The 288,358-nt window shown below is 40.4% G+C and overlaps 3 protein-coding genes across 9 annotated transcripts in view; 2 read left to right on the forward strand and 1 right to left on the reverse strand.

Annotated features, from left to right (window-relative positions):
- Window positions 1-4,239: 4,239 nt before the first annotated feature.
- On the reverse strand, window positions 4,240-18,327 carry cfap276 (cilia and flagella associated protein 276). Its single transcript, XM_059950391.1, has 5 exons — window positions 18,171-18,327; window positions 10,489-10,605; window positions 7,850-7,962; window positions 6,744-6,946; window positions 4,240-4,465 (listed from the first exon to the last, which is right to left on the reverse strand). The coding sequence occupies exons 1-5, from the start codon at window positions 18,249-18,251 to the stop codon at window positions 4,395-4,397; spliced, it is 585 nt and encodes a 194-aa protein (XP_059806374.1). The 5' UTR covers window positions 18,252-18,327; the 3' UTR covers window positions 4,240-4,394.
- A 126-nt stretch (window positions 18,328-18,453) lies between these two features.
- Window positions 18,454-148,528, forward strand: elapor1 (endosome-lysosome associated apoptosis and autophagy regulator 1). 5 transcript variants are annotated; one of them, XM_059950388.1, is made up of 23 exons: window positions 34,695-35,282; window positions 68,462-68,582; window positions 75,706-75,892; window positions 83,576-83,723; window positions 84,389-84,472; window positions 91,383-91,488; window positions 96,460-96,609; window positions 97,867-97,955; window positions 102,677-102,857; window positions 110,731-110,859; window positions 112,531-112,621; window positions 116,464-116,569; window positions 118,535-118,672; window positions 120,593-120,853; window positions 122,784-122,957; window positions 123,043-123,214; window positions 125,123-125,222; window positions 126,603-126,704; window positions 128,848-128,974; window positions 131,387-131,565; window positions 136,493-136,658; window positions 138,861-138,953; window positions 143,972-148,528. In XM_059950388.1, the coding sequence occupies exons 1-22, from the start codon at window positions 35,178-35,180 to the stop codon at window positions 138,918-138,920; spliced, it is 2,976 nt and encodes a 991-aa protein (XP_059806371.1). In that variant the 5' UTR covers window positions 34,695-35,177; the 3' UTR covers window positions 138,921-138,953; window positions 143,972-148,528. The 5 variants fall into 5 exon arrangements, with proteins under 5 accessions (XP_059806372.1, XP_059806371.1, XP_059806369.1 ...); XM_059950389.1 differs by lacking the exons at window positions 34,695-35,282; window positions 138,861-138,953 and adding an exon at window positions 18,454-18,724 and having other exon boundaries at window positions 143,972-148,518; XM_059950386.1 differs by lacking the exon at window positions 138,861-138,953 and having other exon boundaries at window positions 34,696-35,282; window positions 143,972-148,518.
- Window positions 148,529-165,201: 16,673 nt separating this feature from the next.
- The window catches only part of LOC132381132 (semaphorin-3D-like), a 132,612-nt gene continuing 9,455 nt past the window's right edge, over window positions 165,202-288,358 (forward strand). For 2 of the 3 annotated variants that reach the window (XM_059950395.1, XM_059950397.1), the window contains exons 1-14: window positions 204,775-204,983; window positions 225,566-225,726; window positions 230,983-231,042; window positions 233,988-234,107; window positions 240,361-240,454; window positions 259,992-260,120; window positions 261,819-261,961; window positions 274,781-274,895; window positions 276,227-276,293; window positions 276,698-276,842; window positions 277,912-278,134; window positions 278,215-278,303; window positions 285,682-285,723; window positions 287,972-288,129. In XM_059950395.1, coding sequence (XP_059806378.1) covers window positions 204,827-204,983; window positions 225,566-225,726; window positions 230,983-231,042; window positions 233,988-234,107; window positions 240,361-240,454; window positions 259,992-260,120; window positions 261,819-261,961; window positions 274,781-274,895; window positions 276,227-276,293; window positions 276,698-276,842; window positions 277,912-278,134; window positions 278,215-278,303; window positions 285,682-285,723; window positions 287,972-288,129 — 1,703 coding nt within the window. In that variant the 5' untranslated portion in view covers window positions 204,775-204,826. Of the gene's footprint in view, window positions 165,276-177,599; window positions 177,722-204,774; window positions 204,984-225,565; window positions 225,727-230,982; window positions 231,043-233,987; window positions 234,108-240,360; window positions 240,455-259,991; window positions 260,121-261,818; window positions 261,962-274,780; window positions 274,896-276,226; window positions 276,294-276,697; window positions 276,843-277,911; window positions 278,135-278,214; window positions 278,304-285,681; window positions 285,724-287,971; window positions 288,130-288,358 lie in introns of those variants that run through there. The other variant, XM_059950396.1, reaches the window with a different exon arrangement.

Raw genomic sequence — 288,358 nt, forward strand, 5'->3', positions numbered from 1 at the left:
CTATGAAATTATAGACTAGTTAGCCTGACCTGTGTTTGGGAAGATGTTGGAGTCAATTGTTAAGGATGTGCTTTCATGATACTTGGAGGTACGTGACAAAATATTGCTGAAGTCAGCATGGTTTACTTAAGGGAAAATCTTGCCTCATGAATCTGTTGGAATTCTTTGAAGAAATAATAAACAAAGTAGCGTCAGTAGATGTTGTCTTCTTGGATTTTCAAAAAACGTTTGACAAGGCGCCACTCATGAGGCTGATAAACAAGAGATTACTGGAAAGATACTAGCATGGATAGAGCATTGGCTGATTAGAGGAGACAAAGAATGAGGAAAAGAACAGATCCTTTTTAGACTGGCTGTTAGTGACAGTAGTGAACCACTTCTTTTTATATTGTATGTCAGCGATATGAATGATGAAATTGATGGCTTTGTGGCCAAGTTTGCAGACAATAGAAAGATAGGAGGGGCAGGTAGTGTTGAGGAAGCAGAGAAGTTGCAAAAGAACTTAGATAGATTAGGAGAATGGGCAAAGAGGTGGCAGATGGAATACAGTGTTGGGAGCAAACACGAGGAAATCTACAGATGCGGGAAATTCAAACAACACACACAAAATGCTGGTGGAACACAGCAAACCAGGCAGGATCTATAAGAAGCACTGTCGACGTTTCGGGCCGAGACCCTTTGTGACGAAGGGTCTCGGCCCGAAACGTCGACAGTGCTTCTCCTTATAGATGCTGCCTGGCCTGCTGTGTTCCACCAGCACTTTGTGTGTGTTGTACAGTGTTGGGAAGTGTGTGGTCATGCACTTTGATAGAAGGAATAAATGCATAGACTATTTTCTAACTGGGGAGAACATTCAAAAATCTGAGATGTAAAAGGATTTGGGAGTAACTGGCAGGATTCCCTAAGGGTTAATTTGTTGGTTGAATTGCTGGTGAGGGAGGCAAATGCAATGTTCGCATTCATTTCAAGAATACTAGAATATAAAACCAAGGATGTAATGCTAAGGTTGTATAAAGCACAGGTGAGGCTTCACTTTGGAGCATTGTGAGCAGTCTTGGGCTCCTTTTTTAGAAAGTTGTGCTGACATTAGAGTGACACAGAGGAGGTTCGCAAGAATGATTCTTGGAATTCTAGGGTTATCATATGAGCAGCATTTGAAGGCTTTGCGCCAAGACTCACTGGCATTTAGACAAATGAGGGGGGATCTCATTGAAACCCATCAAATGCTGTAAGGCCCAGATAGGGTGGATGTTTCCTTTAGTGAGGGAGTCTAGAAGCAGAGGGCACAGCCTCAAAAATAGAGTGACATCAATTTATAATAGTGATGAGAAGGAATTTCTCTAGTCTGAGGGTGGTGATTCTGTAGAATTCATTGCCATGGGCAGCTGTGGAGGCCAGGTCATTAGGTGTTTTTAAAGGAAAGGTTGATAGGTTCTTGATTAGTCAAGGCATGAAAGGTTATGGGAAGAAGGCAGGGATTAGGGTTGAGAGGGAAATCGATTAGCCATGATGAAATGGCAGAGCAGACTTGATGGTCCAAGGGGCCTAATTCTGCTCCTATGTCTTAAGGTAGTTATCATTGGCAAGGTAACATGGGAACAAATAATTGATGGAATGAAGCAGGATTGAGTTGAGGGATTTTTTCTTTATTTGAGAATAGGGTGAAGATGAGATTAAAGCACCACAAGATTTTACTCTGAATAAAGCTCTTTATTGGTTCTTTTGCACCTGTACAAGATATCATAAAGCAGTTTGACTGAAATGAGTGGAATTTCATTGCAATTCAGCATTTTTTATAAATTTTGGATTGGAAGAATTTGTGACAATTATCTGGAACTGACTACTTCATAGGGGTGAAATTTTGTCAATTATTTAGAGATAACAATTTGTGCGTGTATTTAAAATGGGCATACAGTGTTGAGAAAACATGAAGATTCTGATACCCTTAAATTCTTCACTGTTATTATTTCAGAGGATCTGTCCTGGGCCCAACTACAGAGAAAGCACAGCAGCACCTCTGCTTCCTCAGAAGCTTTTAAAGGTTCAGCATGACATCTAAAAGATTTACAAACTTCTATAGATGTGTGGTGGAGTATATTGATAGGTTGCATCACTGCCTGGTATGGAAACACAAATGCCCTTGAACAGAAAAGCCCACAAAAAGTCATCGATATGGCCCAGCCCATCATGGGTAAAGCCCTCCCAATCAGTGAGCACATCTATGTGGAGCACTGCCACGGGAAAGCAACACTCATCATCAAAGATCCCCACCACCCTGGCCATGCTCTGTTCTTGCTGATGCCATTAGGAAGAAGGTACAGGAGCTTCAGGACCCACACCACCTGTTTCAGGAACAGTTATTATCCCTCAACCATCAGGATCTTGAACCAAAAGGGATAGCTTCACTCATCCCATAACTGAACTGCCAGTGCTCAGCTTCTCTACTGCCTATTGAACAAAGCATTGTTAAATCCACATCTCCTAGTATCATATCCTTGCTGTGTATATATTCTGCTGTAAGTGGAGGAGACCATAAGACATCAGAGTAGAATTAGGCCATTTGGTTCATTGAGTCTGCTTGCCATTTCATCTTGGCTGATATCCCTCTCAACCCCATTCTCCTGCCTTCTCCATGTAACCTTTGGTATCTTTACCTATTAAGAAGTCCAGCTTTGAAAATACCAGTGAGGTGCCCTCCAGAAACACTTGTGGAGAAGAGGAGAAGGATTGAGAGTGTGAGGGAGGGGGAAGCAATTATATCTGTCTGGCAGCATTCTTAAATGCTGCATTACAGTCCTTAACTCAATTCTTTCCTCCTCCTGTGGTGATCAGACCCTGTCAAGAGCAATGAGAATACAGTCCAAAGCTGTAAGACAGAATAGTAAATTAAAATAATTCTGCAAGAAGTGCTACCTCACTGCATAAATCACGCAAAAAAACATCCTGTTCCCTTTGGGATCAAGGGTGCCTCACAACTGCAGCTATTCTTTTCGTTCTGGATGTTACCTTCAGAGCACTGTGGATGCTGTGTTGTGGAAATTCAAAACTTTGCAGTGCTGACCTTCATTCACTATATGGGTAACTGAGGGCACTCAAGACATGATAGATGGATTGCAGCAGGAGCCAAAAAGAAGAAAGTTATCAAATTCCAAACAAGAGAAAATGTCCAGATGCTGGAAATCCAAGCAACACACACAAAATACTGGAGGAACTCAGCAGGGCAGGCAGCATCTCTGGAAATGAATACAACCAACATTTCAGGCTGACAGCCTTCATCAGGACCAGAAAAATCATCAAATTATTTTGTGGAAGAAATGTAGTGAAATATGCTCAATATTATATCCACAGTTATCTGTTCTAATAATGCTCAAAGCAAGTTTTATAATCAATGTATATATGTGTCACCATATACAACCCTGAGATTCAGTTTCTTGTGGGCATTCACAGCAAATCTATAGAACAGTAACTAAAACAGGATCAATGAAAGATCAACCAGTGTGCAGAAGAGAACAAACTATGCAAATACAAATATAAATATATAGCAGTAAACAATGAGAACATGAGTTAATGAGGTAAAGAGACCTTGAAAGTGAAATCATTGGTTGTGGGAAAATTGCAATGATGGGGCAAGTGAAGCTGAGTGTAGTTATCCCTTTTTATTTAAGAGCCTGATCAACTGTTCTTGATTCTGGTGGTGCGAGTCCTGAGGCTCGTGTACCTTCTACTTGATGGCAGCAGCGAGGAAAGTGCATAATCTGGGTGGTGGGGATCTCTCATGATGGATGCTGCTTTCCTTTGACAGTGTTTCGTATAGATGTGTTCAATGTTTGGGAAGACTTTACTTGTGATGTACTGGGAGGAGTCCTGCCAAAGGGTCTCAGCCCGAAACTTCACCTGTACTCTTTTTCCATAGACACTGCCTCACCTGCTGAGTTCCTTCAGCATTTTGTGTGTGTTGCTTGGATTTCCAGCATCTGCAGATTTTCTCTTGCTTGTGACTGGGCCAAACCCACTACTTTTTGCAGGATTTTTCATTCAAAGACATTGGTGTTTCCATAGCATGCAGTGACACTGCCAGTCAATATACTCTCCACTACACACCCATAGAAGTTTGTCAAAGTTTTAGATGTCTTACCAAATCTCCACAAGCTCCTGAGAAAGTAGAGGCACTGCCATGCCAGAACTATATCTAGGAATTCACCCAAGGAAGTCTAAAGGTAATAATTTCATTAGACAACATTATGTTTTCTCCAGTGATTTAATTCTATTATTACATTAAAGATGCTACTTCACAGTATTGTTACAGCTAGTTCTTTATATCACAATGAGTTTTTGATGATAAAAAACAAATCAGGAAAATCCTAGTACAGTATAGAACAGAAATATCTTCTATTTCAGATTGCAAAGAAGCCACCGTCTATTTTCCTGGAATATCCTCCATTGGTGGCAGCAGTGTGTTGACTTGCTGTGAAAGAAGTAAAAGAAATTATAAATTAAATCTAAAGCATACAATTCCTTCCTAAATACATTTTTAAAAATGAATTTCTCCAACACCTGCAGATTCTCTTTTGTTTTTAAAAATATACTCTTTCCTTCGGGAGAATGTGATTGCCAAACCCTGGTATAAAAGCTGTGTGTCTCAATAAGAATTACTATTAAAATTATATTTGATATATCCCATCTAAATATGAACCTATTTTCACAGCATACCCATCTCAAAGTACTTTCTAGAATGGAGGTCAGAGATAAAAATGTGAGCTGATTTTTTTTTTCGTCTTGCAAGAACAAACATCCCAAGCACAGTGTCCTCCATTAACTTTACTGAATTTTCAGTAAGGAGCAGAGCTCAAATGTAAGAACATCCTGGAAATATTTGATTCGATAATGTAACATAAGAGCCTCAAGATACACTAGATCTTGGGGTCCGCGTCCATAGGACACTCAAAACTGTTGCACAGATTGACAGTGTTGTTAAGAAGGCATATGATGTGTTGGCCTTCAACAACCATGGGATTAAGTTCAAAAGCTGTGAGGTAAAGTTACATCTACCTGGGACCTTATTTACAGCCCATTGGGAGAACTGTGTTCATTTCTGGTCTCCTCACTACAGGAAGGATGTGGATACTATACAGAGAGTGCAGAGGAGATTTACAAGGATGTTGCTTGGATTGCAGAACGTGCCTTATGAGAATAGGTTGAGTGAACTTGGCCTTTTCTCTTTGGAGTGACGGAGGATGAGAGGTGACCTAATAGAGGTGTATAAGATGCTGAGAAGCATTGATCATGTGGATAACCAGAGGCTTTTTCCCAGGGCTGGAATGGCTAACACAAGGAGGCACAGTTTTAAGGTGCTTGGAAGTAGGTACAAAGGAGATATCAGAGGTAAGTTTTTCACACAGAGTGGTGGGTGCATGGAATGCACTGCCACCTAAGGTGGTAGAAGTGATACAATAGGGTCTTTTAAGAGACTCTTAGGTAGGTACATGGAGCATAGAAAAATAGGGGGCTATGTGGTAGGGAAATTCTTGGCAGTTTCTAGAGGAGGTTACATGGTTGGCACAGCATTGTGGACCAAAGAGCCTGTAATGTGTTCTATGTTCTGCTACTTTGCTATAACTTCACTAAAACCACAATAGATTGTTTGGTCCAGTTAAGATAGTTCAGTAATATGGAGTTCAGGACAAGTGTGTAGCAAGAGAGGGTAGAAATGAGTGCAATTTTAATATAGGACACAGCAGAGGCCGATGCCAAACTTGATGTACTTGGGAATTTTGACATTGAGGCATCATCTGCATATTTCTGATCAGCCGCCTTCCCGGAACTTACAAGAACTGGCAGCTATCTACTGAATGGAAGCAGAGTTTTGTTGGTGGATCTAAGTAAACCTGATGTTGACACCATTACTGCTTTTCTTTATCTGAGAAGTACACCAACAATCTGTAGACTGATGTTCATCTCAGATAAAGAAAAGCAGTAGAATCTCTATTACAGTTGACGTATTATGATGGGAAAATGCACATACAGTATACACATCAGGAGTCTCTGGCATCCAGTCTAAGGATCTACAGAATTCTTGTAGATATTGGATTGACTACAGAAAATCAAGATAAAATTTTTGAAAGAGTTCTGAAGGGAAGCAGGATGTTACTCTGCTACATCTCCTCAGTGATGTCAATCACTGTTCATGGGTAGATTCAGTTACAAACATTCTTTGTATATACCATGATTATATTTTCATACTTTAAAAAATTAAAGGCTATTCATTAAACAGAATTATTAACTTAAGTTGATGTGGGATGGATTTAAATGCCTAAAGCACTTAGTACCACTTGATAACAGAATTAAATGACAAGGTTTGTTCTTATAATTTCTCCATTTAGTGGAAGTGCGCTTTCAGTCACTAACAAAAACCTTTCCATGAATGTTCTGCTATAATGAAACATTAAATGGAAATATGTACACTTAGAATTAAAACAACAGTTTTATACTAAATGTCAGGACTAATCTGTGAAAGAAGATAGATCTTTTTAATAATTCTCAATCAAAATGAAATCATTGAGTGCCACAACTTTATATCAAGGCTCATTTCTATCTTAGCTTGAGGAGTTGGGTATATATGGGATGGCAGAGTCAATAAAAATAAGTGCCAGGAATCAACTATCGTGGAACATGCTGCAGTAATAAGTACATACAAAACGATATTGATTTAATTTGGATCATGCAATACAAAACTGGTATCTTACTTATTGCTCCATCAATGCTATGAATGGATGATTTCGTTGGTGAAATCCAAAGCCTTGGGGGTGATCTTGCTTGCAGGTAAGTAGCACCAGTTCCTGTGTGTTCAGGCACACAACCACAAATATCTTGCTGCACTCTGTCCTTCATTATTTTCCGATGAAACACTTCTTCAGGTTCTAGTTCATTGGAACTCAACCAGCAGCCACTATAAATAATTCACAGACAGCAGTAAACAGTTAAAGCAGTTAAAGAAGTAAGTGTGTGTGTGTGTTACGCCACTGGCTTTTATGGCAGCAATGAAGGTCCTCCATCTCTGGTGGTGTTCAGGGCTTCCTTCATTATGTCAGTAAATTTGTCTCAGTTTTCACTACTTTCCATCAGGCAAGTCCTGGGTAGACCCTCAGGAATAACATCACACTCAGATGTAGAAGGATTCTTCATTGCAGTTTCAGTAACAATTTTGTTTTACCAGTCAGGGTTGTTAGCCCTAAGTTGAACCCCCGGACCTAGTGGACCACTTTTATTCTGTCCTTTACCCTTTGACTTGCTTGACATGGGTGGACCTACCAAGAGCCAAAGCACAATGCCTTGTCTGCCCTCCAGGCCACTGAGACACACAAGCCTTCTAAACCACAACAAGGTTGTGGTCCCCTTGGAAGAAAAAAGTAACATTACAGAAATTATTTACCAGGACCTTCTGCTCCTTTATCTCATGGTCTTACGAATAAATGCTTTTGCTTAGTGACATCACTTTTGATGTTGCAGAGAGTCAACACACATTTATCGTCTGCCAATATAAAGGGTTTGTATTCTTCACATCTCAGTTCTATTAATTTTTCTATATGTTCTAATGAACAGTAATTTTTAGACTGCAGAGTTTTTTTTTGCACTGGAAGCTTTCATAAGTTGCTGCAAATGTTATTTTCCCAAATTAATTCTTAGAAATTAAAGCCACAAATTCATAAGTATCATACTAACCTGATGATGAAAGTCTATATCGCACCCACTGTATTTTATTGCTTTAATGCTGATTCATTCGTTTAATGTTTGTGTTTACAGTATGTATCATAAATTTAACACACATGCACTCTTCTCATAAAGCTCTCACCTCTGAGGATCACAAGTTGACTTTTGAAGAAGCACCTCATTCTTATGCTTCAGAAACTCGTTTGAATGGTCGTAAATAGCACTAAGATGAATATCCAGACTGTCTTTTGGTGCCTGTTAGATCAATGCACAGCTATCAAAATTGCATGAATAAAGCAACTTTTCTCATGAACTATAAATTGGAAGAAGTGTTTCTTCTGCTGTACTTTGGCTAATTTGAAATATCTTCTGCACATTTGTGTTTTCTGTAAACATCTTAAATCGAAGTATGACAGTGAAGATTTTTCAGATATAGCAGAGCTGATTATTTTCAACTCTGGCCTGAGGGACAATTTGTTACACAAGGATTTCCTTATGATGTTAAGTACCACCTGGAATTGGGATGCATGATGCCATTGACAGCGGGTACCAGTATTGAGCTAAAATGGACATGACACAGGTACAATGTTATGTTACCTCTATTTATGCCATTACAGACAACGACAGAAAACACATGCCATCCTGCTTAGCTTAGATGGCAAACCTTCAGGGAGACTTGGGTTGATTTAAATATTTATTTTTTCCTGCTGTTTTTACTTTTGAGGGCAGATGGTGGAAAGAAAGTTGTCACTTCTGTGATTAAAAATTAGTTAACAAACAATAATATGGAGCAATGGCACTGTAGTTTTGTGGTTAGCACAACAGTTACAGTACCAGTGACCTGGGTTCATTTCCTATTGCTGCCTGTAAGGAGATTGTACATTCTCCACGTGACCATGTGGGTTTCCTCTGGGCGCTCAGATTTCCTCTCCAAAGACATCCAAAGACGTACTGATTGATACGTTACTTGGTCATTGCAAATTTCCTGTGATTAGGCTTGGGTTAAATCGGGGGATTGCCAAGAAGCGCAGCTCAAAGTTCCAGAAGGGCCAATTGCGAGCTGTATCTCAATAAATAATAAACAGTATATGGTTCACAAGGCATATCCCGCTCATTATATAGTTCACTGTATGCCACCCCAGGTATATCCTCCAGAGTTTTTGGGGCCACACAGCTGCTGCGTACTTTTCCGGTCTGCTGTTTTAGTACCAATGCATATAAATTCCTAGGTCTTCTCATTTATTCAGTCACCTATCCCTGCATAAATTGGTCTTGTGCTGAACATTAGCCAGTTGAAGAGGGTGTTAAATTTCTCCAAGTAGATTTAATTTAAAATGGCATGTGCATTTAAAGAGCAATTGACTGGATGGAATGGAGTTGATAACAACATTGCTTGTCTTTGATGGGAACAGAAGTGACAAAATGAATAGGGGTGCATAGAATTGATTATGTAGGCAAGTGACAGAAATCTATGACATCTGATAGCTGGAACAGTAGATTAGAAATTGCCTAAGGGTGGCTGCGTTGGCTGGAAAAATTATTCTATTTTGAACTTCATGGGGTAGTGTTGCATTATTGCTTGACACACATGAGTGCAAATGGATAAGAGGTTGACGCCTTCATAGGGTGACCAGAGAGGATTTTATGTCCATTCTACATTTAACACATTTCTCTGTCTCAGTATGATCCATATATTTAAAAGCTCAACATACCCATGCCATATAGGATAACACACCTTAAATTGCCAGCCATAGTCAGAACCAAGAGTCTGGTGGATTGTAGGCTTGGCCATGCTTCTTCTCTTGCGAAAGGCCGCACACTGCATCTTGTTTTATCCTGGCCCTTCCAACAAACAAAACCTATTCCACTGCCAGAAAATGGATTATCAGCAAAAGGGCTGATTTTCTATTTGAGGGTATGAAAGCTCATTCAGTCAGGGTTGTGACTAAAAGTACATATGATTATTAGATGTATGGCAAAGCTAGGTTTTCTCAGAAGAAAATAGAAATAAAATGAAAAATATGCTTCCCAAGTTTTAAAATCTGTGGCCAAATAAATGTGCCATCTTCAGTCTGTACAGCTTCTAACTTTTAGGGCAAAAACATATGACCCCCCCCCCCCCCACTTAGTTCCCATGTAGATCTTTGCATCACTCTATATATTGCATTTCAGGTAATTAATTGAAATTCCTGAAAAGAACTTGATCTCAATATGGTGAGATATGAGTGACAAATTATCAGACTGTTTTACATCCTTCCAGATTTCTGGTTTCATTGAAGTCAAGATCAAAATTAAAAATATGCAAACCAATCTGCCAGTTTTCTATTTTTTGCTTTGCCCTCTCTCACAAAGTCAAAATCAACAGCCATGTGGGCTCATCACACCTATCCAGAAGATTCAAGATTGCCAGTAGTTGACTTAAATGGTGTATTTGATTCCAGATAAAAGTTTTATATCTATTTTAAACCTATACTTGTAAATGAGAGTCAGTATTTAAAATATTGCTGCTAATTTTGTTTACAAAAATGTAATAATTCAAAAGACATAGGAGAACTTCATCAGTAAATCTCAGATAATCACGGGATGCTAAGCTTTGATGTCTCAATGACGTTCCTTGTTTGTAACCATCTTATTAAGCCATACAGCAGATGAGATTCTTGAAATTCACTTTGCCAATAACAGCAACTTGTTGATGCATTTGGCAGGTAAATATCATCACCTGTTCTATTAGTTGCTATATTGTATTAGTTCAAAGATTTGTGTGTTGTATGCTTCTTCTACCTTGGGATTACAGAGGTAAATTCCTTTGCTGGCACTTGACACAGTTGCTGTTGCATGTAGACGGTTCCACGGGTCCTCCTGTTGTGCTAAATGGGTTGGCTTTTGATACTGAAAACTCTGAAAGAATGCAGAACATTAATAAGATTGCAGTGTTATCCTTTAACATATTTGCTGATAGTACTGTTATTTTAAAAAATATTATCCTTCAGAACTAGAATCCAGGTTTGAAACTAGTTTCATCAACTTGGAGTAACACACAAGAGGAACTCAGCAGGTCAGGCAGAAGGATGAAGGATCTTGGTCTGAAATGTTGACTGTTTGTTCCTCTCCATAGATGCTGTCTGATTTGCTGAGTTCCTCCAGCATACTGTATGTGTTACCATGGATTTCCTGCCTCTGCAGAATCTTTTGTGTCTAATTAGATCAAGTAACATCAGTTTACAAACTATAAAATTACTTTTGGCATTCTGTCCACAACCAATCCTCTTTTCATGAATTAAAATAAGGGTTAAAACTGATAATGGCTTGAAATGTGCTCTGTGGACCTCGAAGACTGTCACCCACAAAGATCCCCACAGTCTCTGTGTTGTGGACTTTCTCCCCATTCAATATCATTTATTGACAGGTATTATTTCAAAGGGATCCCAAGCAATTATTAGTTCTTGAACTGGCTGGCTATGTAGCCAATCACAATAACAGAATTTAACAAGTGACAAACCAGTAACGAAAATGTAGTATTTTAGCAGACATTTGAAACACTTAAATAGCATAAAATAAATATAACATTAGTGATGACCTTATCACACTAAATATTTTCACCAACAGCTTGTTTTTATTTTCATGACTATTAAAATATGTATCTTGGGTATTATGATAGACATACATGAAATTAGATTGTTAGGACCAAAGAATATGTTTAGTGTGAATTATGTCTTAACACCATTCTTCAAACCCATGTTAGAATACTTGCAGGAAATTTTACTGCAGTAGTAGATCCCACATAGGATTTAGACAGGAGTGGATCAAAATAATCCCCAATCCAGAGGAGCTAAAGAAGACAGAAGCTTTTGCCAAATGAAAATATTTCCCTTGAATCTAATGGATAAAGTTGCAAAGCAGCATTGCCTTTGGAGGGGGACTCACTGACGATGGCTGTAGAATTTCTGTGCTAAAACATGCACAAGTAGAAATCCCAAAGTTGCTATTATTTTAATAGTGTAAACATGGTGGATGGCAATAGTTTTGCTGTCAGTTCAAATGCAAATTAGATTAAAGTTCTAACCTATCGAACTGTGCATTGACACTTGATAAGTTGCATAGTTTTCCAAACTATACTCTTCTTTGTACCTTTCACCTCTAGTATTTTATATTTTTATTTCAGATTTCCAGCATCTGTAGTTTGCTTTGTGTATCCTTCATTCACTACCTGCAGCAAAGTATCCTTCCTCAATGAGCAAGCTGGATGTTCATAGGCATTAAAATCTTTCGTAACTTCCTTAGCAATTAAAACTTAGATCTTCAGTTAGTGGAAACAACAGCATACATGGTATCATATTATTGTAGCAGTTTAAAATATATTTAAATATTTTCTAAAGAATAAAATGATGCTCAGGACACTTTGGGTGTGGTTAAATATTTCACTCTATTCCGTCTATTTATTGTCAAACTCAGGATGTTTAAGATTATGCCCGGCTGAAACAATGCCACGAGAATTAGGTGGAGGGCTACCTTCAAATTTATATAATAACTTTAAGGCAATGTATCCCAAGAATTAATTGATTAAATTAGAAGTTAATATGAAATGAAAACTAGCACTATGGTTAAAACTTAAGTTAAAGAGAAAAAAAAACTTCACGATTTAAAGACATGCATAGAGTTTTAAACAGTAATAGGATGATTGTGGAAATTGAAATGTATTAATAAAGCATTTTCTGCAATTATCATTAAAGTTCATTACTCCTCATTATTTATGTAAACCTAAGAGTTGTGTGCAAATGAAACAAAATGACGCACACCAAAATACGGTTGAACACGGAAGTGAGGAAGAACTGGCAAATTTTCATTTATTTATTACATTTCCTGCCATTATCCAACATTCCCAACTGATCTCAAGAAAGTGGTGTGTGCTGCTCTTTTGATTTGCTGCCACACTTCTGGTGAAGGTGCTCACAGATGGCCCATTAGATTTGCAGGATGTAGAGCCAGGTGATGATGAAGGACCAGACCGTGTGTGACTTCAGGGAATCCTGCAGTGATGTTACATCCACCTGGTGTTACTGTCCCTCTGGATTGTAGCGAGTGTAGGTTTCAGGAGTGCTGTTAGATTAGCCTGGACAAACAGCTGCAGTCCACTTTGTACTGCAGTTCATGGTGCACAAGCAGTGGAGGAAATAGATTTCATGGTGATGTATGGGGTGCCAGTCATGTATACTGCTTTGTCCTGAATGCTTTCATACTTTATCAGTGTAGCTGTTCTCATTCAGGCAAGTGGAACAGGTACCAAGACTGTAGCTGGGAATAGAACTAAGTTTATGGGCACAGCATGGCTGAGAATGGGTCAGATGTGTGACTGGAATGGAAACAGGAATTGAGTCAACTTTGCAGAAAAAGAATCATTAAGTATCTGGTGTGTGGTGTGGAGCCAAATGCTTATACTGTATGTGATTGTGATCAAAAGTTAGGGACCAGAGAATGGCTGGGAGGTGGAGGCTTGTGTGTCAAGAGAAGGAAGAACTTGAATAATAATCTCTTATATGACAGCTTATAGAACCCCTCCTGTAAATTCACTGGTCCACTTTTATCCATAAATCCTATTGTTGTCTCAAAATACTTCAACAGATTTCCCTTTCCAAAATCAATTTTAACTCTTTTCAATTATTTGGATTTTCTATGTGCTCAGTAGAATTCTAAGATCTGTGAAAGTAGACTGGAGCATTTTCCTGACATAAATAGATACCAGGCTAACTTGTGTACAGTTCCCTTTCCTTCTCTCTCTCCACTTAATTGAATGTTATTCAATCCATGATTTTCATACTATAATGGTTAAAAACAATGAAACATCCACCTCCAGAGAGGTCTTCATGAATATATAAGATGTAAAGTCAAGCAGTGGTTTCAGGATTTCTTCCCAGTGTGTTAATACCATATGAACCCTAATTTCTTCAAAATCCTCACTCTGATTCAGTATTTGATTCCCCATTCTTTCCAAATGTATTTTGGTATCTTCTAAGATGATGGATTCAAAATAGTTATTAATTTTCTGAACATTTTCTTCTCCCATTTGTAATATGTATCTATGCTTGTAATAAACCAACATTTATTATTACTAATCTCTAAATTCATCATTCAGAGTATACGAGAATCAAAGGAAGACAGAGAAAATGAGACAGAGAGAAAGGAACTGACGGGGAAGGAAGAGAGAATAAATCCAAAACTAAGACAGAAAAAGTGCTTCAAAATAAAGGGAAAGAGAGACAGAAAAGGACATCATGAAACTCGGAAAGAAATTTTCAGAGAGTGGGATGAGAAGCATTATGGAGAGATAGAGACAAACAAATTAAGGAGGGATAGAGTTACTTGGGAATGAGGAAGAGAGCAATAGAAAGGTAGAAACAGAAAGAACTTGGGAGCAAGGTATGAGAAATGCATTTCGTGTGGCTGGGGAAAATACAGAACCAGAGAGGAGTGGAACAAAAGGGGAAACAGAAAAGCAGACAAGGGAGGGGACATGAGATGATGAGGGAAAAGAAAGGAAATGAGTGCAACAAATGTGGAAACACGGAGGGAAGGATAGAGAGTGAGAAAGGGTGCATATTTTAAGGGGTGTGTGTGTAAAATCAGAAATTCACAGAGTTTGCAATTGAGAAGTAATAAAAAGAGAGAGCAGAAGCTAATAAAAAAACATTTTTCACTACATGATATGGTTCTAGTTTTGAAAGCTTTTTGCAAAGTGGCTTTGCTTGAAAAATAGTGAAGATCATCACTCTATACAGTGGAGTCATAATTAATGGAAGGAAATATATGTTGGTTAATTACCTCAGCCATACGACCATATTGCTGGAGTTCCTCAGGGAGTCCTAAACCCAAGCATTTAAACTGTTACATCGCTGGTGCACTCTGATTTGAAATTCTATATTGAATTCACTGATCCTCAGCTACTGAGGTAGAGCAAGCCTGAAGTACATTGTGGCAGGTGATAGTTGAAACCAGGAGAAGTAAACAGTTGGGAAACTGATTGGTGAAAGTGATAAAGAGCTGGAGAAGGGGGAGAATCTGATAGGAGAGAAGTCCATGGAAGAAAGGGAAGGAGAGGAGAATCGGAGGGAGGTGATGGGCAAGTGAGACGGAGCAGGAATGGGGATTGGTGAAGGAGGGGAATTACCAGAAGTCTGAGAAACCAATGTTCATGCCATCAGGTTGGAGGCTTCCCAGACGGAATATAAGGTGTTGCTTCTCCAACCTGAGTGAGGCCTCATCGTGGCAGTAGAGGAGGACGTGGACTGACATGTCAGAATGGGAATGGGAAGTAGAATTGAAATGGGTGGCCACTGGGAGAACCCACTCTTTCTGTTATGTATAGTTTTTTCTCATAAAATTCTATTGTATTTCTGTTTTCCTGTAAATGCCTGCAAGAAAATGATAGGGTCGTAAGGAGAGCTTTTGGTACATTGGCTTTTATAAATCAAGTATCGGGTATAAGAGTTGGAATGTAATGGTGAGGTTGTATAAGACATTGGTGAGACCGAATTTGGAGTATCGTGTGCAGTTTTGGAAACCTAATTACAGGAAGGATATTAATAAGGTTGAAAGGGTGCAGAGAAGGTTTTCAAGGATGTTGCTGGGACTTGAGAAACTGAGTTAAAGAGAAAGTTTGAATAGGTTAGGACTTTGTTCCCTGGAGCATAGGAGAAAGAGTGGTGATTTGATAGAGGTGTATAAAATTATGATGGGTATAGATAGAGTGAATGCAAGCAGGCTTTTTCCACTGAGGCTAGGGGAGAAAAAAAACAGAGGGCACGGGTTAGGGGTGAAGGGGGAAAAGTTTAAAGGGAACATGGGGGGGGCTTTTTCACACAGAGAGTGGTGGGAGTGTGGAATGAGCTGTCAGATGAAGTGATGAATGTGGGCTCACTTTTGACATTTAAGAAAAACTTGGACAGGTATATGGATGAGATGGGTTTAGAGGGATATGGCCCAGGTGCAGGTCAGTGGGACTAGGCAGAAAGATGGTTCGGCACAGCCAAGAAGGGCCAAAAGGCCTGTTTCTGTGCTGTAATGTTCCATGGTTCTCAAGGCCATATATGGTAAAATATACATACTTTGATAATAAACATACCTTGAACTTTGAGATGTATAACTGGACCATTCACATAAGTAACTAGAAACACCTTTCAAATAGTATTACCGGTAACTATTGAAGGGAATAGTTAGAGAAAGGAATAAAGAGCGAGAGAAGGGGGAATCTGATTGGAGAGGAGAGAAGGCCATGGAAAAAAGGGAAGGAGGATGAGGAACAGTTACTCCTTCAGAACAAGACCCTTCAGAAAACCCAAAATATTGATGATTTATTGTCCACCTAGATGCTGCCTGATCTGCTGAGTTCTTCCAGCATCTTCTGTGTGTTCCTCAAGATTTCTGGCATCATAAATAGCTAGATCATTCACATAAATACTGTGTGTACCACCTGCAAAATGCAGCATAGCAATCCACCAGAACTTTGCTGACAAGTTGCTGAAAAGAAAACTACCTGTCACAGAAATGAAACAAAAGGAAAACTAAGGATTGAATAAAATATACAGTTTGAGGTCAAGGAAGAAACCACAAGAATAAAAAAAAACTATTGGGAGTTGGTTCTGGATCTCAAGAGAGGGAATTTGTAGAATGCCTACCAGATGCCTTTGTTTGAGCAGCTTGCCCTTGAGCCCACTAATGGAACTTGGGTGACTTAAGTAAAGTGATATGGAGAGGATGTTTCCTATGCATGAGAGAGTCTGTAGATACTGTAAATCCAAAGCAACACACACAAAATGATGGAGGAACACAGCACATCAGGCAGCATCTATGGAAATGAATAAACAGTCAACGTTTCTGGCCTAGAGCCTTCTTCAGGAAGGGAGATTATGCCAGGATTTTTAAAAAAAAGTGGGTAAGGGGAAAAGAGGATAGCTAGAAGGTGAAGCCAAGTGTGTAGGAAAGGGCTGGAGAGGAAGGAATCTGATAGGAGAGGGGTGTGGACCACAGGAGAAAGGGAATGAGGAGCGACCCCAGGAGAGGTGATAGGAAACTGAGAAGAGGTTAAGAGGCCAAAGTGGGGAATAGAAGAAGTGGTGAGGGGAAAGAAACGTTTTACCAGAAGGAGAAATCAATATTCATGACATCAGGTTGGCGGCTACCCAGACAGAATATAAGGTGTGCTCCCCCAACCCCAGGGTGGCCTCATCGTGGAAAAGTGGAGGACATGGACCGACATGTCGGAATGGAAATTGGAATCGGAAATAAAATGCTTGATCACCGGGAAGTATCCCCTTTGGCAGCTGGAGCGGAGGTGTTCGACGAAGCGGTTCCCCCAGCTTACGACGGGCCCTCTCCTTTTCTTCTATTTCCCTCTGTGGACTCTTAGCATCTCTTCCTGTCTACGACCCCGTCCCTTCCTTTGAGCCTGCTCTGTCATGGCTGATCTACTCAATGCATCATTTTCCTTTCACTGATTCCTTTAATATCTAGAAATGTATTTCTGAGGAAGCACAATAACTGAGCCTCCCTGTTAAAGGGTGTCAAAGTTTAACCACTCTCTGGGTGAAGAAATTTCCTCATCTCATTCCAAAAGTGCGCACATTGTAAAAGATTACAAGGATTGTGTCCCGGGGTTCCGGGCATCTCAGCCAAAGGAAACTTTTAAGAAATGCACAAACCTTAATTTCCTTCTCGTTCTTCTGAAATCTGGAGAGAGCAACTTGGTTTACCCAAACCCATAGAGTCCGGAACCAGACATAATAAATATTCATTGCCTTTCCCTAAGGCAAGATTTGTTTTGTCAAACTGCACATAATGTTTCAGAGACGGCCGCTACTAAATAGATTCTATAACTTACATTCCAGCACTTGCAAACTTTGTAAAGTATTTGTCCCTGGAGACAAAAGTGCGTGCAATGCAAACCTATTGCACTACTGTTTTGTTTTCAAGGAATTTATGCAGCTCAGGAACTAAAACATTTTAAAAACATTGTTTGCAAACAGATCCAAATATCGGACGCGGTGGAACGATTTTGGATGTTCCCTCAGAAATATAAATTCTGGGTTTCAGTATAAAACTCGGAACTCTTCAAGGACCTTGAAAACAAATAGATGCAATGTTGAGTATCTGTTAAAAAAAAACAAAAACAAAGCCTACAAATGCCCCAGAATATCTATTCTGGACTCTTTTTAGTGATTTAGAACGTTAAAATAAATATTTTATATTTGACATTTTTATTTACTGTTTCTGTTAATCCTCGCATACTTGCCTCACTCGCAGGGTCACTGAGCACAGATGGTGTAAAAATGGATACTTCTAAAATGACTAAAGGCTAATTCATTTTCATATAGTTTGCAGCTCCGTTAAAAACAAGCGCATTACTTTTTAAATAAAATGCTCAGTAATTTTACCAAGTGCAGGACATCCACGTTTCAAAGTTATTGGACTACCTGATTTTCCTTCTGCCGGCCTCTAAAATCATCGTCGTTTTCATATTTTGGGAAAGGGAATGGTTCCCTTGTATCTGGCATTTTCCAGCGCGGTCTCCGCCGCTGCGGAGATCCGAAAAGAAATCTCCCTCGTGTACTGCAGTCGCTCGGACATTTGTTTACAGCGTTACAATCCGTTGCTTGGTTACGACGTTTTAGAAACTCTGGATTTCCATGGTAGTCTCTACCACCTTACGGTGATCACGGCTAGGATTATCTGACCCGTTTAATGCCTTAAAGGAAAACAGAAGAGTAGAAAATAATTACTGTAAAACCAAAATAACCTCCTTATCTCAAGTGACCTCATGCAGTACTGAGAGAATGCTGCAGTTACTTTCTTTTGAATTTACTGTCCTTTCAGGCGAATTTCAATAATAATAGTCAGTCCGTGTCCGTGACGCTACGTGAACCATGCAACAGTGGCTGTGGATTTATAATCGGCATCAGTGGAATTGAATTTTCGTAGCAGTACAGAAAATGTTGCTCTTGCCGAGTCCGTGATTGAATGAATACAGGTTTGGTATGATTTATTTTAGGAATAAAGCGTCACCTGCAATCTGAATGAGATCAAGCTTTCAGGGTATTGGGTGCAATGGATCCCTTACGGAATTTAACTGAATCAGTCTAGATTGTGATTGACCTCATTGCTTTTTATAGGATCTCGTGTGTTAAGTGTCAAGATTATGGATATTGCGAAGTTGACCAGAATTCAAAATCATTAAGTTCATTCATTTCAGGGGTGAAAAACCGCAGATGCTGCAAATCTGGAACAAAAACCAAAACATTCAGTGGTCAGCTAATATCTTTGAAAAGGAGACACAGTGTTGGCATTTCAGCTTGAGGACCTTTCCTTAGAACGGTGTTAACTCTTGTTTCTCTTTCCTTAGGCACTGCCTGACCTGCTGAGTGTTTCCAGCATTTTCTGTTTTTGTATGTGACATGTGGGCCCTTCAGTATTCCTGTGTGCTTGCAAACTAAATATAAGTGAAAGATTCAAAAAATAAAGTATGAGGGTACTGGAAATCTGAACTAAAATTTTAAAAATGCTCTAAGTTTTCATTAAGTCAGGCAGCATCTATGTAGAGTTAATAGGTGGCTGCGGAAGCCAAGTCTTTGCATATATGTAAGGCAGAGGTGGATAGATTTTCGATTGGTCAGGGCACGAAGGAACACGAGAAGAAGACAGGTGAGGGATAATGGATCAGCCATGATAAAATCTCGGAGCCGACTCGATGGGCCAAATGGCCTAATTCTGCTTCTGTATCTTGTGGTTTTATATCTCAGGTCAGTGATGTATGGCTCTGTGTCTACCCTGACCATCTCTCAGTCCTAACAATTTAGCGACACCTTGCCCAGGCCAAACAACATTCCCCAGCAAAGCAAGCTATTTTTCTTTTTATCAAGGCAGGGAAGAAGGTCAAACCCAATCCAAGGAGCATTCCAGCATCCTAGGAACATCAAAGGACTGGCGATTAAGAGCCGACCTAGGAAACTGCTCGGATTCCCTGAGCACATCTCCTCGACAATGCTTAGGCCAAACATAGTGCTGCCGTCAGAGTCACCTAGACAGGTGGTCATGTTGGAGCTGGCCGTTCCCTGGGAAGACCGGTTGGAGGAGGCCCATGAAAGGAAAAAGACTAAGTACCAAAACATGGTTGAGTGGTGGCCATACTGCATACCATAGAGGTGGGCTGCAGACGAGCCCTCAGCCGGTTGGGCATCTCAGGATCCCAGAAGAGGAAAGCAATCTGGAAGACAATGGAGGCAGCAGAGCAGGCCTTGAGGTGGCTGTGGATCAGGAGGGGTGGTCCGTGGCAGAATGCTACGCAGGCACAAACCGGAGCCTGATCAACCCTGGCTGGGTCACCCGGGCGAGGGGATCTGATGTTGACAGACCAGAGAACACCTTGTGATCCCGGGTTACATCACTGATGATGTGCCTGAATTCATCGCAGGACGTATCATTCTATCAGTGAGAGACCAGTGTGCAGCCATCTCAGCAAGGTTCGAAGGCTTCCATCAGTCTGGCCATTTTACAAGCCGAATAGACGTGGCTGCAGTAAACATGGTAAACAGATGGATTGATCTTGATGTGCGAATGAGGTGTGTCTGATATATTTTATGTCTAACCCCTCGTCATTGCACGTTTGTACAAATAACAGCGCCTTCAATATGAAAAATTTAAGTGCGTGTAAGTGCGCTCTTCTACATTATCTAAATGTTTTAATTAAATGAATTAATTTCAAATCTCCAGCAAAATATTATATTATTTGAATCTATTTGAATAGTTTTTTAAATATATTTATATCAATGACATTTAAACGCAGTTCAAAAATCTTTGGCAATCTTGAGCGTGTTCTGGAGTCGGTGCCTAAGACTTGGTTGTTGCTCATCGCCTGTCTATCCCAGTTTACGGGACTCTCCTTGAGTGTGAAGGGTCAGGCTGAATATCTCCTGCATTTGAGCACCATGGACGGCAAGTCTGGCAAAATGCCTGGGGCAGTATTATCCATTTTCATATGTAAACAGAAGCTGATGGTTTGAGAACATTTCAAGGTCTGTGGTCTGTAGACCCAAAGGTTATGTATGAGCAGATTGCTTTGATTCTGAAGCTGATATACTGTTGAACACAATATCTTAATTATTTTGTCACGCAATTTCTATTCTCTCCTGAATGTGCTACTTGCATTTATGTAAACTAAAAATCTGGAGTCCCCAGTTGCCTAAATTTAGGAATCCTATTTCACAGAATAAAGTATCTGATTAAGGGGTTCAGTGCCAAATTTGCAAAGGGCCTTTTAATCGGATAATTATTACATGTTCTATCAAATTTACAGTTTCAGAAAATACATTTCAAGTACTTCTGTCTTAGTTTCAGTTTTAATAGAAAACTAGTTCCTCATGGATTAAGCTGACTGTTCTGTGCCAATACAGTACTGCTAAAAATAAGCCACTGTCTTCTGACAGTGTTATGTAAGTTGTATGTGTAAATATCTTAGTGAACATTGAAAATGGGAACATCCTGTTGTTATGTCTGCATGACATAAATCAAACTGTAGATGGGACAACATTTTATAAAAATAGAATTGCAAATGATTCACCTGCTTCATTGATGTGCAATATGCATATACATTAGTCAAAAGGGGCTCACATATTGAAGGTGGATAAAATGCTTTGAATTCCAATTTGATTAATTAAATAAAAGAAACCCAGTGGTTAAGAGGAATTAACTGCTGTTACATAGAGTTTACAAAACAGGAACAGGCTATTCAATCCAACTGGTCTGTGCTGTTTTTTTATGTTCCTGACAAGTAGTTCTTCCACTTTAATTATCTAACTTAATTTGTATGTATTCCCTTCTTACTCCTGTGCCTTTCCCTAAGGCCTTCATACTATTAGTGACAGACACACCAGCTTGTAGTCAGCTTCTACTCTAGACACTGGGCTCTCTCCTGTCTGCTTCATTGGACTTACTAGTAGCTATCTCATAAATGACCACTGGTTCAGGAGTACAATGTACAAGAGATTTTAAAAGTCTGGCTCTTGAATAGTTCACATCAATGAACTTCAGTTTATTGTGCTTTCAGAGAAGATTGCATTAAGAAGTATTTTGTGGGTGTGGCTTACATTTTGCATAACTCTATAATTCACATGACTGCAAAATGAGTTGACAAATTGGATGCAAGGCAAATTGGCAAATTGAATTAAAAGCTGGCTTGGTAATAGGAGAGAGGAGACCATGATCGTGGATTGGCTATATAATTGGAATAGTAGTGTATACAATAGGGATAAATAACTACAGGAGATATGATTAATAGCTTTGCTGATGACATAAACATTAATGGAGTTGTGGATAGTGAAGAGGACAGTTTTAGATTATATCAGCTGATAGATTGTAATGATAGATAGGATTTAATCCTGATAAGTGCAAAGTGATGTAGTTTGAGAAATCAAACAAGGATAGACATATACTGTGAATGATGGGGCCCTTTGAAGAGTTGACGAACAAAGGGACTTCAGTATATAAACCCAAACATCCCAGAAGGTGGCAGCACATATAAATAGGCTTGTAAAGCAGGAATGCAGAATGAATGTAAGAGCTGGGTTGTTATGGCACAGCTTTATAAATCTTTGTGAGGCCAACTCTGGAATATCTTGGGCCATCTTAGTTGCCACACTAGAGAAAGGACATGATTGTGCTGGAGACAACACAAAGGAAATTCACCATGATTTTTCCTGGGATAAAGTATGTGAGGAAAGGCTGGTTAGGCTGGAATTATTTTCCTTGGAGCAGAGAAGGCTGATGGAGTCCTGATAGAATTGTAAACAATTGCATCCACAGTAGTAAATGTTTCCTCTTGACAGAAGTTTAAGGAGTAAGAGGTTTAGGGAGATATGAAGAAGAATCCCTCAGCTCAGATCCTGGTTGAAATGCACTCAGAATGTAGAGGCTTGCACAATACAGTAGATTCTGGTTAATTGGGACACATCAGGACCAGCACATTTTGGCCGAATCAAGCGGCTGCCCCAATTAGCCAAAGTGTCATGGAATAACAGTTTATATATTTTAATGAAATTCAGAACAAATTAGAACACTACTAATGCCTCTACAGTACCATAGAACTGAGTATTAGTTCCTAATAGTTAGTAATGGAGATATTCATCTGCTGTGTTGTTTTGATTGACTGTAATTGAATAAAATCAGGAGACACCTAGTGCAGAAAATGAACTGCCTTCATATAATGCTTTAGTCCACTGGATCCTCCAAATCTTTATTTCTGTTGTAACATTTAAGATGGTTGTCGATACCTTCATAATTCCTAACTTGAAGTAGTGAAATCATTTCACTTTCACTCCCGGCCATTTCTGGCATCTCTGAGCCTGAACATTTGAAACTGCGGTGAGCAAAACAGATCTGAATTGTCTTACTGCTTACTTCTCGCCAATGATCAGTGACAAAAATCACTGCTTTTTGAACACAAACACACGCATCTGATGCTATTCAAAAACTGTTTGCTCTAAGCATAGAGTAGTGTCCAATGATCACACAAGTGCAGACGACTGACACTAATTAGAAACTTTTTGGCAAAGTCTCCTACCCCAGTTCAGAGGCATCATGTCACAAATAAGTGAAGGGAATCCCGGCTATTTCCTCAGTTTTGTTTTTGTTCTTTACGAGTTGTGAAATAAACGGCTGCCCCAATTAACCGATGGCCCAAAGAACCAGAGTCCCCTGCATTTTAGCAAGTATCTAGGCATTTGTGATCTTTACTGGGAGCACTGAAGACTAAGGGCCCAAATCATTGTTGAGGATCCCTACCATCCGTCGCACAATTTCTTTGACCCAGTACCATCAGGAAGGAGGTACAGGAGCAGGAGGACCAGGATGCTAGACTCAGTAACAGCTTCTGTCCTTAGGCTGTAAGACGAATGAATACCCTGCCACTCTTCACTAGGAGTTTACTGTTTACCTGTGCTGTGCACTACATGCATTTTGAATTATATTCTATTAACTATCTATGGTAATATTGTGTTTTATGTGCTGTATGTGATATTTTTTCTGGGTGTGCTGTGTTCCGGAGGAACGTTGTTTCATTAGGTTGAATGTATGTACAGTTAGAGACAATGAACCTGAACTTCGAACGTGAACAAGTACTTGAATCACTGATAAGTAGGGTTAGAATAGATGAGTACTTGTTGATCAGCATGGGCATGGATGCTGACGGGCCTTCTATCCATGTTCAGTAACTAGGACTCTCAAGCTACCAGCATTACTCTCATGTAAATTGATACTAACATGCGAATTTCTGTGTATGTGTTGTTTAACACAAAGGGTTCAGGCCGCCTCCGTAGGCTGTAGAGTTTGTGGCATTCTCCATGGCACTGAAGAAAAAATAAATGACCTTACATGAAATTAAGCTGCTTATAGACAAAGATTGTACAGTGACTTCCCTCAATCGCAGGACTCTGCAGAGAGTGGTGAGTTCAGCCCAGTGCATCTGTAGATGTGAACTTCCCACAATTCAGGTCATTTAAAAAGACAGTTGTGTAAAAAGGGCCTGAAGGATCATTGGGGACCTGTGTTGCCCCAACTACAAACTGTTCCAGCTGCTACCATCCGGGAAACGGTACCGCAGCATAAAAGTCAGGACCAACAGGCTCTGGGACAACTTCTTCCACCAGGCATCAGACTAATTAATTCATGCTGATACAACTGTATTTCTATGTTATATTGACTGTCCTGACTATAAATTGCACATTTAGACAGAGACGTAACATGAAGATTTTTCCTCCTCATGTATAAGAAGGATGTAAGTAATAAAGTCAATTCAATTCATGTAAAATCCCTAAAAATTTTCTGTTTTAAGTTTTGTGGCCCTAGTGATACTTTATTTGCATACAAAACCGTAAGTACCTATTTAGCCCTGAAAACTAAATGGGATTGTCGATTGTTGTTTCCTCATATGGATGAGTCAAAGTATAAGTAACTCTAAATTTATTTTTTCTTTTTAAACATTTTGCTTATCGTTCTTTGCCGTTGATCTTCATCACGTATGCAGTACATTATATGTCCCATTCTTCATCTGGCACTCCTTGTAAGATTTTAAAACTTAATTGAAAATTATGTATTTTTCTTGCTTCCTGATAGGTTGTTATGAGTTAATTATTTAATGCATTTTGTTTCTCAGTAATCCTCTAGAAACAGCATCTGATGATGGCAAACCAAGAGAAAAATATCCTCTGATCTCACCAGAGAGATAAAAGGGTTTCCTTGGGATCCTCCTTCAAGGCCAGTGGATGCACCCTTTCTTTATCACTGATGTCAAATTATGGAACATTATCATTCATCACGCTAGACTGTTTAGCAGATTGGTTTCAAACCGTTTAGCTCATATTTATTAAAATACTTCTCCTGTCCCTCCGTAAACACCTGATGATGTCATGGTTTGCTCCTTTTTAGGAGACAGGATTCCTTATGGCCATTTGAGTGAGCGTATCAAGTGTATATTTATTTGTACTGTTTTAATGATTTTTTAACTTCTAAAATACCCTATACTATTAAAGCCACAAAAGCTCTCTGTAACTTTGACAGCCCTTCCAAAGGGCTCATGCACCCTGGGCTAAGGACCAGTAGAAAGAACAGAGTTCCTAATGTTGCTTTTATTTCTTTTTAAATCCCTTAAATTGAAATTTGCAAATAGAAATCTTAATTTGCAGTATCACTTTAATGACTGATACAATTATGCTCAGTGGTTTTGCAATCAGTCAAGATGATTTTCCAATCATCTATCATAGCAAAAAGTTATTAACAGAGTGGTGAGTAAGAAAAATAAACAAGCTTTTGGTCAGAACTAAATAACTAACTCACAATCTCATTTAATTTGGCACATTTATTTCAAGCATATGTTGTGATGCTAACTTCACAGGGTGTAACTAACTAACTATGTTATGATGCTCCTTGAGCAGCCACAAGCTCTATCACATCTGTTATTAAGCTAACACAATGTTCTAGATATCATTCATGGCTGAATCAGGTTCACTCAGATTAACCATTAGCTGTCATGGCAATTTGGCCTCAATGCTTGATACAGATTGACAATAAGTGTTCCAGTAAAAGCTTTTATGCATGTGATGCCATGTAAAGGTAGGCTCTGACCTAAATGTGTAATCCATTTATTAAGTTTGGGTGAATGACCCAGTTCACTTCTAAATATACTTACACTCAGTGGCCATTTTATTAGGTACCTCTTGTACTCAATAAAGTGACCACTGGGTGGATGTTTGTGGTCTTCTGCTGCTGTAGCCCACCCACTTCAAGTCTGGATGTGCTTGTGTTCAGAAATGCTCTTCTGCATGCTACTGTTGTAACTTTTGTTTTTTTGAGTTATTGTCGTCTTTCTGGCAGCTTGAACCAGTCTGGCCATTCTCCTCTGACCTCTGTCATTAACAAGGCATTTTTACCCACAGAACTGCTGCTCACCGGGTGACACAGTTGTGTGTGAAAATCCGAGGGGATCAGCCGTTTCTGAGATACTAAAAGCATCACACCTAACACCTACAATCATTCTACTGTCAAAGTCACATTTCTTCCCCATTCTGATGTTTGGTCCGAACAACAACTGAAGCTCTTGGCCTTGACTGCATGCTTTTATGCATTGAGTTGCTGCCACATGATTGGCTGATTAGATATTTGCATTAACGAGAAGGTGCATAGGTGCAAGTAATAAAGAGGCCGCTGAGTGTGGTTCAAAAGAACAGAAGGGAGTTGACAGTAATGGCAACTTGCCCGGAGACACAGCGTTGAAATCCATGTTTGGAAGCTGAAGTTCAATGCTTAGCTCTGGATAACCTCAAAGTATAGAAGAAAAGGTTTGGAATTGTTCCCTTAACATGTGGCTATTGTTAGATATTATAATAAAATTAAAAAGGATTTAAGATTTATCTTCTTTCTCTTTTTTCTCTCTTGCTTCCACTTTCATTCTCTCTTTACACAATATGTGATTTTCCTTACATAATTTTACAATGAAGAGAATATTCTGTGCCATACTTCCTGGTATAGACTTGGATTTTGATTTCAATGGAACCAAATTTCAGAAGTGGAGAAATATGTGCAGTGACTATCATGAGTAGGCAAAAAGGTTGGCCTATACAGTATGTGGTCAGTCAGAGGGCCCTTTACTGTGCTGTATGACTCTACGATGAATCAAATTCACATTTACTACAAACATTTGACAGCAAATTTCTACCCTTGTAAAATTTAGGAAAATGCTGTATCAGTTGTGTAAAGTAAAAAGATAATGGCAAGATCACCTGCTTTAGATAAGATAAATAATCAGGCCTATCCAACACATCCTTCCATGTCATCTATAGTCTTTGGAGAGTAATATCTAACTGCCACCTGCCTGATCTCAGAGATCACTAGCCAATTTGGGAAAACACCCCATGTATGAATGATTTTTTTATATACTGTAAGCAAATACTTCCTGACATTTGTCTTTAGTTACTCTGACTTCTCTTTCTTTCCAGCCCTGATAAAGGGCCTCGGCCCAAAATGCTGACTGTTTACTCTTATCCATAGATGCTGCCTGGCCTGCTGAGTTCTTCCAGCATTTTGTGTGTCCTACTTTGGATTATCAGCATCTGAAGATTTTCTCATGTTTGTGATTTGCCTTTAGTTTACTCATGCCTTTAGTTTACTAGTCAAAATTTAGTCAGAATATGCAGTCAGAAACAGTGTTTTCCATTAACCCACTGTATTTTTAATATTCAGTGCACCCTGTAACATCTATTCTTCTGCTGTTATTTTTAAACCTTAACAGGACTTTTCTTAAATCTTTCTCCATAATTTAATCCTATAACTTTAAGGATCGATGATGTTGGCCATTGAAGTATCTAGCAATTTAGTTGCCTCTCTGTGATGAGAATTGAATGTGGTATCCTAGTTCTAGTATGAACAGAATCCTTGCCACTTCATTGTAATAACAATTGATTGAGCTACCGATCCACGGCTTTGTCAGCTTCAGGGTTCTCTATTTCAATTATCTCTTCTGTCTGGCCTCTCACTCACAACAACCCCAAACCCATAAATATAAAGACATGTTTCACAGAGCAAACGAATGTTCACTTATGGATTAACATTTGGTTTGCTATTTTTACTTGGTCCTTTGGAAGACGTGGGCATCCCTAGCAAAACCAGAATATCTTGCCAATCTCCATCTGTCATTTGGAATATTGAAAACCTCTTTGAATCTCTGCAGTCCGAGACCAGAAAGGAGTACAGCGCAGCTTGCCAACCTAGAAAGAATGCAATTAAAGTCAACTATATTGTTATGGATCTGTAAATTGACCAGACCTAATAAAGGAGACAGGATTACTTTCCTAAAGGTATTTGTCAATCCAGTGTTCACTGTTTACTTTCACTAATATTAGCCACATAACACATTGATTTATTAAGCTAAGTTTATATGGTGCCTAGCTTTGAACTCCTCACCCCTATGCGATATTGTCTGGGATGGTATGTTCAAGCTCAATTTCAAGTTTATTGTTATTCAACCGTATACATGTATACTGCCAGATGCAACATTGTTGCTCTGGGCTACAGCACATATAGTTATGATCCAGCACGTACAGACAGAGAAAAAAAATGAATGGCATGGCCTGAAGGTTGACGGGTTGACATGAAGTGCAAGCTGTATGTATGTCAGGCAGAATAATACTACTGGCCCTGTTATAAAACAACAAGTAGTCATAGAAATATGTACAACAGCAGAAATAAGAAATAAAACCAGTGCTGGATGAAAGTTTGCCTGTGAGTTGGGAAGTTGGGGGTGGGGGATTTGTAGGGCATTTAGACGTGTACGTGTGTGCTGGGCAACAGTATTTATTAAAGTTATGGGGAAATATTGGACAAATGGGTCATGTTTCCTCCATTTAGGGAACTGAGACTTAGAGGAGTACACGGCATCAGTGACTAGCTACATCAGCAAGTGCATCGACAACGTCACTGTGTCCAAGACCATCACTGCACTTGTTAACCAGAAGACATGGATGACCGCAGAGGTGTGTGCACTGCTGAGGACCTGTGACTCCGCCTTCAGAGCAGGCGACAAGGCAGCCCTAACAACATCAAGGGCAAAACTGTCCCGGGCCATCAGAGAGGCAAAGCATGCACAAGCCCAGTGAATCCACAGCCACTTCCAGGACAGCGACGACATGCAGCGCATGTGGAAGGACATCCAGGACATCACCAATTACAGGGCAACGTCGCCTGACTGTGCGAGTGATGCCTCCCTCCCTGATGCACTGAACAACTTCTACGCTCGTTTTGAGGCAGAAAATGACGTGGCAGTGAGGAAGTCCACCCCTCCTCCCAATGACCAGGTGCTGTGTCTCACCGTGGCGGATGTGAGAAGAACCCTGTGCAGGGTCAACCCACGGAAGGCTACTGGACCAGACAACATCCCTGGTAGAGTGCACAGAGGATGTGCAGACCAGATAGCAGATGTTCTCACTGACATCTTCCTGAGCAGCGCCACCATTCCAATGTGCTTCAAGGCCGCCACCATCGTCCCCGTGCCGAAGAAGCCTTCAGTGTCCTGCCTCGTTGCACTCACATTCATCATCATGAAGCATTTCAGGAGGCTCATCATGAGGTACATCAAGACCCTGCAGCCCCCCTCAATTCACCGCCTGCAGTTTGTGTACCATCCCAACTGTTCAACAGATGACGCCATTGCCATCACCCTCCACCTGGTCCTAACCCACCTGGACAAAAAAGACACTTACGTTCAAATGCTATTCATAGACTTCAGGTCAGCATTCAACACAATCATCCCTCAGAAACTGATTGGAAAGCTGAGCCTACTGGGCCTGAAAACCCTCTGCAACTGGATCCTGGACTTCCTGACTGGGAGACCTCGGTCAGTCCCGATCAGAGGCAGCATCTCCAACACCATCACACTGAGCACGGGGCTGTGTGCTCAGGCCACTGCTGTTCACTCTGCTGACCCACGACTGTGCTGCAACACACAACTCGAACCATATCATCAAGTTCACCGATGACATGACTGTGGTGGGTCTCATCAGCAAGAACGATAAGTCAGCATACAGAGAGGATGTGCAGTGGCTAACGGACTGGTGCAGAGCCAACAACTTGTCTCTGAATGTAAACAAAACAAAAGAGATGGTTGTTGACTTCAGGAGGGCATGAAGCAACCACTCCCCTCTGAACATCGACGGTTCCTCGGTAGAGATCGTTAAGAGCACCAAATTTCATGGTGTTCACCTGGTGGAGAGTCTCACCTGGTCCCACCTGGTCTTTGCTCCATAGCAAAGAAAGCCCAGCAGCGTCTCTACTTTCTGCGAAGGCTGAGGAAAGTCAATCTCCCAACCCCCATCCTCATCACGTTCTACAGGGGTTGTATTGAGAGCATCCTGAGCAGCTGCATCACTGCCTGGTTCGGAAATTGCACCATCTCAGATCACAAGACCCTGTAGCGGAAAGTGAAGTCAGCTGAGAAGATCATCGGGGTCTCTTTTCCTGCCATTACAGACATTTACATTGTACGCTGCATTTGCAAAGCAAACAGCATTACGAAGGACCCCACACACCCCTCATATAAACTCTTCTCCCTCATGCCATCTGGGAAAAGCACCAAAGCATTCAGGCTCTCACGACCAGACTATGTAACAGTTTCTTCCCCCAAGCCATCAGACTCCTCAATACCCAGATCCTGGACTGACACCAACTTACTGCCCTCTACTGTGCCTATTGTTTTGTTTATTATTTATTATAATGCCTGCACTGTTTTTGTGCACTTTATGCAGTCTTGGGTAGGTCTGTAGTCTAGTGTAGTTTTTTTTCTGTGTTGTTTTCACATTGTTCAGTGTAGATTTTGTACTATTTCATGTAGCACCATGGTCTTGAAAAATGTCTTGTTTTTACTGTGTACTATACCAGCAGATATGGTTGACAAAAAAAAAAGTGACTTGACTGGGCTTGACAAAGATATGCAGAATTATTATAGGATAATTAGTAAGAATTTTCCATATTGCACAGGTGTCTAAGACCAGAGGGTTTAGGTGAGTAACAGGGAGTTGCAGGAAGAAATTATTCACCCAAATGATGGTTTCACTCTGGATTGCAATGCTGGGGGAAATGTGGAGGCAGATGCTCTTGCAACATTTAAGAGCACTCAAACTGGAAAGCAGACCAAGGCAAATGGGATTGGTGCTTGATAGTTAGCATGGACATGATGAACAGAAGGGCCTTGGTTGCTGTATGTCTATAATCATTGATATGACTTAACAATCTACTGACTTTATCACTATGCTAACATACCCACGTAATCTAACAGACTCGTTCCCATATTCAAAACTCATTATGGTTTTGTCCTGTTGATTCCCTGCAACCTTCTCCATTTGTAAACCCTGTGACAGTTCAACATTCCTTCAATTCCAGCTTCTTGTGAATTCCAGGCGCTTCAGTCTATTGGTGGGCATGCCTTTAATCACAAGAGATGCTGCTATTCCTTAAGTAAGAATCTCCTTAAATCCCAACTCCTTGGCCAAGCCTCTATAGACCAGTATTACACTGCAGTCTATATCAATCTGATTCCATTAGTTGTGAAAACAAGGGTAGTTTGATTTAGTATTTTCACAGTACTGCATCCGTAAATTATTGTAATGTAGTTTTGAGTTTTCTCTAATTGAAGTATTGTGTGTTCAAATCCTAGTGCTAAGGATTTATGTGGAAATTATGTGTTTGTTTAATTATTTGTTTGTTTGTTTATTGATATGCAGAGTGGAATAAGCCCTTCTGGTCCTTCGAGCTACAGTGCCCAGCAATCCCCCAATTCAATACTAGCCTAATGGTTGTGAAGAAGGCTTATGGAATGCTTATTTTTATTAGTCGAGGCACTGAGTTCAAAAGTCAGGCATTTATGTTGTAACTTTATAAAACTCTGGTTAGGTGACATCTGGGGTAGGACATACAATTCTGGTTGCCTCACTATAGCAAGGATGCTGAGGCTTTGGAGAGGGTGCAGAAGAGGTTTACCCAGATGCTGCATGGTTTAGAGGGCACATGCTATCATAAGAGGTTGGATAAACTTGGGTTGTTTTCTCTGGAGTGCTGAAGGCTGAGAAGAGATCTGATAGAGGTTTACAAGATTATGAGAGGCATAGAGAGAGTCGAAAGAGAGTATCAGTTTCCCAGGGTTGAAGTGTCTAATTCAACCCTGGGAAATGCAGAGGGCATACATTGAAACTGAGAGGGGTTAAGTTCAAAGGGAACATGAGGAGTAAGTTTTTTTACTCAGAGTGTCGTGGATGTCCGGAATGCACTAACTGGTATGGAGACAATTATATTAGAGACTTTTAAGAGAAGTTTGGATAGGCACATGGCTGTAATGAAGATGGAAGGATATGGACATGGTGTAGACAGAAAGGATTAGTATTCGGGTTTTTAAATTTTTTTTAGCTGATTTGGCACATTGTCAGCCGAATGCCCTGCTCCCATGCTGTCGTGTTCTATGTTCTATGTTCTAATCATAGGACAATTTACAATGACCAATTAGCCTATCATCTTTGGGCTCTCAGAGGAGACTGGAGGAAACCCATGTGGTCATGGGGCGAACATACAAGCTCCTCATTGGCAGTGATGGGAATTAAACCCGGTCACTCGTACGGTAAAGTGTTGTGCTAACCACGATGCTACTGTGCATAAAAAAGTTATTAAATAAATCCAGACTTGAAAAGAAATGCTAACTAACAATGGTCATGAAGCCATGGAACTGGAATTGGAATTAATTTACTATTATCACACATACCTAGGTAAAGTGATAGGCCTGTCTTGCCTATTGTTCATATAGATCAAATAACTACAGGTGAGTGCTTTCAGGCTTTTGCATCTTCTGCCTGATGGTAAACGGGAGTAGAGTGAATGCCTGGGGTGAGTGGTGTCTTTGATTATGCTGGCTGTTTTACTGAAGTCGCAAGAAGTATAGACAGAGTCCATGTAGGAGAAATTTGTTTCTGTGATGGGCTGAGCTGTGTCCTCTTCAGTTTCTTACACTCGCTGAAAGCAAGCAGCTTCCAAAACCAGCCATGAAGCATCCAGATCAATTGCTTTCTATGGTGCATTGATAGTTACAAGTTGGTAAGGGTTGATGGGGACATGCCAAATTTCTTCAGCCTCTTGAAGAAATAGAGGCATCGATGAGCTGGATGGTTAGAAACCCTTTATGTTCACTAGCCACTGAGGTACAGTGACATCGTGGTCAACTTACTGTGGGGCCAAATAATGCAAGAGGGGAATGTGAGTTTTGGAATAAAATGCTGGTGTCACTACTGGATTACCATTAAAACACCTGTGTGAATCTTGGTTCATCAGTGTGATTAACCTTCTCTTCTTCTTGGACCCTTAGCTCCCAGTGGAACATAGGCCATTGATGACCTCCTATTTCTATCATTCTCTGTTCAGGTCCAGTTTCTCGATGATGGACCAGGAGTGTCCCTATCATCTAATTTCACCCTTAATATCTCTCTTCGTTTTTCGGACGGACCTTTTTCCTCTTTCCTTGGGGATTCCATTTTAATGCCTACCTGGAGATGTTGTTTGGCTTCCTCAGGTGTGACCAATCCACTCCATTTCTGTTTGCATATTTGTATCTGTATGCATTCCTGTTTGGTGTTTTCCCACAGTGTCTGGCCCATTACTTCGTCAGACTACTGATGTTTAGTATCCTTCTCAGGCACTGGCCAATGAAAGCCTGTGGTTCTTGTAGTGCCTTGACCACTAACTCCACCATGCTGTGGAGTGACCAAATGTAGATAAAATGAAAGTGTTGAAGGTAAACTGCTATAGACCCTTAGTGATAGAAATAGAAACTTACAGAACATTACAGGCCGTTTAGCCCACAATTTTATGCTGATCATGTAACCTACTCTAGAGACTGCCTAGAATTTCCCTCGTGCATAGCCCTCTATTTTTCTAAGCTCCATGTACCTGTCTAAGAGGCTCTTAAAAGACCCTATTGTATCCGCTTCCACCACTACCGCCAGCAGTGCATTCCATGCACCCACACTCTGTGTGAAAAACTTACCCCTGACACCCACTCAGTACCTATTTCCAAGCACCTTAAAACTATGTCCCCTTGTGTCAGCTCTGGGAAAAAGCCTCTGGCTATCCACTTGATCAATGCCCCTCATCACTTTATACACCTCTGTCAGGTCACCTCTCATCCTCCGTCGCTCCAAGGAGAAAAGGCCAGGTACACTCAACCTATTCTCATAAGGTACGCCCTCCAATCCAGGCAACATACTTGTAAATCTCCTCTGCACTCTCTCTGTAGCATTCACTGCAGTGGTGAGAAATACTACCCTGGAAGAAGTGACTTTCTTTGTCTATCTTGGAAGCATTGTGGGTATACAGAATATGGTGGAACGACAAAGCCAGGTTCAACAAGTAGTTTTCTGCAAGGTCATCTTGAGGAAAATGTGGACATCCAGAGTCATATCAAGGAAAACCAAAGTCAAAATCTTCAACTCAAATGTTAAAATTGTGTGATTAACTATCAACTGTACACTTCATTTGCTCATGGGCAATAAATGCTAGTCTTCTAATATTGACATCTACGGAATGAGTGGAAAATAAACCCTCTCAGGGAAGAAAATGTTTTGTTGGACGTTGAATTCGCATTTTAAAAGAATGAGGTTGACGCTTCCTTGATAAACTGCTTAGGTTCAAGGGCGCAATTAAGGATGGACAATAACGCTGGTCCCACCAGTAATGCTGTGAACAAGAATAATCCGAATATGATGTATTCAGCTGAGTTCGGATCTTTTTTTTCTGTGGAGTTTAGTTTAACTCCAGTTTTTTTCCCCCCTTGAGCTTCCTATGACACAACGTTCTGTAACTATAGCACCGGCGGTTGTTTCCTTCTCGGCTTGCTTCGTTTGGAATGCAAGTAGAATTTCATTTGCGGCCAGTTTAGATTTATTGTCTGGAACGTGAATTATTTAAAGCACAGAACGTCGAATTCTTTAGGTTCGAAACATTCAATTGTTATTTCACCTTTGTGCGCACCTGTAACGTGAAATGATGTAATGCAACAATAGTTTACGCCAGAGGAAGGCGTTGCAAGCTTATTTCTAACATGAAACACAAATTTGTTGCATGTTTCGGATGGTGAGGAAGGCGGCCTGTGTGATCAAGAATTCCTCTCGCTTGGTATAAGGTGGCGCACCTGTCGTTTGTCAGATCACCGTCCCAGGTGTCGGGCACTTCCGTGAGTTTCCGCGACCTGACGGGAAGAGGCGAGGCGCCAGAACCAGTTCATTGTGTCCGCACTTTGTCAAAGCAGAAAGAAAGGAGCGTTCACGAGAAGGACCAGAGAGAGAAACGGGGTGAGAGAGTACGCCAGCTTCTCTGCATGTGACACCACTGACTCCGCATATACCCTCGCCATGAATGGAAACACCGCGCCGCCTTGTATTTTCTCTCTTACGTTGCTTTTCGCAACAAATTTTCATTTCAGAGTGACAGCTGAAAATCTTCCACTGTGCAAAGAGGTAAAGTGCTTTTGATACCGCACTATCTGCTATTAGTGCACAGCTTTATAATGTCGAATTTCTGCCTGAAATTACAAGACACTGTAGCATTACTTCCGAGGGTGGATAATTTCTTATTCAGCTGTTGGGAAACGAAAGTATCGATTTGCAAAGATCAGAGAACTACACTGTTGTACAGTTCAGGGACTTTGCCAGAAATGCGCAAATTATAATAGTATTTTCCCTGAAATGTTACAATTGACTTTAATTTGCTGTAGAGAAAAGTCCTTTGGATACTTCACTTACCTTGAGCCATAGATCAAGTAGGGGGCAGATATTTCTCCATATGGCAGGTTGAATGTTTATTTATCAGTTATTATGAGAATTATTAAAAACCTGTAATAATTACTGTGGCGTTTTAGGTGCATGGTACAAATTTTATTCCCCCCCCCCTCCCCCAACACACACCTTGATCGAGCGAGGTCGTATTTAATCAATACGGTTTGTTTGCTATCCTGTCAGCTGAAAGTCACGGTTTTCAAAAGCGTTTCGTGCAAAGCAAATGTTTGTGTTCTTTCGATTCCTCTGTGTTACCTGACAATCTATTGGGTGTGATTTGAAAGTGTTCTTCGCAAACCTCAATTTATGAAAAATCTGGAAGAGTGCAGTTTGCCGATTCCCACTTCAGGATTTAGTAGAGAGGTTCCTGTTGGCCACGTTGAAGCCCTTGTCAATATCATAAAGTTCAGGCGCAGCACTTAATTATTGTAAACCACCAGATGGTGAACGGAGAATTACTGAGGGATTGTAGCCGCCTCAGCAGGAGAAAGGACCCGATTGTAGAAACGTAAATATATTGTTTTAAAAGTTATTGATCATATTTGATAGAGCACAGATAAAAAAAAGTAAAATGATGAAAAGTGATATTTGAATGATCAACAAATTACAGCTTCCTTAAGGACCATAGGACACTAACTTGTGACCCAATCTGAATGGATGAAAATTATTCATCAGAAATATTTCAATACAAGTTATTTTTTTCAATTCACCGCCCCCCCCCAGAAAAATGCTTAGGTGCTTAGTTGTTGAAGCTCTCCTTCATGGCTTTACTCCCTCCACACCTAAATCCTTGATTAAGTCTGAAGTCATCTGAAACACCCTTGTCCTGCACCATGTCCTGTTCATCCAGTCTCCTGTGTTTGCTCCTCAGTTAAGCAACACTTCAATTCAAAAATCTCATTTGATTGTGCTTAATAACTTACAGTCTCCAAGCTGGCTACACTCCTATAAAACTATCAACTCTAGAATCTTTGCATCTAATCAAGTCAGTACTCAATCTGCCACTACATTAAGCTTTGGAATCCCTATCCTAAACCTCACCACATCCACCTCTCTTTCCTTTTTTTAGAAGAATGATCATCAAAGTCCAAACCTTTGACCAAGTTTGATTAGCATTATACACTCAGTGGCCTCTTTATTAGGGACACCTGGTTGTTAATGCAAATATCTAATCAGCCAATCATGTGGCAGCAACTCAATGCATAAAAACATACAGACATTGTCTAGAGGTTCAGACCAAACATCAGAATGGGGGAAAGGAATGTGAGTGGGGTGACTGTGACCATGGAACAATTGCTGGTGTCATATGGGGTGGTCTGGGAATCTCAGAAACTGCTGATCTACTAGGGATTTCATACACAATAGTCTCTAAGGTTTATAGAGAATTGTGCAAAAATCAAAAAAATATCCAGTGATCAGCAGTTCTGTGGATGAAAATGCCTTGTTAATGAGAGAGGTCAGGGGAGAATAGCCAGATTAGTTCAAGCTGACAGGAAGGTAGCAGTTCACGCTCCACAATGTGGCATTGATATTTTTGATAGAAGTATTTCCTCTACTTTTTAAATGTAGAAATTTAAAATATGTGATGGGAATATATTTCCACAAATTTCATAGAAATTCAAAATGCATCTTTCATCCAAAAATGGTGAGTCAAATGCCCAGTACAAAATATGAGCTTTGTCACTAACCATAATTATTGGAAGACTTATTAGAGGATTGGGAAACTTTTAAAAACGTATAAAAGCAATTTAAAGAAGCATAAGAAAGGAAAAGATGAAATATGAAGGTAAGCTGGCTAATAAGATGATACAATCAACACACAGGCTGTGTTCCACCAGCACTTTGTGTGTGTTGTTTGTATTTCCAGCATTTGCAGATTTCCTCGTGTTTGAAGATGATACAAAAGCTTTCTTCCAGATCTATAAAGAATAAAGGAGCAGTAAAGGATGCTGGATAGATAGTAATGGGGAACAAGGAAATGGCCGGTGAATTGAATAAGTATTCTGCATCAGGCTTCACTGTGGAAGACACAAGCAGTATGTTAGAAGTTCAAGAGTGTCAAGGGGCAGAAGTGAGTACAATTGTAATTATTAGAGAGAAGGTGCTTGGGAAGCTAAATGGTCTGAAGGTAGATAAGTCACCTGGACCAGATGGATTGCACCCAGAGTTTTGAAAGAGGTAAATAAAGAGATTATGGAGGCAGTAATAATGATCTTTCAAGAATCAATAGACTCTGGCATGGTTCTGAAGGACCGGAACATTGCAAATATCACTCCACTCTTCCTGAGCAGAGGGAGGCAAAAGAAAGGAAATTATAGGCCAGTTAGCCTAACCTCAGTGGTTGGCAGGATGATGGAGTAGATTGCTAACAATGTGGTTTTGGGGCACTTGGAGAGACATGAAAAAAGAAGTCGAATTCAGCATGGTTTCCTTCAGGGAAAATCCTACCTGAAAAAATCTATTGGAGTTCTTTGAAGAAGTAACAAACAGGACAGTCAAATGAGAACCGGTGGATGTTGTGTACTTGTATTTTCAGAAGGACTTTGAAAAAGTGCCACACATGAGGCCGCTTAACAAGATAAGAGCCCATGGTATTACGGGAAAGATACTAGCATGGAAATAGCATTGAATGATCGGCACGATCCAAAGAGTGGAAATAAACGGAGCCTTTTCTGATTGGCTGCTGATGACTAGTGGTGTTCTGCAGGGGTCCGTGCTGGGACCATTATATGTCAGTGTTTTGGATAATGGAATTGATGGCTTTCTGACCAAGTTTGCAGACTATACAAACTTGCAGTGGGAGGCAAATAGTGTTTAGAAAGCAGGGAGGCTGCAGAGGACTTGGGTTAGGAGAATGGGCATATAAATGGCATATGGGCACAGTGCTGGGCTGTGTCTCATCATGCAATTTGGCAGAAGGAATAAAAGCTTAGACTATTTTCTAAATGGGGAGAAAATTCAAAATCCAAGGTGCTGAGGAACTTGAGGCCCCAAGCAGGATTCCCTAAAGCTTAATTTGCAGATTGAATCAGTGGTGAGGAAGCAAATGTGATGTTTGCATTCATTTTGAGAGGACTAGAATATAAAAGCAAGAATGTAATGTTGAGGCTTTATAAGGCACTGGTGAGGCCTCACTTGGAGTATTATGAGCAGTTTTGAGTCCCTTATCTAGGAAATTATGTGCAGACATTGGAAAGGATTCAAAGGAGGTTTACGAGAATTATTCTAGGAATTAAAGGGTTATCATATGAGGAGCGTTTGATGGCTCTGGGCATGTACTCACTGGAATTTAGAAGAATGGGGAGGGGGAACCTCATTGAAACCCATTGAATGTTGAAAGACCCACTCTATGTCTTTCAACATTCAATGTGGAGAGGATATTTCCAATAATGGGGGAAGTCTAGGACCAGAGGGCACAGCATTAGAATAGAGGGATGACCTTTGAGAAAAGAGATGAGGAGGGATTTCTTCAGCCATAAGGTGGTGAATCTGTGGAGGCCATGCCATTGGGCATATTTAAGGCAGAGGTTGGCAGGTTCTTAATTAGTCAGGGCATGAAAGGTTATGGGGAACAGCAGGAGACTGGAGTTATAGGGGAAATTGGACCAGCCATGATGAAATGGTGGAGCAGTCTTGCTGGAAAATGTATACTTAGCTTTAATATTACGAAATATTTTACTTTGTCACCTATGACATTTTTTAACTAACTTTTGAGGCAAGAGTTTTGGCAATGCCTCCGTTTATTGCTCATCGAGAAAGGCCAGGAGCTCCACCCTTCAACTGCTGCTGTCCATCTGGTGCAGATACTGGTGTTGAGTTGTTGAGAAAGCACTTTCAGAATTTGAATCCTGTGTTAATTAAGTGATGTATTTCCATGTTAGGATAGTGTGTGGTTTGGGGGAGAATCTGCAGCTAATAGTGTTCCTGTTGGCTTGCCTTTCTTGGTGGGATGGCTTGTGGAGAGATACAGAAACAATGATGTTTGTGGGTGGAGGAAGAGTGGAATTCCATAGCTGAAGGCTCACATAACAAAGGAGATGGTAGCAAAAGGGAATGTGCGGACGGCTGGAACTAAAACAGTGCATGTTTGGTGCTTGTAGGATTGTAGGAGATCAGAAAGGGGGAGGGATTTGAATATAATTGTAAAATTGAGATGTTGCTGCAGAGGCAAGGTCTGTTTTCCATGAAGTTGAGAAAGTTAAGACCATAAGACGTAGGAGCATAATTAGGCCATTTGGTCCATCAAGTCTGCTCTGACATTTGATCATAGCTGATTTATTTTCTCTCAACTCCATTCACCTGCCTTTTCCCTGTAATCTTTGATGCCCTAACTAATCAAGAACCTATCAACTTCTGCTTTAAATATGCATAATGACTGAGCTCGGCAGCCATCAATGCAGCAATGAATTCCACAGAATCACCTCCCTCTGCCTTTAAAAAAAAATAAAAAATAAATTAAAAAAAAATCATCCTCATCTCTGTCATCTCTGCTCTAAAGGGCTGTCCTTATGTTCTGTGGCTGTGCCCTTTGGCCCAATACTTGGAAACATCCTCTCCACTTCCATTCCATCTGGATCTTTCGATATTTGGTAGGTTTCAATGAGATTCCCTGATTCTCCTGAACTCAAGTAAGTACAAGCCCAGAGCTACCGATCGCTTCTCAAACGTTAACACTTTCAATTCCGGGATTACTCTTGTAAACCTCCTCTGGACTTTCTGCAATGCCAGCATATCCCATTTTAACAATGGCACTCCAAATGTGGTCTGACCAATGCCTTATAAAGTCCCAGCATTACATCCTTGCTTTTAATTCTAGTTCTCTCAAAATTATGCTAACATCACATTTGCCTTCCTAACAACTAACTCAACCTGCAAGTTATATTTAGCTACTTCTACCCTGGCTTTGCCAATAAGCAACAATCTAAAACAAATCCACATGAATTTAAATTTTCAGACATCAGTCAGAGTAGAAATAGATGTAGCTAATAGAACTACTGGACTTCAGCCACAATAGCCCATAGTGTGAATGCCTGTTGCTGGAGATGAGATGTTATGTTCCATGGCATTTCTAGATTTCTGCCAGAAGAACACTTAAACTAATTCTTTCCTCAAGTAATTTTGCTCATGAAAGTTATTGGATTCTATGGATAATAGGAGGAATAAATTAGTGTATGATGATGTGTTGATTAAGAAGCTATTGTGGGTGTGTGTGGCAATAGATTCTCTCAATTGATTTTAAACCCTTGCAGTACCGCAAGAAAATATTTGGATCTTATTTTCTTCATTGTTTCTGGGATTGGTTATTCAAAACTGCCCTCCCACTCTCTGAGCTTGGATATTGAAGGAGTGTATTCAAGGGGTCTGATCAGCTTCTGGTAATACAGGTCCTCATTGCTCTTACTGATAGTTTGTCTTGTTTTGTGTACTTTAGGCTTAATAGGGCCTAAATCACCCATGAGCATATGCAAACTTCAGGTATGCAAATAAATGGGTAGATGTTTTTCAATTTTGCTATGGCCCCCACACTACACTAAGTAGCTCATAAAATTGAAACTGACTTCTCTCCTAATGCTACATTATATAAATGATAAACATGAAAAAGTCTGCAGATGCTGAAAATCCAAAGCAACAGATACAAAATGCTGGAGGAACTCGGCAGGTCCAGCACCTCTGCTCCACCCGCTACAAGCAGGACTTTCTGGTGGCCAAACATTTTAATTCCGATTTCCATTCCCGTTCTGACGTGTCGGACCATGTCCTTGTCTTGTGCCAAGATGAGGCCACCCTCAGGGTGCAGGAGCAACACTTCATATTCCATCTGTGTAGCCTTCAACCTGATGGCATGAATATTGATTTTGCCTTCTGGTAATCAGCACCCATCCCCTTCCTCTGTTTCCCACTCTGATCTTTCACCTCTTCTCATCTGCTTCTTTCTTCCCCCTGGGTCCTCTCCTCCTTCCCTTTCTCCTATCAGATTAATTCTTCTCCAGCCCTTTACCTTTCCCACCCATCTGACTTCCCCTATCACCTTCCAGCTAGCCCCACTTCCCCCCCAACCTTTTAATTTTGTCAACTTCCCCCTTCCTTCTTAGTCCTGAAGAAGGGTCTTGGCCCAAAACATTGACTATCTTATTCATTACATAACTGTTTCTGTTTCTGAAGACCACCTGAAGAGTATAGGCAGGCAACTTACTACCTCTCAACCTTCGTCAGTACTTCCTCTATAATACTGTGCAGAATAAATTTGCTCCAGATTTTGCTATGAGGATTGTCATTGCAGTTGTATTAATGAAGATTACTTTCTTAGGCATTTGTAATTCGTTTTCTTAGTTTCTTGAGGCAGAGGTTATATATGTATATAAAATCTACACTGACGTTATTGGGGTAACTTTGCCTCTTTTGGTTCTATTTATCTTTCTCATTTTCTTGCCCATCTTCTTGTGGATCAACAGGCTGGGGGTTTGGGTAATCCGTTTTTGTGCAAGGGAGGGGTTGGGGGTGTTTGGTTTGTAAGTTTTGATTTCTTTTTCTTTTCATGTGGGGGGTAGTTGATGCCTTTCTTTCAACTACTTATATGGCTTTCTGTATTCTATGGCTATCTGGAGAAGACATTTCAGAGTTGATAATTTGATAATTTGATAATTTGATAATAAAAAATGAACCTTTGAACCTTTATATAAGTAGATAAATGGCCTACAATATTTAGAACAACTAACTTGTCATCATTCAAACTCGAGTGATTTGATGAAGGAAATGAAAGATTTCAAAACATAATCTCCTATTGAACAAAGTAAAAATAAAATTTTAAATATCTGAAAGGCATTGTGATGTACAATGAAATATAAATTCTGAATAACCAAAAGTAATCATTTCTGTACTTCATGTAAATTCCATATAAAGAAGTAGAGTTGAACTGCACACAGGATGTAGGCAGTTTTAACTGAACCCCAATTAAGAGTAAACATAATCATCAGATCTGCATAGTTGTGTGTTGTGCTAAAGTTGATGGCTGGAATCATTGTCTGATACAAGCCTGCCCTTCTTTCCCATTGTCCTAGCTGGGTTAAAATGAACCTTGCAGTGTCACAGAATAGGAATTTTGAAGCTCAGAATACCTTTCTATAAACTTTGCTATATTACCAAATCATATCATGTCCTATCTTCTTTACTGTTGCCTTTGTTACGTATCCAGTCAGCTCACAGTTAAATATTCTTGGAAGCTATGAAAACAATGGTAGCAGATGATTTGCGCAGATTAGACAGTCCAATAGACATTCATGATTTAAATAGAATCTAGTTACCCATTAGTGACATTGACAATGGTACAAGTGTCTTGAAAACTTACCTGCCAACGAGTTTGTTTGGAAGCTGAGCCCAGACTTCATGGCTAGAATCACTCAACCGTTCAAGATTGGAAGAGAACAAATTTCTATTTGTTTCAGACATTGATCAGTGAAGGTTGGAGAATGAGAGACAGCCTAACTAGTGATAACAGTCAGCGCAGTCCCACTGGAAAAGATAAGCAGAGGAAAAAGATCTTTTACACTTTGTATAAGTAACTGGAAAAAAGGGAGTATTCTGAAGGAGGCTGGGAAGAATGAGCAAATAAAACATTTACCTTTAAAGAACTGAATGACCTAAATATACGTTACTCCTAGTGGTCAGAATCAAGCCTTATAAATTTACAGTCAGTTTCATTTGGCAGCTTTACAAATATTGGTAGGATTTGAAATTTTGCTCTACCAGTGATTAGGAAAAGCAAATGTAGCTAATAAATGCAAGAAATGGAAGAAGTTGCAGGATATTAAATTAATAGATGCTACTGGATAATTGTATATCATTTTAATTGAAATCAATCCCAAAATAATTTTATAACTGATTCACTTATCCAATATGTGGATTTTAATATTTGTACAATTGTGTAACTTCACTTTTTGGAACTGTGATGTTGAACTTGGTGAGAAGGTGTCCTGCCCTTGTCCTCTAAGTGCACAGCAAATAAACCAACAAGACTATTATTATTAGATTTTTAGAGGATTTTCCCCTAGCCTTCCCACTGAAGTGAATAAAGTCTGTGCCTTCAATGGATATATCTCCTTTTGAAAATGTTAACTATTGGTGACCAGATTTTGTTTTTTTTTAATTTGAAGAAACTGCATCAGCTTGAAAACCTGCTTTTATAAATCTTTGCATTTATTAAGGTTAAATTACTGCCCTAGCATTTCTACTCAGGTGAAATATCCTCCACTTCTCTTAAACCCACATGAAGCTCTGTGCCTCCTGTTTCTGTTGGTCTTTTAAAACTTCTGTTTTTTTCAATGGTGAGCTATAAGAACCTACATTTTATGTGAAACTTCGCATAAAGTTCTCTTAAACAAGTGATTTCCATCATATTCACTACTATTCAGTAATTTTTTCATTTGGATTCTCAGTGATTATCACAGAAACAATGAATACAGGAAAAAGAAACTAATTAATCCTTCTTACCATGTGTAGGAGCCATGTATCTATTTTCTGTCTGTCTATATTGTATTTTGTGTTGCTCGTTTATTATGGGCTATGGTAATCTGTCATGTGGGTTGAGGCATGGTAGAACCAAATGAGTAGAGTCTCGCATTTGCCTTTGGGGCAGTTAGTTGTTAGTCAGAGGCAGCCTGGGACATGGATATTATTTCATGAGTGCTATACGGCTATAACTCTAATTTGATTATGTCAACTTTGCTTATTTCACTATCGGTACACTGGTTTTGTTGGTTCGTTGCTACATAAGATTGTTCGTCTTTGCTGGTTTTGTAAAAGAGGAGCAAGTTTTTGACTTGGAACTCAGTTATTTGGAAGAACGTCACACAACGTTAGTTCCCTCATTCAGTCTCTCAGCGATTTTTTGGTTTGTTTGTCAAGTAGCTGCTCCACTAGGAGTTGTGGGTCACAATCTTCCAGCATCTGTTGCAGGCTAGTTCCAATATTTTGTCGGTACAACCCATTCCTGGTTAATCAATGGGTTCCATTTTTACAGATGTCCATGAGATAATTTGTCAAAGAAAAAACTAAAATTACTTTGATGCTTGTGTCACTATTTTCACCCATCCCTCACCATTTTATACTAGCTGCCTCCCATCTCTTTCATCCAGATGAAGGGTCTCAACCCAAAATATTGCTGTCCATTTCACTCTGTATGGGCTGCCTGACTTGCTCAGTTCCTTGAGCACATTTTATTTGTAATGCACATTCACTAGATGGGGATCAGATTCAGAAATTTGAAGTTTAAAGGATTTGGGAGTCCACGTGCAGAATCCCCTAAAGGTTAACTTGCAGATTGAGTCAGCAGTAAGGAAAGGAAATACAATATTAACAGTCATTTGAGAGGACTGAAATATAGAAGCAAAGATGTATTTCTAAGACTTTACAGGGTATTGGTCAGACCATATTTGGAGTATTGTGAGCAGTTTTGGGCCCCATATCTAAGAAAGGACATGCAGGCATTGGAGACGGTCTGGGCGAATGACCCCGGGAATGAAAGGGGTAACATACGAGAAGCATTTGATGGCTCTGGGCTTATAAGTACTGAAGTTTCGAATGTTGCGGGGGTAGCCTCATTGAAGTCTACTGAATGGCCTAGATAGACTGGATATGAAGAGGATGTTTCAAATCGTGTGAGAATCTAGGACCAAAGGGCATTGCCTTGGAAAGAAGATGAGAAAGAATTTCTTTAGTCAGTGGGTGGTGAAACTGTGGAACTCATTGCTACAGACAGCTGTGGAAACCAAGTCATCGGATAGACTTAAAATAGAGGTTGATAGGTTCTTGATTGATTGGGTGTTAATGGTCATCGGGTCGAGAGGGAAAATAAAGCAAACATGTGGAGCAGACATAATGGGTTGAGTGGCCTAATTCTGCTCCTGTGTATTGTGATTTAGTAAGAAAGGACAATGACTGAAAATAGAGAGTAAGAAAGAAATCTAATTCTGCCCTTCATAGTAACAGAAGAATATTTATAGGTCTGTCTGTTGAATTTCATTATCATAAATTAACAAACTTATTCACGTGAGTCAGGTAGGCGTTCATACCTAGGGGTATCTTGTATATCCTCAATGAAGCAGCAATTCTGATATTTGAATTAATTCACTGTTTATTTTTACGTGTGGTTTGATGGATGAGATTTATCATTTAAACGTCAGTGAATTGCACAAGGTATTAGATCAAGAAAAATAGTTGGTAACGAGTTGTGACTTGTTGATGGAACCAAATCATTCAATTCAGACTCTACATGGGAAGGAATCTGAGCAAAATTGTAACAATAATTTTGGGTGGCTGTTCCTATTTTTCTTTTGTTAAATAGTTGAACTGCTCAAGGCTCAAAGACACAATTGAATTTTTTTTTAAAAAAAAGAGCAAAATGTGATTTGCCGAGGATAATTGAATCTAAGTGTTTTGGTATTCTGGACCCAAAGAAACTGAACAATTTGAGATTCTGACCCACCCAAGCTTTCAATTAGCCTTCCTTACGTTGAACACCTGCACTTAGGTTACTTTCTACACTTTTCACCTGTGCCCTTGGGTGTATCACACTTGAGAAATGTACATGAAATTCTCAGAAAGGCAGTTCCAACTTTTCCTCCTTGAGATTATTTCATTTATGTAAAGGATGTAGGTTTCACTGCAAACCCAAGTGTTCATTGCTCAAACTTCATTGACATTGAAATTGATGTTGCGTTACCTTGTTGAACTTTTCTGTATTTGTGGTGAAGGTACTGTATGTGCTGCGGACGAGCATGGTAGCATAGCGGTTGGCATGGTACCTTACAGTGCCAGTGACTCAGGTTTAATGCAGTCTTTAAACAGTTTGTACTTCCTCTCTGTAATCGTATAGGTTTCCTCTGGGTGTTCTGGTTTCCTCCTACTTTCCAAAGACATACTCGCTAGTAGGTTAATCTGTCATTTGCTGTATTTGGGCAGAGCAGGCTTATTGTGCTAGAAGGGCTGTAGAAAAAAAAAGAAAAAAGAATAAAGAAAATAATTTAGATAGGGAGTCAATTCAGTCTGAGATGTACATCCGTGAAGATATATTTCCAGAAAGGGAGATACTGTGGCTTTGATGGTATTTCAGATAGTGCTGTCAGGTATGTTAAATGTCCTTCCAAGTTGTCAAGATTTCAGGTTGCAAGATGATCTGAAAAACTGTGGGAAGTTATTGTGTATTTTTAGATGGTTGACAATAGACCATTGTTTGTGTATGTGAATGACAGGCAATGGTGTGGAAATTAAATCAAGTACTATGTCATAGATGGTGTAAAGCCACGTAACTGTTGCTGCATAAAGTACAATAAGATGGATCATTTTCACAATCTACCTCCTGATGACCTTGCACTTTATCGTTTACTCGCACTGCACTTTCTTTGGTAGCTTTTGCATTTTATTCTGCCCTGTCGACGGTCTACTCCTCTCCAATGACGTCGTCTGACTTGCTGAGCTCCGCCGGCATTCTGTGTGTTTTACTCAAGATTTCCAGCATCTGTAGAATCTCTTGTGTTTATTCTGCAGCATTATTATTTTACCTTTTCCTGGCTCAATGCGCTGTGAAATAATTTGATCTGTATAAACTGAGTACAAAACAAGCTTGGTGCATGTGATAATAATAAACCAATACCAGTACCACTCTGTAGTCATCCAGAGATGTGAAGTGTATTCTGTCATGCTACTAACTTCTGCGAGGTAGAGGTAGATATTTGGGTGGGCTAGAGTTGAGTCATTCACCACAGAATACTTTGCTTCTAGTTTGCACTTATAGCTGTATTTGACTGCCCAGTTAGGTTATCTGCCAATCGGTGAACACCTGAATTTTGTTGATAATCCTGTTGAATGTCACTAAATAAATTTGGACTTAGTAATAATTGCAAAGGAATAAGGAACATGATAAAACTGCCATGTACAGATCCCTCCACAGGCAATGCCTGCCTTCACTGGAGGCAGGATGGAATGCTGAGGAATGCCGAGATGGAAGATTAGGCAGAGGGCACAGCATTTTCCAGAACTCCTGCCATGCAGAATGAGAAACAGGTTAAGTAATGGGGCATTGGCTCTCATAGCAGTTTTTTTTACATCTTCACACCAAGGAGCAACTCGATCTGATCTGGTGTCTGCTCTGATGGGAAAGCACCACACACTTGTGGTTCATTGGCATACCTGATTAAATTAAGATTGAGCACACCTCAATAGTTTTAACTGTAAGCTGGACAGAACACCAGATATTACCATATTACAAAACCAGATATTTACAATATCTGCAAGCTTCACACCCAGTTATCTTCAGCTTTAGTTGAGCATAATTGATCTCTATTAGGCTAATTAACAAAATAAAGTAGAATTATCCATTCTGCATAGTTAAATAATGACTTCCATTATGGTAGGAAGGGGTTTTACTTCATACACAGTCATCATTATAATATTATAGTAAATTATTCCCTTTGGGCAAGATAGCCATGTTGATGAGCATCATAATTTACTTTTTAAAAATGTGAATGTTTCCTTCAGGAACAAGCAAGCAGTAGTAATGGTCAAGAGTATCTACAATTTAGTTCTCACTTCTCATTGGTCACATTTAAGTTTCTTTTATTTTATTTCTCAATTAAATTTTAGTCAAAATGATAGTTGTAAACAAACTCTTCAAAACATGTTGTCCTTTGCCTAGCTTATTTATGTCTAATGGGGTAGAAATGTTTAAATGTATATAGAAAATAATAATCTTGGATTGCAATTCAATTTGCCTTTCCTCTATCACTCAAGTAGGGAGATGAATTTAATTTTGCTTATAGTTGTGTCTCCTTCAGCACCTCCTAGATCAATATCCTTTACCTTCACTTTTGCTGTGATGTGTCATTGTATTTCGCCAGTTTCTCTGTTGAGGTCTTGGTTGGCTCTTTGGCTGGAACCTTCCCCTTGACCTTACAGCCATGGGTGACTGTACCAGGAGCTAAGTGCCAGATGGCTAAACTACAGATGGCATCACGCTTGTGATCTCAGAAACTCACAAGTCTCTTCACCATGACACGATGATGATCCTCAGGAGAGAGATGTACCCTCTTCCAAGTCCATGAGGGACCGACTGTAACAACAGAGAACGAAGAAGGGCATTACTTTGCATTCAAAAAATATACTTATGAGGTTCCAGTGGTAGCATTCTTCTCCCATTCCCACTAATATGATGAACTGAGATTGAAGCTTGGGCCTACTCCGGCTGCTTCGGGGAGTGGATCTAAGGACTCAGTCTGGTTCTGTGTGTGTGTGTGTGTGTGTGTGTGTGTGTGTGTGTGTGTGTGTGTGTGTGTGTGTCCCTCTTTCTCAACACAACAGCCATGCTCTTTCTTTTTAAATTGGGCTCATTGGGTTTCTTGTTTTGTGGCTGCCTGTGAGCAAACAAATCTCAAAGTGTATATACGTTCTTTGATAATGAATGTACTTTGAATCTTGACTCATTTAAATTGGAATGCTGTAGGTCAAGTGTCCTTACAGAACATGAAAACTTTGTGAGGAGACACTATTGGGAGAATGGGAAGTGAACACTGGATTTTGATGGGATAGAGGTTATATCCAAATGTTATTCTTGTATTTATCTGGGAAGGTATATAAAATGAGCTTGCCTTTTAGCTGTTAAGCATTGGCTGCACCTGTTCCCTATCGTACTTGACCTGAGCCTTCAGAAGAAGCTGCTATTATTCAGTTGTCTGGAACTGACTGGGATATTTCAGTAAAGGGCAGAGTGTGTGACCAGAACTGATGAGGTGATGCCTGTAGATAATCCTGCAAGGAACATGAGAGAAACCTTCAGGACATCATTATTGTATGGGTGCCATTTATCACCACAGCAACTTGGATTCTGCCCATTCTACAGCAAAGTTGATGGCCCTCATGGTGATCTGTGTGACAGCTCTGTAGAATGTATAAGCTGAGCTGCCCAAGCAAAGCAAGGATTGGCAACTTCTTCTCAATGAGTGCAATGCAGACTAGCTAAGTTGGTAAAGGTCTCCTGTCACACCTGGAAAGAGCCAGTGGCATGAAAACTGAGCCCTGCAGTCATTTGCAATGGAACAGTGAACGCTGTGGGTGTTAATCACCGCAGAAAAGGCTGCTACAATGAACAGACCTCTGCCAAGGTATTACTATTGAGCTGTTTGGTTGAGTCATTGTGCCCTTTGCTGAGTAGGACAGGGTATAAGGGCCTTCTGATTCTACCTGGTCAATTTTGCTGTTCCTGTAGCCTTTAGTATCTCCACTTCTTCTGCTTGCATGTGTAAAGTAAGATTCTGATAGAAAGTCCAGTTTTCCAGGTCTCAACTCAAAGTTCAATGAGTACATCAAAATTAAAATAAAAAGTTTTGGAAGGATAAGGCAGAATATAGAGGAGGCTTAGTGAAAGGTAGCATAGCGGTTAGCACAGCGGTTTACAGTACCGGCGACCCGGGTTCATTTCCTGCCGCTGCCTGAAGGAGTTTGTACGTCCTCCCCGTGACCATATGGGCTTCCTCCGGGAGCTCCAGGTTCCGATTGGTAAGTCAATTGGTCATTGTAAATTGTCCCACGATTAGGCTAGGATTAAATTGGGTGATTGCTGGGCGGCGTGACTCAAAGGGCCAGAAGTACCCACTCTGCACAGCATGTCCAATAAGTAAATAAATAAACAAACATCTTTGGCAATGAGTGCAACGTAACATGACAAAAATTCTACGCTAAAGAAAATCCAATTAATGGACAAACAAGAGAAAACCTGCAGATGCTGGAAACCCGAGCAACACACACAAAATGCAGGAGGAACTCAGCAAGCCAGGCAGCATCTATGGAAAAGAGTTAACAGTTGACATTTCGGGCCGAGGCCCTTCTTCAGGACATCCCTTTAATGAATGCCTCTGTAACAAAATAATTCTACTTTGATGACTGGTAGTTTTAAAGTTACCCTTTTACAATATAGCTAGAAATATTGATAAGAGATGAGAAGATAATAGTCACAGTTTGTTTTTGCTAGGGGACCACAATTCCATTCTACCTCCATTATTTGCATAGGGCTGATGGCTAATGCTTTATTCACTTGAATTAAAATGATGCAGAAATGACTCTGCAGTGACCGGCATAATCTAACTTGGGATTACAATATCATATGAGTCCCTACTCAGTGGGTAGCTTCTCAAGAAAATACACCATGATTATTTGCACGTGTGCTCCAATATCATGTTTGGAGAGAGAGAGAAAAAAACAACCTTCTGAAAGAACCTAGTGGTTTGAGCAGAGTCTGCAAGAGGAAAGGAATTGATGATGTTTTGGGTTAGAGGGCTTCGACCCAAAACTTCAATTCCTATCTCCTCACAAATACTGCTTGACCCCTGAGTTCACGGCTCCATATTCCAACATCTGCAGTCTCTTGTGTCGGCTAAGTGTAGGAACAGGGTCAGGTTTGAGTCTGGAGATTATTAGAGGAGGTGCTGGAATCAAAAGGGTCAATGACTGTGTCAATGACTATGTAGATTATTCTATGTTGAGTTTGGCAGCCTTGTGCTGAAGGGGCAAGGTTGGGCTCGTAGTACCAACTTGGATGGAAATTAGTCATGAGGGAAGTGAACTAACAGCAGTCAGAAGTAAAGAGAGCTGGTAGTCATGGAGGATACGGTAGTGCTGTGTTGACAGAATGGGGAACATCAATTTGTGGGACATATCGCTCATGGTCTCTGAGTAAAAAATGTGTTTTCTTTCTTGCTATTTTGAATATATGTGGATATTTTTGCATCTTGGCCTCAGAAGAAGGCTATCTCACTCGGCTGTACCCCTCTATGGTTTGAATAACAAATAAACTTGATTTGATTTTGGTGGGTGGGAAGGACTTGTGTGAGGGTCACTAACATAGTGGGTGTTTGGACAGACACCACATGGAGGATGGAATGAGGGTTCTTTGGGGCCCAAGGTGGGGAGAGACTTAATTGAGGCATGTTTCTGGCATTAGACTGGGAACTGTTCAAGCTGAATATCGTCTGGTTATGAAGGCCTGGTTCTTCTTTAATGATACACAGGCAGCGTGGATTTGAACCCCTCTCTCCCCACACACCCAGGTTCATCCCAATGTTACTAAGTGTCAGCTGCAAAGAGAACTCAAGAAGGCAAATGTATACAGCTAGTGGTCACGTGTTTCCGTGAGGTTTCTCTCATCAAAGTTAAATTGTGTGGTGCGATCAAAAATAATCCTGTATGACCTGATATTCAAACTTACGTCTCTGATAATTTATGTCATAGATTTGATCAAAATTGTAAACATGAAAATATTTAAACATGATTTGAAAGACTGAATGAAGCCATTTATGAAAGATAAACATATTCATTCCAAATCAGAAAAAGCTCTATTGTTTCTCTGGGCTGCGATATAAAGTAGAACTGGGAAAGCGTGAGTCAGTCTCTTTTATAGAGTACTTAGTATGTTTAAAGAATTGACTAATGTCACAGAATTTACATTAATAGTAGGAGTGGAAGAATTATGTGGCTGTCAAAATTTTAAATAGGGAAAACAAGTATTATGGGTTGGTAAGGAAGAATAAGATGTGCTGTTAAGTAAGTAATGCTGAATTAGCAATGGGTGAAACACAGAGGGATACAAGATTCAGAAACTCTACAGCATGTTTCATTCTATTAGCCAGAACAGCAATCAATAAAGCAAACAAGAGATACAGCTGTATCAGTCAAATAAAAATTCATTTAGTCAATTACCTCAATTTGAGATTTAAATGTTTCCCTCTGGTTTGTGTGGCAAAACTGCTGCACAATAAATGGAAATGTCTGGTCTTTTGAGTCAGAGTACCATAGCACAGAAAAGTGGCCTTTGGCCCATCTAGTCTGTGCCAGCCTGGTCTTCTGCCTAGTACTATTTATCTGCACCCAGTCCATTGTCCTCCATAACTCTCTCATCCATATACCAATCCAAATTTCTCTTAAATTTTACATTTGAACACACCTCTAACACATCTGCTGGCAGCGTATTCTACACTCTCATCACCTTAGAGTGAAGAAGTTCTCACATATTACTGGAGTAGAAAAAAAGTTAAAACAACAAGTCCACAGCCAAATTTTAGAATAGAAATTCCTACTTTTAAATGCATTGTGGATCATTTTAATGATATTTCCAAGCCCCATTCTGATAGATCTGCCACGAATGCAATCTCACTGGCTTTTTACTCGCCTTGGATCAATAGTAATACTTGTGTCAGGCAAATACGAGGAATCTGCAGATGCTGGAAATTCAAGAAACACACACAAAATGCTGGTGGAACACAGCAGGCCAGGCAGCATCTATAGGGAGAAGCACTGTCGAGGTTTTGGGCCGAGACCCTTTATCAGGACTAACTGAAAGGAGAGCTACTAAGAGATTTGAAAGTAGTGGGGAGAGGGGGAAATGTGAAATGATAGAAGACCGGAGGGGGTGGGATGAAGCTGAGAGCCAGGCAGGTGAAAGGCAAAAGGGATACAGAGCTAGAGAAGGGAAAGGATCATGGGACGGGAGGCCTCAGGAGAAAGAAAGGGGGAGGGGAGCAGAGTGATGGACAAGAGAGAAAGGGGGAGGGGAGCAGAGTGATGGGCAAGAGAGAAAAAAAACTAAATATGTCAGGGATGAGGTAAGAAGGGGAGGGGCAGTAACGGAAGTTAGAGAAGTCAATGTTCATGCCATCAGGTTGGAGGCTACCCAGCCAGTATATAAGGTGTTGTTCCTCCAACCTGAGTGTGGCTTCATCTTGACAGTAGAGGAGGTCATGGATAGACATATCAGAATGGGAATGGGACGTGGAATTAAAATGTGTGGCCACTGGGAGATCCTGCTTTCTCTGGTGGACAGTGCATAGGTGTTCAGCGAAACAGTCTCCCAGTCTGCGTCGGGTCTCACCAATATATAAAAGGCCACACCGGGAGCACCGAACGCAGTATACCACACCAGCCGACTCACAAGTGAAGTGTCGCCTCACCTGGAAGGACTGTCTGGGGCCCTGAATGGTGGTGAGGGAGGAAGTGTAAGGGCAGGTGTAGCACTTGTTCCGCTTACAAGGATAAGTGCCAGGAGGGAGATCGGTGGGAAGGGATGGGGGGGGATGAATGGACAAGGGAGTCACATAAGGTGCGATCCCTACGGAAAGCAGAAAGAGTGGGGGAGGGAAAGATGTGCTTGGTGGTGGGATCCCGTTGGAGGTGGCGGAAGTTATGGAGAATTATACGTTGGATCTGGAGACTGCTGGGGTGGTAGGTGAGGACAAGGGGAACCCTATCCCTAGTGGGGTGGTGGGCGGAAGAGGTGAATGCAGATGTGCGGGAAATGGGAGAGATGCGTTTGAGAGCAGAGTTGATGGTGGAAGAAGGGAAGCCCCTTTGTTTAAAAAAGGAAGACATCTCCTTCGTCCTGGAATGAAAAGCCTCATCCTGAGAGCAGATGTGGCAAAGACAGAGGAATTGTGGGAAGGAGATAGCATTTTTGCAAGAGACAGGGTGAAAAGAGGAATAGTCCAGGTAGCTCTGAGAGTCTGTAGGCTTATAGTAGATATCAGTAGATAAGCCGTCTCCAGAGATGGAGACAGAAAGATCAAGAAAGGGGAGGGAGGTGTCAGAAATAGACCAGGTAATTTGAAGGCAGGGTGAAAGTTGGAGGCAAAGTTAGTGAAGTCAACGAGCTCAGCATGCGTGCAGGGGGCAGCGCCAATGCAGTCGTTGATGTAGCGAAGGAAAAGAGGGGGACGGATACCCGTATAGGCTTGGAACATGGACTGTTTCACAAAGCCAACAAAAAGGCAGGCATAACTGGGACCCATGCGGGTGCCCATGGCTACACCTTTGGTTTGGAGGAAGTGGGAGGAGCCAAAGGAGAAATTATTGAGAGTAAGAACTAATTTGGCTAGACGGAGGAGGGAATTGGTTAGGTCTGGAATCCGAAAAGAAATGGAGACCTTCCTGAGACCTTCCTGGTGGGGGATGGAGATATATAGGGACTGGACGTCCATGGTGAAAATAAGGCGGTGGGGGCTAGGGAACTTAAAATCATTGAAAAAATTCAAAGCGTGTGAAGTGTGTCAGGCTGCTGTTTATTGACTGCAGCTCAATTTTTAGCGCAATTCTACCCTCAGTTCTAATCAAAAAGCTCCAAAACCTGGGCTTCTGTACCTCCCTCTTGTTGGGTAGAAAGAATTACAATTCACAAATCAGTGAGCAGGAATGAGGCAAGGGCGGCGGAAACGGACAAAGCAAGAGTCTTTGTTCTTGCCATGTGTTGGCAGGAATGGAAGCAGCCATTTTGTGAGACTGTTCTTGCTGCTGCCATTTTGTGAATTGTTTGGTGAATTGATTCTTGCTCTAGGACAGGGGTTCCCAGCCTTTTTCAATGTCATTGACCAATACCGTTAACTGAGGGGTCTGTGGACCCCAGGTTGGAAACCCCTGCTCTAGGATAACTTAATCATTGCAGTTGAAAATGGACACAAAGTGTTTCTGGTAATGATCTGCTAAACTTGAGACCATTCTCTGATTAGAAGCTGCTTATTACGTAAAATAGAAGGAACAGCCTGTGATCTGGTCGGCTGTGCCCAGTGTTCTGGTGACCTGGTTAGACTAGTTTAAACTAGTCTTGAGTTGGGCAGAACAAAACAAATCACCTAAGGCACAAAGCTGAAGGAAGAGCCATAAAGCAATACTGTTTGCGGCCCTGGGCTACATCCAATGAAACCTGACACACTTCAGTTAGGTTACTCTGAAACAACAAAATCGATCTGATAAAGAAAAGGATAAGAATGAAGATTTTGGGAACACAGGCATTGCCATCTCTCAGAAGACCAACCATCACGGATGTGGAGGACCCCACATCAGACAGACGGGGATCACATCGGGACTACAAGGTATGCCTGGCCGGTGTAGACTCCTTTTTTTCCCAGGTATTACCTTTTCCATCAATTCACCTCTCAAAGAGGGTCAGGGAAATGTAGCCGATGTGCATGCTGTTGGTCAGTTTGTGAATTCACATGTTTGCTTACTGAGACAGTAAAGGTACTAAAGGCTTCTGGATCCTTGTCTTCCTTACCAGGAGACCACAGTCTGTGCTGATTGGAAGTACACCTCCTCCTTGATAACAATATCCACTGGTTCTTCTCAGGGATGCATGCCTAGCCCTCTGCTCCGCTATCTCTACTCACATGCCTGTGTGGCTAGGTACAGCTCAAACACATCCATAAATTTGGCGACGACACAACTGTTGTTGGAAGACATTCAGATGGTGACGAGGAGGCATACACGAGTGAGATAGATCAGCTGGTTAAGTAGTGTCACAGCAACACCCTTGCACTCAATGCCAGTAAGATCAAGGAATTGACTGAGGGCTCCAGAAAGGGTAAGACAAAGGGACATACGACAGTCCTCATCGGTAGATCTGAAGTGGACAGGGTGGGGCAGTTTCAAGTTCCTGAGGATCTATCATGGGCTGAACATATTGATGTGTGACAGTGGCGATATTTCATTACAAGTTTGAGGAGATTGGTGTGTTACCAAAGACACTTGCAAATTTCTTCAGATTTCTCAAGATTTTGCTTCCTTTTCTTTTTACATGACTTATTTATTTTTATATACTGTGTACTGAATTTCTTATTGTAATTTGTAGTTTTTAATTACTATGTATTACAGAGCACCACTGCCACAAAGCAACAAATATCACAGCATATGCCAGTGATAGCAAACCTGATTCTAAAGTTCAAAGTACATATATTGCTAAAGTATGTATACTATATATGATGTGGGGTACACCTCCTTACAGGCAGCCACAAAACAAAGGAACCCAAAGAACCTATTTTTTTTTTTAAAACTGTCAAACACCCAACTTGCAGGGGAAAAACAAATTATGCAATTAACATTCAAATCTGAAGCTGATGAAAGTGAGTTCACACCTACAAATGAAGTTAGCACTGCAGCTGATCCAGGAGCCAGTTAATTGCAGTCCACAGCCTCAGTTCAGTGCGGAGGCGAGTAAATATCATCGAGCGGAAAGACCGGCCCATCCATCTCCTCCAGCCCTGTCACCTTGACATTTTCAATCTGGCTTAAATCAGCCAAACCTTAGGTCATTCCTGCTCTCGGGCCTGATTTCTGCCACAATGACCCTACCTCCCCTCGTCTCAGTTCTGCTGCTTCAAATCACCACCAACTCTGCTCCAACAATGGTCAAACACTGGGCCCCACTGCCTCAATTTGGCCCCTACATGCCATGCCGCATCCATCCTTCACATTCGAGACTTCAGTTTACACCACAAAAACGCCAGGTCGTACAGGCAGTGCAAAAGCTCAACTCCAAAAAGGAAAGTACAGGCAATTGATCACAGAGATCATTTCCGATAAAAGTGTGTTTAATGCAGTAGTTTATAGTTTTCTTTACTGCCCGCAAGTCATTGCTCCGCTTCACCACCGCTATCTTAAAATTTTCTTTTGTGAGATCACCAGAAAATTGTTGATGGCTTCCCTAACAAGTATTCTTGTATCAGTCTCAAGAATTGTATTATTTTGGTCTCTGGCATCTTTGGCATTTGCTTATGTGGTTGTAACGCTGGAGCTAGCTGCACAGATGCACACTGAGGAAATGGACAATACTCTTCCAGCTACTGGAGAGAACTCTGCTGCTTCTAAAATGGGCACCACAATGATGCAAGAATGAGAAAAGAGTGACCCTCTGGTCACTTGGAGCATAGCATCATGAAGGTTGTTCTTTGTGCAAAGGCTATGGAGGCTCCTTGGGGCTACAAGTCAGACACACCTAGCAAGAGGTTACGCGGGAGCTCCACAACCAGTTCTGAGGATAAACATCGACGTTTGTAATTGTATGGTATTCTAATACTCACGCTGCATTCTCTTGTGAACTGACAGAAATGTAGATGCGGTTTTCCTGCCTTGGATAACCTCAGGAAACAGAGAACAACAATCTTGGGATTATGGCAACAATCACCAATAGCAACCAGGAATAGTCTTGAGGCTGAGAAGCTGTGGTCTTGACATTGGCAAAGCAAGATAATGTGAGCATACGGGAGGCCAGAGATCTCTGTGTGCACTGTCTAGTTGAACAATGGCATTTCCAGCCATTGATTTTTGAAGGACATTAGCTATGGCCCTTTCAATGTCTTACATCGTCCTTGGTAATATAGTCTGTTTCTTGCGGTTCGAAAAGAGATGTACTAGATGAAGTAAAATTCCTATCAGATGTAAAATTGTTGAAGAGTCACTGAAGATGTAAGGAAGACCCAGTGTCAAATGTGAGCAGCGAGGATGCAGAGTGCTGTCAATCAGTCTGGCAAAGGTTACTATCTCTTTAAATAGCACATGGAAGCAAGTGCCTAAAAATTGGATCACATAACTTTTTCAGTGCACCGTGACCCAAAAAGTAATGTCACCCAGAGTAAATCAGTTACTAATTATCTTGGCTGAAAATAATGAAAGTGAACTCATCAGTTCAGTTCAGGATCCTCAGAACCACATCTGACAATTTTTTAATGTTAAGTGTGCACCTAATGCCATGAATGTTTGTGCAACACAAGTTTGAAGTATTCCCGAACTAAGCCTGGAATCCCAGCTCCAGTCACAGGAAGACAAGATGCACAATCCAATGAGTTTTACATTTTAAGGCAATTTAAAGAGACGCTTGTCTCAAAATGGATCAATTTGCAAGGCTGGTGCAAAACGTGCTAAAATAGCATACAGTTACAGATATTTCTGAAGCAGATGTCTGTCCTCAGAACTGGTTGTAGATCTCCCTGGTAACCTCTTTCTAGGTGTGCCTGGCTTGTAGCCCTATGGGGCCTCCAAACCCTTTGCACAAAGTTCTGAAACGCAGCTGAAGCCAGCAGTCTAACAGGAGATTTACTGGCCACTGGTACAGGTGATGGAGGATTCCCTACATGAGTTTAATGAAGTCATCTGTGCAAGAAAGCAATCTCCTATCTCTCTTATTACTCAGTTTTTACCTCAATGATAATGGACAAATAATCTATTTTAATCATTTGTAGGCTTGATACATATTTAAGAGACAACTGTGTCTGAGGGGTTCTGTGAGATATGGATGGGGTTATAAGTGAGGTTATGTATGTATATGTATATCTGTACATTACTCCTGGCATTGCTCCATTTTAAGTTGGTTCTCCTCCCTGGCCTGTATCTTATTCACCAGCACTTCATTGTCTCTCAAAGAGAACTGGTGCCCTTCCCTGGCTCTCTGCCTTTCATGACAGCTGGAAGGTGTGACTCTGGGTCTGTAACCTTAAAGGCTAATGCCTTTCTTTGACTGATGCCTCGTGAAGTGGCTGAATTGAATTTAGCCTGTCGCCTGGGGCAGCTTTAAAGCCAACAATTCTTTCCTTTAGAAATCTCATGCTTCTCTTTCCCACACCTTAACCAACCTTGCAGTCTTTCAGCAGGTTTCCAATTCAGTATAAGTTAGACACAATGTTCAAAAGCGGAGCTAGAGTGTGGGTGGGCGTGTGATACAGGGGTAGAATTTCAAATATTACACCAAGTATTACGGCTACGTCAGCAAGTTGTGGAACTCTACAATGGATACCTTTCACCCTGACAGGTTCTCCAGTGAAACATTAGCAGGTATAGAGTCTTTGCTTCTATCTGCATAGTGTGGTGGACCAGCTAGATCCAGTCCCTGTCCAGGGATACTGGATCTAAGGGAGACCTGTTCCCAGGTCAGTGGGTTATCTCAGTAGTGGAGATGGTGTGGTGCAGGGGGCATATTGTGTCAGAAGGATGTATAGCCTTTAGAGTGTCAAGAAGCAACACTTTTCATATTTAATTACATGATAGAAAACCAAACAATAAATAATGTACCTTGTGAATGTGCATATTCACTTACGGGTGGCATAAAACGAACCATTATTACATCAGGTGAAACAGCCAGCATGGTCAAAGAGGCCAAGGGCCTGGATTAAAGAAGTCATCTGTGGCTCAGCCACAGGTGTGAAGCAAGTTTATTGCAGCAGCAACACAGCAAGCAACAGATCAGTTGAAATAGATGCATTGGTGCCCTGGTTCTCTTTGTAAGTCACTGTGGGAATCGATAGTATCTGTTTAAGAACTTGCTTTGTGAGTTATTGTAGCCAGAGATCCAGGTTCCACCACTACTGCTATAACAATCCTGAGGATTGTCACCAAGAAAGTTTTCAGACTTCCCAAAAAAAAGTTACTATTATCATGCTGCAAGGACAAATGTTGCACAAGGGTACTACAATCTTAGCATTTCCTGCACACTGTAAGCCTTGTGTTGCATATTTCCTAGTTCTATTATGATTCTCATGCTTAAAAAAAGGCAAAGGTTTTATTGAATCCCAGTTCCAATAATACATCACACAGCACAAATATCAGAAGGGTGAACTTCAAACTAACCATGAGCTTTTTCAGCATTTTGACATCAAGGAACCTCTTCGCTTGGTATCACAGAGATGATCCAATAAAGGCCAATAATGGGAACAGAGTCCAACTAGTATATTGTTCATTATTTTCCTTCCTGAGATGCCTTTGCAGTTTTCTAATTCTGGATTGGTTCCCAGACTATTTTTTTTTAAATAGTAGGGTAAAATTAATCTTCTTGTATCAGATCAATTTCGTCTTGTTGATAGATCGACCTGAAAGTTCCAAGTTATTTTCCATCATACCTGCTGGATGTAAATATGTTTGTTTCTTATTCTCTGTGTAAAGAAGACTCTTAGAAGTCTCAGGTTGCAACTTCGTTTTGGAATATGCTTCTCTAACATTGGCACCATCAGTCCACAGGAAGGCCAGTCACATGACCCCTCACATGTAAGCCTTACATTGTATATCTCCGTTCAGAGTTCCAAAGGATTGCCAAGGGGTTTCTGAATAATTAACACTGCAGTATGCCAAAGGTCAGAAGTAACAGCCTGTTAAATCAGGTTAAATTAGAGCTTTATTAACATACCTAAAATGTGAACCTGCCACCTGGGAGTAGGTAGGCTGTCTGAAGTAAAGCCCAGTAGGGAGTTGATAGCTTTGTGACAGAGTATCAATGTTCCCCAGACATAACTCCCTTTGTACCCGCCAGCACTCACTTGCCAATTTCAGCAGGGAATTACACCATCAGTGAGATGCATGTGGAACCTAATATACTGTACAAATAGGTGTTTCACTGATGGGTTAGCAGATATTGAATTTTTTAATTGGGTGCTGAAAGGCATTGATAAATTTACCAGAGTTTCCACAGGGTAGTTGGCAGATTAAATCTACACATTGATAAGAGAGATCAAAAACTGAATTTCAGCTTTGAAGCCTCTATGGAGGATTTGAAGCAGGTAACCTATTTTTTTATTTATAGGATTGATTTATTTTTAGACAATACGGTGCAAAGCATACTTTTTTAAATATACTTGAATCCTGAAGGAGTAAATGCATTCAAAGGTTTACATCATAATACCCAGAAACAAATTGAAGGGTTTATGAATCAAATCATTGCAGTGGATTAAAATATTGCTTTTCCTAGTTAGTGCCTACACAGTTTAGAATAAATTGGGTAAAAAAAATGGCAATGAATATGCATAAGTGGCATCTTTTGTCATCTGTTACTCTTTCCCTCACTCAGATTGAAATAATAGGGCAATTCAAAGATAGTTGCTTACCTTTGTGAATGCATACATACAGTTCCTATAAGAAGTACTCACGGCCTCCCACCTAAGTTTTCATGTTTTATTGTTTTACAACATTGAATCTCAGTGGATTTAATTTGGCTTTTTTGACACTAATCAATAGAAAAAGAATCTCATGCCAAAGTGAAAGCAGATCTCTACAAGGTGATCTAAATTAATTACAAGAATAAAACACAAAGTAATTGATTGTATAAGTATTTGCCCCCTTTAAGTCGGTATTTAATAGATGCACCTTTGGCAGCAATAACAGCCTTGAGGGTCTCTATTGGCTTTGCATATCTGGACACTACAATTTTTTCCCCATTCTTCTTTACAAAACTGCTCAAGCTCTGTCAGACTGCATGGGGATTGTGAGTGAACAGCCCTTTTCAAGTCCAGCCACAAATTCTCAATTGGATTGAGGTCTGGGCACTGACTTGACTACTCCAGAACATTAACTTTGTTGTTTTCCCTCTCTAGCTTTGGCTTTATGCTTGGAGCCACTGTCTTGCTGGAAAACAAATCTTCTCCCAAGTCGCAGTTCTCTTGTAGACTGCTTCAATTTTTCCTCCAGGATTTCCCTGTTATTTTGCTGCATTCACTTTACCTTCTACCTTCACAAGCCTTCCAGGGCCTGCCGCAATGTAGCACCCCCACAGCATGACGCAGCCACCACCATGCTTCATGGTGTGTTTTTGTTGATGTGCTAATGGCAAACATACCATATAGCTTGATGGACAAAAAGTTAAATTTTGGTTTCATTAGACCACAAAACTTTCTTCCAGCTGACCAGAGTATCCCACATGCCTACTGGCAAACTCGAGCTGGGACTTCATGTGAGTTTTTCTCAGCAGTGGCTTTCTCTTTGTCACTCTCCCGTAAAGCTGTGACTGGTGAAGCACCCAGGCAACAGTTGTATGTGCAGCCTCTCCCATCTCAGCCATTGAAGCTTCTAACTCCTCCAGAGTTGTCACAGTCCTCTTGTTGGCCTCCCTCACTGGTCCCCTTCTTGCACGGTTACTCAGTTTTTGAGGATGGCCTGCTCTAGGCAGATTTACAGCTGGGAATATTCTTTCCATTTTTTGATGATTGACTTAACTGTATTCCAAGGGATATTCAATGACTTGGAAATTTTCCTGTGTCTATTTCCTGATTTGTGTTTTGAATAACCTTGTTGCAGAGTTGCTTGGAGTCTTCATGGTGTTGTTTTTGCCAGGATACTGACTCACCAGCAGTTGAATCTCCCAGATAGAGGTATATTTTTACTACAGTCAGTTGTAACACCTTGACTGCACACAGGTCTCCAAAAACAGATCTCCATTTATCTAATTATGTGAACTAATTTATATCACTTTGTAGAGATTTGTTTTCATGTTGCCACAAAAGAGTATTATTCTGTTGATCTGGCTACATTGACATACAGTAATAATCTAATGCTTAGAAATACTGCTTTGAGATTCTGGTGTCTTCCGTCCCAGTCTTGAAGAAGGGTCTCGGACTGAAATGTTGACTGCTTATCAATTTCCATAGATTCTGCCAAACCTTCTAGGTTTGTGTGTTGCTTTGGATTCCTAGCATCTACAGAGTTTCTTTATCCTTAGAAATATTGATGTTTAGAAGAAATTTTATTCATACTTCTCAACTCCACCGGTTTTTCTGCCAGGCAAACGCTGACTGGTGGCATAGAGGCATCAGCATCGGACTTTGGCGCGAAGGCTCCCGCGTTTGAATCCAGCCGGCTCCCTTACACGCTTTCCATACGTGCTGGTTGAGCATCGAGCTAGCAACTTGGCCTCGTAAAAATAACAAAGCCTGCTTAAAAAAAAATGCCATCACGACGGCGTCCCAATGAGTGCACTCAGAGTTACGGGCTTTCATCTTCTTCTTTTATAGAAAATACAATTAGAATAGAAACAAATTCATGATACCTTTTAATTAATAGCTGCTATATTTTATATAAAAAATATTTTTTTTTCTTTTTCCTACTAATGGGCTTCAGAGACTGAGAGCCAAATGCAGGAGAAGAAAGGTTGTTTGAAGAATACAGTTTAACTGCAGAATCTTCCTGAAACATAAAAAAATCTGGAAACACATTCTTTTGTGCATGACTAATAAATAAGCTTTGCTGAAGTTTATAAAATGCCGAAAATGATCTGATGAATTGCTAATAATATTTTTACCTCCTTATTCTCAGCTGTTTTCTCTTGGGCTTTTCACTGTACTGGTGTTTTTGGAGACCAATATCAACTTTAGCTTTGGGCTAGTTTTAAATTCACAGAGTTCCCCAACTTTCCTGCCATTAATTTCAATGGAACTGATGTGCTCTAATTCAGAATATTCCTGCTGCCAGTTTAGATCTACATCAAGATCAGCAATGTATTCTTGTTATAATAATATTATATGATTGTCTGATAGCATCTTTTGGGTTGTGAGGTGGAAGTGGTTAACAGAATGACATCACCATTTTCCAAAATCTGTTTCCCATTACCACCTCCTGGATGTAGAAAATATGAAAATTATATTGATATAATAATGTGAATATGCAGTAAATTGAACTGCATATAATTTGCAAGATGCTGGCAGAGGGCCAAATAGACTGCTTTGGAGCTAACATTCAATAATTTTAACATTTTAACATGTGTTCTCATACATTAAAAAGAGGACTTAATTTTGCACTCTGGATTTTTTGTGAGCAAGTTTGTTCACTGTAGATTCTTATAAGTTCACACAATTAAACCTGATGCATTTCATGTTTCCAGAACATTAAAGGGATTAAGTGTAATTTAAAGTTAATAATGGCTATGGGGAAACCAGTACTCTATTACTGTTTACTTATACTGCCCTGGTGCCTAATGTGAGGCAATTCTACAATACTCATATACAAAACAAGAAGTTCATGTTTAAATTTAAAGAACTTACAAGTCAATTATATAATTTGTGTCAATATAATTCTATGTTTTTATCTTGCATTTCTCCCTGTTGCATTTGATGTATTTTACGGAGCTAATGGCTACTCATCAGTCATATGCTGTGATACAGACTCTTTTCCAGGGTTATTTTGGGGTAAGGTTACTTGATGGCATTGCAATGTGCAATAGAAAGGCCCATGAAGAGTTTATTATGTTTCAAACTGCAAGTAAATACAAAAATTTTTTAGGGTGTATCACCAGGGTGTCATACTCCCCAAATTACCCAATCAGCGCAAAAGATCATGCAATATTAAGTGCAACTTATATCCAGCACAAACATTCTGTGATCTCTTGGGCAGTTTTTCAAAACATCACACTTCAAGCCTACAAATTGGATGGTGCTTCCAAGTCAATATAGTGTCAGTGGTAAGTTTCTGTTGATTGAACCTGTTCGAAACATATCGGAATTTAGCCTCATTAATATAAATGTCATATCCGCTCTTGCTTTACCCCACCCATACAGAAGGTTGTACTGTCAAGGAATAGTGTATAGTGGTTATACCGCTGGTCTTATCTAATGATTTGGAGATTTCACCTCTGGATGAGGTTTCTCCAGTCCTGCTGAAGGGACTCAGCCTGAAATGTCGACTGTACTTTTTTTCCATAGATGCTGCCTGGCCTGCTGAGTTCCTCCAGCATTTTGTGTCTGGTGCTAGGAAATTTACATTCAGCGATTCACAAAATCATAGATATTTACAGCAGAGAAGTAGGTTAGTTGGTTCTTTGTGTCTATTCAAGACAAAAATGAAATTTATAAAAACTTCTATCTCCCTGCTCTTGGTGTACGGCCTTGCAAACAATGGCAAACAATCGATTCAAATATGCTTAAGTAGTGTCTTCAGCTTATCCCGACCGGAGCACTCTCCATGCACATGGTAAAGTGACAGTCTTTTCTCAGGCAGTACTCTCATTGCTATGTTTTCTACAACCACCCTTATGTTTGGACCTTTCTCTTGCTGGGCTTTAGTTAATATTTGCAAACATGGATATCAAGATCCAGTCAACTAAAGAATACATACTAGCAATAGTAGTCAAGACTTCTGTACAACTTCTGGTGTTTTGCAGGGAGAAAGAATTGACCTCAAAGGTATCTTCACCATCCTTGTTGGCAGAGAATTTTAGACTCCTAGAGGTTTTTCTTCTAAATCCTGTCTGACCTTGATCTTGGATACCACCTATTGGTGTCTGCACATTCTCACTGAGACCATGTGTGTTTGCCCCAGATGCTCTGGTTTTCTCCCACTTTCCAAAGTTGTACAGATAAGTTAGTTAGCTACTGTGAACTGTCCCATCATTCGTAGGTGGCTCGAGAATTGAGAGCAGTTGATGAGCATGTAAGAAGGAATAGGTTGCAGAAAAATAGTTGTGGAATGGAATTTATGAGATTGCTCAATGTGCTGGTATAGACTCAATGGGCAAAATGGTTTACTATGTCATGAGGAAATATTGAAATATTACATAATCCTTCTACCAATTACTGTAAAAATATTTGTCCTGGTTATTGTACTCTGTATGAAGAAAACAATTATATTCCTGCTCATCCTTCCATGGTTTTCATTATGTAATGCACCTCAGTCAAATCTTCTTTTAGTGTCCCTTATTTCAAAAATGACAATCCCAATCTAAACAGTCTCTGTAGATCTATAATTCTTTATTTAGTTAGAATGAAATACTTGTTTCAGTAATTCTGATTGAGAAAGCATCAACAGGTTGTTTTTAATAAATCGTGGACTTAATGGTCATTCATTTATTTTAACACAGAGGATTTGCCATCTTAATCTGGTCTGCTGAGGTGTGATTCCAGCAAGTGATGGACCCTCAAATTCTCTCTGAAAGAGCTTTGCTGTGTGAAACTGCTTCTCAAAATTGCAGAATAAACTAAATGAATTACCCGGCATCATTCTTGGCACCAGACTTGGGTCATAGGACTTGTACCAAAACCTCAGACCAACCAAGCAACAGTCTGGTAGAATCAAAGCTTTCAACCAGTGTGCTCCATCACCATCCCTGTTTATTACCTGGGCTGCAGTTAGGACTGGAGGCAACATTACAGTGATGCAAGATTATAAGGAATGACTCTGAGTTCTGAAATTTGCCTCTAGACCTCATGTCCCATGGCATCAGAACATAGAACATAGACCATTACAGCTCAGTAGAGACCCATCAACCCACAATGTTGTGCTGGCCTTTTAACCTATTCTAAAATCATTCTAACCCTTCCCTCCTACATATCCTCAATTTTTTCAGTCACCCAAGTGCCTATCTAAAAGTCCTTTAAATATCCATAATGTATCTGCCTCTACCACAGCTCATGGCAACATGTTCAACACACCCATCACTCTCTGTGTTTAAAAAGTACCTCTGACATCCTCTCTATACATACTTCCAATCACCTTAAAATTACGACCCCTCATATTAACCTTATCTACCCTGGGGAAAAGTGTCTGGTTACACACTCAATCTATGCCCTTCATCATCTTGTATACCTCCTTCAAGTCACCTCTCATTCTCTTATGCTTCAAAGAGAAAAGCCCCAGCTTACTCAACCTATCCTCATAAGGCACGCTCTCCAATCGAGACTGCATCCTGGTAAATCTCCTCTGCACTCTCTCTGAAGCTTCCACGTCCTCCCTGTAATAATATAAGATAGGCAAAGAAGCATGCTGTTGTTTACCACCCAGTGCCTTTTCCAAGCTCATGAACAATTATTTCTGTATGGTGAATACTTCTGTATGGTGAATACCTCTTGGCTGAAATGAAAGGACAGTAAATGTGCTCTCAATTGGGGGCTTCATCATTTAGTAGTTTGTGTATCTTAGTGATTACCTTGCCCAAGCAATAATTGAAGGTGAAGCATATAGATTATCATGTCCAAAATGAATGGCAACAGAAAATATTTAACAATATGAACTACTGAACACCACATTTATGCATATGCAACTTCTGAAGATACATTTCAGACACTACAGCAGCTGTTTCATGCGATTGAGGGGAATTAGAGTTCAGTACAGGTTCAAAGTTAAATATGTAAAATAGCAACCTTTGAAGGCACAGTCGTTTGAGCTTTACCTGGCACTCTTCACTGAAATCAACCTTTGTGTTTAAAAACTAGAATATTCACACCGTGTGAAATATCATCGTTTAAACCACTTTAAATTCACAGAGCAATTACAAATCAGTACTGCATGTACAACCCTTATAATCACTTCAATTAGTTTGTTAGAATTTATGTTGTGTGTGTGCTAGTTCTTCCACGTGAAATATATAGATATATCTGACTGAATTAAGGTAAATAGTAATTAAAGTCATACAGATATACATTCATTTTAACCATGTTATGAAGTTTTTAATGGATATCAGTGTTTCCCTGCATAGAAGCAAATGCATCAATTAATTTTGTGTACAGAGAAATTCAACATAAAATGACCAAGGAGATAAATGAGGAGACTAAAAACAAGTAATCAATATTTTGTGATGATTAGGAGTTCTTCAGATCTTGGAAGGAAACTTGTAAATCTAATGGGAACTAGCACATGGAATATTCATACTGCTCACAATGTAGCAGATCTTAGTGCTCGCACAGGGGTAATTTTGGATTGTAAAAAACTGGTATTTAAGATTCTCCTCAATATGCTTAATTCAACTTTTCCTCCATGATAGCTCTTGTAAATCATGTACTGATTTCCACAAATGATTAGCAATGTATAATGACGAGCAATATTTTCTTTGAAAATTTTGTTGACTGCTATTGCCAAAATTGATCTGATTTTCAGTGCTAGATGGTGTTTACACTTATCTTCAGGACATTGCTCGTGGTCCTGCAATAAGCCAACCTGATGAGGTAACAGGGGATCACAAAAATGAAGGATGAACATTGGCTTCTTGTGCTCTCAGGACCCTGCTCCCTAATGCTAATTGGGCCAATGTAATTCCCTTATCTTGTAGATCTTTACTAAATAGATAAATATTTACTTTATGCTGCACCTGAATTAATTCAGTGAGTCCTTTCACTAATATTTACTGTATTTTCCAGTGAGGTTACTAATATCATGCCTAACTTATTAATAACATGCCTAACTTTGAGTGGTACTAAAGGATTGAATTTAATTGTTACATCTTTAAAGGTTTAACATCCATTAATTTGTTAGCAATATGCTATACAAGAATCCTCTTGATTTGTATTGTACGTTTAACATGAAACATTTCTTGTTTCTTGCAGTCAGATTACTACTATAAATACACAGAGTGTGATAGTCATGGCTCCAGATGGAGAGTTCCTGTGCCTCATATTCCGGGAAGCTGCATAGGACTGCCGGACCCTGTCAAAGGGACATCATGCTGTAAGCCATTGTCAAATTCAAGTCATTTCGATGGTATTTCTTTTTGAAGAAGCCTCCACAGATATTCAGAGCAACTTCATAAAGTGTTTCTAATTCTGCAGCTATGCATTTTACAAGAAAATCCGGCAACGTAAAAGAAAACACTTTTTTTTTCAATGGATAAAGAAAGTAATCTGAGTCAAATAGAATACTAAGTTCAATATTAAGTAATAGCCAGAAATATTGCACCTGCTAGGACAGAATTTCTTGGTATTTAGAAGCTTAAGTATGAGTAAACCAAAGCTTTGAAGATATTAAGGACAAATATTGATGAAGAATTACACCCACACTGGGGATTTTTGGATCGCTGGTTTGATTACTCTAAAACGAGGTTTTCCAACCTTTTTTATGCCATGGGCCAATACCATTAAGCAAGGGGTCCATGAACCCCAGGTTGGGAACCCCTGCTCTAAAGGATGGCAGTTTCAGAGGCCAAAATGGCTGCCATCTACATTGTTATAAGATGTCATCCATGCTAAAATTTAGAATATTTATCATTATGAGCACAAGCTCTTTTTTAATTGGCATGAATACAATGGTAAATTGCTGAATTAGTTTATTCTTGCCATATGTTACGAGGTACAGTGAAAAACTTCCTTACAACTCCTATAGATCAACTCATGACAGCAGCACCTCGAGGTGGTACAAGGCAAAACAATAAGAGTGAAAAATAAACAATGACAGTTCCGGAGGGAATGCAGGGCAGGTTTACAATAAGGTGCAAGGTCATAATGAGGTAGACTGAGGTTGAGTCTATCTTATTGTACTTTGGAACCCTTTAATAATCGTAAAACAGTGGGATTGCAGCTTTCCATAAACCTGGTGGTAGGTGCTCTCAGGATTTCATATATGTTGCCCTTATGGGGATTGGACTCTTCAATTATGCTGTCCACCTCTCTCTGCAGTTTCTTGCAGTTACGGGCAGAGTATTTGCCTCACCAAGCCATGGTGCATCCAGATAGCATGTTTTCTATTTTTATATCAAAATGAGTTTATCCATGATACAAAATATACAAAGGATGAAACAGTGCAAAAAAAACTTGTACACTCATGATCATTATATTCAGTAGTATAAATTCTTTAAAACAAAACAAACATAGCACCATTGTCACTCATAGCTCCCTAAAGTGGTACACCTTTCAGCTGGACCTTCTTGATGAAGAGGTCCCTGGTAAAGGAGTGCCCCTCACTGAGGTCCTTCACTGTCACCCTGACAGTGTTTTGGATCCCCTGTCTTCCTGACGTGCTTTTCACTGCGGCCATCCTGATGAAGGTGGTTGGTTAATTTCTGGAAAAGGATGTTAGATTGGATTCCCAATCAGCATTAGGATCTACCATTTACATTGGTAAACTGGTTAAGAATTGATGAGGATCAAGGAGGATTTTTTGGTCTCCTAAGGAAGTAGACGCACTGGTGATGTTTCTGGTCCATGGCATCAGAGTGGTTGGACCCGAGCAGGCTATTGGTGACTCCTAGGGACTTGAAGCTTTTAACCGTCTCAGCCTCAACATCACTGATGGAAACAGGAACATGTACACTGCACTCACCACCGACCCTGCCCTCCTTTGCCAGTACCTTTTAATAACCAGCTTATCTGATTTCCTGACATTTGTTGTCATGACACCATGTCACAAGGCTCACTACTCTGACGCATTTGAGCTGCGACCCATTCTAGTGGTGTCATCTGTAAACCTGTAGATGAAGTTGGAGCAGAATCTGCCCATGCAGTCCTGAGTGTACAGGGGTGAATGGCCTCCAACTGTGTCTTATAGTCTCGATGGTTCCAAGGACATATATCAAGATTTAATTTGGTTTGCTGAACACTTTAAAACCAACAATTGACCATGTTGTATAAATGCATTATTTCCCAACTAGATGTGTGTGATTTAATTTATTTGACATTCATCTTGTCCTATTAAATACCGACCTTTAGTTTTGAATATTTATTTTTAGAAAAAGACTACGAGGAATTAATGCTTTCTGACAGGCTGCCCTGTCGTTTTAACTTACAAAGACCCAAGTTAACACCTTCAGATGAGGTGCAGAGTTACAAGTAGAAAGGAAAAAGTAGTCTATGGAAATTTAAAATTCTAATATAGCAAGATCATTGGATTGAGGAGGCCCTCACTATATTTCGATAAATAAGTTCATGGAAAAATTAAATAGGTTATGCAAAGGAAACGACATATATTCTGTTGTTTATTCTTATACCCATGCAGAATGTCTTGTGCCTTACAATAACCTTCATTAGAAACTAAACAGTTAAATATAACGTAGTCATATGAAGTAATAAATACAAGAGATTGTCCAGATGATGGAATGAATATTCAGGTCCTGATGAAGGGTCTCAGCCAAAAATGTCAACTATTTATTCCTCGAAGCACAGAAACTTCCTGAGCCACTGAGTTCCACCTGCATTTTGTGTGTGTTGGTCACATGAAATGTTTGCTGAAATACAATGAAGTAAATATCTTAATGCCTTTTACATTATTGATTGATGGAAATTTGATGTTTTGCCATTCAGCTTAATGACATTTGTCAGCTGAGAGGAGGTGGTATTTACTGTTGGTCTCAAAGAAAGCTCTCCACAAAGATCTCATAACCTCTGTACCGTGGAGCAGTTGCCATTGAGAATAAATTTGAGAAGATCCTTGCAGCCAACACTGCATTGTTCAAAAGAAGAATTCTCACCTTCAGAAATGAGAAATTAAATAGTATTGCTTAAACTAATATAAAGACCTGGGGCATAGGTGGATAATTAAGTTAGAAAGTGAAATATGATTTACCAAAATTATATCACTTCTTGAAACGAACATTTGTAGCCAGAGAGTTGTATTGATTATAATTTTAAAAAATCACCTGCTTCTCATGCAACGAATTTCAAGCTATTTACAGAAAGATTAATTCAGAAATACCGTACCTGAAGTTCTGGTCAATTGATTTGCTTCTGAAGATTACTTTGAAGAAGGAAAGGTGCTATAAATAGCAAAGAATGCAGGAGTGATTTATCAGGATGTTGCCAAGACTTGAGGTGCTGAGTTATAGTGAGTGGTTAAGTAGGCCAAGAGTACATTCATTAGATTTCTGGAAAATGAAAAGTGGTTTTATGTAAAATCATGAGGGGCCTAGATAGGATGAAAGCACAGTCTTTTTTCCCCAGGATTACAGAACCTAGAACCTAGAGGGGGAACGGACTGGAACCTGAGGGGAATCTTTTTGCCTCGAGGTGATCTGAATATACAATGAGCTACTGGAAGATGTACAGTATTGCGCAAAAGTCTTCGGCAGAGAGGTAATAGAGCTAGGGTGCTTAAGACTTTTGTGTAGTACTGTAGTGATTTATACTGTACTGCTCCAACAAAAAAAAACTAATTTCATGACATATGTGAGTAATGATAACCTGAATCTGATATGGGTCTCTATCATGGACTGAGAGTGGAAAGGGGGAAAGGTTGAGAAGAATCATAGTTGGGGAAACAGGAAGGGAGAGGGCAGGGAATGGGAAGCACCAGAGAATAATTCTGTAATGTTCTGTAATGATCAATAATGTTTGGAATCAGATTACCTTGGCTGGTGCCTCAGGGCTAGGTGTGTCTGTACACATGCCACCCCCTGCCCCTGGCATTCCTTCTCTGCCACCTGTCCTACATCCCTCCCGTTATGCTCCGCCTTCACAATTCCCAACATCCTTTGCTCCCGCCAGATTTACAAACTTGCTCTCTGCTCCTCATTGACAAATAGAGTACTTTGCAAAAGTCTTAGGCATTCTAGCTACATATGTACCAAGGACTCTTGCACAGTACTGTAATTGAGACAAGTACATTAATCATGTATAAAAGACACCTGGATAAGCACATGGATGGGAAAGGTTTAGATGAGTATGGGCAAACCATGGGCTAATAGAGCTAACTTAGATGGTAGACAAGGAATCTCAGTCGGTGTGGAGCAGTTGGCCAAAGGGCCCATTTCTGTGCAGTATGACTCCCTAACAGAGGGACCTTGGAGAGTTGGAGTGGTGATAAAGCAGGCATTTGGCATGCTGGCCTACGTTAGTCAGGGCACTGAGTATAAATGAATGACATTATACCAAGTCAGAGGCGAGGCTGCACTTGGAGTACTGTGTTCAAATTTGGGAAATTAGTCATTAAGCTGGAAATTATGCAAAGAAAATTGGCAAGAATGGGACTTGAGATCCTGAGTTGGAGATGGAGGTTGGATGTTCTAAGACTTCATCCAGCGCAGTGTAGGAGAGTGAAGCATGATCTTATAGAAGTTGTATAAAATCAAAAGGGATATACTGTAGATATGGTAAATGCTTTCCATGATTTTCGCAAAGGAAAGGTATTCAAAAGCTAGAGAGCATAAGCTTAAGGAGAGAGGCAAAAGATTTAAAAGGATCTGATTGGCAAGATTTTATACAGGGAATGTTGAGTATGTGGAAGAAGTTGCTAAAGGAGGTGGTCAAAGTGGTCAATGACAACATTTAAAAGTCATGTGGATAGGTAGACGTTATTTATTTATTTGTTTAGAGATACAGCATGCAATAGGCCTTCAGGCCCTTTGTGCTGTTCTGCCTAGTACCAGACATCCCACCCTACAAAAACTCATTTCAGGGAGGTAGCACCCCCCCCCCCTTCGACCTCCAAGGGTGTTTGTGATATTTTGTTTAGTGCTTTTGTCTAATCTGTAAACCAAGTTGAGTATGTGCAGAGAATGTGACATTAAAATATGTACTTATATTATATTATACTATGTTATCATGGAGTCATTTTTTAATTCTATTACAACTTTAAGCAAGTCCGCAGGGAGTTTGGCCTCATCACGTAGGACATCAATAGAGTAGCTCCTTAGCAACCAGCGAGCTAGTTTAAATAACGTTAGCTATGCTAATGAATGAATGACGCCTGTTAAACTCACCTCAACATGTCTTTTACAGTCATTTGACCCACCATGGGCAATAGAAAAGTCACTGTTGCAAACACTGCAGCGACCAACACTGTCATTATTTTTGACCCCTATTAGGCAGGAGTACACTTTAGTGTAGTCTAGGGTGAAGTACGTTTTATATTTTCTTTCTTTGGAACACTCTGCTGCAGGACACTATACTGAACTGATGGACAATGAAGGAGAGAGAGAGGTCAATTGTAAAGCCCGCCCACAGAGAAAACTGATAGGTCTTCTTAGCGTGAAGAGAGACCAATCAGGATGCCCTCTCCCTCTCAAAATAAATCGATTTCCGGGATATTGTATATAATTTGTGGGCACCAGGGAGCTGCTGTCAATATGCGGGAGACTCCCTGAACTTCCAGGAGAGGTGGGATGTCTGTAGTACCCACAACAACTCACAATTTAATCCAGACCTAATCAGGGATAATTTACAGTGAACAATTAAACTACTGACTGGTATGTTTTTGGGCTGTGGGAGAAAACTGGAGCACCCGGAGAAAACCCACACGTTCCATGGGATGCTGGGATTGAACTCTGAACTCAGGCACCCGAGCTATAAAGCATCAACGTTAAGCGCTGATAAGGAAGGTTTAGAGGCTTCCCTGGGGCAAAGACCGTGTGCGTTCACTCAGTCTATGCCTCCTGATATTATTCACCTCAATATCTGTTGCTCCAAGGAACAAAGTCCTAGTCTGCCCAACCTCTCCCTTCAGCTGATACACACATGACCTGGCATTAATCTTCACTCTTTTCATTTTAATGTCCTTCCTACAACAGCATGACCAAAACTGTACGCAGTATTCCAGCTGTGCCCTTACCAACATCTTGCAACATAACTTTACTTTATTGTCACCAAACAATTGATACTAGAGTGTACAGTCATCACAGCAATATTTGATTCTGCGCTTCGCGCTCCCTGGAGTACAAATCAAAGCAAATATAATAAAAATTTAAATTATAAATCATAATTAGAAAATAGAAAAGGGAAGGTAAGGTAGTGCAAGTCAGGTCGGGATATTTGGAAGGTACGGCCCAGATCTGGGTCAGGATCCGTTCAGCAGTCTTGTCACAGTTGGAAAGAAGCTGTTCCCAAATCTGGCCATATGAATCTTCAAGCTCCTGAACCTTCTCCTGGAGGGAAGAGGGACAAAATGTGTGTTGGCTGGGTGGGTCGTGTCCTTGATTATCCTGGCAGCACAGCTCTGACAGCGTGTGGTGTAAAGTGAGTCCAAGGACGGAAGATTGGTTTGTGTGATGTGCTGGGCTGTGTGCACGATCTTCTGCAGCTTCTTCCGGTCTTGGACAGGACAACTTCTATACCAGGTTGTGATGCACCCTAGAAGAATGCTTTCTACGGTGCATCTATAAAAATTAGTGACATAACATCCTAAATAATACACTCAGTGTCCTGATGAATGAAGGCTGTCATATCAGATGGTTTTTTCACCACCCTGTCGACCGGTGACTCCATTTTCAGAGAAGCATATACTTGCACACCTAGGTCCCTTTGCTCTACCACATATGTTCTACCATTGGCATTCACTGAGATCTGCTCCATATGGGATGAAGAAAAACATAAAATAATATTTTTTCCACAAGTCTCTCAATGTTTGAAAGGTATATAGTTCTCAGTTTTATTGTACCACATTCTGATCCCATAAAATGCATTTATAGGTTCCAGAAATGTGGCTAGACACAGTAGAAAAATGGCTTAGTACTATATATTATTTTAGCTAGAGCTCTCAGGACAGTCAATAAATGTGTAAAAATAAGAAATCTGCATTGTTTGGCCTTCTGAGCAGTTATAGCTCTATTGATATGTGGCCCAGATGCAAAAGCCAAGAATGTTAAGGAAAATATGTCTAGTATAAGTTAATTATGTGCAAAATGCATCAATGTTTTGTCTTGAAAATTGGCATTATCTATTTTCATTGTAATTGTTTTGTGATGTTTCCAGATAAACCCTAATAAATGATTGTGTAAAGACATTTTACCTTTAGCTTAAATATGAAAATTGAAAAGCAGTCATTACTGACAAAACTGTGGCAGTTAAAATTTGTCATTTAGTTAATAAGTTTTGACTAAATTGGCAGTCTTTCAGAAGTTCCTAATTTGATTTTCTTCCCATTTTCACAGCTTTCTCCTGTGGAGCTGGTCAGTTCTTAGACATGAAAGAGCAACTGTGCAGAAAGTGCATCGCTGGTACTTACTCCCTCGGCACTGGCATTGAATTTAATGAATGGGATACAGTCCCACCAGGATTTGTTCTTTCAGCAGTAGCTCAAGACGCAGCAGATGAATACTCAACTGGGAACTGTACCATGTAGGTTACCTGTACATCATTCAAAATCACCTTTGATGATTGTCTCCTAGCTGAAATTTATTTATTTCCTTATTGTAAGATTTCTGATATTGTTACAGAATATGTTTCTATATGTATGATATCACATACAACAGCTGTTGAAATTTGAGGTATAAAATAATGCCATCAATTAGCTTGAGTTTCATTACTTACTACAATAAAAAAAAGAGGACTACGGGTAACCCCAGGTAATTTCTAAAATGAGTACATGTTCGACACAGCATTGTGGGCCAAAGGGCCTGTATTGTGTTGCAGGTTTTCTATGTTCTTATGTTTTAAAAGGAAGATTTTTCTAAGTGCGTGCTCTCATTTTGAAGTTTTGGTGACTGGGGATATACACCAAAGAAACACAGATCCAACCCCAATTTTTCATCAGTTAAATTCTTGGCACACTTTTACACTTGCCAAACCTTAAGGAAGCATAGAAAGACCAAGAAGAAGAAAAAAGGGGAAGAAGAATCCGAAGTAGCAATGAAGTTTCCTGAAGATCGAGTTTAAAAGTTGGGATGCCATGTTGCAGCTACAAAAAAAAATTGGTCAGGCCGCACCTGCGTTCTAGTGACCACACTACGGAATGTGGAAGCATTAGAAATAATGTGGAAGAGGTTATTGTGTGGGGAAAGTTCGTCACTCAGGGTCGTGAGAGTGTGGAAGGGGCTGCCAGCACAAGTGGTGCATGTGAGTTCGATTTCAACAAATCTCCTTTAAGCATTGTGAGGCGATATTGAACCGACGGATTATTCTCACTGGAATATGAGGAGTGACCTGACAGAAGCTTATAAAATTATGTGAGACATAGATTGATTATATAATCAGAGTCTTATTACTAGAGCAGGGGAGTCTAAAATTTAGAGGGCATGGGGAAATTTAAGAGACCTAAGGGGCAAGTTTCTTGCACAGAAGATGGTGATTATTTTAAATGAGGTGCTGGTGGAAGTGATAGAGGCAGATACAATTACAGTGGTTAGACAGGTCTTGAGTAGCAAAGGAATAGAGGGATTTGGGCCTAATGTGGGCAAATGTTATTAGTGCAGATGGGTATCATGATTGGCATGGACAGGTTGGGTCTGTTTCTTTGATGTACAGCACTCACTCTCTGACCCAGGGATACAAGTGTGATTCTTTTTCTAGGCTCTAAATATAATTTTTAATCTTTTTTATTGATTTTTAAAAATAATATATAAAGACAAATACAAATCAGAAAAGTTATATCAAATACATATTCCAATAAAAGTAGAAACAAAAAAAGAGTGTGCACTATCAAAATCATATATAGTATAATACTGAGCTAATATATAAAAGGACCCACAACTCCTCTTAACAATTCAAGAAAAAAAGACTAAAAGTTTCTATTATTAAGAAAAAAAACCCCCACTAAGCTCTAAATATAGGCTCTAAATATCATGCTTCGCAAATCCCTCTGGATTTCAAAACACCTTGACCAATATACCTAAGCAACACTGGTAAGATCTGGCTAACATAATGTGAAAGTGTTCTTGTATATCAGCACTAACTGCAGAGAGCTGAAGAACCCTGAAAACTAAGTGGCATGGCATGATGTTTTTTTTTGTCAGCCTTCTGTGTGTTTCCAATTAACTTCAGGAGACCTCTGCAAAAAATCATCCTGCTATTACAATGATATAAAGAAAAAAGATAGAACTCTCACCTGGAGTTCTTGTGATTCCTTGTGCTTAACCTATGAGACAGCAGTATCCCTCCCTTCCTATAAGTTTCTGAGACCTGGACAACCTACAATGGGCAATGCATGGCACTGGAAATATACCACCAATGTTGTGTTAGCAAAACCCTACAAATTCATGGGCAGGATCAGCAAAGCAACATGAGTGTCCCTTCCCAGACCATTATCACCCACATCGAGATGCTGTTGCACTCAGCCCGTTAACACTGGGGAGGCCATGTTGTTTGCATACAAGACTCCCAAAACAGATACTTCATTCTGAATACTAGAAATTGCCAGGCAGATTGGGGAAACACTTCAAAGTCTCCTTAGGAAAAAGAAACACTGCAAGATCCCCACTGACTCCTGATGCATGACTATACAAAGTGGAGAAGGAGCATTGGGAATAGTATTTGAAATCTCAAGCCCACACACCAGGAGTGTAAATGGCAAAGGTCTTCCACCACCTCCCACCTGAAATTGTGTCAGGGTCCTCCTATTCCCGCATTAGTCTCAGCAGCCACATCAGAACTCACAAAACCACAATGAAAACAAATCATCTACAAGCTCTGTGCTGGGTGCTGAGTACCCCAGAAGAAGACCAGGTGGTGTTTGTATGGGAGTAACTAGTGCAAAGGTCAGATTGACAAATAGCCCTTACACCAGCCAAATTTGAATATTTCATCCCTTAGTGAATGAATTGCTGAGCTGCTAAATAAAATATCAGGCATAAAAGTAGCTACCTAAATCTGCTTCTAAATTCGCTACTGGAACTCGATGCATTTTAACAATTATGAATTTATTACTTGCGTAGCTGTCTAAGTAATCAGACAGTGTAATTTAGCAGAATAAAGAGCCATTGGGAATTCAGTGTAAATCAGTAGTAATGAATTACTGAATCTCAGTTCTAGCAGTCATCAGAGTCTGATTTTTATTGTACATTTCGTGGATATTCTAAGAATTAAGCAATAGCTGAGAGTTACAAATGTTAAGGTCAGGTTTTTGGTGTTAATTTTTTTTTCACCTTGATTTGGGGGCAAGTAGTGTTTCACAGTTTGTTCTCTCTCATCTTTGAGCGAAGTGTTGGAATCATTCTAGTTCAGTGACTGAATTTGGGAACGTTGAACCTATGCGGCTGCCGCTAATGACAAGCTTATCAGCTATTCCTGGATTTTCAGTTCCAGTTGAACACACCGTGTTCATAAACATCTGAACTTGTTATGCTGTCAACTTGTCCTGCTTTCCCATTCAGTACGGACCATGCTGCTGCACCCTGTCAAGCTGATGGTGTTTTACACCTTGTTTTATTGCATTGCAACTGAAATGTTGTCCACCTGCGATCTTATTAACAAACATTCTCAGAGAAGAAAACATCTGAAGTGAACTAATGGGGAATCATGCAAGTACAGCTTCGGGGGTTCTGATAGAACTAATGTAAGGGCAGTAGTGCGTCCTCCCTACTGGAGAAGTGTGAAGATTATGTAAGATGAGGTGCCTTTGTTAGCAGGTGACCTCAGATATAAAAGGAGCTACAAAGTGGCCTGAGGAAAAGTGCTGAAAGAATCTTCAGTATCTGCTTTGACAAGTAAATGGTTCGGTGAATGTCAGAGGATGTCTTCATTGTCCCGTACAGCTTGACTTTCACCATGTGCAAAAATATTTACTGACAATGATCTTAAGTTTTTTATCACAAGTGTGAGTGCACACTTGCCGTAGCAAGATAAATTCTGGAACTGACATCATTAGCACATTTCCATTTACAAACTAGTATCTGCAATGCAAGCTTTTCATATAGCTGCAGGTTAATTTGTTCCGATGTATGTTGCCCAGTAGGGTGGAAACATCAGTTTAAATTGGAACGTAACCTAGAAACTGTAACACCTGCACTGTCAGGACTATTGCTGGATAAAAGACCTAAAGTAAAGGGTTTTTGAAATGGCAATGGCTAAATATAAGAAAAGACAATATTTTCTAAAATTTCAAAATCACAGGAGAATAAGAATGAATGAAGTATGTACAATATTGCTGGAAGCACGCAGTAGGTCAGACAGATCTATGCAAAGGGAAACTGAGCTAGCTTTTTGGTTCAAAGACCCATCGAGTGTTTCCAGCATTTTCTGTTTTTGTTCAAATTTCTGGCCTCTGCGGTTTGATTTGCAAAGTTTTCAAGAACAAAAAGTGGTCCTCTCTTAGACGGGTAGTGGTTTTGTGCATGATACAACCAAATAATTGTCACAATGCAAGTGGGCAATAACATTGAAGAGTAGGGTTGGTCCAGAAGATCAGTCATGAGTTACCAATCAAAGGATATGGACTTCATCCCTCACATATATGAGTTACAATTCTCGCCATAGAGTACGCAGAGGCTTTATGGGGGTGCTGAATATTTTAGTATCAGTGAATGTTTTATTGATCAGGTCATCCTCAACTCAGTAATTCTGCTAGCAATGAGTGTCTGAGCCATACAGGCTAGCAAATTGTTCAGTCCCACTGGTTCTTGAACAAGCCCAGTGGTGGGTGTTACAAATGAAGTCCAAGGTTTTTTTGCGATTTGTAAGATGTGTAGTTGCTGGCAAAGACAGGATATGTTGCCCACCCCGTTTAGCCTTTTTAGAAAGAGACCGTAATTCACCTACTTTATTGCAGCCCTTTTGGTAAAGTTCAAATCTTCAAAGTAAATTTATTATCCAAGTACATATATGTCACCATATACAACGCTGAGATTTGTTTTCTTGTGTGCATACTCTGTAAATCCAAGAACCATGGTAGAATCAATGAAAGACCGCATCCAACAAGGACAAACAGCCAATGTGCAAAAGCCAACAGTACAAATACAAAAGGATAAATAAATAAGCAATAAATATCGATAACATAAGATAGAGAGTCCTTGAAAGTGAGTCCATAGATTGTGGAAACAGATCAGTTATGGAGCAAGTGAAATAGAATTAAGTTGTCCCCTCTAGCTCAAAAAACTGATGGTTGAGGGGTAATAACTGTTCCTGAAACTTGTGGTATGAGTCCAGAGGCTCCTGTTGCTTCTTCCTGATGGCAGTAGCGAGAACAGAGCATGATCTGGGTGGTGGAGGTTCCCTGACAATTGCTGCTGCTTTCTTGCAACAGTACTCTGTTTTTAGATGTGCTCAGAGGAGGGGAGGGCTTTACCCATAATAGACGAGGCAATGTCCACTACTTTTTGCAGGATTTTCCTTTCAAGAGCCTTTGGTGCTTCCATACCAGGCTGTGATTCAACCAGTCGACATACTCTCCCCGACACCTCTTCAGAAATTTGTCAAAGTATTTGGTATTATGCTGAATCTTCACAAGCTTCTAAAGATGTAGCGGCACTGCCATGTTTTCTTGATAATTGTACTTGCATGCTGGGCCCAGGACAAATCCTCTGAACTGATAACAGTGAGAAGTTTAAAGTTGCTAACCCTCTCCACTTCTGATCCTTCAATGAAGTTTGGCTGATGGATCTCTGGTTTCCTCCTCCTGAAGTCAATAATCAGCACCTTGGTCTCGCTGACATTGAGTGAGAGGTTGTTGTTGTGGCACCACTCAGCCTTCCTGTATGCTGATCCACTGCCACATTTGATTCAGCCAATGACTGTGGTGTCACCGGCAAACTGAAGTATGATCTTGGAGCTCTGCTTAGCCACACAGCTGTAAGGGTAAAGCAGGGTGCTAAGCACACGGCCTTGTGGTGCACCTGTGCTGATGGTGTTTGTGGAGGAGATGTTGTTGCCAATCCAAATTGACTGAGGTCAGCAAGTGAGGAAGTCGAGGATTCAGTTGCACAAGGAGCAATTGAGGCAAAGGTGTTAAAAGCTTATTGATTAGTTTTGAGGAGATGATAGTATTAAGTGCCGGGCTGTAGTCGATAAAGAGCATCCTGATGTATGCATCTTTGCTGTCCAGGTTTGAGTGAAGACCCTATGAAATGGCATTGCCAGTAGGTATATCGGAGTGGATCCAAGTCACTTCTAAGCAGGAGTTGATGTGTTTCAACACCTATCTCTCAAAACGTTACAACACAGTGGATGTAAGTGCTATAAAATGATAGTCATTGAGGCAGATTGCCACGTTCTTAGGCACTGGTGTGATTGAGACCTGCTTGAAGCAGGTGGGTATCTCAGACTGTTGAAGCAAGAGGTTAAAGATATTGGTGAACACTCCAGCCAGTTGATCAGCAAAGGTTTTTAGTACTTGGCCAAGTGCCTCGTCTGGGCCTGATGCTCTCCATGTGATCCCCCCTCCTGAAGGATGCTCTCACGTTGTACTCAGAAACCGAAATCACAGGGTCAATGAGGGCTGTGAGAGCTTGTGAAGTTTCCTCCGTGTTTTGATAGTCAAATTGAGCATAAGTGGCATTGAGCCCATCTGAAACGGAAGCCCTGGTGTTGCCTCTGTCATTTGATTTGACTTTGTGAGAGGTGGTAGCAGTCAAGCTCTGCCACAGTTGGTGAGGATCCTTCATTGATTCAAGTTTCGTCGGGAATTGCCACTTCACCATGAGATGACTTTCCGGAGATCACACCTCGGCCTCTTGTACCTTCCTTGGCCACCAGACCCAAATGCCTCTGATCTGGCCCTCAGCAGATTGTGGATCTCATGGTTCATCCAGGGCTTCTAGTTGGGGAAGACTGAATGACTTTGTGAGGGCACAGTCGTCTGTAACTGTTTTTATAAAGTCTGTGACAATCGTGGTGTATTCATTCAGATTCACTGATAAGCCTTTGAACATGGCTCAGACCACCGGCTTGAAGCAATCCTGTAACCTCTCCTCTGACTCCCGCAACCGCCTCTTTGTTGTTCTCATCTCTGGAGCCTTGCTCTTTAGCCTCTGTCTAAATGCAGGTAGGAGAAGGACAGCCTAGTAATCAGATTTACTGACACATGGTCTGTGTATGGAATGGTAGGCAATCTTTATCGTAGTATAGCAGTGGTCTGGTGTGTTGGGACCTTTGGTTCTAGGGGTTATATGCTGATAGTAATTGGGTAGGGTTTTCTTCAAACGAGCCAGGTTGAAGTCCCCATCTTTGATTTGAGATGCATCGAGGTGGACTGTTCCTCGTTTGGTGACAGCAGTATGCAGTATCTCGTGTGCCTGATTCCTGTCAGCCAATAATAGTATGTAAACTGCAGTCAGGATTATGGAGGAGAACTCTGTTGGTAACTAGAACCAACAAGAGTACAACAAAACCACCACATTGGAGCACCACAGGCAGTTTGTCATGAAACGCAACGCAATCCACCCCCCACATCTTGCCTTTTCCGAATCATCAGTTCAGTCTACCTTGTGTATCGAGAAGCCTTCAGGCCCAATTGCTAAATCTGGCCTACTGGGAGGAAGCCATGTTTTGGTAAAACACAGAAATCAAAGGTTTCTCATTTCCCTCCAATACAGCTATTTTGCCCTCAGGTCCTTAATCTTGTTCTCCAATTCTTGTACATTTACTAACAAGATGGTGGGTAGAGGGGGTCTCATTCCTTTCTGTTTCAGCCTGGTTTGGAGTCCCTCTTCCTATCCCATTTCTTGCCATGGTGATTAACCTTCATCCATGTAAATGTACCAGCTTGCATGAGAGTTGTGTACGTCGAGTCCTTCCGAAGATTGTGAAACTTGTAGTTCATTACGTCAGTTCAAAAGTACATTGCTTAAAAGAAAATTACCAGCTGCAGATTGCGACAAGAATAATTCAAAAGTGGTATATTTGGAAGGAACTTCCGTAAGTAAGTTCCAGGAATTAGACTTAGTGATGATCAAGACAGCTTTATATTTTCAAGTTAGGATGGTGTGATTTGGAGGGGAAGGTGTCAGTTATCTGCTCCCATGCACCTTCTGCCCTTTTGTTAGGTGGTTTAAAATTGTGGGAGTTGTTGGAATACTCAGAGCATGTTGATCGACCAAGAGCATTGAAATTTATGCTAAATTTGAAATCTACATTTTTGTGAAATTTTGATAGGTCAAAATGGACTCCCCAAGGTGACTTCATAGCTTCCAACACAGATGAATGCACCGCCATCCTGATGTACGCAGTGAACCTGAAACAATCTGGCATGGTTTCATTTGAATATCTGTATCCCGACACAGGAATATTCTTTGAATTCTTTGTAAGTAATTGAAAAAAAGACAGGTGACTATTGTATGACGTAGAGGTAATTTTGCATGTGCAGACAGTCTCTTGTTTCTGGATCAGAAAATGCAGTTAATGATTACATTTCCATTTCTTTTTAGATGAAACTAAAAAAGGGTCTAAGAGAATAGTGCGAGAAGCAAATATAAATTCCATAAAATTACAGTGATTTTGACTTTGTAATTTATTCTGGGGTTTAAAACAAATTGCTGCTATTGTAAAGAATATTGTTGCCCTTATAAAACCCAGTGATTAATTCTGTTCTGTAAGAGCAAAAATGGAAGTGTAGATTGCTGAAGTTTTGAAGACTCACAGAAAGTTTACAGTGTGGACGGAGCCCATTTTGCTCATCAACTCCATACTCGTTCTGTGCAAGAGCAGTTCCACTGATCATGTTCTATATCTGCCCCCTTTGCAAACTCTTTGTCTCATCCACTTTGCTTTTGAATGCTGCAATTGAATGTACCTCCACCACTGACCCTGGAAGCATATCCATCATTCAAACTACTTACATCAACTTTTGACTCACTTGCCAATCAATCCTATGTCCTCTGGTTCTTCCACTGAAGTTTCTTCCATGGTCTTACTCCTCTGGGTATATTTCAATGCCACTAATTGAATGTAGTACTTTGTTCACCACAGGTTCAGAATGACCAGTGCCAAGCAACAGAAGATGAAGATAAATGGATGAAAAAAACAGAAAGAAATCAATGGAATATTCATACAGTATGTATATTAAATATATTCAATACCTGTTTTTACTTTCTTCCCTGTCATTTTCTAATTCTTAGAAATATTTCATAGCACAATAGAACTCTGCTCTCCAAGCACTCGGAAATCCTTGTGGTTCAGCATCTGGCATGCTAGGTAATAATCATCATACTCCCCTTGAACTTGTAGGGACCACAGCTTTCTGCATTCCCTTTTAGTCCACTGGGGCCCTGGTTTCCTTTGCTCCCTTTCAACTCACTGTGACCCTGGTTGCTGTATTCCCACCTCCCCCTGACCAGGCTGCAGATTATTGCACCCCTTCTTCCTCATTATTTCCACTCTCCGTGTTCTTGGCAGTGCCAAGTGTGTGCATTTTTGGGGGATGGGAATCCGACCACACATTTGAAGTTATAAAACTTCCTTCGTTATCCTTGGTCGTCACTCTTCATATTGACCTCCTTGGTAAGCGTCTTCCACTGATACATTACTTCTGCTCTCCTGTGCTTCCTGTGTCCTCTGATTTTCCACAAGTGTGCTCAGTGCTGGTCTGGGAAGTTGGTTTGTGAAGGGTCCCAACTTTGGAATAACTTTCCACAATGGTAAAGAATAATTAATATCATTCCTATTGGTGCAAGGGCATTGCAAAAATGCTGCCCTTTGCTGTGTTTAATGCAAAAAAAAAATGGCATTGGTTTCATTTGAAGAGCAATAAATTCTTGATGTGGCTAAATGAATTTCAAGGCAGAGCAGCATTGGGATATATTGGTGCAGGTCCTTGGAACGCCACTGTCCTAGGACTTGATTTCCAACACAATTAAATTCCCAGACCAAGTTGTTTAAGCTCTACAACCTCAATTAAATAGGGCACCAATAAACATCTGACACAATTCTCAATTTCTGTCCTTTCTAACATGCTACTTTGTTTCTTGGCCCAGATAATTATTTACATTGTAAAGCAAAAGTTATGGCGAGCATATTGGTAAGGTACAGCCAGTGGACACGGTGTTATAAGTGAAATAAGTACTTGCGCAGGTTTGAAAAATGCTTTCATGAACTACCAACTGTGTACCAGTTCAGGAGACACCTGCAATCAAACACTATTAGCAGAGAATCAAACTCCATGCTGGAATTCTTCTAGCCTCCAGAGGTTGACAACTTCTACTGTGAGAACTATTATCTTCTTTCCACATTGTTTTCCAAGAAAATACAGCAGGGATCAACAAGCAAGGCCGCTCTTGTATCTGTACAACTTAAATTTCTTGATGTGCTTTTTCCGCTGTGGAGTTTTTGGTGATTGAGCTCAATTAAGGCTTGCACAAAAAGGCTTTGAAGATGGCGCCAACAAGGGGACACCTCGTTAAGTGCTGCTCTGATGGGAACAATCAAATATTCCCGTTCAGGATTGAAATCCACAGTCACAGCCAGAGGTACTTCTGGAAGCAACATTGTTTTCAGTCGTTTAAAAAAAAATAAAAAATTTTGATACTCAAAATCGACAGATTCTGAACATCAGACACAGGTTGCGAATGTGGCTTCCCTTTAAGAAAAAGGAAGGAAAGCATGCTAGGCTGCAAGTAAGATCGAAGCAGAGAGGCTTTAGACCCCCATTCCCGATCATCTTGCTGCCGAACGTGCAGTCTCTGTAAAATAAAACTGAAGACTTCAGAGCAAGGTTGCTGCACCAGAGAGACATCAGGAACTGTTGTGTACCTTGCTTCACAGAAACATTGCTATCTCCTGCCATTTCAGGTGCAGCACTGCAGCTCGATGGCTTCATCATTCACTGTAAAGCTCAGACTTTTAAAGGCAGAGGAGGTGGAGTATGCTTTATAATTAAATCATTGTGGTGCACATACGTGGTGGGTCTGTCTCAGTCCTGCTCACCTGACCTGGAATATCTAGTGTCAAGTGTCATCCTTTTTATCTTCGGAGGGAGCTTTATGCCATCATCCTGGTAGTGGTGTGCATTCCACCTCAGGGCAGCGTTAAGCAGGGACCGGAGGCATGAAATGCACACCTCGATGCCTTCCTTATCATTGTGGGAGATTTCAGCCAGGCCTGCTTGAAGAAATCACTGAACAGCTGCCACCAACATATCACAGAGTCTGAGGAGCCAACACACTTTACTACTGTTATACCACCATCAAGGATACTTACCATGCCATCTCATGCCCAGACTTTGGGAAGTCCAGTCACCTGGCTGTACTTCTTTCTATTTTCCAGAGACTAAAGACCACAGCACCAATGGTAAGGACCAAGAAGGTATGGTCAAGAGCGACAGAGGAGCACTTATAGGATTGTTTTCAGTTGTACCGTGGAGAGCATTGTAACTGGTTGCATCACCGTCTAGTTCGGAAGGGCCGCTGTACAAGACTGTAAGTGGCTGTGAAAAGTTGCAAGGCCAGCCAGTTCCATCATGGGCACTAGCCTCCCCAGCATCCAGTGTACCTTCAAAAGCCAATGTCTCAAAAAGGCAGCATCCATCGTTAAGGATCCCCATCACCCAGGACATGTCCTCTTATCATAGCTGCTTTCAAAGAGAAGATTCAAAAGCCTGAAAACACACACTCAACATTTCAGGAACAGCTTCTTCCCCTCCACCGTCAGATTTCAGAATGGACAATGAACCCATGAGCACTTCCTTTATATTTTTCCCTCTCATTTTGCACTACTTATTTAATTCATTATTTATATGTACTTATTGTATTATATAATTTTTGTAATTACGTTTTTTAATGTACTGCTGCCACAAAACAACAAATTTCATGACTCTGTGGTTATGAAGACATACGGTGTATTGGTCTTCATCAATCATGGGATTGAATTTAAGAGCCAAGAGGTAATGTTGCAGCTATATAGGACCCTGGTCAGACCCCACTTGGAGTATTGTGGTCGCCTCACTACAGGAAGGACATGGAAACCATAGAAAGGGCGCAGAGGAGATTTACAAGGATGTCACCTGGATTGGGGAACATGCCTTAAGAGAATGGGTTGAGTGAACTCGGCCTTTTCTCCTTGGAGTGACAGAGGATGAGAGGTGACCTGATAGAGGTGTACAAGATGATGAGAGGCATTGATCATGTGGATAATCAGAGGCTTTTTCCCAGGGCTGAAATGGCTAGCATGAGAGGGCATAGTTTTAAGGTGCTTGGAAGTAGGTACAGAGGAGATGTCAGGGGTAAGTTTTTCACACAGAGAGTGGTGAGAGCGTGGAATGGGCTGCCGGCGACGGTGGTGGAGGCGGAATCGATAGGGTCTTTTAAGAGACTCCTGGATAGGTACGTGGAGCTCAGAAAAATAGAGGCCAATGGGTAAGCCTAGGTAGTTCTGAAGTAAGAACGTGTTCAGCACAGCTTTGTGGGCCGAAGGGCCTGTATTGTGCTGTAGGTTTTCTATGATTCTGTCTGCTGGTGATATTCTGATTCATTGACAACCTGATCAGAAAAGCGTAATCATCAATGTTAATGTGGCAGAATGCTGTAGCCGTTTAATTTACTTCGATAGATCCTGGTTCACTCTGTCGTGTCAAGCTTCCTGAGCTGTGAAAAATTCAATCTGTTGTTTACAAATCTATCACATGTCTCAGGGAACTTTCAGGAAGGTCTCTCAGTGGTCCCGCAGTGGTACAACAGTCCCTCATACGTCCAGTGCTCCGGGTCCAATCCTGACCTCGGGTTCTGTCTATGTGGAGTTTTCATGTTCTTCCTTTGATTACATGGGCTTCCTTGGTCGTTCCAGTTTCATCCCACATCCCAAAAGTATGCTGGCTGATAGATTAATTGCTTATTGTAAATTACTCCTCAAGCAGGTGGGTGAAGTTGATGGTTATATGAGAAGGAATAGGTTAGAGAAAAATATAGGGAAGATGAGATTACTCTGAGAGCTGTCATAGACATGGCCATCCTCACTTTGCACCTCCAACATTATCATCGAAAGGTCCCTGCTCTGCACTGGCTACCAAACAGTCTTTCACTGTACTTCCCCTTCAGATGTTAGAGGCACCTTCCTCCTGTGTTGCTAAACAGTCCACATAACTGGAACACTGATTTGGTAGCGCTATAAAAACACAGCAAATCAACTATACTGGTATCAGGTTGCAGCTGTCAAAACACATAAAAACCAGATCATCAGTCCCTTCCTCAAGTTCCAGGTTTGTTGTTGTCTGACTGTACAGACACAACCAAATAAAACGATGGTCCGCTGGGCCACGGTGCACCCACACACTATATATTACACACAGCACATAAACAAAAATATTAATAAAATATAATTCAAAATGCATGCAGCACTGGTAAACAGTAGGGTATACTGTATGCACTCAGCTATTGCTGAGCCATCTGAAAATTTCTGCAAATGACAAATAGGGGGGAGGGAGACCCCGATTATTGTCTCAGAGGCTTTAACTATCCTCTGAAGGGTCTTGCCGTCTGATGGTTTGCAGCCTCCATACCACACAATGCAGCCAGCCAGGGCACCTGAGGCTGGTGCTCCTGTAGAAAGTTGTTGAGGGGGTGACTGTTGCACTCTCAGTCTCCTTTCCCTTTAGATGTTTAATTAATGCTGTTGGTTTGAAGGATTTAGGTAAGCTTGTCATTGGTAGTAATTTTATGAAGAAGCAAAGGTGTATGCAGTGGAAGAGTTATGGTATGGGGGAAGTGCTATGCAGCAGCACGGATTGCTTTGACAGCATTGTAGTCATTATCTCTCATCTGCCTCAGACACAAAAGGTATTGTCAACTGTTGCATTGTTCCTTGTCATGCTGGAAGATTTGAAGTTTAAATGAATGACAGTGTCTCCAAATCAATGCAGATAAGCAGGTATTAAATACAAGGAAGTTTCACAACATCATTATCTACCAATATATTTTCTCTCTTCACCATAGCTCTTTAACTTTTAAGATCATCAGGATTGATAGCTTATTGCAAACACTGGGATTTATCCTGCTCAATTATTCTGACAGTTTTTTTATCCACTGGGAGGACTAATCAACCTTCCTAAGTATTAATCAGAATCAAATTCAGGTTAAGTTTCACCTGCATATGTCATGAAATTTGTTAACTTTACAGTAGTAATATAATGTAATACATGATAATATAGAAAAAAAAGTGTGTGTGTGTGTGTGTGTGTATTAGTTAAAATAAATAAGTAGTGAAAAAAACAAAAATAAAAAAGTAGTGAGGTACTGTTCACAGATTCAATGTCCATTCAGAAGTTGAATGAGGGAGGGAAAGAAGCTGTATCTGCATCACTGAGACAGTACCTTTTAGTTTCCATACCTCCCTCCTGATGGTAATAAGTAGAATAGGGCACGAGGGTCCTTAATGATGGACACCATATTTTTGAGGCACCGTTCCTTGAAGATGTCTTGGACACTAAGTGGCATGATTTGAATGCCAATCAATTTTTACAAAGGCAAATGCTTTTGAAAAGGCTGGCAATGTAAGGAATCACTTCAGGATCATCATAAAAGGGACATTACTTTCATTATCACCATTTCTTTATTTAGTTTCCATTTTTTTTTTAAAGTTAATGACCACAGACTGGAAGCTGAACTTGGCCTATTAATGTTACTCCTCAAAAACCACTGATGAAGATTGAATATTAGAACAGACCAGGCATTTCTCAACAGGCATTAGGACATGGCTCAAGTAAAAACTGCAATGGGGCTGGGAGATAATCTATTAGTTTTTAGTAGAATATGTAACAGAAGTCAGGAAATACCAGACATACTTAGTGGTTCAGTGAGCACCTGTGGGGAGAGACACAATGACAATGATTCAGATCAGAGCCAGGTCAACAGAACCCTGAAAAGTGAGTAGACAAGGTTGTTTCAGATTGCCGGGAGCTGTAGGGTTGGGAGAACAAAGGGAATGTTTGTGATAGTGTGCAGATCAAAGCTGGCAAGGGAAAAAATAACTTGAACAATTGGAGGCAGATAAGAGAAAAAAAGTAAATAAACAGAACCCAAAAGGCACAGCTTCATCTTATAGAGAGAGTTGCTGTTTACTTTTCTCTCCCCACAGACACTGATTGACATTCACCAGATATTGGACATTTATTGGATATTTATAGCTGAAATTAATATTGAAAACTAAAAATGTTAAAAGATTTTTTGCTCATTGATATAATTAGTAGATGTGAGTAATCTTGGTGACCTTCTCTTCTGATTTTGTATTCACTGATCTTATTGAAAATGGTGTTGGAATAGGTTTATTGATGTCAAAGCCTTTTGTTATATGTGTCTTCCAGACAGAATGTACTACTTATAAGTACATTAAAATAGTGAAGATAAACAGAATCCAGAATCTAATGTAGCAACTTCAAAAGGAGAACTGCAAGGGTCACAGTGAGGTAGATTGGGAGTTCAAGGGTTCACCTTTAGCTCATAAGAACATAAGAAATAGGAACAGGAGTAGGCCACCTGGTCCATCAAGCCTGCTCTGTCATTCAATAAGATTCTGGCTGATCTGACCATGGACTCATCTCCACCTACCTTCCTGTTCCCCGTAATCCTTAATTCCCCTACTATGCAAAAATCTATCCAACCTTGTCTTAAATATATTTACCAAGGTAACCTCCACTGCTTCATTGGACAGAGAATTCCACAGACCCACACCTCGTGAAAGGTTCATTCAAGAGTGTGATAACCACCTCCCATAGAGTCATTTAGACGTACATTCCAGAAACAGGCCCTCTGGCCCATTGAATCTGTGCTAATCCAGTGTTAGCCCTTTTTCTATTCTCCCCACATCCTCATCAACTCCCTCCTACTATTGTGCAGACAACGTAATGAAAACCTTCCCCTGTAATCCTTAGTGATAGTGTCAAAGATATTGTTATTTGACTTGCACCAATCTTAAAAATTGTGTGCTGCTTGGTAGACCTCACTGTAGATTTTGTAACGTGCTGTCTTTTTCTTGGTAGGTCAATCTGAATCGTGGTAATAATGTCTTGTATTGGCAAACAACAAGGTTTTCGCTGGGCCTGGAAATGCAAAAGCCAGTTCTCATCAGAAACATTCGTATCACAGGTACCAACCCAATGAATGAGCCTTCTTTTAATGAGTGATGCAGGTAATGCTTGGTTGTTGTGTGGATCTCTAACTTATTTCCAAATTAAGGTGACTGGGAATTGAGCCGGGGGAATCTCGAGCAAAAACAATGAGCTGATGGTGGATCTCAGCAGGTCAGGCAGTAAAGATGGAAGGAACTGGACAACTGACTTTTCAGCACCAGGCTCTCCATTTTGACCGAAAGAGTGGAGAGGAGATAGCCGGTACAAAGATGTGAGGGGGAATGGGAATGCAGAGCTGCCAGGCAATAGGTGGTTCCAAATGAGGAGGGAGTTGGGTGGGGGAGGGAAGAGAGAGAAGAGTAAAAGAAAACAGGAAGTACACTGCAGATGCTGTAGTCAAAACAACATGTACAAAAAGCTGGAGGAACTCAGCAGGTCGGGCAGCATCCGTGGAAACGAGCAGTCAACATTTCGAGCCGAGATCCTTTGTCAGGACTGAATTCTCCAACTTCTGGTAATTCCCTCCCTCTCCCTTCACCCATCCCAGTTTCACTCTGCCTCCTCCTCCAGCTGACTGTCACCTCTCTCATGATTCTGTCGCCTTCTACTACACAGTGCTTTCACCTTACATTCCTTCTTCACCTTTCCTGCCTTTCCCCTCCCCCACCCCTTGATCTTTCTTCTGATTGGTTTTTAACCTGGCACCTAGCAGCCTTCTCCTTCCCACATTCCCCCCACCTTCTTTATAGGGCCCCTGCCCCCTCCCTCTTCAGTCCTGACGAAGGGTCTCGGCCCGAAACGTCAACTGCTTGTTTCCACGGATGCTGCCCGACCTCCAGAGAGTAAAAGAAGGTGGGAAGTGATACACAGAAGCAGAAAAGGGCTGCAGTTCATAGAATCTGATGAGAAACAAAAGTGAAGAGGAATCATATTAGGGAGGTAAGGTGAGCAAATAGGAACAGCAGTGGTTGAACACCCAGTGGGACTGGTGTGGGTGATGGGCAGATGGAGTAGATGGGCTCAGGTGAAATAACAGGGTGATAGGGGTCTGGAGGAAGTGGAGAGAAGTTTTGGAAATAAGGTGAATGTGAAAGAAGCTGGGTAGATCTGGAGGAGAGAGGAAAGGATGGGGAGATCAGGTTAACCGAAAATAGAGTTTTCAATATTCATACCAATCCACAGATCATTAAGGGAATGGGAAAGGAAATTGCAATGGCTTGCAACCAGGAGCTCCAAATTACCATTGTGGTCAAAGCACAGATGCTTGACTACACAACCATCTAGTCTTCACTTGGTCTCACCGATGTAGGGAAGGGCACATCCAGAACACCGAATGTGGTAGATAAGGTTGGAGAAGATGCATGTAAATCTCTGCCTCACCTGGAAGGATGCTTAGGTCCCTGGATGGTGGTGAGGGAGGAGGTGCAGAGAGGTGTTATACCTTGCACAATGCAAGGAATGCTGCCTATGGAGGGGCAGGAATGGGTGAGGAGGAATGAGAGATCCAACAATTATGGAGGGAGAGGTCCCTGCAAAAAGCAGAAAGGTTTGGAAGGGATAGAAGTGACTCGTGGTGAATTATTCCATCTGACTTACAGAATAAAGCTCCAGTGGTATACTTGATTTGCCGTATTGCTTTAACCAGATATGATGTGTTGTCTACTCGATGTTTATTGCTGTTTTAATAAAAACTGGGCATGATAGTGCAGTCCCCATGACAACAGATTAGAAATATACTTACATTGCATTTGGAATTGAATTCCCTCAATCTTCTAATATTTTGTTCATTCAGAAAAATACAATGACTGCATGAGAGAACATCCTTTTGAAACCTAACTGGTTTGCAAATACCCTTTAGACTAAGAATTTACCACTTCTTTCTTGGTCTGTTCACATTTATCCTCCATCACACATTGCAGGAGTTAATTTAGCTTTTCAGGTGTGTTAATGAGAGGTATGCTAAGTCTAATTTATCTATCCATTTATACCAGGCGTTCCCAACCTGGGGTCCACAGACCCCCACTCCCACCCCCTGGTTAATGATAGGAGTCCCTAGCATAAAAATAACATTGGGAATCCCTGGTGTGGATGCATGAAATCTTTTAATAAGCAGAAAAGCATTGGTAAATGTAATTTCTTACCGTTTCTTGTGCGGAGAAAGATATTGCCATGTTTTGCATTTGTCCTGATAACTATGCTGGGAGAAAATTAAGTGACAATGACAGAAAATTCTTGTGAGGCATAAACTCCTCTTTGTTAGATAATTGCCAGGTTTTTGTTTCAAATGGTGTTTATGGAAGATTTTGTTTTAAGTCTCAGATGCGATGGTGAATGTGTTACTTGCTTGCAGCATCTTTTAAGCATTCTCAGTAGCAATGCAGAATTAAAATGAAACACAGAATATTATTATTAATCAGAATTTTATTGCCAGTGGCTGCTTTTGTGCGTTTGGAAAATTGTACTGCCTATTCATAGCTACTTTCTATTCCATTATGGAAGGAACCTATTGGTATCGCACTCTGCATTTTCAGCCTGTGGCAGTTTCCAGCAATCAAACGCCAGTTGCTTTGCACACAGTTCTTTCTGATGCAATAATGTACTATTCAGAATGACATCAAGTTTTCAATTTTAATTCATGAACTCCTGAAGCAATGTAAATCTGAAGTGATAGATGAGAGTTATTTAGCACATACAATAAAGCCGTTCATCCAGAACTTACCGAAATATTCTCTCTCTGCACAGACATTATCTGATTTTAAATGTAGGACATATGTAAAGAATAAACAAAAAATTGCTAGGAAGATGAATTCATCTGTTTTTCTAGCATTGCCATCTTCACTAATTTTTAAATGAACTGGCCTTTGCATAGCAATAATAATACAAATATAATTTTGCAGTTACACATGAAAATTGTTCAGTCATGGTTGTTACCATAAGGAGCTACAGCCTCAAAAGCTTTTTGACTACTTTATTTTCTTGTAGCAAACCTTCCAATTTAGCAATATTTTGTCATAATAACTTACAGGCATTAAGCTGTCTCCTGATTAGTGATGGCCTACTAATTCTGGACCGTCAAACTAGACTGGCATCTTTTCACTTGTAGGCCCTTCTTGGTGCAAATCTCAATTGCCTTTAAGGCCTGAGATGGTTTGAAAATTGGAGGATTAAGAAATGGGCCTCGCGAGGTAAGGATCTGGTAAGAAGTGGTGGTGGTGGGGAGTTAGTAGAAAGGAGAAAGATAGGTCAGAGTCAAAATATAGCATTATGATGTGATGACTTTTTTAATCGCAGGAATAATCAACAATGATCACTCCTAATACAATCACTCCTAATTCCTTCACAGTGGTCCAAGTAGGATCTAGCATAAAGAATGGAAACATCCTGTGTGCAATTAATGTGGGGAAATCACAACTGCAGCACATGATAGTTTCAATCTCAAAATGCCTGGTTTAAATCCCAGAGTAATGTTAAGAAGCTGTTGAATGTCTAATCAAATGTAGTTTTTTTAAAAAAGAACAATTTGTGGAGGTATTGTGGGGTGGGATTCATTTTACCTAACCAGGATGAACACCCAAGCTTTCTACGGCGGATAATTCAGAATTAAGTTTAAATTAACTTGGAGGTCAGCAATCAGCTGACAACAGTAATCACAAGCCCTTGAGCTGTTTTATCATTTCGGTTGCTCAAGGCAGGTAGTGTTCTAGAGTCATTTGACATAAGGTTGGTTTAAGCCTGGTTCTTTCTAGGTCATCTGCCCACCTCTAGATAATTGTAGAGAAAATATTCAGCCACTTTCCCATTTAAGTAACTGTGTTCTGATTGATACAAATTGGTTGTCAATCCTGCTTTTCTTACAAGTGAACAAAAGCCCTTGCAGTCAAGTTGCAGAAGACAACTGTCAGCCTAGTTCTAGATAACCTTAAGAGTTACTCTTCAACCAAGAGGCAAGTAGAGTATGAGACAGGCAGTTGAGGTAAAACTGATCCTGTGTTCAACTTCCCTCTACTGATGGAATCAAATACTAATAACAAGGCACAGGAAGCCTAGATGTCTTCCTGAAACACTGGAGCAAACTGTGGCTGTCCATCATTCATACCTGAGCCTAGTCCACAAAGTAGGTTGGAAAATTCCCACCTTTACAATTTAGTATTTAATGATATAATACATTTACTAACTTGATTCATATATGGCTTGAGCTTGAGGGAAAATCAGGGAAAGATTTGAAGATCCATGGGACTAAGACATGGTGGGAGGAGAGCAGCATGGGGCCAATCAGGTAGATAAATGAGGAGCTTGGCTTAAACAAGATGGGTGCCTCATACTCATTGACAGTAGTCTGGGGCCTGCCACTGGAACTGGCCTTAACCCTTCAATTAGAATCTGCATTTAAGTTTGTGGTTGGTGGGGTGGAGATTCTTCTCTACCAAAGGAGGTGTGAGGCACTCCTTCTCTCCACTAGCCTGCAGGGCACCCTTGGGCAAGGTGTAGCACCTGCGTAGCCCCATGTAAGGCCATGGGAGCAGGTGCTGGATGGTCGTATGAGCAGCTGGTGCATATCACAAGTCCTGATTATATAAACACTTTCACCAGACAGACAATCTCTGAAGAGTATTAATAATGTCTGGGACAGCCATCTTGTAAAGACACTGCCCAGAAGAAGGCAATGGCAAATCACTTCTGCAGCAAAATTTATCATAGTCGACTATGATTACCTATATCATGTGACACGGTACATAATGATGATGATGAGCTTTTGGTTGAGGCCCAGACCATCTGTTAACAAGTATCCACAGCAGAATTTTATGCATTAGAATGAATTATTTGCCGAAGAATTTCTATAGCAATGTACATTGGATTATTATATATGTTTATGTGCACATTACTGCACAAGTAGAAATCAGACATAACAAGAGCTGCAGTGCAGATTGATATCAAACCTATCAACCTAACTTTCTCAGAATTCTCTCTTCCCATTTCCTGTTTTTAGGGGTGGCCTATACATCAGAGTGCTTTCCTTGTAAACCTGGTACATTCAATTCAAACATTGGATCCTCTCATTGTGACCTGTGCCCACGAAATACTTACTCTCCAAGAGGAGCAACCTCATGCGTAAATTGTTCTCCAGATGAATATTCAGGTAACGTAGCACGCAGCCAGTGAAATTTAAGGGGAATGGTAGCCAAACTGTTTTAAATATGGTTATTTCTCTAATCTAGATCAAAAAGACAATTTAGTGAAATCACAATTGGTTTGCTGAAGCTCTACGGGGAAGAAAACCTGTGATGTGGTTTATATTGGACCAGACCTACATTAGTGTAATTATGTCTTCTGAAATGGTGTCTTGTTAGCCCTTCAATGGCAATTGGCAGTTGGCCTTGCCAGTAATATCCACACCTTCTGATTGAATATATTGAAAAAAATATATTTTTAGCACACTAATTGCATTAATTCACCATGGCAGCTTGCACTTGCACCATTATTAACAACAAAAAATGACGTCACGACACAGCTGTTCGTCGTATGAATTGGCTAAGGCCTTAGCAAAATGGCATATGATTCACTGGCTCAATTTAATATCAGAGAATGTATACAGTATAAAGCCTGGAACTCTTACTCTTCACAGACATCCATGAAGCAGAAGAAAAACCCCAAAGAATGAATGACAGGAAAACCCCAAGGCCCCTCTCCTCCCCTCATGCACAAGCAGCAGCGTAGCATCAACCCTCTCCTCCATTTGTCCCATCAGGAAGCATCAGCACCCACCACCCCCCCTCAGCAAGCAAGCAACAGCAAGATCCCTAGAAAGAGACCATGTTCTACCGTCCCACAAGAAAACATTGCTCACCCAATGCTTCAACAGACCACAGGCTCTCTCTCTCTCTCTCTCTCTCTCTCTCTCTCTCTCTCTCTCTCTCTCTCTCTCTCTCACTAACAAGGGAGAGAGAGATGTTAACCCTTCCACAGTGAGAGAGGAAACAAACAGATCACTGCTTTGATGTGGCAGTCCGAAGCAACGCTTATTCGAATACACCCGACTTGAGAGCCAGCAGACTTTCCCCCAACCCCATCGGTGGGAGGGGGAGAGGGAGAGTTTGGGTGCAGAGGTCTCTGACAACTCCACCTGCTGTCTCATCAATTGGCAACGTCAGCAAGGCACAAAAATTAAATATAGCATGTAACTTTTTTAAGGGTGTTTCACTTTGGAATTTGAGGTGAAATAAAGGATGTTACTATATAAATATGACAAGATTTATTCCTTTAATATGTAGATGATTGTCATTTTCTGATGGAGAGATGCCCTAAACTTCTCCGTCTCTCTCTTTGTAGTTTTGCATGATCTTATTTGTCAAATTTAGATCTAGTTTAGATTGCTTGTTGTATCTTTTTGAATTAGAACCTGGGTCAGGAACATGCAAGAAACGTTCTCCGTGCTCCGAGAAGGACTATTTTTTCACACATACGCCGTGCAATGCTGAAGGAAAGGTAATTCCCTTGTATAGAAATGCACCAAGTCTTAATGCAGATTGTTTACAGAAAAGGCTGTATCAAGCATTCTTGCACACGTACTTTAAAAGCATTTTTAAAAATTATTGATTTGAGAGGTTTTGAGCCGATATAGTAAGAACATCATTTTATTGATTTGTATGTGGCACCTTTTCTCTATTTAACAAGTGTAGCAGCTTGATGTCTACCACATGCTCATTCCAATCTGCAAACCCAAAATGGACCTAGTAACAGTGCATTGGTTAGCCCTGGTGAAGTGTAAATCTGGGTTATCTGGTCAATTTCTAGATTTGCCCTTGAACTTGCAAGTTTCTGACTTGAAACTAAGGCTGCTACCATGAGCTAGCACTGGTGAAGTGGCCCTGATGTTTACACGGAAGGAGCAGTGATGACTATTGATGGAAATAATGGGAAAACTGGCCAATGAAATTTAACAACATGTCTATTTGAATCTGTTTTACTCTGTTTCCCGCATGGTATGGAAGGTAGCTGAAAGTTTAGCTGGCTGCTGGGTGAGCAGTGGGTTGATGTGTATTCAAGAACCATAGAGGAGAAAGAGAGAGTGCTGCATTGCTGAGAAATGGTGAGAAGATAGGCCACTTGTCCAATACTGGCGTCAGATGATTGAGAGTGGAAAGGTGCCAGCTGATCACAGACTATGGGAGTCACGAGGAGAGAGGCATTTCATGTTGGTCTAGTTTGGAGGTGAACCAGTGGGAGCATGTCTGTCTCTCTTGATTTAAAAGCACTTAATTTTTGGATCCTGCAGTAATCATCTCCCTCTCTACCAGTATTCCCAGACTAATTGAAAAGAATGGCTGGTGTGTAGTTATGTACCACAACTGTGATAGGGATCCTTGCTGTTTCTGGGTGTGTACATAATGGTTGATCTCACCTGGTCCCTCAATACAACCATTTTGGTCAAGAGAGCACAGCAGCATCTCCAATTCCTCGGGAGTTTGAAGCAAGCAAGGCTCCCTCACCTCCCCCCCACTCTAACCAATTTCTACAGGGGCATCATTAAGAGGGTACTGACCAGCAGCATCACCACCTGATGTGGGAATTGCAAGGCAGACGACTGTAAGAGAGACCCTGAGAAAATTATCAGGACCTCTCCTCCACCCATCAGAGATACTTGTTCAGAGTACCGTGTATGCATGGCCCTTAAGTGTTGTCAATCGTCCTTCCCATCCGTCCAACAACCTCTTTGACCTCCTTCCATCAGGCAGGACATACTGTAGCATAAGGACAAGAGCAGTTAAGGATGGGAAGCAGCTCCCTCCCCCAGGCTGTAAGACTACTGAACTCCCAACCACCACCCAGGTCTCATCACATTTGAAGCGCCCGTAGCATTATGCTGTTTACTCTTAAACCTGTGTCGTAAATGCACTTTATTATTTGTAAACTTATTTGTGGTAATATTACTTTGTGCATTGCATTTGCACTCTGTTGTGCCCCTTAGTCTGGAGGGATGTTGTTTCATTTGGTTGTATACATGTATACAGTTGAATGAAATTGACCCAGACTTACCTTATCAGATATAATGGTTTGGTAACATTTCCTCCTTTTAATACTGCAGTACAGCCAACCCGCTTCACCCATGAAGGTCATGTATTATTTTACTTTCTTCCGATTCTTCATTCTGCTTATTTACTTTCATAGTAGGCTATAAAGTTCTGCTTCTCAGTGCATGAGTACTGCTTTGAGTGGTCATATCCCTGATACCTCCCACAACCTCTCCTATTTGACTAGCTCTCTACACAAGGTGAAAAGTTCAAGTTCAAAGTCAAAATGAATCAAAGTACATACATGTCACCATATACAATCCTGAGACCTGTTTTCCTGAGGACATAAACAGTAAATTCAAGAATCCCAGTCGAATCAATGAAAGGCCATCAGGATGGACAAACAATCAATGTGCAAATACAAAAGAAAAATAATACTCAATAAATATTAAGAACATGAGATGAAAAGTCCTTAAAAGTTCTGTGATGGGGCGAGTGAAGTTATCCCCTCTGGTTCAAGACTCTGATAGTTGAGGGGTAATAACTCTTCCTGAACCTGGTGGTGAGGATCCTGAGGCTCCTGTACCTACTTCCTGTTGGCAGGGGTGAGAAGAGAGCATGGCTTGGGTGCTGGGGGTCCTTGATGATGGATGCTGCTTTCCCGTGACATTGCTCTGTGTAGATGTGCTAAGAAGTGCAGGATGAACTGAGTAAGAAATAAAACCAAATTGCATCAGAATTGGGCCAATCTAAAGCTAACATTACCAGAGCCAATGTATCCCTCTATTCCTTCAGTATGTGCGTGATAAAGATAGAGGGAAATCATGCATGCCTATATACCACTGGGTTAAGTGGAACTCCTCTTTTTTGGGCACCAGTCAAAGTTTATCATTCAAGCTATCCAAAGTTGGAAGTTGATATTCATCATGTGACTAGTGGACAGAGTATCACCTCTACCTGATATGATGTTGTGGTCCTGAGATCCTAGACTTATTTACATCAGGCTGTTGACCTTCAGGGGTCCAGATAACAGTGTTCCAAGGTTTCTGGTCATCTTATCCTTCAATAGAAGAAACTTAGTGAGTGGGGAAGGAGAGGCCTAGTAGTCATGTAGAAGCAGAAGCCATATTATTTTTGAGATCCCAGAGGAGGCTGGATCTCCATGACCATAGCAACCATGGACCTGAAAAGGCCATATATTGACCATTTCAGCTTAAAATACCACAGAACATTTTTACATCAAATTACAGACCATAAAACAGGAGAAAGTTGGACAATCAGCAATAGGTCTTTTGCAATAATGTTGACTGTGTCATGAGACATGATAGAATGTAATCCAGCTCAAAGGTTCACTTTATTGTCAAGGTATGCATGTACTTTGCAACACTGATATTCGTCTTCTCCAGATAGCCACGAAATATAGAAAAACCATGCAAGTTGTCAAAAGGCCATCACTGATGTGAAAAAAGAGAAAGAAACTAAACTTGCAAACCCCAACCTGCCCACCCCTCCCTCACACAAAAAGACAACAACAAAACCATCAAATCCCCAGCCCCCTCTCTCACTGAAAAAAACAACAATAACATCAAATCCACAGACCCCTCCCTCACAGTAAAAACAGTGACAATAACGTCAGATCCTGGCCCCTTCCCTCACAAAAAAACATCAAATCTCAGCCCGCTCCCTCACAGAAAAGATCAGCGACAATAGCTTCAAATCCACAGCCCCTCCCTCACAGTGAAAAACAGCAAGAATAACATCAAATCCTGGTCCCTTCCCTCACAGAAAAAACAGTACCATCAAATCCCAGGCTCCTCCCTCAAAGAAAAAAAAACAACAATAATATCAAATCCCACGCTCCTCCCTCACGCACAAAACCTAACAGAATCGCCCACACAGAAAAACAGCAACAGACACCAACATCAGACCCCAAATCCCCAACTTTTCTCTCGCATAAAAAGTAACATATCATCTACTGCCAATCGTCACCAGGCAAGAAACACCAAAAAGTAAAGGAGACCAATAGAAAATACAGTCATTAATCACATAAATCTCAGAATATCAAAAACATCCTTCCTTTCAAGGAGAGTGGCCGCGTGAACTCAGTCCTTCCTTGAAGAGCTACCACCAGGCCGGGTCCAAACACTAAGGCTGCCGACCCCAAGACCTCCATTTAGATAGACCGCTGACCTCCACATTCACTTCAATGCTTTGAAACAGGATTGTTCATGACCCTTGCCCCGTCTCTATTCTTTTCCAAGAGTCAGCTTGAGTTCTCAGTTCTCTTTGGGACGGAGGCGGCTCTCCGGACACAGCAGTGTGCTAGATCATTCCAACCTGTATGTCACAGACGGTTTCTGTCACACGATCAAGACAAAGAGAACAAGCAGAAGACGTGGAGAAAGTGAAATAATTGAAGAGATTGACTGTCTGAAAGATATCCCCCGAGGAATCATTGTTCACTGCTGCCAACTAAACCTCATTTTGAGATTGTTATGACCAGGAGAAAATCAGCCTCTGATCTTTCCAAAGTCCGTTCCACCTTTAGTTTCTCCTTTAAATTTACCTCAATGGACATTGAATAGAAATTCAAATTCAGGGGGGTTGCTGATTGGGATGTAAATTTCTTAAGTGTACTTCATTTAAAGATATTGCATGAATGTAACACTGACATTTCTAGCTCATCTTCCAAAGGCTTGGGGAACTGTAGCATAAAAGTACCAAGAAATTAACTTTAATACAAGAGATTCTGCACATGCTTGAGCAACACGACAAAATGCTGGAGGAACTCAGCAGGTCAGGCAGCATCTGTGGAAATAAATAAATAGTGGACATTTTGGGCCGAGGCCCTTCTTCAGGAAATAGCTTCCTTGTCACAAGCATTTGACGGACAGCTCAATGGTGATTGAATTACCACACTCTGACAAGATACAGAGACCTTTGCTCTGCATCTGGGAAGTTTGTATTGTTTCACTGTTTTAAAAATGCCCTGTTTACATCAACAAGGCATTCTCAGGTGCCTCCTCTAAACAATAAGGTAAAATGCAAAGTTACTGACATTTTACAACTTGATTAACAGATATCAGGGGTGGGGAGGGGGAGAGAAAGGTTGCAAATGTTCATGTTGCATATTTTATTGCCTGAGATATCTGAAGGCATTTTCAGTAATCTTCATTTTGTTTCTTGATCTTCCAGACTCAGATGATGTACAAGTGGATCGAGCCCAAACTGTGCAGTGAATCTATGAAAGGAGCAGTGTTGCTTCCTGCTTCGGGAGTCAAGAAGCCCTGCAAGCCTTGTAACCCAGGATTTGTCCAAGTCAACTTTACTGGCTGTCAGCCTTGTCCTCTTGGCTCTTACTCAGATGGATCTGATGGTAAAATTATTGCAATGCACTATTTTCTAAGATTCTTTTATTAACCTGGATGAACAAAGTAGACAGGACGCTGGAAGTGCTGGAGTTGACATTTAAGGTCATTGGCCTTTAAAATGTGGGGGGGGGGGGTGTCAGTGTGAAAAGAGAAAACAAGAGAATTTTAACACAGAGGAGGAGGGATGAAGAGAACATAAAGAATGGCTGTGATAAGGTGCAGGTCATAGCTGTCAAGGTAACAGTAAAAAAAAACAGCAGGTAAAGGTATTTTGTTAGAGATATTTTTACCAGTAGGGTAAAGAAAGGAACAAATCGAAACTCAAATGGACAGCTACAGAGAGAGAAAAATGATAGTTACCTGAAATCATCATATTCAGTATTAAGGCTTCAGGGTTCCAGACTGAAAATGAGGTGTTGTTCCTTAAGTTGGACATCATGGACACCATGAAGGCAAGATAGAGAAGTAAGAGTGGGAGTAGCCTGGAGAATTAAATTAATAGGTGTTTGGTAGGTCATGGACTGGACAGAATTGTGCTGCAAGCAACCACCCTATCACTGCTTTGGGTTTCTTCAGCAGAGAGAGACCACATCGTGAGCACCAAATTCACTAAACTGGAAGAACTATAAGTGAATTGCTGCTTTGTTCTTTGTGTCCTAAGATGGGAGGTAAAAGGATAGGTGTTATATCTTCAATGATAACATGGGGAGGTGACATGCTTGGTTGTGTTGGGTTGAGATGGAAGAGTCAACCAAGGTCTTATGGAGTTAATGGTTGCTTCAAAATGCTGGACCGAAAGGGGAGGGATGGATTCTGGTGAAGATGGCAGAAACTATAGAAGATGTGTTGAATATAGAGGCTGGTCAAGAGCAAGATTGAACCAAATAGAGGAGACAGAGAGTTGAGATCCATGCCCACTATGGAAATATAATGTTTTTGTGCCTTCTTCACCAATAGTCCTGTTGGAAACGCATCTAAAAACAGAATCCATTTCCATAGAAAGCAACCATAATAATAACCAATAAAAGAGCCTTGTGGAGGTTAAAGGGAATGGTCACTGTGATTCCATTCCATTGTAAGAAGGCCTGATGTAGTAGTAATGTGTCTCCTCGCTTTTCCAAAAGTAATGGCAATTTGGTGACCGAAGCTATAAGCTTATGTTTTCTATTTTAAATAAGGGACAAATAAATAAATACAGTCCTTGAGCATGTGGATGGTTTTATTAGCATTACAGTTTGGCTGTTTTCCTTAAGACACAAATATCAGTGCTGGTATCATTAAGGAAATTGCATTTGAGATGAGTTTTATTTTTAGTCAATGCTCCAAAACTTCAACTGAGGCAGAATTGTCAAAATTGTGTAGGGATTTTCCAATGGTAGTTGTGAAGTTTTTTGAGACTGGGAAGGCATTCTGAAATGAAAGAATAGATAGAACTTTATTTATTCACCTGGTAAGAATTTATACAACAGTATTAATGCATCACTGTATTCAATTCTTTATTTATGGTTGTACCCACATTAAGCTCTGCACTTCATTTGGGACCATGAATAAGGGTTTCTCCTTAAGGAAGCTCATTTCTAATGAAAGAATAACTGGGGAAGCAGCAATTCCATTCAAATTAAAAGTGAGTCTCAAATCAAAGTTGAGTTTATTGTCACGTGCAAAGTATTTATATGCAAAGGTACAATGAAAAACTTAATTGCAACAGCTTCATGGACATATGGCATCACTTACACTCAGTGGCCACTTTATTAGGTACACAAGTGGAACCCAGTGTAGCCCATTCACTTCAAGATTCAGTGTGTTCTGCATCCAGAGATTCACTTCTGCACACCACTATTGTAATGCATGGTTATTTGAGTTACTGTCGCCTTCCTGTCAGCATGAACTAATGAGGCCATTTTCTTCTGGCCACTCTCATTAATAAAGCATATTCACCCACAGAACTGCTGCTCCTTGTTTTTTTTTCCTCTTATTTTCTATAAATTGGGGACTGTTGTACATGAAAATCCAAGGAAATTAGCAATTTCTGAGATACTTAAACCACCTCTTCTGACATCAACCATCATTCCCTAGTCAAAATCGTTTAGATCACATTTCTTCCCCATTCTGATATTTTGTCTGTACGACAACTGAACTTCTTGACCGTGTCTGCATGCTTTTATGCATTGAGTTACTGCTACATGATTGGCTGATTAGAACAAGTGTACATGTGTACTTAATAAAACAGCTACTGAGTGCAAGTAACATTTTCAAGAAAATCATAAATGATGTCTATTGTAAAGGAAGTGATGAAAGTGGTTGTAGTGTTGTTAAACTCCAGCAATTAGGATTGTTCCAGTTGTTCAACGGTTAAAGGGAAATAACTTTTCTTGAACTTTGCAGTGTGAGACTTGGGGCTTCTATATTTTCTGCCTGGTGGTAGCTGTGAGAAGATGGCATATTAGCTGATCTTGAACTTTACAGTTTAAGACTTTCTTTCTACATGATTGTAACCATGAGAAGATGGTGGAGGTCTTTGATAATAAATTTTGCCGCCCTTAGGCAGCAACTCCTGTAGATACTATTATTGGTGGGAATAATGTGATGTATTGGATTGAGTCTGTTACTCACAAAAGTCAATTTAAGGAGTTTTCACAAGTTCAGTGGATCACCTGGGCACTGTGAGTCATGAACGCTGTGCTTATTAGAATCTTTTTGATGAGTAAAGACTGAATCATATCGTTCATCACCTCAGGGCCTTTTGAAGCGCTTTATTTTGGAAGTGAAGTGCTGTGGAATTGAAATCATTGTGATAATGTGGACAACACACACAAAATGCTGGTGGAACACAGCAGGCCAGGCATCATCAATAGGAAGAAGTACAGTCAACGTTTTGGGTTGAGACCCTTCATCGGGAATAATGGAAAAAAGAGATAGTAAGAGATTTGAGAGGGGGAGGGGGAGACCCAAAATGATAGAAGAAGACAGAGGGGGAGGGATGAAGCTAAGTGCTGGGACGTTGATTGGCAAAAGGGATACAAGGCCAGAGAAGGGGGAGTATCATCAGACGGAACGCCTTGGAAGAGAAAGTTTCCAACATCTGCAGATTTCCTCATGTTTGCGTGATAATGTGGTAACTTTGGACAGATTCTATATTAAGAACTCTCTCATTTCCACCCTCCTCCTCCCCCTGCTCCTCCCCTCCCCTCCTCCTCTCCCCTCCTCCTTCTCCCTTCCCCAACCCCCTCCTCCCCCTACCCCATCTTCATCCACCTCATCATCATTCTCCTTAAACATTTGGTTTTATTTCTGATTCTGTGGGTTCTGAGCTAGCTTATCAGGCCAATGAGGGAAACTACGGACTCCCACAGATGAGGCTGGAGGTATCAATGTGAGGATGAAGAGGTGGGTAGTTTAGGAGATGGTGCATTTCTTTCACTCCTTACTCTAGATCAGAGAGCTCCGATGCATGGACAAGGTTCTCATTGCCCTCCAAAAGTTCCCCTAATTTGAGATTCCCAGGATTCAGGGGAGTGGGGATGTTGGATTTATTCAAGGAGGCTTTGGATGTCTTTTCCTCTGTAGGCATCAGAACATAAGACGTCAGAGCAGAATCGTGCCACTTGGCCCATCAAGTCTGCTCTACCATTAATCAAGGCCGATTTATTTCTCCTCTCAACCCATTCTCCTGCTTTTTCTCTATAACCTTAGACATCCTTACTAAGAACCTATCAACATCTACTTTGAATATACCCAATGACTTAGCATTCACAGCCATCTGTGTAATGAATTCCACCAATTCACTACCTTCTGGCTAAAGAAGTTCCTCCACATCTCTGTTCTAAAAGTAATATATATTTTTCCAGGATCTCAGAATGAGCCTTTTATTATCAGAAGGACTGGGGAACAGCACAGACAGGTTGGTCAAGGGTTTTCATTGTGTGAATTTTGAGTGGAAGGTCCTCTTCTATGCTTCACTGAAAGTATGTCTTGGAGCTCACTCTCTGAAATGCACAAATGCAATAGATGTCTCCCTAATACAGCTGGACTTCTGATGCTAACTTTGATTCCGGAGCTAATCTTCAACATACGTTGCGTTGATGAGCTTCCAACGAGTTCTAAAGCTGAGCTCCAGTGTCTGGGCTCAAGGAAGATAAAAGAAAAGTTGGGTAGTGACACAGACTTCTTTGATGCTACTAATGAATCTTTCTGCGGTAGTCCATTGGTTAATGTCATGGCTTCCATGCTATCATGAAGCAAACAAACTGTTAACAAGACACACATCTGGGCATTCATCTATTACACTTTGATTCCAAAATCCCCAGTCAAAATTTGACTATTTTTGCATTACACCGATGCTAAAACTGTGTATGCAATCCTGATTGATTCGTAAGTCTATTTGCATATCCTGCATATACATGAGGCTACATTTTCAAAGTACAAATTAAATTTATTATCAAAGCACATAGATGTCACCATCTACAACCAGATGGTGAGCGAAGCTGAGTGAAGTTTTGATTCAAGAACTTGAAGGGTAATAACTGATCCAGAACCCAGTCAAATAGGTTTTGAGGTTCCTGCATGCTCTTCCTGATGGCAGCAAGGAGAAGAGAGCATGGCCTGGATGGTGGAGGTCCTTGATGATAGATGCTGCTTTGCTGTAACAGCACTCCGCGTGAGTGCACTCAGTGGTGGGGAGGATTCTACTTGTGATGGACAGGACCACGTCCACTACTTTTTGAGGGCTTTTCCATTCAATGGCATTGGTGCTTCCGTAGCAGTCTGTGACACAAGTCAATATACTCTCCGCCATGCATCCATAGAAGTTTGTCAAACTTTCAAATGATATGCCGAATCTTCACAAACTTCTAAGAAAGTAGAGGCACTGCTATGCTTTCTTCATAACAGCGCTTACGTACTGGACCCAGGACAGATCCTCTGAAATGCTAACGCCAAGGAATTTGAAGTTGCTGACGCTCTCTACCCTTGATCACTTGATGAAGTTTGGCTCATGGACTTCCGGTTTCATTTTTGTTCTTGCTGACATTGAGTGTGAAATTGTTGTTGTGGCACCACTCAGGCAGATTTCAATCTCCCTCCTATATGTTGATTTGTCACCACCTTTGATCCACATTTTCTTTCTTATCATTATGACAGCTTAATGGAGGTCACCACACACAGCAAGCTGTTTTGATATGCCAATCTAGAACATAGAAAAATACAGCACAGGAACAGGCCATTCGGCCCACAATGTTGTTCTGAACCAGCTAGAAGGCAAATAAAGAAAACAAACAATAATCCCTCCTGCCTACATCATGTCCATATCCTTCCATCCATGTGCCTATCCAAATGTTTCTTAAAAGCCTCTAATGCATTCCCCTGTGCCACCATAGCAGCCAGCACATTCCAGGCATCTTTGACTCTCTGAGTGAAAATCGTACCCACCACATCTCTCTTGAACCTACGGAATCCTGCCCTATTTCCACCTTTTCAAGCAATTTTCTTTTCCCTTCAAGTCCTGTACTTCCTCATTTCATTGGTTAAATGCTGATGAGGTTTGGTGATGAGTGGCCTGAAAATATATTCCTTACATCTGTTGTAGCGTTTTGCCAATCACCTTGGCATTATTAATTATTAGATTTAGATAAATAATGAGAAACACATTTTACTTCACTTTTGTTTTTCTGCATGACCAGTGACAGCAGAAAAATATAAGCTATTTTGTCATCACTTAGGGATGGAGTTAGATGGAGTGTTTAAATTGTCAGTGATACATGAAAATAAAAGAGAACAGTGTTTGTTCAAGCATGTCATTGAGAACAACACTTTAAGATGCAAGTCCATCAGCAGATCTACAGGTGGAACAAGCTTTAATAACCATAAAAACTGCAGTGGTTCGATACGGTGGCTCATGTCAATCATCTCAAAGGAAATTAAGACTGGGCATTAAGTGCAGACCTTGCTAGCAACATGTACATCCTAAATAATGAATAAAACTAAAATCCTGGAAAAAATGAATGATTTGCATTTGTTTAATGTATTTTTGTTTCCTCAGGGTTAGAAAACACTGGATATGGCAGCGTGAGATATGGCATTAATCTTCCACGCAGTCATTATGGCCCAGATAATCAGCATAAACTGATGGTTGATGTATAACTAGCCAGATAACAGCTTTACTCTTCTTTTAAACTGCTCTTGCAGTTCTTTTTAATCACCTGAGATAGCAGGCAGATTGCACACTGACATCTTCTTCAAATGTGCCCTTTCTGACAAAGTAGTTTTGCTTAGAGACTACCTGTCTTAATTTCTGATCCAAGTCTTGAACATGGTTTGAACCCATGAGTTCTGACATAAGCCACAAAATTGGTTTTAACTGATGCCAAGGGAGCACAGTGTCATGGCAAGTGATTGGCCACCTTGGGCGAAGTTGGGACAAATATCCTCACTCAGTAAGATGTGATTCTTTGGGAGTTCCTAACCAATGGGACTGTGGAAGCTCAATAAATAGGTTTTATTGTTGGAACTAAAGAGTTAGAATAGGATAGTGATGTTAAGTCTTGGATCAGGCTAAAGGGCTTGATCAGGTGCTCCAATTTACTTTTTAAATGATGACCTGAGCACTTGCTGAATTTTAATTCGCTTCTGAATAAATGTTATCAAAATATATTAAGGATGAAGGCTCAAGAAAGATGTAACTTATCTATATAGTTTTCAAATGAATGAAGATATTAATACAAGCCGAATTCTTGTGTTTCCTGGATGCATTTCTGAGTAGCAGCATCTTTGGATGGATTTAAAAGATTCATCCTAACACCGTATTGTCCGATGTTGAGGCCAGTGATATTAATAGTCAGAGATTTGAGTTAGTATTTACCCTCAGGCCTTTAGGCTTCTGAACTCCCTGGCGCATCACATTCAAAGTGTCACTGCTTAATCTGTTCCTTACAGTATTTTAACTTATGCACTTTTATTTGTTTGTTGTTGCCGAGTGCTGTCGAGTCATCATCAACTCATGGCGACCCGAGGGATAGTGTAGTTGTCTGCAGGGTTTTCATTGGCAAGTTGTGGAAGTAGGTTACAGGCCTTTCTTCCACACTGCAGCCCGGCCAGATCTGACTATCCGCCTCAAGGTCCAGCGCTGATGCCACTACACCACCAGTTTATTTATGCGTAATACATCCACAGATTTTGTCCTTATTTTCATAAGTTATTGTTTGTTATACGGGCGTTATGTGTACTACTGTGCGTTACACCCTGGTTCACAGAAACATTGTCTCATTTGGCAATATGTGAATATATCGTTAAATAACACTAAACTTGGCTTGACTTGATCTTACATTGTTGATGAATTGGGGTGTGCACAAAGTTCAAAGTAAATTTATTTTCAAAGTATGTACAGTATACATCAACCACACACTATGTGGAGATTCATTTTTTCAAGATGAGGTAGGAAGAAGAAAAACACCCAACCCTTAGAAGAGTCCGATGAGCTATTGAGGTGTTTATGCATTCTCATGCAATGACAGTCATGATTCATGCTTGTGCCCGTCAAAGCCTATAACGTATAGAGATTCGTGCATGTGCATGGTTAAGAGACCTTTAGTGCACCCTGTAAATGCCGATGGTACTTGTAGTATCGTGAGGAAGGCTACATTTGTGGACACTCCACTCAGTTTCAGGGTATGGATGTCAGAACACTCCCTTCACGATGCTTTTAACTACTCTATCATTGCTGGTATCAAGTCTTAGAAACCACACAAGTCAATTGTTCTTCAGAAATGGAGGGTAAACAGATGATTAGAGATCATTGTATGGTGGATAATGCTTGGCAGGGTACAGCACTGAAATATAGTCTAACAAATATTAGATAACGTACTTGCATTTGTTTTTGTTCAGCTTGTACAAAGTGTGCTGTTGGAACTGAACCAATGCTGGGCTTTGAATACAAGTGGTGGAATTCTTTGCCAAAAAATATGAACACCTCCTGTTTCAGTGGGATTAATGAAGACTGTGGAGTAGTGAGCGGTAAGCATAATTAGTATGGTATATGAACTAATAAATTAGCATTTCCAGTCATTAAGCAAATAGATGAAGGAATATAGCCAAAACCTAGTAGTACTTAATGGTGCTGATCCTACACTGTATGTTCAGAATAAGAATCAGATTTATTATTACTACCATATGATGTGAAATTGGTTGTTTTGAGGCAGCAGTACTATACTGTCTTTACACGTGATGCACTAATTCATTGTGTTAATTGGACTTGCATATGTAGATATCAAAAGGTAGGCAAAACATATTTTCTGTAAACCTGACTGTGACAATTCAGACCAACATCTCTGCAGTTTAACAGGGAACAGCCTTATTTTCTGATACATTGATCCTCCTATGCATCACTGTCCTTTAAAATTTCTTCCTAACTCTTGCTCCCACCATCAGCACGCGGTCCCACTACTGGACTTGGTGCATGACGCCTTATTGTGTTCATTGTACCTGTTTTTGTCCCCCTGCATTCCTGCTGTCTCTGGATGTAGACGTATTTATTTTCTTGAAATATAGCACAGAATAGGTCCTTTCAACCCTATAAGCTGCGGGGCCCAACAATCCTCCAATTTCACCTTAAGCTAATCACAGGACAATTTGCAATGACCAGTTGTGGTATGTCTTTGGACTGTGCGAGGAAACTGGTGTACCCGGAGGAAATCCATGCAGTCACAGGGAGAATACACAAACTCCTTACAGGCAGCTTTGGGAATTGAACCTAAGCCCCTGGTACTGTGAAGTATACCGAGCCACTGTGGATACAGACTTCTTTGATTGGAAAGATAGGTTCAATGTGCACATATTATTTACATGATGCATGTAATGTATACAACAGGGTATGTATTTATCCTCCAAAATACTTGAGCAGGATTTAAATTAAAGCAAGTGAAAGGTATTTGGCTCCATCCTTCTAATCCAGGGACATCATCTTGCATACTGACTGTATCTATTTTTTTCCATTCCCTCTCCCTCACACTGCACCATCTCTCCACAGCAGAGAAGCATAGAAGGACATAATGGAGTATAGAACAGAGAACAATGCAACGCAGGAACTGGCACTTCAACCAGTGACCTCTGCAGTGGACATTATGCCGAATTAAACTAAATCTCCTCTGCCTGTGCAAGATCAATATCCCTCCATCCCTGCATATTTATGTGTCTATATAACAGTTTCTAAAACACCACTATCATATCTACTTCCATCACTTACCCTTCGCAGCCCATATTGGGCACCTGCTACTCTCCGTAGAAAATGAAAGAATGATGGAAGTTAATGAGTTATTGCTCTGCTCCACATGTTGAAATTGAAGAGAGGGATGTCAGTGATGCTATAATGATTATACGTTTTTGGGAATTTAACTCAAATTTACGATGGAGTAAGGCACTAGTATGAAAGAAAATGTAAAAACTAACACAGACACACACACAATATGCTGGAGGAACTCAGCAGGCCAGGCAGCATCTATGGAAAAGAGTAAACAATCGCCCTTTCAGGCCAAGACCCTTCTTCAGTCTTAATGAAGCGTCTCAGCCTGAAGCATCGACTAAACTCTTTTCCACGGATTTCCAGTATCTGCAGATTTTTTTCTTGTTTGTGATGTCAATTGTTTGCTCTGAGAATTGTTCTTTAAAAATAATTACCCTTTGTTTCAGGGTGGGAGGTTGCTGGTGACCATGTACATAGTACAGTAGCAGGAGCTGACAATAATTATCTGACACTGACAATGACAGTTCTTGGATTTAGGTAAGATAGATCTTTATATTAAATATACGGCATATGGACTTCATGAAGCAGCAGCTCCGGTGTCCTATTTTTTGTTCCTAAAATCTAGTCCTGTCTTTGTAGCGTGTGTACATTTTCTCTGTGGTGCATGGTTTCCCAGAGTGCTCTGTGTGTTCTGCCTACACCCCAGAGACCTGCCAGTTAGTAGGCTAATATGTTACTGTAATTCACCTCTAGTAAGAGAATCCACTGGCAACTGATGGACACGTTATACCAGAAAATGAATGTGTTTGCAGCCGCCATTGTCTTAATGGACCATCCTTTTATGCCATGAAACAATGAGGAGTATTCCTTTAATATGAGCTAGTAACTAATATTATAAAGACGTGTCCAATTTAATTGTGCTCCCTTTTGATTTCTTCACCAGGATATGTGCACTCCTAATTAAATGCCATTTCCTAAATACATTGCAGATGTCTCCAGGAGACACTAAGCCATGCTGCTTAATTTATGTACATAGTGTGTTTGAATTGTCCCAAAAATCCTCCCTTGGTGTCCACTCCATACTAGATTTCTCGTTTAGGTCTAATAAAAGAGCATTAGTGGCAGGTACAAAAGGTCAAGGATTCTTAGCCAAAGAACTGCTGTAGCAATGAAAAGATTAATTTATACTGTAAGGTTGCCAGAGAAATTGGATCAATAGACTTAAAAGCAATTTTCTCCATGTTTGCTAGTGTTGGTGATCATTTCCCGGTGAAATTGTATCTGTTGAGAAATTGGACCACAAGCGTGCATTATTCACTATGGGGCATTTAGCTTTCACCTGGTGTCAGACACATGCCAGATTAAATCACTAATGTTGTGATTCAAGTTTGAATTGTCCCAAAAATCCTCCCTTGGTGTCCACTCCATACTAGATTTCTCGTTTAGGTCTAATAAAAGAGCATTAGTGGCAGGTACAAAAGGTCAAGGATTCTTAGCCAAAGAACTGCTGTAGCAATGAAAAGATTAATTTATACTGTAAGGTTGCCAGAGAAATTGGATCAATAGACTTAAAAGCAATTTTCTCCATGTTTGCTAGTGTTGGTGATCATTTCCCGGTGAAATTGTATCTGTTGAGAAATTGGACCACAAGCGTGCATTATTCACTATGGGGCATTTAGCTTTCACCTGGTGTCAGACACATGCCAGATTAAATCATTAATGTTGTGATTCAAGTTTTCTTCCTTGTTGGCAGAAATGGAGAGTTTTTAGGTGTGGCCTACAGCCTTTGTTAGACAACAAGGAGGGGTACATTACTGTGTAATGTTGCATTTGTACCTTGGGGGAACTTGAGAGAGTTGCTTCAGAGCTCATAGCAGGCTGTTGAAGTTCATTCCACTGTTAACTTCAACTAATGGAATGGGGGTACGGAGAGTTGCCTTTTACGGCATTTAGCTACTGAAGTACTTAGTGGGTGGCTGAGTGGTAATATTACTGGCAAAATTACTGGCCCGGGTCATAATGCGAGGTACAATACGCTGTTCAGACAATCTAAACGCCAGCCCAGATTGATTGGAAATGCAGGGTGTTGAGAGTCGGGTGAGGTTGGATCGCTCTTAGCCCCGAGCCAATTCAGAGAGGTCAAGAATGGCTTCACCGACAGCGAAGTCTACATCCAAAGTGAATCACTGGGTTGTACATTCTAGGCCCGGAGTGGTTCACTGCAGTGAGTCCTAGTGTGAGGTTTAAGCCAATTTAAAAGCCAGCCCAGATCGTCTGGGTACTCCTCTCTACGTGACACTTAAATCTGTGAGATTGCCCCCGGGTGGTCCATTTCGTGTCTGCAAACTTTGTGGCCACTTAAGGCTTTGGGCCTACTCTGAGCTGTTCCAGAGGTTTGGATCTAAGGGCTCAGTTTGGTTCTGAATGCTGTTGTTGTTGCTTGTTTCTACTGTTTGCATGATTTGCTTTGATTGTTTTTTCCTCTCTTTCTCTGTGGGTGCTGGGGGTTGGTCTTGTTTTTCCTAATTGGGTTCTTTTGGGTTACTTGCTTTGCAACTGCCTGTAAGCAAACAAATCTCAAGGTTGTGTAATTTATACATTCTTTGATAATAAATGCACTTTGAATCTTTGAAAAGGCTACTGTTGGGGCAATGACTGGCCAAATAGGGAAGAGGAATTTACCATTGAGGCTTCAGAGACACCACATCCCACTTGAATGACTTTGATTAACTATGTATTTATAGGCTTTGGTTTCCAAGGCAATTATCACTGTGAACAGAGGAAAATATTCAAGGATGTTCCCATGTCCTTGATGACTCTCAACAATTTTCACAAATGCACCACAGAAAGCATCCTATGTGGATGCAACACAGTTTGCTATGGTAACTGCTTTGCCCAAGACCGCAAGAAGCTTCAAAGTTGTGTACACAGCCCAGTCCATCACAAGAACTAGCCTCCCACCACCCACCCCCAACATTGACTCTGGCTCTTCTTCACCTTGGGAAAGCAACCAACATAACCAAGGATCCCTCCCACTCTGCCCAATCTCTCTTCTCCTCCCTCCCATTGGCCTGTGCCTGTTCTCAGTGCAGAAGGAGCATTCAAGATGACATTGGGAGCTTTGGGTCCTTGGGGGTAGACAGATGCCCTGGGTAACTGGTGAAATGACCTCGCTATCTCACGTTACCTGCTCTCCTCTCCATTTTAATGTCAACTTAGAATCCACTAAACCACCATAAAATTAGCTCTCCTTGATCCCGAATCCAAAAATGAGATTCCCTGGCTTATATCCATCAGGGGCATATTACAACAGCTTGGAAGTGTGGTGCCCTTATCATTGTGTGCTGTAGAGTGAGCAATCTAGCTATCAGATTTCACAGCTGATGACAGAGAAAGAACATAATGCATACCTGGGTCTGCGGCACGGTGAGAGCAAAGCGGGTGGTGGGCGATCTGGGTGAAGCACAACAGGATTACTGCAGTAATGCAATAAAGGTGAAGTGCACTATACTGAATTGTATTTGATCCCAATCCCATTAGGAACCATGCATGTCTTATTTTAGCCCATGCTTCTAGTTGCAAATCACTAAAGCACCACTTCTATCACATTCTTGACTAAGAGTTTGTTTGGATATTGGCACTATTTGGAGCACGTGTTAAAAAATGCACCAGAAAACTGTGAAATTCAGTGTTGCTGAATTGTAGCTTTGTTACAACAAAAAAAGCAAATTGAAGCTTCAGTTTTACACCGGCTCCAGGTAGAACAATCCAGACAGTCCTAAATGGATGGATATGCAAATTATTCTCTCTCAATTGTCTATCCAATTCAAATTCAAAACTTTAAATGATTTCAATACCTCCATGACTACAAGCAGTGAGTTTCAGGTTATGACTAAATTCAGCTCTTAAATAAATTTCCTCTCGAGCTCCTTAGTGTGCTTCCCAGTCCGTGACTCATCAGCTAATGGAAATAGCTTCCTTTTCTTCAAAATGAATCTCGCAGACCATCTGCCAACCTTTTCTCAACATCCTTTGCTTGCTCAATGGAGAATAATTGAAGCTTCTGCAGTCTGATTTTACAGCTGAAATCTTTCTTCCCTGGAACCATTCCAGTAAATAATTTCCCAAACCTCCCTGGAACCTTCATTACTCATTTGTGGCCTGGGTTGATGCAATGCTCAGTTGTGAGCAGGTTCAACTAGACTTTCCTGTACTTACATAACATTCCTTGCATCTACGATTTTATTTCAAGTTTCCACTATCCACAATATTTTATTTTTGTACCTTGAACTATCTATCTCCTTTATAATTAAAACTACATTGAACTGCATATTTTGAAACATGCACCCTCTTCATTTCTGTATATTGTTGTTGCCCAGGCCACCACAGTCAGTAATAATAAATGATGACAACCCAGAAGTGGCTCGTATCACATTCGTCTTTGAGATGGTGTGTTCAGCAAACTGTGAGCTACGTTTCCTGGTGGTAAGTTTTGCTGCGTTAATTTTTATGTTGACATGGTTCGAGCCTCACGTAACACTTGGTGAGGGATGAAAATCATAGTTATTCCAGTGCTCTGCTGGAACGCTGTTGTGTATCAGGGTTAAATACAGAATGAGGCTCCCCCTACATCATGTGGGTAATAGTAAATGGTCCCTGTATGGATGGAGACAGCTTTGTTCTGCTGAAGCTTTTCTGCCATTTTTAATCTGATGCCATGATCAATGCAGATCAGGATTTGAACTAGGGGAAATTGACAGCTGTCTTAGAGACACAGGATAGAAAGTTCCAGAATTTAGAAGTAAAGTGATAGTAGTGAAGGGCGGGTGATATCTTACCTCAGCATCCTATCTGGATGTACTCTGGTTTATATGGCAACTGCTCTGCCCATGACAGCAGGAAACTGCAGAGAGTTGTGGGCACAGCTCAGCTCAGCCTCCTCTCTGTCGACTCTGTCTATTCACTGCCTCACTAAAGCAACCAGCAGAAGCGATGACCACGCCTACCTGGACATTTCTCTCTTTTCCACTCTCCCATCGGGAGATACTAAGCCTGAAAGCAGGTACAACCAGGCTCAAAAACAGCGTATGCTTCGGTGTTAGAAGACTACCGAATAATTCCATAGTACGATAAGATAGATACTCAGCCTCACAGTTTACTTCATTATGTTCATGCACCTTATTGTCCACTTCTGTGGCCATGATATTCATTCTGCATTCTGTCATTGTTTTACCCTGTACTACCTCAGTGTATTGTGTCATGGATTTACCCGAATGAACAAGCTTCTCACTGTACCTCAGCGCGTGACAACAATAAACCATTCCAATTACAGGTCAGGCTAGGGAGTGACATGGAGGGAACCTGCAGGTCATGGTGTTCCTGTTCGCCTGTTGCACTTGCTCTATTTTATGATAGAGATGGCGGGTTTGAGAAGAGCTGTCAGTAGCTTGGGTGAATACCTCCAGCTCATTTTGTGAATGGCACACACTGCACCGCAGCCACTTCAAACTGGTGGTGGGATGATTGTTTGGGATGGTTAATGGGCGGCTTTCTCTCAGATGGTGTTGGGGGTTATGTGGGAGCCGCACTGATCAGGCAACTAAAACGTAATCTGTTGCACTCCTTTCTTGTGCTCATGTCAGGAAGTGAGTTGCCCCCACAGAATACCAAGCCTCTGACTTGCTGTTGTAGCAACTCTATGCTGCTCCAGCTGAATTTCTAGTTAATGGTGACCTCTAAGATGCTGATGATAGGAGACAATGCAATGGTAATGCTGTCGAATGTGAGGGATGATTGGGCTCCTGGGGCTTAAACAACTGACATCCAGCAACTTAGCCATCATAGGATTCTGACTGTTAATTTTCCAAAATTCCAGATTATTAACTGAATATAAATTCCTAGCTCAAATTCCTTGATGGGATTTGAAATTTGTGTCTAGAATTTTTGTCCAGGCATCTGGATTATTAGTCTGGTAACATAACCCTCAACACAGTGTCAATGTTTCAATCTTTGACTCGACTCCGGGTTGCAGATTTCCAAAGCTTCATGACTTCTGATAATAGAATTTCTCCTCTTTTCTCTTAAATACTTGATGTCTCATTTTGAAACTATTGCCCTGATTCTTAATTCCCTACAGAAAGAGTCACTACACACAGAACTAAGTTCATATTATGCATGATCGTAATACTTATTCATCTCTTCATGAAGCCAAGATGGAATCTACCTGAGCAGATTTTCAAAAGAAATAAAGATATGCAAACATAAGCTTCCCAAAATTATTGATGCTTTTATTTTTAAATATGTAAAGACAAGTAGTTGAAAAACAAAGGAAAATCAAAAAGGCAACTGACCATGGTTATAAACATTTATTAATCCTAAAATCAAAAGGTTTCTCGGTTGCATACTTGGACTTCTTGTTATAGACCTTAAAATAATGTACAAATATTTCAGGGTCCCACAGCAGAAAATACGTGGACAGTGGAAATCTGGAATGGCTCAAAAGAAAAACAGTCCTACACATACATCATTGAAAAAAGGATGCCACTTGCTTTTGTCTGGGCATTCCAACGCACTACTTCATTTGAAGAGGTATATTCTTATGCTTTTTATTTGTTCATAGGTTGTGCCGTGATGGAATTTAAACTTGCATTGCAGGTTTCTGGATAAAAGTCCAGCACTAGAGTCAATATTTTTGCTAGCGTTGTATTTTGTTAGATTAGAATCTGGTACATGAACTTATATGAAAGTCTTTATATGTAAGCTGCAATAATCTTGAATAAGTGGAAGTTTGATGGCTTAATTTTCATATCGTCAGTCAGACAAAGATTAGAGAGAGCATACAATAACAAAATGTCACGTGCTTCTTTCAGGCATTAGTGGTCTTCCTCCTCTATCCAATTTTCCCACACTAGTTATTCAGTTTGGCGTACATCAATGAAATTTGTGGCAAAACTTGGTATGAATTTTCATTGCTAAGTTTGATTTGGAAACCTGTGCAAATTTCAATGTGCATTATAAATAGGGGGTCATTACAATTCATCTATATTTCTGTTAAATTTCCAGAATTCAGATCATATTCTTTGTTGTCTTCCTTCAAGTGTAAACAGTTAACGATTTTATCTCTTCACCAAAATAGACTCAATTTTTAAAAGAGAAAATGGATAAATAAGCAGGTTTTTAAAAATTCGTTTTGGTGATCTTGCGGGCAAAACACTTATTGTACATCCCTAATTGTTCTTAAGAAGATGAAGACAAGTTGCCTTCTTGAATTGCCTCCATGTTTCTCATAAGGATACTTCAAAAACGCTGTTGGTTAAGAAGACCCAGTGGCAATGATAAATTACAGTGATTTTCTTTCATTTCATTACTATAGTTAAGATTTTTGGTTTATTTCATGGCTGAGCACTTCAAAGTACTTCAGATGGAATTTTAGATGACTGAGCCAAAATGCTTCTGTAATGGATTTGTGATGATTTCAACAGCTGTCCTCTTCTAAGGGCAGTACTATTCTAAACACATTATGAATTATAGAACGCAAAGATAGCTGGAAGAAAAGAATCAAAGGGAAAGTGGAGATTGAGGTTAAAATTGGATTCTTAGGTCACTTGCACAAATGCATTCTTGTGTATGAGACATGCAATATTGGTATTACAGCCCATTATTCCCCCTCCCCCTTTAGTGTCAATGAGCTTTGCTTTATTCTTGGTAAATGGAATTCAAATTAATTACTTTTTTTGTTCTTGGCAGTACTGGCTTCATGCAAGTAAAGCTAGATATCAAGAGTCTTAAACAATTCAGTTTTTCTAGTTTGAGGATTGGTCACACAGATTGTCATTGCACATAATTCCATGGATCCATTTAATGGAGGAAAAAATCAAAAAGGTTTATCTATACAGGGTTGTTTTCTGGATATATAAACAGACAAATGATTGACTGTCTGTAGCCAGACCAGAACCCGCCCTCAGGCACCAACAAGCAGAAAATAAGAGTTTTTATAACATCTGATTCAGTCAGTAGAGTTTTGTTAAAATAGCTTTTCTCTTTGTTTTCACATTGTCATTTCAAATTGATTTTTTTTTTGTTTCCCCTATGTCCCTTATGCTATAGGGACAGTAGGGTAGTGTAGTGGTTAGCACAATGCGACCTAGGTACAGTTCCTACTGCTGCCTGTAAGGAGTTTGTACGTACTCCCCGTGACTGAGTGGGTTTCCTCCAGGTGCTCCGGTTTCCTCCCAAATTCCAAAGACATACTAGTTGGTAGGTTAATTAGTCATTGTAAATGGTCCCATAATTAGGCTAGGAACAAATTGTAGGATTACTGGGCGGCACATCTCGAAGGGGGTTGCCTCTCAATAAGTAAATAAATAACAGCGGTTTAATTAGCTGGCATTTGAATGTTTCTAAAAAGATGAGAAAGGAATTGAATGACTTTGGTCTTTTTAATTTATTTTGCTCCATGTTTGTATGAGTGCCTTTGTTATATATTTATTGTGGTCTTTAATGTTTCAGAGCAGAAAATATTCATCTGATGTGGCCAAAATCTACTCTATCAATGTGACCAATGTAATTGGAGGTGTTGCATCGTACTGCAGACCATGTGCCCTTGAGTCAAGCTCCTCAGAATCTTGCGTGATGTGCTCTCCCGGACAGTACATTGACAAGGAATATAACAAATGCCAGCCGTGCCCACCAAACACATACCTCAAAGCCCATCATCAGATTGGAAAGGAGTCTTGTATCCCATGTGGACCTGGCACCCAAAGTAATTTGGTAAAGATTGTGACTCCTATTTTCAGATGAACTCAAAGGAGAGATATCCTTGCTGATAAATGAACTAACATATAGCATAAAGTGTTTGCTGGTCAAAATGGCTAGGGAGCAAATCTTACTAGCTCTATCCTAGAATCTTAAATGAACATTCTTAATCATAAATTTGAAGAAATATAAGGTAATTTTTTTCTTTAGGTTCATTTTTAGGAATTGTGCTGTTTATTCTTAAATAAGCATGCATTGTGTATTTAAAAAAAAGAGAAGGAGAAAAATTTGAAATATGTACGTCAGTGTGATGCATGGCAAACTGCTTCAGTTGTATGTTATCAGCCATAGAAACTTGAAGTTCAGCATGCAGCCTCATCACTCAGTGCTTACCCAAATTGCATAGGACGACCATTGACCAAGAGCCTCCACACAATCATAATGCTGCATGAGAATGAAAAATAAAAGAGATACCAATTATCAGTCTGAGGTTATAATTCATTCTCATACACAATCTTTATTTTAATGCCACCCTTGATTTTCAGTGACGACATCAAAGTTGTTCACTGACTGGTTGTATATACAGTGCAATAAGCTTAAAATGCTGTAAAAATAGGTTCTCCACTTTGTTTCCTATCACAGTGGGCTGAAACTCCTCAGGTATGGGAAATGTTCCCGAAAGGAGACAATAAAATCTGGACATCCATTTATTTTTTATGTCAAGCGATACATTGCTTCACTGTTAGAGAATGGGAATAGGGGTTTATTAAAGCAATGTAGATAAATATCTATCTATAAATTACTATAATCATACACCATTTTACTTTTCTGATGATTCTTAAAAAATTAAATCTTCAATACTTAATATCAGTGAAGAGTTTAACTTCTTGTGTCATATTATGTAATACAGAAATGGTCCAGCTGGATTGGGGTTGCTGCTTCAGAAATTTAGAAATCCAATATGTTCAGAAGAATTAAACCAAAGGGAATACCTGCAGGATATAGGGAGTGAGAGGACAAATGGAGTAAATGAAGAGGTGTTGTTATTTTCCTCTTTGGTTTTAAAAAGCTTAAAGATTTGAAGAGGTAGAGAAAGAATGAGGAAAAGGTCATAAATCTCAGCTTTGAAGCATTGAGATGGAGAGTTGAAGTTAAGGTGACAGCACTGTGCTGATTTAGGTAGAAGTTACAGCAGTATGATTATCAGAACCAGGTTTAATATCACTGGCATATGTCATGAAATTTGTTAACTTTACGATTTTGAACAAAGCTTTGAATAAAAGGGGGGAAATCTTAGTGATTTTTAAAAAATTGCATTTATCATGCCTAAAATCGTTTTGAAGTCCTTCTTAGTTAATTAACTGCTGTTAAAGAGCTACCTCGTTTGCTGATACAGTTGTTAGTATTTGTTTTCATACTCTCTTCTCTCAACCATCAAATCTGCCATTATCTCATATCCATAAAAGGCCACCTTGGTGTCCTCTAACTTTATGAAGTAGCCTGACAGCTCATTTCCATCCCCACCCTCAGTCTCCTTTCCAAAGTTTATGAAAGTACAAATGTAACCGAAGTAAATCCTAACCCTTTCTTGTGTTATTTCATTCTGTAACAAGATTTTGTCCCCTACCGTGGCACTACAAGCCACAATCTGCTGTGGGTGCATCTGTAGCAGAGGAAACTCTGCCTTCTAGCTCTTCTCAGTTCATTTTTCACTGAGCCACAATAAACTCGTTCCAACGCCACTCCACCATTCTACAATGGGAAAGGACCACTCTAAACTTGTTCCTTTCCAATCAATAGCATGTTTCCAGAGAGTCATTCATAACCACTTTACAAGCCATTGGTTGGCAGGTACCATTTATTTGAAGTATGTTCTGACACATTAAATGAAAAATAACCTGGTTGTAATACCTCCATGCTGATGTTTTGCGTCTTCCTTTCTCAGAACCATACCCTGTGTTACAATGACTGCAGATTTGTGCTTCAAGAAGGGGAGAAACCCTTGGAGTATGACTTCAGCAAACTCAGCCACATCACAAGCTTTAGAAGTGAACCCCGTTTTACTCCGAAAGGAGTACGATTCTTCCGAAACTTCAATATAAGCTTGTGTGGAAACCAGGTAAATTCCATGCCATCAGCACGTTAGTTTTCTATGCAAGAATCCTTATGGCACCAGCTAAATACTTCCACTCTTTTATTTTAAGGGAAGGAAATTGGCTTCTTGTGTGGATAATGTAACATTTGGTGACATCTTTGATGATGACAAAGGCATTGCCAGACCTATTTCATCTTATATCTGCCAGTCCACACTCGTTCCATCCGATCTGATGGGACTGATGTCATCCCATCCCACCAATCTGGCCGATCATTTGATAGGTAAGTGTTTTATAAAAAGCTGCATCTGCACTGTAGATGCACAATGCTCTGACCAAATGGATACATAAATAGACTTAACAATCTTGTTAAGTGGAGTCATCTCAGTACGGCATCAGGTAGAGCTCCAAGCTGTTTTAGTAATATGAAGCAATAAACACAAAATGCTGGAGGAACTCAGCAGGTCAAGCAACATCTATGGAAAAGAGTAAACAGTCAATGTTTTAGGCCGATGCCCTTCATCAGGACTGGAAAGGAAGGGGAAAGAAGTCAGATTAAAAAGGTGGAAGGGGAAGGGGAGGAAGTACAATGTTGCAGGTGATAGGTGAAACCAGGAGAGGGGGAGGGGGGTAAAGTAAAGAGCTGGTGGACGAGATAACAGGCTACAAGCAGGAATCTGGTAGGAGAGGACAGGAGACCATGGAAGAAATGAAAGGGGAAGGAACAACAGAGGAAGGAGATGGACAGGTAAAGAGAGAGGATGTAAGAGGGAACCGCGAAGGAGAATATTGAATGAGAGAAGGAGATTACTGGATGTTCGAGAAATTGATCCTCATGCCGTCAGGCTGGAGGCTACCCCCAGATGGAATATAAAGTGTTGTTCCTCCAACCTGACTGCGGCCTTATCATGGCAGTAAAGGAGGTAGACTGACATGTCAGAATGGGAAAGGGAAATAGAAATGAGATATTTAGTTACAGATAGAGCACGGAATAGGTGCTTCTGGCAACTTCGATCTGCGCTGCCCAACAACCCCTGATTTAACCCTAACCTAATCATGGGACAATTTACGATGACCAATTTACCTACCTGGTACATCTTTAGACTGAGGAAGGAAACTGGAGCACCCAAAGAAAACCCATGCGTTCCACAGAGAGGATGCACAAAACCCTTACAGAAGATGCCAGGATTGAACTGCGAACTCCAAAGCCCCAAGCTGTAATAGCATCATGTTAACCATTTTGCTACAATGGCACCCAGTCTTATTCTCTGTGAACGTGATGCCCTTGCATCAGATGTCAGATATGCACCAAGGGATTAAATAGGATGCATACTAATGTGGACCACTGTGATGCCACTGGTATTAAATGGGCCTCGTTTAACTTGATACATTGCCAAAAAATCATTACATTTTTACCTTCCAGGTGGATCAACTTTAATATTTTTTCTTCCGTTCCTATCAATCTCTTTGTTCCTCTAAAACCATGTCATTTTCGTGGACCCTAGTCACTCGGCTGTTCAACCCTACAACCTCTGATCATATACGCATATCAATCACTTATCTCCACGGTGACCTCTGATCATATACGCATATCAATCACGTGTCTCCACGGTGACCTCTGATCATATACGCATATCAATCACTTGTCTCCACGGTGACCTCTGATCATTCGTTCCAGTCACCACCAACCCATGTTCATGAATCACCTATCCATCTACCTCTTGATGGAAGATTATTGGGTAATAGTGGAAGGGGACAGCTGGGTTTGAGATCATTGGAGTGGATGAATTGAAAGATTCAACAATGACTGCCCTTAATGGATAAATAGTTTTCTCTAACAAAATTTTCTTGTGGCGGGTATCCTTTAAGTAATGACGAAATCCCTGTTTTGTGTAATCCTTCTTCAACATGTGTGGCTAGTGCCATTTCAAATACTGGAAGTAGACCAGTATTTGATCTATAAGGGCCAATGCTTTGAGGACATATAGAGAACCCAGAAGGAAAGTCCTAGACATCATGCATTTGCAGTAGATTTACAATTTACCTTTGCCATTTTTCCACTGAAATTGCATCATGTGGTGCACAATAATACAGTGTAGCAAAATTCAATTTTCTTTCTCTGTCACCGATAGAAGTTTCTGCTAACACATGAATCGCACCTAATCTTCTAATCTTCAATTTATACTTTTAGGAGTAACTACTCAAACAGAGCTGGACAATATTACAGCTGCAGCCGATCTCTTTCCAAAGGAAAAAGATAGTACATTACCTGATATTATCTTTTATTACAGGCAAGTGATTTGCTTTTGTTTGCTCAAAGTATAGTTTGGTACTCATGGTAAAATTGAATCCGTATGTACTTGCTTTCTGGACAGAAGACGAATTAACATTGCCCACTTGGGATGGGGGGATAATAGCAAACACCCATTTCTGAATGCAATGCCATATTAGTTCAAGAAGGGTAGAAGGCACCCAGTATGTAATTGAACAGTTTGTTCAGAGGATTTACTGGTGGACCTACAACCTGGGTCTGGCCAAGATGGCTACCCGTGGGTCCAGGTGGCAGACATTTGAGGGCTCTGCCAGGGCTGACTGCCTATCTCTCTTCAGGGGATATGTTGGTGTCCAGGTGCTCTTGGAGAGGGTGTACGCAGTCACAATTGATACAGTGGGGGATTTCCAGGAATGGTGAGCCCCGCAGGGAATTGACCGTTTTATAGGCAGCAGTAATTATATTTTAATTTGAACTTGTTCACTGTCTTATAAATGTTTGATGTTTGTATTTTGCACATTTTTGTGTAAATAAAAGTTAACAGTTTTGTAAAAAAAAAGGTAGCGCAAAGTCAGTCACTTGACTAAAATAGAGATCTTGACTTTGGAGTATGTTAAATAGGAGCCTTGGGTTGCTTTTTTGGATTTAAAATTAAAACTATTAGTCATTGTTTTGTTGCATTCAAGATTGCTTGAACTACATTATTAATAGATATGTTACATTATCATGGAATCAACGGCCATTTCTTTTAGATTGCAGTTATGCAGCATGAAAAGGCCATTCAGCCCTCCAGATCCATACTAACCATTAATCACCCATTTGGATTATTCTTACATCAGTCCCCTTTATTGATCTCCCCACATTCTCAAAAACTCCCCTTGAATTCTACTACTCGCTTGCATACCCTGGATAATTTACACAGCCCACTGACCAACTATCCGCCTTTCTTTGCGGTGCGGGTGGAGTCAGGAGCATCGGGAGGAAACACACATTTAGAGGGAGAATTTTGAAATTCCACAGACACAACACCCAGCATTGTGTGGCAGCACCACTGTACCAACCAGCTCTTCCCCCTGGCTTTTGCCCTCGGGCTCACCCACTCCACAATCGAGACGCTCAGCACTCTCAGATAGTTGGACTAGTACAAATATTGGGTTGCCCGCTCCTTCCAAGGGAATCAGCTTATCTCATGCTTCAGTTCATTGTAGCTCCTGAAGCCAGTCACGGATGCCCATGAGCTGTGGACATGACTCTGGGTCAGACCAAAAGACATCACAGGAAATCTTAACCTGAATGCCACTATTTCCTGAGAGAGCCATTTTCTGATAACTGTATGTCGAAAGGTTTGATTGCTGAACAAAGAGCCCAATTAATGATTCCTTGTCTTTGTATTTCACAGATCTACTGAATCAACACAGATTTGTAAAAATGGGAGAGTGTCCACAGTCAGACTGAGATGCAATCCTGGAAGTGTCGGTTCGGGAACAATTTCTGTACCAAAGTAATACATAACAATATTTAAATAATTATAATGATGTTGTCTAGATTGTAGGTCATACCATTTTTTTTACAATATGGTGCACAATTATAAATCTCCTTCCCTGCTCACATTAGACTTCAATTTCATCAACAAATATGGCTCTCAGCTGCACAGGGACTAGTTGTCAAAAAGGGAATCCTGTGCATGAATAACTATTTATGCCTAAAAAAAATGCATGATTTGTAACATGGTATCTTAGCAACTGGTGTTAATTTCAAATAGGGTTTGGACCTGGGTGATGGTTGAAAGTCTGTAAGCCAATAGTATTTAAGCGAAATCTGTCAATGTGCTGTGCTTATGGAATATCTCATCCAGGGGAGAGCTGACATACCAGACCCGTACTTTTGCATCCTTAATGAATAACAAAAAAGAGTTGCTCATTAAATACAGACTAAAAAAACTACAAAAAGAAATTTGATGGATCTATTTGGTTAATTTTGAAGATAAGGCTTCACTGATATGCTTGAATCACTAACACCAGCTGCAGTAATAAACGATTAAAAAAATAACAACTTATCAGTACATTATATCAATTCAAAACCCAGGCAATAACAGTAGTTGAGTGTTTCAAGCTTATCTCAAAGTGACCTCTAGTGGTAGTTTCAGAATCCAGCAGGACACCAGGTTTCCTAAGCCTTGATGGTGGGGTTTTGACCCAAAACATCACAACAAATCCTTTCCTCCCATAAAAGCTGCTCGAATCACTGAGTTCCTCCAGCAGGTTGTTTGTTGTTTATCAGATTCCCCAGTCTGTTTTCTTCCCATGAAACCTGTGCCAAGCATGAAGCTTTCTGCCTGAACATGATTCTGCATGCTCAATTCCTGTCTAAAAGCCCCTTGAAAGCCAGTGTCGTTACTGATTTCTCTACCGCCCTTGGCACCTACCATATATTCCCTTGCCTCATATATTCCCTCTGAAACTTTCACCCTCTCACCTTAATGCTATGTCCTCTTGTTCTGTCCTAGGAGAAGGTTTCTGACTGTCAACCTTGCCTATGCTACCCATAAATTTATAAATATCTATCAGGTTCTCCCCAAGGGCTCTGACCCTCCAGAGAAAACAATCGTTTGTCTAATCTCTCCTAGTTTAGCTAAAACTCTCTAATCCAGGCAGCACCCTGGTAAGCCTTTTTAAGAAACCATCTCCAAAGCCTCTGCATCCTTCCTCTGTAATGCGACCAGAACCAAATGCTATACTCGAAATGCATCCTAACCAAAGCTTTATGCAACTGCAACATGACTTCCTGATTCTTAAACTCTAAGTCCTCAGTGATGAATGTGAGCATGGCATGTGCCTTCTTTCCCATTCAGGAAGGTATGGATTTGGACTTCAAGATCCCTCTGAATATCATTGTGATTAAGGGTCCTTCCATTACCTGTCTATTTTTCCCTTATATTTGACCTGCTAAAGTTCAAAACCTCACACTTGCCTCCATCTCGCGTTCCTCCTCAACTGATCGATATAATACTCTGTCTTTTGACCTTCTTCAGCTCACCAGTTTTATTGTTTTCTGCAAACTTACTAACCAGACAATTTCATCCAAGTCTTTTACATATATCACAAACAGCAGAGCTCCCAGCGCTAATCCCTAGAGAACATTACTGCTCACAAACCTGCAGCCAGAATAGCACCCTTTTCTCCAGGACTCAGTTCCTTTGGACAAGCCAGTTCGATATCCAAATTGCCAAATCACCATGCATCTTAGTCCTGCTGATCAACTTACTATAAAGGACCTCGTGAAACACCTTATGGAAGACAATGCTCTACCCTTGTCAATGACCTTGGTTACCTCCTGGAAAAAAATACTCAATCAGATTTGTAAGACATGGCCTGGCCTGCACAAAGCCACAGTGACATTCCCTACTTATCCAATGTTCTTTCAAATGTAAGTAAACTCAGTTCCTAAGAATCCTCTCCCTGCTATTGATGTGAAGCTCACATCAGTCCATTCCATTGTTATATCCACTCAGATATTTGGAAATATCTGCTCCATTTTTCCAGCTGGTTCAGTGTCACCACCTGCGGTAAATAAACCAAATATGTTAGCTTGGCTGACGTGAAAATGATCATAGTTCACTTTTCTGCTGTTTGCTGTGTTGACAGAAAGTGCCAAGAAGGAACATGTGATGGTTGTATCTTTCACTTTCTGTGGGAAACAGCGGAAGCCTGTCCTCTTTGTTCAAAGAATGACTATCACGAGATAGTGGGAGCATGCATTAATGGAATTCAGGTAACAATGTGGGAGTCACTGTGTGCATGTGAATGAATTGTAATGTGAAACACCAATAGTGTTAATAGTGAATTCCTTGTGTCAATGATTATGCATAATAATTGAGATACAGTGGGATATTGGCCCTTTGAGCCAGGCTACCCACAATCCCCTGGTGTAATCCGAGCCTACTCACAGGACAATTTACAATGTCTAATTAACCAACCAGTTGGTAGGCCTTTGGACTGCTGGAGGAAATTGAAGCACCCAGAGGAAACCCACGTGGTCAAGGGGAGAATGTACAGACTCCTTACAGGCAACGGTTGAATTGGGACCTGGGTCACTGGTAGTGTAAAGTGTTGTGCTATCATTACACAACCATGCCACCCCTTATGTGGAAGCCAGAGGGAATATTAGCCAAGGATCCGCCTTAAATAACTTTCCTTGTATGTAACCTTCATTAAATGCTATCCGGCAACTTGAATTGATTTAAAAAATGTATCTTTGCATTTTCAGTTCATTTATTATAAATAGGCTATAGAGACATCTGCACATTGTGTCTACACACATCTGTCTGCCATGTCCATCGGACAAATTACCGTCCATGAAAATGCATTTAATTTGTACTACAGTATAATTTGGATCTGCATTTTATTATATTTGGTATTTTGAATAAAATTTTTGGATTATTTTTCTTGATACAATTCAGTTGGTTTAGATGCCTTAGCACCATATGTTTGGCATACCCATATTTGTACAGCAGGAGAGTGAATTTGCCAAAAGAAATATTTCCTCACTAGAGGAATAAGAAGAGGTAGTATTTGAGGCTGCACCCAGCTGCCAGTTTATTTCCATTTACAGTTGCAGAGTGGTAGATTCATATAGCACAGAATCTGACCCTTCAGCCCAACTGGTCGATGCCAACCAACATACCCATCTAAGCTAGTCCCATTTAGAAACATAGAAACCTACAGCACAATACAGGCCCTTTGGCCCACTATGCTGTGCTGAACATGTACTTACTGTAGAAATTACCTAGGGTTACCCATAGCCCTCTACTTCTCTAAGCTCCATATACCTATCCAGGAGTCTCTTAAAAGACCCTGTTGTATCCACCTCCACCATTGTCATTGGCAGCCCATTCCACACACTCACCACTCTCTGAATAAAAGACTTATCCCTGACATCTCCTCTGTACCTACTTCCAAGCACCTTAAAGCTGTGCCCTGTCGTGCTAGCCATTTCAGCCCTGGGAAAAAGTCTCTGACTATCCACACAATCAATGTCTCTTCATCATTTGTTGATGTTTGGTCAATATCCCTTCATGCGCAAGTTCCTTTCAGACGTTGTTTATATAACTGCCTCAACCACATTCTCAAGCAGCACACTCCATTTGCTGTCCACTCACTGGATGAACGAGTTGCCCCTCAGGAACCTATTAAGTCTCTCGTCTGTCATCTTAAACCTAAGTCCACTAGATCTTGATTCCTCAATCTGTGAAAAATATAATGTGCATAACTTTATTCTTCTCTATAAGGTTACCCCGCCAATGGAAAAATTCCATATCTGCTCAACCTCTCTCTATGACCAGTCTCTCAAATCTGGGCATTTTATCATCCTCATAAATATCTCTGCACTCTTTGTAACTTACTGTTATCTTTCCCATAGTAGGTGACAAAAGACAAAATTCCAATGTACCCTCATCAACATCTTGTATAACTGCAGAATTAGATCCCAGCTTCTATACTCAGTGCCCTGACTGATGAAAGTCACTGTGCCAAAAGCCTTCACCACCATGCCTACCTGTAATGCCACTTACAGGGACTCATGTACTTGTAGGCAAATACATGCCTGCCTCTCAGTAATTTGTGAAACATGTTGCACTGTCACTTGGTAGAACCAAACTCAGTGCAAGTTTCATCTTGAGGACTTGGTTTAATGAAAATAGTGTTTGCAGGTTGAGGAAAGGCCATGTGAACAGAGTCTGGGAATTTTGGTCCAGCTGCTAGCTAAGAAATGCAAAAATACATTCCCAATTTCAAACGTATGCCAGCAGGTGGTTTAGTGGCATCAGCAGCGAACTTTGAGGCAAGTAGTCCTGGATTAGAATCCAGCCAGCTTTCCACTTGTGCTGGGTTGAGTATCAAGCTAGCAACTTGGCCTCATAAAAAAACAGATAAAATGCTAAAGAAATGGCAAAGCTGTGCCCGATGTGCCACAAGGCGTGGAGAGAGTAACAACAGCAATTTCGAAAGTATGGACACAAGCACCAGTTCCACCAACATATTCCCCCCAATATGTGTGAAATATGAACTGCAGTAGCAAATTCAGGTTAAAACAGATAAATGGGGCTCATTGTACTAAAAAGCATAGATTAGTGAACTATTATTGTTTGGGGATGATTCAAACTCAATTTATTATATTGGTTTACAGAAAATTGCTTACGTATGGTGGGAGCCGAAACTCTGTAAAGGAGGTGTTGCATTGCCAGTTCAACTAGTGACAACATGCAAGACATTAGACTTCTTCTTGAAAATTGGAATTATCTCAGGGACAATTACCGCTTGCTTATTAATTGCCACAACATGCTATTTCTACAAGAAAAATCGAAAGTGAGTAAATAAATATGGCTTTATTGGAATTTTCTGTTAAGAATTTAAGGTGATTAATATTGAACTTAATAAAATGAAAATAGGAAGGCGGTTTCTCTGTGACCAGGATGAAGAGACAGTAAGGGAAATTTGTATATTGTTTTGAGCATTCAGTGAGAACACTAGGAAATATAATTAGATATTTTTTAACTATACTAAGATATGCCTTAACAAAGATAATGTAGGTGTTAAAGGACATAATTTATTTAGAACTATAACATTATTAATGGAGAAATTGTGATTACAGCCCAACCATATCCAGAATGTCACTACTACAGATACAAGACTGGAAAAAGATATTAAAATTTAGAAAGGAACAAATTAATTACATTCATAAGGAACATTCTGCCCTCAGCAAAGCCCTTACCTTTGCCCGCCTTTGCCCGTACCTCAGTGAGTTCCGTGCCCGCCACGATGCCAAGCTCTTCTTCCTTCACCTCCATCTCTGAGCCAACTTCTTTGGCAAGGATTCCCACTTTGCACTGAAAACCCTTTCTCCCATCTCCAACCCTTCGCCTCTTCTTGGAAACTTCGCTCTGGATCTTTTCATCTCCAGTTGCCGAGGAGATGTCAACTATCTTGATTTCAGCACTCCTTTCTCCTCTTCAAATCTTACCACCTCTGTAAGCACTGGCTTCCACTCTCTCTGCACCAATCCCAACCTTATCATCAAACCTGCAGACAAAGGGGTCTGGCAGACAGACCTCTGCCTTACTGAGGCCAAACGGCAACTCTCAGACACCCCTGCTTACTTATCTCTTGAAAAGTACCTCACTCAGGACAATGGAGACATTGTCTCTGACACTAACACCACCACCATCAACACTGGAGACCTCCCATCCTCTACCATCAACCTCATAGTTCCCTTGCTCACAATTTTTGTCTCTATCTCATACCCAAGATCAACAAACCTAATTGTCCAGGTAGGTCCATTATTTCTGCCTGATCCTGCCCCACTGAACTCGTGTTCATGTGCTCTCAATCTCCTCAACAACTTTCAATTCCCTGGTCCTGACTGCCTCATTTTCACCACAGATGCCCAGTCCCTACCCACTTGTACCCCCACCCCCCTCATTAAGAAGGCCTTAAAGCACTCCACTTCTTTCTTGACAACCGATCTGACCAGTTCTCCTCGTCCACCTGGCTGAACTGGCCCTCACACACAATGTTTCTCTTTCAACTCTTCTCACTTACTCCAAACCTAAGGAGTAACCATGGGCATTCGCATGGGGTCCAGTAATGCCTGACTTTGGTGAAATGGAGCAGTCCATGTTCCAAACTTTCACTGGCAATACTCTCCAACTCTTCCTGAGCTATATTGATGACTGCAATTTGTGCTACTTCATGCACCTGTGCTGAGCCTGTCAATTTCATCAACTTTGCCACCAATTTGCATCCAGCTCTTGAATTCATTTGGTCCTCTTTTCCCCTTCCTCAACTTCTCTGTCTCCATCTCTGGAGACAAATTGTCAACCAAAATCTTTCATAAAGCTATCAGCATACAGGGCTATCTTGTTTATACCTCTCCCACCCTGTCTCCTATAAGAATGCTATTCCCTTTTCTCATTTCCTTCATCTTCACTGCACCACCGTCATTCCCAGGATGAGGCTTTCCTTTCCAGGACATCAGAGGTGTCCTCTTTCTTCAGAGAGCGGAGTTTTCCTTCCTCCACATTGATGTTACCTTACCCGTTTCTCCTTCATTTCTTGAACATACTTCCTCACCCAATCTTTCTGCCGCCTTAACAGGGAGAGTTCCTCATCCTCACCTACCACCCCATGAACCTACGCATCCAACACATCATTCATCACAACTTCCGCCATCTTCAATGGGAGCCTATCACTGAACACATCATTAACTCCCCACCCCCTCCACACTCTCCACTTTCCACTGGCATTGCTCCTGCCTTGATTCCCTTGTTCATTTGTACCACCCCACTAAATTCCCTCTTGGCACATTCCTGCAAACAGAAAAAGTGCTACCTGCCTGTTCATCTCCCCCCTCGCCTCCATTCAGGGCTCTAAACAGTCCTTCCAGGTGAGGCAACACTTCGCGTGCAAATCTGCTGGGGTCGTCTATTGTGTCCAGTGCTCCCAATGCTGCCTTGATTGCTTTATTGAGCACCTTTGCTCCATCTACAAAAATCAGGATTTCCTAGTGGCCAACCATATTAAATCCAATCCCCTTTCCCACTCTGACATGTCGGTCCATGACCTCCTCTACCTCCATGATGAGCCCACTCTCAATTTGGAGGAGCAACATCTCATATTCCATGTGTGTACCTTCCAACCTGATGGCATGAACATCAGTTTTTCCAACTTTCCCCTCCCTGTTCCTACTTCTTCAGTTCCCCACTCTGGCCCCCCTCTCCTTGCCTGCCTGTGACCTCCACCTGGACACCTTCCTCCTTCCCTTTCTCGTATGGTCCTCTCTTCTCCTATCAGATTCCTTTGTCTCCAGCGCTTCACCTTTTCCACCTATCACTGTGGATGGAGAAAAGGTGCTCGACAAAGCAGTCCCCCAACTCATGTCAGGTCTCACCAATGCAGAGCAGTCCGCATCGGGTGCATTGGACACAGTTGTCGATGAAGCTTCTCCCACCTGCCTGGCGTCACCTATCATCTTCTAGCTTGTACTTCCCCTCCCCCCACCTTCTTATTCTGGCTCCTTAACCCTTCCTTTCTGACCCTGATGAAGGGTTGTTGCTCAAAACCTCAGCTGTTTATTCGTTTCCAAAGCAGCTGCCTGGCCTGCTGAATCCCTCCAGAATTTTGTGTGTTTTGCTACTAATTCATTGCATTTGTGGTCCAACATTTCTAATCATGTCGAGAGTGTAGGACCCCACGTGGATAAAATTTTAAAAAGCCCTATTTGTGCAAGGACAAGAAGACAAAGGATTAAAGAATGGAGCTTAAAAAAATTAAGATTAAATGCCTAATTGAAAGATGCTGCAAAATACAGAGGAATGAAAAGTGTGGTTCGTGCAAATGCATATTACTTCGAACGTATGAGGGCAGACAGATAGAGCTACAGAAGGTTTTATATTATTTTGTGATTTATATTTGGGTGAAGAAGTGTAAGACCAATAAGACCATGGAGTAGGTGTCAACTCAAAGGTGAGGCAGCTGCATTTGGTACTGTTGTTTTCCCCATTATACAAAACCGTTAATGATTATAGAGCGGTTTGAGAAACTACTGATAAGAGAAGGTATGTGATCCAATAGAAAATAAGTGTTCATACAATTGTAAGTTTTTAAATTATTAAGGGTTTGTTGTGAAAAAGGTTAAACATTTCATCTCACTGGTGAATAAGCACCAAAAGTTCATTTGTGTAAAATATCACTGAGTGAACTGAGAAATTTCTTAAAACTGTCATTTCTTGGAGCAGAAAATATGTTCCCTGGAGATTGGGTGCAGCAAATGCCATGACATTTTTTAAAGGAAAATTCAATTAATAGTTGAAGCAAGACCAGGGTAAATGTGTAACGTAAAATTAGGTTATGGTTCCTCCAGCAAGAAACTATCTTACAAGGAGCCTCCTTCTATGCTTCCTTGGAGAATATTTTTCTTGAATTAGTTCTTAATTCATAGTGTAGAAATACCAAAAACACAGATTCTGTAAAGCACTTTAAGATATTAAATTTTAAAAACAAAGTATTGTCCTGATTTGGCAGGGATAATGTGCAATACAGTAAAGTTACAAGGAAGTGCTAAAAATAAACCAAATGTAAATAATGCTAATTGCATAAATATTCATTAGATGATATACAGTACTGACCAATTTATGGGCTGTGAATGCCAAATACTCCATATTAAATTATTTTGACAATTAGATTAGATTAGATTCAACTTTATTGTCATTGTGCCAAGTATAGATACAAAGCCAATGAAATGCAACTAGTATCTAAACAGAAGTGCAAAAGAATAGTGTTTTTAACAAAATAACTGAATAAAAAGTAAATGCTACAGCATACAAATATAAAAGTACTGAGACGGTACAATATGGGTGCAATAGTGCTTTGTGCTGTGATGTGAGGTTCAGCAGGGTCACAGTCTCAGCGAAGAAGCTCTTCCTGTGCCTGCTGGTGCGGGTGCGAAGGCTCCTGTAGCGCCTACCGGATTTGAGGAGAGTAAAAAGTCCATGGCTAGGGTGAGATGCATTCTTGATAATATGTTTCACCCTGCCCAGGCAGCGTTTATGGTAGATGTTCTCAATGGTGGGCAATTGGGTGCCGATAATCCGCTGGGCAGTTTTCACCACACGCCGGAATGCTTTGCGGTCTGATACGGGACAATTGCCGCACCACACTGAGGTGCAGTTGGTGAGTTTGCTCTCAATGGTACAGCGGTAAAAATCCGTCAGTATCCAGGGACAGAGGTGAGCTTTCTTGATGCTCCTCAGAAAATAAAGGCACTGTTGCACCTTTTTGATCAGGATGGAGGAGTTCAGGGACCAGGTGAGATCATCAGAAATGTGGACAGCAAGGAATTTGAAGCTTGATACACACTCCACTACAGCTCCGTTAATGTAGATGGGGACGTGAATGTGGATCCCAGCCTGCCTGAAGTCCACAATGATCTCCTTGGTCTTCTGGGTGTTAAGGGCCAGGTTGTTGAAGGCACACCATGCTTTTCTTATGTATTTAATATCTACAAACACCACTTTCAGTAAAGGTCAGGCTTCAATAAATAAAAATCTCTTAATGCACACATTATAATTAAGAATACCAGAAAAGTAGCATTAATACTAATAATTGTTTGAAGTGTTCTCCTGGAAGTTCTCTCAAGAAAATTTTCAAATTCCAACATGTCATGTCTTTAAATATTTGTTGCCAAGCAAGCTTTAAATGCTGGTTAAAGTCACGCTTGTAATTGAACTGATTTTAGATTAGAGTACAAATATTCCAAGCTGATGATGAACACCAATGCTAAGGATGGTGAATTACCAGCAGTTGATAGCTGTGCCATAATGGAAGGTGAAGATCTGGAAGATGATCTGATTTTTATGAGCAAGAAATCTTTGTTTGGAAAGATAAAATCATTTGCTGTCAAGGTAAGTTACTATTTTATCCATAATCATCCTACAAAGTACACAGCTGCTTATATTATTTGCCATAGACTTTATTCTTTTTATTAAACTAGTACAAAATAAATGGCAGGGTAAGTAGCTTAATAATCCAACACATTCTGGAATGTTCCGTGCGCTAGAAAATGGATTTTTTGACAAAACTCAGTAACTAAATGCAATAGAACATATTGTGTGCTGGTTTTGACAAAGAATGAATCTGGTTCCAGCATGCATGTGATGTGTGCTTGCATGGAGGCTGCTGGCTATGTGCAGTGACTTCAAGGAGAGTTTAATGCTTTTTTGATGTCCTCTGTGCCAAGTTGTCTTACACAAACACTGTGCGCTAAGTGGACCTTAATGAGGTGATGAATCAATACTTAGAGTTGTAGAACACCACAATACAGGAATAGGCCCAAAGGCCTGTTTGGGCAGTCTCTTCTCAGGGATCTGTCTTCTTCCCAATAGTTACCATTTTTAAGCATTCAATGTTAGTGATAGCTCCCAGCAACTGCAACCTCTTGATGCTTTCAGATCTCCACTTCAATCAACTCTGTAACTGAACATCCACCCATTCTAATCATTCCCACAGCTGGATCCATCATCTCCTGCAAGGTTCTCCCCTTTCCCCATCTCCACCCATTTCTCCCCAATCCAATCTGGCGGTTATTTTCATGGAGGAAAGACCCTTTGACTCATGCAAAGATCAGCAGCTCAGGCTTCAGTGTAACGGAATATCAAGGATAGGCTCTTACGCATAACCAGCCCCAGCCCCAGCCCCCACACATAAGCACTTGATTGCCTGTTCCTAGATGTGTTGTAATTTATTGGGCAATGTAAGCAAACAACTCATTTATTGTTTCTTTGAGATTCATTATCATTAGCCAAGTCTTGACTCATAGTAATATTCCTACATATATTTAAGACATGGGTAAAGCTTGGGCTTTCAGAACCCGGAAGACAATACATAAACAAAAGTAATTCATTTTAGAGTTTCCAATGTTAGAACCCTAAAGCTGGATCAAGCTTCTCACTACAGCTGCAAGTGGGTTTCATTTCCACTTTGTTATGACTTTGCATTCTTATTTGGATTGCACTGCCTGGGATTTAACTCTATTTCCAGTAATTTGCCATATAGTTTGTTTCTGGATGAGGTCTGGAAAGAGAATGTAAGCGAGCCATTCAATTATGAAGATCAGGCTGAGGTCAATCATCTTCTCACGTGATGCCCTTGAACAACAACAGCGAGCAGACATACTTACTATCCAGAGCAACACACACACAAATTGCCGGAGGAACTCAGGAGGCTAGGCAGCATCTATGGAAAAGAGTACAGTTGATGTTTCAGGCCGAGACCCTTCATTAGGACTGGAGTTCCTGTAGCATTTTGTGTGTTTTGCTTGGATTTCCAGCATCTGCAGATTTTCTCTTGTTTGTGACGCCTACTATCAAATGCTGCTTCCTCTTTAGCTTAAGATTACTGACGGCTTTGGGAATAACCCTGCTACACTGCCAATTGAAGTCAGCTAACAGGGCAACATGGTTCGCATAATGCTATCAGACAGCCCATGATTCAGGTTCAATTGCACCACTGTCTGTAAGGCGTTCGCTCTTTTACTCAGTGAGTTTTTTCTAGGTGGTCTGGTTTCCCCCTGCATTCTAAAGACACACTGAATCGTGGATTAGTTGATTGCATGGGTGTAATTGGGCAGTGTGAGCTTGTTGGGCCAGAATGTCCTATTTCTCAAAAAAAAATTTAAAACTTCAATCTGGACCAGGAACTGAAAGTAGAATCTTTCCCAATTGAAGCTCACATGTGCAGTAAGCAGAATTAGAATAAGTTGGGGACCTTTTCCTCATATAATTACAATTCAGTTGGTAAACTTTTAGAAGCAAGACCTGAAGGTGTATTGAAACTATTGGTAAATTCTGCATTTTTCTCATTATTAGTGATATAATTTGCCTTAAATATATTTTAAAATATTCTAGAACTGTAGAATTTTATTTATTGTGTGAAAGGTATCAATACCTTCCCTTAAGTTAAGTATCTAAAAATTGGACCACAAATGAAACAATGTTGCAAACCCTTAATAACTGTGATGACAGGTAATAGTTTGCCCGCTCCAATTGAAATTGTTGATTGTTGCACATCTTTTTTTACAACTGGACTGTCTGCACTTCTGTTTTTAGCCTTCATATGCCCTTGATCTTGACATAGAAGAATGCTTTGCACTAGGAAACGCTCTTTGACTGAAGCACAGAGTACTCAACTTAGATAGAATGGTGAGCAATAGATGAAGAATTTTTTTTAACAATCAGACAGTAAAATGCATGCCAAGTGTATACTCAGATAATGGAGAAAGGTAAAATGAGGCATTTTCTTAGGTTGCATCATTTATATTACTATGATACATAGAGCAATAATAAATTTGAACAGAATTATTATTTTATCCCATAAGCAAGTTGGTTTTAAATTCATCGTTTATTTTAATATCAACCTTTAAGGGAAAATTTTGCAAATTCACTTGGAGAAAAGCTTTATTTCTATACATTATTTGGGGAATGAGGACAATGCAGACATGGTAAGCATTCAGTGCTTAAACGAAACTGCCAAGGTTGTGGTGAGTTAATTTCTAGAACCTCTGCAGAATTGCAGTAATTAAATTGTAACTGATTGCCTTGCTTGGCCAATTCAGAGGAAGGACTATTAAGAGTGACAAGATCTCCAGTCATATAAAGGCCAAAATAAGTACGGTACAAAAGATGTGTAATAATTTTTTATTTGTATGGCAGAAGGATAACAGCAATAATGTTGAAATGATCATGGGTTGATAGCCTAGTGGTTAGGACAACGCTTTACAACATGAGTGATCACCAATTGGAGTTCACTTGCCACCTCTGTCTATAAGGAGTTTGTATGTTCTCCCCATGACCACATAGGTTTCCTCTGGATACTCTGCTTTCCTCCCACATCTCAAAAACATATGGTTAACTTTAGGGCTAGTGAGCTGTGAACATGATATGCTGGCATCGGAAATGTGGCGACATTTGCGGACTGTTCTCAGCATAACCCTCTGGCTCATTGGCGTAAAGGACACATTGCACTGCATGTTTTGATGTACATGTGACAAGTAAAGCTAATCTTTAATCTTTGAATGTTCTTAAAGATAGTGAATAAGGGTCTGGGTCAAAGGGTTTCAGAGCAGGTTTTTTAGGAAGTAATATAGCATCGAAATGTTTTCCTTACTAAGATGAAGAGAACAAGATTCTTGGGATTCCGCAATCAGGCGAGCAGGGGATTTATTAGTATGCACTTAGTCAACTTGGCAATTTATCAACAAGAAATAAGTTATCCCCGCTGGGCAATGTGAAGTCAATAATAGACACTTAACAAAGCAGAGAGGCCTGAATATGTACCATGAGATCAAAGATTAACTCAGTAAGTATTTAATATACAAATAAAGACTAGTAGCAGGCAAAACAATGAACTCTCCTTGTAAACTTTTATTATACATTTGCATCGCTGCTAAAGTAAGACCATAAGTTATAGGAGCAGAATTAGGTCATTTTCCCCATTGAGTCAGCTCCACCATTTCATCATGGCTGATCCATTTCCCTCTCAGCCCCCATCTCCTGCCTTCTCCCCGCATCTCTTCATGCCCTGACTAATCAAGAATCTATGAATCTCTGTCTTATGTTGTGGTGAACTATGTGCCTGTCTGGACACGCCCCCTGCTGACTGCTCCTGTGGCTCCTCCCACAGGCCCCTGTATAAAGGCGATCTGAGGCCTGACGCTCGGCCTCAGTCTCCAGGACATAGTATGATGGACACTCACTCCTGGTTCCTTCTTCCAGTCAATAAAAGCCGATATCTCGCCTTACGTCTCAGTGTGAGTTATTGATGGTGCATCATATGTATACCCAATGAGCTGGCTGTGTCAATGAATTCCACAGATTCACTCTCTGGCTAACGGAATTTCTCCTGATCTCCATTCTAAATGAATGTCCCTCTATTCCAAGACTATTCCTTTGATCATAAAATCCCGCAGCACAGGAAACATCCTCTCCACATCCAATCCATTGAGACCTTTCAGCATTCGATAGGTTTCAATGAGATCATCCCTCGTTCTGTGTACAGACCCAGGGCCATCAATCACACCTCACATGACAAGGCTTTCAATCCCAGAATCATTTTTGTGAACCTCCTTTGAACCTTCTCCAATACCAGCATATCTGGAGTACTGCGTACAATCTTGATATTCTTATTTAAGAAGAGATGTACTCAAATTAAAGGTCGTTCAGAGATTACCACTCACCTTTCATTGACACACACTATTATTTCTTTTACTCATCAGCATCCACAGGAAAATTTAAATTACCAGCAGATACTGTAGAACATATGCAGATATGTAATTTTTATTTTAACGTGCCATACTCTGTCAGAACCTCGTGACCATTTTTTTTTCAAGAGGTTGTCTTGGAGGAAAGATTCTGTGAGTGGTCCCCCGCGTCCTTCTCACGGCACAGTGTTTTTTTACGAGCTCAGCACTCAACCCGACCCGACTGGATTCGAGCTCGGGAACCTTTGCTCCAGAGTCTGGCGCTAATGTCACTGCGTCACTGTATCCAGAGGTACCGGCCACGAGACAGACGCACTGCCACCTGGCTGGTCGGAGGACACACCACACGCCAATCAACATTTGGTCCCTCCCAACTAATCAATGCACACATAAATTATTGGTCACCTTAATTGGATTGTCTCGCCCAGCCCCATGCTATAAAAGGTGAGACTTGTGCCTGGCTTGTTCTCTCTTACAGACCACCTCATTGAAGGTAAGTGCATTGATTTATGTTAGGGAAGGTTTATCGTTGGTCCTGGTAAGGGAGCCGCAGCTATCCAAGGTCAAGGGGGATAGCTGTTGTAGTGCTTTTCCCTTGTTCTTTGTATGTGTAACTGTACCCTGTCCCCACACCGCTTTCCCCACACGTGTTAACCCTAAGTGTTTTTTGTTAGAATATTGTAGTTGCTTGTGTTGACCCGACTTCCCCTTGTAAATAAATTCCTCATTAGTAAAGCTGTGTGTGTCCACACCTCTACTGTTGAGACTCAAAGAACCAGTTATTTTCCATCACAACAGCCACCAGCCGGCAATATAAGTAATAGATGAAGGAATACGATCTAAGCAAACTGAAAATTGTACAACAAAGCAGACAACGTATATATTTTATGTATTGTTCACTAATACAATATCTGTTTAATTCTGCTATTAAATGAGAAGTGATGTCAGAGCAGAGAGTCTTCATTAAAAACATAGATTTACTATGAGCTATGGATCAGTGGCAGTGGTCTCACCTCTGAGTTAGAAGGTAATGATTTCTCGTGCCACTCCAGAGCCCCGATCATGTAATAATAAAAACAGAAAATGTTGAAAATGCTCAGGCAGGGCAGCATCTATCGAAAGAGAAACAGTTAACAATTAACTAGCAGTTAATTAACTAGCAATTTTGTCAAAATTGGGAGAGAGAAAAAATAAGAAGTTTTTGGTGGCAGAGCAAGTGGTGGGAGGTATGGGTAGGAAAAGGGAATATCTCTGATAGGCCAACACACGAACGGCTGGAGGAGCTCAGCGGATCAGGCATCTCAGTTGAGGGAAACTTCCCCTCCAATAGATGATACTGAGTTCCTCCACCTTTTTGTGTGTTGCTCAAGATTTCCAGCATCAGCAGAATCTCTTGTGTTTATGATCTCTGATAGGGAAGACCAAGTGGCATGTAACATGTGTTGATACTTGATTACTTTATTGAAGGAGTGCTGCATTTTCCATATTCTTCAAATAAGTGTTAAACCATGAGCCAATCTGCCTTAAGCAACCTGACTTGGAATAGAGCAAAAACACCTCTCCAGAGGTGTGGCTGGTACTTTTTGCTTAAGCAACATAGTGAAAGAATGTTTGGGGTGAATTGTTCTCTGGTTTTGACAATTTAGTAAATTGCCAAGATTGGAGAACAATTCAACCTAGCTGTCAACCACCTGAGCTCCATCTTCCAAATTATTTCTATTGTGAAAGAATAAATTTCTGCTCTTTAGCTTGGTGCTGTTTATGGAACTTCCCTCTTTCATATGACTTTATATTTTTTTGTTAACTCTATATTTTTCCCTATCTTTTTTTCTATTTCCCCTTTCTGGTGGTGATTCAATCAAAGTGACAGGTAAAGAATCTGACAGTACTAATGAAGGGTCTCAGTCCGAAAAATTGACTGTTTACCCCCTCCATTGGTGCTGCCTGACATGCTGAGTTTCCCCAGTACATTGTATGTTTTGCTCAAAATCCCCAGCATCTGCAGATATTGTGTTTATGGTAAGGAATTTCATTAGAACGGAAAATAAAAAGGAAACAAAACAGGGAGACAAGAACTTAAACATCAACAAAAGATGTGCAAATTAGTAAGTGATTTTAATTACTTAACATGCTGACAATAGGATTAAATATACTGAAGCACTCAATGATTACTGTATCTTAAAAAGATAGAGATGCTTTGGAATATTGCAATGAATACGAAACCTCTGAAAAATACTTGTATAGGCTATTCTTATGGTCTCAAAGTTTATTTTTAATTATGATCAGGTTGGCAAGCTGATTTTTTCTTCCTCCTAACATAACCTGTTTTGATTATTTTAATCCAAAAGGTCATTTACAGTTGAATAACTATTTTTAGTAAAAAGTATTTGCATTGGTTAAGGTGGTTTTAAAATTATTTAAACTCTCATTCCTAACTAAGTACCTCACTCACTGGAAGTACCTGTTGAAAGCTATGTCAGGTTACTGTGAGTTTTTTTCTTCACATCCAGAAAATTTGTAAAGTGGGTGAGCATTTGGATTTGTGTCAATATTATAAAGCCAAGATTCAAGATAATATAATTTCCTGCACCTTAGTGTAAAGGAGAATGAATTACTCCAGATCCAATGCAGCATGTATACTCATATAAACAGTATGCGTGTAATATAGTCTAAAGTTGTTTTATGTATAGCTGTACTATTTTTATATACTAGTTCTACAGTTTTGCTTTTATCAGTTGAAATACAGTAACTAGTTACCAACAAATAGCAGGAAGAACTTCTTTCTAAGTTCATTGCCTTTGTGAGTAGGGGTCACAGATGAGTAATAATCATATCTTAATGATGTTGTAAAGTTAATCTCAATTTCTAATTATATATTTTTACTATGTACTGTACCAGCAGTTATGGTCAAAATGACAATAAAAGTGACTTGACTTGACTTGATATTTTTTGTATTTTCAGAGAACACCAGATGGTTTTGATTCTGTTCCACTGAAATCTTCCTCAGGATCAGCAGACATGGAAATGTAACATGAGATCTCAAATGCTCTGCTTTGTTGACACATTCACTAAAGTGGCCTTCATTGAGTCATGTTTAAACTAAGAATGCTGTATTTTAAAAAGCTCTTATTAGAAAGTTAAATATAAATGAAGATCCTTTTGTATAAATGATATAAGTATTGATTCATGGTGGCCTTACTACTGTATCATTTATGTACTGAGATTTTAAAAAGATTAATTTATGCTCAAATCTTTAAAATGACCAGATATTAATGATAATCATAATTACTCATTCTGGGACCAATTATTAATTTTTCTTTTCCCCAGAATTATGATTTAAGTTTTTAAGTAATGAAACTAAAAGACTCAACAACTTGAAGATATCACCAGCATGTCTTAAAAATACGCACTGAAATGGGAAGGACACATGGCTCAAATACAATTTCTTAATGTGACCAAAATTTGAATTGGTTTTATTGCTGGGTGTTGCTATTTCTCTTTCTTAATCCTCAGCACCTCTTCTTAAGATAGCTATTTTACACAGGCATCTCTTCTAAGTTGCATGACTTCTGCTTCAAACACCAAACAAAACTGAAAACCTGAAAATCGCCATGGAAGCTATGCTTCTGCCTTAGAACCAACAATATCCAAGAAGAATATTTGCTTCTATCCCAATTATCTAGTGTGAATATCTGCAGTAATCATTTGGATTAAGCAATTGGCTGTTTAGCTAATATTAAGAAATCAGTGTTTATTGCTGATAAGTTCTTGTTTAATCATTATATAAAACACTTCTGGTTCTCAACTTATCTTCTTGCTGTCTGGAAAATGGCTGGATTGCACGAAGGAAGGCAATTTCAGTTCACTCTGCTTCACTGCTAAACACGCTGGTATGTCATCTACAGGTATGCAGAACAAATTTTAGCAACGTTAATACAATAGGAAGTAATTTACAGAATATCTTCTGCACAATGAAATTTCTCAAGGACTTCACAGGATGAAGTTTGAACTACATTGGCCAAAAGCATGGTGATTAAGGTCATTTTTAAGGAGAGCCTTCAAGGGGGTGAAGAAGCAGTGAGATTTGGGGGTTTAGCACCAAAATGGTTGAAGAGGCAACCACCAAACCGAAACCTTTCAAAAACAGAATAACCACTATAAAAAAAAACCTGAAGTAGCTTTATGATGAACTTGCGGGAAATAGGGCTGTATTTATAACAAAAATCTTGCCACTCAACAGTGCAGTCCTCTCCCTCCCTGTATTTGCATACAAAGGAATGAATTCTTTTTTAAATAAAGGAACTCAATGAGGATATTGGAAGCTCTGCTTGAGAGAAGGCCACACTGAGCATTATTTCCACGTTACAGCTTCATTCAACATGTTTTACAACACACCAGAAGGAGTAGGTTTTGCCTCAATCTCCAAAAATATTTTTTTTGGAATTTGAGGAAATGTTGTCCATGATTTGTTGCTAAATTACAAAGAATTTGTTTAGGACATTAACACTGCACCACATCCTTGTCCTTTCCATATTTTCCTTTTGCATTCCAATATTAGTTGGCTCTATAATTCATGTTGTTTTTAAGCACAGTGCATGCAAAAAAAAAGATATTGTTATAAAAGTCCTACTTTGATGCTGATTCAATTAAAGATAGGTATCTCAAAGGGTTTTTGATTCTATACATGTGCCATTTTTCTGTATGAAAATGCTTTACATATGTAGAGCAAAATTTTTGCTTTCTTCCACTTAGTTTAATCTTGGCTGATCAATGATCCGAAGGTATTTTAATTGGCTTTCAAAATTGTAAAGAAATTTATAAATGTGGTTGCTTACTCATCACCTGATGTAAATAGCCACCAGCTCTAAACCCACTTCAAAGTCAAGACAGTATTATCATTCCTGACGAAGGGTCTCGGCCCGAAACGTCGACAGCGCTTCTCCCTATAGATGCTGCCTGGCCTGCTGTGTTCTACCAGCATTTTTTGGGTATTATCATTCTCCTCCTTGAAGGCATTTATTGAGGGTGAGGTTGTGGTGATTACTACCTGCACGTTAATTCCTCATATTACTGAGGTCATATTGGTTGCAACTCAAATTTGCCCTTAGCATTATTGCAACATTCAAATAATTTTTCTAAAAGAATGTTGCAAATGTCTTTATTGCACACTAGATGTACTGTCTTGATTGGAAGAAACCTGAAATTTGTCTTGGATGTTAGGGTTGCATTGGAAAGGCTTGTGCAGTAGCAAAGGGAATATAAGCTTATCTTCACTCGCTGAGGTGAATACCTGTTCTTAGCCAATGGGATATCCATTACTGTAGCTAGCTCTCCAAGCTAATGACAGTTGACTTCAATTAGTCCATGCATAATTCTATTTGCATTGCAAAATAAGGTCTTGTACTTAAAACTCTCCAGAAAGACTATTTATTTTCAAATAGGACTATCTTTTGACTATAAAATGTAGTCACTGTATTCACACTTACTCTAATTGTTTACCACTTCAAAATGTGTTATTGAATCAGATCTCAGTATTGTAAAACTATAAGTTTGTGCAAACCATCAATTTGAATCATTGCAGCAGAATTGCTAAGGATTAGCAAGTCATGCTCATTTTGTCATGAAATATTCTCTCTCCTTGAGAGATAAGTAACCATGCCCTGTGAATAAATCTCGAAAGCATCCAGCCTTTTAATTTGGTTTGAAAAATCTACATAATCAGCAATTATGTGATCTGCAGAAGGAATATTCCCTTTGTTTAAACTCTACTTTGCTACTGCTGAAAGTCTCATAGATTGATCGCTTTCCAAGACCAGTTCAAAGTTATTGTCAAAGTACATGTATGTCACCATATTGAATGTTGAGATTCATTTTCTTGTGGCATTCTATGGAGAACAAATCTATAGGATAATGACTAACAGAATCAATGAACGATTACCCAACTAGGGCATTCAAATAGTGTGCAGAAAAGAACAAGTTGTGCAAGTACAAAAAGAAGAATCAACAATAATAAATACATAAGTAATAAATATCAAGAACATGAGATGGAAATTCCTGGAAAGTGAATACACTGGTTTCAATGATGAGGCAAGTGAAGCTATCCCTTTAGGTTCAAGAATCTGATGGTTTTGAGGGATAATAACTGTTCCTGAACCTGGTGATGTGAGCCCTGAGGCTCCTGTACCTTTTTCCTGATGGCAGCAGTGAGAAGAGGGCATGACCTCGGTGGTGGGGCTTCCTGATGATGGATGCTGCTTTCCTGTCCCTTCTGTCATAAACACTAATCAGGTCAAAGTTTGTGATATCAAAATAATTTGTGTTCAAATTTCACTCGCTGAACTTCTCAACTTGTGTTTGTTCTGACTTCCTTTCTCTTATTTGGATAGATTTCCTTCCACTAGTTATTGTCCTCTAATAACATTGCCTGCTTAAGATGACAGGAATCAGAATCGGTTTTATTGTCTCTGGCAGATGTTGTGAAATTTGTTGTTTTGCAGCAGCAGTGCAGTGCAATTCATAAAAAAAAATACTATAAGTTACTATACAGAAAAAAGTATCAAGGAAGACATAATGAGGTAGTGTTCATGAACCATTCAGCAATTGATGGTGAAGACACAGAGCTGTATTAAAAACATTGAGTGCAGGTCTTCAGGCTCCTGTACTTCCTCCTTGATGGCAGTATAAGAAAAGGAAATTAGTCATATGACAGACACCTGCCTAGATTTGGACATGCTCAATAAGAGTAACTTATCTTCAGACTGTCTTTCTCTCCTGTGCAACATGATTTGTCCCACAATGACATACAGTAGCTGAAATCAGGAGCTTAATTTCTTAATTGTCAAAATGAATCCAAACTCAGGTTGGAGGAACAACACCTTATATACCAGCTGGGTAGCCTCCAACCTGATGGCATGAACATTGACTTCTCTAACTTCCGTTAATGCCCCTCCTCCCGTTCTTACCCCATCCCTGAGATATTTAGTTGTTTGCCTGTTCTCCACCTCCCTCTGGTGCTCCTCCCCCCACCCCCCTTTCTTTCTCCTGAGGCCTCCCATCCCATGATCCTTTCCCTTCTCCAGCTTTGTATCACTTTCGCCAATCACCTTTCCAGCTCTTAGCTTCATCCCACCCCCTCCGGTCTACTCCTATCATTTCGCATTTCCCTCTCCCCCCTCTACTTTCAAATCTCTTACTATCTTTCCTTTCGGTTAGTCCTGACGAAGGGTCTCGGCCCGAAACGTCGACATTGCTTCTCCCTATAGATGCTGCCTGGCCTGCTGTGTTCCACCAGCATTTTGTGTGTGTTGTTAGTGTAAATGGGTGTTTTTTGGATGGTGTGGACTCAGTGAATCCAGTAATCTGTTTCCATTCTGTATGGCTCAAGAACTAAAATTGCTAGCAACTCAGCATCATTTTAACATATTCAGCATACATCTAATAAAATTACAGAATTTCCAGCTTTCTATACTCTGAAATAGTTTTATCGTCTACATTTTATTCTACGTTATTTTATTGTGAATTTGAGCAAATAATGAAGGAAATTTTTTCGTGCTTCAATTTGAGATGAAATGCATTTTTATCATTTGATATCTAATTTACTCATATAGAGAAAGAGAGTTTTTGCTTCAGGATCTTCCCATATTATGTTAGACCTGCCTTTTCTTTTGTCCACAGTACCATTGTAAAAGACTATTCTGTAGTCAATTCAGAGTACGATGGAGGGTGGAGTAAATTCACCAAATGCTGGAAATCCAACATGGGTTTGCTTCAAGAAGTAAAGCACATTATGAATTAACATCAAACCCAAAATGCTGGAGGAACTCAGCAGGCCAGGCAGAAAAAAAAAGTACAATCAACGTTTCAGTCTAAAACATCAACTGTATGTTTTTCTATAGGTGCTGCCTGGCCTGCTGAGTTCCTCCAGCATTTTGTGTGTGCTACTCAGATTTCTAGCATCTGCAGATTTTCTCATGTTTGTGAGTTAGCATACCTTCTGAAGGGAGGGGAACTTGACTCTTATCCTGAGGGGAAATGCTGAGCAGAGGCATTTGGGGTAGTTTATAAGCTACACCGTATCATAAACTCAAGACCCTCAGCCGATGCTGGGTATCCAAAGCAACACACACAAAATGCTGGAGGAACTTGGCAGGTCAGGCAGTACCGATGGAAAGGAATAAACAGTGGACATTTTGAGGTGAGACCCTTCTTCAGGACTGGAAAGGAAGTGGGAAGAAGCCAGGATAAAAAGGTGGAGGGAGGAAGAGGATAGCGAGAAGGAGATAGTTGGAACCAGGTGGGTAGAAAAGATGGAGAGGAGGAGAGGAAGGAATCTGATAAGAGAGGAGAGTGGATCATAGGAGAAAGGGAAGGAGGAGGGGACCCAAGGGTAGATGATAGCAGGTGAGAAGAGTAAGAGGCCAATGTGGGAAATAGAAGAGGAAGTGAAGGGGAGGGAAATTTCTTTTAATTGGAAGGAGAAATTGATATTCATAACATCAGGTGGAGGCTACCCAGATGGAATATAAGGTGCTGCTCCTCCACCCTGAGGATGGCCTCATCCTGGCACAAGAGGGAGGCCATGGATGGACAGGAATGCGAATCAGAATTAAAATACAATGAAACAGGTAGAAAAGTAGTGTGACCTTCTCAAAAGTTGTTGATCTGGGCATATATGTCTGTTTAATTTGTTGTAACGGTATTGTATTTTCTTTCAATCCTATGAATTTATTTAAGTTTTTAATTTTTACTGCTTTGTGGGAATGGGACCTGCTCTCAGGGCCTCACGACTGGCCGCTGGAAGATCAGTGAGCCTTCAGGGTGCCGGATTTTCGTGGTTCTGGAGACGGGCTGATTCAAGGCCAGTGCTGCTGCCTGATGTCAGGAGAGAGAAGGGCAAGAGTCAAATGCTGGAGAGTACCCCTGTGGCTGTACCCCTTAACAATAAGTACTCCTGTTTAAGTACTGTTGGGGGGGAATGGCCTACCTGGGGGAAGCAACAGTGGCTGCACCTTGGCACAGAGTACAGACCTGTGGCTCAGAAGGGTAGGGAAAGGAAGAAAATGGCAGCAGTGATAGGGGGCTCTATAGTTAGGGGGTCAGACAGGCGATTTTGTGGACACAGGAAAGAAACACAGATGGTAGTTTGCCTCCCAGATGCCAGGGTCTGGGATGTTTCTGATCGTGTCCACGAAGTCCTGAAGTGGGAAGGAGTACAGCCAGAGGTCATGGTACATATTGGTACCAAAGACATAGGTAGGAAAAGGGAGGAAGTACTGAAAACGGACTACAGAAAGTTAGGAAGATTGAGAAGCAGGACCTCAAAGGTAATAACGTCGAGATTTCTGCCTGTGCCACGCCACAATGAGTCGCCGGGACTGGATGAGATGTACCCCAGGCTACAGTGGGAGGCGAGGGAGGAGATTGTTGAGCCTCTTGGCTATGATCTTTGCATCATCAATAGGGATGGGAGAGGATTGGAGGGTTGCGAATGTTGTTCCTTTATTCAAGAAAGGGAGTAGAGATAGACCAGGAAATTATGGACCAGTGAGTCTTACTTCAGTGGTTGGTAAGTTGATGGAGAAGATCCTGAGAGGCAGGATTTATGAACATTTAGAGAGGTATAATATCATTAGGAATAGTCAGCATGGCTTTGTCAAGGGCTTGTCGTGCCTTACGAGCCTGATTAAATTTGTTAACTATTTGACTAAACATATTGATGAAGGAAAAGCAGTAGATGTAGTGTACAGTATATGGATTTCAGCAAGGCATTTAATAAGGTAATAAGGCATTTAGCAAGGCTTATTGAGAAAGTAAGGAGGCATGGGATCCAGGGGGACATTGCTTTGTGGATCGAGAACTGGCTTGCCCACCGAAGGCAAAAAGTGGTTGTAGATGGGTCATATTCTGCATGGAGGTCTGTCACCAGTGGTGTGCCTCAAGGATCTGTTCTGGGACCCTTACACTTTGTGTTTTTTATAAATGACCTGGATAAGGAAGTGGAGGGATGGGTTAATAAGTTTGCTGATGACACTAAGGTTGGAGGTATTGTGTATAGTGTGGAGGGCTGTCAGAGGTTACAGGGGGACATTGATAGGATGTGAAACTGGGCTGAGAAATGGCAGATGGAGTTCAACCCGGATAAGTGTGAAGTGGTTCATTTTTATAGGTCAACTATGATGGCAGAATATAGTATTAATGGTAAGACTCTTAGCAATGTGGAGGATCAGAGGGATGATCCATAGGGTCCATAGGACACTCAAAGCAGCTGCGGTGAAGATGGTGTATTGGCCTTCATCAATCATGGAATTGAGTTTAGGAGCCAAGAGGTAATGTTACAGCTATATAGGACCCTGGTAAGACCCCACTTGGAGTACTGTGCTCAGTTCTGGTCGCCTCACTACAGGAAGGATGTGGAAACCATAGAAAGGGGGCAGAGGAGATTTACCTGGATTGTTGGATGTTGCCTGGATTGGGGAGCATTTCATATTGGGATAGGTTGAGTGAACTCGGCCTTTTCTCCTTGGAGCGACGGAGGATGAGAGGTGACCTGATAGAGGTGTATAAGATGATGAGAGGCATTGATCATGTGGATAGTCAGAGGCTTTTTTCTAGGGCTGAAATGATTGCCACAAGAGGACACAGGTTTAAGGTGCTGCAGAGTAGCTACAGAGGAGATGACAGGGGTAAGTTTTTTACACAGAGAGTGGTGAGTGCGTGGAATGGGCTGCCGGCAATGGTGGTGGAGGCGGATATGATATGGTCTTTAAAGAGACTTTTGGATAGGTACATGAAGCTTAGTAAAATAGAAGGCTATAGGCAATCTGGTAATTTCTAGGGTACAGACATGTTCGGCACAACCTTGTGGGCCGAAGGGCTGGTATTGTGTTGTAGGTTTTCTATGTTTCTATGATTTTAGTATTCTGCTTACCATAACAAACATAATGAAGAAGTATTAAAGTTCAATCGAATGCTTCTCATAAGTGTATGTTACAATGTACAAGTCCTTGGTGAAACCACACTTGCAGGATTGTAAACCTTTCTGCTCACCCTGTTGTAGGACATGTGCTAAGTATGCAGGAAAGATTCATGAGAATGTCACTCGACTAGAGGGCTTGGACTGTAATGAGAAGCTTGATAGTCTAGGACTTTTTTCCCTGGAGGGCTGGAAATTGGGAGGTAACCTTACAGAGGTATATAAAATCATGATAGGCTTAAATGTAGTGGATGCTCACCAGAATAGGGAGATTGAAACGAGAAGGCATAGATTTAAGAGGAGGGCAATTTTTCGCAGAGTGGTTGGTATATGGAATTGGCAGCCAAACACACTGCAGAGGTGGGTACAATTCCAATGTTTAAAAGACATTTGTACAAGTTGACAAACAGAAGAGGCCCAGAGAAATGTACTATCAATCAAATGCAGGCACACGGGATTAGCTGAGAGAGAGATCCTGGTTGGCATGGGTGAGTTGGGACAATGAGTATGTGTCCATGACTATGGCATATAAACTAGTCGCTGTAAGTTTTACTGCCGTTTCTCAGTGACTTTTTGCCAGTAATTGTTTGTCTATCATTCTGTACATCATCAAAAAAGGGCATTTCTATAAATTCAACTCTGTGAGTAAATTACCCCTTCTACAAAATAGAAGAGGCATGTGACATTTAAATAACATCAGAAGTATGTTAAAGGATAATTATAAAGAGCCAGTAAATTTTGCCTGTAGTTAGAAATTGAAAAGAGACAGGTTAGATGATGGTTTCAAGCTGTTCGTTTTTCCAATGAATCTGCCTTTTATCAGTTCCACTGGTGATAACACATGCTTTTGCCTATCAAAGTCTGAGATGCATTAAGATTTATTGGGGCCCTGGGCAAAGAGAAAATTGAAGATCCCCTCCCAAATATAATTAAAAGCATAAAACTATTAAAAAAGTATTGATACATAAAACATAAATAAAGAAAAACTTACAATTTCAAACTGACCTCAATTTTGACATACAAAATTAAACAAAACAACTGCCTTAGGAAAATGACTCAGATGTATGACTTTTTCTTTAACAAATGTTTTACATTGTTCCTGCTCTCTGCTAAACAATTACAACAAAATAAGGGCTAAACCAATAGCCTTAAGTAAAGACTAAAATTACCATTGATTATTGCTGCAGTTAAGTTAAAGCATTTGTCCAATAAAGTACATCTGAATGTTTTTACTTAAGCATTCCTGAAACATCAACCATATGCTAAAATGCTTATTTGGTATACTTCTCTCTCATTATAGCTGTGCTCTGTATACAACAACCATATAACCAAAATGTGCAAAAATACAAAAATTAAATTTTGTGAGAATGTTACACCTTGCCATTTAAAAGATAGCTTCTTAACATTGAGAAAGGTGAATGTCTTGTGCAATGTCATCAAGATCAAATTGTTGCATCAGTACTGATCCAACTGCCATCAGGCATCTCTGGGCATTTTAGATATCAGTTAACACTTTAACCTTGCTATTGTCAAGAAAGCATGTTTTCCATCACAGTCTGCAACTGACAGGGTTAGTAAAGGTCTAGGAATAATGGATGTACTAGGGAACATTGAACAAAGGCAACTTTCCAATAAAATTATAATTTTGCAAGAGCTTTGCCTGGTTTGTTCGGTTAAATAATTTGAACTGGTTGTATTCATTGGGAAAGTTCTGCTACAAGTCATAGGGGTAAATTGCAGAAAGTTCATTTGGACACTTCCTAATACCAGTGAAGATAAACAAGTTGTGTTGAAACTGTACTCTAATGAATCTTAAAGGCATCCAATTGACATTGCAGAAATGTTAATAATCAACAACTGAAAATGATAATGAGTGCTAATAGTATCAACGAATTGGAGAAAGTTTCAAAGTAAAACCTTTGCAGCTCATCAAAGTCTCATGTTCTCTGGATTCATCTGCCCACTGTCCCACTGTTTTTGGGTACAAGTCAGATAGTCAGATCACATTGATAATTTTGTATTTTTGAGCCATTTTTAAACTACTGCGAAGGCTGAGGAGAGTCCTTCTCCCCCCCCCCCCCCCCACCGCATCCTCATCACATAGTACAGGGGTTGTATTGAGAACATCCTGAGCAGCTGCATCACTGCCTGGTTTGGAAATTGCACCATCTTGGATCACAAGACGCTGCAGCACGTTGTGAGGTCAGCTGAGAAGATCATTGGGGTCTCTCTTTCTGCCATTACGGACATTTACACTACACACTGCATCCGCAAAGCAAACAGCATTATGAAGGACCCCACGCACCCCTCATACAAACTCTTCTCCCTCCTGCCATCTGGGAAAAGGCTCTGAAGCATGTGGGCTCTCACGACCAGACTATGTAACAGTTTCTTCCCACAAGCTATCAGACTCCTCAATACCCAGAGCCTGGACTGACACCTTGCCCTACTGTCCTGTTTAATATTTATTTTAAGGCCTGCACTGATTTATGCACTTTATGAAGTCCTGGGTAGGTCTGTAGTCTAGTGTAGTCTTTTTCTGTGTTGTTTTTTACATAGTTCACAGTAGTTTTTGTACTGTGTCATGTAACACCATGGTTCTGAAAAACATTGTCTTGTTTTTCTTGTTACTGTACCAGCAGTTATGGTCGAAATGACAATAAAAAGTGATGACTTGACTACTGGAATCCATCATCCAGGAAAGTCACAGATGACTGAAGTCATTACCTTCAATGAACTATATCATTCTAGTCAGCATCATGTTTCAGCAGAAGAAAACTGGTCTTTTCAAAACATTAAGAATAGTTGTCACAAAGTTATGCCACAAATATGGATTCCAATTGGGTCATCTTGTTCTGAAGGAAAGTAGTTTCCAATCATGGTATGTTACTGCTCATATTTTTGAGAGGAATTTCCATGGGCTTCCTGAACTGCATTGTAATTGAATGCAGGAACTTCCTGGAATCTGCATAAAAGCTGATGTAACGTTGAATGTTGAGAAATACTGAGCAGTACAGGGATGATCATAGTGCTACTCCTTCAGGCACCTGGGTTGTTGTGAGCTTGCCCACTCTTTCTATGACCATGCAGGTTTCCTCCAGTTTCTTGCCATATTCCAAAGGCATACTGATAAGTTTGTTGCCTACAGTAAAGGGTCAGTAACTTTAACCCAAACAAGAGAAAATCTGCAGATGCTGGAAATCCAAGCAACACAATACGCTGGAGGAACTCAGCAGACCAGCCAGCATCTATGCAAAAGAGTACAGTCGACATTTTGGGTTGAGACCCTTCTGCGGGGACACGTAAAATTACTTGGCATTATCATTTCAGAGGATCTGTCCTGGGGCCAGCACACAAGTCCCTTTACAAAGAAGGCATGACAGCACCCTTACCTTTTTAGAGGTTTGCCCAGATTCAGCACATCACCTAAAACTTCGACAAAGTTCTATGGATGCTCAATGGGGAGATCCTGATTGGTTGCTTCACAGCCTGGTATTTAAACACCAATGCCCAAGAATAGAAAAGTCTACAAAAAGTAAAGGATACAGCCAGACTCCATCATGGTTAAAGTCCTCCCACAATTAATCACATCTGAAAGGAGCACTGCCCCAAGAAAGCAGCATCGGTCATGAAGGACACTCACCAACCAGGCCATGCTCTCTTCTCACTACTGCCCTCGGGAAGGAGGTGCCGGAGCCTTAGATCGTACGTCACCTGGTTCAGAAACAGTTATTACCCTTCAGCCATCAAGCTCCTGAACCAGTGTGGATATCTTCAGTCACCATGCGTGGCACGGCATGATCCACCGTCACTCAGAATTGACCATGGATATTGCATCCTAGCTGTCTAGATACACGTGTAGGTGGTACGATATGGAAAGCAATCTATTGCCCATATAGCATGCTTCCCCCCTCTCCATGTGTTCGATGCACCCAAAGGAATGGCGGAGACTGATACAGTTTGGTGCCAGCAGCATTGCAGGAGATGCCAGTCAGCATTGAACTCAATGTAGGACTGACTTAGGGACTCAAGCTCGAGATTTTTCACTCAGGATTTACTCCCAATGTCTTCCCGATGAGTGGGTTGCAGAGGTTTGAGATCAGAGTTTTCTTCCCCTAGATGAGCTGACAGCCATGGCTGACAAGCCCCATCTATCCAAAGCAACTGGTTTTGAGGCTCCAGTAACCTGCTTTTACCCCTTCTCCTGTCAGTGGAAGCGGTTCCGCTGGGTTTAGTAGCTAAGCCACACATGAAGGCCAGAAGCTGGACTTGATTGTCAGAGGCTATTTGAGGCACACACCACCGGGAGTAAACAGTTACCATTTTGGGCTGAGACCCTCCTTCAATCCTGAAACATCGATTGTTTATTCTTTTCCATAGATGCTGTTTGGCCTGCTGAATTCCTCCAGCATTTTGTGAGTGTTCCTTCTCTCATAATTTGGTAGTTATATCAGTGTTTTTACTTGTCAGAGTCTTTGAGAAATCAGGGCACATTAGTGGAAACAGGGAGGCAAAAGATCTTTGCAGTAGATCATGAGTAAATAAGCCAGTGACATGAAACAGGTTCGCCATTTTTCTGCTGACCAAAATAAAAGCAATAAACTCATCTTCCTCATAATGACTCCCACAGAAGCAAAGAATTTTCTTAATTTGACGAACAGCTGAACTCTCAGCAATTTGGGGAAAAAAAACTCCTTGAACCATCTCTGTCTTTACCCTGTGATACAGGATTGCAGCTGAATGCACCTGCTTAAGTTGCATTTGTTTCACCTGCAAAACTGGGTCTGGGTTTGTCTGCTTCCTACTGTTTTGTCACTGTGTTTCAAGGCTGGCGTTGCCAGAAGGAGAAATTATTGACAGACTTTGAAATGCAGAAGCACATTAAACCTCCTTTGCTTGCTGAAGGTTTCCCTTTCCATTCCAGTGAACCATGGAACCATAGAACATCACAGCACAGAAACAGGCCTGTTGGCCCTTCTTGGCTGTGCCGAACCATTTTTCTGCCTAGTCCCACTGACCTGCACCTGGACCATATCCCTCCATCGACCTCTCATGAAGAGGTGTGGAATACCATTCCATACTGGGTAATTTTACAGGCACTGTGCTGCAATCTTGAACCCAAAATACCCACTGATTTATATGGACCACTTTGGGTCCAGATACCAATAGGACGACTCAGTGAAAGTACAAAGAGCATATCTAGCCAACAAATAAAAGTAAAGGCAAATATAGGGATTTCAAACCTCAAAGCTGTTCAAGTCAAGTCAAGTCAACTTTTATTGTCATTTCGACCATAACTGCTGTTTCAGTGCATAGTAAAAATGAGACAATGTTTTTCAGGACCATGGTTTACATGACACTGTACAAAAAAAACTAGACTGAACCACGTAATTAAAAAAAAACACAGAGAAAGCTACACTAGACTACAGACCTACACTGGACTGCATAAAGTGCACAATAACAGTACTGGCATTACAATAAATAATAAACAGGACAGTAGGGCAAGGTGTCAGTCCAGGCTTCGGGTATATTCGGGTATTGATAGCTTGGGGGAAGCTTGGGGGATAAATTTGGGGAAAATCACTCTTAAGATTTAATATGATTTTATACATTCCATAAACTGTATCAGTCCTTTTCATCTCCAGATGGGCTCCTGCTGACTTTTCCAATTTTTTTTTTGCTATCTCGGTTTCTGTGATTCCTGTGAGGTTTATTTTGAATAAGTTCTACTTGAATGAAGAGAAGCAGCTTCAGTGTTCACCAGTTGATAAAAGTTGTCACACCATTGATGTTCAGCTGGGGTCTGGTCACAGAAATGAGATCAGGCCACTATCAGTAATAAACCCAGGCAGCTGTCATAAAGCATTCGATCTGTGATAATCCAGATTTTCACTCTCCCGGGAATGTGGCAGGAAGGGTGCTGCAAAGCAGAGTTCAATCTTTTACTTGATTATGGATTTTTGTATCATAATCCTAGGAAGTCCCAGAATGCTTCACTGTCAATAACATACTTTTGAAGTTTAGCCGCTGTTTTGAAATATAGATTGGTGCAATGTGATCTGAGACAATGTAAGCAACCCACACATTCAAAGCTGATGATCATTGAGCGCACGCCTGGCAGAGTTAAACAGGTTCAATGTGTATCAAAATCTTGGCGCTCCCTACAGTCTGGTTCACAGGGCCCCCTGCACATTACACCATATGGAATATTCTACCCTGCAGAAGATAAAGATAGCATGAGAAAGGTCAAATAGCAATAACCATCTTTATTTGAGGCATAAGGTTAAGTAACATACTAGGAAAGTCGAGTGAGAGCTACAACACTGTAGAGATAGTTCCTGAGCCATTCCCTAGCCTTTCATGTTAAAAGCTGATATGAGCAGGAGCAGTCCTTGTCACACACAACCTGCAGCCGTTCTGGATGTTAGGGCGTATTCTGGAGTTAGGGTATAGAGCAAATATTAACTTCAGTAATCAATCCTTAGACCTTAACATAGATTGTAGATTAAATTTAAAATGCAGCCCTGGACAACAGTTTCCTAGAGCTGTGGACGCCAGTTAATAGAAAACCAGACAGTGTTGATTAACATTGATTTTGGGTGTCCAGAGTCTGGGTGAGAAAGAGGTGTGAAAATTATATCTAACTCAAAGGAAGCATGGTAGATACATTGTAACTATAGAAATGTCCTGCTGCTACCTATAATCTTTAGCATATAAAATGTCATGTAATATTGGGTCAAACAGGCTTCTTCCTCCAAGATCGTCTCACCTTGTTGAATAAAACATTTGTATATCCACTAGCTTCAGTGCCTCTCTGGTGACTTCATTCATAATTCAACAAGGGGAAAGGAAATATCGAAATTTTGTTTTGAAACCCAGATTTGGGACTTCATATTACATCTTTCTATTCTATTCATGTCTCACTCTCCTGTATGGAATGTAGAAGGCAGAATTTATTCTGCTGTCAGAGTGGAGTTTGCCCATATTCCCCGTAATCCTGGAATTTTGGTTTCCTCCTGCATCCCAATGATATGCAGAATGTCTAAAGGTTAATTGTTTCCAATAAATTACCCCTATGTGTGAGTGAGCAATAGAATCCAGGGGGGCTGATGGAAATGTTGGAAGCAATAAAAGTAGGATGGTAGGCAAAGGAAAAGGGATTAAGATTTCTGTATTAGTTTTTATCTCAAGTAATGGAGATATCAACAGCTCATATTCTCGACTGCTGCAGTCCTTCTGGTTATTAAGGCTACGATTTTTGCCAGATTTACACTCAATGGCCACTTTATTAGCTACACCTGTACATCTGCTTGTTAATGTGCTTTCTAATCAGCCAATCGCGTGGCAGCAACTCAATGCATAAAAAAATTCAGGCATGGTCAAGAGGTTTCAGTTGTTGTTAAGACCAAACATCAGAATGAGGAAGAAATGTGATCTAAGTGACTTTGACTATGGAATGATTGTTGGTGCCAGACAGGGTGATTTGAGTATCTCAGAAACTGTTAATCTCCTGGGATTTTCATGCAAATCAGACTCTAGAGTTTAGAGAGTAGTGCAGGAAACAAAAACCATTCAGTGAACAGCATTTCTGTGGGTGAAAATGACTTGTTAATGAGAGAGGTCAGAGGAGAATGGTCAGACTTTTTCAAGCTGACAGAAAGGTGACAGTAACAAAAAAAAAACGTGTTACAACAGTGGTGTGCAGAAGAGCATCTCCAAATACACAACACGTCAAAGCATGAAGTGGATGGATTACAGCAGTAGAAGACCACAAACATACACTCAGTGTCCACTTTATTAGTTACAGGGGGTACCTAATAAAGTGGCCATTGAGTGCATAATGGTAGATTATATCTTCATCTCAAAGATCAAAGTAAAATTATTATCAAAGTACATATATATCATCATAGACGACCCTGAGATTGATTTTCTTGCAGGCATACTCATTAAATCCAATAACCATAATAGAATCAATGAAAAACTACATCAAAACAGTGAAAAAAAGAGTGTACAAAAGACAAAAAACTGTACAAATGATAAATAAAGAAATGAGCAATAAGTATTGAGAACATGAGATGAAGAGTCCTTGGAAGTGAGCCCATAGGTTGTGGGAACAGTTCAGTGATGGGACAAGTGAAGTGATTGAAGTTACCCCCTTTGGTTCAAGAGCCTGATGTTTGACTGGTAATGACTGTTCCTGCACCTGGTGGTGTGAGTTCCTGATGGCAGCACCGAGAAGGTAGCATGACCTGGCATTATATAAATGTTTAGATGAAAATGCTAATAGATAGGGAATTCCAGAATTTAAATCCAGTAATAAAGAAGGAATGTTGATACAGTTTTAAGCTGGGAAGGTACGAAGCTTGGAGCTGATCCTGCAAGTGACAATATTTCCTTGTCCTTGGTAAGGGTCATGGGTTTAGGAAGGGCTGTCAGAATAGCTTAAGCATTTTACTGCAGTACGTTTTGTAGGCAGTATATAGGTCTATAATAAATTGCAACTAAATTAGTTATGACAATGAGAAAGCCTGCAAGTTCAATATCATCATTTGCTGACTACATTTTTAACTTCCTTGTGCCTTTTCTTTGAACTACCAAGTCAAGTCATTCATTATAACACATTCCAGTATTTGTCCATAAACAAAGAAATTGGTCAATAGTTGTTGTACAATAACTATTTTTGAAAGCTGATATCTTTGAAAATCAAAGAAAATCATTATAACAGTTAACCGTTACCAAAATAACTAGATTTACAACGTCCTTGAGATTTTATTTCAATTATTATTGATTAAAACTCACTAAAATTAATCTAATGTGACTGGAAAAATGCATGGCAGAGCAAAATCCACAAGCATTTTCATTCATTTAGATCTGCTTTGTATCTGGAATCTCCATTCTGTCATTTTGAAATGAAACAGATTTTGTATTTCAATGCAGCAACTCATCACAATCCATATCACAGTACAAATAGTCACAGGTTAATTAGGGAGCAGCCATCATCCTTTTTCCTGTTAAAACTTCAAACTACGGTTTGCTTTCATAACATTTCTTAGCCTTCCCCGTTTCAACATTACATTTGTTGAGTATGAAATATGCAAGACGAGGTTGTTTGTAAAAAGAGCTTATTTTAAATCAACACCCAAGTATGTGGTCAGCTTTCTGAGAGAAACTTGTTTCAAGCAAAGTAGTTCATGAATCAGAGTAACAGTAAATCTGAACTAAAATAGGTTTGGGTATAATTCATTTTCGTTTAGGAATTTTACAATCTTTTGAACTGTGCTGGCCATTTACGGACTGATGCTGCCAGTGCAAGCAGAGCTTCTGTTTGATGTTTCATGATTAATATTCTGTTTGTTTGAACTTTCTCATCATTTGTTCCCTTTATCTTTTTAATTGTCTATCATTTAGAGGATTATAAAAAGGATTATAAAGGGGATTTCAGGACAAGCTTTGTGATCCAGAAAATAGCAGTTTGTGAACTTGAAATAAATGAATGCAGACTTCAGGTTCAGATCAGGTTCATTTATTTATTTCACATGGAAACATAGAGGGAGATGAGCACATAAGAACTTGAAACATAGCAGCAGAATTAGGCCATTCAGCCCATCAAGTCTGCTCCACCATGCCATCATAGCTGACTTTTCTTCAATCCCACTCAACCCCACTTTCCTGCCTTCTCCCTGCAAACTTTGACGCCCTTACTAATCAAACTCTGCTTTAAACATTCCCATTGATTGGCCTTCACAGATTCACCACCCTCTAGCTAAAGAAATTCCTCCTCAACTATGTTCTAAAGGGATACTTTGTGTTAACAGCTAATACAACCTAAGGATGTGCTGGGGGCAGCCTGCAACTGTTCAGAATCAGAATCAGGTTTAATATTCTTTCTTACTTCTCTTCTAATATTTGTATATCTGTACACTTGTAATGCTGCTGTCACACTGTAATTTCCTTTGGGATTAATGAAGTATCTATATGTTGTGAAATGTACTATCTTTGCATTAGCAGAACAATATAATACATAATCATAGAAAACAATTATGAATAGCTGTGTGTGTGTGTGTATGTATGTGTGTGTGTATATATATATATATATATATAAATAGTTAAGTAAGTAATGCAAAGTAGTAGTGTAGGCCTCCACTTGTCTTGGTAGACCAAGGATTTGCACCTTGGAAAGTTTCCAGGGCGCAAGCCTGGGCAAGGTTTTTTTATGGAAGACCAGCAGCTGCCCAAGCGGCAAGTCTCCCCTCTCCACACCACCGATGTTGTCCAAGGGAAGGGCATTAGGACCCACACAGCTTGTCACCAGTGTCGTCGCAGAGCAATGTGTGGTTAAATGCCTTGCTCAAGGATACACATGCAGCCTCAGCCAAGGCTCGAACCACTGACCGTCAGATCACTAGACGAATGCCTTAACCACTTGGCCACGCGCCAACAATGCAAAGTAGTGTACATACATAGTGCAAAACAGAAATAAAAATGTAGTGAGCTAGTGCTTGTGGGTTCTTGTCCAGTGAGAAATCGGATGCACACTCAGACACCAACCTATTTTGTTGAACATTGGAACCAATGTTCAGCAGAACAACACAAGCAATATACTATGTGTCGGAATGTGTGGCAACACGTTGTCTAGATTGATGGGTAAGTACAGTGGCACTGCAGTTGGCACCATTGCTTCTAAGCGCGAGACCCAGGTTGGACCCTGACTATGGGTGGACCTTCCACATTCTCCTCCTGATGAACATGGGTTTCCTCTGCTTGCACTGGTTCTCTCCCAAAGACATTCTAGCAGGTTAATTGGCTCCTATAAATTACCCCTTAGTAAAGGCAAAAAAGAAAATCAAGGAGAAACTGATGGCTATGTAAAAAAGAATAAATTACAGATGAGTAGGAAAATGAGAGGGGGAATTCAGCCAAAGCTTCCCTGGTAGCCATCATAGCTCAATGGGCTCAGAGGCCTATAGAGGTGTGGTGGAGATTACATTGGCTGATTACCTCATGGTCTGGTCTGGAAGCACCAATGCCCTTGAACAGAAAAGTCTACAAAAGGTAGTCGATACGGCTCAGTCCTTCATGGATAAAGCCTCCCCACCATTGACCGCATCAACATGGAGCGCTATCGCAAAAAAGCAGCATCCGTCATCAAGGATCTTCCACCATCCAGACCATGCTCTCTTCTCATGGTTGCCATCAGGAAGGAGGTACAGGGGCCTCAGGGGCCGCACAGCCTCATTCCAGAACAGTTATTACCTCTCAACCATCGGACTTTGAACCAGAGAGGAAAACTTTGCTCACCTTCACTCACTCTATTACTGAACTTATCACACAGCCTACGGGCCATTTTCAAGCACTCTTCATCTTCATCTTTCTTCTTCTCATTACTTATTGTTTATTAATTTCTTATCACCATTGTTTTTTTTTTGTATTCACACAGTCATACATTGGTTGTTGTCCAACATTGGGTGTGGTCTTTCATTTAATCAATTGTGTTTTTTGTACTTACTGGGCATGCCCACAAGAAAATGAATCTCAGGGTTGTATATGGTGACGTATATGTACTTCGAAAATAAATTTACTTTATAGTTTGTACTTTGTACTTACATCTGAAATACATATAGTCTCATTTTAAAAAAAAGCTAATTGACTAAACCACATCAGGGAAGGAAAAGTGACAACCTTACCAAGCCTGGCCTACTTATGACCCAGACTGACAGCAATGTTGTAAAGCCACAAAAAGTGAGACTATGTAGATTAATCATGTAATTTATTCTGGTCAGGTACATCATATTATGATCTAGTTAACAACTTCACAATTGTATCCAATGGACACAACATAGCAATTTGCCCTCCTGAAACTTTGTATCCCCACACTGAGATATACCAGTTAAATGAGTGTTGTCATAGCAACAACCTTGCACTCAACGTCAGCAAGACCAAAGAGCTGATTGTGGACTTCAGAAGGGATAACACGAGGGAACACAAAACAATCCTTATAGCAGGATCAGAAGTGGAGAGAGTGAAAAGTTCAAGTTCCCGGGTGTCAGTATCTTCAAGGACCTACCTGGATGCAGCTATAAAGAAGGCAGGACAGCAGCTATATTTCATTAGGAGTTTGAGGAGATATTATTTGTTAACTAAAACATTCGAAACCTTCTACATATGTACCATGGGGAGCATTCTGACTGACTGCATCACTGTCTGGTATGGGGGGGTGGGGGTGTTGCTAATGCACAAGACTGAAAGAAGCTACAGAAAGCTATAAAATCAGACAGCTCCATCATGGGTACTAGCCTCCCGAGTATCCAAGACATCTTCAAGGAGAGGTGCCTCAGGAAGGCAGCGTCCATCATTAAGGATTCCCACCAACCAGGACATGCCATCTTCTCATTGTTACCATCAGGCAGGAGTTACAGAAGCCTGAAGGCACACTCTCAGCGATTCTGGATCAGCTTCTTCTCCTCTGACATCTGATTTCCAAATGGACATTGAACCAGTTTTTTTTTGCACAACCAACACCATTTTATTCAATATTCAATAGACATAGTTAGTGTACTTAATGTAATTCAGTTTTTTTCTCTATCTTTATTTATCATGTATTTCATTTACTGCCGTTATGAAGTTAACAAAGTTCACGTCACATTCTGTTGAAAGATTACAGGGAGAAGGCCAGCAACTGGGGCTGAGGAGGAGAGGAAAAAGGATCGGCCATGATTGAATGGTGGAGCAAACTTGATGGGCCAAATGGCCTAATTCTGCTTCTATGTCTTATGGTCTTATGGTATGAAGCCTGATTCTGAGACCAAACACCAATCTTATTGAGATTGTGATATATGATGCAATGCTTGTGGAAGAGTATTACAGAATAAAGCCAAGGGAGAGATCTTACAATCTTCCTCTTCAACAGAATAACTTTCCTGATTACCTTGTGTTTAGTTATCTACCAAATTTAATCATATGACACAATTTCATTGCTCGCCCACAGCCTACTTAAAAACAAAAATGCCACAGTAGAGTAATTGTGGAAACAGGCCAAATTTCCCACTTCAGTGAAATATGTTACTTTAATTCTTTTAATCCTCCTTCACGTTTCAATCTTCCAAATTCACTCCCTCCCCTTCATGTAATCTTCAGAGGTAGGGAGGTGGGAGTGTTTGTGCGCAGGACAGACAAATGAGCTGTAAAATGAACTTTATAATAAGGAGCAGCTGTACATGCCAGGACTGATACTGATGCTATGTGTCAGCTTGGAACACCAAACAACTAGCAACATTTTGGCTACATGCATAACAGGTATGATATCAGAACTATTGAATGTTGAAATATATTAAAGCCCATCTGTCTGCTTGGGTATTCGCTCTTGAATCAGGATAATTGAAAAACAATTATTGACAATTATAAGAAAGCTGATTGAGACAACTTGCTATGCACAATGTGAATGACTGTGTGTTTTTAAAAAAAATATTTTCATCTAACCAAACTTAAGATTGAGGTAGATGTGATTTTAAAAAAAAGTTTGCATTTAGATAGCTACATGATCCAAAAAGTTTTATAGTCAATGAAGTCCCTTTGAAGGTAAGATTGTATTTTAGGAATGAATTCATTGCATTTGAGAACTTTCTATAGACAATATTTTGAGAAGTATCAACACAGAGTAAATTGGTAGATCATTGTCACATCCTACAACTGACCATATTAGGATTAAGACTGTTGTTTTGCCTCACAATATCTTCTAAGAAAACATATATCACACAATTGAAGTCAAATAATTCAACTTCCTCGATAACGTTATGTTATTGAAGAGATACTTCTCACTTGATAGATGCTTTACAATCATGATTGGATTTCTTGAGGATATGACAAAACGGCATGATGAGGGGAGGGCAGTGGATATCATCTATGTGGATTTTAGTAAAACATTCAAACATTCATGGCAATCCACTTCAGAAGATCAAAACTCAGGAGATCAATGGGAACTTGGTAGACTGCATTCACAATTGGTTTGACCAGAGAAGTTTGATGGTAACACTGGAGGAGTGTTATTCTGACTGGAGACTTGTACCTATGATGTACTAGAAGAATCAGTGTTGAGATCTCTGTTATTTGAGATGTGAACAAAAACGTAAGCGGGATGTTTGGTGGATTTTAGCAAGTACATAAATATTGGACGTAGTGTGGTCAGTGAGGAAAGTTATCAAATGATTCAACAGAATATAAATAAGAAGGAAATATGGGCAGAGAAATGGCAGATGGAGTTTTATCCAGACAAGTGTGAGGCGTTGCCCTTTGGGAGGTCAAGTGTAAGAGGGAAAGATACAGTAAATGATATTGATATAAGAGTGATTTTAGGGTACAACTCCAGACCTCCCTGAAAGTGGCAACGTAAACAGATAGGATGGTAAATCAGGTCAATAGTATACTTCCTTATCATTCTGTGCATTGGGAATGAAAGTTAAGAAGCCATGTCACAACCGTAAAAAATCTTTGATTAGGCCTCATTTAGAGTATTGTGTGATAGATTGATTGGTCAGGGCTTGAAGGGATATGGGGAGAAGGCAGAAGATTGGGGCTGAGAGGGAAAATGGATCAGCCATGATGAAATGATGGAACATTCTCAATGGGCCAAATGGCCTAATTCTGCTCCTATATCTTATGGTGTGCATTTCCAGTTGCCACATTACACAGAGGATGTAGAGGTTTTGGAGAGGATGCAAAGTGAGTTCACAAGGATCATGGCTGGATTTTTGAGTATTAGCCATAAGGGGTGAGCAAACTTAGCTTGGTGTCGCTGATGGCTAATAGAGATGAATGGGAGGCAGAAGCAGGATAGACTGAGTCCTACTCACAGGGTGGAAATGCCAGAGGACATAGATATAAGGTGAGAAGGGGAAAGTTTAGGCGACATTTGAAAGAGCTGGTGGGGGGTGGGTACATGGAACCAGGGACAGTGGAAGCAAATTTGTAAGCTCCATATTCAGAGGCATTTAGACAGACACAGTAGCAAGCATGGAATGGAGGAATACAGACCATGTGGAGGCAAACAGGATTCATTTAAATAGGCATCATGGTTAGCACAGACATTATCGGCTGAAGGTCCTGTCACTGTGCTACAATGTTCTATGTTCATTATAGTAAATTGGCTTCCTGCGTAACCAGAAGAGCACTTCAGCCTAATGCTGATCTTCCCAGAATGGTTCATACAATGAATTGACAAGACGAAGGTGGGAGCACTTCTCCACAAACAAGTAACGCAAAGTCACAGTTTATGTTAAAGTACTTTATTTCAAACTATTTATTCTAAAGCAAGTAGTTAAACTACATTTATTCCACAATATTCTATGATGCAGCAATACATTGAAATACTGCATGATGAACGGCTTTAAAAAGTGCAAAGGTTGTACTCAAGAAGGCAAGATGCCATATTTAGTGGCATCAGTAAATCAGTTCAGTACCTAACAGCTCTCAGCACGCGATTCAAATTCATGTCATCCAGGACGTGGAGCGCAGAGAGGAAAATCCCTCTGTATGATATGCTTTGGGGAGGCTTTGCCAAGGATAATAACACTTTTATATTAATGCAAGGAAGCAAAAGGGCTTAGGCAGCATGAGAGAAAGCTGTGTCTCGAGTCTACTGTCTGAGCCTGACCTAAGAACTGATGCAGTCTGATGTGTGTAAGCTGTGCTCCAAAGTAAACGTCCATGAGCTTGTGAGGGATTTTCCACTGTTCAGGTTGGTTCTGCTTTAGACTGGTACCTCAAGGTCGAAGGATAATCTTTGATAAAAGTATTCAATAGCTCGAAAGACATGGAAAAATGTTTTCAATTACTCAGTCCTGTGTAATACACTCAGTGGCCACTTTATTAGGTACACCCGAGTTAATACAAATATCTACTCAGCCAATCATGTGACAGCAACTCAAACCATAACAGCATGAAGACATGGTAAAGGGGTTCAGCTACTTTTCAGGACAAATATCAGAATGGGGAAGAAATGTGATCTAAGTGACTTTTGACTGTGGAAAGATTGTTGGTGCCAGACAAGGTGGTTTGAGCATTTCAGAAACTGCAGATCTCCTGGGGTTTTCACACGTTAACAGTCTGTAGTGTTGACAGAGAATGGTGTGAAAAGCAAACAAACATCCAGTGAACCTTACTAATGAGAGAGGTCAGAGGAGAATAGCCAGACTAGTTCAAGTTGACAGAAAAACAACAATAACTCAAATAACCATGTGTTACATTGATGTTCAGAGGAGCAAATCTGAAAGCACAACACATTGAACCTTGAGGTGGATGGACTACAGCAGCAGAAAACCATAACCATTCACTCAGGGGCCACTTCATTAGATACATTAGGAACCTTATAAAGGGTCACTGAGCATATATTGAACTTTAGTCACCAGACTCTGATCTGACGCCAGCCCCAGAATTACTATGCAACCACATCTTCCTTCAAATTGGTGCCTTCTTTTAAAATTTCTCCCGCCCTTGCTGCAGGCTGCTCTTGCTAAATGACTCACAATCTTCAGATCTTGCATTTCTAAGCTAACGTAGACTCTAATAGGCCACTTGCACCAATGCCTAATACTGCATGGGATGGTGGTTCCATCTTCAGCTGTTTAAGTGTCACCTCCTCAGTTGTACAAGAAAGGTGTGGCTATGAATGTTATGCAATGTCCTTTGAACACACTGTGAGGTTTGCATTTGAAGCTGTTGACATTTTTCTAAATGTCAGATCATTCAGAGGGACAAAAGAGATGTTATTTACAAGACCTGTTTTGGTGGAGCCTTTTGGAAGATTAGTAATTTTGTATATTGACCCAATACCTGAGGCTAATGGTGGATATGATGAGATATAGATTCACCAACCCTGAACAGTCATTCAACTTATTACAACACTGCATCTGGGAACTGGGATTTGATTCCTGATGGTAACATTTGCAGCTATTATGTCCTATTATGCTTTTAATCCCAATGTACGATCAGGCCAAATCTTCTTCATCTTCCCCTGTATCAAAGTCTTAGGTAATTCTTTACATGGAACATGGAAACAGCCATCTTCCTTGTAATTCATTGTCTTCTAGCACAGAAGAACTCCAATACTTCTATGTCAAAGTGGTAAGAGCTGTCTAGAGATACAGATGGTCATCAGGCACCCATTTTTACACCTATACTACGCCAACCTATTTTATTATCCCACATAGGGCGACACAGTAGTGTAGAGGTTTGTGTAATGCTGTTCAATTCCTGCTCCTGTCTGTAAGGAGTTAGTACTTTCACCCCGTGACTGCATGGGTTTCCTTTTGGTGCACCAGTTTCCTCCTACAGTCAAAGGACGTACCATGCTGTATCTCAAAGAAAAGAAAGATTTCTCATCAACTGCTCTCCAAATTCTACCAATCACATAAACGAGGCGATTTACCACAGCCAATTAACCTCTTTGTGAAATGGGAGGGATCTGGAGCAACAGAATGAAATCCATAGAGAGAGTGCGCAAACTTCACCCAGTCAGCACTGGGGGGGGGGGGGGGGGGTCAGGACTGAACCCGGGTAGCTGGAGCCGTGAGGCAGCAGCTCTACAAGCTGCGCCGCTGTGTACCCACCTCTGCAAGCGGCCATCAGATAACACATTGCCAGCTGTTACTGGAGCTGGCCGCCTGCAAAAGTGGCCCACCTGCCTTTGAAAAGGTGAACGCCGCAAGGGATGTCGTTTATGAGATTGATAGTGGCATGGTGAGGAGTCACAAGGAAGCTGAAGTGGGCTTTGGCGAGGAAAGGCAAGGTGTCCAGTCCTCCTGACGCGGCCTTCTCTACATTGGTGCGACCCGTTGTAAATCGGAAAACCGAGTGCCTCTGCTCCATCTGCCAGAAGTAGAACATCCCGGTAGCCATACATTTTAGTTCTGATTCTTTCCTGTTCCAACATGTCGATTGATGGCCTCCTCTTGTGCCAAGATGAGGCTACCCTCAGCGTGAAAGAGCAACACTTTATATTCCATCTGGGTAGACGCCCACCTCTTCTACCTGCCTATTTCTTCCTCCTGGGTTCTCTCCATCCCTTTCTCCTATGGTCCACTCCCCCTTCCTATCAGATCCCTTCCTCTCCACCCTTTACCTTTCCCACCCACTTGATGTCTCCTGTCACCTTCTAGCTCTCTGCCTTCCCCTCCCACATCTTTTTATTCAGGCATCTTCCCCCTTCCTTTTCAGTCTTGAAGAAGGATCTCAGCATGAAACGTCGACTGTTCACTCTTTTCCATAGATGCCACCTGGCCTGCTGAGTTCCTCCAACATTTTGTGTGTGTTGCTTGGATATCCAGCATCTACAGACTTACTTGTGTTCATGGTAAGGTTTGTAAATGGGGGGAACCAGGTGAAGTGCTTCTTTTAATGAAAGGATTAAAAAGTGATGATGGAAATTTTGAGAATGGGGGTATTTGAGCCAGGAGGGCTAGAAACATAAGAAAATAGAAACAGGACTAGACTAATCAGCCCCTCAAGCCTGGCCCACTGTTCAATATGATCTATCCAAGGCCTCAACTGCTTCCTTTGCTCTGGGTAGTCTGATAATACAACATAGCAAGAAAAGGAAATGGTAAATGTTTCCCCACTTACCGAGATCATTATAGTTCCACAAACCACTACCATAGTCTTGGAAAGAAGCTCAACCATTTTACTTATTGGCCCGGTTTAGTAAACACCTGGTTGAGCATTTCTCTCATACAACCAAAGCATCAAAATGCTGAAATCTTTCCTGCGTGGCACAAAACATTTGTATGAAATCCTGATCCCTGCCCATCAGCAAAAACATCGAAGTATGTAAAGTGATCCTCTTACAACAGATTATGAGAGGGATGATTTGAAGTCCCTGCTTGAGAATACAGTAAAATTATCTTTCTTCTATTTGATCAATAACTGGGGTTAATTGTGCAGGTAGTGAGAAAGTGCATTTGAACACAAGAGATTCTGCAGACGCTGGAAATACAGAGAAACACACAAAAGGCTGAAGGAATTCAGCAGCTTAGGCACCATCTTTCCTATGGGGAGGGAAAAACAGTCAAAGTTTCTAGGCCGAGATCCTCCTTCGGGACCTGTCATAGGCCTGAAATGTCGACTGTTTATTTCTCTCCACAGATGCTGTCTGACCTGTTGAATTCCCCAAGTGCATTTGAAGTTGGACTGACTGACATTGACCTTTCATGCAACACTGCAGACAGGTCTTTGGGTTTGACACTCAGTAATAGTGACTGCAGCAATATTTTCCCTTGTCCCCCACCCCCATACAGAACAAAGACACCCCTCCAACCTCCCAAAACTATAACTTAAATCCTGACATTGTAGTGCCTCTTTTAGATCCACCTGCTGCTGCTAGACTTGATTAGATAGGGAAACACAGGATACACCATAGCAAAGGTGAAAGGTTAAAATAGCAATTGGAGCCTGATTTCTATCCGGTTTGTAACAAATGATAATTTGAAGATGAATCATTGCATGGTTCAGGATTGTACAGCTGGGCCCAGTGTGAACTCTGAGCTAAGGCAGGTCTGGGGCAGCTGTTCTGCAGTCAGGTTTTGTCCTGTTGAATTAATGGGAGGAGCTGATTATTATTGAATGGCCCTGTTCCTCACTGGCGGGCCACCAGACTGAGAAACTAAATGATTATCAAGTGGGAAGGCCTGTCACATCGGGTCACAAAGAGGAACTGTGGTTCAATCAGGGAGATCTGCTCAACTTTTCAGCTGACAGGCTGGATGGAGAAGTTTGGTGCACTGAAAGATTGGAAAGGCTGGGAGGCAGATGAGGTGAAAAGGGTGAAGTCAGTATAATTCAGTATCCTGAGGTGGATATTTGATTGTTAGGCTGAAGGGAAGTAGATAATTTAACATGTAGACAATGGAGAGCTGCCTACTTCTAAATCCTCCAGTCCTTGCCTCCCTTCTGCTAATGAGCCTCCTGACGGTTGAAAAAATGAGCTGGCTGGGATGTGATTTAAAATTGACATTAAATTTCCAGCACACATTCTCATGATTGTATTTAATTAATCAGCCCTTCCCACTTACACTGGGGTCATGAGAAATGCTCATCCATTTGTGATGCTCTCTCTCCATTTGAACAACCTGACCTGCTGGGCAAGTCTCACAGCCTTGCAATTCAAAACATCTTTTATCTCATTGTTTGTATTATCAGCTTCTAACTGCCCCCATGGCAAACCTGGCCATGCCCCATCACAGATGTTCTTTTGCCCTATCTATCCCTCTCTCTCCACTTCCTTGCAATTCAAAATAATTAGTTCTTTCTTTTGGTTCCCCAGATCTGATGAGAGGTCTTCAAGCACAAATATTAACTGCCTTTCTACTGATGAATGCCTCCAACATCTTCTTTTTATTTTTAATACAAAGTTTATTAGACTCCAGAGAACCTGAATTCCCATCACTGATTCAATATTCCTGGGATTGATTCAATATAATTTGCAAAAAAAAAAGGATTTTGAGGAACGATGCAAAGAAGTTTTATGATGAGGGTTGCTGGGAGATCCAGATGGTAGAAACAGATTCAAAACAGAATTTGAACAGAGTTAATCAAGTCAGAGAGTTGCACACTATAGAGACTGTCCATTCAGTCCACCAATCAATCTCTGTAGTCCCGTTTACCTGCAGTTTGCGCCGTAGCCTTCTATGCCTTGGCAAATCAAATGGTTGTCTTAAACGTTGTGAGAGTACCTTCCTCCTCCACCTCCACAAGTAGTGCATGGCGGTTTCCTCTACTCTCTGTGTGGAAAAAACCTCCCTCAGATCCCCTCTAAACCTTTAACCTCACCTTGTATCTATGCCCTTTTGTTGTAGACGATCCTGCCAAGGGAATAAAAGAGATTTTTATAGTCAAGCCTGCCGATGGGAAAAGAGATTCCTACTATCTGCTCTATCTATATCACACACAACTTTGTTTAGCTCTGTCAGGTCACCCAGGGCGAAAATAAACCACCCTGTCTAATTTCTCCTAACAACTGAAATGCTCTAACCTCTTCTGTACCCTCTTCAATATCATCATGTCCTTCATGTAGTGCGGTAACTACTTATAGTGTGGAGGAACTGATGTTCGACATGATATCCCAACTCTTCTATGCAACAGACGCTAAAGGCAGGTACAGCAAATGCCACTGTTTCTATTTTGATGTCACTTTTAAGTGTCCCTAGACATCAACACTCGGCTGGGTCCCACCCTATGCCCTACCCTTGATTTGACCTTCTAAAATGCAACACTTCACACTTGTCAAGGTTAAATATCACTGCTCCCTTCAGCTCTCTAGCAGTCAATATTGTGTTATAGCTAAAGACCATCTTCTTTACTACCTGCCACGCCATAAGCTATCAGCTCTTCTGCAAGCCTCCTAAATTCACATCAAATATATCACAACCGGTCCCAGTACTGTTCCTTATAGTGTGTCACTGCACCCAGGCTGCCAATCAGAAAAACGACACTCCACAAATAACTTCTACCTCCTAATACCGAGTTATTTTTGGATCCCATTTGCCTTTCATCTCTTGTTAGTTTAGCATACACTTGAGGATGCAGCTCAGCAAATGGCACTCAAAGGACGTGAAGTAGAGCACAACTGACCTCGCAATGAGATAACATTAATAGATGAGCTAATTTATCTCCTCCTGTGTGGTAACTTACTATGATGCATTTGGACTTGGAAATGTCTGTTGCACAACACTAATCCAAAGGGTATCGGGCTTAGGGTCCAGAAATCTGTTGGACCCTTGTCCATCTCATTCCCTCTCTGCTGATTTTTAAAGTGAGAGTGAACATTTCAGCCACCACACTAAAAACATGGATAAGTGGATAAGAAATGGATAAAGGAGGGAAGTTCTGTAAAGTTACACAGATGCCTATTCTCTGATAAGGAAGGAACAACTCACTGTAAACAGAACTTTCATCTCAGTCAGTTTTACTGCAGCCTTCATAGTTGTGTTTTGTTTCAAATAACTTGAAGCCTTCGAGGAATGTCGGTGCTCATCCAAAAAAATAATATCTGTCCACATAAAATTGCAGATTTTATGGGCTGATTTTTCTTTATTAAGAGAAGAGAGTAATAGGATCCACATGTTGCAAATTCTTCAACCTGTTGATTCAATCTGTTTTTCATTTTGCAACGCACAACTGAAATGAGGAAGCTGTTTAACAATAATCATGAGTAGAACTCCATATGCTAAACTGAGACAAAGTTCACCCACAGGTATTAGTAAACATTGGCAGAGCTACTAAAATGTAAAGTATTTGCTTATGAGCTGAAGTGAGAGCTCTTTACAGAGATGGTTCAATATTAAAGGGTATTTTGTTTTGTGTTCCTGCACTAAATAGTGCCTTATTTATCATAGTGAACTCATATTAAAATGGTAAATAACAAGCAATAATGTAGAGACATCCAAGAGGGCCACGACCTCGTAGTAGGGTTTGGAAGTTTGCTTAAGGTCCTGGAGAGCTATGGTGGCTGGAGTCAGGGCATTCTGCTTCAACTCTTGGTAGGGTTACCCATGCCAAATAGGTGAAAGGGTAGAGGCCTGACTAAGAGTGGTCGACTAGTACTTCCGTTTCAGGGATTCAGATCAGGGCTAACAACCCTGACTGGGCAAAAAAAAAATTGCTATGTAAACACCACTGAAGAATCCTTCTATATCTGTGTGTGACGGTATGGACAGACAGAGATGAAGGACCTTCATTGTGCCCAAAGTGCCAACAGTGTAACAGGCAGTAAGTAATAATGTGGAGTAACACGTTCAAAATGCTGGATGAATGGAAGTGAATGAACAGTTGGTGTTTCAGGCCAAGACCTTTCATCAGAGCTAATTTAAACTTCTTCAGGCTCGGCATCCTGGAAGAGACTTTGCAGTCAGTAGTCCAATCACAAAAGAGAAAATCTGCCGACGCTGGAAATCTAAGCAACACATACCAAATGCTGGAGGAACTCAGCAGGCCAGGCAGCATCTATGGAAATGAGAAAGCAGTCAATGCCTCGAGCCAAGACCCTTCATCAGGACCCATGAAGGGTCTAGGCCCAAAACGTCGACTGCTTACTCTTTTCCACAGATGCTATTTGGCCGGCTAAGTTCCTCCAGCATTTTGTGTGTGTTGCTCCACAAGAGAAAGATACAGCAATGTTGAAAAAAATTAAAAGCCTTTCAAAAATATTTTAAGAACTAAGTAAACCTAAACTAAACGTCAATAAGCACCCTGAAATATTCCTGAGAACCTCACAAAACCGAAACTGACCATTCATTTTAGGTAAAAAAGTCCTGGAAATATTTAGAAATATATACTTAAGTTACCAATCCAGCATTCAAGTCTCACATTGCTGTTCTCTTCCTTTGAAGTAAGAAGAGCAATGGTCCTTCAGTTTCTTCAGACCTGATGCAGGATCTTTGGGAAAGTTCCTTCCATAGATAGTAGAAAATTACCTTAAGTTGTCAGTGTTGCCTGCTTTGTGAGAGATAGCCTACAGTAAGGCTGATCAACACCTCCACCCACTGAACCCCCACTCCACCACAAGCCACCACCATTATGTCAGAGTCACCTCATGTACAGATACTCTTGTGCCTTGCTTTATGGACATACAATCAATCTATGAATATAAGTTACCTTCTGTATTGTATTTATATGTTTTTATTATTATTATGTTCTTTATTTTATTGTTTTTTTTGTGCTGCTTCAGATCCAAAGAAACAATTATTTTGTTTTCCTTTATACTTGCGTACTGGAAATTATATCAGCTAATCTTGAATCTTGCACGGTGAAATGCAACTTCTGAATTCCTATCTTTATGGAGACCAGAACCACTATTGTTAATAGTCCTTCGAGGATGTAAATTTGAATTTATTTAAATCTTGCATCCATCCCACAATGCGAGGGAGTAAAAAAATAAGCAGAGGCAGTGGAGGGGAACGTGTAGACAAATAGTACCTGGAGTGCCAGAAAGTATTTGATAAGGTGCCGTGAAAGAAGTTAGTACACAGAAAGAGCTCATGGTATTGGGATAAGTATTAATATGGATTGGAAACTTCATCATAGAAGACAGTTGACATAAATGAGTCTGTTTCTGGGTAGAAGGATGTAACTAGCCAAGTCCCACACGGATCAGTTTTTGGCCCTCAGTTATGTACTATCTATATTAATGACATGGAGGAGGGGACAGTGTGCATTCAAGTTTGCTGAGAGCACGAACATGCATGGGAGGCAGACTGCAATGAGGATATTTGGGCTCTTCAGCAGGATACAGATGGGTTGTGGGTAGACAAAATCTTGGCATATGGAGTTTAATGTATGAAAACGTGAGGTCATGTAGCAGGTATCAGAAAACTGACCTAAAGGGTAAGACACCATAAATGAGTGGAATATAGAGGGATTTAAGTGTTCTTGTGCATGAAACGCAAGAAGTGAGGATAGGTATATGGACAGGAAAGGAATGGAGGGTTATGGGCTGAGTGCAGGTCGGTGGGACTAGGTGAGAGGAAGTGTTCGGCACGGACTAGAAGGGCCGAGATGGCCTGCTTCCGTGCTGTAGTTGTTATGTGGTTATAAGTGAAGCCAGTGGTTAGAAAGACAAATGTCATATTGGATTAGAAGAGCATTTTTGTGATTGTACAGGGTGTTGGTGAGGCTGACCTAAAATACAGGATTTGATCATCATACTTATTAAAGGATATACTAACACTGGAGGCAGTATGGAAGAGATTCGCTCAGCTAACTCCTGGGATGTAAGCATAGTACTGTCAAGTACAGTTAAAGAAATATATTGGACTTTGAGAGAATGAGGGATGAACGTGTATACAGTTCAAAGGGGATATGAAAAGCCAAATGTTGAGATGTTTCCTCTTGTACAAGAGACTGAAACAAGGAACATGTGTAGCCGAAAGGTAAGAGCTGAGCGTTTAAAAGTAAGTTGTATAATAATTTCTTCTTGCAAAAGGTGGTAACTCTATGGATTTCGCTGTAAGACCATAAGACATAGGAGCAGAATTAGGCCATTAGGCCCATTGAGTCTGTTCTACCATTCTATCATGGCTGATTTATTATCCTTCATGTAACTTTTGATGCCTTGACTAATCAAGAACCTATCAACCTTCACTTTAAATATAATCAGAGACTTGGCTTGCACAGATTCACCACCCTCTGGCTAAAGAAATTCATCCTCCTCTGTTCTAAAGGGATGCTCTTCTATTCTGAGGCTGTGCCTTCTGGTCCTAGACTCGTCCACAATAGGAAACAATTCTCGGAGAGCTGCTGAAGTCAGATCTCAGGGAGTACTTAAAGAAAAGGTAGACAGATTTTATAAATAGTAAGGTATTATAACCTTTTTGGAACTGGCACTGAAGAGGAATTGAGGCCAGAGATAAAGCAATGAGCCAGACTTCAGGAGCCAAGTAGCGTCTTCTTGCCCTTTATTTTCCCCTGTGTGCTCTTGTGCTCTTGGGCAAACTCTTGCTTCTCAAACTTCAAGAAGCAACTTATCTGCCATTTTTTTTTTCAGCAAAGTACAACTGCTTGTTCCTAACCAAAGAACCAGCACAAATAGTGAAGGGTCATTGACATGAAAAATTAACCCTGTTTCTCTCTCCACAGATGCTGCCTGACTTGCTGAATAATTCCACCAGTAATTCCAGCAGCAGAGCACTGGCATGCTAAAGATCAGGGCATGAAGCACTTCACATCTGGCCCCTCTTGGCATGGAATCACTTAAGAAAGTAATCCATCTTTTTTCATTTAGATATGATTACAGACCCTGTGAAACTGGGAAGTGAAATTGGTGATATAATACTCACTGTAATATTTTTAAGTATTTATTTTCATTTAGAGTGCAAACATTGTTTTCTTTAATGCTTTTTGTAATTCTGTCAACTTTCTCTGACTATCAGAGATATTTTGTTATAATTTCTCCAGTGCAATCTGGTCGCTTGATCGCAACCATTGTCCTACAAGTAAATTGTCCAGCAGATGTCACTACAGAGTAACCAGGATCCAGTCATCCTCTGCTCCTGCACTGGCTGGGATCAAATTAACCTCCACAGTGCAATCAACACAGCATTTGAGACAGAAATTATTGAAAAATGTATAATCAGTACCTCAACCAATGTTTTTGACATGTAAAATGGATAGTCATGTTATAAGGTAAATTATTGAAACAGGTCTATGAAATTGCAGAATAAAATTTAACTCAATTTGGACTGAATTCAAGCATTCAGGATAATTGAACAGATGGAGATTATGCATGCACATTGTTCTCCAGCTAAATTACAATGATGATGGACTTATTTGTCTGAATTGATCGCAGCTGCCAACAGAAAAATGTGTGATCTTAAAACGACTGTGGCTTAGCCAAGACTGATAGTTGCTCTGTCGCCAAATATGATCTTGCAGGCAGCTCTGCACGTCAGGAGGATGTGTTGTGTTGTCTTTTCTTTCAGCAGGATGAGGCTCCTTAAAAAGGCACACATTTCCTGTTTGGCCTGGCGCCATGTTTGATGTGTACATCGAACCTTTCGGAAGTCTCCTGATCTTGTGCTTCTTATGTGGAAGCTTTCAGTAAAACACACGACTAATTATTGACCCTGGGGAAAACAGTCAAATGGTTTCAGAGGTATTAACGGCATCTTCTCCGAGGATTCTCACCTTGTCACGGTGGAGGGGGTCGTGAGTTCCCGAGATCCTGAGGTAAATGGAGTTTAGACTTCTGGTGCTTCGATCCTGGTAGGGTCACCCATGGCATTAAGGACAAGGGGGAGGTTCCAGACAAAGAGCGATCCAACCAAGTCATTACTGGTGGAGCTTGCGGAAGATGGTGACACATCTCAATGCCAGTTGTCTTGCTTTCCATGCCAATGGACCCTGACCCCGATTTTTCAAGGATGACATGGTGGCTGCTCCTGCATCAGCCTGCCGACATTAAGCAAAGTCACATACAAGCATTCTCCCTTAAAGGAATCCACCCTTATGTGGATGCTGGATTGGTTTCTATCACTACTTAGTGACCTACCAATCGACAACCCCTTAAGAGAAAGTTATACTCTATCTGAGTGGTCACCCTACCATTAATGACATATTAATTACATGTGTTATTGTATGTGGAGTGTATGATGACTCTGGGCCTGTCCTCACTGGAGTTAAGAAGGATGAGGCGGGGGATCTCTTTGAAACCTAACAAACATCGAAAAGCCTGGATAGAGTGGATGTGGAGGCGATGTTTGCTCTGGAGGTATCTGGGACCAGAGGGCACAGCCTCAGCATGCAGAGATAAGGAGGAATTTCTTTAGCCAGAGTGTGGTGAATCTGTGGAATTCATTGGGATGATGGCTGTGGAGGTCAAGTCAATGGGTATATTTAAAGCAGAGTTTGATAGGTTCTTGATTTATAAAGGAATTAAAGGTTGTGGATGGGATGCAGGAAAATGGGGTTGAGAGGGATGATTAAATCAGCCATGATGGAATGGCAGAGAGGACTTGTTGGGCCAAATAAGCTAATTCTACTCTAATGTCTTATTGTGTTATGCACTTGTATCTGTTTCACATACAACTCACTTAAGGACACTTATACAGACATCATAATTGAGTTAAGAAAAAGATTGAATCTAAACTGAACAGAAAAATCTAGCTAATCCTCTAGGGAGGTATATTTTTCATAGCAAAAGAAAATGTTGGTGAAAGTGGCGTTTCATTGGAAATTCCTGCATATTCTTTAAATAATGGCTCACAGTCTCCTTGGATCAGTCCACCGCCCACACTAAACTGCTGACCTACTTACTAAACCACCACTTACCTTGAGTGGGTGCTCCATCAAGAGCTTCCTCAAGGAAACGGGCTCTGACGTGATTAACCAAGGCCTGAGGATGCAAGGCCTTTGTAGTTTGCAAATCCCTCAGGAATATTCACACTCATGAATAAAAAAACCTATTTTAAATACCACATATCATCAAGAAGTGTTTAAAATTATTTAACAATACAAAAATGTAAATAATTATAATCCAAGAAAATATTTATAACAGCTAAATGTACTTAAATCAACATAATCCATTTAAAGATGTTCACTTCCTGAAGCCTAATTTACTTTTTTCCATCTGGTTCTCTGAATGAAGTCATCCAGTCTGTATTTTCCCTAAACTGTATTTTCCCAGCTATTTCACAGTTTTATTGGTGGGAAAACAGTAGAAATTCACATTTTACCACAGGCATTGATTAGGAACCCAGCATTATGGCACAGCAGACTTCAAAGTGTCTGAAAGTTCTGAAATTGTTGGCAGCTATGGAGTGCTGTGTGCAACAAGTGGCTTTTGTTATGGAAATTATAGATTATCCCACTTGTCAGGTAGTGAATTAAGTTTCTTTTGCAAATTATCACAACTGTATTCTTTGGATGGCTCTGTCTGGAACCTCCTCCTTTACCTTAATGCCATGGGTGAACCTATCGTGGCTAAGGTCCACACGACATTGCTCTCGAGATTTCAGCGTGACAAGGTGACGATCCTTGGAGAAGCTGCAATGCAAAAGTCGAAAGACTACATCAAGTGTTGGAAGTGTGAAATAACATCAGAAACCATTACAGACAGACAACAGAGCAGTCAGCATAGAGAAAAAGAAAACACAATAAAATCTGGTGTGACCTTTCATCCGATACTTGTGCATATTAAGACCAATGCCATAGGAGCACAGTTAGACCATTCAGCCCATCCTGTTTGCTCTGCTTGATGTATTACCATGAAAGAAACAAAAATATCCCTCTACGTTTATATTACCATCTTGATTTTTGCCAAGAATTTCTTTGTAATAATAACAGCCTGGTATTAGGGTTGATGAAATGGCTAAGGTGTTGGAAAATCATCCCGCTGCTCTGGATTGGTCTTTGCTGGTGTCATCATCAAGAGTGGAGTCAACACCTAGGCTGCAAGTTGTGATGGTTCTCTCCCAGATGTTGGCCAAAACTTCCATAATTTATTATCTGAATGCATTTCCTGTCGTGTAATTTTTTCTCAATATGCCCTGTTAATGGTTCAATGGTTCAATTTAATATCAGAGGGTGTATACAGTATATAACCTGAAATTCTTACTCTTTGTGGACATTCACAAAACAGAGAGAAAAAAAACACAAGAAATGAATGACAGAGAAATATTACAAACCCAAAGCCCCCTCTCGCTTCCCACGCTCAAGCATCAACCCTCCCCCCACTTGCTCCAGCAAAAGCCCCAAATCACCACTCACCATACAAGCGATAGCTGGCCCCCCAGAGACCCTGATCTACAGTCTGTCAAAAACTATTGTCCATCCCAACACTTGGCCATCTCAGACAGGCTCTCTCTCTCTCTCTCCAGAGAGATATCACTCCTGCCACAGCAGAAGGGGAGGCCAGCAGCTCTGTTTTTCAATGTTACAATCTGCAGCAAGTTTCCCCAACACAGAGCCAGCAGTCACTCATTCAGAATAGAGAAAGAGAGAGAGGAGAGAGAGATTACTGGAGTGCAGAGGCTTCTGACAACTGCGGACACTGCTTCAATGTTTCGATCTCCCGCAACACTTCAGTTGGCGGCATTGGTGAGGAATCGGGTCATTCAAGGGCCTGCACCCCGAAGGCGCGTGTCCTCCAAGCTGCTCCTGGAGATACCAAAGGGCCAGGCTGCTTGGCCAGTTTTGAAAGTGAGAACTCACAGCCTGTGAAGAACAGAGATTGAGTGCAAATGTAGATTATGGGCTCTAACAGGACCCCAGCCACCTTGACGTGGGGAAAATAGGGACATCGGATCAGTAGATTTAAATTTTTTTGTAGATAAACTGAAAGAAGTAACCCAGGTCCACAAATTCCTCTGGAACCAACTTTAGCTTCTCCCAGATGGATTGATTTCCTGATCTGTATTTCACTGGCGCAGAGACATCTTCACCAATTCTTCATCGTTCTTTTTCTGAAAATCTCAAATACATTGGACATGGTTTGACTGTATGTATTTCCTACCCATAAAGCTTTGTGTCCTGTTTTCAATTTAATTTTACCAAAACTGGTTTGCTTTAACTTCTGAAGTTTGTGCTCATTGAGATACATGGATGTTCCTAAATAATAAAGCACAGTAAAAAGCAAGCTTTTCATACAATTTTCAGCAAAACACTATACATTTCCTCTTCTTTTACAGCTTTTGATTTTGCTGCAAAAAATACTTTTGCTTTGTTAACTTGGGACTCCACAGATGATTCAAAGTACATCAAAAGCTGTAACATGTTGAGCTTTTCCATAACAACTCTGAATCCAGACTGTACTTTGCTTTTGAAAACATTCCAAGCAAATTTCATCTGCTGTTCCATATCGTACACAGTTTTATCCTCCATTCGTGCAGTAAATTTCTGTTATTATCATTTGTTACTCCTTGCTAGCATTTCTGTCATGTTTTTGAGTCCACTTATGTTTTAGCTCATTTACCTGATGACTAACATATTGAATTTTTCCATTGACCATTCCTGTTTGAACTTCTGCCGTCCTTTTACAGCAATTCATTTTCACTTTTGTTATGAAATTTCAGCTGGTGCTTTGTCTTGATTTATATGAATGATTTGTTCTCAGGACGATTAGACATTACAGTGCAAAACAGTCAAAAAATTACCAAATACATTACAGAAAGTATTCTCGCTTCTAACAAAGGTTTTCATTAACTTATGACAAGCAGACCTTGCTGGCAAGCCTATTATTAGGCATAGGGCACTACAGTAGTGCAATGGTTAGAGTGACAATATTACAGCTCGAGGTATCTGTGGTGATGTACCAGTACATGATTGGACAGAGTACTGAGCATGCGCAGATTTGCTAGAATGTTCCAGCACGTGGCTGGGTTAAGACATGTTTGTTTATTACTGTAAATAAAAGTTCTCTAATTCTTCCAGAATGTGATTCTTCATTGTTGACGCAGGGTACATTTAAACAGAAGTAACATAACATGGTGCCAGGAGTGGTTCTGGAAGAATGACATAGGAGAATCGAGTTTTGAAGATAATCGAAAAAAAGAAAAAATTTTGAACTGTAGACAGTAAAATGGAAGGGTAACAACTCCCATCAAAACTTCAGCTGACTGGCAATGTAGCTGAGAACTGGAGGATATTCAAGCAACAGTTTGAACTGTACATACCGGAGTTCGATTATGAAGAAAGATCGTAAAAAAACAAAGTTGCGTTTTTGCTCCGTGTAATCAGGAATGAAGTGGTAGAGGTATATAATAATTTTGTCTTTGAAGATGGAGATAATTTCAATTTAAAATCAATAATGGACAGCTTTGAAGTATTTTGTATACCTAAGTGCAACTTAACGTATGAGCGATATAATTTCTTCATATGTGCGCAGAGAGCTGCTGAAACAATTGATCAGTATGTTACGGAGTTAAGAAAGCGTAGTAGAACATGTGAGTTTGGATTGCTCACGGACTCTCTCATTAAAGATAGAATTGTTTGTGGCATTTGAGATAATGCTATGAGAGAAAGGCTGTTGAGAGAGCAAGATTTAAATTTTGAAAAAGCTTTGGTGCTTTGCAAAGCTTCTGTGACCGTGACGTTGCAGGTTGAAGAGCTTTTTGTCAAAAACTGCAATGTAAATGCTGTAAAAAAATGCGAATATATCAAGAAATATAATAATACGTTGGCAAAATCGACAGAGTGAGACAGCATTTGAAAGAAAAAAGTCATGTGTGCAGGAACATTGTGGATTTTCGCCTGCTCAGCACATTATTGGTCGCCATTTGAGATCCAGTCTGCCAATAAATGAGAGCCTTCTGAGAACAGAGGAAGGTGAACAAGTGAAAGGATGGAAAGATGAACACAAAGCAACGCAGAAAACATACCTTGACAGATGTTCTCGTCCATTTCCTGAACTGTACCAAGGAGATGAATTGAGGATACAAGACAAAATGAACACATGGGCACAGAAAGCTATGAAATCTAGGTGTTCTTGTACATCAATCACTGAAAGTAAGCATGAAGGTACAGCAGGCAGTGAAGAAAGCTTATGGCATGTTGGCTTTCATAACAAGGGGAATTATGAGTGTAATATAGGAGCAAAGAGGTCCTTCTGCAGTTGTACAGGGCCCTGGTGAGACCCCACCTAGAGTACTGTGTTCAGTTTTGGTCTCCAAATTTGAAGAAGGACATTCTTGCTATTGAGTGAGTGCAGTGTAGGTTCACGAGGTTAATTCCTGGGATGGCAGGACTGTCATATGGTGAAAAATTGGAGCGACTGGGTTTGTATACACTGGAATTTAGAAGGGTGAGAGGGGATCTGATTGAAACATATAAGATTGTTAATGGATTGGACATGCTAGAGGTAGGAAACATGTTCCTGATGTTGGGGGAGTCCAGAACCAGAGGCCACAGTTTAAGAATAAGGGATAGGCCATTTAGAATGGAGTTGAGGAAAAACTTTTTCACCCAGAGAGTTGTGGATCTATGGAATGCTCTGTATCCGAAGGCAGTGGAGGCCAATTCTCTGGATGCTTTCAAGAAAGAGTTAGATAGAGCTCTTAAAGATAGTGGAGTCGAGGGATATGGGAGAAGGCGGGAACGGATACTGATTGTGGATGATCAGCCATGAATGGCAGTGCAGGCTCAAAGGGCCGAATGGCCTACTCCTGCACCTATTGTCTATTACTTGAAGAAGTATAACCCAGATCATACATGGTGCAAACAGAAGAAAGATCAATGCTAAGAAGAAATCGCAAAGACCTCAAGAAAGAGCCACCTTCAGAGTTTCAGTTAACTGATGCAGACCAGGCAAAACATGAAAATAACAATGAAACACAAGAACTGTGTGAACCACTTCGAAGGTCTACTTGTGTTCGTAAACCCCCAGAGAGACTATTAGAGACATGTTAAATTATGTATTTATTTTGATTAATGTTGCTAATTGTTTTCTTTTTAAGGAAAGGAAGATGTGGTGATATCATGTGTCACGTGTCAGAACGTGATTAGACCGAGTTGTGAGCATGCGCGGAACTGACAGAATGATCGAGAAGCTTGTATGGCTGTTGCTGTTGCACGGTTGCTGTTTGGTGTTAAATAAAAGTTCTAGTTATGTTCTTCCAGAATATGTGTCTTTATGAGTAACCCACGGTACATATAAAGAACACGACAGCATCAGAGTTCAGAGTTCAATTCCAGCACCGTCTATAAAGTCCTTGTATGTTCATCCCATGACTGTGTGGGTTTCCCCTGGGTTCTCTGATTTCCTCCCACAGTCCAAAGATGTACTGGCAAGCAGGTTAAATAGTCATTGTAAATTGTCCTGTGATGAGGCGAGTGATCACCTAACCATAAAGTAGCTGATTGCATAAGAGCTAAATTACAGCAGCCATTTTTTCTGAATTGATTAAGTTATAGATTCATACAGAATAGAAACAGGCCACTCTGTCCAATAGAAGCAAATTGACCAGCAACCGTCCATTTACACTAATTGTACATGAATCCCATTGTTTTATTCTACTCTCGTTCTCACCAACTCCCCACAGATTCTGCCACTAGCATACACATTACAGGCAATTTATACAGCCAATTAAACAATCTCGCTGCAGTATCCAAGATGGCACTGACAATATATGGTGATGATTTATGGGCATCTCACAAAACTACAGGATATACTTCTTCTGAACTATGATCATTAAAATACAATCACTGCAATCCACAACTTATATTTTCCGTTTAAGCAAAGTACTTTTGAAACATCTGCTCTGAGCAAACTAGTGATTTTATGATCTCCTGAAGAATTCAGTGAACTTGAATCTCTGGAATCAAGTACAGCACCTTGAAGACGAAGGCTGGCCATTACTGGGGCGGGCTCCAAGCCAGATGGAAGTGTTGAGGCCCATGAGCAGAAAACAAATCAGTACTCATCCCCATTACTCTGTGCCAGTCAAGATTCCCAACTGAGCCTGTCCCATCTGTTTGCGTTTGACTAGTCTACCTCTCACCCTAGTTCACCTGGACAATATAAACACCTATACTGTATCAGGTTTCTGTTCCTCGACTATAGATCAGTGTTTAGAACCATAGAAAAACTACAGCACAGTACAGGCACTTTAGCCCACAAAGCTGTGCCGAACATGACCTTATCTAGGGTTACCCATAGCTCTCTATTTTTCTAAGCTCCATGTACCTATCCAGGAGTCTCTTAGAAGGCCCTATCGTTTCCACCTCCACCTCTGCTGCCAGCAGCCCATTCAATGCATTCACCGTTCTCTGCATAAAGCTTAACCCTGACATTTCCTCTGTACCTACTTCCAAGCATCTTAAACTGAGCCCTCTCATGCTAGCCATTTCAGACCTGAAAAGGCCTCTGACTATCCACACGATCAATGCCTCTCATCATCTTGTACACCACTATCAGGTCACCTCTCATCCTCCGTCACTCCAAGGAGAAAAGGCCGAGTTCACTCAACCTATTCTCATAAGGCATGCTCCCCAATCCAGGCAACATCCTTGTAAATCTGCTCTGCACCCTTTCTATGGTTTCCACATCCTTCCTGTAGTGAGGCGACCAGAACTGAGCACAGTACTCCAAGTGGGGTCTGACCAGGGTCAGATGAACCATCCTACTAACCCATGCTTCCAAGTTCCTGCCTGATAGCCTCATGTTTCCCCTTTCTCCAATTAAATGTTTCTCTAACTTGTCTGTTCCTGTCCCTCTCCAATGCTATGACAAAGGAGATAGAATTGCAATCACTATCTCCAAAATGTTCTCCCACTGGGAGACCTGACAGCTGACCAGGTTCATTTCCCAATACCAGATCAAGTACAGCCTCTCCTCTTGTAGGCTTATCTACATATTGTGTCAAGAAACCTTCCTGAACACACCTAACAGGCTCCACCCCATCTACACCCCTCACTCTAGAGAGATGCCAATCAATATTTAGGAAATTAAAATCTCCCACTACAACAACCCAACTATTATTATTAGTCCTTTCCAGAATCTGTCTCCCTATCTGCTTCTCGATGTTTAACACCTTCTTTCTCAGAGTCTTGATCGATAAGCTGGCCTTTGTACCACACTCTGCAATTAGATCCTTGAATTCCTAACTGGAACCTTGAATTCTTAACAATAAGACCACAATTTGTGCAACCTGGTAGTAATATTTCCTACTCGCTGATGATCAATACTGGGGCACCTCGGGGGTGTGTGCTTAGCCCACTGCTCTACTCTCTCTAAACCCATGAGTCTGGGCTATGCCATCTATAAATTTGCTGACGATACAACCATTGTTGGAAGAATCTCAGATGGAGACGAGAGGGTGTACAGGAGCTTGATATACCAGCTAGTTGAGTGGTGTTGCAGCAACAACCTTGCACTCAATGTCAGCAAGACCAAAGGGCTGATTGTGGACCAGAAAGGATAAGATGAGGGAGCACAAACCAATCCTCATAGAGGAATCAGGTGTGGAGAGAGTGAGCAGTTTTCAAACTCCTGGGAAATCTCAGAGGATCTAATCTGTACCCAAAATATTGATGCAGCTGCAATGGGGATACAACAGCAGCTATATTTCATTAGGAGTCTGAGGAGATTTGGTTTGTCACCTCAAAAACACTAAAAACTTCTACAGAAGTACCATGGCGTTCTGACAGGCTGCTTCACCCTCTGGTATGGGTATGATGGGAGGGGGTGTAACTGCACAGGATCGAAAGGAGCTACAGGAAGTCTTTAAATTAGTCAGTGCTCTCTCGGGTACTAGCCTCCGTAATATCCAGGACATTTTCAAGGAGAGGGGCCTCAGAAAGGCGGCGTCCATTATTAAGGACCCCCATCACCCAGTACATGCCCCCTTCTCGTTGGTACCGTCAGGAAGGAGGTACAGAAGCCTAAGGGCACATACTCACCAATTCAGAAACAGCTTCTCCCCCTCTGGCATACGATTCCTAAATGGACATTGAACCCATGAACACTACCTCACTTTTTTTTTAATATTATTTCTGTTTTCACACTATTTTAAATTTAACTCTTCCATATGCATATATTTGCTGTAACTGACTTACTTTGTTTTTCTATTCCATCCTGTATGCATTGTACTGCTGCCGCTAAGGTAATAAATTGCACGACACATGCCAGTGATAATAAACCTGATTCTGAATCTCATTCTTCTTGCTGTTGCCACCGGGTGGGAGGGGCAGGAGTCTTGGGTCCCACAACATTACAAACAGGATCAGTTGCTGCCTGCAGCCATTGGGCTCCTGGACTAGATCCATTTGCCTCAGTACTGAACTGACTCCGCAGACTGTGGACTCACGTTCGGGGACTCTATGTGTTATTTGGTTACTTTTTTGCACATTGGATCTTTGTTGTGCATGGGTTTTTGTGGATTCTAACTGTACTTCTTTATTTTCCTGTGCGTTCCTGCAGGAAAATTAATCTCAGTGTTGTATATGGTATCGTTGTTGTTTGTTGTCCCTTTTCGTGCCTTGTGGTGCTTTGGGGAACATTTCTGCCGGTTCCATAGCATTCGACTATTTTTTACGAGGCCGAGTTGCTAGCTCAATGCTCAAACTAGAACCAATGGAAAGCATGTAAAGAGCCAGCTGGTTTTGAATTTGGGACCATTCTTCTCAAAGTCCAGTGCTCTTGCCGCTACCCCACTGGTCGGCATTGTATACATTACCTATTGCTGATTACTCCACTGGCATTTTGGGCTGCAAATAAGCTCCTCCATCTCTCTTTGTCCTTGGCCATTCAGATGCTGAAGGATTCTTTATTGTTGTTTCCACAACAACTTTGCTTTACCAGTCAGGGTTGTTAGCTCTGAGCTGAACCCCCAAATCCGGGGGACCAGTGGACCATTCTCAGTTTGGCCTTTACCCTTTGACCTGTCTGGCATGGGTGACCCTACTAAGAGCCAAAGAATAAAACCCTGACTCCAGCCAGCATAGCTCTCCATGTCATTGAGGCACTCAAGCCTCCAAACCATGGTAAGGCTGTGGTCCTCTTGGAGGATGTGGTATACATACTCCGATAATAAATTTACTTTGAACTTTTGAACTTTGATCTTTGTGGGATGAAATTGGAGCACTTGGAGGAATTTCGCCTGGTCTCAGCGAGAACATACAAACTCCATACAGAGCACAGTGGATATCAGAAATGAACCCAGTCACTGGGGGACTATAGGATAGTGGCTCCACTAGCTGGGCCACCAAGTAGACGGTTCAGATGAAAATAAAAGTCAGAAATGATTCATTTCAATTTATGTTTAGAGATTTCAAGAGCCTGAGACAACAAGTCATCTCCAGTTACTGTGTTTCTGTATACAGCACTGCAAGTAAGTGTAAACATTGTGAGAACTGGGCAGTGTGTGTCAGGGTGATACTTCCAGGCACGTTTACATAACCGAGATAAGATATGAAATTACAATCGGAGCTGTTTCAAGAAAAGGCATTTTAATTTTATGGTACTTTACAAAGTGCTTTATTTTAGGCCATTGTGAATTTCAAAACTGCTATAGAAATACCAGTCTTTATGTTAATGAATGGCAATATGAGTCTTAGGCTCAATTTGAGATCGGGTAGTGAGAGAAATAAAAGATGCACAATAACGTTAAACCACTAATCTATTTATTCAGTGCTTGAGGGAACTTAAGCAATACATTACTTATCTAACGTAATGTCCGTCCTGAGTCTGCTGTAGATCGCCTTCGTTTCCTCTTCTATCCTCGACACTGCTCACAATATGCACCGGTGGCGAAGCCCCTCAGTAAGTCGTGAAGTGGTTGTGTTTGCCCCCAGTTGTGTTTCTTCTAGGAGGAAGGGGTACCTCACCCCTTGTACAAACAAGTTCTCCTTCCCCACAGGTTGCCACTGAGACAAATGAGTTCCATGATATAGTAAATTTGGCAAAGCATGTCTAACTGTGTTCCACAATTCGTGTTCCAACAAGCTCAGGTCAGTGGCATAGCAGCTGCATAAAATATTCACCCACTGATTGGCTTTACATTTTATCAAAGCAGACGTTGGATTCAAACTCTTCATCAGAATCAGGTTTAATATCACTGGCATATGTCATGAAATTTGTTGTTATGTGACAGCAGTACATTGAAATATGTAATAATAAAAGCTAAATCACAGTAAAATTATATATCATTTAAAAAAGGTTAAATTAAATAAGTGCGGTAATGTTCATGGGTTCAATGTCCATTCAGAACTCAGATGGCAGAGGAAAAGAAGCTGTTACTAAATCATTGAATGTGTGCCTTCATGCTCCTGTGCCTCCTCCTGATGGTAGCAATGAGAAGAGGGCATGTCCTGGATGATGGATGCCGCCTTTTCTAGGCATCGCTCCTTGAAAATGTCCTGGATGCCGCAAATGGAAAAAGCAAACTAACTTCCCTTCCAACACCTAAGGATTTACACCTTCTGCTTTCCTACCCAATGCTTCCCGTCCCACTTTAGTTACCTTGACATCCTGAGGCAACTCATAAAGAGCATACAGAAAAGTTTCAGAGAGAATGAAGTGGTATTTACGTAAAGTTCATAACCCCATGGAACCCTAAAGCTCTTCACAACCAACAAACTGTTATTTTTCAATATGAGTGAATGCTGCAATCAATTCAGAAATTATGTATTAATTAAAAAATTATTGGGGTTACTTACATGAGGAAAGTAGCCAATAATATTTGAATTAATATACACAAAGTGTTGAAGGAACTCAACAAGTCAAGCAGCATCTATTGATAGGGTCAAACAGTTGCCATTTTGGGCTGAGACCCTTCATCGGGATTGGAAAAGAAACAGGAAGAAACCAGAATAAGAAGATGGGGGGAATTACTGGGTTTAGAAAATTGATGTTCATGTCATCAGGTTGGAGGTTACGCAGACAGTTTCACAAATTTCCCATAATTTCTTCCCACTCCCCTTCTCAATTTTTCTAATCCCCATTGATTCCTCTCTTAACCCATCTCTTCTCACATACCCCTCCTTCCCTTTCTTCATGGTCCACTGTCCTCTCCGATCAGCCCTTCACCTCTTCTACCTACCACTTCCCACCAGCTTCTAACTTTATCCACCTTCCCCTACCCACGCATCTTCCCCCTCACCCAGTTCCACTTACCATCTGCCATCTTGTACTTCATCCCCTCCTCCACCATCTTATTCTGGCTTCTTCCCCCTTCCTTTCTAGACCTGATGAAGGGTCTCAGCCCAAAACATCGACTGTTTATTCTCCTCCACTGATGTGTGTGTGTGTGTGTGTGTGTTGCACGAGATTTCCAGCATCTGCAGAATCTCTTATTAATAATATTTTAATGATTTTTTTTGATTGAGCAACAAAAGAATCACACCTAATCTATTTTCTAGGAGATTGTTTATTAGTGTTCTGGGGGAACAGAGCCTCATTTCAGTTTCTTACCTAAAATGTTATATCCTGACTGTATAGACTTCCCTCAGCACTTCATTTACTGGCTTAAGTGCTCAAATTACTGAAAAGGGAGCTTACATCCGCAGTTTTCTGAATATGAGGCAATAGTGCAAGTTAAGCCATGGCTAGTCCACTGGAGACAATAGAGGCAAAATGGGGAACATGGGCTCCCATTGAACCAAAATGTCCTGTTGTTCTCCGTCTTTGTCAATATAGATATTTTTATTTGTTTCATGATTTTCTCACTATCTCTTCAATGATTTAATTTGTGAACATTTCATTTGGCTCAATTGGTCTAACAAGGAATATTTTCAGCCAAGTACATAATTCTAAGGCTTTTCATACAGTATCACTTTATCATAAAGTTCCAAGGATACATAGAAATTATTGCTATTCTCAATTAACTCCAATTCCAATCGAATCATTTTGTTTCAACAGCATTCTTTAACCTTTTATAACTCAAATACTTGTCAAACAACTTAAGTGGAGGATGCAGACATGTTAATAAAGAATGCCGATTCATAAGCACAGACAGATAAACAAAAAGCTGCTCCCTTCGCTCTTGTTTTGGAAAGAAAAGACAGACTGATTGCCAGGTATCTACATACTTGCTCTCTGTAAACACAGAAATTACCTCACACACAGTCATTGCAGAGTACGGCTCAGGTCTGGGTCACAGTTTGGTAAAAAAAAATTAAGTTTAATAAAATTAGCTTTCTCCATTAAACAACTCTGGTTAACCTCAATCATGTGAAAAATAGTGTCAGCTGTGGGCTACCGGAGTAGCTAATCCAGCAGTGTATAAATCTGCCCCAACACCAGGCTGCAGTTTAATTGCCTGAAATCACTAATGCTCTCAGCACTTCCTTAAGAGGAAAGAATATCTTGGGGAATAATTTCTGCCACCAACCCCTCTCGATTGGCAATGGCTTTACTTGGAAGACATAATACAAATAGAGGTTGATACTGAAAGGTACTACATAAAGTACTGGACGATAAATAAACAGGTTTAATTATCACTGACATATGTTATGAAATTTGTTGTTTTGCAGCAGCAGTAAAGTCCAATACATAAAAAAATACTATAAGTTACGATAAGGTATATATAAAATAGTAAACAAATAATGCAAAAAGATTGAAAACTAGTGAGGTAAACAGGTTTAAGAGGGAAATAGGTTTTGCATGGATATTTCAGCATTTAGTCCCTTACATCTGTGCAATTTTTGTAAAAGTTGTTTTACTAAACGTGGGTGCCATTGGCTGAGCCTGAATTTGTGACCTACTCTAATTGGCTTTGAGAATGTTTCAATTCTGTGACCCTCAGCTTGGGTCACTTTTCCATTCTGTATTTTTCTGGTTAGAAAATAGTGTGGGAGGCAATGTGAAAGTTGGTTGAGAGAAGGGATTATGGTGTAATGGTGATAAATGGGGAGAAAGAAATAAAAGCTTTAAACCAAAGAAGGCTGGAAATGCTAATTCCTGAAAAGGTTTTATTTCAGTCTTGGTTTATAGTGAAATCCAAGCTGACAGCAGTTTGCCTTCATAACCTAACATTTTGTTTGGGCTGAAAAGTCAGGTCATCTCTGTAATGACTACCAGACTTCTTTTAATTGATACCCATCCCAGTCAATAGACCTTAAGACCACAGTTTCTGGAAATTCATTCCTTGGCTGGTGAATTGATTAAATAGATTTCTCCAATGGTAAGTTCAGATGCAAATTTAAATTCTTTGGAAGATTTAAAGATTTAGAAACAGACATCAACTTTTAGAAACAGCCGTATAACAGAAAACTGAAATTCTGAAAATAACATGCATTTTCATGACAGGTAAATTTAAGTAGTTTATTTCTATAATTTACATGTCAGCTCAATATGACGTTTGTAATAACTATATGAATATATACTGATTGTTTTATCAGTCTGTGAGTCTGTGTTTAAGATGAGTATACCAGAGATACAGATGTGAAGTGTGTTTTCTCAGGATACAGCGAGAGGTGCTAGAGAATTTCATGAAAGCTAAAAGAATGTAAATGCAGGAAATCAGAAATAAAAGCAGGAAACACATAATAGGTCAGGCGGCAACTGTGAACAGAGAAGCAATTAAAGTTTCAAATCTGAGATCATTTGTCAGAATTGGGAAAGAGAAAAAAATCAAGTAACAGAAGGTGCCATCTCCTCTTTTTTTTAATTCAATAGAAGATGGGACCTGTGAACAATGCTACCACGGTGACATTCTCCAGATGGTCACTTCTCTTACATCTTCTTTTTCTTTTAAATATGATTCTGGTACTTTTGGAGCCTGAGAGCTAAAGTTTGATGTTGTGTTTTCTGGCCAATTGAGCAATCTGGTGGCTTGCTATCCCGGAGAAGATTCTGGGAGGAAAATGGCCATGAGCCCAAGAAGCCTAGAGATGGGGGCACGAGCCCAACATCAACTTCACTTCTAGCTGATCTCATCAATTAAAGTGATGAGAAAGATTGAAATATAGAGGCAAGTATGAAAGGCAAGTGAGTGTTCAGAGCTGTCTCCCAATCCCCTGATCATTGCTGCCAGAGGAAGGTGTCTGTGTGTATGGTCTGTCTTTCCTTCTCACTCAGTGCTGCCAAGGGAAGATCCCTGCCTTCTCTCTCTCTCTCACTCTCTCTTTCTCTCTCCCCCCCACTTCCCTCCTGCGATGCTGTCGGAGGATGGTACGAAGTTCTGGGTCTGAGATATATGGACTGGTCGCTCCTTTTTCTGTTGCTGTGATTTTGAATCGGGTGGCCTGCAATAGTGAACACTGAGCTTAACTGAATATGGACTCTTTCAATTTTGTTTTATATTCTGGGTTTTTTGTTCATTTTTACTTGTTGCTGTTTGTACAATTTGTTTTTGTTGTGCGTGGGGTGGTTGATATTCTTGTTGCTGTTTGCATGATTTGTTTTTGTTTTTTTGCTTGTGGGGGTTGATTTTTTCTTTGAACGGGTTCCAGGGTTTTCTTTGTTTTGTGGCTGTCTGTGGAGAAGATGAATCTCAGGGTTGTGTACTGCATGCATACTTTCATAATAAGTGTGCCTTGAATCCTCTGAACCTTTTACACTTTATTCATAAAAATATACACTGAAAAAATAAGTACAATAAGTAAATGATATTTCTTCCATTGTGCCATTAAATTAATACAGACACTTTCCGTGCATCTGTGTCATACACAATTTCTCTCCGAATAATACATTCAAAAAGTGTTAAAGAGGCTGTTGCACTGGACACCAGATCCTAAAGGCCAATTTATACTTCTCTGTTGAATCTATGCCATAGGTTCGGCAGAGCCATGTACCCTATGCTGTCCCGTACGCCATAGCCTGATGCGCACTTCCCCAAAAATGTAACTACACGTTGCAGCGACGCAGACCGCAACAACTGTTATTGGTCTGCTTTGTAGCATTGCATTTCCGGTTGCTTCTTCTTCTCCGCCATTTTTGAATTGAGAGAAAAGAGAGAAGAAGAACGTGAGTTGTCAAATCTACCTGCTGACATCCGAAAATATTTGAAATGCATTTCCCCATCCATGTCTCTCAGTGGGCGGACAAGCACAGGAAATTCACCCTCCTTCTGCCTCAATCCGTTCAATGGTTGTACACGCCATCTCCTCCGACGTCTTCTCTCTTTTCTACATTGCAGTAATTTCAATAAAAGTAACTCTTGCTCAACATTTATTCGCTCCAACTCCAACATGATGCGCTCAGTTTCAGTTGCCATTGTTTGAAGTACACAAAGAAACTCTACACAGTGGCATCGAAACCCCACCGCCAACTGACGTTTTGGTGGTGAATTGCAGAGCAACTCAGACACACCAACACACAAGTATAAATGCACACAACAGTGTAGGCCACTTGCGTAGGCTATGGCGTAGAGCCTACATGGAAGTATAAATCAGCCTTTAGTGTCCATTGACCTTGAACTGTGTTCTATCCCCACTAAGCCCTTTGGTAAAGGCACCAAAGTTTAATACACTCTCAATGGGTACTCCCATACCCTTGGCGTGTCCCTGTCAGCAGCATTTGCTTCTGGACCTCCTTAAGATGAAAGACTAACAAGATTTGAATGGACCAAAATATTCCTTGCACCAAGTTGATGATCTTCCAATAGCTAATGCTTGTCATGGTACAGTGCCTATAAAATATATTCACTACACAATGCCTCCCCAATGGAGGTTTCCATATTTTATTGTTCTACAACATTGAATCGTAGTGCATTTAATTTGGGGTTTTTGACACTGATCATCAGGAAAAGACCATTTCTTTTCAAAGTGAAAACAGATCTCTACAAAGTGATCTAAATTAATTACAAATATAAAACACAAGATAGATGGTTGCATAAGTATTCACCCCCTTCAAGTCAGTATTTAGTAGATGCATCTAGGGCAGCAATTGCAGCCTTGAGTCTGTGTGGAGAGGTCTCTATCAGCTTTGTACATCTGGACACTGCAATTTTTCCCCATTCTTCTTTACAAAGCTGCTCAAGCTCTGTCAGATTGCATGGGGATCATGAACGAATAGCACTTTTCAAGTCCAGCCACCAATTCTCAATTGGATTAAGGTTTAGACTCTGACTTGACCACTCCAGAAAATTAACTTTGTTGTTTCTAAGCCATTCCTATGTAGCTTTGTCTTTATGCTTGGGGTCATTGGCTGCTGAAAAACAAATCTTCTCCCAAGTTGCAGTTCTCTTGCGGACTGCATCAGGTTTTCCTCTAGGATTTCCCTGCGTTTTGCTGCACTCATTTTACCCTCCACCTTCACAAGCCTCCCAGGGCCTGCTGCAGTGAATCGTGCCCACAGCATGATGCAGTAAGGATGGTGTGTTTGTGATTATGTGCAGTGTTTGGTTTGATGGGCAAAAAGTTCAATTTTGTTTTCATCAGACCTTAGAACCTTCTTCCAGCTGACTTCAGAGTCTCCCACATATCTTCTGGCAAACTCTAGTCCTCTTCTTGCACGGTCACTCAGATTTTGAGGACGCCCTGCTCTAGGCAGATCTACAACAGCGCCATATTCTTTCCGTTTCTTTACTCCAGCAGATTTCATTTGGCTTTTTTGACACTGATCAACAGAAAAAGACTCCTCAATGTCAAAGTGAAACCTTCACCAGTTGCAGCTTTATAGGACAATGGCACCGAGAAATCCACTGTTGAAAAAACTCAGCTAGAGTTTGCCAGAAGCCATGTGAGAGACACTGAAGCCAGCTGGAAGAAGGTTTTATCATCTGATGAAACCAAAATTGAGCCTTTTGGCCAGCAGACTATACAGTATGCTATGTTTGGCATAAGCCAAGCACCGCACTTCATCAAAAATGCACCATCCCTACCATGAAGCCTGGTGGTGCTTCACCGTCACAGGCCCTGAAAGGCTTTTTAAGATGGAGGGTAAAATTAATGTAGCAAAATACAGGGAAACACTGTGTGAAAATCTGATGAGGTCTGCAAGAGAACTGCAACTTGGGAAAAGATTTGTTTTTTAGCAAGACAATTGACCCCAAGCATAAAGCCAGAGCTACACAGGAATGGCTTAAAAACAGCAGAGTTAATGTCCTGGAATGGCCAAGTCAGAGTCCAGACCTCAATTAAATTGAGAATTTGTGGCCTTGACTTTGTGGCACAATCCCCATGCAATCAGACAGAGCTTGAGCAATATTGTAAAGAAGAATGGAGAAAAATTGCAGTGTCCAGATATGCAAAGCTGATAGAGACACAGACTCAAGACTGAAATTGCTGCCAAAGGTGCATTTACTAAATACTGGCTTGAAGGGGATGAATACTTATGCAATCAATTTTTATTTGTTTTATATTAGATCACTTAGATCACTTTGTAGAGATCTGTTTTCACTTTGACACGGAAGTTTTCTGTTGATCAGTATCAAAAAAGCCAGATTAAATCCACAGTGATTCAATGTTGTAAAACAATAAAACATGAAAACTTCCAAGGGAGGTGGGGTGAATACTTTTTATAGGCATTGCATGTATTCCCGGAACATTGTGCGATCTCTGTGATGCATCTACTTGATACAAGTTTCAAGAAGGTGTATTGCTTTCTTGTCCAGATGCTCTTGGCAAAACTCAAAGTCCATAAAGAAATGCATGATCAGGTCATATGTGCTCCACTCAACATGTTCAGGGCAGCTTGCCAGTTGGGAGTGAAACTCCAAATGTTCAGGAAGAAGGTGATGGAGAGGGATTCCCCCATGATCAACCAACTGAGGGTCTTTGTGCTTTTTGGTGAGCTTTGGCAACGAGGCGTTTTGTTAAATGGCATTAACCATTAAATGCTCAAGAAACCATCCCATCGGATCCGACAACCCCTGCAGGACATGCTGTGCTCAGAATCAGGTTCAGAATCAGATCTAGTATCACCGACATATGACGTTAAATTTGTTGCAGCAGTGCAGTGCAAGTCATAAAAATGACTATAAGTTACAAAAAAATAATTAAATAAGTGCAAAGGAGGATTAGTATTCATGGGTTCATGGACCAGTCAAACATCTGAATGCTGAGGGGAAGAAGCTGTCCCTAACATATTGTGTGTGCATCTTTAGGCTTTTGTACCTCCTCCCTGATGGTAGTAATGAAAAGAGGGCATGGCGAAGGTCCACAATGATGGATGCCTCCTTCTTGAGACATCAAAGATGTCCTCAATATAGGGAGAGTTGCCCTTGATAGAGCTGGCTGAGTCTACAATTCTCTGCACCCTCTTTAGATCTTGTGCTTTGGAGCCTCCATACCAGTCAGGGATGCAACCAGTCAGAATGCTCTCCGCCATACATCTGTAGAAGTTTGCTAGAATCTCCAATGACATACCGTACCAAATACTTTCACATTTCTAATGGAGTATGTCTTCTTCGTATTTCATCAATGTGTTAGGTCCAGGAAAGATCCTTCAAGGCTTTGTTTGATATATGGTTCCATCCTTTCTCTGCACATTATACCTGATGTGTGTTCTCCAACCCCTCACCTTCTCTTCTGCTGAAAACTAATTTGTTTCTCCCTTTGCTAGTTTCTATATCAAGCTATTGATTTGCTTTCCAATGAGTGACATGTGTGAAAACATGGTTTTACTCCCAGATGAGCTCAATGCCTTTCATGCACGCTTTGACTGACCAAATGTGAAACTTGAAACTGCTCACCCTTTCCACTGCTGACGTCTGAGTGAGGACTGACATGTGTTCTCCCAAATTCCCATTACTGAAGTTCAAAATCAATTCTGTCATCTTGTTGTTCTGACACTACTTAATCAGCTGATCTGTCTCACTCCTTTATGCCTACTTGTTGCTATCTGAAATTCTGCCAACAAGAGTGGAGTCATGGCTGAATATAGAGAAAGCACTTGAGCTGTGCCTAGCCACTCAGTTGTGAGTGCAGAGCAGAGAGCTATTGATTGTCTAATGGACTTTTGCTCCAAAGTGTTTTTCTATAGAAGATTTCCAATAAGAAGTGGTGCAACAATATCACACTGAACAGAATGTTACCCATCCTTCATAACGCCAAGGCACAGTTAGAGCCTCCACAAATAGCCACTCTTGGTGTGTATGTTCTTTAGTTCTAATGCACAAGTTGAGGCAGCCATACAAGAAGGTGGCCATCATGTTGAAGGCTCTGTTGGATGTGTGTTTCCCTCCTTTTTCTGCACCTTATACTCGATGTATGTGCTCCAAACCCTCACCTTTTCTACTACTGAAAACTAATTTGTCTTCTCCCTTTACTAGTCTCTATATCCAGCTATTAGCTTGCTTTCCAAAGAGTGACATACGTGACAACAAGGCTTTGCTCCCAGATCCGCTCATGGCTTTTATGCTCACTTTGATTAATAAAACATGAAGACACCTTCACAAATGCTTTCTGCCCTTGATGATTCTGTAATTACAGTCTCTCAGGCTGACGTGAGAGGATTCTACAGGAGGGTGAAGCATCTGGTCTGGACGGGGTACCTGACTGAGATCTGAAGGCCTGTGCAATTCAGCTGGCTGGAGTGTTCAACCTTTAACCTCTCACTTCAGCAATGTGAGGTTAGACAAGCAGGCTTCAATTACACCAGTGCTCAACAAACACATGGTAACCTGCCTCAGTAACTATCATCAAGTAGTAATAATCATCCACTGTAATAAAGTGCTCTGAGAGGAGAGCGATGAAGCATATTAGCTCCTGCCTGAGATGCCACTTGGATCTGCTCCACTTACCCTACTGTTAGAACAGGTCTATTCCAGATGCATTTCATTGGCTCTTCACTCAGCCTTGGAGCATCTGGACAGTGAAGGTGTATACATCAGGTTGCTCTTCATTCAATACTATCATCCCTTCAAAACTAATCAACACGCTTCAAAACCTAGCAGTCAATATCTCCTTGTGCAATTCGATCTTCAATTTCCTCACTTGCAGTCCCCAGTCAGTTTGGATTGGCAACAACATCTCCTCCGCAATCACCATCAATGTAGTTGGATCACAATGCTGTTTGCTTTGTGCTCCGCTCTGCTCACTTTATACTTATGACTATGAGGCTAAGTACAACTCGAATGCCATGTTCAAGTTTGCAAATAACACTACTGTTGTTGACTGAATCAAAGTTGGTGATGAATCAGCATATACGAGGGAGAATGAATATCTGGCTGAATGGTAGCACAACAACTTCGATGTCAGCAAAACCAAAAGAGCTAATTAATCACCAACAGGGGAAGGAAACCAAAAATCCATGAGCCTGTCCTCATCAGGGGATCATAGGAGGAGAGTCAACAAATTTAAATTCCTTGGCGTTATCATTCCAGAGGATCTGTTCTGAGTCCCATCCAGAAGGTATGGCAGCACCGCTATTCTCTTAGAAGCTTGCACAGATTCAAGATGTCGTCTAAAATGTTGACAAATCTCTACAGGCACGTGGTGGAGAGTAGACTGACTGGCTGCATCATGGCCTGGAATGGGAACACCAATGCCATGAAACAGAAAAGCCTACAAAAAGTAGTGGATACAATCCAGTTCCATCACAGGTAAAGCCCTCCCCACCATTGAGCACTTTGACAAGGAGCATTATTCCAGGAATGGAGCATCTATCAAGAACCCCCCACCATCCAGATGATGCTCTCTTCTCACTGCCACCATCAGGCAGAAGGTACAGGAGACTTAGGTCCCACGCCACCAGGTTCAGGAACAGTTATTACTCCTTAACCATCAGAGTCTTGAACCAGAGGGGATAACTACACTCATCCCAACACTGAACTGATTCCACAACCTATGGACAACCTGTGGACTCACTTGTAAGGGCTCTACAACTCACGTTCTTGACACTTACTATTATTACTTTTTAAACCTGTTTTTGTATGTGCTCCGTTTATTGTCTTTTGTACATTGGTTGTTTGTACTTGTGTGCATTTTTATTGATTCTATTGTGTGTCTTTGTATTTACTGAGAACACCTGCAAGAAAATGAATCTCAGGGAAAGTACATGGGGGCATATATGTACTTTGGTAAAAAATTTACATTGAAATTTGAACTTTTGAAAATTCACATTAAGATAACACTGAATAATTCAACAAAGCTACCTACAAAGCTTGGCTACAATGAAAAAGCCCTGAGGAAGTAACAGCACATAATGAAGTACACGACTGAGATGATTGTATCCCATCTTTCAGAGCAACTCCGTCTGCAGTACAACTGTAAGTACTGCCTGATTTGCCTTTGGGAAGATGATGGGCAGCTGAGTTCTTGACCCACTATAACCTTGCAGAATAAACTACTCCCACAATGCTGTTGGGCAGTGAATTCAAGAATTTAGACCAGGGGTTCCGAACCTGGGATCTATGGCATAAAAAAGGTTAGGATCATCTGATTTAGGCTAAGTAATGATGAAGGAATAATATATGTATCCAAGGCAATACAGTGTTTGAGTAGGATATCCTCGAGGTGGTGTTGTTCCCATGTGCCTCTTGCCCTTGACCTTCTTGAGGGTAAAAATGCAGACTCTGGCAATGCTGTTGCCTCTCAGGCATTAAGTAACAGTCTTTAAGGTTTTCTTAACGCCTTTTGTAATATTTGGAATGGAGGAGTTCAAATATTGAAATAGAGAAAATGTTTTCATGATCAGAGGGATACTTGAGGGAATAGAACAGGTAACTTTAGAATATTGTTTTAACTTAAACTGTTTCAGGTTCAGGCTAGTGAATACTCAATTTAGGATGGTTGTTATGGAGCTCTTCATGCAATGCACATTGAATAGGTATTTATATACAGACAAAAGTCCTGGTTAACGGCTAGAAGGCTGATACCAGTGGTGTTCCACTGGGTTGGTACTTCCTCCCTTTGTTTTTGTAACATATGTTACTGATCTGGACTTCCTCTTGGGAGCATAATAAAAATAGTTTTCAATTGTCACAGAAATATTGGCCTAATGATTAATAGTAAGGTGGAAAGTTTTTTCTTTGTGGGAAGATGTACATTATCTAACTCGACTAGACACCAAATTGTCAAACAGAATTTAGTCCAGTGTGGGGTAGTACTTTTGGGAGATGCCGTAGAATAAAGTAATATACAATAACTGGTAGGATATTCAATAATGTGGAAGGGCAAAGGGACTTTAGCAGACACACACAACATGATAACGTGGCTAAAAGGACACACAGCATGCTTTCCATTCTTAAGTGAGGCAAAGAACATACTTGGGAGTTTGTGCATGAAGTAGCAAGAACTAGTTAGGTCAGAGCTTGAGTATCACCTTCAGTTCCAGTCACCAGATTTGCACGAAAGATGCGCCTTCACTGGAGAGAGTGCAGACTAGATGTGTGAGGGTCTAGTCAGGAGTGGAAAGCTGCAAACATGAGGAAAGATTGGACAGGCCAGGACTGTTGTCTCGGGTAAAGAAGCGGCTGGGGGGGGGGGGGGGGGAAACTTGACTAACATGTCTAAAACTGAGGAACCTACATAGAATAAATAGAAATTATGTATTTCCTTCTGTAGAAATGTAAAAAAATGGATTTCAAGTTATTGGTAGGAGAATGAGAAAAGCAATGAGGATTTTTGTTTTCTCTCCTGGAGAGTGACTGGGGTTTGGAAGTCGCTGGTAGGGGAAGAAATCTTCATCACATTTATAATATACTTAGAAGTACATATATTTGAACAAGTATAACTTGCAAGATTCCAGAATTAGTATAGAAAGTTGGGATTAGATTGAATAGTTCTTTTTCAGCTTGTACGGATCAAATGGAGGCATGATAGCCTTTTTCTCTGTTATAAATCTTCTATAATTTCAACATCGTGTGAAATAATTTACATGTAGCAATGGAGAAGCGGTGGGATCTTTTTGGATGGATGAAGTCAAAGGGACAGCTCGATGACCTCTGTTATTTATCATTATCTCGTGGTTTTGAGAAGCTATCAGGAGTTTAAAAGGGGTTTGATCCAAGAACAATTTCGGTATTGATGAGGATTGAAATGCTAGGGAGTGTAGGTTGGGAAATTAGGAGTGTGAGGGGGAATTTGGGAGCTTTTCTAACCAACGGATAATATGATTTTCAAATACAGTATAAGGAAGGATCACTATAATGTATGTTTGGGTCTGGTCAAGAGATTTAGCCGGTGGTCTTTATAAAATCAAAGACTGCAGAAACTTAATTCTGAAACAAATAGGAAAATGTTGGAATTAATAGCAAGTCAGAAAACATATGTAAATTTCTAACTTCCACTGGCAGCTTGCGCCACGCGCTCATTACCCTCTGAGTGAGTGAACAAGCCCATTGTGCCAAAAGCTTTCATTATGACTCTATCTACCTGTGACGCCACTTTCAAGGAATTATGGATCTGTATTCTCAGATCCCTTTGTTCTAACGCACTCCTCTGTGCCCTACCGTTCACTGTGCAAGTCCTAATGTGGTTTGTCCTCCCAAAGTAGAACACCTCACACTTGTCTGCATTAAATTCCTGTGGTGAACTACATATACCTGTCTGGACACGCCCCCCTGCTGACTGCTCCTGTGGCTCCTCCCACGGACCCCGGTATAAAGGCGATTGGAGGCACAGCCCCGGCCTCAGTCTCCAGGATGTAGTGTAGTGGTCAATTGCTGCTTGTTCTTTCTTCCAGCCAATAAAAGCCTATATCTCGCCTCACGTCTCCGAGAGTTATTGATGGTGCGTCAATTCCATCTGACACTTTACAGCCCATTCTTCCTGCTAGTCCAAATCCCACTGCAAGCTTTGATAGTCTTCCTCATTGTCCACCACACCTCCAATCTTGATGTCATCTGCAAATTGCTGATTCAGGTTACTACATTATCATCAAGATCAAAGATAAAGATGATGGATAATAATGGACCCAGCATCAATCCCTGAAGCACACAATTCCTTCAAAGTGGCCCTCCCCTTCTTGTTTCTAAGTTCTAACCAAATTACCTCACTGGAAAATTACCCAACCCACAAGAACATCCATTCTAAACACTGCTGTAATGTCCTCCCATGTCAAAAGGCAACACCCCCTCACCTCTCACTTGTCCTTCTGTCATGCTTGTGTCCTGGAACCAGTTCTGCCTTTCTCTCAGCCATGTTTTTGTCCTGGCTGTTAAGTCTCAGTCTCCAGATCTAATGCACTTCCTGAAGAGATCCCAAGGACCTGAATCCCTGCTTCCTGCACTAGTATCTCAGGCCTATCTTTTTACTTCCGTCCTTACTAGCAATAAATAGGTTTTACTTCATGGTTACCGAGGTGGGCAGGGAAAGTTGGGTGAAAGTGCCTGTTTCCATTCTGTGTCACTCCATGACTCTGATAACCTGACACACTTTTCATTCATACTTTCTTAAAGAAGCTGCACAGTAGAGCCTTAATTTTCTACTGAAGAATCAGTGCACCAGTGGATTTCAAGGAAGCACGAGCGCTAGAGCACCAGTGAAAATCAAGAGAGTAAAGGGAATGGGACCTCTTTGCATTTGTGTGGAACATGGGAAAGTTCAGCTTGTAAGCCAGATTCCATGCTGCGGGGATTTCCAAATCATAGTATGGCAGTAACAGATTTTTCCAAAGAAACTGATCTGTTTCCAAAATATACTTCATTCATAAAATTTACAGTTAATCTGCACAATATATTAATGATAAACTTGATTGTCTTAATTGAATATCAAGTCTAATCTGAAAGAAGGTATTAAATAACTGATGCTTATCGTCTGATCTTTATCAATTGTGAATATCTTAAAAGTTTTCTTGAATTAATACAGGTTATTGTTCTGCAGGCTTCAACACTGTCAGGGATAATTTTGCAGTGCTTGGCTCTGCCAAAACCACTCCTTCCTTGTCTGTTCCTTTTGGAACTCATGCAAATTGTTGGAGACTGATTGGCAGCAGTATCGCCACTCCCACTATTAGTTTCAGAACTATTTCAGCAGTGAACTGTAATGAATTGAATTGGTATTCAGTGGGACTGGTGTGCATTGGAGTAATGCTGTAGACTTGTAACATGGAGTGTATAATTCTAATTGGAGAAAGGGATTACAGAAACAAGTTTCCTACTCCAAGGGTTACTGCTCTGTGCTGTTGTATTGTTTTCTTTACCCTTTTACCGGTGAATGGTGCCTGGAAGCAAAGTAAACCTCGCCTGAAGTTCTCATACAAAGGTAAAAGTTTTATATGTGTCAGATATTTCAAGGTCTTTTTTAACATCTAGAATAATATCAACCTTATTTTCTTTGCTGTTAAGCTTGGAAAAGCCAGCAAGACACTGTGTTTCTGACAAGTAACATGAGAATGTAATTATTTTGACACAAGATGCATATGGTTATAATTTCAGCTAAAATTTTTCTGAATTGCCATTCAAGCTTTAATTAAACTCTATAAAACTGAAAGATTCACAAAGGTTTTGTGTAAATTTACCTCAAAGATATCAAATAATGATTTAGTAATGCTACTAATTCCAGTCTTGAAGATTCCAGTAAGTTCCTCAAAGCAAAATTGTAAGTGCAATTGTATATAAATTTGGACAAGTGACAAACTCTCACTTCCTGGGAAGAAGATTACAAGTTTTACATTTACCTTTTATAGTGTGAGATACCAATTGGCATAAACAATCCCTGAGCCACTGGAATTATTAGCTTTCTAGTCAATGTTTGAATTAGAGATGTGGAATTAGAGATGGAGCAGATGCTTTGTGAAGAGCAGAAGCAGTAAGTGACTAAGATCTGTTTCAAGTAGAGAACTGTAATGAATTTGATGAAGGTGCTGAAGGCAAACTGCCTGGAGGTAACTGTAAAAAAGGCAGTGGTCTGTCTTAAATATGCATAAAGCCTGGCTTCTTCACACGGAACATTCATGCTTGATTTCAACTGTTCTTTCCTCACCTTGTCTTCAGCTGCTGCTGAAAACGTGACTAGTTTAAATCATATTTATTACTTTTATTTTTTAAATGGATAAAATAAATTCAGAAGTAGCATAATGATCTGCTGACAGAAATAGGTCATAAGGTGTGGGTGCATTGTTTTTTTAAACCATGGAAGCAATGTTTCAGTTCTACACCAGAATAAAAGCTCTACTTATACACATCTTGACATGTGTTACCTCGTTATATGAACTACTTCTTAAACGTTTAACCTTCATTATTTTAATTTAAAAAAAACAAATTATAGCATTATTTAACTTACAAAATAGAAGTAAAGAATTTACATAAACTTGAATTTGAATATTTGCTTTTTCTAAGGAATGGTGACCATTAATTTATGAAATATTTACTGTAATCTGACAAGCTAGTTTCTCTATATCTTGTCTTTAAGGGAAAAATATAATGCAAGCTGTTCTCAATCTTTAAATTGTAAGCCACTTTTATGAGGTTTTTTGGGCTACAGATCAGAAGAACAATGTTAGAAATTAACATAATGTAAATTTCTGCACCCCTTTTAAACAAAAATAAAAATGAATGGGTCTGTAACAAACCTGTCAAGGTTAGGATAGAGTAAACTTTTTCCTTTCTCCTTTTATAATTAAACATCAGCTCTCTCTTTCTCTCTCTTTCTCTTTCTTTCTCTCTCTTTCTGTATGTCTCTCTTCCCCCTTTTTTTCTCTCTGAGTCTTTCCCACTTCTCTCTCTCTCTCTCTCTCTCTCTCTCTCTCTCTCTCTCTCTCTCTCTCTCTCTCTCTCTCTCTCTCCCTCACTTTCTCTCTCTGTCACTATCTCTCTCTGTATCTGTCTGTATGTCTCTCCATCTCTCTCTTTGTCTGTGTCTGCCTCTCTCTCTACATGTCACTCTCTCTGTCTAAATGCCTCTCTTGCTCTCTCTGTCTGTTGGTATGTCTCTCTCTGTATGTTACACACACACACCATTTACATTCCCTTTGCTTTTTAAGCCACATTGGGAAATAGATTATTGGGTATTCATTATTGGATTTGCTGCAGTGACCTTCATCTCAACTATAGACGCCATGGCAATAATTATGCAGAAGAAACATTTGCTGCTGTTATTGATGTCACAACTCTCTCTTTCTCTCTCTGTCCCTCTCTCCTCTCCTTTTTCCTCCTCCTCTACCTCTCCCCCTCCCCTCTCCTCCTCAAGCCTTCAACCCTTCTCTCCCTCCCTGTCCACACTCCACCATCTCCCTCCCCTTTCCCCTCCCTCAGAGTCTCTCTTTCTCACACACTTTCCCTTTCTCACGCACGCTGTCTCTTTCTTTCCCACACACTCTCTTTCTCACGCACTCTGTCTCTCTCTTTGTGCGACTTCACCAGAGTGTAGCACAAGAGAGGTTTAGTTTATTTTTTGTGAATACCAGATACGTATGTTTGAGATTTTATATTTTAGATCTCCAATTTCTCAATGAAGAAGATAACCTTTAAAGCTCAGTACCTTATATGCAGCTTTAAATGAAGCCCAGAGTTGCTGTAATAAATCAAAGTTATGCAGAATTTTCTCCAAATACTTGTTCTCCAGAGCAATGCAATCTACGTATCTGACAGATACTAGACATTTGGCATCTGGTATAGTTCTGGAGGAAGGAGGTATGTATGTGAATTTTAATGTAAGGTTGTTACTGACAGAACAGGGGTACCGTGACCTTTACTGCACAAAGAAAGTCAAATTATTCTATTTATGCCATGAACTGATACATACATCATAAATATATCCAATAAAAGGAACCATAGGGATGTCAATGGTATTAGGTATTAAATTAAAGTATGCACTAATTCTGTTTTACATGCTTTAAAAAATCTGCCCAAGGAATAAACTGAACTTTCAAAATAAGACAATTCCTCCAAATACACACATCTGTAACAAACACAGAGTTTGCTATCATCGCTATAAGAACTGAGAACGTATTCGGTTCACAGAGCCACAAAATATTTTTCCACTCACACTGTTCCTAAAATAAGTTGGATGGAAAAGCCTGGTTGGTCTTGAGATTTTTATTTACAAACACAATGAGCGCTGTGTTGCCGAAGGAGCTGTCAATCACTCATTCATTTATCTTCCATGGCATATGGAATTTGTTTAGTTGAAAGGATTATGTTAATTGAAGGAAAGCAGTTAGTGATCTTCTCATGACAGCACTGCTTAGTGCTCGCAGCTGGTCATAAATTGCCTTTGTCTTCCCCGCATCAAACATCACTGCTACTTTTAATGATTATCCAGGAAATAGCTAATTACCATATGAATCTTCCGTGAACATCAAGCCGCATTGTTTAATTAGTCAGCGATTCATTGCAAGGAGCAGCCACACATAACAGTTATGCTGTTGTGTTGTCAGGGGAAGACATTTCAGTCTTATTTTTGTTCCAGTGATTAGCTTTGTGCAGAGTTTGTTTAGTAAAAACATAGACGCTGCAATATCTAATCCACATTGTTTAATTAATCAGCAATTCACAGCAAGGAGCGACCATATATAACAGTTATGCTGCTGTCAGGCGGATAAATTTCAGTCTTATTTTGGTTCCAGAGATCAGCTTGCTGAATGAAAATTGCAACAGCAATCGCAGGAGCAACAAGTGATGGACAGCGGTAGAATTTTCTAAATCCACCGATTGTTATATATCGCTTATCACTTGTATGATGGCTCTGGAAATCTTACTGTATTGCAGATGAGATTAACTAAAGATCTTACAGCTGTTTTAAACTCCCATGGAAAGTAGTCTTCGGGGATATGCACATCTGCTCCTTATGAACACTCTTGGCATATTCTCTGAAGAATACATGTAGAAGAGAAAAAAATAAAATTCTATGGCTTTATTCATCATTGGGGAATTTTTGAATGTTTCCCATAGACAAAAAAACTACATAAGATTACAAAATCTAAACTCTTGACAGGTTAAGGGAACAAATGAGTGAGTTGTGTGGGTTGACTAACTTTCAGCAAAACTGGAAGATGCTTGAGATGAACACTTTATATTTGGGAACAAAGCCTGGGATGGGAACCGTATTAAAGAAAGAAAAAAAAATAAAATGTGTGGAAGTAGAATGTGGGAATGGACCTGACCAAAAGGTTGATGGTATAAGGAAAGTGTAAATGGTTGGAATGGATTATAACTGGTGATTGAGGAGATAAAGTGGTAATGAAAAATCTAAATAAAATATAGTTGGACTTAACGTTTTCAGGGTAGGGAAAAGACAATTGGTTTGGAAGGTCTCTTCAAAATCGTTTCTGAAGAGTGTCGGCGTGTGCGTGTACTATTGCGAGGCCAACATCAGTGAGCAGCTAGCAAAACCCAGCAAGAAGTCAGTGTTCCAGCAGTGCTGAAGCGAAACAAGATCACAACAGTATGAACTGAAAGGGTGTAGAAGTGGAGATGGTGAAAATGAGGTATTCTCGGAAATACAGTTACTCTTTTTTTTGATTCAGAGGGTGCAGTGGATGCATCACATGCAAAGATTTCTCCACCGTTGAGCACATTGACTGAGGGAGAACTTCTTCACTCAGACTGTGATGAGAGTGTGGGATGAGCTGTCAGTGCAAAGTGGGGGAATGTGGGTTCGCTTTCAACATTTAAGAAAAGTTTGGATAGGTACATGAATGGGAGGGGTATGGAGGGCTAATGGTCCAGGTGCAGGTCAATGGAACTAATGGTCTGGCATGGACTAGATGGGGCAAAGGGCCTGTTCCTGAGCTGTAGTGTTCTTTGATTCTATAATTCTTTTTATATAGAGTGTTGCTACAACAAAAATGAATCCATCATTAAGGACCCCCACCATCCAGACTATGCTTTCTCCTCATTACTACCAGGAGTATAGCAGGAGGTACAGTTGCTTTAGGCTCACACAGCCATCAGGTCCCTCCATGGGTAACTTCATTCGACAAAACTCTGAATGGATTCCATAACCTACAGATTCACTTTCAAGGACTCTACAACTCGTGTCCTTAGTATAATTTATTTTTTATTTACACAATTTGTCTTCTTTTCAACATTCTTTGTCAGTCTTTGCTTATGTACAGTTTTGCATAAATTCTATTATATTTCCTTATTTTTCTGTAAATACTTGCAAGAAAATGAATCTCAAGATAGCAGCATATGCATAGGTATTCTAACAATAAATTTACTTTGCATTTGAGTTTGACTTAACGTGCATGATACATGTGAAAGCTTCTGGGCATCAAAAAGGTGAAATCATTTAAATATATATTTTTTAATGAATAAATTTAATGAGTTTTTTGTTCATGATGGCTAAATATCAAAAGCTGAGAAGTTCCTGGTAGGAGCCTAAAGTGCTGAGATTTTCTTTCTTCCCGCTCTCCCTTGAAAAATAAGCAAACGGTGTGGTATTTCATACTACATCGAAATCACTGTTCTGGGAAATATGAACATAATTTTCTGCCTTGACAATCTTGAAATATGAAAATGCTACCGATCACATTGGTATCTTTTTGTGAGCAGATCTATAGAAAATGCTGCTTCACTTATAATCCCATGAAAGCTGGACATCTGAATAATGAATGTGACGCTCATTACTCATGATATTCAGAATAACATTCTAATAGCTATAATGATGAACACTTCAAAGCTGAACAAGAATAAATTGCCCATATGTGAGCTTCGCATATGATACAGTAGAAACATTTGATGGACTTCCAATTGATTATTTTGGACCTGGAACAAGAATGTTAATGCGTGTCCATTTACTTTGGCTAATGGCCTGTGGGACATACAACTCCTTTTGAGGTCCAATTTGTGAGATCCAAGGCAAATATCAGGAATGCAAATTAATTTGAGAAGAAAATCGTTTGGGTCACAGATTTAATAAGTTTTGGCTGAACATGGGACTTTCACGGTTCTTCTGTTAGACAGTTGATTTGGTCGCTGTCCTCAAGCATTTTGATTCAAGATGTTCCAGCTGTTGACTGTCCCACACCTGTGTTAAAGTCATCAAAGGTATTTATTCTGTGAATAAAGAAATGAGTCACCTGTAGTACTTCAGCTGAATCATGGCGTTCTTTCCGAGCATAGTCCTGACGAAGGGTCTCGGCCCGAAATGTCGACAGTGCTTCTCCTTATAGATGCAGCCTGGCCTGCTGTGTTCCACCGGCATTTTGTGTGTGTTGTTGTTTGAATTTCCAGCATCTGCAGATTTCCTCGTGATGGCACAAGAGAGATTTGTTCACTTATAAGCAAATTACTACATTACTACCAATGCAGATTTACTTATCATACATACAGGGGAAACTAATAAAGAATGCATTGCTTGCATTGGTATCCAGCACATCTAAGGATGTTAGGGTCAGCCTGCAAAATGTCTCCATGCATTCCGGTGCCAACACGGCTTGGCAGAACAACAGAAAGCACAACAAAACAGAATACAACAAGCAACAGAACAGCAACAGCAGAACAAGGCACCCACCCACCCACACATACAAGCAGTCCTCCATCTGCAGGACAGGCTTCAGGGCTCCATTCTCCAGATTTCAGCTATCGGGCTTGAAGTTCTGGAATTCTGATTCACCATCAGGCTTCGATCTTTGGTATTGACCCCTGGGCAAGCCAATGACAGGACCCCAGGCTCGAACTCCACACTTGCCAATTGACCGACCCTTGTGCCCCCTCTTGCTTCCTGCTTGGACATCCAATACAGGGCTCCATCGTCCTGGGCCAGCTCCACATCCCTTGATGCCTATCCATGTTGCTAACCTCTGAGTGCAGAGCAAAGGCTTGGACTCCAGATGTCCCATGACCCATGTCCACATTGCGTTCCTTCACACATGGAGCAGAGCCTAGAGTCCTTTACCACTCATCCATGTTGTTGACCTTCAAATGTGGAGCATGGAGCAGAGGGCTAGAACCTGGCCTGACCTCTAACTCCTCCACACCCTTGTCCCTAAAACCTAATCTGACCCTTAATTCCCCTCTCTGTCTCCAAAACCATCCCTACTAACTCAAAAAAAAAACTGGCATAAGGCATTGGAAAAAGTAAATTCTGTGGCTCTGATGTATTCATCCAATGTCAGATGCTTAATTCTTTGCACAATTAGTGCATCCTGCAAGGTCAAGAGTGTTTCATGAACATGGAGAACAAGCACAATAATTTAGTCTTGCAACCCTCCTTTGTTTTTTTCAATGTCATCAGAGGTCTAACAAATACAAAATTGTGAAAACAGTCCTGGCCATTTTGCACCCTTCGGCTAAGATGAACACCTCACTTTATCTGTGCATTACCACCTAATGCAGGGTTTCCTATCTTTTTAATGCCATGGACCCCTTGCCGTTAACTAATAGCTCCATGGACCCCAGGTTGGGAATCCCTTACCTAATGCTATGTTGGAATTTGCTATGCATGAATTGTCCACATTTCAACAAGGACTACTTTGCAGACGTATCTTCATTGACTGTAAAGTTACTTAGGACACTTAGGTGTGAATATAATTTTCCTTTGTAAAAATGGTAAAATAATTTGAGAATTTTGGTTGGACAACCCATTACAATTGCTGCAAATCAAACAAATGATTAGCTGATTTTACAATAGTCATGTGGCTTCAATTGTAGATGTTATTCACTGTAGACGGCAGGAGCCAGGTCCTGTAGAGCAGGAAAAGAATGCAGAGTGTTGATCATCTCTTGAAAAGGATGGACAACAGTGGAGCATGATATTACAGTATGTGAACTGATCATATGGGACTGTGCTGTAGAGAGGTTGGGTTGAAATGGTTGCCAAAGCTCATTTGGTTCTCAGCTGTGCTCAGGACAGGAATCTTGTCATACTTACCCTTAAGCAGCTCACAGAACTGAGGCAACTCCTCTGAGGCAGAAAGCTGTATCAGACTTGACCGTGGACTAACTTTGTCAGTCCTTGGCCCCCTCTACTGCCACGATGAGGCCATGCTCAGGTTGGAGACTCAACATCTTATATTTCGTCTAGGTAGCCTCCAATCCGACGGCATGAGTGTCAATTTCACGAACTTCTCATAACTGCTCCCCCTCCTCCCCTTCACCATTCCCCTTTCCTGTTTTCCTCTCTCAGCTTATCTCCTTAACTGCCTGCCCTCTGGTGCTCCTCCTCCTCCCGTTTCTTCATGGTCTTCTATCCTCTCCTATCAGATTCCTCCCTTCCCCAGCCCTTTATCTCTTTCACCAGTCGACTTCCCAGCTCACCCTCCCCTATACCCGGTTTCACCGAACACCTTGTACTTCTTCCTCCCCACCCAACCCACCTTCTTATCTGACTTCTCCTTATTTTCCTGATGAAGGTTCTCAGACTGAAACATCAACTGTTTACTCGTTTCCATTGAGGCAGCCTGGCCTGCTGAGTTCCTCCAGCATTTTGTGTGTGTCACTTTAAACTTCACCTAAGAGGAAATCCAGTGGTTCCTACTAAGGGTCTGATGCCCTGAGCAACAGGCCATTGTATCTGCCAGTGATGCTCACATCCTCAGAAACAAAAATACAAGTTCAAAGAAATCTGCACTAGTCCTAAGAGAGATGAATTTCATAGTGATATTTATTGAGAATATATTACTCAATGAAATGGACATATTTTTCAAAAAATACATTAGAATTTGGCCTGAACATAAACAGCTGCATATTGCACAGTTCTGAAATATTTCACACAAGTTTTGACAAGAGACTTGGCTTTTATAATAAGATGTTCAGTAGTTATTCCGTGATTATTTAATGAAACTGTTTTTAATCAAAACATACATTTGACATGTACACTCCTGTCAGAAAATTCAACTTGATTTCTCAAAGTAAAGTTAGTTACTTGTGAGATTATTTTATTACAAATACAGAATTCAGATGTGAGGGCATTTGGAATGCACTAGGGTAAGCAAGCTAGGTCAATGTCAGGAAGCAGTCTAGTTTAATGTTACTTTTTTTTGTTTCAGTAAATCAAAAACTTACAGAATATCATTTCTAATGTTTTTGAAGAATTTACAGTGTTGATAATTCCAGCAACTTCCTGCTAATTAGAATGTAAGTTCCATCAGGTTGGTGGGAAGTAAAGCTTCATACATCCATGTTTGGAACTGTGCTCAAACCTCCCTGCTTTTGTGGCCCGAAACCAAAAGAGCCGTCAGCAGTGTATCTTCAGTTTGCCCCTCCCATGCTGGTCCATGGAAACGCTGTTTCCTGGAGCATGACAGTAATTTACATGAAAATGATTAACTGATTTAAGTAATTAACTGACTTAACTAATTGCTTCATGGAAAATTAAGTTGAGTTGAAATGAACTGATTGTTCCCTACTTTGATCAATGCTTTATGTCATGCTCCTTTCATTGGTAACATTGTCACTCAGGGGTTCCCAGCCTTTTTTGTGTCATTGACCGAGGGTCCGTGGATGCCATGTTGGGAAACCTTGGCTCACTTCTGTTCAACCGTTTATCCTGTGCTTGTTAACAAATTGGAACCTGATAGAGCAAAGCCTAGATCTTAAGAATTCCATCCTTAATTAAAATTTCCTCCAAGGCATCAGCACTTCCTTATCTCTGATTTTCTGGAGAATTCTGCGCCGCCACTTTACCCTCAGTCTTTCACACATCAGTTCAGCCATGCCTTCAGCAAACTTAATGCAGTCAATACCTCTCCTCTATTTCCTTTGTCAAGATGCTCAATGAAACCTGCCTCCATTATCAAGCTTTTGGTACTACAATTTCCTTCAATGGTTTGATGTCAAGTTTTGATTGATAATGCCCCCATAAACTGCTTTAGTGCACTTGGCCATATTGTTGTTGATGTTTTCATGATTTTTTTGGATGAGTTTTTAAACAGGGGCACCTCAGCTTTCTTATCCAAAAATAAACAGAATTTGTAAGAAATTCCCTTCAGTTCTCTCAGCAAATGCCATCAAATCCGGGCTGCCTGACTATTTGTTTCCTTGTTTTTTTTTCAGAAGTTTACGGTGTCTCAGCTGGGGCCATGTTTTTCTACAGTGATTTAATTTGAAGCATCAGATTCAAATGGATCTAAAGCTCATTGGAACTTATCAAGATCTTGAAATGCATTGTTGTAGATATTTATTAGGATAGGTGGATGATATTAGAACAGGAAGATTGAAGGGTTATTGTACCATTAAGGGTATAACCTGCCTTAAAATTGGGCAGCTTCTGAGGCCAAGGGTGTCACGTGCATCTGAATGACGCCAATACTTTATCTGTGCTGAAGAAAGTCTCAGGTAAGCCTGACGCCAGCTGAAGGATTAAGGCCTTAGTTAGGGCAGATATCAGAGTCTCTTGATCAAGTAGCAAGGGAGTCAGGGGTGGGAGGGGTAGAAGGGGGGATAACAGGAGATTAGAAAGTTGGAGAGAGCGGTGCCATTATACATCAGGACCTAAAGGTGTGGGGGAAGCAAGGATGGTAGCACGTCTTGAAAATACTTTGCTTAAAGGCAGCTATAGTTCAGAATATTGTGATCTAAAATTCAAGGCAAATTGACTGTGCTTTTTGCAAGTTCTGCAATGAAGCAATTTGACCCTAAGACTACCATAATCACTCTCCTCTCCAGAAATAACCATATGCGCATGGAAAAACAGAACTTTGATTGAGTATTTATACATTACTATTCCGTTCTTTATCTCTATGTACTTATTAAGAAAGGTTATGCAAATGGAGTAAACAGGAAAGTAGTTAGTATATTTTGGAGTTTAGTTATGCCTATCTTAAATGATCAAGATTGAATTTATGATTGTCTCACATATATATACAAGTAACTAGAAGCAATATGTGAACTTGATTCTTCTCCTAATCTTTGGCACCAAAGCTGCTGGGAGTTAAGACTGCAGAAACTCAAAGGATGATATAATGTTATTGCAAATTTCTAAAACCACACAGCATGAAGAATTTTGAAAGTTCGGTCCCAGCTAGAGCACTTCGAAGAATTTGACTAAATTCCCTGCAGGTTCTGTACTAGTACTGTACCTAATATGGTTCCACACACACTGCTGTAGGAAATAACTTCCCCACCACTTGAATAACATGATCAGTGATTGTTTTTTAATTCTTCCCCATTGGAGAATTTGAAGCAAAGGGCACTTTCTTTGTGGAACAAATCTACATCTTTATTATTTTAGCTCTGTCTGAATTGGACCATATGGGGAAATAATCCTCTGCCTTCCATGGAGACCTTCTCTCATCAATTTTAGTCAGAGGTGTGGTACATCATAGGCTGCAAAGATAGAGTTGCACCAACTAATTGAAAATCTAGACATCTCTAAATTTTGTGAGAATAGTGATGTACTGTACATACAAATTTAACTGTCGAATTCATGCAGCTTCAACCCTGTCTGACTTCTTCAATGCTTATCTTAATGTCAATCTTGTTAAATTTATTTCCTGAAGACTGTTTTTGTTTCTACCCAGGTGTGGGCTTTTGAAATCAGTCTGGCACAGCTGCCCGTGAAAAGCAGGAGATTGCTTTACTGTTGGGACAAGTCTGTGTCAACCAACAGTCCCCTGGCCAGAAAACTTCTGCAGAATGCATGCACAATTTGCTAATCCATTTTGCAGCTTACAAAAGAATTGGTGGCAAATGGATAACACTCCATACTGGATCATGTGCTCGGGGGCTTCGAACATACAGTCAATAAATGGATCAGATTACAGCTCTCTATAACTGATGTTTCAACATCTTCTTACATTGATGCAAAGTCTTGCAATTAAAAAAATACATCTAACTTTGGAGTCTACAGCCCTTTCAGATTTTCAATTGACGGATTTACTTTAAAGAACTACGCAGTGACACCCATTTGAGCACCTAACTTTTGCATTTTTCCTTCCATCTTCAGTGCCAGTCCAATCACCATCCCCAACACTTACCCTTCTCCCCACCTACCCCACAGCCTAATTTTGTGTCCCTGAAAACCATCCCATCATAGTCATGGAAAAAGAATCAGCAATGATTACTATGAGGTCACCTCTCATGTTATCCTCAAAAATTACAGAAAGCATTTTAATTATAAATCAATGTAAAAATGATAACTTACAAAGTGCAGGTCCTCGTTTTTATCCCATATTTCTAAGGCTGAAAGGTTCAAATGCTAGATTTAGATGATTTCTCTTTGCTGGAACTTTGGATGATTTCTAAATAGATTTTTCAAAGTAAATTTCAGCATGATATGTATTAAATGGAGAATTATATAAGGGGTACTCAGCTGCAACATATTTAAATATGTCTTCTAACATATTATTACCAAGCTTATGTTTTGTGGGAAAGTGGATGAAAAGATCAGGCCAAGTTTTTATTAAAAGTTGAGAAAATTAAAAATATAGTAGTGGTTAGTGCTTCCAGTGTGAAATAGTTTTGTTTAAATTTCAACTGTGGATTTTAAAAACATTTCTTTAAACTCCATCCTTTCTAAAGCAATACTAGATTCACACCCTTTCTTTTTTTCTGATAAAGAATCATCATGCAGTTCCGAGCTCTGGTGCTCCTTAACTTCACCATGAAAATGAAGGCCTCTGGAATTCCAAACTGTTCAATATGACGAGGATGTCACAACCAGGCTTAATCACACGCTTGACTAAAATTCAGCTTGCTGAGCGCTTTCCCACAGTGGTCAAAGGACAGGACAGAAAACTGAACCACATCCTGTTACTGAACAGAAACCCCCACACCTCCATCCATTCCCCTTCTGACCACCACCCGACCCCCTCCACCAAAGGCTTGGGACCTCCATCTGTCACACAGCCTGCAATAACATTAGTCAGCATGAACCTTGGATCCGCATGGATCAATTTCACATCGTGTTTGCTTAATGAAATTGGGAAGAAAATCCCAAAATACTTGTCTTTATGAAAGCACGTAATATAAAATCTGTGAACTGTGATATTATCCTCATGGTTCCCAAGATGTTTTACAATCAGCTTGGTTTTGAACACAGTTTCAACTTTTCATTTGACTTTTCATGCCTTTGCAGCCATCGCCTAACTTTTCCTAGACAAGTGGATGAAGTAACTGAGACAATGGGTTTCTCAAGGGCTGCAGAACACTGCTGCTTTCAAACCAGATGAAGAAGACATTACCAGACAATACTCCAAGGGGTGGCGGATCCAAATTCCTTTGAATTAGCCATTATTTAATTGATAAAATTTTCCCAGTTATGTTAAATGAAAATAAAAAGCCTTTGAAGAAAAGTTTATTAATATCACTCCAGGTGACTAAGTGCTGTTTAGTGGTTCATTCTTAACAATGTGGTAACTGGTAGAGAAAGGGAAGCAGAGATAAGTAATGGTGCTGTTTGGTGTTATTGCTTGCATAGTGCCAGAACATTTGCACGAGTTTAAAGGTGAATAATACTTTGGAAGTAAGGACAGAAATTGATTAAGTTATTAATGACTTAACTTCCTCCTATACGGTGGAAAATAATCTCCTATCAAATTTTATAGCAGGATGAAGGCCAAGCTTACGTGGATAATTGAAGTAAGCTATGGTTGGGTTTTTCATCTTTCACTCTTTACTTTGTCATTATTTATGCCATATCCCAGTCCTATTTACTTCTTGGGAGAGATCAATGCCAATGTTGTATTGCACTGTTGAGTTATGTTACTATCTCATGAGAGAACATGGAGACATAACATTAGTTGTTCATTCAAGTGTAAAACATCCCAGAAGTTCAGAGCAAGAATTAATCCACTCCAGAGAATTGTTAATCCTTGCAATGAAGTGTGGGATCATGATGTTGACAGTGATTCTTTGAGTCTTTCATGTGGGACCTGGAGCTATCACTCTTTATTTTAGGTTTCCAGTGTCTGCAATTTTTTAAAAAATTACATTTACTGTAACGTTCTGACAGATTGCAAATTCCAGTCATTCACATGCTCATGGATACGTGCCATGTCCCCTTAAGATAAAGATCACAAGGAAAGACTGGCTGGGTGGCAGGAGACCCCCTTGTAGATGTGGGAGCTGCTTATTACTCTCAGAGCAGATTGATTCTCTCCACTAGTTTGATTCTTCGAATTCAGGGTGATGGATGAAAGTCAGAGTGTTCCAGATTTTAATTGCTGAAAATTAACGTAGGAGTTTACTTGTGTATTTGAATCACACACTCAGAGTAATACAGTGTAAAAACAGGTCCTTTGGCCCTAATTGCCCATGCTGATTAAGAAGTCGATCTGCATTAATTCCACTTTCCTATATCCTGCTGTTCCTTTTCTATGCATGTACCTGCCCAAATGCTCTTTTAAATACTGCGACTGTATCTTCCTCTGGCTCCCCTGAAAGCTTACTGCATATTCCAGCCCCCTTCTGTGTGAAAAACATGCCCTCCGATTTTCTTTAAATATTGCCCCACTCATGTTAAACCTCCGTCCCCTGGTTTTAGATTCACCCTCCTCTTGGAAAAGTCCTTGGCTATCTACCCTATTTATGCCCTTTATAACTGTATAAACCTCTATAAGATCACCTCTCAGACTCCTGCACTCCTGCGAGAACGATCCCAGTTTATCCAGTCTCTCCTTGTAACTGAATCCCTCCATTCTAGGCGACGTGCTTGTTAATCTCTTCTGCACTCATTCTAGTACCACTGCATCCTTTCTATAGATCGGTGACCAGAACTGCAGACAATAGTCCAAGTGTGACCTAACTGTTTCTTGTGCAGCTGCAACATGGTGACTCAGCTATGATACTCAACACTATGATACTTCCTATGAAGGAATGCAAGCTAAATTCCTTTTTCCTTATCTTATCCGTCTGTTGCCATTTTCAGGGAGCTATGAACTTGCATCTCAAGGTCCCAAAATGCATCAATCATCTATGCTCCCTGTCATCAAAGTCTGGCCAGTATTAATCAACACCAAATGTGTCAATTGTCTGGATTAAATTTCTTCTTCCACTGCTCCAACCAAATTTCCATCTGATCTATCTTCCTCAGTATCTTGAGCCAAGCAACCTTATTATCTACAATGCCACCAATTTTGCGTCATCAGCAAACTAATGGTATCAGAACACAAATGCTTAAAAGGACCTGAGGAGTGACTTCTTCATACTCTTCTACCGTGGTACCATGGCTACCACAGCCATGTCCTTCCAGGGAACTTGTCTATGCTGCCATCTTGCACTACATGGGGGCCAGTCATTTTGTGTGTACTACTCTTGTTTTTCAGCATCTGCAGAATCTCTTGTGTTCTTCAAACAAAGCGTGGCTTTGCTTATGCATTGAGCTGCTGGTAAAAGTGGTTGAGGCAGGCAGATTAACAATATTTAAAATTCATTTACATAGGGACTTGGGACAGGAAAGGTTTAGAGCATGGGTTCCCAACCTTGTTTATGCCATGGACCCTTACCATTAACCAAGTGGTCCATGAACACCAGGTTGGGAACCCCTGATTTAGAGGGGTATGAGCCAAATCTGGGCAAATGGGACTAACTTTGATGGATAACTTGGTCAACATGAACAAGTTGGACTGAATGGCCTGTTTCTGTGTTGGATTACTCTATGTCTCTGTGACTCCAAGGATTCATTTGATAACAATGTACCTGATATACTTTTCCTCCATTTTCCTGGTCAACCTCTCAATTTCCCTCATTAATCAAGTTTCTCTAACTTTATCATCTTTCTTTCTTACCCAACAGGCTTTATGGGTTGTGAGTATTTATGTGTATTCTGATAGAATACGTGCTGCAATATGGTATCATATCTAGTTTTATTGTTGTGTGATTAAATGGGAGAGGTTCCAGAGGACTGGAGGGTTGTGGATGTTGTTCCATTATTCAAAAAAGGGAGTAGAGAGAGCCCTGGAAATTATAGACCAATGCGTCTTACTTCAGTGGTTGGTGAGTTGATGGAAAAGATCTTGAGAGGCAAGATTGTAAACATTTAGAGAGTCATAAAATGATTAGGAATAGTCAGCATGGCTTTGTCAAAGGCAGGTTGTTCCTTACGACCCTGATTGAATTTTTTGAGGATGTGACTAAACACATTGATAAAGGTAGAGCAGTAAATGTAGACTATATGGATTTCAGCAAGGCGTTTGACAAGGTCCTCCATGCAAGGCTTATTGTGAAAGTCAGGAGGCATAGGATGAAAGGGGACATGGTCTTGTGGATTCAGAATTGGCTTGCCCACAGAAGGCAAAGAGTGATTGTAGACAGGTTATATTCTGCATGGAGGTCGGTCACCAGTGGGGTGCCTCAGGGATCTGTTCTGGGACCCTTACTCTTTGTGAATTTATAAATGACCTGGATGAGGAAGTGGAAGGATGGGTTAGTAAATTTGCTGATGACACAAAGGTGGGGGTGTTGTGGATAGTGTGGAGGGCTGTCAGAGGTTACAGCAGGACATTGATAGGATGCATAACTGGGCTGAGAAGTGGTAGATGGAGATCAACCCAGATAAGTGTGAGGTGGTTCATTTTGGTAGGTCAAATATGACAGAATATAGTTTTAATGGTAAGATTCTTGGCAGTGTGGAGGATCAGAGGGATTTTGGGGTCCGAGTCCGTAGGACACTCAAAGCTGCTGCGCAGGTTGATTCTGTGGTTAAGAAATTATACAGTGCATTGGCCTTCATCAACCATGGGATTGAGTTTAGGAGCCAAGAGGTAATGTTGCAGCTATATAGGACCCTGGTCAGACCCCACTTGGAGTACTGTGCTCATTTCTGGTCGCCTCACTACAGGAAGGATATGGAAGCCATAGAAAGGGTGCAGAGAGGGAGAAATTTAAAATGTCAGTAAACACACCTGCCAGTTGTGTTCTGCACATCCTGAGTACACGCCCTGAGATGCCAATCAGTCCCATAGCCTTGCGACTGTCCACTCATTAGAAACATCTGCGTACTCCAGCGGCAGAGATGACCAGGTTGCAGGTTGTAGCAGTGGCTTTCCTCGGAGGCTCGGAGTTAACGACATCAAGTTGAGCATAAAAACGATTGAGCTCATCTGGGAGAGAGGCCACAATGTTGGTGGCACCGCAACATTTGGCTTTGAAGTCTGCGATGGTATGCTGCCCTCGCCACAAGTCATGTGTGCTATTCATTGTGAATCTTGACTCAATCTTGTCCCTGTGTTGTTTCACAGCCTTGATAGCTTTGCAGAGATCATAGCGCAAAGAGGGCTGGTCTATGCACAATTATACTCACAACCTTTTACAGATGTACATTGAAGAACATTTTAACATGCTGGATCATGGCATTGCACTATGACGGTAATGAGGCCTCTATAACGCATAATTAAAACAGCCCAACGCATCACCAGCACCAGCCTGCCCTAGATAGGGCAGCCTAGATAACCTAAAACTAGATATGATACCATTTACAATACATATTCTATCTGAATATACATAAAGAGTTCCCAATTCATCCAGGTCATATGTGTAGAATGGTGCCGGAAAAAGGCCAGCAATACCATGTAGGATCCAAATCACCCTGTTTATGGACTATTCGTCCCTTTCCCATCAGGAAAGAGGCAACACAGTACCCACACCAGAGCCAGTAGACTTAAAAACAGTTACTTCCCCCAAGCTGTAAGGCTGATCAACACTTCCACCCATTAACCCACCCCACCATCCACCATCACCACTACATGCACTTAGCCCAGTGTCACTTCATGTACATACAATCAGTCTATGTGTATAACAATTGTACATTTCATAGGATTGTTTTTATATTTATATTTATTGTGTTTTTTCATTTTCTTTATGCTTATTGTGATTTTTTTATGTTGCATCATATCTAGAGTAACAATCATTTTGTTCTTCCTTACACTCGTATACTGAAGAATAACGATAAACAATCTTGATTCTTGGAGAGTGTTGAAAACCAAACTAACTTGAAATATTGGAAGAATGGTAATTTTGCTGTTTTGATCACCATCATCACAGCTACAGGTTCCACAATTGGGGGTTATCTTTCTTTGATTCTTTTCCACTTGATGGATATTTAATTTAGAAAGCTTTACAGATTTCTATAAGTTATAGAATTGAAATTCTTGCCCATAGTATTCAGTAACTCACCTGCTCTTGAGTCTAAGCCCTGCATAGACAATAGACAATAGGTGCAGAAGTAGACCATTCGGCCCTTTGAGCCTGCACCGCCATTTTGAGATCTGACATTTACTGACATATGCAATTGAGTTTTTAATTGTATAAATATATTTTGACATGTCATTAGTTATTTGTGCCTGCTCTCACTTTGGAATGTTACAAATCTTCTGGTGATATTAGAACTAGCCACAAGTTGAACGAAACAGAACAAAGCATTTTGAGCTATTTATCTGAATAACAGAGAAGCAAAAAGTATAATAACCCCTTGGAAAAATATTTGGTTTACCCAATGGTTGGAGCGATAATGTCTCTATGAACTATTTTATTATTTTGACAACAAATTTCACGACATATGCCAGTGATTCTGACTGAAATTGCTGAAGCAAAGTAGTTTGTTAAGTAACATGGCCACTCGGTCAATATAACCATTGATGTGGAATCATTCGAGTCTGCATTCAGAAAACAAATTTCTTCTATACAAACCATATTTAAGGTAAGTATTTTCTTTTAAGTTATTGATTTGTTTGATTAGCCATTGCTAAACAGATAAACACTTCTATTTGATCTAAAGTGCTGATGTACTGGACGACTTCTGAGCCCTCTTCCTGGTCCTTGTTTTTTCTTCATTGTTATATTCAGATAGTTGTGAGAGATAAAGTTGCCATGAAAGGAGTTGAAAACAAAGATAAGAAACTTCTTCCATCTCTATGCTTGTCCAATTTATTTTTAAAAATTTTAGAATAATCCAAAATTGAGAAAAAGACCTGTAGTATTCTCAGTACAAATATAGTACTACACATCCAGACTCTGTTTGTGGAAGTTAGATTTTTCCATTGGTGTTCCAAAGTACAGCATAGTTAATTAGGGAGTTGTATTTGGAATTAACAGTGTATTAGTTAGCAGCTCATTAAAGCAGCTCCTTTGTGTCCAGTAACATTAAAGGTGAAGTACCCAGAGGTTTCCACCACCATTACAGTTCAGGCTTGGTATTCATTCAAACATCAGAAGCAATAACATTTGAAAATCAACCCAAACACTATGTAGGCTGAGGTGATGGTAAAACCAAAATGGAAGCACACCTAGTTTGGAACGCTGAAACCTATGATCTTCACTTCCACTCCACAGCTGCTGATTGCATTTTATTTTCAGTTATTTTTCATAGATTTGCAAGTTATGACGAGGACAACAAAAAAAAGCTGAGGGTCAGTCGCAAACATTTTAAATGATATTTTATGTAATGAGGGAATTGACATTTATTTTTTGATGAAAGAATCAAACAATATTGTATACAAGGTCAAACAAAAATCTTAATTATTCTCTTATGTGGATTTGCTGAGGCTATAACTGATACTACTCATGGTGCTCTTAAAAGTTAGCATAACTTTCTTACTACACTGTAAAAGTCATTAAAAGTGCATCTGTATAAAATTCATGGAGCTATATATTCCCTGAGAGTATTCTTGACATGACTATAGTGACTGTTAAAAGAATCAATTTTAAATTGCAATTATTTTTGCCATGAAATTGTATACCAATTCCTGAATGATGTTTTGACCTTTGTCTTATACGTACCATACTAACTTTGTTCCATTCCCATAAATATATTTTAAAAGTTCCCTTGATGATCTAGTGGCACACAGTTTAGGAAGTCATTGTTGGTAAGATGAGTAGAGTCATAGGAGCTGGAATTCCATACAGATCAGCGTGAAATGCTGCACTTAGGGAGGACTAATCAGGATAGGACATAAACAGCGAATAATTATGCCAGAGGGGGTTTTGAGGAGCGGGGGGGTGGGGGGGGGGGGACCTAGATGTACAAGTCCAAAGGTTCCTCTAGGTGGCAGCACAAATAGGTTGGGTGATGAGGAGAGCTTCATGGGAATACTTGCCTTCATTAACTGGGGCACAAAATATAAGAGCAGGAAATTTAAGCTGCACCTTTGTAAAACAGGTTGGACCTCATTTTGGGTACTGTGCACAATTCTAGTCACCACACCAGAGAAAGAAAGTGATGTCGCTGTTGTGGGTGCAGACGAGATTCACCAGGATGTTGACTGGGGTGGAACATTACAATTATGTGGAGTAGTTTTACCTGGAGTGGAGGAAGCTGAGGCGGGTGTATATACAATTATGAAGAGCGTAGTTAGGGCAGAATGTAAGAAATATATTAAAAATATGACAAGCAGAGAGACGGTAAATGGTAAACATTTCCTCTAAAACCAGAGGACATTGATTTACGATAAAAAAAAACAGATTTAAAGGGATGTCGGGAAGAAATGTTCACACCGGAGGGTGATTGGAATCTGGAATCCACCAGGGTGATCTAGACAAACACTTCAATCACCAAAGCTATGGACCATGTGCTGGTGAAAAGGAATCATTAAAGATGGGAGTGCATAGTTATGGTGAGTTGAAGGACCTGTTCTGTGTTGTATGATTCTATTAATCTCTGACTCATGTTGAACTTCATTGTGCAATGAACTTGTTGAGATTGTTCTTGGTATCTTCCAGCCTCTAGGTTTCCTTGAGTCCTTGACATGTGGTTAACCTACTAATGTCTCATGTGGAATCATCCTGTCATTTTCCTTTTCTCTCTCAGGAACAATTTGCCACAATTTTACTCAGTGTGACCGCATTGCAGATGACTTTTTAAAAAAATACAATTCAAAGTTTTCATAACAAACTTTCAAGGCTACTTGCTCAGAATTTTGGCAGCAGCTCGAACCTTACTCTGATCATTTATGTGTGTTGAACTGTGTGCTAGCCTTTTGGCAATGATGATTAATACTTGAAATTTATATTGTGCTTCTCTGTCAGATCTGCTGATGAACGACAGTTGTAACCCATTTCAAGGATCAGCTGAGAGTTCAAGTTTCCAGTCTTTATTAATAGATGAAGAAAGAGGGAAACTTCTGGTCGGTGCTAAGGATCTGATTTATGTTTTGAATCTGGAAAATTTGAACAAGGAACCCAAAAAGGTACAAATCATCAACAAAGAAGTTATATTATGGATATAAAACATTTAATATAAATCTAATTTCAAGTGCAGTTATTGTAGATTGAATTTAAGTCAGCAAAGTAGCAGATTTTCACTTGTTTTATATGTCAGTAGCAACCCACAAAATAGGGCTCTTGGCTTGAATGTCCTTTTTCAGAGTGGAAAGTAGTTACACCAAACACTAAGATCATATAGCACTATGTTTTGGTATGTTAGGTGACTGAATAAAATGCTAATGGAAATTATGACCTACTGTGTGTATCATGTTGTCTGGTGCTTTTATTATTTTTCAAGATAATTATGCAGAAGGATAGGACTGTAAATTGGAGAAAGGTCAATTTTGATGACATCACGAAGGATCTGGCAGGTGTGGATTGGGATAAGCTGTTTTCTGGCAAAAAAATATTTGGTAAGTGGGAGGCCCTCAAATGTGAAATACTGAGAGTACAGGGCTTGTATGTTCCTGTCAGGAAAAAAAGGCAAAGCTAACAGGTTTGGAGACCACACACGAGGAAATCTGCAGATGCTGGAAATTCAAACAACAACACACACAAAATGCTGGTGGAACACAGCAGGCCAGGCAGCATCTATAGTGAGAAGCGCTGTCGACGTTTCGGGCCGAGACCCTTCGTCAAGGTTTGGAGACCCTTGGATTTTGGGAGGTATTGAGGCCCTGGTGAAGAAGTATTGGTGCATAGCAAGTGTAGGCAACAAGAACAAATGAGATGCTTATGGAGTATTAGAAATACAAGAGGACACTTAAAGAAGAAAATCAGGAAGGCTAAAACAAGGCATGAGGTTGGTCTGGCAGACAAGGTGAAGGAGAATCCCAAGGGCTTCTACAGATGTATTAAGAGCAAAAGAACAGAAAGGGACAAAATTGATTCACTTGAAGATCAGTGTGATCATCTACACATGAAATCAAAAGAGATGGGGGAGATCTTAAATGGATATTTTGCATCTGTATTTACTTGGGAGACAGGCGGAGAGTCTATAGAACTGAAAGGTGATGGACTAAATACAGATAGCAGAAGAAGAGGTGCTTGCTGCCTTGAGGCAAATTGGGGTGAGTAAGTCCCCAGGGTCTGAGAAGGTGTCCCCTCAGACTCTGAGAAGCTACTGCAGAAATTCCAGGGGCCCTGGAAAAGGTATTTAAAACATCCTTAACTAAAGGTGAGTGGCAGAAGACTGAAAGGTAACTAATGTTCTGTTGTTCAAGAAAGGCTCTAAGAATAAGCTGTGGAATTAAAAGAAGGCAAGCCTGGTGGCAGTAGTGGGTAAATTATTGGAAGATATTCTAAGGGACTGGAATTGTAAGTATTTGGATAGATAGGGACTGAATAGGGATAATCAACCTGGCTTTGTCTGTGGTAGGTTGTGTCTAAGCAATCGTATCACATAGAGATTTTGAAGAGGGTACCAATAAAGTTGGTGAAGGAAAGGCAGTGGACATTGTTTACATAGACTTCAGCAAGACCTTTGACAAAATCCCACATGGGAGCCTGTTTAAGAGGATTCAGTTGCTTGGCATTCAGGATGAGGTAGTCGACGGCATCATGGCAGAAGCCAGAGAGTGGTTGTCTCTCCGACTGCAGGCCTGTGACTAGTGGTGCTCTGCAGGGATTGGTGCTGGGTCCGTTGTTGTTTGTTACCTACGTCAAAGATTTGGACGATGATGCGGTAAACTGCATCAGCAGATTCGTGGATGACACCAAGATGGAGGTGCGGTGGTCTGTGAGGAGGACCATCAAGGCTTGCAGTGGCATCTGTACTGGCTGAAAAGATGGGCTGAGAAATGGCAGATGGAATTTAATGTAGACAAGTATGAAGTGTTGCACTTTGGGAGGGCAAACTAAGGTAGGACTTGCACAATGAATGGTAGGGCACTCAGGAGTACGGTTAGAACAGAGAAAACAGGAAATACAGAGCCATACATCCTTGAAAGTGGCACCCCACAGTTAAATGGGTTGTAAAGAGAGCTGTTAACTCATTGGCTTTCATAAATCAGAGTACTAAGTATAGGAGATGGGGTGTTACGTTGAAGTTATGGAAGATGTTGGTGAGGCAAAATTTGGAGTATTATGTACAGTCCTGGTCATCTGTCTGTGGGTAATATGCCAATAGGATTGAAAGAGCACAGAGAAAATTTGCAAGGTTATTGCTGTGACTTGAGGACCGGAAAGTTTGAATGACTTGGGTGTTTCTTCTCTGAAGTGTAGAAGAATGAGGGTAGATTTGAAAGGGGTACACAAAATTGTGAGGGGTATATATGGGGTAAATGCAAGCAACATTTTCCACTGAGGTTGAGTGAGACTAGAACTAGAAGTCATAGGTTAAGGATGGAAGGTGAAATATTTTAGGGGAACATGAGGGGGACTTCTTCACTCCGTAGGTGGTGAGAGTGTGCAACACACTGCCAGCAGAAGTGGTGGATGTGGCTTGATTACAACAGACTAGATTAGATGGGCTGAAGGGCCTGTTTCTGTGCTGTAGTACTCTCTGACACTGTGAATCTATTTTGCGATCTTCGGTTGGCCTAATGCCCATTGCACACAATATCTGAAAAGTGTTCAGTGGCAACCAAGAACTTAAGATAAAAACATAAGAACATTAGAAATAGGAGCTATCTAGCCCATTGAACCTGCTCCACAATTCACTAAGATCATGTGTGATCTGGCTGTGAACTCAGCCGCACCTACCTGCCTTTATTCCTTAATTCCTTAACTCCCTTAATTCCTACCTGTGCAAAAATCTATTTAACTGTATCCAGAATATATCTAATGAAGCAGCCTCTACTCCTTCCCAGGGCAGTGAATTCCACAGATGTCATATTTAAGTTTACTGTTGTTGGCTGAGTCAAAGGTGGCAACGAGTCAGCATATAGGAGGAAGATTGAAAATCTGGCTGAGTGGTGCCACAGCAATATCAAACAAAATCAGCAAGACCAAGGAGCTGATTATTGACTTCAGGAGGAAGAAAGTGGAGGTCCATGAGTCAGTTCTTGTTGGGGCACCAGATGTGGAGAGGGTCAGCAACTTTAAATTCCAAGGTTTTATTATTTCAGAGGATCTGTCCTGGGTCCAGCACCTAAGTGCCTCCATGAAGAAAGCAAGGTAGCACTTCAACTTCCTTAGAAGTTAGCACCAACAAACTTCTAAGGCACGGAAACACCAATTCCTTTGGATGAAAATCCAAAGTAGTGGATATGGCGCAGTCCATCACAGGTAGATCCTTCCCCCGTTGAGCATATCTACATGGAGTGTTGTCACAGGAAAGCAGCATCCATCAACAAGGACCCGTACCATCCAGGCCATGCTCCCTTCTTGCTGCTGCCATCAGGAGGAAGCTACAGGAGCTTTAGAATCCACACCGCCATCTTCAGGGGCAGTTTATTTCCCTTCAACCATCAGGCTCTTGAACCAGTGGGGATAACTTCACTCAACTTCACTTGCCCCATCATTGAACTGTTCCCACAAACTATGGACTCACTTTCAACGACTTTTCATCATATATTCTTAATATTTATTGTCTATTTATTTATCTTTTTCCTGTTGTATTTGCACAGTTTGTTGACTTTTGCACATCAGTTGTTTGTCTGCCCTTTTGGGGGCAATCTTCCATCAATTCTATTGTGGTTTTTGGATTTACTGTGTATGCCTGCAAGAAAATGAATCTCTGGGTTGAATATGGTGACATATATGTACTTCAATAATAAATTTACTTTCAACATTGAACTTTGAGATTCACTACTTTATGGGAAAAGCAGTTTCCCCTCTTCTCCGTTCTAATGTGGGTTTGGCACAGCTAGGATTTTTAGTCATGTCAGTAGTGGCCACTTATTCAGCAGGCATCTTTAAATGCCCCCATAAAGAATGCTTCCGTGTAAGCAGAAGTATAACTCCTTGAACAATTCTCTGACTGGCATTGGAAACCCAGTTTATATAGCTGCCCCACCCACTTTAAGTACATTAATTGACCAGAATCCTTTCAGGGCCTAATGCCCATACCGCAAGTTGCTAACAGGGTGCTTGGAGTCCTGGCTGAGCAGCAGTCAGAAGACTGGGAAGCTCCTAAAGGAGAGTCAGATTTGTAAATTAGAAAAAGGCCGCTCGCCCAGTTTCAGTTCCCGGTGTTGGCTTGGGAGTTGCCCAAGGAACTATACGGAAATTGGCTTTTGTATAGATCGAGCAAAAGCAAACGTTGCATCCACACACATGCTCACAGACTAGGGTTAAATTACAGGTGAATGTTCTGTAACAGTGATTATTATTAGGCTCCACTTTGCATTGGACACATCAACAGTCCAAAGTGAAAATGTCAGACTCCACTGTGACTCCCTGAGCAGAATTTCTTTATTAATTCTTCAAAGAAACTGTGCGATCCGCTTTTTAGATAAATTCTCCCTAATCATTACATAGTGCATTAAGGTAGAACATTGTAAAACCATAACGATGCTGAATAAAGTGTAACAGCTACAGAGTAGAGAGTTATCGAAGATTACAACACAGACTCAACCAGCTGAGGAAGTGGTGTGCTGACATTCAGGTGGGGGTCTCTACACAGCTTTGTTTGATCATAATTAAGTGGGCAGGATAAAGTGTGAAAGATACATCATGCTCTGCAGAACTTCTTTGTAATGTTCTTTCATTTCATTTTGCAGTAATCTCAAAGCATGTCAACAGTCTGTCAACATCACAGCATAGACATTTAGCAATCTCTACAGGGAAAACTGGTGAAAGACAAAACTGACAGAATAAACTGTGTGGCTAATACAATAGTGAAGACAAGCAGGATCAGACTAGAATAAAAATGCTTGCTCTGACTATTTTCATACAGTGATAGCTGCTGTTAAGACTATATGCACCTTACTCAATTCACCAATTGTACCATTACCATCTCACACCCCTCTTGCCCATCACCTCAGATTTACCTGTAAATTTCTGTCAGTGAGGAGGGTGGCTTCAGAGCGGGTGAGCTTCCTACAAAGACATAATTGCTACAGGGTACTTGCTTGAAATGCTAAGATTGTACAAATATGAGCAATTCGGGGTGATCCTTGTGTCAGCCTCCTACAGGGTGTACAGAGTACCAGCCACCTGGTTAATCATCTAACATGTAATCTCTCATGTCCAGACTTTACTTTGATAACTGGCCAAAAGCTTGACATTGAGATGGCTTATTCTAATCAATCTTCATTTGGATCTTTAAAGTATCTTTTTTTTTCCCCTCTTGTCAGCTATATTGGCCTGCAGCTAAAGAGAGAGTGGAGCTCTGTAAACAGACCGGCAAGAAGGAAGTAAGAAATGGCTCGCAATGTTCTGGAATTTCCACAAATTCAATTCCATTTCTTAAAAACAGTTTATCATATTTTCTGTTATGTTTTACATGTTTTAAAAACTGCTTCCAACTTAATGTATACAAAGTACTCTGAGTTTTAAAACTGTAAAAATTATTTGTTTTAATCAAGGGAGTCAGACTTTTATGGATTATTAGAAGTTCCATTTAATATGAAGATGCACTTTTACTTCACATTTCATTAGATAGTCAATTGAAATATATTTAGTATAGTAATTTTTCCAGCAATCCTGTAATTTTGAAGAGAACACTGTGAGTTTTAGGGGACCATGGAAACAAGAGCTGTTAAAGGGACCACAATAACCATGGCCTCAATGTATTTTAATGCATTAATTATGAACGCAGGATTTGGGCACCAGACTCTTAGAGAAAATACAGATATTGGCATCTATGCCCAACAAATCTTGTTGAGGGCCCTGGCATCTTAAAGAGGCCACAAGAAATATGCCTTAAGGCATTAAAGGAAGCAAAAGAACTGGTTCCAAAATGCTTAAGCGAATGCAGGTACTGGCATCAGTGTTTACTGGTGTATTAAAGGGAGAACAGGATCCCAATGTTTTAATTAGTAAGCCAGATGTTAAATATTCAATTATCAAATTATTGGAGTTTGCTTGTAATAAGCGTTAGGAACTAAAGAGTTGTGGAATGGGATTGATAGGATTGTTCTCTTGGAAGCTGACATAGGCACAATGGGCCAAATGGCTCTTTCTGAACTTCAATAACTAACCAGGTAAACCAGTACATAAAAAGTTGATCATTAGCCTGAATCCCCTACTAAATAACATGACTAAGGCTAATAATTAATGAGATATGGATAAATGCAAAAACTCTAGCCTAATGTTTAAATGGAGATGTCCAGTGAATTTAAAGATTGAACACGTCATTAACTGGGAGACTAGAGCATGGCCAATGTTATGCTTCTACTTAAGGAGAGCTATAAAGGAAATACAGGCTTGTGAACCTAGTATCATTGGTGAGAAAGTCTCTGGAGGGCATTCTGAGAGATATGATCTACTGACGTTGCAAAGGCAGGAACAGATTAGGCATGACTTTTTGTGTGGAAAATCAGGTCTCATGAATTTGATAAGAGTTTTTTTGAAGAGGTGACTAAGAGGATTGACAAGGGAAGTGCAGTGGCAGATGTTTACAAGGACTTCAGCAATGCCTTTGACAAGGTCCCACATGGTAGCCCAGTCAAAAAGGTGAGATCACGCGGAATCTGATGTGACCAAGGAATCAGAGGATGGTAGTGGAGAGATGTTTTTCAGAGTAGAGTCCTGCAGTCAACAATGGGCAGCAGGGATTGATGCAGGGTCCACTGTTGCAACAATTTGGATGAGAATGTAACTGGCATTGGTTAATAAATCCGAGGATGACACCAAAATTAGTGGCTTAATGGAACTGAAATTGGTTTATTATTGTCACATGTACCAAGATACAGTGAAAAGCTTGTCTCGCATACTGTTCAGGGAGGAGAAATCATTTATAGAATTTGAGGTAAAACAGGATAAAGTGATAACAATGCAGAATGAAGTGTAACAGCTACAGAGTAGGCAGTGGAAACAGTTGTTTAAGATTACAATTAGATCCAGATCAACTGAAGAAGTGGGCCAAGGAATGGCAGATGGAATTTAACTCAGGAAAGTGCAATGTATTGCATTTAGGTAATTTTAAGCAGGGTGGGACATGCACAGTAAAAGACAAGTCCCTGGAGAGACTGAGAACAGAGAGACTGCGGGTATATATACGTCATTCCATGAAAGTAGCCTCACGGAGAGACACCGGCAGGGAGGTGAAGAAGGCGTTTGGCACATTTGCCTTAATCAGTCAGGGCATTGAGTACAGGAGCTGGAAACACCATGTCACAACTGTGCAAGATGTTAATGAGACAATTTCGGGAGTATTAAATATATTTCTGCCATTACGCAAGAAAGGGAGGAAAACTTCTCCAGGATATTTTTTGGCACTGGGGGGGCTTGAGTTGTAAAGAGATTTGATAGGTGGGACTGAGTCATCTGAGGGTGATATTATAAAGATATATAAGATCATGAAGGGTACACAAATAAAACGAATGGTCTTTTTCCCAGGGCGGAGGAGTCGAAAACTTAAGGGCATAGATTTAAGGTGAGAGGGGAAAGATTTAAAAGGGGGGGTCTGAATGGCATTTTTTTGTAGAACGTGCTGCCAGAGGAAGTGGAAGATGTGGGTACAATTACCATGTTTAAAGGACATTTGGACAGTATATTAATAGTTTAGAGGGATATGGTCCAAGGGCAGGAAAATGGGACTGGCTCAGGTAGGCAATTTGCCCAGCATGGACAGTCGAGCTGAAGGGCTTTAATCTGTGCTGCATAAAAGATGACTATATAATGTTAAAACAGATAAAAGAATAATGTTATTATTCAATTCAAGATCTTGTATACCAAGAAAAAACTTGGAAAAATGATTTTGAACTCCCAAGTTGAATTCTCTTGCTGAAATGTTCAACAATTCTCAAGACAATTTTAAAAAAATGTAACAGGGTTAGTCTTTAGAGTTGACATGGGACCATTCTTCTGATGGTAAGCCAATTGTGATAGCCAATAAACGGAGAGAAAGAGCAGCTCAACTTCAGTCCAGTTTCGTCTGTGGAAAATGTGAACCTTGGGAGGAAAAGAGAGAGAGAGGCACAAATAAGCTGGTCCTTAGTTATTCTTTTCAAATGATGCTTTTTGTAAGGAAAGTTAGTCTTTAGATGAACAAACTTACATTGCTTCTCGCTTTGTTTTCACGTTTAATACAGTAGCAATGTTTGCCTGCTTTTGTATGACCCACAATAGTAAGATTGTGTTGCTGCTTTGCTGCAAGACCATACATTCCTGTTCTTAATATTTATGTTACTATTAGGCAGAGTGTGCAAATTTCGTTCGAGTGCTGCACAACTTCAACAAGACGCATGTCTATGCCTGTGGCACGGGAGCTTTCCACCCTGCATGCGGATATATTGAACTCGGGCCCCCTGCACAGGTAATGCATTTTGACTCTGCTAAAGGTAATGGTCAACAGCTGTCACTTCAGTTATACCATATTCAAACTTTATAATCACCAGGGCACTCGAGTTCAAGTCTTTTAATGACTATAGCACTGCTGAGACCCGAGAAGCAGCCTGTTTTCATTATTTGAATTTACAATAACAAAGATTCACAATAAAACATCTTTTCATCACCAGCAACAGATTTCCCTTTGTCTTCCTGTACCTTTTCAAATGGGAACGATCAAATGTATTAATTAAGAAAAAGACTTTTTTACTCAAAGGTGTGCAACAGATATAATGTAGTTATGTATGCTGTAAAGTAATGCCTTCAGGATACAGAGAAGTTCTATTATCACCCTGCAAAATTATCTACCAGGAGATTCCCAGCATAAAATATCAACAGGGGAATCAATGCACCGACCAAGGCCCAGCAAGTTTGGATTCCAGCCAAATCTGTGGCACCACTACTACATTGCTGCAGAAGTTACAGCTGGAATGCATTGTGAGAGCTGGGGATTTTTGACTTCATATTGCTTTCTTTGTTATTTTTGTCTTTGTTCAGCCGCCTGGCATGCAACTGTACAAAATACAGTGGGACCGGATGAAGGGTCCCCGCTTGAAAGGGTCCACTCTTTATTCCTCTCCCTGAATGCTGTGTGACCTGCAGAATTCCTCCAGCGTTTTGAGTGTGTTACTCTGGATTTCCAGCATCTGCAGAATCTCTTGCGTTTACTATATAGGTGAAATCTTTTGAGAAACCAAGTCAACAAGGTCTTGCTTGCAACAAATAGCTTGCTGAGAAATCGAGGGAGAATTCTGTTCATCTAATATCAATGGGTATTTCACATTGGAGATTTTGTTATAATCTGAACATTGTTGGCGCAGAATCTTGGAATGCTGCCATAAGTTTATTAAAATTTCGGCCTTCATTTAACCCCCAAGTTGTACTGTAAGTTAGCAATGTGAACTGATAAAAGGCTGTTGCACTTTTGGACCAACTTGTTTGTTGTGCCACAGACTCAAATGCAACAGGCACTATTGAAGATTTCATTAATCATAATGAAGAACACTATTAGATGAGTGACTCCCAAAATCTGTTCAGTGTAGGAATAAATGTAAAGAACCACTTAACCTTTACAAGGGAATGTCCATGTAAGTGCAAGCCCTTGCAATTTATAATTCTGCCCACTGTTAGAGCTTCCAAAACTTTTTAGTCATATTGCTTTCATTTGCTTTCTGAAATAGTTATTACGGATTTTTTTTAAAATGCTATTGAAGGGAAGCATGTCGACAAGGAATATTGCATAAGGCTATTCCCCTGCTGATCAGCAGCTCCCTTTTATCATACAAACTCGTGAAGTCAAGATTTCCTGTGATCTTAACTGCTTACAGCAAGATTAGACTAATCTTGCTTTGAAGTAGTTGGAGGAGCTTCTTACCAGTGCTAACTTCACGTTGTAACATGTTGTCTCCCACATTGTTTAATTTTCCCGTATTGGCGTCCCATTTCCTCTTTCATAACATACAATATTCTTGCCACTTGTGAAACAGTGACTCACAGGGGATGCATAAATTAACAAAGGCGATAAAATATTAAACACTCAAGTTAATATCCAGAGCTGGGGATAAGCAATTTTATGTTATTAATTGTTTCATTAGCATGAAGTTATTGACTCTGATTGTATCTGTAAACGTAAGAATGTAGCGGCAGAATTTCATTCTCTGAGCTGCTCCATTATTCTTCAAGATCATTTACCTCAGAACCACTTACATAGACAAACACACATCCCTTTATTTCCTTGTCGGAACTGTTCACAATTGTTTTTATTGGAGATCTAAAAGAATTCTTATTATAAGAGCATAAAATAAGGAGCAGAATCAGGCCATTTGACCCATTGAGTCTACTCTGCCATTCATCATGGCTGACCGAGCTTTCCTCTCAGCCCCAGTCTCTTGCCTTCTCCCCATCTTCGTTCATTCCCTGACCAATCAAGAACCTATCACCTCTGCCTTCAATATATATGAAGACTTGGCCTCCACAGCTGCCTGCGGCAAAGAATTCCGCAGATTCACCACTCTCTGGCTAAAGAAATTCCTTCTTATTTCTGTTCTAAAATGACACCCCTCTATTCTGAGACTGTGTTCTCTGGTTTTGGACTCTTTTACCATAGGAAACAAGCTTGCCGCATCCACTCTATCAAAGCCTTTCAGCATTGGATAGGTTTCAATGAGATCTCCCCTTATTCCTCTGAATTCCAGTGAATGCAGGCCCAGACCCATCCAACACTTTTCATATGACAAGGTATTCGATCCTGGAATCATTTTCGTGAAGCTCCTTTGAACCCTCTCCAGTTTCAGCACATCCTTTCCAAGATAAGGGGTCAAAGCTGCTCACAATACTCCAAGTGAGGCCTCACAAGTGCTTTACAGAGTTTCAACATTACATCCTTGGTATTAATATTCTAGTCCTCTTGAAGTGAATACTAACATCACCTTTGACTTCCTTACTACAGACTCAACCTGCAAGTTAACCTTTAGGGAATCCTGCACAAAGACTCCCAAGTCACCTTTGCACCTCAGTTTTTTTTGTATTTTTTTTCTCCATTTAGAAAAGTCAACCTTGACATTTCTTCTACCAAAGGGCATGACTATACAGTTCTTGAAGCTATATTACACATGCTATTTCTTTGCCCATTTGTCTAATCTGTCTAAGTCCTTCAGTAGCCTCTCTACTTCCTCAAAACTACCTGCTCCCTCCGCCTATCTTCTTATTGTCCACAAACTTTGCAAAAAAGCCATAAATTCCATCATCCAGATCTTTGACATATAATGTACGAAGAATCGGTCCCAAAACAGACCCCTGTGGTCCACTACTCACCACCGGTAGCCTACCAGAAAAGACTCCCTTTATTCCTGCTCTGCCTCCTACCAATCAGCCACTGCTTTATCCATGCTAGAGTCTTTCCTGTAATACCATGGGCTCGTAGCTTGTTAAGCAGCCTAATGTGCAGCACCTTGTCAAAGGCTTTTTGACAATCCAAGTGCACAATATCAACCAATTCTCCTTTGTCTATCCTGCTTGTTGTTTCTTCAAAGAATTCCAATTGAGTTATTAGGCAAGGTTTTCCCTTGAGGAAACCATGCTGACTACAGCCTATTTTATCATGTGCCTCCAAGTACTCTGAGACCTCATCCTTGATAATCAACTCCAACATCTTCCCAATCACTGAGGTCAGACTAACTGGCCTCTAGTTTCCTTTCTTCTGCCTTTCTCCCTTCTTGAAGAGTGGAGTGACATTTGTAATTTTCCATTCCTTCAGAACCATTCCAGAACCTCATGAAAGATAGTTACTAATGCGTCCACAATCTCTTCAGCCACTGCTTTCCGAACCCTGGAGTGCACACCATCTGGTCCGGATGACTTATCTACCTTCAGGCTTTTCAGTTTTCCAAGAACCTTCTCTCTAGTAATGGTAACTTCACATACTTCATGACCCCTGACACCTGGAACTTGCACCATACTGCTAGTGTCTTCCACAGTGAAGTAAGATGCAAAATACACTTATTCAGTCTGTCTGCCATTTCCTTGTCCCCATTACTACCTCTCCAGCATTGTTTTCCAATGGTCCAATAAGCAATTTCACCTCTCTTTTACACTTTATGTATATGAAGGAACTTTTAGTATTATCTTTAATATTATTGGCTAGTTTACTTTTATATTCCATCTTTACCTTATTAATGACATAATTAGTTGCCTTCTGTTCATTTTTAAAAGTTTCCCAACGCTCTAACTTCCCACTAATTTTCCTCTATTATAGGCCCTCTCTTTGGCCTTAATGTTGGCTTTGATTTCTCCTGTTAGCCACGGTTGTATCATCTTTCCTTTAGAATACTTCTTCCTCATTGGGATGTACATACCCCTTGCCTTCTGAATTGCTTCCAGAAATTCCAGCCATTACTGCTTTGCCATCATCCCTGTCTTTGTTCTTTTCCAATCAATTCTGGCCAACTCCTCTGTCATGCTTCTGTAATTCCCTTTGCTCCACTGTATTACTGATACATCTGACTTTAGCTTCTCTTGCTCAAATTTCAGGGTGAATTCGATCATTTTATGATCACTTGCCCCTAAGGCTTCTTTTACCTTAAGGTCTTGACTCAATTCCAGTTCATTGCACAACATCCAATCCAGAATAGGTGATCCCCTAGTGGGCTCAACCATGAGCTGCTCTAAAAAAGCCATTTCAAAGGCACTCTAGAAATTCCCCCTCCTGTAATCCAGAACCAACCTGAGTTTCCCAATCTACCTGCCTGTTGAAATCCCCCCCCCCCCATGACTACTGTAACATTGCCCTTTCAGCATGCATTTTTTATCTCCCCTTGTAATTTGTAGACAACATCCTTACTATTGTTAAGGGATCTGCACACAACTCCCAACAGGATCTTTTTACCTTTGCAGTTTCTTAGCTCCATCCATAAAGATTCAACACCCTCTGACCCAATGTCACCTCTTTCAAATGATTTGATTTCATATTTTACCAACAGAGCATGCCGTCCCCTTGGCCTTCCTACCTGCCCTTTCAATACAACATGTATATGGACAGTAAGCTCCCAGCTATAGTCTTTTTTTTTTAGCAACAATTCAGTGATGCACACCTGCCAAACTGCAACTGTGCTTCAAGTTTGTCTACCTTATTTCATAAACTGCATGCATTCAAATATAACACCTTCAGTCCTGTATTCAACCTTTTCGATTTTGCCCTTTGTAACTCATCTTGTTGACTGCAATTTTGCCCTATCAGCAGCCTCTCTTCACTACCCATTTCCTCTGTTTGTAAACCAGCTTTTCTCCAATATACGTTCTTAAGTGGCTATCTGCAGGCTTCAGTTCAGTATCTTTGAAATGCTGTTCAAACTCATTTTGTGGGATGACCGAAGCAGCTGAGCCAGTGTCCAGTTCCGTGGTGGCATAATGACATGTGTCATTCATGCATTTCTTACATTTAACCCATACTTAATTATGTAAATAAGCAAAGAATGCTTAATCAAACAATATATTTACAATATTACTCTAATATTACTGAAATATTGAATATACCACACCCTCCTCCCTTCTCAAGAGTGGAGTGACATTTGCTATATTCCAGTCTTCTGGAACCGTTCCAGAATCAGATGATCATTGAAAGATCATTGCTAATGCCTCCACAGTCTCTTCAGCTGCCTTTTTCAGAACTCTGGGTTGTAGTCCATCTGGTCCAGGTGACGTCAGAACTTTCAGCTTCCCAAGAACATTCTACTTTGGAACAGCAACTACACTCACTTCTATGTCCACCCCAACACTCTCAACATAAGGTGTCGACTGTTAATCCCCCTTCATTGATGCTGCCCGACCTGCTGAGTTCCTCCAACATTTAGTTAGTTGCAAGGGAATAGATTTGAGTTGAGTTGGTTAGCTTCCTGTTGTGATGTGCTACATGGGAACTTTCAGGTTTTACAGACAGTCAATTGCATAACGTCAAGCTTCCTTCAACTGATGTTTCTTTAGTCTTGAGTGGTCAGCAGTTAGAGTGCCAGATGCTTATCTTCGTGTATCATCAGTATTTACATACATTTTACCTGGCTCCAATTATTCTTCTCAATTTTTCAAAGTTATTTTTCTCAACCTGACAAAATTTGTGAAATGTTACTTTTGCCAACCTTCATATCAAGGTGGCATAATTAATGTGATTTATGCAAAAAGCGATAGGAAGTCATGCGTGGAGTTTGTTTCTGAACCTCAAAAGACATAATAATGTATACCATGAATTGAAACATTTCACCATTTAGACTGCTGCCTATTAAGTCAGTCCTTGGATGGGTTTCAACTAATACATTTCCTGTTACTCACTTTGTCAGCTATGCAATATTAGTGTCAGGAAACAAAAAATGTTGCATGATGAAATTTAAAGAATATACTATATAATAGGTGATGAGTTGGTGAATTATCATAACTGTTATTGGCTATGAAATTGATTAATATTGTAGTTAAAAAGCCTGCCTCTGAACACCTATTTCTATTAACTAGCTAGCCTTAAAATAAGCTGACATGTTACTCTTCCCTTATAACTGTTATTCATGCATTTTCTAACTCCAAATCCAATTCCTAGCATAAAGTATGTTGTAATACTACATTGTACAAGCAGGAAGAGATTGAAATATTGACTATTAGTTTTTAGTTAATTCTGATCTCTATTTTCACTTCACTGACAGGAGCTTTCGTTGAAGTTTGACCTAAAAACACTGGAATCTGGAAGACTGAAATGTCCTTATGACCCCAGCCAACCTTTCACATCAGCCCTCATTGGTAAGCCATGTTGCAGATGTGAATAATTAATGAGCACATGAAAGAATCGATGAACTGATTGGCCCAACAATTAACGTGTGCAGATAACTGGTAGCTTTTGAAAATTACATGCTTCAGATATTATGCAAAATTAAATTACATTTTGAAAACTATTACATGGATGTTCCACACAAAGGATAGTGGTGGCACAGTAGTGTAGCTCATAGCGTAGTTGTTTCATAGTGCCCACAGTCACCGATAGGGGTTCGATTCCCGCTGACGTCTTGTAAGGGAATTGTACATTCTCCTCATGATCGCATGGACTTCCTCCAGGTGCTCCAGTGTCCTTCCACATTGCAAAGAAGTATGGTTGGGGTTAGGCAGCTGTGGGCATGCTGCGTTGGTACTGGAAGCATGGCAACATTCACAGGCTGCCCTCAGTATAATCTTTGGACTGTGGTGGTGGTTGAATTAAAACAATGCAGTTCACTGTATGTTTCAATGTTTCGATGCACGTGTTACAAATAAAGCTAAACTAATCTAATCAAAACTGACCTCTTACATCATGATAATGGACACTTTAGATTATTTCCATCTACAGGTCCACAGACATCTGCTTGTATCTTTTCATATCTTCTCAACCTCTGAGACAGCATAATATTCAGCCACTTGCAGTGGAGTGTCTAACAGACTGAATGCTACATTACAGAACGAAGTCCCAATGCTAAATATCAGCTCAAGGTAATTTATCATACATTTGCCATAAGGGCAGGACAACACGTGGCTCTAATTAGTCGTATACGATGACCACAGTTGAACCTTGTTTAATCTTTTCACCTCACATATGAACTGTGTTTCCCTGTAAAGCTATGTCATTAATTATTGCAGTGCATTAAAGTAATTGTTTTGTAACACTCAGAATTGAAAAAAATGCACAAGGGGGATGTTAACGTTTCTAACATACTTCTTCTGAATCACTGTGAATTCCCCATTGAGCTATCTGATAAGTTATTATGTTTTCTTATACTCTCATAGCATACCTTTTATGCTAGTAGCAATATCAAACTGGTTTCAAGTTCCTGCTCAATTGCACCATTTATTTTAGTGATTTTCCCCCAGTTTGTGTAATCAGCACAAAAATCAGTAAAATTTTGAACACAAGTTCCATTCAGTGATATTTGCTCAAATTGCCACCATTTCTGCTAACTAGTTTTCTGCTGGAAGTAGGTTTTAATTACAAAAGCACCTTGGGCTCAGGGTGAATATACCATTGTTGGATGTTTCTGCTAATTGTGTACCCTTACAGACCCTCAAAGAAGCTTCAGGATTGAGCTGGAACGTCTGAATTGTATACCTACTGTCCTTTGATAGGCTTCAAAGGACTTCCCTTTAGGTCCATTTATCAATGTATCCCAAAGTGACCAGAAAATAATTCAGCATATCTTTAAAATGTCATCTTCAGTAAATTAAATTTGGATGGTGGATTGACAGTGAGTTAACATGCTTAAGTCATGAAAACTTACCTCTCTTAAAATATCACATAATCTTTTTGCACTATTTATTTTACTTAATTTGTTTACACATATTTATTATTGCAATTTTAGTGTTTTTTATGTACTGCACTGCTGTTGCAAAACAACAAATTTCAAGACAAATGTCAGTAATATTAGATGTGATTCTGATTATATTTTGTGAAGCAGATAATTTCTTTTCAAAATGATGCCTGATTATTCTGGATCATGAAAGGTCTTGCATTTGGTATTAATCAAATGAATTTGACTGGAAATGTACAGGAAAATGAACCACTTTTCGTAGCAGACTAAATTTTGGACATAGTTTGCATGCATACAAGACAGAAATACAATTCTGCTGTCTTTTCCATTGATTTTTGTTTAAGGCAGGGTTTACCAAAATTTTTATATCATGGACCTCTACCATTAATCCAGGGTCTGTGGAACCCCTGGTTTAAGGGATAGTATATGGCATAGAAATTCCTTTAGGTGATTCCCCTATATTAAACTCTGAATGTTTGTAACATTATTTGTAAAGCAGTTCTTTGCCTACATTATTTAATGTTGAAATTCACTTCTTTCATTTCATCATTAAGAGTCAGCCAGGAAAAGTTAGTTGAAGGCATTTAAAATAGGACTGTAAGCACCACAAGCCTGATAAACCTTGGTGAGTCAAAACATACGATTTCCATTTCAAATAAAGCTGGGTAATTGTACATCTTGACGTGCATAGATCTCCTTGGATCCAGATGGACTTCAAGAAAGCATGTGGCTAAAATGGGAAGGAAATTCCTCACGGGAAAGAAACAAATAATTGAAACCTTCTGTCCGTGGGTTTGAGCTTTATTAATTCTGGGAGCAAAGGGATAAAGAAATCTGTGAAACGTCTGCTAATGGCATGGTGGTGGATTCATTGGAACTGGGCAGCAGATTTCTGCTTGCAGAGCTCCACGTTCCAGTTCTAAAGTGAGAATAGATTTCTGTGTTGTGTTTTTGGACTCTCGTCCCACTGCATGCTGCTGCAGTTAATGAGTTTTTGGCCAGCATTTTGATGGATTGTCACCTTGCTCCTTGAACCTAACAGTTTCCTGCCAGTAATGGAAATAACTTAACTAAGTGAATAGATTCGCTATCATTCTGCACCTACCATCTCACTCAAGTGGCCCATTCTTCATGTGTGTAACCTGGTCATTTTGTCAGCTGGTTATTTAATTGTGTGTGAAGAGGGTGGATATCACAACCAAGCCTGCTTTTTGTCACAGATTTACAACAATCAGCGGTCTCCTTTTATATCGTGCCGTTAATATTGTAAAATGCCTCGGGGAGCTTCCCAGGAGCAATAATCAAGCAAAATCCGACACCAAGTCACACAAACGTATTAGGGCATGTGATCAAATGCTGTGTCAATGAGCTGTATCTGTAGAAAATCCTAAATGACAGAAGAGGAACTGAGAGACAACAAAGCTCGGGGAATGAATTGCACTTCTTAGTGTCCGGAGGTAGTTGAAGGAAGAATTGCAATAATTCAGTGTTCAAGTTCCTTTGAGGAAGAGTGCAGCTTAACAGAAGGCTTTTTGCCACACTTCACCACATTGACTATTTTATCTAATTTCTCCCACTTCAAGATGAGAAACAGCAAAGATTTTACTATCTGTATTTCCAAGCTATTTATCAGGTGTCAAACAAAATTTAACACTGGATTGCAGAAGGATGACATAAGATATTCTGCACAGGAGCACTCCATACATCCCAGGCACAATAATGATTATGTTCTATTTGTGCCTCCTGTCTGTCTGAATCTGAATCAGCCAGTACATCCCGCAACTCCCCTGTCATTCATGTCTTTGTTCACCTTCTTCTTAACTGTGTCTATGTTGCTCCTTTCAACCATCAGCAATGTTACAGCAAGTTCTACAACTCAGGCCCCTTCGAGTATAAAAGTTTCTTCTGAATCCCCTTCTGGGATTTCTTGGTGACTATCTTAAACTGTGATCTCTAATATCCTGTTCCCCATGTAACCATCTTATCTCCAAACCGACTCTATCCAAACCTTTTGGCATTGACTTGGTTTTATTGTTGTTGTGTGTGCCAAGATACAACGAAATCTTGTTTTGCAATACTTTTTGTACAGATCAAGTCATTATACACAGCATTCAGCTAGAATAAGGTAAAGCAATATTAATGCAGAATAAAGTGTCAAAGCTATGAAAAAGTGCAGTGCAGGTAAGCGATAAAGTGCAAGATCACAATGAGGAGACGGTGAGGTCAAGAGCCCACTTTAATGTACTCAAGGACTGTTCAAAAGTCTGATAACTATAAGATAGAAGTTGTCCATAAGCTTGGTGGTAGGTGCTTTCAGGTTTTTGCATTTTCTGCTCAATAGTAGAGGAGAGAACAGAAAATTTCCAGGGTGAGTGAGGTCTTTGATTAGGCTGGCTCCTTCACTGAGGTAGTGAAAAGTATAGACCGAGTCCACAAAGGAAAGGCTGGTCCACAACTCTCTTCAGTTTCTTGCATCCATATGAAGAACAGTTACCATACCATTATGAATCCAGACAGAACGCTTTCTATGGTGATCTATATTAGTTTATCCCTCCGCGTTATGTTCATTAATAATATGGTTGTCATACCTGTACACACTGTAAACAAACCAGTTTCAGTTCAAGTTTAACTTAAATTCATTTATTTTCAGTGCCATTCAACTGGAACTAAACCTCAGTGTCTGGCATGGTTTTTTTTTTACTGCTTAACCTGTGGTGAATCTGTGTTTTATTATTTATTTATTGAGATACAGTGTGAAATAGGCCCTTCTGGCACTTCGAGCCCCATTGCCCTGCAACCCCTAATTTAACACTAGCCTAATTATGAGATAATTTACAATGACCAACTAACCTACCAACCGATACATCTTTGGATTGAGTGAGGAAGCTGGAGCACCGAAAGGAAACCCACATGGTCATGAAGTGAACGTGCAAACTCCTTAAAGTTTTAGACCATAGGATGGAGCAGAATTAGACCATTTGGCCCATCGAATCTGCTCCGTCATTTCATTATGGCAGATCCAATTTTCCTCTCAGCCGCAAACTCTTGCCTTGTCCCTGTATCCCTTCATGCCCTGACCAATCAAGAATCTATCAGCCTCTGCCTTAAATATACATAAAGATTTGACCTCCATAGCTGCCTGTGGCAAAGAATTCCACAGATCCACCGCTCTCTAGCTGAAGACATTCCTCCTCATCTTTGTTCTGAAAGGACATCCTTCAATTCCAAGTCTCAATTCCAAGTCTGTGTCCTCTGGTCTTGGATTCATCCACAATAGGAAACATTCTCTCCATATCCACCCTATCAAGGCCTTTCACTATTCAACAGGTTTCAATCAGGTCACCTCTCATTCCTCTGAATTCCAGCAAATACAGGCCCAGAGCCATCAATGCTCTTCATACAACAAGCCATACAACTCTAGAATCATTTCTGTGTACCTTCTTTGAACCCTCTCTAGTTTCAACACATCCTTTCGAAGATAGGGGGCCCAAAACTGCTCACAATATTCTATTTGAGTCCTCATCGGTGTTTTATAAAGTCTCAGCATTACATCCTTTCTTTTCTATTTTAGTCCTCTTGAAATGAATGCTAACATTGCATTTGCCTTCCTCACAACAGATTCAACTAGCAAATTAACCTTTAGGGAATCCTGCTCAAGGAATCCCAAGTCCCTTTGTGCCTCGGTGTTTTTGTATTTTCTCTCCATTTAGACAACAGTCAGCTCTGTCATTTCTTGTACCTTGCACTTCCTGATTCTGTATTCCATCTGCCATTTTTTTGCCCATTCTCTTAATCTGTTAAAAGTCCTTCTGTAGTCAGTCTACTTCATCAAAACTACCTGCCCCTCCACCTATCTTCTTATTGTCTGCAAACTTTGCAAAAATCCACCATTTCCATTACGCAAAAGACTGACATATAACGTAAAAAGAATCGGTCCCAACACAGACCCCTCTGGAACACCACTAGTAACCAGGAAAGGCTCCCTTTATTCCCACTCTTTGCCTTCTGCCAATCAGCCACTGCAAATCCATGCTGGAATCTTCCCTGTATATTTCACCTTTTACCCTTAACCGATAATCTCTAGTTCCAGTCTCACCCAACCTAAGTAAGAGAAAAAAAAACCTGCTTGCATTTACGCTATCTGTACACCTCATAATTCTGTACATCTTAAAATACTTTCCATTCTTTTCACAAGATCTTGTTCCTCCACAACTTTAGGCTTTTAATCCTCAGATTTCGACACTTCTTTTGCACCTTCATCATTTTCTTTACCCTACTTTAGCGGGTCATGCCTCAACTCGCTAACCCCAGTCGCCAGATATCCGGCTCTGTATCGCTGTGCCTCTCTTTCTCTGCCCTCCTCATTTAACTTGCTCCTTTTAACAAGCTTTGGATTTCCTGTCATAATTTTACATAATACTGAGGAAGACTGCAACAAACAGCAAAGTATAACGTTCATAATCTTACTCAATGTACAAATAATGCTCAACACAAATGCAGTACGTGTAAAATGATGAATTCTGGTTGGAAGAAAGTGTCGGTCGTTCTTTACTTTGAAGATTCAAGTCTATGGAGATATAGAAATCAAGGGCAGTAATCATGAAATTGTGGGGGAACTTCTTCACTCGGGTAATGAGGGTGTGGAAAGAGCTTCCTGCAGAAGTGGTGGATGTGGATTCAATTTCAACACTTAAGAGAAGTTTGGATAAGTACATGGATGGGGGGGTGGGCGGTATGGAGGGTGTGGTCTAGGTGTAGGTTGATGGGATTAGGCAGTAAAATAGTTTGGCACAGACTAGATGGGCTGAAAGGCCCTTTTCTACGCCGTAGTGCTCTATGACTCCTTGACCCCGAAATGTGATGGAACTAGGAGGACAGAGAGCACTAGATCGATAGGTAGACAGGGCTTATTGTACAATTAGCAGATTGGGATGAGGTCAGGTTTGCAGAGAGTAAATGATAGGAGAACAATAGTGCTCACAGTTAAAGATAACAAAAGGATTGACAAGCTTCCTGCTACAAGATAGGTTGAGACAGCAAGGTGCAAAGATGGTGAAGAGGATATCGGGTCAGAAACAGCACTCTGGATCAGACAGATATTGAAAAGCCTGGTTCGGTGTCTCTTTATTTGAATTATCCAATTACCAACTGGAAGTTACTATAGAACCTGTCTCCACTGCTCTTATGCAATCAACGTCAACTGTCAAAAGTGGTTTCTTAACTTCCATTTTGTTATTCTGCAAATTTTCTTGAATCTTCGCCCCACGGTTACTAAATCTCCTGTCAAAAACAGTTTGATTTTCCCCGTCTGATTCACATGTGGGCTCACTTTCCAGCAGAAATTAAAAATTGAAGCACTGTCTGATTTTTCTCCCTTGGCGTCCCACCCCCACCAACTCAGAAGAATTTGCCAATTATAGCACCCCTGCAGCTGAGATCAATTAACCAAACACAGTTAAGGGACTGAACCAGTTAATTTTCTCATCTGTGTGGTTCATTTCTACAAAGGTTATGCACTTGCTAACTGAGCCAAAGGTGAAGTGGGTACACACACATTTTTATTTCATAAGGAATATATACAATATAGTTATATATGTTTTTGTACATACAGGAGGTAAGCCCTTTGATTTTAATAGAACCACCCTTGCTCCCAGTTCACATGAAAGAGCGTTACCAGCAACACAACCTCCAGACTGCGGCTCCATCTTTGACCCCCATAGTGAGAATAGTTGTATTCACACCTGGTAATGGTTAACAAGCAATATGCTAATTGCAATGTAAACCATAACTGACACCTTTTTTTTATTGCCATACGAATTTAATCTTGGTTTGATATATTTGTAGAATTTGACAGACTGACTCTGGTATCCATAATAATTCCTCATACAACTATAATACAATTCACATTGTAGCAGATAGAGTGAACAGCATGTATGATATATGAGTGATAGTGTTTGCTGCTTAAGTGATCCAGAAACACAGGCTAATGATCTGGTGACTTGAGTTCAAGTCCTGTTAGATGGGGAATTTAAATTCATTTTACTAAATCAGCAAACAATTCAACATGGTGGCCATTGGCCTTCTGTTGTGTTATTAAAAACCTGTTTGATTTGCTGTTGTGTTTTTGGGAAATTGGCCCTACAATAAGCAATATCTGGCTGCAGACCCACTACAGTGAAGTATTACTTTTATTTCTCATCGACCTGTCACCTTCCAGCTTCTTACTCTTGTCCTCGTCCTCCCCACACACCTTCCTTCCCCCTCACCTGTTTTCACCTATCACATGCTGACTTGTACTCCTTTCCCTCCCTCCACCTTCTTATTCCAACTTCCTCCCCCTTCCTTTCCCATACTGAAGAAGCATCTTGGCCTGAAATGTCGACTGGTGATTCCCCTCCTCAGATTAGCTGAGATCCTCCAGCAATTTCTGTGTGTTACTTTCAACTTGTCTGAACCAGCCTTGGAAAGCACTTCATTTAAGGGAAATCAGGGAAGTCAATAAATACTGAATTTTTTCATGACACCACCAAGTATAAAGAAAATAAAAGCCCAATAAAGACTGATTAGATCTGTAAAATTATTGGAATTTCATTTATTGGTTTAATTGGATTTCCCACAATTCCATTCCTATTTCAGTTTGGCAGCAGAACTACAAATATTCGCTAGGTCTGAAGTAGAAAAATATAAAAGCTTTTGCAGCTCTGCCAGAGAATCCACCCACTGTTAGAACACTAATCCTTTAATGTTTATATGATGAACAATAACAGGTCAATGCTCAAGCTTTCTAGAATGATTTTCTAAACCAAATATTTCTTTAAGATTAATATGTCGACGAAACTTCTTGAATGCCAGACATTGATTCAGGGTGGAGTTTGTTAGATAACCTTTGAGGTTTTCCACAATCCCACAAGCCATTTTTAAAAAATTACTTTTAAATATGCACAGCTAGCATCTATTGCTTACTGTTTGTTATCCTTGATAAGGTGCACTGAGTCATCTTCCTGAACTTCCGCACTTTGTCTTTGATAAATCGGTTTCCACAATGCTGTTAAGCCGGGAATTCTAGGATTTTGACCCTGATGCATCAGAAGAACAGTAATGTATATCTAAAACTGGGTGCATGAGTCATTGAGAGAGGAACTTGTAGACAATGCTGTTCCATTTGCCAACTGCACTTGTTGCTCAAGGTTAGTAATCCTTAAACGATTTTCTATAATGGTCTGCGCAGTCCTCTGACTCCATCTTATGTTTGATGCTTCCATGCAATTTATTCCAGTGTACGGTATGCATTTTAAAAATCCGTATGAGTTTTCATAATCAGAATCAGGTCTAATATCACTGGCATATGTCATGAAATCTGTTAACTTAGCAGCAGCAGTGCATTGCAATATGCATGATAAATATAGGGAAAAAAACAAATGAGTTACATTAAGTATATATATGTATATCAAATACATACTAAAAATTGAAGTGCAAAAACAGATATAATTTAAAAAGTGAGGTAGTGTTCATGGGTTTAATGTCCATTTAGAAAGAGCGGAAAAAGCTGTCCCTGAATCACTGAGTGTGTGCTTTCAGGCTTCTGTACCTCCCTACCTGATGGTAACAATGAGAAGAAGGGGGCATGTCCTGGGTGATGGGGGTCCTTAATAATGCACACGCCTTTCTGAGGCACCGCTCCTTGAAGATGCCTTGGATACACCGTAATGGAGCCAACTAATCTTACAACCTTCGATGGCTTCTTTTGATTCATGCAGTAGCTCCTCCAACCCCAATACCAGATGGCAATGCAGCCTGTCAGAATGCTCTCCATGGTAAATCTCTAGAAGCTTTCAAGTGTATTTGGTGTTGAACCAGATCTTCCCAAACTTCTAAGGAAATATAATCGCTGTCTTGCCTATCTTATAGCTCCACCGATATGTTGGGACCCGGTTACAAAAATTACTGGATGAGGAGGAGGTGCAAAGTTGAAATTGCAGTCATGTCAAACATGATCTTATTAAATGGTGGAACAAACTTGAGGGACTGAGTGGCCTACAACAGCTTTCTAATTCATTTGATGACATACATGTTGAGGATTATATTGTTGAAGGCACAACCATTCCCGTAGGCTCCAAATGAGCACACTTGATCATGTCTGTCCAAGTACTTAATCTGTTTGGCCGTTTATTTTTCAAACATCTGTACAGAGAAAGATGTCCTGCCAAGTAAATGAGAAAATAGTTATGGGGGAAAAAGTGTCTATTGGCATTACACCCCAGCCAAAACATGCATTAAAACACCTTTTAACCTGAATGTCCCAAAGCACAGTCTGCATATTTTTTTCTCTTTCTCTCATCTGAGACAGAAAACAAAAAGGAATTTCTTACCCTTTGCTTTTATGTCCTTAGATCTCCCTAGGGCACTTCACCAGTGCACGATTTTTTAAAGTTTAAATCTCCATTACAACCCGGTAGGAAACTGACAGAATCAGATTGAAATTGGGTTGTTAAATTAGCTATGGCCAGTGTCCAATTCTACTTCAGCCTATTGAGCTGCTATTTTTTTAATGTGATCCCAAGAATTTAGCAAAATTCATCAAAGGTTGCTGGGGTTTCTTGATCTTTCACCAAAATACTTCAGCTCAAGTGTCTGACGGAAGAGTTGTTATTGAAATTGTATAACAGCAGTACTTCAGAAAAGACATTGAAAGAGGACAAGTAAAATCTGATAAATGATCAAGTTAATCCTGTCCAGTAAGTTTCATGCTTTTTATCCCCAGTACAATTTGAAGAAGACTGGTATTTTAAAGATATTCAAAGTACATTTATTATCAAAGTATGTGTGCAGTATAGAACCCTGAGATTCATCTTCCCGCAGTCAGCCACGAAACAAAGAAACCCGTTCAAAGAAAAGCATCGAACTCCCTCAACACACAAAAAGAAATGAAACGCGTAAATGGCAAAAAAGATCAAAAATGAGCAAAAAAACGCAAAATATAAGATTGAAGAGTCCAGGCTTATTTAGTTCAGCTTGGTTCCATTTCACTCAACCTTTGTGTCATTCTTTATCTGCAGTATTGTCCCTCTAGCAATTATAAATCTATCTAGTATTCATCCCTCAATCAACATCACAAAGCAGATACTAGCATGTCTCTCTTACTTATGCAAACTCTTTGCCACTTTTACTCAAAGACACAGAGGATCTCAGAAAAAAATCCAAAATCAGAAACACTTCTGACCCTGGGCATTTGGGATAAGGAGTACCCTACCTGTATAAAGCACTCTTCTCTTTATATTCATGCTTCATTCTCCCTACCAGCCTCCTGCAGATGATAACCCAATCCAGAACAACAGGAGTTGAAAAAATGATTAAAGCAGCCACATTAACCATTTTCCCTCATTTTGTTCTCCCAGTCTATTTTAAGGTGACTCCCCACATCATCATCCAATATTAATGCCAACAGAGCTTTGAGTATATTTGATTATCTACATTTGCTTTGTTTACTTATACGATATGAGTTGCAATACCTATCTACATTGTTAACCTATAAGTACAGTTTTCAGTGTTCATTTCTATGTCGGTTTATCGACCCGCCTTTTATTCTGTAACTGACAAGTATTCATCAACAATTTCTCAGATTTCATTAATCCTTCAACAGAATACTTCAACTCCAGTGTTTGATGGAAGTGTTGTTAAAACTGTATTGCCAGTATATTATAAGGAATGGTTTGGGACAATAAACTCACTATTTAGAGTTAATAAGCCTGACAAACACTTCCCCCTTTGGGACAACACAAAGAGGCAATGCGTTGAAGAATTGGTTGGGTAAATAAGCTCACAAATATTTCCTCTGAGCACTAATGATTTTTGTTCGTGTTGAAATTCCTTTTCATGATTTCAGTTGAAAGGTCAGTTGAGGAAAATGTTCAACAAATGTTGTGCTGCTCCCAAACAACCAGGGGGATTTGGTGGAAAAGTAAAACAGATCATGTTTCAAATCTATAAATCATGTCCACTACTCAGCATAAGATTCAAGATTTGTTAAAGTTATAACCTGCATCAGCACCAAATATAACAGGTTTGCTTTCCCTCTGTAATCCCATCTTTACAAAGTCCAAATAAATCATGAAAAGAAAACCTATGGATTTTAGTTAGAGATAGAGTGCGGAGTAGGCCCTTCTGGTCCTTCAAGCCATGTTGCCCTAGCAACCCTCCCATTCAACCCTAGCCTTATCAAGGGACAATTCACAATGACCATTACCCTACCAACTGGAACAAATTTGGAAGGCAGGAGGAAACTGGAGCATCCAGAGAAAACCCACATGTTCTATGAGGAAGATGTACAGATTATGAACTCCAGTCTCTGAAGCCCTGAGCTGTAATAGCATCGCACAGTATGCTACTGTGGCACCCCTTTTTTCTTTGTTATTCTCGAATATCCTCTTATACAGTTGAGTACCCATTATCCAAAATTCCAAAATCTGGAAGCACCCAAAATCTGAAATTATTTTGAGCGCTGATGTGATGTCACAAATGGAAAATTCTTGAAGACGCTGGAAAGGTTCCCAGCTGATGTGCAGGCCTCTGCGCACTCCACAGACAGTTCTGAGATGTGCCCTCATATATTTAATAAACAGAATTCAGTGAAAAGTAGCAAAATACTGCACAAAGCAAGAAATAAAGATTTCAATCATGTGTCGTCAGTGTCGGAGTGAACATACGCTGATTAGCAGTATACTGACCATGAAACAAGCAGAGATCTATCACAACAAGCTGAAAATTGAAGATAATTGTGAATATACAGCAGGCTGGTTAAAGAGATTTAAGGAAAGGCATGGCATTAAATTTTTAAAGGGTCTGCTGATCATGAAAATCTAGCACCAGAACAAGTCTACAATGCTGATTGTTTTTATAGCTTATAAAACCTTAAAAAAACATAAAATACAAATACAGTGTGCTGTAATGTTTTAATCAAAGCACAGCATCTTAGGTGGAGACTGAAAGCCTGCCATTGGTTGTTGTTGTTCAACAGCTGATTCAGGTATTATCCCGATGCTGGTGTGCTGATTTTGTTACCCAGCACACATTATATATTCATTATATTAATAGTGTGTAATAATTATTGTTGTGAAAAACATGTGTCTGATGAACAAATGTAAGACAAAGACTGCTTACCGGTCGCACATAAGTTCAGCGTTGGAAATGATGGAGATCCCAAGCTATCCAAAATCTGAAAAGCCCAATATCCAAAACATTTCTGACCCCAAGCATTTTGGATAAGGGGTTCTCAACCTGTACTTTATATTCCCGAACCTTAGGCAATGCTATTTAATAAGTTTCCTGTGTGCAGAGGGCCAGTGCTGACTTGCATTTCCATTTCTCTCCATACCTCAATGAATCAGAAGGGAATCAGAAAAACATCACAAGATGTATCTTATAAAATGAACTGTTTACTTTCTCACCACAGTTATACTGGACCCTCTGGGGTTCTGAAGAGTATACACTTGTTTCAAGATGATCAGAGGCAGAGAATAAACAGATGATTCCACAAATTGCCTTCATTGAAAACTGTGCATATATATGAGAAAACATTATAAAATTAATGCAAATGAAATTATGTTAGTCTTCCAGTTAGGAATACCTATAAAAGACCTATTTCTGTAAAAATAATCATTCCTATTCAATGCACTCTAGAGGCTTTGCAAAAAAATGGATTTACTGTAAAATTGTTTATAGGCCCCTTTATGCAGAATTAATTTACATACCATAAAGTAGCTGAGTGGAAAAAGATAACTCATGTCCTCGCATTCAATATTTCTTAAAGTCTTCTGTAAAAAGGAAATTATGGTGTCGAGGTGCTTCAAGCAATTGTCCTGCAGGTACAACAAATAAATTGAAGGCTAATTAAATGCTGGTCTTTTGTGCAAAGGGTGACGGCCCATTAAAGCAGAGTTTTGATGCGTGTTTACAGCGCACTGGTATGACAACATCTTAAACATTGTGTTCAGCTTTGATCTTCATGGTTAAAGAGGGATGTACTTTAAAGTTCACTGGGTTGATTGTTTGGATGAAGGTGTTGGCATATGAAAAGAAGCTGAGTAGCTTCAGCCTCTACTCATTGCAGCTTAGAAGAATGAAGAGTGGTCTTACTGGAACATAACGCTAAAAAGGTGTTCCCAGATTGGGGTTACCTACAAAATTTCAGATGAAGGGGACACCCATTTAAGATGTTGATGAGGAGAAGTTATTTAATTCTCACAGTGTTTTGACTGTTAAGCATTCTCTATTCAAGGAGCTGGTGACAAAGTCATTTACTCTTGGCAAGGAAGACTTTCATTTTAAGAAGGTGCTGGTGAATCTGAGCAACTTTTGACTGGTGGTCAATAGAAAATAGACAATAGGTGCAGAAGTAGACTATTCGGCCCCTCGAGTCTGCACCGCCATTCTGAGATAATGGCTGATCATTCACTATCAATACCCAGTCCCTGCCTTGTCCCCATATCCCTTGATTCCCCTATCCATCAGATATCTATCTAGCTCCTTCTTGAAAGCATCCAGAGAATTGGCCTCCACCGTCTTCTGAGGCAGTGCATTCCACACCTCCAAAACTCTCTGGGAGAAGAAGCTCTTCCTCAACTCTGTTTTAAATAACTGACCTCTTATTCTCAATCCATGCCCTCTGGTACTGGACTCTTCCAACATCTGGAACATATTTCCTGCCTCAATCCTATCAAATCCTTTAATTATCTTAAACGTTTCAATCAGATCCCCTCTCAATCTCCTCAATTCCAGTGTGTACAAGCCCAATCTCTCCAATCTCTCTGCGTAAGACAGCCCTGCCATTCCAGGAATCAACCTAGTGAATCTACACAGCACTTCCTCAATTGCCAGAATGTCCTTCCTTAAACCTGGAGACCAAAACTGTACACAATATTCCAGGTGTGGTCTCACCAGGGCCCTGTACAAATGCAAAAGGACATCCTTGCTCTTGTACTCAATTCCCCTTGTAACAAAGGCCAACATTCCATTTGCCCTCTTCACTGCCTGTTGCACTTGCTCATTCACCTTCAGTGACTGGTGAACTAGGACTCCTAGGTCTCTTTGAATTTCCCCCTTACCTAACTCTACACCATTCAGACAATACTCTGCCCTCTTGTTCCTGCTTCCAAAGTGGATAACTTCACATTTATTCACATTGAATGACATCTGCCAAGTATCTGCCCACTCACCCAGCCTATCCAAGTCTCCCTGTATTCTCCTAACGTCCTCTTCGCATGTCACACTGCCACCCAGTTTAGTATCGTCAGCAAACTTGCTGATATAGTTTTCAATGCCCTCATCTAAATCGTTGACATAAATCGTAAAGAGCTGTGGTCCCAATACAGAGCCCTGTGGTACCCCACTAGTCACCTCCAGCCAGTCCGAGAAACACCCATTCACTGCTACCCTTTGCTTTCTATCTGCCAACCAGTTTTCTATCCATGTTGAAACCCTGCCCCCAATGCCATGAGCTCTGATTTTACTCACCAATCTCCTATGTGGCACCTTATCGAATGCCTTCTGAAAATCTAGGTACACAACATCCACTGGCTTACCCTCGTCTAGCATCCTTGTTTCACCCTCAAAAAACTCCAACAGATTAGTCAAGCATGATTTGCCCTTGGTAAATCCATGCTGGCTCGGCCTAATCCTATTTCTGCCATCAAGATGTGCCACCATTTCGTCCTTAATAATGGACTCAAGCATCTTCCCCACGACTGACGTTAGGCTAACAGGGCGATAGTTCTCCGTTTTCTCCTTCCCTCCCTTCTTGAAAAGTCGGATAACATTAGCCACTCTCTAATCTTCAGGAACTGATCCTGAATCTAAGGAACATTGGAAAATGATTACCAATGCATCCGCAATTTCCTGAGCCACCTCTTTTAGAACCCTCGGATGCACACCATCTGGACCCGGGGATTTATTAGCCTTCAGTCCTACCAGTCTACTCATCACAGTTTCTTGCCTAATGTCAATCTGTCTCAATTCCTCTGATATCTTATGACTCTGGCCCATCCATACATCTGGGTGATTGCTTGTGTCCTCCCTGGTGAAGACAGATCTAAAGTACGCATTAAATTCTGTTGCCATTTCCCTGTTTCCCATAACAATTTCTCCCAATTCATTCTTCAAGGGGCCAACATTGTTCTTAACTATCTTCTTTCTCTTCACAGAGCTAAAAAAGCTTTTGCTATCCCCTTTTATATTCCTGGCTAGATTGAGCTCATACCTGATTTTTTCTCTCCATATTGCTTTTTTAGTTAAGATCTGCTGTTCCTTAAAACTTTCCCAATCATCTTAGCCCTGTCATACTTCTTTTTCTTTAATGCTATACAATCTCTGACTTCCTTTGTCAACCACTGTGGCCCCTTTCCCCTCTTTGAATCCTTCCTTCTCATTGGAATGAACTGCTTTTGCATCTTTTGTATTATCCCCAAGAATATCTGCCACTGCTGATCCACTGTCTTTCCTGCCAGGGCATCCGCCCATTTAACTTTGGCCAGCTCTTCCCTCGTGGCTCCACAGTCTCCTTTATTTAATTGCAACACTGACACCTCTGATCTGCCCTTATCCCTCTCAATTTGTAGATAAAAATTTATCATGTTATGATCACTACTTCCTAATGGCTCCTTTACTTCAAGATCACTTATCAATTCCTGTTCATTACACATCACCAAGTCCAAAATAGCCTCGTTCCTGGTTGGCTCAAGCACAAGCTGTTCCAAAAATACATCCCTTAGACACTCCACAAACTCTCTATCCTGGGGTCCAGCACCTACCTGATTCTCCCAATTCACCTGCATGTTGAAATCTCCCATAACGACTGCATTACCTTTAGCACATGCCAATGTTAACTCCCTAATCAACTTGTACCCAATATCCACACTACTGTTTGGGGGCCTGTACACAACACCCATTAGGGTCTTTTTACCCTTACTGTTTCTCAGCTCAATCCACACAAACTCTACTTCCCCTGTTCCCAAGTCACCTCTTGCTAAGGACTGAATCTCATTCCTCACCAACAGGGCCACCCCACCCCCCTTCCCATATTTCTGTCTCTACGATAGCACGTATACCCTGGTACACTCAATTCCCAGTCCTGATCCCCTTGCAGCCATGTCTCCGTTATCCCAACAATATTGCAGTTCCCCATTTTCATCTGAGCTTCAAGCTCATCTGTCTTATTTCTGACACTACGCGCATTCAAGTATAGAATTCTTAGCCCATTCCTCCTCTCTTTGCTTAAAACACTGTCTACTGTACCTAACCCAGCTCCTTGAACTTCCATCGGGCTAATTGCACCCTGAATTTTGATGACCTTCTCAAGATCACCCAAACCTTCTACACATTTAACCCCATGCTCCTTCTGACCAACCCTCTGGATCTGGATCACTGCCCCCTGCACATATAGTTTAAACCCCCCTGAGCAGCACTGGCAAACACTCCCGCAAGAATGTTAGTACCCCTCCGGTTCAGATGTAGACCATCCCTTCAAAACAGATCCCAATGTTCCTGGAACAAAGACCAATTATCCAAAAACCTGAACCCTTCCTTCCTGCACCATGCTCTCAGCCTCGTATTAATGTGCATAATCATTCTATTCTTCGCCTCACTCGCACGTGGCACAGGTAGCAATCCCGAGATTGTCACCCTGGAGGTCCTGCCTTTCATCTTCACTCCTAACTCCCTGAACTCTCTAAGCGGGACCCCCTCCCTCACCTTACCTGCATCGTTGGTCCCTACATGGACCACTACATCTGGGTTCATGCCCTCATTCTCAAGAATAGCCTGCACCTGATCTGAGATGTCCCGAACCCTGGCACCAGGGAGGCAACATACCATCCGACACTCCCGATCTGCCCCACAAAAGCTCCTATCTGCCCCCCTGACTATAGAATCCCCTAAAACTATTGCTCTCTTCTCTTCCCTCCTCCCCTTTCTAGTTGAGGGTTCAACCTCTGTGCCAGAGGCAGGACCACTACAACTCATTCCTGGTAGGTCATCCCCATCAACAATATCCAGTACGGTATACTTATTGTTAATGGGAATGGCCGCAGGGGTGCTCTGCTCTCTCTCCCTGCTCCCCCAGCCTCTCTGGACCGTCACCCATCTGCCTACTTCTTGGTTTTTTGGTGTAACTACCTCCTGATAACTCCTATCTATCTCTGCCTCTGCCTCCCGAATGATCCGTAGTTCATCCAGCTCCAGCTCCAACTCCCTAACTCGGGCTGATAGGAGCTGCAGCTGGATGCACCTTTTGCAGGTGTGGTCATCAGGGACAACTGTGTTGACCCTGACTTCCCACATACTGCATACGGAGCACACCACTGCTCTGACTGTCTCCCCCATACCTGAACTGGATTAATAGAATAAGTCTAAAAAGCACCTAGCGACCTTACCTTCTTCCCCTCAGCGAGCAATCACACAGGCTTACCGAAGTCCCCTTACGCCGAAGCCCACTTAGCCAAAGCCCAGGACTCTGCTCCCACAGACTCCGCTGCCCGCGCTGAAAAGAAGTCCTGCCTTTTAAAGTGCGCGCTCGACGCTGACGTCACTCGCGCCTGTGCAGTTCCCCCTCCTCCACAGGTATTGACCAGGTAGGCTTAAATCCTACCTACACGGTCGAATTCTCTGAGCTCCCAGCTGAATCACAAGCTGTAACTTCCTCCCGATTCAAATGACCACTCTGAAAAGAAGTCCTGCCTTTTAATGTGAAAAGAAGTCCTGCCTTTTAAGTGAAACAAACAAAACAACTAAATACTTTGTTAATCACTCTTTTTCTGGTAAATGATTATTGCCAACAATAGCTTGTAACTTCTCTTTGGACGTGGAGGCAATTTAATATAGTAGAACCAAGGGGAGGCAGCGGGTCTGTCGCTGAGAGTGAGGAAGACCCGGCATTTGATCGATTTATGCCGAATTGGAATGGTTGGGTAAAGGCTGAATCGAGGCGGTGAGGTCCAGGCCCCAGAGTGTACAGAAGTAACTGAACCTGATGTTTGGATGGCAATTTAAGCACCAGGCCAGATTGAAAAGGTCTGGGTGTCAGGGCCTGAGTCAAGGAATGGACCGGTTCAACTCACTATTCTGCTCTGCACTGAACTCAGCCTCTCACGGACAGACTCTCGTTGGGAACTTCAGATCAGAACACTATTCCCTTGCATTTTTTGTTTGCACGATTTGTTTTTTCTCTCTGCATATTGGGTGTTTGATGGTCTTTTTAATGGATTCTTATTGGTTTCTTTGTTTTGTGGCTGCCCGTTAGGAGACGAATGTCAAGGTTATATAATATATATACTTTGTTAATAAATGTACTTGGAACTTTGCACAAGTATCTGAACCACAGTGGATATGGGGAGTGTGTGGGAAAGTGGTGCTGAGTCCAAAATTGGATTAGCCAGAATCTTCTTGAGTGGCTGAACATTGAGTGAAGCTAATTGGCATACACCTGCTCCTCTTTATTAGATTATTAAGTTCCCATTGGTGGATTTAATGACTATGCTGTTTTGTAATCACTAACAAGGAGCTCCAGTGAACTCTGATGGATACAGAACATACATTTACTCTGATTTTTGTGGAGATTACATTGATAAACAGTGAGAAAGATAAAATGAGCTGATAGATTCTTATGATTTTTTTAAATATTGAAGCTGAGTCATAGAGCATTGCAGCAGAGAAACAGGCCATTCAGCCTATCTAGTCCATGCCTGTCTGGTCTAGTTCCTAGTCCCATCTACCTGCACCCTTCAGCCTATCTAGTCCATGCCTGTCTGGTCTAGTTCCTAGTCCCATCTACCTGCACCCAGATCATAGCCCTCCATACCTCTGTCATCCATATACCTTTTCAAACTTCTCTTAAATGTTACAATTGAATTCACATCTACCACTTCTGGCTTCTAAGTAAAGAAGATCCCTCTCAGGTTCCTCTTAAATATTTCATAGCAGAGAAACTGAACCACACCATTTCATTTTAAAATTTCCAGATGGCTATCTCTTCACTGGGACATCATCCGACTTCCTTGGGAGAGACACAGCTCTGTTTCGTTCCCCTATACATCATCTGGGAAATCAGCATATCCGCACTGAACACAATAACTTGCTTTGGTTAAGTGGTAAGTGAAACTGAGCTTTGTTGCAAATGAATAACATCAGCATGATAGACTTTAAAATTTTAATATTTTAACAATTACAAAGACTGCAGAATCAGTTTTTACATTGTGGGCTTAACAAACTTGCATACAATAGTCTTGTCTGTACCATGCCCTGAAGCAGTAACGAAACTGGCAATTTATTGCCGTAGGAAATTCTGCAGGTGCTGAAATTTTAGAGCAACACACACAAAATGCTGGAGAGAGTGAGCAAGTCAGGCAGCACCTGTGATGGGGAATAAACAGTCAATGTTTAGGGCTGAACTTCTTCCCCCTTCCTTTCCATGAAAGACTTTGGCCCAGAACATTGACTGTTTATTTCCCTCCACAGATGCTGCCTGACTTGCTTGCTGAATTCTTCCAGCACGTTGAGTATGCTGGCAATCTATTCCCCTCTCAGATAAAGTGGTGTAGAACTTCACTGATTTTGCACACCTACAGTAATCGGTCTATGTTTTTCTCCTAAACAATCCTTGCGGCACAAGATTTGCTTCCACTCTGGTTTTTTGGATTCTGAGGTGAAAATTGGGAGTCAACAAGATGACCTACAAACTTTACAACAGATGGGGCAGGAGATACATGATGGGGCAGGCAGGTGGGGGTTTGTGAGGGGGTGGACTGCTTCTGACCATTATGCAGGCCTTCTGTGTGATCATGACGTATGCACTTCAACATTTCGATACCATTGCAATTCCTCCTTCTCCATTTTGGCTTACTTAAATGTAAGGTTTAGGTTTAGTGATTATCCTAAGAAAATAAACACAAAAGGTAATTTGCACCCAAGCGTCCCTTAATTTCTTCCCTTCTTTTCCCTTTCTGTCTTTCCTTCTCCTTACCTTCTCTTTCGGTCATACTTATTTGCTTTTTCTTTCCTTCCTTGTCTCTCCCTTATTTCATGTCTTTCCCTTTTTTATATCTCACATTCTTGACACTTTTCTCTCATCTCCCAAGAGGTTTTGGCAAGGGATCGTATTATTAGCCTCTATGCAGCATAAATCATTTTGCTTCCCTCTAATTACAGAATTCGAGCTCAGCATGTGTGGTGAAAATTGGGTGGGAAAATGGAGGGAAGGATCATGTGGCTCAGCTCTGAGTAGGAGCAGAGCCTCGGCCAGGAGCTGGCAATTTTAGACAGGAAATGGGTATCAGGATGAACTGGAATCTGTGAAATACTGGGGCATTGACCTGGAGAGGCCGTAATCAATAACCATGGCCCAGGGAAGGAAGCTGGACTGGATTCCATGGCTGGGTGAGAGCTAACTATAAAGATCAGTGATCAGTGCTGAAAAGAGGCAAGTCTGATAAGGTTATTGATTAATGACGAAAATACGTATCATGATGTGTCAGGCACTGCCTGCTTGGAAAGAATGAAAGGAGTCAGATAGAGACTGGTTCATGTTCTACCATGTGGGAGATACAACTGGGTTGGACTTAAGTGAAAAGAATTTTAATGGATCAGGAGTATAAGAGTCTGCCTTCTTAGACTTTGTGTTCAATTATATGTTAATAATCCCATCATCGCTTTTCTGATTACTGAAAGCTGGTAGAAGCTTGCAGTTATTTTTGGCAATCTTGTCCTGACATTTTGCATTAAAGTTTTTAAATTAACTTGTAGCAGAACTAATTTGAGTCATAGTATTTGCCATATATCCTTCTCTTCAGATGCCAAGTTCATTGGGATGTACCCAATTTCTGATACTTCCAATGACGACGATGATAAAGTATACATATTTTTAAGAGAGACGGCCGTGGACGCATCAGGCTTCGAAAGAGCCATTTACTCCAGAGTGGCCAGAGTTTGTAAGGTTGGTTTCTGTCAATATTTCTTAGTGATCTTAATTGTTGAGGGATGGTATTATTATTAATATTATTGTGTATTGTTGAAGGCTTTGCAAGATTAGTTATTGTATACCATAACCTGATCTGGAAGAAAACTTTTTATTTATGAACAGTAAATCAACCTTTAACCTAGAGGAATACCTCCATTTCACACTCCACCCATTCTATACCCTCTATGTGTCAGCGCCTAGGGTATGAGTTTATTAGTGCAACGATCCCACTAGTTTTGCAAAGAATTTTACAATGATTGGACTTCCATTCACCTGTCTAAGCTGGGCAGGTTAAGATGTTGACACATTACAAACTACTTCCCCTGAGTATGATATCGTAACGATATGTGAGGATTAGATAAATCCACCACAGGGGAGAGAAAAAAGCAAAATTGATCATTGTTATGTTTTGAAACTTCAAAACATTGAACTAATTCAAAAGGAGTCCCAAATGTGAGTCTAACTTTGGGTTTATTTGTAGCAAGGCATGCATATGACATAAAACTTCACGTATGTTTATATATAACCTTTAATGGATTATTTTAACAAACTAGAATGCTTAGTCAAACAATATATATATAAGGTTTCTCAAATATTAGTGAAGTATTAAATACACAGCAATCATGGCTCACTGTAGCATCAAATCATGCTCTCATAATGAATTTTAGTTGAATATAAATAATATAACTCTCCTCCCAAAAGATGCAAAAGTGGGAGAAGGGAACTTTGGTGAAAGTTTCTACATGCTGCAAAGCATAGTCCTGGCTTTAATTATTTCTGTACAGCCATCTGCTCATACTTGCACCAGATATTTCTCTGTTCTTCATTATTTTCTCGGACTGGATCACATTAATAGACACTGGAGAAGAAATAATGAGAGAGGGCGAGAGTAGAGTTGAAAGAAAACATAAAAGAATAAGTGTAAACAAGAGAAAAATAAATTGAGTTGGGAATAAAGCAACTGGGGAAAGGAATATAGAGTAAAATTTAAATAATACTTCATTAGAAAGATTCTAAAACATATCAAAGACAGTGACTTAATTTGAGATTCATAAACTCAGGAGATTTGCAAATGCTTGAAATATTTGGCAATGCACAAAATACTGAAGGAACTCAGTAAGTCAGGCAGCACCTATGGAGGGGAGTAAACTGCTGGCATTTCAGGCTGAGATTTTTCATCAGTCCCGTTTGTCACATATGCACGGAGCAGAGGATCAAACATTTTTAGTGAGTCAGGTTGGCCACTGTACTTGCCGGGGAATTTGCAGTGTGGGAGCTACGAACCGGGCCTGCTGAGACGAAAGTACTTGAAAGCCTGCACTGAAAGGGGGCGCCTTCTGTGAGTAGAAGGCCAAATCGATTCACCGGGCAAAAAAATTGGCCGCATGTACACTTGCCATATTCTCACAATCGATCCGAAATCTGGAGGAGATTAAAAGCAACAGTAAAATGAAGCAGAAAACAAGAAACAGCAAGGAAATGAGAGCAAAATGTAAAAATAGAATATTCTGCCAATCTCTGCATGTGAAACCAATAGGAAGCGATTTAATCCAGAACATTCAGTTCTAAAGTTGCCTTGTCTGCTAGTCCAATGCTAACAGAGAATCCCTGACGCATCAAGAAAAGCAATAAACTTGAGTATTGGAGGGACAGTTGATTTATACCCATTTTCACATACATCACTTCACCAAATGGAATTGTTTTCTGAGGCTGCGTTCAATGTTTAAACTTGACCATGGCAATTTTAGCTCACTTGAGCTTAACAGCAATGGCTCAACTGGGAAAAGTCCTAGTTTGTCATTAGTTCACGAGTGTGCTAGAGAAACAGGAGAAATGTTTTCATTCAGGTCATGCTCTCTTCTTGCTGTCGCCATCAGGAAGGAGGCAAACGAGCCTTGGGTCCCACTCACTTGGTTCAGGAACAGTTATTACCCCTCACCCAGCAGTTTTTCATTGATTTCTATTATGTTTCTTTGTAATTACTGTGAATGCCCACAAGAAAATGAATCTCAGGGAGACATATGGAGACATATACAGTATGTACTTTGATAATAAAACTTACTTTGCACTTTAAACTTCATCTGTACAGCATTAAACTTGAAAACTAATTTACTTTCCTTTGGCACGATGACATGTTAGTCCACTCCCTTAAAGACTGAGTGACAGGGTCCTAAAACCTTCTTCCCTACAGCTATCCTTTGGCAGGTCATAAAGTTGGTTTATGGCAGTCATTAGTCAACAAGGACCCTTATAATTGTTTTGGCTTGCTGCCTAAACGTCTGAAAGATGGTCTAATGTTACATAGGATCAGCAATCTTTCTGAAGTCCTCAAGGTAAAGAAATTTGGTCTGACATTTATCTTCATTGACTTTTTTCTACACCACTAAATAAACTTCGGCCCTATCTAATACTGAACCTGGGCATCAATAGATACAAGAATATCAACATAAATTTTGCATTTGAATACAAAGTCAAAACAGCCTGCAAAATAGTATGACGCATTGTTTCTTAAAACATAATGTTGAAACTTGGTATTTTTCAAAGCTGGGTCATACTGAAGATATGAAAATGGATTTCTAACAAAGAAGGAACTCACTAAGTCAGTCAGCATCTATGGAAATACATAAACAGTTGATATTTTGGGCTGAATCCTTCTCAGCTTGAAGTATCAACCACTTATTCCCCTCTTAGATGCTGCCTGACTTGTTGTGTTCCTCCAGCATTTCGTGTGTGCTGCTCAAGATTTCCAGAATCTGCAGATTTTTTTTTGTGTTTATGACTTTCTAACAAGTGCACTAAGAATTCTGGATGAACAGATTGCACAAGGAGCTGACGGGGAAAAGTTGGAAGAAGGGCCTTTACACCTCTTCACCTCTGATGAGAACAGGAGAGAAACACATTTAGTTCTCACTGCGTTCTCCTGTTGACCCTGCACACAGACAAAGGTAATTCAGAAAGGCACCAGTGGACAGTAAATTGGCTAAACCTTCAGGAATATAGTCAGCAGCTTTTCCTAGCTGTTCACTTGACAGAAAACCAGTTTATATGTTGAAACAAGGTGACTACCAACCCAGCATAGTAATATTCCAGAGCAGCTCAGGGCAATTTCTTGGACAAGGTGTCTTTTAAAATGCATGGTTCCTAACCAGGTGAAATAGTACTTCAGGTAGAACAGCTCAGGTTTATATAGAACACACACACACACACACACACACTTTGTGAAACAATCCTGTCCAGACAGCATCCTGAACACCTTAAATTTGAGATTGTCTCTCTAAAATAAGAATTCCCCTCCACATTTTAGCAGCGTTAATTGAAGTTCCTTTTGATCTTTTTTTTAATTGACTTCTGTCCGATCAAACTAACCAGTTTGACAGTCTAGTAATAAACATTCAACCTTTGCGATAATTATTCTCTGATAATTATGCTTAATTTCTTCAAAGTTCCATTATTACCATTTTCAGAGTAATGAAAATAAATTCACAGTTTAAGAATAACATTGGAATCCAAAGCCATTCTAAATGTTAAACACTCAAGCTTATCCTCCCTTTGTTGCCTCTTTCCTTAGAAGTCCACTGCCCTTTAAAAACTGCTATAACTATGGCTGTTCCATGACTGATATATTTTTTCAGTAGTATGTCATGGACAAACAGATAGCAATATGGACAGATTTATGGACTGAACTTGGAACTGCACCAGAGGCTAGTAAAGGGTCACTGCTGTACCATGTAAGTTATTTGTGATGCCTTAAAGTGTTTCCACATGTCAGCAGAACCTTGCAGAATCCTGATGAGAAAAGTCAGAATCCTACCATAGTTCAAATACCAAACTGCATAAAACAATGACTTTCTTGGAAAATAGTTGTGGACTGCAAAGCATAATAAAACCCAGTCTCAGTTTTTCTACTACCTAAACAATTCCGCCTGTCCTGGATAATTGTGGAAGAACTTCTCCAATCATTGACATTTGTGGATTAAAGAGACAATGAGAGTATATACAGTAGGAAGTTAATTTTGACTCATGACCTCCTTTTTTTGATCAGGTTTAAAGCATACAATATTAAGTTGGTTTAGTTCAAAGTTCAAAGTAGATTTACTATCAAAGTACATATATGTCATCTTATCCAACCCTGAGATCCATTTTCTTCTGGGCATACTCAGTAAATCCAAGAAACACAATGAACAACTGCACCCAACAAAGCGGACAAACAACTGAAGTGCAAAAGCCAACAAACTGTGCAAATACAAAAATAGAATAAAATAAATAAATAAATAATAATAATAATAATAATAATAATAATAATAATAATAATAATTAAGCAAGCAATAAGTATTGAAAACGTGAGATGAAAAGTCCTTGGAAGTGAGTCAGCTACTGTGACAATGATTAAGCAAATAAATTGCCATCATGATTTATTACTGATTTTAACTCTTTAAAAATTTTCCACAAGAAATATTCCTGAAATTTTAGGAACGAACTTGTAAGATTAGGTTTCAAATTTTACTTTAAGGATGTTCAAATATCTAATTTGGCATCAACCATGACACACAGTAATGTGATTATGCCTAAATAATCTGCTTTATTAACTGGTCCAGGTGAAGGTTCTCAACCTGAAATGTCAACTTTCCTTTTCCATATCTCCACAGATAACTACCTCAGCTGTTCAGTTCCTCCAGTATCTTGCTTTCTGCTTCAGATTACAGCACCTGCAGTCTTTTGTGTTTCCTCGCTGCTCATTTTTAAATATTATTTTGAAAATACCAGGGATCACTCTCCCACTTTTTGGTAAAGTAGATGCATTGGAGCTTTAATATCCACCTGTGTGAACTATCAGGGAGGACACAAGAGAAAGCAAATGCTGGAACCTGAGGCAGGTTGAGCATCGCCTGTGATGTAGCTCTGATGAAGGGCTTTGATCTGAAACGTCAACAAGTCCTTTCCTCCACAGATGCTGCTCGACCCACTGTGTACCTCTAGCAGGTCATTGCTCCTGAGTAATCAAGTTCTTAATTTAATATTTCATTTGAAATTCAGCTGTCTAGATGTTCATCCTCAGTTGGCTGGCCCAAATGTGCTATGTTGCCTCAAGTCTTCGTATTCCATTTCTAAGGTTCATTATGTTGAAGTCAATGGAGTGAATTTTAGAGGTAGAATTCAATAATGTGAGACAATTACATGACATGAATTGTCAACGTATTTTGTGTCGAGTACCTCTGACATTATGATAATCTTATGGGAGTGTGAACCTAGATTTTTATGTGTACAAGTTTTGGAGAGAAACTTAAAGTCAGAATTGTAGACCCACATTTGAACAGGGTCTAAAGGATTTAATTCCCTCCACTTTCTGGAAAAACCAAGCTGTTGTCAATACAAATAATTTTCTTTTTATTTGCTTCAAACTTATTCCCATAACTTTCTTCTGCTGTATGATTTGATGGTTTGGAAAGAGGACCTGGAGCCAGAAAGTCATAAAATAAATAGAAATATTCAGTGGTCTATGCTGCATTCCAACTATCCAGTCCCTTGTGTGAGGAGCGTTATAAGTTACTGTATCTCTGTCTTTTCATGCTCAGAAGTATAGATCTTGCATAGTTCCGAAGCAATGTTAATATAGATGTTAATATAACAAATGCTGATTTTGGGAAATTGACCAACATACTTTATACAATTATATCAGGATCAACCATTGGCATTTACCATTTACATTAGGAGCAACAGTAACATTATGGCTTCAGTCAGCTACAAGCTGATGAATATCTAGATCACAGTGTCACTAAATACCAAAAGATATCTGAGTCAATTACCACATTTGAAACTTCTTAGTTATGATGTGACCTAGTAACTTGTGTGGATGCCATTATTTTCTCAACTTAGCGGCTGAGGTATGACAATCCTTCATAAGATTATTCTGCATTGAGTATGAATACATATTTCTAGGTAGCTCTGAAAGAATGAGATCTCTTGCCCAGGTTATGACATCATCTGAAATCCTTCATTTGATGATTGCCTCAGCTTGCAAAAATCTGTTCTAATGACATGAATCTCTCAAATATACCACACCCAGCCATTGTACTTGAGATTCTGCAGGACGATTATGGATGCACATATAACCTCATTCAGAGCCTGATAGAACTAACCTCCTCCTGTCACTGCAAAATCTCTTCTCTGATCCAAGATTAAGGTTCTTTCCAGTTCTTTTTCTGAGTAATATAGTTGGTCTCCTGCCTGAATGAAAAAGGGAAGTTGGTAAAAACAAAAGCTGATATAATTTATAAACTATTATCTAGGGAGCTGTAAAGTTCTTGTAAACCAAGAAATGATTTTACACTTGTATCTTAATTCCCATTTGCACTCAGCTGACCGATGAAACGTGACACAAACTATATATACTAGGAAACAGGAGAGCAACTGATTTCAATGCCAACTTTCACTGTTCCATTTTACAAAGCCAGGAACAACATTGGAACTGCAAAAAGAAACAAATAATAGGTGTTAAAATATGGATGGCTTGGATTTGGTCTTACCTCCTGCATAGTATCTAAAAGTAGTCAAAAGGATAAAGCTGATCATTGATTGAAGTGGTTTCATTTATTCCACCTTAAGATGGCGCTGGCATACACTGGCAACTCTCTGTGGGCTGCAGAAAATTGTCCTGTTTGACTTCTTTTGCTCTCTAGCTTCTCACCTCAAGTTCCTACCATAAAAATAAATTCTTCAATCATAATCATAATACATTTATGGTGCATTGTGGGGCAATTTCGCCCAAGGTGTTCATGCAGGGTCTCTGTAGAATAATCCATGCAGTTCCAATTCCCTGCTCTTTACATAAAACCCTATAAAGTGTCTGTTCAACTCCCTTCAGCAGACTTAGTTGAGTTTGTTTTCACAATCCTTATATATAGTGAGTTCCAGATGATGACATTTGCTGTCAATTTTTCACTCAAAAACTCTTACTTTGTTTATCCTTAAAAGATAGAGCATTTATGTTCAGAGTTCTCCAGCAATTCTAACGCCAAAAGGATTTATTGAAGATAATTTACAAGACTCCCTACTAAACTGCCCATGTGATCTGACATAAGCAAAAAAGCCCTGCATATCTTAAAGATTTCTCGCAAATTGGACCAATGATTGAGCCAGCAAGTTTATAGAGAGGATAAAAATTGGGATGAGGAATGTTGGCTGTATTATTGTGCCCTGAAATTTTGGGACAAGCAGCTCTGGGAACAATTTATTCTGTTGGTGCCATCAAAGAATGATGGTTATATCACAGTAGACCCCTCAGCATTTTTTATCATTTATAACATGTCCAGAGTTCAAGCCAATTACCTACTTTTTCTCAATATCTCTTAATTCTTGGAAAAACAAATTTTTTATTCTTTCACCCAAGTTGATAATAAATATTCTGAAAAATTTCCAGAATAGATTGCTGGAGAATATTATTCTTCATAAATTCTCAAAAGGAGAACATTATCTTTCAACGTACTGCCACAAGGTTACATTTAATACTGTGCACTATGAATACTAATGTTTTCCTGGCAATATTTCAGTAAATGACTTTTAGATGGTCACGGAGATGACATTCATAAATACTTTTATACGTGTCATGAGGTGGTGGGAGTTGGGAGTGGAAGAAACAACTGATAGTATTGTTCTGTTAGGAGCTGCCATAAACCCAATATTTCATGCAGCACTTTTCTGTGTCATGATAAGTAGGTACATAGGCATGACCTACACATCCCCACACAATGATAATTACCCCTTACCAAGTCATTTTTTCAACATTTTCAGTCACTCTATCCCAATTCTCTCTGATAATAGATTCCAGTAACTTTCCAAAAATAATCTTAAACTGATGGCTTTGCAATTTCTTCCCTCCTTTCCCCTACTCAATAAGACTTTACAATCCAGAAACACAATCTTGAGTCTGTAAAATCATATCTAATGTCTTTGAATTTTTTCAATTATTTTAGAAATCCATCATCTGCTGCAGGTATATCTAACTTAAGCCTTATTACTTTCTTCTTTGCTTGCACAAAGCTTTCCATATGAAATCCTCTTGAGTTCTTCCTCTGGAGAGCCTATCATTTGTGGAACATTTGACAAGAGGAAGGAGGCGTAAATTTGGAAATGTTGGTTTCTTGTCATCATTGGAGTTAACACGGAAAGTAACATAAGAGAAGTTCCTTTGCTTCCAAACAAACATTTTATGGCCTTCACTGCTGCTATTCATTCCTTCTTCATCCTTGGATTCTAGCTTATTGCTTCCACATCAGCATAATGTTAAATTGCCCTTTCATTCAAATATTCTGGCACTTGAGTTCTGAGGTGCTTGGTTTCATTGGCTAAATTTCTGTTTGGTCATAAATAAAGTATACTTCAAGGTACTGAGAAAATTTTAAATCTGACATGTCTTTTACAGACTCCTGTATCTTAGTTTCTTACACTATAAGATCAGATGTGTATAACATGGGATGTTTGTAAATACCGGGGAAATGTTTATATTTTCATTAATGCCTATCATACCATTGGAGCAGATCTATTATACCATTTGTCCAGAATTATTTGCAGGAACATGACAGTTTTATCTGCAAATTTACGTCCATATGAAGCTTCTTGACCTGAAATGTACAGTGCCCAATTTCCTCCATAGATGCTGCCTGACTCATTGAGTTCTTCCAGCATCTGCAGTCTCTTGTGTCTCCAGTGTGTGTATGTGGAGTTGCCTGTGATTTCACCTTTAGCATTTTTTTGTTGACTTTGCTCTTTAGCTAATGCCAAATTAGTTGAAGAAAGTGCACCTCTGGTAATGATTCCTGCCTTTGAAAAGGGCCAGCAAATAGTTCGGCAGATTATCATTCTGCCTAAAGGGCATCTTTTCATCAGAATGCTTTTCCAGCAGAATGTATGGTATATTTTCCATTTGGAATAGATTTGACGCTGACCTTTTTAATGGAGGAAGATCTCAGCAGTGAGAAAGGTCTTGAAGATTATTATGCTTTACTCCACAGCAGCAGAGGCTTGAATTTAATTGCATAAATGAAACATTCTGGATACTTTAACATCAGTTTGATGGGAATCAAACCCGTTGAAATAAATGAAAGGTGTTGTCAAGATTTATAATGTAAATCACAAATGAAGTAGCTTGTTCAAATTGCCTCAGGACACAAAGCAATTTAATTCTTCCCGTTTGGGGTCCATTTTCCCAACAGTAGAAGGAAAAACTGCTATGCATTCTCCCCAATCCACTTACTGGGCACTAACAGGATAACTTACAGTCATAAGCTAATTTGAATCCATTGATTCATCTTAATGTATCTCAGATCATCATAGGAAAGAAAATCGATTTCTGTCATGAAGTAGGACGCAGTTATTTCAAAGAAAAAGATTCACCTTCTATTTGGATTCATTTTCTTTTGTAAGATACATATCCTTCTCTTCAAAGGTTCGATGGTTCATTTATGATCAAATTATTTATCCGTATGCATTTCTGAGGTTTGTCCTCCAGATAGCCACAAAAAAAACTAACATGAAAGTCTTGTTGTCTTATTTAGCAGTGTAATTAATTTACTAGCATCAAATAAGTGCTTCAACATTTGGTTTAGAAAGTGGAATGTGATGAAGTGCATTCACCCTCCCCAAATTAACACCCCCCCCACCCAAAAGCCCATTTTGGCTCTAATCATATTGGCAATTGTAAACAGGACTTCTACGCCTGCTTCAAGCCTTCATTATGAAAGTCGCTAGTGACAGACTACAGTATGTGCCACATATGCCTGTAAATATCCTTAGGCATTTGACAGCAAAACTAACAGACCCCAGCAAGGCCATCAGAGAGTCCCTCTTGAAGAAAAGTCATCCTATTTTTTTTCAGCTCTGCCTGGTTGTGGAACTGAGAGCAGATCTCTGCAAGGATTATTCCCCCCCCCCTCCCAACAACCACATCCCAAAACAAAATACCATCCCATTAGTTCCTCTCTGAGCTTGCGTACAACTTCAGCTGTTGACCAGACAATAAAATTCTGCAAGGCCCGTGACTGAACGCTCATCACTGCAGTTCACTAACAGTAAATGAACAAACCCAGCATACTGATTACCTATGGATGTAAGAGATGCTGGAAACACTCACAAAATGCTGGAGATATTCAGCATATAGGCAGCATTTATGGAGAGGAATAAACGGCCAATGTTTCAGGCCAAGGCCCAGTTCTAATGAAGGGCCTCAGCCTGAAATGTTAACTGTCTATTCCTCTCCATAGATTCTACCTGACTTGCAGAGTTCCTCCAGCATTATGCATGTGTTACTCTGGATTGCCCATGGAACTGCCTTTTTTGGCCTCACAAAGTATGTAAGGATTGTCCTGCGCTGATCCAAGACAATCCAATTTCTACACCATTAAATTTTAAAAGAGATTCTGAATTAAACAAAAATATTGAATTACATCATTCATCTTCGGGCAAAATCCTCATGGATCAAAATGATGATCTTGGCAGGGAGAAAGTGAATAAGTAGCCCAGGTCTGAATGAATTAATTCACTGTGCATGCTCAGCAAAAAGATAAAAGTGGTGGATTCAGGAGTGCAATTTATGACAATTAAATCTATGGATATGGAATACATACAAGGTTGAGGAGAATGGAGTCTAAGGCAGGCAACTGTACCGTAATTCAGACCTGACATTCTTGTAGAAATGTAGGAAGAGTCTGAGAGTGTGTTATGACACAAATGTGATAACTAAAATGAGGGATCCCTTAATACTGCAGAGAAATACTAAAAACTAAATTGAAGTTTACAAAACAACATCTAATACAGTCAGGCAAATACCAGGAGTTAATAGAGCAATGCCAGACAGGCATGAAGGGCACGATGCCAGCCTATAGAGGTGGGGTGTGGAGGTTTTGCTGGCTGCTTGCTCTACAGGGCTTACTCTCTCCATGGCATTATGAGGACTGCGAAGAAAAGACCCGTCAGGACCATCACAGAGGCTACAGAGCGAGCCTCCAGATGGCTGTGGATCAGGAGGTGTGACCCGTGGAAAAACGCTGATGGGACACAAGCTAGGGCCTGATCAACCCTGACAGGGGCTCCTGGGTGAGCGTGTCTGACCCAAAACACCCTACCACCCCAGGTTACGTCACTGAAGATGTGTCCCAGTGCATCCTAGGATGTGCCTCAGCATCAATATTAATGTCACAAAATGCAATCAAGCAGAGCTCAAAGTACCTCAGGGTGCTTGTAAAGACAATCTGACAGACCGTGAAAATAAATCATAATATTTGCTGACCATAGAAAATACAAAATTAATTACGATAAATCAAAATATTAAAAAATTGCAGAGGATGGAAATCTGAAATGAAAACAATGGTTCAGAAAGGAAAAGATGAGGAATGAGTTGACAAAAAACTGGTGGTGATGCTGATTGAAGAAGCTGGTGAAAACATTAACAGATGAGTTCTCTTGATAAAATGTAAATAGCAAGAGATGACTAAGGGATGGTAACAAGATGGTAAAAAGCAATGCTGGAACTGAGAGCAATGCATTTAAAACACAAAATACTAAATTACAGCTTCTCACTTCAACCCTCCTCCCCCCACCCCCCCAGACTGGCTTCACCTATCACCTTCCAGTTTGTGCTCCTGTCCCTCCCCCCCCCCACCTTCTTACTCTGACCTCTTCCCCCTTCCTTTCCAGTCCTGATGAAGAGTCGGCCCGATCGTTAACTGTTTATTCCTTTCCACAGTTGCTGCCTGATCTGCTGAGTTCCTCCAGCATTTTGTGTGAGTTGCCCTAGATTTTCAGCAGTTGCAGAATCTCTTGTGGTTACACTAAATTACAGGAGCTTCTTGTTACACTGTAATTCCACATCTATAATGCTATCTGAACATCATGTGCAGTTGCTATTAATGCTTAATGGAATACTTAATGAAAATGTCAATAAGCCAATGAGCTGGACGTGGAGCCTATGACTCACCATACAGTGCTGCTGAGCAAACAGTCAATCCGCTCTGAAAATAAAACCTATTGCAAGAGTGGAGGAAACATTACCAGCAGTAATTCTCCCAATAAAAGCATGGTACCTCATCCAAAATAATCCAGTGAGCAAAGGATCATTAGATATGAGCAGTGTAATTAAATCCACTTCAACCAATTGTGGCACTGTGGGTCACCAAGCTGGAGTTACAAGAGAATTGCTCCATCAGCTTCATTCTGCCTCACCTCATTATCTAGACAATTAGTTGTAGTTGATGCCATGCTACCCTCAATATTGGCCGAATGCATGAGAATCCTTTACTTTCAGGTCTCCTGACCAAAACTCTTTCCCCTTTCCCACCTATTATCTCTGAAAATTGCCTTTGTCCCATCTTTCTGCTGGGCCTGCATCAACACAGAAAGCTTTTGTTTCTGATTAACTGTCTTACTCAGGACAACAAACAAGAACTGGGAAGAACCCCGTGGGCCAGGCAGCACCTTTTGTCCATTAGGTAACACCTCCATCCCTTCTCCTTACCTCTTTGTACTGGAATTCTCCCCTCTCTCTTTCAGTCCAGATAGAAGCTTCATTTTCTTCCACAGATGCTGACTGACCTCCTGACTTCCTACAACTTCATGCTTGTTGCTCCACGCTCTAGCATCCAACATTTATGACTCTATCATGCTCAGCAACTTTTGATGTTACTTTTAAAGGGACATATTTTTGGATGAGTTTGGTGTAAACTGTGGTTGGCGTTGGATAACCCCTCCTTTCAGATAATGTGATGTCAGTGTTCTTTCAAACTAACACACGCTAATTCTTTGCAGAAAGATATTGGAGGTCAGCGGAGTTTGATCAACAAGTGGACTACCTTTCTGAAGGCTCGTCTAATTTGTTCGGTACCAGGGCCCGATGGTTATCAGACTTACTTTGATGAATTGCGTAAGTAAGGTCATTTTCAATTCAGAGCCATGAAAATAAAAGGCACAGTTAACAGTGGCCAAACATTTTAATTCCAATTCCCATTCCTGTTCCAACTTGAAAGTCCATGGCCTCCTCGTGTGTCATGATGAGGCCACCGTGAGGGTAAAGGAGGAGCACCTTAAATTCCGCCTGGGTTGCCTCCAATTTGATGGCGTGAATATTGATTTCTCCTTCTGGTAAAAGAAAACTTCTCCCCCTCCCCTCTTCTTCTAATCCCCAGTCTGACCTCCTATCATCTCCTCCTAGGTCCCCTCCTCCTTCCCTTTCTCCTATGGTCCACTCTCCTCTCATATCAGATTCCTTTCTCTCCAGCCCTTTATCTCTCCTATCCACCTGGCTTCACCCATCACCTTCTAGCTATCCTTATCCCCACATTTTTATTCTGGCTTTTGTCCTCTCTCTCTTCTGTCGAAGGGTCTCGGCCAGCAATCTCAACTGTTTATTCATTTCCATAGGTGTTGCCTGACCTGCTGAGTTCCTCCAGCATTTTGTGTGCTTTGCTTTGGATTCTGTTTCTGCAGAATTTCTCCTGTTTACTAAGAATGTTGTGTCCCCTAAAATCTAACGGTGGGCACAATTTCATTTTTAATACTGAACAATAGCAGAATAAAGCGTGGAGTTAGTATGATCTTGACAAATACACGTTTAGAAAACTTGGAAGGTTTGTCCTGCCTTCATTGTTAGATGGTATTCCTGTGATTTCAAAACTGTTATACCAACATGTTCTCCAAATGGATGGAAAGTTATTTAGAAGTATGGTTTAAACTGCTTTTACTATTGAATTGGAAATAAAAGTTATTGTAGGTGCACTATTATATAGAGTATAAATAATACAGCTGTATCAGGCTTTCTCAGCAGTGACTGAGATGGGGCAATATTAAAATAACATCAAGTGATAAGGTCAGATCAGTTGCCACATTCTTTTTCTTACCACGTGTAGAAATCGTTCATATGGCAAAGGAGAGCTGGTGAGTAGAGGTGAGTAACTTGATGCTAGGAGTGAGCTTCATTAGAAGATTTTAGATGCAATGGTATATTCTCTAGTAACTGTTCTTCCAAATGTTGGGATATGGCAAACAGCCAATTTCACTTCTTTCATTGGAATATTTTACAGTAGAACTAAAAGAAAAAAAACTCTGGAGAGAAAGACACATCTAAGGAATAGAAATTATTTTTTCTGTATATCTTTACTCTGAAATGTATCACTTAGCTTAGTTAACATAAATGTATTATGACTGATGCTTTGGACAAAACTCCTTACTTTGTGTTAATGCTTTCCCTTTTCAAAGAGGATGTTTACCTGCTCAACACCAATGATAAATCACCTGTGTTTTATGGGGTCTTCACATCTTCCAGGTAAAGGCAAATATTTGTGTTCATAAGTAGCAATTTTGATTATTACTGTATGGGATTGATAATGTATGGTCCTCCCACAGACATTTACTAAATATAACATCATTGTTGAAAATAAAATCCAGAATTTTATTTTATAATTGTCATTCATTTGTAGTTTCTGTGATTCATTTATCTGTCTTTTTACTCTTGTACTGAAAAAAATCCTAACACAACATTTCAGTAGATCAATATCTGGATATTGTATTTCTTCAAAATAAAGATCAGCAACCACATTCTGTTCATTGCCTCTTTCACTGTACGAAAATGAACAGCTGAGATAAAGTGACAACCATCGAACTTTGTTAGTTAACTTTTGAAGCTTGTAACTGAAAGTGTAACTTCAAGAACTTTTATTTCCCTCTCAGTTCTGTTTTCAGTGGCTCGGCTGTTTGTGCATACAGCTTAGCTGACATTCGTGCCGCATTTAATGGACCTTTCACACACAAAGACAGTCCTGATCACCACTGGGTGGAATACCAGGGGAAGATTCCATATCCCAGGCCTGGGACGGTAACTATGATTCATTTACCATTAAAGCAGGGAAAAGATAACACATTGGTTATGTTCAAAAACAAAAAAGACTGCCAAAATTGTAAAGCTGAAATCATAAAAAGAAACTCTTTAGCAGGTCAGGCAACACTTGTGGAGGGAGAAAAAGTATTAACATTTCTTGTCAAAGACCAATTGTCTGAAATTTCACTGTCTTCCTCGGCCAGATCCAGGAGCAGTCCCTTGACCTTCCCATCCACCTTTGCACTGGATGTCAAAGGTCAAGAATGTGGGCATCCCTGAAATGAGTTTTTGCAGGGTGGGATGTCTGAGTTAGTACATGGCATGGGTGTAATTAGGTGACGTTGGCTAATTGGGATAGAAAGCCCTGTCAGAGTGCTGTATCTCTAATTAAATTAAATTTTAAAATATATTTAAAAACAGTTGACAATGTATACAGTAAATACAATTGGTGTGCATCTTTTTCTGCATTCATTGTGCATCATCTCAATGCTTTCTGTTACATTGCACCAATGCCACTCATTCTTCCTCCTCAACAATGCACCTGTGCAGTGCTTGGACTCAGCCCCTGAATGTACAGTGGCAGTGGAACCTTTGACTCTGGTCCCCCCCCCACCACAAAACCTGTGCAGAAGGTTGGGATAGTCAAATCGGACCAGCTGGTCCAAAGAGCCTGTCTTCATGTTGTACAACACTATGACTCTCTGACAAAGGGCGGACAGAGCTTTTAACAGATCCCTGACCATGCATTCTTCTGCCTTTGAATATGCCTGTTAGCAGCAGTCACTTATGGATGTTGTACACCGGAAGACCAAGTTTTGGGAAGAAGCAACAGACATAAACTATTCTAAGATGAAGAAATTATGACAAATACTAGATGTGCAAGGACGTTTGACATTTGTTCACAATGGGTACTCATTGTAATATGTAGCTATGTTTGGTAAATAGAACTGAAATAATAATCTGTATACAATGGAAAATTAATCCGTGCTCTCAGTAAATGTAGTGGCATTTAAATTTATTTTAATTTTTTTTAATCATATAAAATATTGTTGCTTGCTTTTTTTAGTGTCCCAGTAAAACATTTGACTCCACAATTGAGTCTACCAAGGATTTTTCAGATAACGTCATCAGCTTCATTAAGAATCACCCAATGATGTACAAGGCTGTTTATCCAATAAACAAGAGGCCCGTTTTCATTCAAGTAAACACTGGTTACAGGATTACACAGCTTGTGGTTGACCGTGTCAATGCAAAGGATGGACAATATGCTGTTCTGTTTTTAGGCACAGGTACATACAATCCTCGTTTCATATGAAGACCATTTAAAATATATTCAATTATATAATACACAGTCTTCATATGTTTCCAGATGTCGGGTCAGTAATAAAAGCCTTGAGTATTACCAAGGATAACTTGAATGTAGAAGAAATCGCTCTGGAAGAATTGCAAGTGTTCGAGGTACAGAAAATTATGTTCTATAATCTGATTAGGAACTGAAAAAAGTTAACTTTTTGAAGTTGAGCTCACAAGTGCGTATTTACACTATAATTGTTCATATTGATGATAGTCATATTAATTTTGCAACATTAAAGAAACGTCATTATGTTTACAAATTCATACAAAATAATATTCATTGATATCGGACAATCTCTGAGTTGGACAATGCACGTCAGGGGTGCATAAAAAATGGCGGTCGAGATTTTACGGGTAGCGTTTCGCTGCAGTTTCCCTGAGTTGAAGGCCAGCCAATCGGGAAGAGGGATTCAGTAGAAAGGGCCAATAAAAATAATTCAAGTGCAAGCAGAGCAGCCATTCTTAAGAGTCTGCCAGTGTTTAGTGTGATTGGCACATCGGGCTTAAGCAAGATGAGGCTTGGGCGAGGCAAGGTATCTTGGAAGTTACTCTCTCTGTGTTCTTACTTGTTCATTCCTCATCTATTAGGACATAGTAGTTCAGTAAGAATGGCTGCAGGGGCAGTGTTTTTTACTCTGTGTGAGATGTGGGAAGTCTCACATCTGCTCCAAGAGCGCCAAGCTGCAGCTCCTGAGAGAACTTATTAAGGAACTGGAGCTGCAGCTCATTGACCTTTGACTCATACAGAAGAATGAGGAAATGATGGATGGGCGTTACAGGGAGGTAGTCGCTGCTAGATTGTAGGAGACAGGTAGCTGGGTGACTGTCAGGAAAAGGAGGGGACATCAGCAGTGCAGAGTACACCTGTGGCCATTACCCCTCAATAACAAGCATACAACTTTAGATACTATCGAACAGGACAACCTACCAGGAGGGAGCCACAGTGGATCTCTGACACTGAGTCTGGTGCTGTGGCTCAGAAGAGCAGAGGGGTGAAGAGGAGTGAAGTGTGACAGGAGATTCCTTAGTCAGAGGAATGGAGACGAGGTTCTGTGGGCATAACAGAGACGTCTGGATGATACATTGCCTCCCTGATGCCAAGATCAGGAATGTCTCAGATTGTGGTGAGGGTTTTGCAGCCATAAGTCTTGGTATATATTGGCACCAATAACATAGGTAGACAAGGCGAGGAGGTCCTGAAGATTTTAGGGAGCTAGGTAGAAAGCTGAGAAACAGGAACACCAGAATAGTAAGTTCTGGTTTGTTGCCTGTGCCATGTGCCAGTGAGAGTAAGATTAGGATGATTGGCAGGTGAATGTTTGCCTGAGGAACTGGTGCAGGGGGCAGCGGTTCAGATTTATGGATCATTGGGATCTCTTCTGGGGAAGTTATGACCCATACAAAAGGAATGGGTTACACCTGAACCTAAGGGGTCCAATATCTTTGTGGGCAGGTTGACTAGAGTAATTCAGGTGGCTTTTAACTAATTTGGCAGGGGGATGGGAACAGGCGTGACAGTGCTGAAGATGAGGTAGGTGGTTTACAAACAATGTGTAGTGAGGCTCCTAACAAGGAGAGGCTGATGGTAGAGCAAAATTGCAGTCAGCAGGATGAGTTGCAACGTAAAAGGTGGACAAAATTTAAAAAGGGTCACTACAGGACCGAAGGTGTTATATTTGAATGCTCAGAGAATGCAGAATAAGGTTATTTAACTTGTAGCACAGTTACAGATGTATGATTTTCTAGTCATCACTGAATCATGGCTGAAAGATGATTATAACAGGGATCTTAATGTCCGAGGATACACATTGTATCGAAAGGACAGGCAGGAGGGAGAAGGTGTGGTGTTGCTTCAATAGTAGAAAATAAAATCAGATCATTAGAGAGAGGTGACATAAGGTCAGAAGGTGTTGATTATTTGTGGATAAAGCTAAGGAACTGCAAGGATAAAAAGACCCTGATGAGAGTTGTATACAGACCCTCAGGCAGCAGTAAAGATGTGATCTACAAGTTACAAAGGGAGATATAAAATGCATGCTGAAAGGACAATATTACAATAGTCCTGGGGGATTTCAATATGTAGCTAGATTGGGAAAATTAGATTGGTACTAGATTCCAAGAGGGGGAATTTCTACAGTGTCTATGAAATGGATTTTTAGAACAGTTTGTGGTTGAGTCCACTAGAGAATCAACTATTCTGAATTGGGTATTGTGCAATGAACGAACCAGAATTGATTAGAGAGCTTAAGGTAAAAGAACCCTTAGGAGAAGTGATCATGATATGATTGAATTCACTCTGAAATTTGAGGAGGAGAAGCTAAAGTTAAATGTTTCAGCATTATAGTGGAGTAAAGCAAATTACAGAGGCTTGAGAGAGAAGTTGGCCAGAATTGATTGGAGAAGAACACTGGCAGGGATGATGGCAAAACAGCAATGGATGGAATTTCTGGAAGCAATTCAGAAAGCACAGGATACATACATCCCAAAGAGGAAGAAGTATTCTAAAGGAAAGTTGAGACAACTGTAGCTAACAAGAGAAGTAAAAGCCAACAGAAAAGCCCAAGTAAAGGCATATAATAGAGGAAAAATTAGACCATTGGAAAACTTTTCAATACCAACAGAAGGGAACTAAAACAGTCATTAAGAAGGTAAACATGGAAGGTGAAAGTAAGCTAGCCAATAGTATTAAATAGGGTGCCAAAATTTCTTCAGATGCATAACATGTGAAAGAGGCGAGAGTGGATATTGGGCCACTGGAAAATGATGCCAGAGAGGTAGTAATGGGGGTCAAGAAAATGGCGGATGAACTAAGTAAGTACGAGGGGTGATTGATAAGTTTGTGACCTAAGGTGAAGGAGTCAATTTTTGAAAACCTGGCACATTTATTTTTCAACATAGTCCCCTCCTACATTTACACACTTAGTCCAGTGGTTGTGGAACATACAGATCTTGGACCTCTAGAAAGTGTCCACAGCATAGGTGATTAATAAGTTCGTGGCCTAAGGTAGGAGATGAGTTATACAGCTCTCATTACATGCACATCCAGGACAACTTATACAGAAGTTTGAAATTAATAACTCATCTCGTTCTACCTCGGGCCACGAACGTATCAATCATCCCAGATGAGTTATCAACTTCAAACTTTCTGCATAATCACTCAAAGAGTTGAAGTGCATGTGCACATAACGAGAGCTGTATAACTCATCCCCTTCCACCTTAGGCCACAAACTTATCAATCAACCCTGCTGATTCAAAGGAACATCTTAGAATTCTTTGAGGAAATAACAAATAGGATTGACAAAGGAGAATTGATTGATGTTGTGTACTTGGATTTTCAGAAGGCCTTTGACAGGGTGCCACATGTGAGGCTGCTTAACAAGCTAAAAGCTGTACAGTAAGGATTCTAGCATGGATAAAGCAGTGGCTGATTGGCAGGAGGCAAAAAGTGGGAATAAAGGGAATGTTTTCTGACTGACTGTCAGTGACTTGAGGTGTTCCACAGGAATCTGTGTTGGGACTGATTATATTTACATTATATGTCAATGATTTAGAAGATGGAATTGATCGTTTTGTTGCAAAGTTTTCAGATGATAGGAAGATAGCTGGAGGGGCAGGTAGTTTTGAGGAAGCAGAGAGGCTACAGAAGGATTTAGACAGATTAAGAGAATGGGCAAAGAAATGGCAGATGGAATTCAGTGTCAGTAAGTTTATGGTCATGTCCTTTGGTAGAAGAAATGAAAGGGTTGACTATTCTCTAAATGGAGAGAAAATACAATAAACTGAGGTGCGAAGGAACTTGGGAGTCCTTATGCATGATTCCTTAAAGGTTGAGTCTGTGGTGAGGAAGGCAAATGCGGTATTAGCATTCAATTCAAGAGGGCTAAATATAAAAGCAAGGATGTAATATTGAGACTTTATAAAGCACTGGTGAGGCCTCACTTTGAGTATTGTGAGCAGTTTTGGGCTCCTTATCATAGAAGGATGTACTGAAACTGGAGAAGGTTCAAAGAAAGTTTACAAAGATGATTCCAGGATTGAACGTCTTGTCATATAAAGAGTGTTTGATCGCTCTGGGCCTGTATTCACCAGAATTCAGAAGGATGAGGGATGACCTCACATTGATGCCTATCAAATGGTGAAAGGCCTTGATAGAGTGGATGTGGAGAGGATGTTTCCTGTGGTGGAGAGTCTAAGACCAGAGGACACAACCTCAGAATACAGGGGCGTCCTTTTAGAAAAGTGATGAGGAACAATTGCTTAGCCCGAGAATGGTGAATCTCTGGAATTCCTTGTCAAGCAGCTGTGGAGGCCATGTCTTTACGTGCATTTAAGACAGAGGTTGATAGATTAGTGATTGGTCAGGGCATGAAGGGGTATGGGGGGGGGGAAGCAGGAAATTGGGGCTGAGAGGAAAATGGATCAGCCATTATGAAATGGCAGAGCAGACTTGATGGGCCAAATGGCTGAATTCTGCTCCTCTATCTAATGGTCTATGGTCTTCTATTCACTAAATATAATGATAATTCATTGCATATTGATCCAATGAATATTACATTGTAATTGTTAAAAAAGAAACACATTTCCAAACAATTGGTTACTTGATTACTTTTATAGATCAATGAAACTTGCCATGCTTGTTGAAAAGGTGTGGACAATCATGTTACAGTTGCAAGATAAGAGGTCCATCATTTATAACTGAAATAAAGAAAGATTAATCTTTTATTCAAAACATTGTAAATCTAAGGGATTCTTGACCCCAGGGGAAACTATGGCTGCTCAATTTTAAGACTTCATTCAAAAGTGAAATCGTTAGGTTTTTTGGTTACTGGTGCTCTTTCGGGAAAATGGCAAGTTGGACCAGACATGTAGGGACACTCACACTCTTGGAGGAGCCTTCAAGGGCTTCCTGAACTGCTTCTGTTTCTGTACCATTCTGTCATAATCCTCCCCTCGGCTTCTTGTCATTTAAAAATGGATGTTTGCCAATAAATTGATTCAAAGTGGCTTTAATCAATACAGTTTTTATAAAAGCACCCAATGATTTGCAACTCAGATATCTAAATCTCGAAAGTTAAATGGTTAGAAGTTAGGGGACTTTGGAACCTATATAAAATAAAATAAATGTGCAGCAATTGAGGAGGTGACATCTACTGCTGAGTTATTTATCATCAAGCAAATCAAAAGCTGGCTTTAAAACAAATGAAAATATTTTATATGAATAATTATATATATTTTATAATAAATGAATAATACAGCATTGTTTGGATGATGATGTCCATTCTTCCAGCATTTACTGTAGCAAGAGCTTAGAATTCCCAGGCTCCACTGCAAATGAAAACTGGATTTCCTGATTAAGGAATAATCATTCTGAAGTAAATCAGGTACATGGAGGAATTTAAGGTGGAAGCTTATATGAGAGGCAGAGCTTAAGGGTCGGCACAACATAGTGGGCCGAAGGTCCTGTACTGTGCTGTATTGTTCTATTTTCCATTACAATCCTGCAATGACTTACCTTGAATAAAGTTGGTAAGTTGTTAATCTGTTCAGAGTGAGGTGATGAATTTTGTGAAGTCAAATATGGGAGGACATATACTACAAAATCGAAGGGTACTGGAGAATATTGATAAACTGAGGGATCTCAGCTCCCTGAAAGTGGCACAAGGTGGATAGAGTGGTAAAGAAGCAATATGACAAGTAAGAATATAAAATATAAAAGTTGTTATGTTACATTGCCACTTTACAAAATGATGCTTAGGTCACCACTCTATAGGAGGACATGGTTATACTGGAGAGATTTTAGAAGAGGTTAACAATGTTAACACTGGGATTGGAGAAATTGGGTTATGACCAGAGTCTGGATGGGCTGGATTTGTTTCCAGGCAGGAGTTTCCCAACCTGGGGTCCACATTTAATGGTATTGGTCCATGGTATAAAAAAGCTTGGGAAACTCTGCAATAGAGCAAAGAAGGTGAAGGGTCACCTAGTAAGACCATAGACCATAAGATATAGAAGCAGAATTAGGCCATTTGGCTCATTACATCTGCTGTACCATTTCATCATGGATGATCCAATTTTCCTCTCAGACTGAGTCTCCTGCCTTCTCACTTTTTCCCTCATTCCCTGACCAGTCAAGAAACTATCAACCCCTGCCTTAAATATAAACAAAAACTTTGCATCTGCAGCTACCTATAGCAAAGAATTCCACAAATTCACCACTCTCTGACTAAAGAAACACCTCCTCATCTCCATTCTAAAAGGACGCCCCACTATTCTGAGGCTGTGTCCTCTGGTCTTAGACTCTCCCACCATAGGAAACATCCTCTCCACATCCACTTTATCAAGGCCTTTCAGCATTCCATATGTTTCAATGAAGTCACTCCTCATTCTTCTGAATTCTAGTGAATACAGGCCCAGAGCCATCAAATGCTCTTCATATGACAAGCCATTCAATACTGGAATCACTCAATCTTGGAATCACAATAGTGGCATATAAAATGAAGAGAAGCATAGATTGGGAATAAATGGTCGGAATATCTTTCCATGGTGAGGGTATCAATAAGGGGGCATAGGTTTAAGGTGAGAGGAGTGAGTTTCAAAGGGGATCAGATGAGCAAGTTTTTTTTTACACAGAGAGGAGATGATAACAAACATACTGACAGAGAAACTGATAGAAGCAAAGATACATTACTGCACCTAAGAGGCATCTAGACAAGATCTTGAATAGGATTACAAAGAAGAATATTGATCTAATAGAGGCAAATTGGATTAATTATGTGGTCAATGGAAACAGCCTGAGCGTGGTGGGTTAAAGGACTATTTTTTGCTCCAAGGCAATGAGTCTATGACTTCATGGCTCTAGTTGGTAGTGTTTTGTCAACAAATTGCATAACATTGTTCAGTTCTGGAATTTCATGACAGATAACTATCTGAAATCTTAACATAAGTCTGCAGGCAATGAATATCCAAAATCAAATTAGAATATATTAAAAAATGCTCACCGGTTCAGGCAGTATCATTGGAGAGAGAAAATGGCTGACTTTTTGGGTTGATAAACTTTCATCAGAACTGGCAAAAGTTAGAGCTAAAGTCAGAGAATATGAATGTTAGAAACAATGAGGTGTGGAGAGGAGCAAAGGGGATGTCTTTGGTATGACGGATAGCACAAGTGGTGGTAATCCCAGCTGAAGGAAGATGGTGAAAGGACTTGTCTGTCAGAAGCAAAGTTTAACTTGGTGACCAGTTAAATATGCACCCTTAAGAATATAAACAATGAACATGGAACAGAGCTATATTTGATGACAATTTACACTTTTTTTTATTTTACTGACATACTGGTAATTAAATATTTAACAATAATCACAATCATTGGAAAGCAATAATTAAAGCAATCATTAAATTATTGACACTAAGTTTGTTGCTTTGTTTTATGTCTGTGCAACGAGTTACTAAAATGTCATAACTTATACTGTTTATATTTTATTAGGAATCAACTCCAATATTAACAATGGAACTTTCTTCAAAGCAGGTAAACAATCTAAACATAATAACTTATCTAACCATTGGAACCAAATTATATTTAGCCATATAAACAGGTGTGATTTCAAAGGTCACTCCAGTTAATTGGAAACTGGTGTTTCTAATCAGGTTTTGTGAGCTCTGAAAAGCTTAGGGTTTTATATGCACTTTAGGAGATAATCATTTAAATTCCCTTCAAATAACTGGCTTATGACTGTGATCAGGAGCACCAGCCACCATAGTAACCAGGACATCTTCAAGGAACGATGTTTCAAAAAGGCGACATCCGACATTAGGGACCCCCCATCACTCAGGTCATGCCCTGTTCTCATTGCTACCATCAGAAAGGAGGTGCAAGATCCTGAAGGCACTCACTCGATGATTCAGGATCAGCTTCTTCTCATCTGCCATCAGATTTCTGAATGGACATTGAACCCATGAACACTACCTCTGCTTTTTATTTCTATTTTTGCACTACTTATTTAATGTAACTATTTTATATATAAATATATACTTGCTGTGATTCACAGTTGGTTTTTCTTTTATTATGTACTACGCCCGCAAAGGCAACAAATTTCCCGACGTATGCTGGTGATATTAAAACTGATTCTGATCTACAGATACCTGAGAAAGGACCTTCTCAGAGGGCAAAGGTAGTGGTGATCTAGGCAGAGAGAAATGAAGAGATAATATAACTCAGTTGATGGCACATCATTTTCATGAAATATCTGGACAGACAAATTGGGTACTCCCAGAGACACATCAACAAAAAAGTTTCTAAGTAGTGAGGTATAGAGAGAACCCTATCTTCAGTAGGGTGGATAGCAGGAGAAATTGTATGACACAAGAGGTGGGAGTACCTGCTGATGGATGATAGTGCGTGTTTGTCACTGTTCTATAATGAGAGACCATGAGTCCAGAAATGTGGAAAAGAAGCATTGATTTTTCCATTGCAACACCTCTGAAAATTGCTTGTTTACAGAATTGGTTATAATTGCACCCATTTCTGGACTGAATTACACCACTTTGGAAAATCACTAGGAAACCTCTGATAGTGATTTATCTTTGGGTGCCTAATGTAATTTCCACATCAGCTTCTACCTTTGGTCCCAGCTCATTTCTCAAGAGTTCAAATAGAAAAGTCATGATTTCCACTCTAGATCACTCTCTGGTGACCCCTGGTGGAAGCACTTTGTGAAACTTCCAGTGAATATAATTGCAGAATTTTAGAGAGAGAGAAAATAGTTTAAAAGTGCTTTATGCCTTACTTATGGAATTCTAGTACAATGAGAGTCAACTGCATTTGAAAAAGAGGAATGAACAAGAATAAATAATGAAGTGGAATAATAAATCTTTGAGGTGAGGAAATGATCATTTTGGACCAATTCATTTAGGTAAAATATTGAAATGACTGCATTAGCATTAAATATCCCGTCTAAAGGAAGGCTATGTAATTTCATCTGCCTGCAGTAAATGAAAGGTAAAGGAAAAATTAATAAGACATGGTAATGCTATTTTTCATATCCTTCATCATGATTTCAAAATGATAAGGTGCAGGAAAATGTGAGCTCATATTAAACAACTTAAACAGTTATACAAGCAATTTATGTGAAGCACAGGATGATATAAGGACTTTAAAGCAAGGGAGTTATTTCTCTGTACTATATCTAAACATTGTTTACTTTTGTCTGAAATGTCCTATGCTTTTAAACAGCACATACACTCAAAAGCCACATTAATTAGCTCATGTACTTAATAAAGTGGCCACTGATTGTATGTTTATGGTTTGCTGCTGCTGTAGCCCATCCGCTTCAAGGTTCAACGTGTTGTGCATTCAGAGATGCTCTTCTGCACGGTAATGTTGTGCTGTGTCGTTATTTGAGCTACAGTTGCCTTCCAATCTGGCCATTAACAAGGCATTTTTGTCCACAGAACTATGGCTCACTAGATTTTTTGTTTGTGTTTTTCACTATTCTGTGTAACCTCTAGAGACCTGGGAGATCAGCCCTCAAACCACCACCCTGTCAGGCACCAACAATCATTCCACAATCAAAGTCACTTCGATCACACCTCTATCCGTTCTAATGTCTGGTCTGAACGACAGCTGAACCTCCTGACCATGTCTGCCTGCTTTCATGCATTGAGTTGCTGCCACATGATTGGCTAATGAGATATTTGCATTAGCAAGCAGGTGTACAGCTGCGTCTAATAAAGTGGCCACAGAGTGTATATTTATGGAGTTCCTATGTCGCTTACAGAAGCAGATTTATATTGGATCGAAAGATGGTTTAGTGCAGCTTGCTCTCCAGAGGTGTGGTGCTTATGGTGCAACCTGCTCAGAATGCTGCCTTGCTAGAGATCCCTACTGTGCGTGGAATGGAACCTCATGCTGCAAGTACGTGCCAGCTCTGAAAAGGTAAGAGGCCAATCAATGTCAGCTTTACCACGTACAAATAAGCTGGATGAATTCAGCAGGTCGGGCAGCATCCGTTGAAAGGAGCAGTCAATGTTTCGGGCCGAGACCCTTCGTCAGGACTGAAGGAGGAGGGGGCGGGGGCCCTATAAAGAAGGTGGGGGGAGGGAGGGTGGAATTTGCCCTCCCTGCTTCCCCTCCCCCACCCCTTGATCTTTCCTCTGATTGGTTT

This window comes from Hypanus sabinus, chromosome 25 (genome assembly GCF_030144855.1).
Source record: "Hypanus sabinus isolate sHypSab1 chromosome 25, sHypSab1.hap1, whole genome shotgun sequence".
NCBI lineage: Eukaryota > Metazoa > Chordata > Chondrichthyes > Myliobatiformes > Dasyatidae > Hypanus > Hypanus sabinus.

Excerpts from the sequence above, each read along its gene's own strand:
- cfap276 (XM_059950391.1), bottom strand. The coding sequence starts at position 18,251 with ATGCCAGATACAAGGGAACCATTCCCTTTCCCAAAATATGAAAACGAC. Across the intron at positions 10,606-18,170 it reads GCCGGCAGAAGGAAAATCAG|AGTTTTCAGTATCAAAAGCC; the intron begins GTAGTCCAATAA and ends GCATTCTTTCAG. Across the intron at positions 6,947-7,849 it reads TCAACTTGTGATCCTCAGAG|TGGCTGCTGGTTGAGTTCCA; the intron begins GTGAGAGCTTTA and ends AATTATTTATAG.
- elapor1 (XM_059950386.1), top strand. The coding sequence starts at position 35,178 with ATGAATGGAAACACCGCGCCGCCTTGTATTTTCTCTCTTACGTTGCTT. Across the intron at positions 68,583-75,705 it reads TGTCAAAGGGACATCATGCT|CTTTCTCCTGTGGAGCTGGT; the intron begins GTAAGCCATTGT and ends CCATTTTCACAG. Across the intron at positions 122,958-123,042 it reads TAAGCTTGTGTGGAAACCAG|GGAAGGAAATTGGCTTCTTG; the intron begins GTAAATTCCATG and ends TTTTATTTTAAG.